This window comes from Chaetodon trifascialis, chromosome 9 (genome assembly GCF_039877785.1).
Source record: "Chaetodon trifascialis isolate fChaTrf1 chromosome 9, fChaTrf1.hap1, whole genome shotgun sequence".
NCBI classification, from domain to species: Eukaryota; Metazoa; Chordata; class Actinopteri; order Chaetodontiformes; family Chaetodontidae; genus Chaetodon; species Chaetodon trifascialis.
Window position 1 is genome coordinate 26750376 of NC_092064.1, and position 216194 is coordinate 26966569.

The 216194-nt window shown below is 46.7% G+C and overlaps 17 protein-coding genes across 29 annotated transcripts; 10 read left to right on the forward strand and 7 right to left on the reverse strand.

The window, feature by feature from the left end:
* The first annotated feature begins 755 nt into the window (after positions 1–755).
* Positions 756–6129, forward strand: napab (N-ethylmaleimide-sensitive factor attachment protein, alpha b). The gene is made up of 11 exons (XM_070971017.1): positions 756–975; positions 1945–2024; positions 2128–2244; positions 2652–2698; positions 2799–2876; positions 2982–3037; positions 3206–3290; positions 3377–3481; positions 3560–3628; positions 4119–4169; positions 4987–6129. The coding sequence occupies exons 1-11, from the start codon at positions 878–880 to the stop codon at positions 5086–5088; spliced, it is 888 nt and encodes a 295-aa protein (XP_070827118.1). The 5' UTR covers positions 756–877; the 3' UTR covers positions 5089–6129.
* A 914-nt stretch (positions 6130–7043) lies between these two features.
* Positions 7044–8605, forward strand: b3gnt2l (UDP-GlcNAc:betaGal beta-1,3-N-acetylglucosaminyltransferase 2, like). Its single transcript, XM_070970831.1, has one exon. It carries the CDS (start codon positions 7116–7118, stop codon positions 8592–8594), a length of 1479 nt encoding a protein of 492 aa, XP_070826932.1. The 5' UTR covers positions 7044–7115; the 3' UTR covers positions 8595–8605.
* Positions 8606–8805: 200 nt separating this feature from the next.
* Positions 8806–13095, reverse strand: bckdha (branched chain keto acid dehydrogenase E1 subunit alpha). The gene is made up of 8 exons (XM_070971295.1): positions 12813–13095; positions 11541–11717; positions 11350–11436; positions 11151–11259; positions 10650–10811; positions 10348–10554; positions 10116–10257; positions 8806–9720 (listed from the first exon to the last, which is right to left on the reverse strand). Exons 1-8 carry the CDS (start codon positions 12924–12926, stop codon positions 9378–9380), a joined length of 1341 nt encoding a protein of 446 aa, XP_070827396.1. The 5' UTR covers positions 12927–13095; the 3' UTR covers positions 8806–9377.
* A 710-nt stretch (positions 13096–13805) lies between these two features.
* On the reverse strand, positions 13806–19753 carry LOC139336573 (uncharacterized). The gene is made up of 13 exons (XM_070970709.1): positions 19606–19753; positions 18804–18982; positions 17170–18696; positions 16946–17085; positions 16676–16850; positions 16439–16543; positions 16131–16323; positions 15502–16049; positions 15266–15410; positions 14958–15189; positions 14577–14708; positions 14323–14412; positions 13806–14249 (listed from the first exon to the last, which is right to left on the reverse strand). The coding sequence occupies exons 1-13, from the start codon at positions 19674–19676 to the stop codon at positions 13881–13883; spliced, it is 3906 nt and encodes a 1301-aa protein (XP_070826810.1). The 5' UTR covers positions 19677–19753; the 3' UTR covers positions 13806–13880.
* Positions 19754–21970: 2217 nt separating this feature from the next.
* On the forward strand, positions 21971–24446 carry exosc5 (exosome component 5). Its single transcript, XM_070970928.1, has 6 exons — positions 21971–22097; positions 22779–22892; positions 23143–23264; positions 23346–23486; positions 23938–24027; positions 24252–24446. Exons 1-6 carry the CDS (start codon positions 21998–22000, stop codon positions 24345–24347), a joined length of 663 nt encoding a protein of 220 aa, XP_070827029.1. The 5' UTR covers positions 21971–21997; the 3' UTR covers positions 24348–24446.
* Positions 24430–39372, reverse strand: tmem91 (transmembrane protein 91). 2 transcript variants are annotated; one of them, XM_070970927.1, is made up of 5 exons: positions 39150–39372; positions 38886–39060; positions 30219–31796; positions 28151–28297; positions 24430–26801 (listed from the first exon to the last, which is right to left on the reverse strand). In XM_070970927.1, the coding sequence occupies exons 3-5, from the start codon at positions 30651–30653 to the stop codon at positions 26646–26648; spliced, it is 738 nt and encodes a 245-aa protein (XP_070827028.1). In that variant the 5' UTR covers positions 30654–31796; positions 38886–39060; positions 39150–39372; the 3' UTR covers positions 24430–26645. The 2 variants fall into 2 exon arrangements, with proteins under 2 accessions (XP_070827028.1, XP_070827027.1); XM_070970926.1 differs by having other exon boundaries at positions 38886–39372.
* Positions 39373–49851: 10479 nt separating this feature from the next.
* On the reverse strand, positions 49852–62571 carry ppp1r13l (protein phosphatase 1, regulatory subunit 13 like). 2 transcript variants are annotated; one of them, XM_070971228.1, is made up of 13 exons: positions 62428–62571; positions 56386–56448; positions 56174–56295; positions 55345–55918; positions 54781–54873; positions 54560–54648; positions 53417–53789; positions 52848–53314; positions 52543–52674; positions 51821–51954; positions 51537–51703; positions 50827–51020; positions 49852–50719 (listed from the first exon to the last, which is right to left on the reverse strand). In XM_070971228.1, exons 2-13 carry the CDS (start codon positions 56420–56422, stop codon positions 50684–50686), a joined length of 2418 nt encoding a protein of 805 aa, XP_070827329.1. In that variant the 5' UTR covers positions 56423–56448; positions 62428–62571; the 3' UTR covers positions 49852–50683. The 2 variants fall into 2 exon arrangements, with proteins under 2 accessions (XP_070827329.1, XP_070827330.1); XM_070971229.1 differs by having other exon boundaries at positions 62357–62438.
* A 963-nt stretch (positions 62572–63534) lies between these two features.
* On the forward strand, positions 63535–65241 carry opa3 (outer mitochondrial membrane lipid metabolism regulator OPA3). Its single transcript, XM_070971230.1, has 2 exons — positions 63535–63689; positions 64287–65241. Exons 1-2 carry the CDS (start codon positions 63548–63550, stop codon positions 64613–64615), a joined length of 471 nt encoding a protein of 156 aa, XP_070827331.1. The 5' UTR covers positions 63535–63547; the 3' UTR covers positions 64616–65241.
* Positions 65242–65522: 281 nt separating this feature from the next.
* hnrnpul1 (heterogeneous nuclear ribonucleoprotein U-like 1) lies at positions 65523–74922 on the forward strand. Its single transcript, XM_070969609.1, has 16 exons — positions 65523–65800; positions 66285–66550; positions 66988–67278; positions 67518–67734; positions 67864–67937; positions 68488–68627; positions 69053–69152; positions 69237–69349; positions 69598–69864; positions 70126–70248; positions 70339–70467; positions 72157–72325; positions 73082–73345; positions 73461–73609; positions 73717–73932; positions 74019–74922. The coding sequence occupies exons 2-16, from the start codon at positions 66319–66321 to the stop codon at positions 74133–74135; spliced, it is 2601 nt and encodes an 866-aa protein (XP_070825710.1). The 5' UTR covers positions 65523–65800; positions 66285–66318; the 3' UTR covers positions 74136–74922.
* A 56-nt stretch (positions 74923–74978) lies between these two features.
* Positions 74979–86945, reverse strand: rasgrp4 (RAS guanyl releasing protein 4). Its single transcript, XM_070969610.1, has 17 exons — positions 86458–86945; positions 81118–81260; positions 80005–80116; positions 79724–79786; positions 79480–79611; positions 79177–79318; positions 78669–78842; positions 78445–78561; positions 77799–78074; positions 77628–77708; positions 77236–77340; positions 77005–77114; positions 76727–76877; positions 76603–76639; positions 76390–76521; positions 76098–76300; positions 74979–75947 (listed from the first exon to the last, which is right to left on the reverse strand). Exons 1-17 carry the CDS (start codon positions 86472–86474, stop codon positions 75837–75839), a joined length of 2106 nt encoding a protein of 701 aa, XP_070825711.1. The 5' UTR covers positions 86475–86945; the 3' UTR covers positions 74979–75836.
* A 1709-nt stretch (positions 86946–88654) lies between these two features.
* Positions 88655–185106, forward strand: ryr1b (ryanodine receptor 1b (skeletal)). Of its 10 annotated transcripts, none has more exons than XM_070970279.1 (108): positions 88655–88780; positions 90580–90653; positions 99912–100031; positions 100105–100206; positions 102605–102679; positions 102761–102839; positions 102932–103044; positions 103129–103228; positions 103359–103455; positions 103542–103616; positions 103759–103915; positions 104016–104180; positions 104378–104499; positions 104656–104842; positions 105093–105228; positions 105326–105421; positions 105523–105641; positions 105873–106006; positions 106108–106349; positions 106442–106634; positions 107116–107332; positions 107413–107517; positions 107911–108014; positions 108111–108194; positions 108287–108446; positions 108575–108722; positions 108826–109031; positions 109161–109335; positions 109455–109663; positions 109750–110096; positions 110366–110501; positions 110698–110858; positions 111081–111243; positions 111361–111447; positions 111580–111806; positions 111995–112439; positions 112517–113065; positions 113178–113378; positions 113470–113581; positions 113668–113811; positions 113904–114177; positions 114331–114448; positions 114563–114695; positions 114841–114935; positions 115043–115178; positions 115264–115447; positions 115560–115671; positions 115794–115914; positions 116015–116184; positions 116292–116512; positions 116618–116708; positions 116812–116952; positions 117042–117205; positions 117533–117611; positions 117699–117788; positions 117927–118067; positions 118225–118302; positions 118402–118477; positions 118557–118680; positions 118769–118884; positions 118969–119036; positions 119349–119470; positions 119761–119810; positions 121031–121091; positions 121218–121344; positions 121469–121577; positions 121662–121743; positions 121911–122041; positions 122131–122451; positions 122649–122889; positions 122975–123062; positions 123157–123249; positions 125402–125572; positions 125690–125749; positions 125853–125987; positions 126093–126205; positions 126307–126403; positions 126511–126617; positions 126711–126762; positions 126924–127004; positions 129414–129513; positions 129869–129948; positions 130062–130138; positions 130315–130388; positions 130697–130714; positions 133831–133911; positions 134034–134122; positions 134215–134343; positions 134436–134540; positions 135862–135891; positions 137050–137079; positions 137234–137315; positions 137410–138722; positions 138812–138894; positions 139332–139506; positions 139614–139700; positions 139787–140044; positions 140130–140260; positions 140342–140384; positions 140464–140597; positions 140678–140738; positions 140821–140967; positions 141051–141185; positions 141278–141434; positions 142402–142466; positions 142577–142677; positions 142855–142906; positions 142981–144601. In XM_070970279.1, exons 2-108 carry the CDS (start codon positions 90606–90608, stop codon positions 143074–143076), a joined length of 15246 nt encoding a protein of 5081 aa, XP_070826380.1. In that variant the 5' UTR covers positions 88655–88780; positions 90580–90605; the 3' UTR covers positions 143077–144601. The 10 variants fall into 10 exon arrangements, 9 of the variants coding, with proteins under 9 accessions (XP_070826380.1, XP_070826381.1, XP_070826379.1 ...); XM_070970280.1 differs by having other exon boundaries at positions 88661–88780; positions 90583–90653; XR_011602467.1 differs by lacking the exon at positions 88655–88780 and adding an exon at positions 185093–185106 and having other exon boundaries at positions 90427–90653; positions 142981–144249.
* Positions 146498–149777, forward strand: LOC139336717 (galectin-4-like). Its single transcript, XM_070970910.1, has 14 exons — positions 146498–146542; positions 147258–147346; positions 147467–147671; positions 147846–147959; positions 148188–148214; positions 148293–148319; positions 148439–148474; positions 148555–148581; positions 148720–148755; positions 148855–148881; positions 148985–149014; positions 149187–149275; positions 149365–149530; positions 149631–149777. The coding sequence occupies exons 1-14, from the start codon at positions 146498–146500 to the stop codon at positions 149775–149777; spliced, it is 1065 nt and encodes a 354-aa protein (XP_070827011.1).
* On the reverse strand, positions 149952–172626 carry LOC139336924 (tyrosine-protein kinase receptor UFO). The gene is made up of 20 exons (XM_070971235.1): positions 172072–172626; positions 169006–169216; positions 168532–168632; positions 168244–168426; positions 165534–165614; positions 165311–165423; positions 163477–163672; positions 159603–159742; positions 159363–159507; positions 159147–159164; positions 158217–158346; positions 157850–157941; positions 155921–156016; positions 155561–155638; positions 155065–155157; positions 154672–154793; positions 154030–154139; positions 153705–153864; positions 152721–152857; positions 149952–152437 (listed from the first exon to the last, which is right to left on the reverse strand). The coding sequence occupies exons 1-20, from the start codon at positions 172232–172234 to the stop codon at positions 151978–151980; spliced, it is 2829 nt and encodes a 942-aa protein (XP_070827336.1). The 5' UTR covers positions 172235–172626; the 3' UTR covers positions 149952–151977.
* Positions 173885–180462, forward strand: LOC139336740 (uncharacterized). The gene is made up of 5 exons (XM_070970947.1): positions 173885–176684; positions 178435–178693; positions 178964–178997; positions 179091–179280; positions 179602–180462. The coding sequence occupies exons 1-5, from the start codon at positions 176630–176632 to the stop codon at positions 179955–179957; spliced, it is 894 nt and encodes a 297-aa protein (XP_070827048.1). The 5' UTR covers positions 173885–176629; the 3' UTR covers positions 179958–180462.
* Positions 183802–187619, forward strand: LOC139336257 (cytochrome P450 2F3-like). The gene is made up of 9 exons (XM_070970288.1): positions 183802–184077; positions 184335–184497; positions 184744–184893; positions 185137–185297; positions 185409–185585; positions 185803–185944; positions 186044–186231; positions 186324–186465; positions 186661–187619. Exons 1-9 carry the CDS (start codon positions 183907–183909, stop codon positions 186846–186848), a joined length of 1482 nt encoding a protein of 493 aa, XP_070826389.1. The 5' UTR covers positions 183802–183906; the 3' UTR covers positions 186849–187619.
* LOC139336258 (cyclin-dependent kinase-like 1) lies at positions 187523–192547 on the reverse strand. Of its 2 annotated transcripts, none has more exons than XM_070970289.1 (10): positions 192206–192547; positions 191804–191992; positions 191417–191538; positions 190518–190590; positions 189894–189984; positions 189338–189538; positions 188748–188830; positions 188595–188651; positions 188340–188492; positions 187523–188217 (listed from the first exon to the last, which is right to left on the reverse strand). In XM_070970289.1, exons 2-10 carry the CDS (start codon positions 191969–191971, stop codon positions 188122–188124), a joined length of 1044 nt encoding a protein of 347 aa, XP_070826390.1. In that variant the 5' UTR covers positions 191972–191992; positions 192206–192547; the 3' UTR covers positions 187523–188121. The 2 variants fall into 2 exon arrangements, with proteins under 2 accessions (XP_070826390.1, XP_070826391.1); XM_070970290.1 differs by having other exon boundaries at positions 189338–189535; positions 192206–192538.
* Positions 192548–194873: 2326 nt separating this feature from the next.
* On the forward strand, positions 194874–204287 carry tgfb1a (transforming growth factor, beta 1a). Its single transcript, XM_070971113.1, has 6 exons — positions 194874–196480; positions 200439–200714; positions 200841–201075; positions 201588–201738; positions 202778–202888; positions 202996–204287. Exons 1-6 carry the CDS (start codon positions 196150–196152, stop codon positions 203041–203043), a joined length of 1152 nt encoding a protein of 383 aa, XP_070827214.1. The 5' UTR covers positions 194874–196149; the 3' UTR covers positions 203044–204287.
* Positions 204288–216194: the final 11907 nt, after the last annotated feature.

Consider the following 216194-nt stretch of genomic DNA (forward strand, 5'->3'; position numbering starts at 1 on the left):
GAACTCTAACTCTACAACTGTCTTCACCTCATTTAGGCCTATTTATTAAATAATCGTTACATGATATATAAACATAAGAGCTTAAATAATACACAATTTTATACCCAGCAAGACGAATCTGGGTTCGATCCTGCTGTCAAAGTCCGAAGACATTCAGTGTTTGGTTGACTGTGATCTGTCAATTATGGGCTCCAGCATCCCTCAACCTTTCAGCGGATAAACGCGCATAGGTAATGGATGGAGTGCCTGTAGAGTTGATTAGTTTTTGTAGTTCAATCCCAAGTGGTATTTGCGCAATGCTTTAGAAATTAGATTACTGAGAAAAGGAGTTAGCTACATCTGACCAGCTTCATTATTTCACAGAATAAACATTAAACATTATTATTAATGTTTAAACCATTTAAACCATGCTTTAAATGTTTAAACCATTTAAACCATTCACCATTCAACAAAATTGAATGTAAACATTAATAAAATTATTAATGTTTAAACTGTCAGTGAATTAAACAGCTATCACTTTTCAACAACTATATACGGCTACGGTCTGTGAACCACTTCTAATTCCAAGGCGATCAACACCAAAAACGCATACTCATGTTCTGCTTTTGTTTATTTTTTGTTATTAATTGCCAATTGAGAACAATTGCGGTGTATATATTAACTTGGGGAAAATGGAAGTGGCGTTTACGAAGAGCACCTGAATGCAACAGTGGCGTTCCCGTTGCTCCTGTGTCACGTGACCGAGGTGACGGTTCCTTTGCGGCTGGTGACGTGACAAGGCAAAGCAAACCCGCTGCTGCTGCTATCGCTGGTTAGCAAGTTTGTTGACTTTCGCATTTCCTCGATCCTCCTCAAAAATCAGAGCGGTGACACGAAAATGGACAACAGCGGGAAAGAAAAGGAAGCCATGGCTTTGATAGCTGAGGCTGAAAAGAAAATGAAGTCTTCGCAGTCGTTTTTCGGAGCGTTGTTTGGGTGAGTGTGACACTTAGCTGCTGTTTAGCTAAATATGTCAAGCTAAAGGCCAACTAAGCGGAAGGTTGCTAACTGGCCAGTTACCACCAGATCTGAAGGCAGGACAAAAACAAACATATTATTAACATAACCGCAACACTGGGCTGCTTGTATTTAACTTGAAGTTGTTGTTGTCAACGCTGCAATTTAGCAATAACGTGATAAGCAGCGTTATCTTCCGTCAGATCACTGCTGGACTGAGAATAATTAACGTAAAGCCTGAAATAGAACCGCTGTAAATGAGGCTAGCTCACACAATGCGAAGTGTTTGTTTGAGGACGGTTTTATCGCGTCAGGTGGTCCTAATCAAAAATGAGTCGTGTAACATCTCAAGTTATTCTGTGAAGACGCTGAACAACAGCTGATGTGTTGCTGCTGCAGCGCCATCTACTGGTGAAAGTGTGTAAGGCCACTCAGGCCCTCACGTGTTTATCACATTTGTAGCAGACGGGAACAGATTTGAGCTACATCGAGATGTGCGAGATAGTAGTTGATCCAAAACCAGCTTAAATTATTAAAGTGGATTTGTGTTTGACTCAGACAGTTAGATTCATGCCCGGGAAGTACACGTTTAATGAGTCATATTTCAAAATATGACTGTAAATTGGCCAGTGTTAGCCAAAAGGCTCATTTTCAGCTGTCTTTTCTTTGCCAGATGTTAAATCAGCCACTAAAACACACAACATGTCAAATATGAGAAGGAGTTCATGTCTAATGTGGTAAAGCTTGGAGATAAGTGTCCATATAATTAGGTCTGCTCCATTGACCTGATATGTGTAACACTTTTCTGATAGCAGTATATTTAGGAGAGTATGACCAGTTAATGCAACTTCACAGACATCATTAAATGTATCATGGCACTTGATATTTGTCAGTTTCGCCCAGCAGTGGTCTACCTCTTGTTGATTTTAAACATATGCTGTCACACAGGGGTTCCTCCAAGATGGAAGAGGCCTGTGACATGTATGTGAGGGCAGCCAACATGTACAAAATGGCCAAAAATTGGTGTGGTAAGAACAATTATTACAGCTTGAATGAACAAGTGTATTGACTGGCTTTCACCCGTTTTAAGACCGACTTCAATCGTCCTAACCTGAGACGTTTTCTTTCCAGCTGCGGGAAATGCGTTCTCCCAAGCAGCCCGCCTTCACCTTCAGATGCAGAGCAAACACGATGCTGCGACTAACTTCATAGATGCTGGAAACGCCTTCAAAAAAGCAGATCCACAAGGTAATAATTACTCACCACCGCCTCGAGATGTGTGACTGCTGAAGCTCCCTTGTAATGCCCGTTTTACAAGCTGCCATTCGAGTGGACCATGTACACGAGCTGGTGTCACCTCACGTGATTAACATGTTCCAGGTGACCTTTAACAGCGTTATTCAGGGCTCTTTCCACTGTGCAATTAGCAAATGTAAACATGGACAAATGAATGCTTTGAGCTGGAGAAAAGTGTAAATAAATAATGACATCAAGCCCGGCGCTCGCTATCTTTTCTCACCTTGAAGCTTATGCTTCTTTCAACTGGTGCCTTCAAATTTTTGTAGATCTTGAAATCTGAGTTTATTCTTACTTTGTGCTTCTGTGCTGACATGGTCATTATTGTATATTAACATTATTGTTGTTCTTCTCAACAGAGGCCATAAACTGCCTAAACCGAGCGATTGAGATCTACACTGATATGGTGAGTGAATGAAGTGGATGTGTCTTACTTATGCAACGTGTATCTCCCCCTGTTCATCTCTTCTCTTGTGATTTTTCTGGGTTTTTTTTTTTGGTTTTAGGGCCGCTTCACCATCGCAGCCAAACATCACATCAGCATCGCTGAAATATATGAGACAGAGCTGGTGGACATCGACAAGGTCAGATTACTTCCACTCTTGCTTCTAATGCAATATTTTGTCTTAAAGCAATAAACACTATTAAAGAAATCTGTTAAATCCAGTTTTGTCCTGTTTCCATTCCAGGCCGTTGCTCATTATGAACAAGCAGCAGATTATTACAAAGGTGAAGAGTCCACCAGGTGACTGTTTTACATGCACATCATCTTCTTTCTTGTTTCTAACGAATGCAGTTTCTTTTTGTGTGACATCTTTGTTTCATGAGTGTGCAGTTAAGTGACTCGGTGCTCTTTGACCCGTGATTTCTGTGAATGTGTGTGGACTGATGAACTTCTTGAATTCCCCTTCAGTTCAGCAAACAAGTGCCTTCTGAAAGTAGCAACCTATGCAGCTCAGCTGGAGCAGTACCCAAAAGCGATCGACATCTACGAGCAGGTACGACGATGCTCGCCGGCAGCCTTCGTCTCCTTATCGGCAGCTGTAGTTACAAAGCGAACACGAGTTGTGCTTTGTGATTTTAGGTTGGAACGCACGCAATGGACAGCACGCTCCTGAAGTACAGCGCCAAGGATCACTTCTTCAAGGCGGCGCTCTGTCACTTCTGCGTAGACACGCTGAATGCAAAGGTAAACACAGAACTTGTGTCCGTGCACAGAAAGCGTAACGCGAGCCGCCGTCCTGATGTTCGTTCTCTTGTCACCCAGCTTGCTGTGCAGAAGTATGAAGAGATGTTCCCGGCCTTTTCGGACTCCCGAGAGTGCAAGCTGTTGAAGGTATGCTTTGGTGTTAGCGTGGCTTTAAAACCCTGAAGCAAATTCATTGAAAGTGCTGTAGATGTGGAGAGGTGAGGCGGATGGAGAGCAGTTCACCTGACTGTTACTTCCTGGTGTCTGTTGTTGTTTTCAGTCAAAGCGCTGCATGCCATCCCCTCCCCCTGCTCTCCCTCCTCTCCCTCCCCTGCCTTCCCTTTCTCGCTTCAGCTGTCACCGTCTGAAAAAGCGGAAAATGCAAAAAACAAATTTTGCATCATGCAAAATGTTCCTTAGAATTTCACCCACCAGCATCATTTAACAGAAGCACCAGTCAGCTCAGTACAGTTAAATCAGCAAAGCCAAGCAGGTGTCGTCATGTTGTTCACAGGTGTATCACAGCCTGTTGTTCTGGCCTCTCAGCTGTGTCGCAGAATGCCACAGGCTGTATTTTAGTCTGTGAGGAGCCTTTCTAACACACAGCATTGTGATGAAAATGTTTATATCTCAACAGAAACTTCTAGACGCCTGTGAAGAGCAGAACGTGGATGCCTATACTGACTCGGTGAGTGCACGGTTTAGAGCCTGGCCTGGCACGGCGCTCCTGGGTCTGCACGCTTTAGTGCCTCACGGTGCGACTGCATGTGAAGTGTTGGGATGAAGAGTCGTCTTCATGACTCATCTGAATCATTTCAGTTTGAACTTCTCGTACGTGAAAGACTCAAATTATTTCTTGGCACAAACTGTTAAAATCAACGTCAGGAGTGAGTGTATCTTAAAAAACACAGAATGTCCAAATATTGTTTTGTGCTCTTACAGATTTTGTTACATCAACTCAGTACTGTACATTACAGTACTATAATTTACAGTACAGTACATGCAGTAAAGAGAAAATGAAACAAAAACAATGGCGTTTCTACAGTGGCAAGTTCCTGTTCCTGTTGGGCGAACAGGCTTTGCGTCCACCCACAGAAGGCCTTCTAGCCATTCTGTAGGAACATGCAACCACAAATCGTTACTGGTTTGGTATTTTTTACAGTAATGTATAAACTGTACTTTACTGTATATACCATACACAGTACTGCATGTTTCACAAAACTTAATTGTATTTACAGTACTGTATACTGTACACAGCACTGTAAGATCTCACAAACCCACATGTGTGCAAAGATGGTTCAGTCACTGGACGAAACGGCCGGGGTTTGGGCTGTGCTTACACTGTATTTAAGGTAAAGTAAGAAAAACCTTTGTTACTTTGGTCTGAGCATGTGTCAGCAGTGTTCAAGCAATGGGCAAAAACCGTCATTTCACGCTGGGCGATGAAAAACCAGAGGCTTCTTTCAAACACTGAAGGTGTGTAATATTTACTGCTCGTTTCTCAGGTGAAGGAATACGACACCATTTCCCGGCTGGACCAGTGGCTCACCACCATGCTTCTGCGCATCAAGAAGACCATACAGGACGAAGAGAGCGACCTCCGCTGACTCCCCTCCCTCGTCATCCTCAAGCCCTCAACAGCTGGCTTGCGTTTCTCTTTTTGCCTTGAGCCTCACTTCCATTCTAGCAGCAGTCCTCATAGATACTGTGTTTGTTTCCTACCATCTTCAGTATTTCTTCTTGCCTCTTTGATTAATGCTCCAAAAATTCTGCTCTTTGTAGACATGAACACTATTTTCCTGAGTGCCCTCCGCACACAGTCTGTTGGTTGTATATTACTATGATAAAGGTATTGGCCCAGTATTAGACCAGATAATCCTAATAGGCTCCAATACCAAATCCTCATACCAGCACACTTATGAAAAGGTTTTATTTGATGTTTCTTGTTCTAAAACGGATGAGAGGATGCCGGTTTACTAACACCTCGATCTACAAAACCTATTTTCCAGAATGCGCCTCAAATAAACTTAACTGACCAAAATGGCAGCATAAACTAAAGCCCTCACGTTGGTTTTTGGTTCTTTTGAGTGCTCAAATATGCAGTAGTGTAGTTCGAGCCAGGGCGCCGCTAATTAAACAGCACTCCTCTCCGAGCAGAGGCCAAGAGTTATTACTCCAAACACCCCCTCTGCCTTATACTGCGAAGTTCTCAGGACGCGAACAGCTAGATTTGATGGAAAATAATAATAATTTTACAAGTGTTACCAAATTAATTTGCTAATTGTTTTTGTCATTTCCATTTAAAGTGCTTTTATTCCACGAAAGAAGGTGAGAGAAGCCTTCGTGAGCGTTTGCATGGTTCGATGAGGAGGCGAGAGCAGCGCTTTTCCTCTGCGTGGGAAACATTTCTCACGTGTTTTTGTCTCTTTTGTGTTCTTTTTCTGTCATAACCAACCAGGCTGAAAAAAAACATGTTTTTTTTTAAAGGCCTGCACGAGATGCAATACATTGATGAAAAGGAGCTTTACTGATCTGAACACTGTGCTCATGTACCCTCCTGATGAGGTTGTCCATCGACGACTGGTCTTAAATAATTTGTACATCAGTGATGTTTCCTGTCAAGCATTTGAATAAACCTGTCTCAAAGCATCCTGGGCGTGGCCTCCACCTGCTTGCTCTGCTGTGTCAAGTGATCACCTGATCTACTGTGAGCTGCACCTGCATGCACGCGCGTCGCTGCACGAGTCCGTGACAGAAAATATGATGTTGAGAATCAAATGATGCGGGTTTCTGCACCTGGCAGCCTCTCGGTCGGATCTACGAGCTCAGGGATTCACTTTCCGCCCCCGTGCCGCCTCAGACATGTGCTTCAGCCTTTGATCGAAACATCCTGGACTTAGTGAGTATTTTAAAAAACCTGAGTGTGACATTAACTTCTCGATGAGCGCTTCGCCTGTGTTAAGTCCAGGTGAAAGCGCTCACCTGCAGCGTTTCTGCAACTGCAAACTGCCAGTTTGTCAAGCCGATGTTGGCTTGTCTATTTTTAAATCTATTTAATTCTTCAATGAGTTCCACAAACTCGTCCTCCGCATTAAAAGGAGCCATAAAGAGGCAGAGGAGCGCTGTAAGGTGTCCAAATGCGTTCCGTGTGTTTTGCTCGCTCCGCGGGCCTCAGGTGTTTTCTCCGGTTGTCTAATCACTGAGGCCCCTCGGGACTCCTCTCCTTCGTTATTTGTACAAAGTCGGTCTCTTCTAATTAAACACCGGAGAGCGGAGAGTCTTCAGCGGCATCCCTGCAGATCAGCGCTGCAGCCGTTTCACCTGCGGCGCGTTCAGTGTTTTCTCTCTCCATGAATCAACAGATCCGTGTTTGAGCTGGAACTGCACAAATGTCACCTGAGGTCGTTGTTTGTTGGCCGTGTTACCTGATAAGACGTCAGCGTCTACTTACGCTGACATGTCAGATAAACTGTGCATTATTTCAAGCTCTAAATGACCTTTGACCGTCTTATTTTGGGGAGCAGGTGTTTGAGTAAAGTGCTGTCATTGTGGGGTTTGACAAACAGCGTCTGGCTGTTCACAGTCTGCTGTAATCGAAGCTTATTGTTCATTTCCACTCAGTTTGAAGGCTGTGATGTTTGCTGTGTGTTCATTTACACGAAGGTGTCCTGTCACCTTTGTTTTTTTTTCTGTTGACAGGTACGTCCAGCGTGTCACCTGCTGGCAGAGTCTGTGTAACCTGAAGACAAAGCACGTCCAAGGACCGTCTCCCCTGAAATATGATCCATTTCTAAAACGACCCGGCACAGCTTGGCTTACTTACCTCGAGCCAATGAGACGTATTCAAACGTTCATTGCTATGGTTCTCCTCGTTTCTTTAGTTCTGATCTTTTTCTACTCCACGCTTCACCTTGAGATGACCTTCAGTCACAGGGCCGGGCTGGGGGACCTCCTGAGGCGTCCCGGCCTCCAAGTCCACGACCGTGAAGTGAAGAGACAAACCTCCAAGCAGGAGAGCTTCACCACGCTTCGCCCTGATGTCCACAATGTGTCCGTCTCCAGCAGCCTCAGACAGACAGTCTCTCAGAATGGAGCGTACTGGAACCGCCTGCTGTACTCGGCCCTCAGGAACCTGGACAGGGGACAAGATCCTTCCAGACGTGGCTCTGATTGGTCTCGTTGCAGGGAGTCCAGTCAAGAGCGTCTACAAACCAATGTGCACGACTTCAGCTCGTATCCTGTCCTGTTCCAGGACTTTCTGCTGGGCATGAACTGCAGGTCCCCTCCAGTCCTGATCAATCAGCCCAACAAGTGCGTCTCTGGTGAGAGGACGGGAGACAACCAAACCTTCCTGCTTCTGGCCATCAAGTCAACTCCTGGAAACTTTGAGCGGAGGCAGGCAGTGCGGGAGACCTGGGGGCTGGACGGGACGTATCAGAGCGGACTGAGAGTGCACACGGTGTTTCTCCTGGGAAGCTCTCCGCTGGAGGACCCCGACCTCAGCCCGCTGCTGTCCTTTGAAGCGAGACACTTTGGAGACGTCGTGCAGTGGGACTTCCATGAATCCCTCTTGAACCTGACCCTCAAAATGCACATGTTCCTCCAGTGGACGCTGAAATACTGTCCTCGCGTCTCCTTCGTCTTCAGCGGGGACGACGACGTGTTCGTCAACTCGCCAGCATTACTCAGCTACCTGCAGTCCCTGGAGCCCTCGAAGGCCTCTCAGCTGTATGTTGGACATGTCATAAACACGGCAAGTCCCCTCAGGGACCCTAAAAGCAAATACTACATCCCTCTGAGCTTTTATGACAGCCCATACCCTGCTTATGCTGGCGGAGGCGGTTTTCTTATCTCTGGAGCGTTGCTGCGACCCCTATACTCAGTTACACGTGTCATACCTTTCTTTCCCATCGATGACGTCTACACTGGGATGTGCCTTAAGGCGGTAGGACTTTCTCCTGAGGCACACTCGGGCTTTCAGACCTTTGACATCAAGGAGCAGGATCGTGAGAATCTGTGCGTACACAAAGATCTTATTCTGATTCACCAGCGCTCCCCGCAGCAGATAAAGAAGCTGTGGAAGGGCATTCACAGCCCCCTGTTGACTTGTTGATCCGGACCGGCGAGCGATCAGTGAACTGCAGGCGTGGCTCGCCCGCTTCTGTCCTGTCGCTTCTCACTGTGCAACGATGCAGCAGGAGGAATTGTAATTGAGGGTTTTTTTGGTCTACTGTTGACATCTTTGCAAGAGAGCAGATGTGTCATTAACCCAGTCCATTTATTTTATTGTTGAATTTAAATAAAAAATGATTAAACTCATTAAATTCAAAGTTCCTTAGTTTATTTTCCACCAAAACACCAAACACGTAACATGAGCTCGACGGGCGTACAGATCTGGGATTTGAAAGTGTGTAACAGCATACAAACCCATCTAAAACAGGAAAGTAGGAAACTTCAACACAAGTTAAATCAAGTCACCTCGGTGGTGCACAACAAAGCCTGTTAGACACCATAATCAACAGTTACAAGACGGGGCATACGCAGCAGAGGATGACTTCCACTGCTTATTGCTTCATGTTATGTTTCTCTTTTTATGCTTAATGCATTCAGATGGCACACCCGTGGTGAGCCTGGAGCAACAGTGAAACAAAAGTGTGATTTAGCACTTGTCCAGGAGTTTTAATACAGGCAGTAAATGTATTAACTTAAGGCACCAAACCCAGAGGCATGAAGTATGTTTGAAAGCAGGATCTTTCTCATCGGTCCAATATGAAATGATACCTCATATCAAAACTATAGTTTATAGGAATACATTAAAAGGTGCGCAACAGTCTCAATCCTCACCCAATTCCACATTTGTTAACCAAATCACAGCTCATCCAGCCTGTCGGTGCAGTTATTTATCATACAGGTCGAGTGGGTAGTGCTCTTTATACTGCTGTACGTGCCTCCACATGGACTCTTTCTGCTTGTTCAGGCTGGGCGTCATCTCCTCGTACACGTCAGTAAACAGCAGTTCGGGATTGGGCTTCAGGCGTTTCTCGGCCCTCTCGAAAGCCTCCATCACCGTCTTACGGGACTGCTTCCGCCAGCTCCTCTCGTCGTCCTCGCTCCACCAGCTGCGGGCGTTCATGTAGTGTCTCAGCCTGGAGATGGGATGGTCCTGCTTGTCCCAGTAGTTCACCTCGTCCACCGAACGGTAAGCTGAGCTGTCGTCACTGGTGCTGTGGTGGCCAATCCTGAAGAAGGAGCAGAAGTATGTTTATTCAGTTGGCACATTTTCTGCAGCTCCTCATAAAAAACGCACACACAGTCGCACTATTACAGCCACTGGTTTTACTCTATATCCTTGGCTCTGCATGTTAATTAGCATTTTAATTATAACTGCAGATAATGATGAATCATGACCATGACGGTCTGCGACTCTTGTTTTTGTCTTATTTGTCCACAATACAAATTAAGTTCCTTATGGAAAATAAAGTCATTTGAATGAGTTTCTACTTTATTCAGGTATTTATTTTCTAGTTATTAGTTCCAGTTCTTCTTGTGTTGCTTCCTTTTGATTTGTGGGTAATGATCATAATGATAAATCAGTCAGGATGATGAGACACAGAACGGTCAAACATCAGCTCACCTGTAAGTCATCGCCTCAATGAGGAAAGGCTGGTTCTCAGCCACGGCCCTGCGACGCGCCTCCTTTGTCGCGTTGTACACAGCAAACACGTCGTTCCCATCGACGCGGATCGATAGCATGCCATAACCGGGACCACGAGCAGCTGTTCAATCAGAGAAAGAGTGAAATGTGTTCATCAGAGCAGCTGAGGATATCGGGTCGCACGCTGCTGACAGCCACACCGAGGCCTCACCGATGCCGTCCCCTCTGTACTGCTCGTGGGTGGGGGTCGAGATGGCGTAACCGTTGTTCCGACAGAAGAATATCAGCGGGCACTCGAGGGTGGCGGAGAAGTTGAAGCCAGCGTGTGTGTCTCCTTCGCTGGCTGCTCCCTCTCCGAAGTAACAGATCACAGCACGGTTCAGATTTTCTCTCTTCAACGCATACGCAGCTCCAGCCGCTGAAACAGACATCATGCATGAGTGCACGTTTACAGGTGGAGGTACGCACCGGGCTAACAGACTGGACAGGTTGACACACAGGTGTGCAGCTCACCCTGGGGAATCTGAGTGGCCAGGGGGGAGGAGATGGTGACAAAGTTCAGGTCTTTGCTGCCATAGTGGACAGGCATCTGCCGGCCCTTGCCGAGGTCGTCGGCGTTGGCGTAGCACTGAGCCATGAACAAATCCAGAGGAAAACCGCGGTACATCAGCACTCCTGCAGGGCCGCACAGCGATTATTACACCGTTACTCACAAGACAAGAAGAGAAGAGTGAGGCAGACAGGAGGGCACACAAGGTGAGACCTGCAGCAGGGTTAAGACTGCTAGCTTCATTTTACACTGACATCATGGGTGGCAAACAAACATCACTGGTCATGTGATTGTGCACCACAGCAAGCACTGGCACAAAAACAAATGAATGCTGATAACCTCAACAGAAATGAGATGCAAATACAAAAGTGATGGAAAATGCCTTGATCCTGTCATAACCCGGTATCAAAAAGGGAAATGTGTCAGGAAAAAACATCTAAAACCACAGACCATCTGATCCTTACCAGCTTCTCTGTATTGACCAAAGACCAAGTCGCTCGGGTCAAGAGCAGCAACACTGCCAATGTGCGTCCCCTCCTCACCATAGTTGGTCATGTAGAAGGAGATCCGACCCTGTGACGGAGACAAGTCAACACCCCGTCACTAACAATCTTCAGCTGTTCTGTGGTTACACCAGGAAGAGGAAAAAGAGGAAGAACGCACCTGTCTCTGAGACTCATAGAGAATGCGGTCCATTGTGTTCAGCAGAGTCATCTTCTGATAAAAGTTGAGAACTGTCTCTTTGGAGAGCTGAGCGGGGAAGAAACACACCAAACAACCAATAAATGAACCTGGGGTGTCAGGACTGGAGGTCATGGTACCACCAAGCGCAGGTGCACGCAGGCTGGCTGTACCTGAGGGTCTTCAGAGGGGTTGATGATGTTGCCCTGCCTGTCCATCACCCGGTACACTGGGATCCCAGAAATGACATTGGGCTGGATGAACTCGAGATGATCCACAAACTCGGCAGAGGCTCCAGGGAACTGCGGCTTTTCCAGCGACGAGTCAAAAGGCTGCTGCCGCTGCACGGCCTGACACATTGAATACAAGCATTATTTATTAATAACGTCACCGTGGCTGTGACTGAAGCAGACACCATGACGGGGGATTCATCTTTCTCTTAATAACGCCACACACAGAAAACTGTGCAGCTGCTCTGCTGAGACTTTGTGCATGACATATTACAAAAAGCGACTTCACTGGAGTAAAGACACGTTTCCTGTTTTAGAAAATCTCTGCAACAGTTGACATTTTAATTGTGTAAATCACAGATGGTATCATCTGTCATTTCACATGTTTAAGCATTTAACAGGATGATGAGATGTTGTCCTAATTCCATACTAAGACTGTATTTTCAAGAATATGTAGTACCATATCTTTGCATCATTTACTACTATTAATACCACTACTACTACTAGTATTATCTAGTGGGATTAGCATCAATGCTTCAGTAACTTAAATTGCAAAGCATTGTTTTTATACAGTACAGATGTTTGATTTTAATATTTAAATATATTTGAAATCATCAAAATGTATTTAATAATAAACCATATTTGCAGATTCAAAGTGCGGATGTGTCACTGCAGTAACCTTTGCAGGAATATACAAAATTAAGCACTGAGAGTAAAGTGAAGAATATTTTCCTTTTTTGCCACTTTTCATTTTACTTGACTTCCACATCACTGTAATTTTAATTAGAGATATTTCAACGTCTGGTTGGTCTTTTCTTATTACGCCCCTTGTTCGACCAATGGGAACGCAGCTAGCTAAAACGCTAGCCGGCTAGCTTCCTAGCTAGCTACCTGATCTTCGGAGACACAACAACAAACACAAGGTGCACCTGAGCCTGTAAAGTCACAGGTGACATTTTCAAACATATATGTTCACACATATGTGGCACCTTATGTCGAGTTTACGATGCTGCGTTGGAAAAGCAGTTTTTAAGGCGACGTTAGATTCTACAAGGTTGTCAGTTAAGCTAGCTGGCTCACAACCCATCGCGATAACTGAAGAAGTCAAGCAACGCGTTGTGAATCCTTGAATGAATCCCCAGCTCCAATCCGAGCCTAAACATAACAATTTAAACTTTACACGGACACCTCACCGTGGCTGACAGGTGAACTTACGGTGACACTGAGGGCTCTGTGCTGCAGCACCCTCGACGCCTTCAGTCCTGCCGTCTGACGAACAGCATGGAAACATATTCCATACATTTTGTTCATACTCCTCACAGCCGCCATCTAAACGGTCCACAGTCTCCTGATTTGACTGAAATACCCCGACAAGAATCTTAAACTTTACAGTAAATATGTTAGACTTATGCGACAGAACTCGTCTCCTGCAGCCCTAGCCGCAATCACGCTAGCCAGGTTGGGTATCTGACCTAGCCAGATGTAGCATCGTCAAGTCGACCGCAATAAAAATGACATCCGGTCAAACCTTCAAATTAAAGCTCAAAGTGACCCTCGGAACGGCGGTTAGAATGAAGTCAAGTCCGTTTTTAGCGATTAACCCGATTTATGTTACACATCATTAACCATTTATCCCTAATAATAGTGGTTCCTTTCATCCAATATGCTCTCGCGTTTTATGACGTTATTTTAAAATCATACTTGTCTTTAGAGTCGAAAGTGCTTTAGAAATATTACATATAAATTTATGATTATTTTTATCTTGCTTAATCATCTAACTTCTTCTATGTTTTATTCCCATTCTAAAAGCATAATAGAGGTATATATATATGTCTGAAGGGCTCATGTGCAGACAACTTCCGGTATAATCAAGCTTGACCAGTCGTTGAATCATTTGACACGTGCAGCCGTTTGCACCCGATGACATTTCTCGGCTTGCAGTGATGCTGAATGTCGAGTATTTCTTGAATAAAGCTGTTTCAGTATTCCTCAGCAGCTTGAGCTGCCAAGTCTGCTCTGACTCACCTTCCTCATAAGGCTGCTCTGATTATTAACAATACCCTCACCTGTCGTCTCTCTGTAGGTGTCGAGTGAAATATTCAGTCTGTGCAAAGACACACGGAACCAGTTTGGCTGGAACAGATTGGGAGCATGCCAATTTACAACTATGTCACAGCAGATGTCCAGAAAAGACAAAAATACCAAACGGATATTTAAAACCTCTATTGAAAACATTAAAATTAGCTTGCAGTTTCACCTCAGTGGGAAGATGTTGTGCTGGTTTTAACAGTTTTTCTGTAGGAAAATCTGCATATCCGCCTGATCTGGCAGAACGTGTGACCTCTCGTGGCTGACCGTGTCCCCCGCTGTGGAAAACACCCTCTCCCGCGGAGTAGACGACGCTTGGACGCACAGGTATGAGCCGGAGAGTTCGGACAGGAGAGGCAGCGTGTCTCGTCTCTCCCACCACCAGGACAGGGCGTCCTCTGACGTGGGTGCCGCAGGCAGGTTTCGGTACAGCTGAATTTCTCGCTGGACTCTTTCAGGTGTTGACGGGGTCTTCTCCGCTGCTGCGCTGCTCTTCAGAGCGCGGTCCTCCTCCTCAAACAGCTCCTCCAGGGCGGATAACCTCGGCCTTTTGGGAAACGGAGCCTGAAAAAACGAACAGAGCGTTCAACACGAGGATTAAACAGGACAAAAGTTTGTGTGAGGTGGATGGCGTTACCTCATCTGAACACTCTTCATCATTGTGGTCAGCCATATCATCAGCACCACAGTCCTCTTGCAGGAGTCTGCGTTCCTCCTTATTTGACACCTGAAGAGATTATAACACAATGACATGGATGAGTCCAAAAAGGGCAGCATGTCACCTCATCCCCGGGACATTTACAAGAAGAAGAAGAAGAAGAAGAAGAAGAAGAAGAAGAAGAAGAGACATCTCTGGGATAAAAACGCTGGCACAGAAAGAGAAAACTGTACCTCTGAGGTCGAGTTTGAAACCCAAACTGCAGCATTTTTCACCCTGTCCCAAATCTCATCTGAGTCAACTCTGTTCTTGAACCTTGGATCCATGGCGCTCGACTCCTGAAGGAACATCCAAGTGTCATCATCCTGAAATAAAACACACAAGCTTTGAGCAGAATCTGAGGACGGAGGATGGAGTCTGGACTGACACTGAACCCTTTAACCGATTAAACCATCAAATCACAAGTGAGGATGGAAGTAATAGAAACACCTGCGCAGTACCACAAGTTGCCCAGAAGATGTCCCCATTCTGACAAAGGCTGAGAAACACTGAACCCTTTTCAACAGCAGCGCTTCAGAACAACTTCACCAGCTGAACGTGATGTCTGATCGTACCCTGTAACACGTCGACAGGTCAGCCCAGACTTTCCCCTTCAGTGTGGCTGTGAACGGAGGGTCCTCATCCTGGCTCTCAAAGTGGGCCTCCAGCTTTTTCAGGATGGGAAATATCTGACTACACGTCGGACTCTTGTCGGCGCACACGCACAGAGCAGACGTGTACAGAGGCTTCATGAGCCGGACGAACTCCACCGCCTTCTGGTGATCGTCGTCCGTGAGCGTTTCCAGCCTTCGAAGCAAAACGATGACCAAGTTATTTCTACACAACAAATACTGCATTCTAGTTTTCCATTCATTTCCATTACCGTTTCTCCTCAGCACACGGTTTGAGCCGTGGATCTGCGACGGTGGCCTGTATGGCAGCGTACTGCTCCACAAACCTCTCCAGCATGAGGTACAGAGAGTCCCACTGAGCGCGGACGTCGAGCAGGACGGGCTGCTGACGGAGATCTGGAAGGCGGACACAGGTCTGACCTTTAACCTCTTCCATGCAGTGTAATAAACGGGCCAAAAGAAAGGTGAGAGGAAAGCATGTACTCACTCAGAAGCTGCTGTTTCTCCTGAAGGACTGTCTGAGCTGCAGAAAACTGTCGGATCAGCACGACCACAGCTCTGATGTTCGATGCCCACGTGGCCTCAGAGCTGCCGGTGCACACCTTCTGTGCGGCGACACTGAGTATATGAGCAAAGCATCTCAGTTTCCTGAACTGCGCTTTCTCAATGGAAGCGTCCACACTGAAGGCGTTATCCAGCGTGATGGCGACAACTTTGTCTCTGACGCCAAACTCCTGCAGTATGTCACCGATCTGCTCCGCCATCACCGCGTCGCTCCGCGCGCCGTCAACTGGCATCGTACGCAGCACTTTCTGCTTCATCTCTCCTCTCATGACAAAGTGCAAAGTGAGCGTCAGGTAACGGTGAGAGGCTAAGCTCGTCCAGCAGTCGCACGTCACCGCAGCCTTCGACGCGTGAAGCAGCTCTTTGATGACGTGCTTCTTCTCCACAGAGTACCATGAAGGCATCAGCGTGTTTACGAGCTGATCGCTGGAGGGCGGGTGGTACTTCGGGTTTAGCTTTTTTGCCATCTCTCTGAATGAAAGCAGAAATGTGAATATGAGTGGATGTAAAAAATCACATGCGTGGAGCCAGAAACAGGTTCATAAAACCTACTGAAACCACGGCGCCTCCACTGTGGACATGGGGTGCAGTCCTTTCACCAGGTATGCGGTCACGGCCCTGTGGCACTCCTCCGTCCTTTGCTTGCACAGCTTCTTCCTCTCAGCCAGCGTGAAGGAGGCCGTGACAGCAGACACTGCAGCTTCTTTCAGGTTACTGTCTGCGCTTGCGACATCGGTCGGACTTTCTGGATGAAACATAGACGGGACAAAGATGAGCCATGAGGCCGGTGACTTATCGATTCATAACGTTCTCCAGCAGGCCTCTCAACAGATTCCACATGTAAGCCAAATGACACTTACGAGTTCCCAGGCTGCTTCTTATTATCTCCACGCACACTGAATCCCAGACCTCCTCTGCACTGACTTCTCCAGCGAAGGACTCGGGCAGGCCCTTAATTTCAATCCCTATAAAAATGTATGAGAGTTACTAATAGGACTGTGTGAGATCAAACACAAATTCTAGAGACAAAACACTATCGACTGGAGTCTAAATGTCAGAAAGCACATGTACCCACACAGAGACCAAGCCATCCTCACCCGCCATGTTGAAAATCCCCTTCTCATAAAGATCCATCATGACTAAAGACAGACTCTCGTGACGAGTGAGAGCCTCAAAGTGGAGGTATGCCTGAAGCACCTCCATCCCACATGGAGCTTTGTCACCGATCGTCCGTTCCAGCACCTCCACCACTCCACCATCAGCAGCGTGACTCTGAAAAGCAAGGACGCAGACGGAAACGAACATTTTCAGGTTTGAATCCCACTGAGGACAAAAGCACATTGTGGTTTGGGTCCTCCGGGACGCACCTTGACTGAGTCTCGCAGGAGCATGCACAGGTGCAGACTCAGGATGACGTGGTTGTTGTAGTTGTGGAGACCCTCGCTCCACTCCTGGTAGTGGTAGACCATCTCACAGTCTGGACACTTTCTGAAAAACGTGGAATTATCTGGAAGACAGGGACAGATGTCTCAAAGGGACTGTCAAACCAACAGAAGAGAGCGGTGGGACTCGGGCGTGCTTGCTGACAAACCTTCCATCACCCCCGTCAGAGAGACGACTCGAGCTTTGTTGGTGATCAGCACCGGCTCCGTTAAGGACACCTGACCGGGACACTCCTGGCAGACCCTTTCAGCTGGAATCAAATGCTTTGAAAAGAGAATATCTGGCTCAAACTGGGCGATGTCCTCTGGAAACGTGGGGGGCAGCTTCTTTTGGTTGTAAATGTACTTGGCCATCTGTTTCAGTCCTTCTTCCTCCAGCGCAAACACACTTCCAGCTGACTTTTCTGCGGAGGCTTCTGCAGGTGAGTCTTCCATCAGCTTAGCGACACTCAGCGGCGCATCCTGTCTGGCATCTGAGGAAAACAGCTCTTTGTTGGTCTGGAAGAGATACCATTTGGATATGCATTTGTGCAAACAGGAAATTCTCCCTCGAGAACAATCGCAATGCCACAACCGTCCTCTGATATTATATGTCACGAATAATCTGCCTAACTTGCTGTACTGTGACGCTTTGGGCTCAAACACAGACAAATACAGGCAATGGCTTCCACCAAGATCCACAAGAGCAACAAGCGGCGCCGTGCTCTGGGTGGCTTGGTCGCAGTAGTTCAGGCACTTTGCCCCCATGTCCTTCCCGATCCATTTATTGGCAATCAGTTCCTCCAGCACGGCGGGCTTCAAGTCGTCCCTGCTTGCACGAGTGAAACAAAAATCCACAGAGCGCAGATGAGGGCACTGGCTGTCAGGCAGGCCACTCCTCCTCCGAAAATCTGAAATAACCTCGCATCGATCTTCTTCGCACACCATTTTGTGCACGCTGCCTGATCTCTTTTTAATGACGTGAACGGGGACGGCAGTGGCCTTGTAAGACTTTGCTACAGCGTACACCCCATTGTGAGGGTCGATGCACTGATTTCTGAGATGGTCTTTAGCTGTTATGTCCTTCTCAGAAATTAAGTGTTTCCTCAGTTTATGCTTCCTTAGATTCTTTTTATGTAAGTACAGGTTGCACATTGGACATTTGATTTTTTTCCGTACTGTTCTGAATATTTGTCCCGCTTGCTTGATGGGGTTGTCTGTTAAAGTGGATGGGTGGAGCGCTGGAGGTGTAAGCTGGCCGGGTGGGTCGGGTGGAGCAGCAGCTGTAGCTGTTGGTTCAATGGGGCGGTTAGGTGAAGCTGGACACTGGCCTGATGTGCGTTTTGTTTTAACAGAGGGGTCGGGGGAAGCAGGATGCCGGTCTGCGGTGGATCGAGGCTGAGCAGGGGGCTCGGGGGGAGTAGGACACTGTCCCATCGTGATCGTCTGCTGTGTAGCGGGAGTGAGGTTGAGCAGGAGGATGGCACACTGGCCGAATGTGGCGGCTGGCTGAGCAGGAGCGCCAGGCGGAGCAGCAGACTGGCTGCCTGTTGCTGCTGCTGTTGGCTTTTGTGCCTCCAGACATTTGTCCATATGGCTTTCAAACTGCTTCCGGGTTATAATCGTCTTTGCACAATACGGACAATGAAAATGCCTTTCTCCTCTGCATGGCAGGTGACACGAATGAATATCAAACTCTGTAAAGAAAAAACAAAATCCATGAAGGTGGATGTAACCTCACAGAGGAGCAGCTTCACATTACTGACTGGATAAGCGATCGGTAAATACTTCAGGTTTATCTGACCTCCATGCTGCAAAGCCCTCATTCTGTGGATTTCCACATGTGTCCAAACACTCGCATAGTCTCCTTTGGGCTTGTAGACGGACGGCTGGCAGAAGGGACAGTGGTACAGCCTGCACTCTTTGCACAGCTCCAGACGCATGCGGCCATCTGATCGCCTGCGCACCGTCACATGCGAGGTCCTGGAGATGGGAAGGTTTAACATTACAACAACAAAAACTTATACAAACTGACTTTTATTCATCTATTAATCTAGTTAAGTTCAAGCTAAATTTGTCATATTGTTTCATACTGTAACTGCCAGGTTTTAAAATGATGTATACAATTTCACTTTACCCTGTTAGCTGCGATGCAGACTTTGAAAATGCATAAAACGACCTTAATCAGTTCGCAGCTGTCCAGAATGAAGTTCAAGTATAGGACATTGAAAAGTCCCCAATATCCCACCTGCCCTGAACATAGCACGTGACGTAGTAGGTATGGGCGGGGCTGGACATCAAACCCAGCCTCACCGCAGGCCGCAGCCATTACTGAGAAGCTTCATCGTTAACTACTGAATTCATAGACGTTGAGACAAAGTGATCATGTCGTGAATTAGGAGACACAACCTGACACACAGCCTGTTATTCTGAGTTTAGCTAAATGCAGCTTAACGTGATGACTTGTACGTCTCTGACAGCGTTAGCTTCTGGTCCACAGTGCTGATAGTTCAGACATTTTTTTCTTTTGTAACTGGCTCCACTGTTGATGACGATACAGCGGTAAATGAGTATTTGCATGAAATCCCTACAAGAACTCCTCTCACCCTTCAACACGCCCAGAAAGCTGCTCTCGCGCCCACTTCGTCTCACCACACGCCCCGCACGCCTGCGCCATCTTGGCTGCACGTTTCTGAGTTGTGCTGTTGGTGCTGCAGGCTCGATTTCCAGCGCACACACTCCCACATCCCACGAAGACCCGCCCAACTCTGCATCTGATTGGCTAATATTCGCTTCATTCGTTGATGTGGTTGGTTGGGTAGGTTGGTTGCTGTGTAACCATGTACACGAGCTACAGACATTATTATAATCTGAAAGAATCTGTTTATTAAAACAGCGGCCATAACGTCAGCGTTTATGTAAATTTAGGCGTACTCAATGTCCTCTTGTGGTCACTTTGTGCTTTATTTAGGCATAATAGGCATAACAGCATCGTCCAACATTCAAGAAAAGCAGTATATAGGTAAACATACACAGCAAAAAAAACACAAACAGGGGAAACCAAGGGTTAGGAAATATTGGAATAAAAGGGGGAGAAGAAGGAGGAGAGAAAAAAAGAAACAACCAAAACAAACAAAACAAAACAAAAGACAAAACAAAACACACAACAGACAAGAAAAAGAAGAAAAAATTTCCATTTCTAGGTGTTAGAGCTCTAGACAGAGAATTCAAATGATCTCAACTGGCTGATAATACAGCAATATTTAAAAAAACAAATATGAGGTGAATACAGCCATTAGATGCATTGGAGAATTCTCAGCTGTATCAGGCCTGAGAATGAACTTACATAAATCTGTGCTATTTCCAATTAAAAAATGTGATCAGTACAACTTGACAACATTCCTGTGAAAAACTCAGTTACTTATCTCGGTGTTGTGATTGATGAAAATGCAAACATCCACTGCGATCTGAATTATAATCCAATAAAAAAGAGGTGGTATGGAGGTACTGAGTTTTGAAACGTTGAATAATACCTTTAAAGTGAAATGGTTATAACTGCTCTGGTCTGATGTTATGAAGGCCACGCATCATACAGATGTCTTTAAACATTTATTTTATCTTCAATCAGCCGACACTGTGAAAACGTGTGCGCCTCTCAGACCATGCAGAATAAATGTTTGTAGGTCACGTGTTGGCGTCTCCCTCTGCAGCCATATTGCATGACCCACAATCCAACCCTTAACTAAACTGTGGTCATGTGACTTGTTTCATTCATCAAATACACATTGCAAAAAACAAACAAACAAACAAAAAACCCAGCATATTTTAAACCACACATCAATTTTTAAAGTTATACATATTCAAAGTTACCTTTCTGAACATCTTATATACTGTGCTTTTAATGAGTTTAAATGACCACATGAATTCAAATATTTGTAAATGATGACAGAAATACCAACAAACTTGAAAACAGAAATCACCACAATAACTGTCCTCTGGACAGTTACACTCCCACCAAATTACTGTGATTTATAATACCTTATACAGACATTCAATAAATCCAGTGATTTCCACAATTAGACACCTTGTATCTTATACCTCTCAAGTCAAACTGATACCTGGACAGTTAAAATGGTTATTAAATGTGATCAAAGAGAATGAAAACATCTGGAACACATTCCCTAAGCATGTCTTTAATGGTGTTGGTGGAAGAAAATTTCTACTGAAATGTTATTAGAAAATTGAAAAATTACCTATCAGACTATCTAACTTCCACAAACAAACTCGCGTGGAAACTGATTTACAGGCTTAACCTTTCATCAATCTGGAACAAAGAGAGTATTCTGTATAAAAATAAGTCACTGTTTGTTTTATCAAAAATGGTTTGACCATGGTATCATTCTAGTGGGTCAACCTCTTAATACAGAAGGACAACTGCTGCGTTACGATGAATTTCTCTAAGTTTCAGTTACCAGTTTCACCAAGAAAACATGCTGTAGTTTTAGATGCTGTACCAAGCGGCATACTGCAGCTCCTCAGAGGCTCAGGACTCTCTAACGAGGACTCACTCAGCGGGGCCATTTTCATTAGAAATCACAAAGAAACGTTGCTCCAATATATATATTAGAAACTGCTTGTAAATTACAACTCTGCCACCAGGGCAATTCTTTTAGAACTCACGTTGAAGAACTGCAGCGAATACAAGACAGCCGCGACAGTCTGCTGCAACTTCCGGTAAATACTTTCAAAATACAGTGACCGAACATCAAACGATCATATTAAATGATCTCTAGTAGCCGCAGATGGAGACTCTGACTCCAAATTTTCAGTGGGAACAATACAGATATTTTCAACGATTAGTAAAACTCTTTAGAAGTAGCATTAATTATAAGTTTGGGTCTTACCGCTTCATTCTTACGTCATCAGTAAGGGCCCCACATAGCAAAACAGGTTACGTCACTTTCCCGCGACCAACTAATTTTATACCGGGGTATAAGCATGATGGAGGTGGACGGCTCTTTAAATGTTACTTTGAGAGAGTTTGGTTGTGAACAGAGTTTGCTGTCTCGACCTGACGGATCAGCGTCCTTCATTCAAGGTAAAACCCACAGAAATGTGACTCAAGGTCCGCCGTAAAAGGCAGATGAGAAGCGTTCATTGTGTCTTTATTGCACATTACAGGCTGTCACAAAAGTAATTGAACTAATCATACAGTGAAGTTTTGTCACACTCCATAGCCAAGCCTAGTACCGATGCACTTGTTAACTTGGCTTGTGTGGTTTTAACGTTCTTACTGTTTCCTGTGTCGTGCCGTCAATTTCCTCTCTGGGATTTTGCTCTTGGAAGTTTTATTCATTCAACACGTGCCTAGTGTCGATTAAACAGGCGATAAATACTGTTACTCCCCGATATGTGCGTGAATGTAGATGAATCCGCTGCTCTCGTGCGGTGAAGCTGAAGACCTGCAATGAATTGCATTCGTGAAGACAACGTCGATAAAAACACGACAGCATGCTAAGACTTCCGGTGAATACTTTCAAAATACAGTGACCAAACCGAAGTCATCAAAGATTTTTTAAATGATCATGTTAGTTGATCTCTAGCGGCCACAATTGGAGACTTTCACTTCTGCAGAGCTTGTCAGTTGACCTCTGTCTTGGATGATTTGATGGTTCTCCTCTTTTCAGCTTTTTTGACTTCCTGTTTATGTTGTCAATGTCCTCCTGAATCAGTAAAGTGTCTTCTGCTGAGTAATGTCCTCTTCTGTTCTCATGTGAAGGAGACACAAGCGTGTTGGCTGGAGTGTACGGACCGGCCGAGGTCAAAGTTAGCAAGGAAATCTACGACAGGGCGACGTTGGAGGTGTTGATCCAGCCCCGAGTGGGACTGCCAGGTAAGAGGTTACCTGCAGAGAAACCGTCGTTTCTCATTATGCTCATTTCAGATGATTACATTCGGTTTTTAGAGATATTTAATATACACGGAGAACGTTTCCAGCAGCTTGTTTCGATATAATGAGGAAATTTAAGGCAAACTTTGGGTATTTTACAGCCTTGTCCACTTCTGCTGTACAACAGCTGCCAAACCACAAGGCGTGCTCGCTGAGGAATGAAGTATTTACCCGACATTTATTTATTTCCCAGGTGTGAGGGAGCGATCGCAGGAGCAGTGTGTGCGAGAGACCTGTGAGGCGTCCCTGCTGCTGTCCCTTCACCCTCGCTCCTCCCTCACTCTGGTTCTTCAGGTGTTGCACGACGATGGTTCAGTATCCTTCAGTCAAACTACTGAGACGGTGTCATGAAGGTGTTTCTTGGCGAGCGGTGTTTCTTCCTTAGCTGCTGCTCAGCTCTTGTCCTGCTTCTTGAACGCTGCCTGTATGGCTCTCATGGATGCAGGCTTGCCCATGAGCCGCCTGTTCTGCGGAGTGACCTGTGCCATCGACGCTGATGGTCAGATCATCACCGACCCCACGGCGGCGCAGGAGAAGGTAAATCTGACGCTCAGGGGACAAAATAAATCACACATAGCGAAATGTTAATGGGTGAGCTGAGAGGAGCCAGTGATGAAGTGATGAAGACTTTAACAGTAAAGCCCATACATTCGAGCCCCTCTCAGGCTAATCCACTGTGAGTCTGTGCCTCACACCGTGCTCTGACTGCATTCGAAAGGTAATTCAGCCCCTAAAATCACTGTAGCTTTCAGCTGCAGTAGAAAACTTTGGCCTGTTTTCTCAGAGATGTCAGAACACTTTGAGGCGCAGAAGTCGAACTGAACTGCAGTCAGATGCGGCAGATTCCCACCTTTAAAGGTCCAGCGTGAAGGATTTAGGAGCCGCTCGCTCTGCAGACATGAAGAGGCAGCGGTGGTCTAAAGGTTAAGCTGCTCATAATCCCCCCTGACTTTGTTGATTTGCTCTCGTCTGCTTCCACTCGCTCCAGGAAAGTCGAGCTTTGATGACCTTTGCTATCGACAGTACGGAACAGAGAGTGATGATGTCATCGACCAAAGGATCGTTTTCAGTCCACGAGGTCAGTAAATACACGAGCAGATGTTTTCCAGAAACACTGTTGAGTTTAGGTTTGCGATCCTGCCTGATCTTCCTTGTGTGTGCGCCTCTTGTTTCTCCATCGTATCTGCTGCTCCTCTGCGAGCTCCGTCGGCGCTCTGCTTCCACTCTGACGATGTTTCCTGACTCTTTCTGGAGCGATTCTGCAGGATGATCTTTGATTTTTTTGCCTTTGTTTCCCGGCAGCTGCAGCGGTGCATCGCAGTCGGCCAGAAAGCGTCAGAGAAGATCTTCCAGTTCTACAGAGACTCCGTCAGCCGGCGGTACTCGAAAACCCTCTGACGCCGCCGCTCTGCTCGGGCTCGGGCGTCGTCAGCTGTGCGGCGGGTTTTGATTTTTGTGGTGCAGAATAAAAAAGCGAAGATGAATGTCAAACAAGTGCATTTATTAGGATTCACTGAGTCTTCTTTCAGTTTAATATTTACATGTAATACAAGGGTGTGACCTGGGAGGTAACTGAACATCTCCTGCACTAACAAGTCTCATTTGCCTCAACCTTTGACCTTCGCTGACTCACAGGAGTCGTCCACCTCGCGGCGTCCAGTTGTCGGGTACACAAGTGACACAGAGTGAGACGAATCTGCCCTGAGCCTCTCATGACAGCATGATCAGTCAAGGCAAAACACATGAAATGCTTCCATATAAATCACTAATAGAGGTGAGTCAGCTGGAACAACAAGGGGTCTGTTGACGGAGTGTCCAGTGGGGACGGGACGGCTCAGGACGGTGTCTTCACAGCACGATAACTGTCTCAGGACAGTTTTTTTTGTCTTTATTATAGTTTCACAAAATGTTTTAAGAACTCTAACCCGGTAAAATTCAGTACCACAGATAAGAAGTGCAGTACACTGTTGAACTGTGTACTACTGCGACCCGAGCCGGAGCTGCACAGCGCGGCGTGGACTCAGCAGCGGTGACACGAGCCGACAGGTAGGACGCTGAGGTTTCACAGGTGTGTCTACAAACAGCACGTACAGTGACCATAATCTACATCAGCTCAGTCTTCATACCACACTGGGTTCGGAGTTTTTTGCAGTTCAGCTGTGGACTCTATAAAAACTATACATCTACATAGAAAATGCCGACTTACTCTTTTTTATTTTCACTTGGAGTTCCCTTAGTCACAGTTTAGTTAATGGCACATTTAAGCTCAAACCAATATGGCCAGAGTTGTTTTTTCTCTTTCATCAAGGCTGTTTTTGCAATAATTCAGGGCCAAATGAAGGAAGTGATGGAAGCTCGGAGCAGGTTCGTACATGAGACGCTGCAAACTGGCCATGCAGGTTTCAGTCGTGACCAAAATGATTTATGTGACTCATGCATCACACGTCTGAGCGATGGATGGTTTGGCTTTTTTTTTATCCCTTTGCTCATCTGACCAAAGTGCATTTGCTTACCAAGTTTCAAAACTTCAAAAGTTTGCCACGCTGCAAGAAGCGAGGAAGGATCTCAGTCGTCGTTCTGGAGGAGAAAATAGCAGAATCTATATTTGGGGAGCGTGAAGTCGCAGCCTGGTTGCTTCTATTAATGGAACAGCTGATAAAAAGGATCATCTGCACAGTTTCTTCTGTATTTTTGGCGATTTTCCTCGCAGCTCGTCATCATTTCCTGCTCCTTTATGTCTGCACGCAGACGTCACATCACGACCTTCTGTTTCATTTAAAAACTTCTCGTTTATATTTAGTTTTTACTGTACAGAACGACACTACTGTACGTCTCACTTTGTTTTTTTTTTGTGTATTTCTACATAAACATACTTGGCATAAACACAGCAGAATCAGTCCTTCTGCAGGTAAACACTGTTTATGCTGTAATGTGTCATCAGGATGGGATGACTGATGCACATGTGCCGTGTTTCTCAGCGGCTCCCTCGCTGTGGTCAGGAGCAGTGAGGAATTCTGGGTTATTGCTTCTGGCCACTCATAGATTTATTTATATATATATATAATATAAAGCTCTGAGGCTCTGAAACCGTCACCAGCTTTCACCCCACAAGCGACAGCGCTGGCTCCGGCCTTCCCACAGCGAGCTCCATCAGGATTGCGCCGCCGTTGCGTCCTTGCCGTGACCTTCTCATGAATCTGCAGACTCCATCGCCGCACGCCGCCCTCCGCCCGGCTCCTCCCAGGCAGACGAGGCCACGCGTCCCCCCTCTCCTACTCCGGCTTCTCATTATTCGTGTGGCGTTACTGTGGCGATGATATCTGCAGTGCTGCGATAACATCTGCGTTTGTTCTGTTTTCACGACGATAATGCTTGAACATGTGACGACGGCGAACTTAAGACAAAGTAAATCACATTTACGGACTGAATCTTCTACATGGAGTGAAATCTTCTAACTTATCTCCTTATCATTTTTTCCTAAATCAGCTGCAGGTGACTGTGATCTCCACATCAGCTCTTCTGTTGTGTCGTCACCGTCCATCCTCTGCTCTTCCAGCTTGCCGTAGATAAAACATGACTGGAAATAAGGTCGACGGAACAAATACTGTGATATTTTACACTTACTGGTGATATGTTTGCATGTGTGGATATTAATGACATGAGAAGTCTGCTTGTCTGTGTGTCCTTGAGTTGCTTTTATGGTGGTTTTCCCGACAGGTAGGAAATCAACGCGGCGATGGCACAGATATACGTTATGATCCCGAACACAATGGAGAGCACTGAGAGCCACAGGGCCTGGCGTGACGCCGCGTTGGCCCCCTGGAAATCCCCCTGAGCCGATGCCTTGTTGGTCTGGGAAACAGAGGAGAGCGAGATCAGGATTAGAGGAGTGAGAAGGGCATCCGTCATCGTTTGTCAGTGTCTTCCCTGGCCTCCACTTCCCCCTCCGCTCATTACAAACACACGCTCAGCCCATACGATGCTCCATCTCTGCATCACACCTGCCGTTTGCGCCTCCTCCTTCCTCCCTCCCTCCCTCTAGTCCTTGTCTTTGACTCTGACCCCCAGTTTAGGTAGCACTCAACAATATTGGAAATCTATCACCTTGGGGCTTCTTGTTATGACTCTAATTAAACCTTAATGAAGGCCATTGATCTGATCAAAAGGCCTCTGCAGCTTGCTGCCAGTTAGCTTTGCAACAGCGTTAATGGGATTTTTTTCCCTGCACTGCTGGAAGGATGCCTGTGTAAACCAGGGGCCTCTGGCGACTAGAGACAGAGACGTTGGGGGGTTTTCAACCCTGCCAGCAGTAATAGTGACTGATGAGATAGTTTGTGCGGAGATGTTGCTCCCTTTCCCTTTAACCCGCTCCATATTTCTACCAATTTGGTCGTGGACGGATCATCTCGGCTATCAAATTAGCATTTTTATTTCCATAGGGACACATTTACACATGTGCTGTAGTGAGAATCACGCCAGCTTTCTTTTGGTGAATTTGCTGAACTTTTGTTGAGGACAGAGAGGGATGCTGACAGTGTCTGAAAGTAGCTGCGTGTTTGCTGGCGTATGGATTTTTGCCAGTGAGTTGACTCGGTCGGAAAATATATATATAACAAGACAGGGATGATATGTGTGATGTGATGGGAGCAGGGCTGACACGGTGGTATAATTGTTTGCCATTAACGTTCCCATGTTCCTGTTGTTTACATCAGCAGGCAGTTTATGGATCAGTGGCCCTTGAACGTCATCGTTTCCTTTGAAATACTGATTAAAGTTTACAGCCTGTCAGCCTGAATAACCCTCACGGTTTAACAGTCTTTGTTGGGGCTGGGGTGGTGAGGTTGTAAACATCCAAATGTTCTAAGGAGTTATGACACTGATAGAGGGAAGTTTATTCAATGAAACATCAGAAAGTTAAGATGACACATTAATGTGCAGCGTTTTCAGTAAACTTCTGAGGAAATTAAGGCACAAGAGACCCTAAAACGACCTAAATGTATGAAAACACACTGCTCGTCCTCGTGCAGTCCCCCTTCGGTTGTTGGGCTCTCAAATCTAGATGTAATCCCTCCCTGTCCAAACTCTGAGACACTGGACCTGTTGTTAGGGTAAGAAACCACCCTTGGCTGTGAACTACAATGCCAGCTTGTATCTCGTCAGCTCAGGACTGAGTGTGTGTGTGTGTGTGCGTGTGTGTGTACCTTCTGTGAGAGGTAGAAGGCAGCGATGCCCAGGGGCCAGAAGCAGCAGAGCATGGAGAAAAAGGCCAGGCCCAGGTAGTCCTGAGGGATCATCAGAGGGAAGTTGCTCTCGCTGTCTGTATCGCTGAAGTCATCAATGGATGAGTCCTGGGATTCAAACAGAGCGCGCTTAGGAAGTTCAGGCTCTGGCAGCCAAATTACAAAGAAAACCTCTGTATGTGTCTGTTCATGCAGGCAGCTTTGTCTTTGTTTGTTTGACTCAATGGAGATGAATCAAAGTGGATCACTCCAGAGAAAACGCTGGAAGCAGCTTGCATTGGGACTGGGAGCTGACCCTTTAGACTCCCAATGACAATACTGAGAATTACTCCTTTTAAAAGTTATACACAACATAACATAATTCACCGCTTTGTGCGATGTTGCGTTCACGTCCACCACCACGACTGTAAAACTTTGCTGGTGCCTGTAAGACAATGTGACTGAATGGGGTTAGTCTGGATGTGCACGAGCTGTGCTGACCGCAGGCGATTCATGACTCACGCATCGCGCTGAAACAGCTGCACGCTGAATCTGACCTCCTCTCTCGCTGCGACCCCGTCGTATTACTCTGCTTGTTTGACTTTGTGCGTGAAATAATTGTGCATGTTCCAAAGATGCTCCGCTAACATCTGAGCCAACGCTTCACGCACCAGCACATCTGCTCTCAAACACAGAGGAGATCAAACAGAGGTGCACACAGAGCTTTAAAGATGAGTTCATTTCTCTGATGTCATTCACTCCTCGTGGCTCTTCTGCTGGTCGCTGACGCTCGGATCGGTTTGTCCCGTCTGGACATATTTCAGTCGCGATCGTCCTGAAGCGCCTTCGGTGACGCGCTGCTCTTGTCTGAAGTCGCTCAGGACTCGACTCTCCTGAGGTCATCTCTCCTGCTCTGGTTTCATTCAGTATTGATTGTGGAAATTCAGCACGAAGCATAAAGGGGTTTGGGGGCCACTTCGAGTCATTTAAGCGTTTGAAGTGGAACAAAGGAGAAGGAGATGTTGTGCTGCGCCTCTCTGAGGTCACTGCAAGGTTTTATTCCCACAGGCCTGCGCCTTCGCATCGCCGCGCCACAGCCAGCATCCAGAATGAGCCTGAAAAAAACGCTTTTTCGTGTGCTCTCCTTTCGTCCTTGTGGGGCTAAACTTTGCGGCGGCCAGCTCCACTTGCTGGTGATCTTACTCAAAGTAATAAATGTAAAACAGCCGTCAGCCTCTTAGCTCACAGAGGGTAATTGGACCTTTTGATTTAACCACGCTGAGAGACTTTTCATAATCACCTAAACAACCGGCAGCTCTACCTATTTGTGTTTTTACAGCATATACATTCTCTTGTCGACTCTCAGAAGGTCACATGACTACAGTAAGAGTCTTAAAGCTACTTTATATTTCACTCCAGGGTGGGCTTTGCTCAGCGATCTATGAAATAGAACTGGCATCCTCCATCGCTGCTGTAGTGTCATTACCTGCACCGCGGCAGGAGAGTAGCTTTATGTAATCTGGCTTTTTGACAGTAAGCATTCAATCGCTGCCTACCCTGAAAACGCACTGCTCATATGTCTATTTTAAGTTCCCAGAATCTGCACTGACAATATGAGAGTCTCTCTCTGAGCAACGAGGAGGATGTGGCAGAAATGAGATGATCAGATATTGTGAGTGTGTATGAGTAAAGATGACTCCGTCAGTCAATTAATCGATTAGCTAATCGTCGTCCGTGTGAGGCTTTGCTGCTTTTCTCTGTTTCATATCATTTTAAGCTTAACGTCTTTGGGTTTTGACTATTGTTTGGACAAAACAAGATATTTGAAGGTGTCCCCTCGTAGTCGGGGACATTATACCCATAAGGCAAGACAAGTAATTATTTAATCAATCATTATCTTCAGGCCTATTTACTGGCCTTTCCCTTGAGGATCGGTGGAAAAGGAATGAGCCGCACTGCTTTCCTGCAACTTTCATTATTTAGCTTTAAATGAATCCTCGATTTCATAAGCAACAACCTGTCTGAGCATCGTGTCAGTGGGATGTCTTACATCAGAGTCAGGAAGCAGGTCGTCCTCGTCATCCATGCTGTAGGACACGCTGTTGAAGTCCTGCGTCTCGGCCAGCAGCTTCCTCTCCAGTGTGGAGCCGGGCCGAATGTCCACAAAGGTGGTCTCCAGGTAGTCTTTGCTCAGCAGGGAGTCTGCGTGGCCCCAGATGGGGGCCGGCGGGTAAAAGGACTCCAGCGTGCGAGGTAAGGAGCAAGGGTCCAGGAGCTGCTGCTGCTGAAGCTCACTGGGATGTCCGCAATAGTTCCTCCATGTTAACGGAGGGTAGGCCCGGTCCTCCTCACACTTTACCAAGATGCCCTTGAACAACCCACCGGGGGCCTGTCCCGTCCCGGGCCCCAGTCCCTGCCCTGATGCCCGGCTGTTATTGGGGCTTTCTCCCAGAAGAGGGTGCTCCAGCTCATCTATATTGGCCATCCCTCTCGTCTAGTAGCAACCACACAGGAGGACGCCGCATCAACAAAAGTAATCTACAAATCGGTGTGCAGAGCGTCACCCTGAAGAGCGTCCGATGGGTTTATGTACAGGCAGCTGCTTTGCTGGCGGTTTCAGTGATAATCCATCTTTAATCCTATTCTTTAATTTTCTCTTATTACAGGCCTTCGTCCAGAGGCCAACAGCACAGCCAGGTTTATGATGGAGTGAAATATCCTTAATGTGCCAGTGGTAGCCTTCTCCTGCGTGCTGAAGTTGCGTCGGGGGATTCGAGATCCTCTTCTCCTCACATGTCAAAAGCTATTTGTTTCAGGGCTTGAAGGCTCAGGGTTTGCCCCATGTCTTCCATTTTACATGATTGAGTGTGTCACTGTTCATGAATATGCTAATGTCAGCTACTTTCTCTCTCATACAGTATGGAAATGTCAATTCTGATGATGAAGGACCTTGATTAGCTCCAGACAGGCTAATGAAAATACTGGGCAATGGGATTTCAGTGCGATGTGCCCACAGGAACGCTCGCAATAAAATCTGAAGTCTTAATCTAAGCACGGTGCTGTGCCCTGGACGTCGATCTCTCCCTTCAACCGTTCCGGATGGAAATGGGAGAAGAAATGATCGTAAGGAGGATTGCAAAAATCACCTTCGAGCTGTCATGACATGCAGCTGCATGTTTGCTCCTCTGCAGGAGTCTGAACAAAGCGCACTGCTTTCAAAAAACAGGCCAAAGGCAGCAGGCCTTCGAGTGACTGGACTGACGCACAGCGGGTTGTTTTGAAGGTTGGATATGCACAACCTCCAGCAGCAGTCAAACTAATGGCGCAGTGAACGGATTGGGGCCATATTTGAGGGCAGTTAATCTGTAAAAGCAATGAGGCTCCAGAAATAGAATCCTATGGCGCACATCCGCAGGTCAGCAGGCCTGCCAACATGCCCGTTCTTCTGCTCTTGCCACAGGAAGTGATAATGAAGAAATCAAAGTCCTCCAGTGCTGATTTATGACCGCGGGTTTGCCGCTCGCCTCCTTTAGGACGTGTACTGTATGTTCAATGCACCCCGTCCACCTTAAGAGGGTTTCGCTCAGGACAGACGAGGAGTCGGGCTCTCCCATGAAGACGAGGAGGTCTGTGAAGAGAAGGACAAGAAAGCTGAAATATCTTAAATCAAGACCATGTATGCTTCAGACATCTTGTTTCCAGTCAGTCGTGGCTAAACGTGGCTAAAGCTAACTGTCCCCAAATCCACATCAGACACAAGACGTCAGTGCAGCATAAGCTCGACTGAAGCGTCGGTGCATTCAGTCAACACCGACTCTGACCTTCGTCCCAGCGTCGCTGTCCTCAGAACCAGCTGTCCTTTCAGCCGGCACAGCTCCTGAGGTGCTGAAAGGACAGTGGCCGCACAAATTGTGGCTAACAGGCCAACTAATATCAGAAACTCTGCGGACAAAGAAAGTTTTAAAGAGGTCTACATGAGGAGTGAATCCAGGAGTCTCATTTTGAATCTGCGGGCTTTGATCGATCTCTACAGACGTCGTTGACAGTCACAGATTAGTGCGATTTGAAAGCCTGCCTATGGAGATTACTTTTTACAGGACTGAACCCTTCAAACTATATTATATTCATGGCAGAACTGTCTTTTTTTACATGTGTAGTGTGTTAGTTACCTCGTTACAGTTGAGCTTTATTTATCGAGCAAGATTTTACATAAAATCAACATTACAACAAAACTACTCAGCCACACAAAACAGGAGTAAGAGTCTCTAAATTGTTTTGTATTTCACTCCACTAGTGAGGCTCACAGTACCAGAATACAGGATACAGAATAAAAAGGTAGGGTGCAGTAAAGCAGATATCAGGGATATGAGGTGTGGCAGCTGCCTGGCACGCAGCTCGGCGAGTTTCAGAGGAAGGCCTGTCCCTGGGCGTCTGGGAAAACTGCTAACTCAGTACTATGTATATCTCCAGGACGCTGGACGTGGGCACATCGATAGTTTCTGCAGCGCTGAAAAATGGCACGAGCATTAATCACACCCCTAAGGTGAGACTCTAGTGTACTGTGGCGGTAAGTAACAGCCGTTCTGTGCTTGTTTCTACATCCTGGTTTCTCAGGAAGCCCGTCAGAAAGAGCCAAATGTATATTTCTTCACATGTTTAAAGGGGACGCTTTGTGACGACCTCACAATCACAACATATTGATCTGATTGACATTTCGATGCAAATCAATTTGGCTGATTAATATGCAGTAAAAATGAGCCACAGTCAAAGTTCATTTTAAGTTTATTTTAACGGGAACAGGGTTTATTGATCAACAAAGACAAAGGCTATAAATGAGCCAGAGTTAGCTTAAAAAGATCCTTTTGATCAAATGTCCCTGGCCAGCTTTGAAAATGGCACCCTAAAAATAGGATTTAAAAAAAGATCTACGCGACTACAGAAAGCCAGAGCGGACAAAAAAAGGTGTGCCAGATTTAGCCATTTTCTTACTGTTCGGGCATTTTAGTGTTAATGGAGATCTTGATAAAAACGACCTGCGTGCGTCATTTTTACACTTTTAAATTCCAGCTGGTTTAGTGTAAACGTATATGTGTTACCAGTGTTGATCTAATGCATACTGAGATGGGCCCCGGTCCCCAAAGGCCCCGTGCAGGTAAAGCCGTTTAGAGAACTGATGGATGGTCGTACATGTGCATCTGGAAGTGCTAAACACACGATGCAGCGCGGCTCAGTGATGAAGTTTCACTCCAGTACAGCTGACTTCATGTAGTCCAAAGTGAGAATATCTAAAATTAGCACGTAACCGAGAGGTGGAGAAATGCCAGCGTGAGCCGACAAGTGAGCAGTGAGGAAAAGAGTCTTTGTGCTGCGCGTTAAAGGGTATTTTCATTTCCAGTAGGAAAGTGTCATTTCAACAAACCACATAATATCTCATCAGTCAGTATTCATCCTGCGTGGCAGCGTGCTGCACAGGCTCCAGATCAGTTCAGTAATAATTGGGTGTCTTTGGGCTGGCGTGGTGCTGAGGGCTGCATTCTGCTCTGCACGCCGATACTGCTTCGCCGTGCAAGCCCCCCCACCCCCCACCCACCTCCATCACCGCTGCCGCCCCCCCTCCTCTTCACACACCCCTTTATGGAGGGCTCATGCCTCTCATATTGAACAAGCAGAGTGATTGTTCAACTCGGACGTCAGCAACCGCTCAGAGCAAAGTGCCTTGTCACACACACACACACACACACACACACACACACACACACACACACACACACACACACTTTATCTGGACATATGGTGCACACACACACGCTCACTCGCTCGCTCACTGATATTTGTAGCACTTCACCAGCCTTCCCTCCCTCCCTCTCTCCTCTCCCTCCCAATGGCTGCAGCTTCATTCCAGGAGAGATGCACTCAGCTTTATTACACCCCCCCTCCCTCCTGCACCTCTGCTCATCCACCATAAAAAGACTTCTGTCAGCTGTATTATAAGCCTGCCTCCCTTTCTGATTCTGCAACGCTCATAAAACATCCAGTCAGGTAGAGGGAAGGTTGCAAGGACGCGGTTACAAATCACCACCAACACTGTTACAAGAGCTCCTCTTCTCCCCGTCGCCATCTCTCTCCTTTTCAGTCTGCCGCTGTACCATCCACACATCCGCTCAGCTCCCTCCATTACTTCTCTTTCTCTTGATCTGCCTTCTTCCCTTTTCCATAATCCATCCAAGACTTTCAGCAAAGCCACTGTACAAAACTTAAAACTTGTCTTTCTTGGGACATTTTCTACTTGCCGCATGACAAGAAAGCTTGTTCTTAAGAGGCGGAAATGTGCAACCGAAGTGAAATATTGTTGCTGCTGACTCTCATGTAGACTCTCAGCCGGCTCTGCTGTCTTTTTGACCTGCGCTGACTCTCTGCACACTCAGGGACAAGAGCTGGAAGTAATTGCTGTAATATTTCAGCTGGTACAGATTGAGGAGATGCACATACAGTGAGCACACTTGCAGAAACAAAACAGCATAGTGGCTGCAGGAAACTGGAGCTATAAATGCTGGAAGGCTCCAGTAAAAAGGCATCTTGAAGAACAGCGATGTCGGGCTGATAAGACCGGAGCGGGCTGCGAGACATGCCCAACAAAAATCTGAAAACCCAAGTGGCAGTAAAATGGCCCTATTGATTTCATTTCTAAACCTTTCTTCCACACACACACTCTCTCTTCCTTGTCTGTCTGGAGTGACTGACAAGAGCCGAGAGGAAACCGAGGAGAAAAGATAAGCAGCACGCAGGCGATGACGTGGAGCGCGTCGCACAGCTCGTCAAGCCCAAAGTAATATCATGTTCCTATGGAAACAAATTCACCACGGAGTGGAGCGCTCACTGCAGGATAAATGAAGCGGAGGCTAATTTGCCATTTCAGTACTGTTACTCTGCTCGGCTTGATAATAACTGGATGGGATAATTCCAGCGTTGCGGTGCCTTCCAGTAAGGATGCGTTACTGTGGCATTAAAGTGCAAAGGATGGATAATTTCCACAGAATTACTCTGTAATAACAAACGAGCGCGGTCACGTGGTTCGCTTTAAACCCCCTGTGCAGTATGTGTGTTTGACAGTGTGAGCTCATTAATCAGTACACGGTATGCCCCACTCTAACCCCAGATACATACACACACACACACGCGCGCACACACACACACACATTTCACTTCCTCCACAGAAACACACACACGCTCGCAGACAGTCTTTTGCAGCCTTTCATCATCTGGTCCTTTCAGACGCGTTCACGGTAAACAAACCTTCTGAAGCCCTCCGTGCCCGGCCCCCTACATGCCCACATACATAACTACACACATCAAACACATGCACGCACGCATGCACGCACGCACGCACACTCCGCTCGCACAGCTGGTGCTTGTGTGCAGTGAGGCCTGAGGAATGAGAATCTGCAATATGTTACAAATGGCTCCAGCATCTCTGCAGATCGTGTTGTACGTTGTACTCGGTGTTCTGTCTTACATCAGCGGACACACATGGGACACGCCGCACGGGGACTGGCTATATCTCAGACTGTGGTGTTGTTTGTGTAGCTGTGTCTCAGTGTATCTTATGCTGGATGCATGTCTTCTAAAGCTACTACACTCTCCAGGGTTTACATGCATGGATGTGTGCTGGTTGTGTGTGGATGTTACTGTGTACAAAAATGAAATGGACCACGCAGGATAAGGTTGCTGTATACACTTGTATGCAAGTGATTTGTACTTTTCAAATAGCAGCCAGTTTTAAACTGTGAGGAACACTTTGTTCTTTCTAAAGCTTGTGGAAGTGAACGCTGAGCAGCTGCAGTGGGCAGCGCAGCGGTGTGTGCGTTCGTGTGGTGTATCAGCTGTGCGCCACCTCTCGCCCCTCAGAGCGGCAGAAAGTTTTACATCATGTGTGATCAAGTTGCCGGCTGCAGCTTTAACAGGGACAGCACAAAGGCCGCAGATGTCATCTGCGTTTACATCAGCAGTGTAGTGATGCACGGTGCTTCAGTGTGGTGGAGGCTGATGGACGACGTTTCCCAGATTTTAATGTAAGACGCTGAGCATATTAACCTCAGAGACCAGTGCTTTTGTTAGCGCAGCTTTCATTTCCCCACATTACAAAACAGCTGGACAGCACTGTTACTGAAGCAGGTGATTTCAACCAAACAGACCTCAGAGCAGTTTCTTTCCTCTGCACCTGTTCAGAACAATCACACACATTTCCCTGCCTCTCCGGCCAATTTTCTCCCGGTTCATTAAAAGGATCCAATGACCAAACATGAAGAGAAGAAACCACTGCCGTGAAGAGCTGACGGCCTCATCCAGAGCCAAAAAAGCTGCCTTTTGGTCAGATGACAAGGAAAAATACAACAACGCCTGAAAGTTGGCGTCACGGCAGAACTGACAGCGCTGTCACCCTGCGGGCTGAACGAGCAGTCGATGGCTGGACCCAAAGCAGACGACTGAGCAGCAGGTGCCGTTCGAACTATATTTACTGACGAAAGGGTAACAACAAAGAGCTTATGGGATGGTGAAGCTGGCAAAGGGCGAGCCCAAGAAATAAAGCTAGACTGGCAAAAAGGAGCAGAAAACACTGGAAACCAGTAAAGGACTGGAACACTAGAAACATGAAGTACTTAGATGACTGAGGGACAGGTGAAACAAATGAGGGACAGGTGAAACAAATCAAGTTACAAAGGCGGGAAAACACAGGAAGTGAATCAAAAGACGACACATGAGCAAAACTTTTCAACATAAAACAGGAAATAACCACGACTGAGGGCGCACAGGGGGGTGCACAGGGTGGTGCACAGAGGACAACCTACTGCTCAACACCTACAAAACCAGGGAGTTGATTGTTGATTTTAGGAAAAAGTGAAAGACAAACATCCCTGTTTACATCAGTGGAGCTGACGAGCACAGAAAGCTAGTCCACACCAGGTTACCTTTCAAAGCTTCAGGAGCACTCGGGTTTGGTTAGGCTTAGAATCATACTTAGGTTCAGGATCAAGATTAATTTAGATATGTAGCAGTTATAGTATACGATGTCCTCACAAGTAAACAAAACAAGCGTGTGTTAGTGAACACGTGCAACAATGAGCCAAATGGGCAATTAGCCTCTCGCAGATCTTTACACGAGCGATGATGTATTACATGGTCTCCTCATCATCACAGAGGGACGGCATGTTTACTGGCCTCTAATTGATAATGACCTACACGCACACATGCACACACACACACATATTTCACACATAAACAGTGTATTTAATTTCCCACATCAGACTCTGGTTGAGGACTGAAACACGTGCAGATTGTTTTACCTGAACAGAAGATGAAAAGGTGTAAAGGATGCAGGTGTGTCAGGTTATCTGAGGTGTCGGGAACATGAGCGCGCTGCACTTTTACATTACTGCACACCGCGCTTGTCATACGGCGAGTGAACTGATGTACAAACATGAACAATGGAGCAGAGCTGTGTGTGTTTGTGGAAGGTTATTCTGCTGCTGCTGGGCTCTGCTCCACAGCACCACCTCCTCTGATGTACCACTGTGACGTGCACGGCCAGAAAATACCAATCTGTCTCATTTGCTGTATATATTATTGACGTCAAAAACACGACCATAATAAATAAATGCATCACCTCTCTCAAACAACAGTTTAATACTTGGATGTTGGTTTTCAGAGGACAATGCAGATGCTGAAAAATGGAATATGTTGGGACGCTGCGTAAAACACAAGTACAACAGAATGTTTTCATTTGCAGACAAACTGTTTGTAAATTATCAGACAAATACATTAAGAACAAAAAGCTCATTTGTACTAAATTTTTTGTTAACACCTCATAGTTCAGGTCATTACAAGGTTTACTATCAGCTAGTTTACTCTGTCCTAACTGTCCGCATGGTGGCGCTGTTGGCACCATGCTACAATAGGTTCAGTACCTCGCCAAAGGGCATCTGTGTACCAAGTACTAATACTTTAGTATGTGCAGTATTTGAATTACTGGTAATTTTGTCCTTTCAAAGATACTAATAATAACATCATTTTGATAATTTTCAACAGAAATAAAAATACAAGAAATGGAACACAAGCAATAATCTAAGCAGACTGACGTGGAGGCTAGTTTGCAGCTGAGGCTAAACATGTGGGAGTAGATGATTGTGAATTTTACACATTATTTATTTATTTATTTATTTAACATGTTGGCTACTGACAACAAAACTCACAATAATAGAAACGCTCTCTTAAATATGTTTAAAATGTCAGGACTGGAAGCATATCTGGCTGTAAGTGTTTAGCAAGCCATCAAAAATGTTCAAAGGAGCAAAAATCAATGTGTTTGCATTACATTTATTATTGATGGTCCAGTATAAACCTTTTACTCGTAATACAGGTTATTTGTTGCAATTAATCTGGATTTTACTGTGCAGGTAGACAAAGATTTATGTAGGAAACAGCAACACATTTAGTTTTTTTTTTTTTTTTAATTGATTTAATGTGTGTTTAAAGTACTATTTTTGATTTAAAATATGAATATTTAATGTTGGTGTTCTAATAAACTCCTGAAAGCACATTCAGAGAAGAGAAATAGTGCATTCACACCTTTAGGATAATTCAGGGCTTTGGTTTGTTTTTGTTCTCACCCAAAGTGACACCGCTCAGGGTTTCACATCACTTCCTTCAGGTATTTTCTCACCTTCACGGTGGAAACTCGGATCCGTCCTGCTCTGTCCCCAGGATCAGTCCACCGGGAAGCGACGGAGGGATCCAGCGCCTCACTTCAAACCATCCACGGGACTGAACGCTGTTACACACCGACCCCCTGATGTGCTTGCGCTGAGCGTGGGCATGTGCAGAAACGTGTGTGCGCCCTGTGTGGGAGACGGGATGAGCACAGAGTCAAACTTGTCGGCATCCCTCCGTCGAGCTGTGCTGATGCGGCTGCATGCACCTAACGCACCTGTGCAGCCTGGCAGCAGTGATGTGCACGCTCCGTCAACGGCTCCTCTTCCTCCTGCACAGCGTCTCCTCTCGCATCCTCCTCTCGGCTTCGTTAATCCTCGCTGCGGCTGCAGCGCATCTCGCACGGTGTCAACTTTCTTTTGCCACTCAGCTTTTCTCTGACTTTCCACATACGGCTCTCCTCCTCTCCGCTCGCTCTCTCTCCTCCTCCACCTCTGTCTGTCTCTCTCCCTCTCTCCTTTTCTCTCCTCAGCTCGGCTACTTCATTACGACGGAAACACTGGGTCCTAAAGCCTGCGCGCGATGCCTGAGCGCATGTGTGTGATTTCAATTACTCTGAGGTCCTCAGACGGATAGAAAGAAGAACACACAAATGCAAAGTGAGGACATTTGCCTTTTCTTACTTCTTTAAGAGGATTAGATGGGTCAGGGCTTGATTTTGGGTTGGGAGGATTGGGGTTAAGACCAGGGATGTAGCTGCTGCTGCTGCTGCTGCTGGTGGTGGTGGTGATGGGGGCGGAGTGTTAAGGTTCGCATCAACAACACAAATGTGTGTGTTTACTTGGATGCCAGTGGATCTTAGGATTCTGGACAAGCTGCAAATGTAATATCCGCAGTGTGCAGCAAGGTGCAAGTATGAGATGAAAATCACATTGATGCTGCAGCAGGAGGCAAACGCAAAATTGGACAGTGACAGCAATCAAAACAGAGAAGCCAGGGGAACAAAAACTGAGGGAGGCGGAGGAGGAAAGGGGGGTGGTGTTATGCAGTGGCTTTGTGTGTGTGTGTGTGTGTGCTACACCAGAGTGGAGGCAGTGAGATGCCCCCCAGCAAGGATGACTCCACTTTGTGTCAGCCCTTTCATGTCCGCTTCACCCTACGACCCACTTCAGCCACCCGGGCCAGCCCACATTAAGATCTCCAGTCAGAAATAGACTCAAGATGCAAAAACAATCATCCCTGCTTCAGGCTCATGCTCATTTCGCCTCTTTCAGAGGAGGCTGTGCAGGATAAAGCTCAGGCATTGCTGGACACCAGCAATCAATGAAATCCACAGGGCTTACGCTGAGTATTTAATGAGGTGCATTGCTCTTAGCTAGAATCCCCCTGCCCCAGAAACGCTTTAACCTTTGGGCTGTTTTTTGTTTTTGTTTTTGTTGTTCTCGCTGTTTGGCTCTTTCCAGTTGGTCAGCACAGCCGCAAAGCTGCCCGTCTGATGTTCCATTTGTCTTTGGCTGCCAGAGTGACAAGCAGCATCTCAGTCCATCATGAGGGAAGGATCAATACATTCTCCTTAGTCTGAGCACATCCTGCCCACAGCACCCTGCCGCCCGCTCCTCCTCCTCCTCCTCCTCCGTCCTCGTGCATGAGATCAGCGGATGGCTTCGTTCATGTCAGGCTGATTTTGATCACACAATGCAACAAGCAGTGTTCTTTACCTCTGATGCAGTTGTGACCTGCAGGACATGCAAGCAGTGGGATTTGAAAACACTGACTAACAGCACGAAATCACATGTGAGCGCTGAGAAAGCTGATGATGATGATGAAGCTGCTGGTATTTCATATTTTACAGGACAGACCAAATAATCCAAGTAAACACATACAAAACAGACGAAAGTACAATCACAGCACATTCACATCAATTACAGGTTCATCAATCCATTATGTGAATGTGTGAATTTCACTTTTCACAAATGTTAGGATTCCTGTCCCCTTCAGGTGGAGGACACCACCTTCACTTTTGACTCCCTGTTAATGCACGTGTGAGAGTGTCTGGGGGAAGTGTCACTAGGTGAGAATACAGTAAGACTCTTATCTCCTCACCTGTCAGTCATTTCTACAAGCCGATTTGAGAATAATGAGCTAACCGGGGATTGAGATGACTTGTAGGTGAAAAGGCAGCAGCCTCCTCACAGCGAGAAGACAGGTCGGAGACACACAGCAGCGTGTCTGCACGTACAGCAGGAGTTTCAGCAAAACCACTGTTGTCAGAGTTGAAATTAAGTTAGATTAAGACATTTTTGATGAGCCCAAAAGAGCTGCAGGCAAACAGAGGAAGGTTTTATATTTCAAGTAAGCTTGTGTTTTCCTTTCAGAGCGCTGTGGCTGCAACATCCCTACATGAACGGCCACCTCAGCAAACCCTGAAAGGGAGGATGAAGGAGGTGGGGAGGGGGTGTAGTATTATCAGAAAGCCTGAGGTGGTAAGTAGCTCAATAGGGAAAATACGGCTAATCTAAGGCTCGCTGAGGAGGGGAAACAAAATCACTTTGGTGCTCTAAAAAATAATTATTGCTAGAAAGTGTTGACTCGGTGAGGCTGGTTTAGATTGAATTAATTTAATTCATGTGCCAAAAACAGGTGAAGTGTCCTGGATGCTCTGCAGTTCTCTCTGTCGCAAACCCGCCCTGAGGAACATATCGATATTTCAGCAAGATGTAATCTATTATCCTTGTTACGCGCGAGGGCTAACAGGAGATCCTGCTTGTGGGCCAAGCACTTTGGGCAAAATGCGAATGCAGCAGCTCAGCCTCAGTCTGGGCTGCACGCGGCTGATGAGGGCTGATTTGTGTGTGTGTGTGTGTGTGTGTGTGTGTGTCGCAGTGAGGCAGTCAGGAAATGCAGCCGTTGTACTCTGTCCCTCCTTGAAAGAACAATACATGGAGGAAGTCAGGGCTCATGACGCCTTCATTTTTTCTGTGAATGTTCTCGCTCTGCTCTCCACCACTGGAGGCCTGAATTATTCATCTTACATAAGGGAAGAAATGCTAAGGGATACAAGGACAATCAAAATGGAGAGAGCTCAGCGTGAGATACACAAACACACCCACGCACATTCGCATGTCAGGCATCACCCCCAACCCACACGCATGCAGGACTGTTTGGAACACACGCGCGCACACACACACACGCACGCACACACACACACACACAGTTTGAATATGGATGCATGCAGTGATTATGGAGAAAGTGTCATCGTTAGCACGCTGGGTTTTGATATATAGAGGGCTGAAATGTCTGAATTAAGAGTGGAGAGAGCCCTAAGGGATGACAGAGGGGTGAGGTTTTCTCAGGGGGAGAGAGATTAATGTACCAGTAAATTGATTACACAGTGAGCTGTGAGGGGGACAGACGTGATGCACTGTCCAGGAGGAGAGTTTGGGGACCAACAAGTCAAAACAACAGCTTGTTGTGATGTAAACACTTCCAGCGGGATCACGGTTTCACCAGCGTGACACCTGTGAGACACCTGTAATTAAAGAGCAGCATTCAGGGCATCAATGGGAGCTGAAGATAAAAAGTGTCCATCAAACAACGGCGAGAAGAAGAGGCTTATTGACATTACAGTCACGGCTGAATGACTGACAGTCATGCATTTCCAGGAGGTTCCAAGACATCTTTAACAAACAGTACTCGAGTATCCGAAAGCTTTCATGTGTCAATACTAAATAATTTGCCACATTATACGACTCACGTGAGTCTCAGTCGCATTATAAACTAAAGCCTCTGAAGAACACACATGCTGAGTGAGACGAGGTTCTGATGCGTCTTCTTACGAGGTTCATTAGGTCAGTTATTTGTGACCCAGCAGCTTTTATGGATTAGTCCTTTTAAAGGAAAAGTGCAGCAGTTTGGGAAACATGCTAATGCATTTTTACACCTCTGCTGGTAAGCAAATCCTGTTCCCTTTGAACAGAGCCAGGCGAGCTGTTTCCTCCTGTTTGCACTGTTAATGCGAAGCTAAGCTTACCTTACCTCACCTTCTTGTTTCGTCTGTTTGCATGTGTTTTCTTAAGTTGAGACTGCACCTCAGGGCCACCATAGGTATCAATCTTGTCATCCAACTCTCAGCCAGAAAGCAAATAACTGTATTTGCTGTAGGTTGTCAAACTAGGGAAGGAGACATTAATGCACATGTGCAATGAATTACACCAAACAGGACCAAAGCAAGCCGAGACAAACTTTGTTGGGCAAAAAGGTGATGCCGTAATATTTTGGTGAAACAATGGCAGTCTGGAGCGTACAGTGTTTAGAATAAGGACGTTTCACTGACCAGCTGCAGGTCTTTGAAGGACAAAACTGCAAACTTTTTACTGCCACATCTCAAGCCTACAAGTGACGAGAGTTTGATACCCAAAAGATAGACAGAGGGAGAGATATGAAGGGTGTTCGGGAAAGTGACCACCCAAAGAGCAACAGCCCTGTCCACTTTATTGATGGGACGCCGCCCCCGGCTCGGCTAACTGTGATTGCTTCGGCGGCTCCGTCCTGTTGAAAAAGGACCGAGCTTCCTCGGGATTGTTCATTTGTGCTCCGTCTCTTTGGCATAGTCGCAGTCAGCCTCATTCCTCTCTGGCATCCATCCTCATGAGGGATGTGCGAGCAGACAACACACCAACCCGGAACAGACCTCGACCAGATGGCAGGTGGAAGATGGTAAGAATAAAAAAACTGGGCATGTCATACAAATTTAACAAATCTAACATAATTAACCATTAGGCTGAGAGCAAAACTTGATTCAGTACTTGAGAGTTCAAGAAGTGAGTTTGGATGGTGCCAACATCATTCACCAAGTACAGAGACTGAAGTGATCTGCATAATGAATAAAATATCGTATTTACTTTTCCCATTTTCTTCCTCACGACAAACAAACTGTAATGTCACGCGTGACTTCACTGTGAGGTGAGCTACTCAGCAAAGTGACTTTATGCACCGATTCTCAAGCTAATGAACCATTTTTATGTCAATACAGAGATTTGACTGAGCTTCATGTTCTTATGAACCGCTGAAACGCTTATTTAAAGGGACGTTTTTCATTTTAACAGCATATTAATACATTAACATATTATTATAATAAGCAAACAGGTCTACCAGTAAAACATTTAAAATTCGGTTGTTAAGCTCAGAAGGAGACAGAAAAGTGAAAGTGTCGTGTTTTGTGGGCAGCAGATATTTTAGTCATTAAGTTCCCTAAGACCATAAATTGTCACTGCTTTAGCCTGAGACACTGTGGCATTTAAGGATATTTATATTACATTTGAGTGTGGCTGTGCGCATGTTGAAGCAGCACTGGCACAGTGCACAGTGTTCGTCACGTTTCCTCCATTTCTTTCTGTAAATTTGATCTTCTGTCCTTCGAGGACCTGTTGAAATTGTTCTCTGCGGCAGGTGTGTTACAAATACATCTAAATAAATCATGAACGCGTGCTCCATCTGAGGTCTCATCCAAGTGCTAACGCAGGGGACAAACATGACGTGGACGGCTTCAGACTGCACTGTTTAAAGATGATGACCACACCAGATGATGCTGCTCTCCTCTACGCTCTGCAGTCCATTGCCCCCTCGCTCTTTCTCCCTCATTGTAATACGTTTTTCCCAAATGCAGCAAATTTGCCCGCATCTTCCTCTTTTATTCATTAACCTCACAGTGAACCGAAACACCACCTCGTTATGAGCATTTGAAAGGGACGGTGGAAGAGCCACTAATCAGATCGGACAGCAAGAAAATACCATGGCATACACACATACTGGGTTATATTCAGCACGCGCGCGCGCGCACACACACACACACACACACACACACACACACACACACATAAATGCACATGCACTACTTCTGAGAGTTCCTGCTGGATTTTGATGTACAGTGAAATAATAATGAAATAAATGCTTGAGTGGTCATTTAAAGGGTTGAGATGTGCAAAAGGAAGAGGGGAGCCCTGATGAGGACAAAGCTCCAGTTGAGTCATTTATGGAGAGAAAGATAAGATAAACATGGATCCCCAGTTCGGTTGTTACAGCAGCACAGGCAATAATTACAAATGAGCACAGAAAGAAACAAATAAATGTGAAGAAAAACGAAAATAAAACAAACTCCCCGAGGGAGGGAAAGAGACGCAGAGAGAAACACCCAAAGAGAGAGGATGAGAGATGCAGGATGGGATGGGGGTCTTATGCTTTTTGGCAATTAAAGTGATTAATACCCTGCCGCCGAGGAGGTGGTGGGGGTGGGGGTGGGGGGTGCTTGGTTAATGGAGCCAGATTGAGAATAATTGCTGCTCGGGCAGTCTTTCTGGAAAGGACCCGTAAAGAGGCCGAGAACGCCCAGCAGACAGAGGAGACGGAGGAAGACGCAGAGGTTATTCGCACAAAGCGCTGATGCCCAGAGAGGATCTGCGGGTATGTACTGAAGCCAGGCGGGAGGGGGGGCAGGGGGGCGGGGAGGGGATGGATGGAGGAGAGAAGAATGGAGAACGACATAAACTGACAGGCGAGCAAGTCTTCCTCAGTTAGTTGGTAAAATTGATCAATTTCACCTCTGGGTTTGCAACTGTTCCTTGTTTGCGAGTTCATTCTGGTCTCACCATTTTGCCCCGATGCCTTGCAGTCTTCAGGACAAAAAAACACCATCTTCTTCTCCATCGCCATTTTCTCCACGGCCTCAGCAGACCAGAATGCAATTTCGGTCACAAACACTTCGAGTTTGCTCTCATCACCTTCACGCTCAATGTGGGAAATGTAGAAAATGCAGTGACTTCACTAACTGAAGGCTAACAGGCTGCAACAAAGAGGGAACATATACTGCTGCACACAAAAAGCTTTACAGACGGACCACGCATGGGGATTAAGCTACTGCAACGTGAGGTGAAACGCAGTTACGACGAGATGTAAGAAGTTCTCTGTCTGCACATCCTGCAATGTTTTCTTTTTGTATCCATCCCTTTTATGACCCTCTTTGCAGCCGCATCCATTGGGGACACATCCATGTGACGTCAGCCCGGACGGGAGTTTTCTGCTCTGACAGAGGGCAGAGAGAGAGGGAGGCATAAAGGAGGAGAAGGGGGGGAAAGATATGAGGAATGAGAACATTACACATTGAGTCGAACCCTGGCAGAGCGAGAGCTTAAGTGAAATGGTTCCCCACAGGGACAGAGGGGGGAGTGGGACGCCTTGCCAGTTTGATTTGTCTCGTAAAGGGAGGAAGAGAGGGAGAGGAGGACATAAGAGACGAGGCCGCTGAGAAAGTGAAGGACGCGCAGAGGAAAGAGATGATAGCGAGACAGGGCTGGTTTTGGAGTGGAGGAGGTTGTGGTGGGAGAAGACAGCAGGGCTTTTACCAGCATGGCCCGAGCCTGCGCTGATGGACTTGTTGTCCTGAAGGCTTGAATGATTTATTAAAGTGAGGAGTGGCAGAGAAGAGGGCAGCCAGGCGAGCTCTGATTAACTAGGGGAGCGAGGGAGGACAAGCACTCCTCTATTATTCATTACTCCACAGGAGCAGAGTGGGAGCGTGTTTGAATAGCGGTGAAAGAAAGAGAGGAGCAGGAGTGGAGTGGACATTTTTGCAGGCTGCTTTTTCCCCCTTTTGTGTATTTTAGTTTGTTTGTTTCCCCGTTTTCAGTGTGTGCCCTTGATACAGGCCTGGCTGGGTTCAGCGCAGCTCCACGTTTCTGCAGGGCCACGATCTGTCTGCTCACCTCAGCGTCTGAGTGGAGAGCATGCATGCAAAAACGTGGGCACACATGCAAGCAAAACCATATCAAACACACGCAGGATCTCCCTTCAAGGCAGTTTGCTGGCTGTCACACATAATACTCTAAAATTCAAGGAGACATCAGTCCAGTTCTGGTCTGGACCGTTGGAAGAAAGACATACAGAATGACTGCGTCCAGCTGTTGTCGCAGCCATGCGGAGACACAAAAACACACACATATACACACTTGTTTGTTGTCCCTAAATAATGAAGCATTGCTCTTGCTGAGATCACATAATGAGATGCTCTCCTGCCACCGGTCTGACAGAACCAATCTCCTCAGAAGTATAACTGAGAGGGGCGTCTGCTCAATACTTAAAAGGCAAAAACATACAACATTGATGACCTGTGGGTCCACTGGTTGCCATCGTAAGGCAGGAGCATCGTATACCCGACTCGTGTCTGCAACGTCTGTGTGTGTGGATACGGGTGTTTGCAGCTTATTTCAACTCAATATTCAGAAATAAAAACAGGAAAATATGTATGTTTTTACGTTCATTCTGTGTGTTTCTTTGTTGTGACGCACACTGAGCTGCACTTCTTGTTGGACAGGTGCTGTACAAATAAAGCTCATTCATATTTTCTGTCTGTATTTATTTAATGTCGCCATCAGAGCAGATGTCAGACCGCAGTGGTTGATGCTACCTGCTTCCAGTCGGGGCAGGTATAATGGAGCACATTTGACACGGTTGAGCGGTTTGGAGATTATCCTTGCATTCCTCTGGCAGGTATCCCATCAAACAGAAAATTGCGTGTTGAACTCAGAAAGGAATTTCATTCCCTCGATCACACTCTATTTCTCCTCATTCAGGTTTCCATTCCTGCTTCATCATTGTCTCACCCCTCCTATTTCTCTGGAGAGCCTCCCCAGCTCTGCTCCTTACTTCACGTCTGCGAAGCCCATCTGGTCTTAGTGGTCTTATGTGTTTATTTGACGGCGGCAGTCGAGGGCCGGCCTGTCGTGTGAAGTGGGGTTGTCAGACCTTGATGGCCCAAAGAGGCTTGCTCTGATATTGGCCAGCGTTTCTGAAATAACAGTGTGTACGTAGGCGCGGTGGGGGCGCTGAGGCAGAAGTGAATGCAGTGAGGAGAATGAGAGAATGAGATAAAAATAAAAATGTGCAGCCACGCCGCAGACCGGGCCAGCAACTGTGCTCCTCCGCCACCGTGAACCAGCTGGCTGCAGACCACGTCAATAAGAGTTCATTTTGCTCCATGGTGGTTATAATGGGGTTTCAATGAGGCATCAAATGAGTTCTGCTTGAACAGAATCACTGTTCAGCACAAAACTCTTCACTGCTGCAGATACAATTCTTTCTCCAGTGCAGCGCTGTCAAAGGGCTACATGGAGAGGAAAGAGTGAGACGCTGAGGCACGACAGGACGGGAAGGAATGAAATGTACAACGCGCCTGAGACTCAGTTAATAAAAATAGACCAGAAAAACACAGACCCTGAAATGTAATGCAATCAAATCCAGCAGACCTGCAGCAGAGGGGGCAATGTTTAATTTTCAGTTCAACCAGAAGCACTCGCTGCTCTGGACTGCTTTTGATTGTGTTTCTGCAGGAACTTAAATTAGCTTGTGACCCTTTAAAGCGAAGCAGCATCCGCCCACCACCACCTGTCATAGGTTGCATGTCCATGACTTTACAGCAAAACATGAAAGTCAAGGAGAAAACCAGAGGGTTCAGATTTATCTTGCAACCCCACATTGTAAAGCACTGGTTTAAAATAGTGACTCATCTTTTCTGCCATTGCAGTGTTGACCCTCAGAAACATGTTGTGCAGCCCCTGAACGTCACATGAAAGACATACATCTGTGGTCCATTTCAATGCTTTCACTCTCTATAGCCTGCTTTTAATATGACTCTCAGCTAATTAAGCGATGGATTAAGTGATGTTCCTAATCTGCAAACAGGTGAATGTGGTGCTCAAGGAGTTTGTGTCACACTTGTGTATGCAGGGTAGAGGAACACAAGGGGCTGATACCGGTCAACAAATCAGGCTGAGGAAGCAGGCTGAGGCTAATCAAAGCACAAAAGAGAAATGCAAAAAGTAAAAGAACAAACCAATTTGACATGAGGAAGTCAGGCAGGAATAAAGGCAAGGAGCAGATGAGGGAGCTGTCAGCCCAAACGAGGGAAACACTAATTAAGTAATGAAGAGCAGATGAAAACACACAAAGACAGGAAGCCAAACAAAACATGACACATGAGGAGAATGAACTTTGAACATGAAACAGGAAAAAACTGAACTAAAACCCCAAAACTGCAACAATTTAATGCATGAAACCGGTGAATAAGCCTCATTGTCTTACCTCCTGGTTCAGCTGTTGACTCGGATCAAGAAACGCACTGTTTCATGAGGAGAGATGAGCTCGTGCTCCTCGTCCTCACCGCTGCCCTCCCGTCGAGGCCCAGAGGAGATCCGTTTCAGCAGAACATTGCGTATGCTGCCACAGGCCGGCGGACAGTTGACTCTACTTAAATCATCTGAATTATTCACCAGAAAATCGGAAACACTGCTACAAAGCGGCGCGCGAGCTTAAATTATGAATGTGTGTATGTGTCTCCCTGTATGTCATCATCATCACACGTTTTTTTTTCTAATCTTCACAGAATTAAAAAGAAAAACATTAAAAGAGAAAGAGCAGTCCGCTTCAAACAATGTTGACACTAATCTTCCTCAGGGACTGTGATGAAACATACGAGCGTCGGTGTTTTCTTAATACCAGTGGGGTAGAGATAGTCTGCGGATCAAAAGGCTTGAGTCAGACTTAATTAAAAAAATATTAATCATGTGTGTAATTTTTTTTAGTAATTACCCTTATGCATAGTGCAGCTAATTGATTCATTAAGAATCGCAGCAGCCGCCTGGGTGCTCTGTCACATAAAAGAAGAGGAGAGGGAGAAAGAGCACGAGACTACACAGAACTTCAAAGAAGAAGAGACGAAGAAGATTTAAGATAACACGACGAACAGGACAGATAATGTACAAAACGGCCTCATTAAATGCTGTTTTGCTTTATATTAGTTTATATTTGTGGGCAGTATTGATAAATGTAGATGTTCTGCTGCTGCTGAATTTAACTTGATTACACAGTGTCCTCTGCTGGTCAGGGAAGGACATGTCACAGATTTATTTCAAGCCACAAACACAACATTTCAATAGACTGGTGGATTTATTGAATATTTCAACATTTGAAGTCCCTAGGCACAAAAGTGTTATGCTGACAACTACCATTATAAAAAAACACGAAACAAACGCGTCACCAGACATCCGACCTATCGCTGTGAAGACGCACACATCCACAAAAAGAGCAGTTTCATTGTCATAGAAAACACACAAATGAGATTCATCCGAACAAAAGTCTACAGCCACGCTGGGAGGGAAACACCAAACAAGAGAAAAAACACTTTTTAAAGAATATTTGCTGGCAAATTCATGAATGTTATGAGGATCCATCAGCAGCAGTCGGAAAAGTTCCACGTTTCACTTCTTTGATGCAGCAGCAGACAAACCTTTCCAGGGACGAGCAGGTTGTTTCTGCTCTGACTGACTTCTGCTCTGACTCTAAATTGAGCGATCACGGGTCGTGTGTGGTGAGCATACAGCGACGCTGACCTCACAGAGTGACTGTTTGCACTCTGATTACAAACCAGCCAGTGACTCGAACACATCAACCTCTGTCTGCAGAGGAAAACAGCTGGACCTGATGTAACCTCTGGACTGACAGGCACAGCAGAGGTGCAGCTTTACCAGAAAAAATGTCAGCACAGCCCGTACAAACGACGTCTTCTAAAAAGATAAATCCTCGTCAGTGAGGCCAAAATGAACATTAAGACTTCTCCTTCAACTCTCATGAGTGACGGATCAAAAACATTTCTCGTGCCCTGCAGTACTACAGCCTTGCCATACTCATGCTATCCTTTCAGCACATTTTCTGAGATGGTCCTCTCTACACCGCTTTGACCGGGGTTGATCATCGAGAGACTGCTCAGCAGAGAGATTTTGGTCGCACCTTCGGGAAAAGCTGGAAAAAACAAAAACATTAACACGTTTTATTTCTGCATGGTGGCAGTAAAATCAGCAGGTGAAGGCTAAATTTGTCAGCCCTTCATTTACAAACTGAGATCTTACCCCGAAGTAGTTGTTAGGAACGAAGCCCTCCCTGCCACAGAGCGAGGCCCACCACCAGTCCGAGCCTTCAGGCTTCTGCAGGATGGTGACCATGTCTCCCTCTCTGAAGCTCAGCTCATCGGCCGCCTGAGCCGGGTAGCTCCACAGAGCGTACAGCACCCCGCTGTTATCCACCCCCATGGCCTCCTCCACGCCTGGCATTGCAAAGAAAACAACAAAGTTTGTACAACGAGTCATCCTGGAGATCAGTGGTGTTTATGACTAAAAAGGTCACAGATTAAAATATCAGTTTAAATATCAAATATGGTAGAATTCATATTCAACTGCAGCTTTATTTTGAAATCTTTTAATCTGTGTTTTTCATTTAACTGCTGCTCCTGTTTTTTCTTCTTCCTGTCAGTATATAGCAGTGAAGACATGGAGAGCTTTAAGCAGTGCTTGAAAGGCTTCCAGCCTTCTAAAAATGCAGGTTTGTTGTGAAATAGTCTTATCTAAGAAAGCAAATATTAGCAAAAAATGCAATATTGTTTAAAGCTTGCCATCACGATGTGTCCTGCAGCAAAAGTCAGCTGCATTATGTGTGAATGACTGATGAAATGCAAACTGTCACTCTATGACTCATTCAATTATAATTGGCTTTTAGCATTCAATAGCACAGTGTCATAGCGTGTGTGCGTGTGCTGCTGCATGTGTAGGTGTAATGGCCTCACCCCTCAGGAAGCTCTCACACTCCTCAAACCCGACAGCGTAGGGATCGCACTTCTGGGAGGCTATGGCGCCGTCGCTCTGCGTCATGGCCATGACGGCAGCTCCGTTCCTCACCAGGAACTCGCACAGAGGACGGTCGTTGCAAGAGGCTGAACAATGCAGCGGAGTCCTGCGGGCAAAGGACAGGCAGTCACTAAATGCATCTAGGAATATAACTGCACCATGCTGTCAGCACAACCCTCACCTGACATGTCACATTTCATACACACAAAACCCAAAGACTTACCAGCCGTGGCTGTCTGGCGCGCTGACGTTGGCTCCAATGCGAACCAGGAAGTCCACAACGTTGTAATGGCCCCCGCAGATGGCGTTGTGAAGGGCAGTGATGCCTTCATCGTTGGGCTGGCTGGGATCGTTCATCTGTGGGAAACATTTTCCACAGTGGATTCATCAGCTGAAGCTTTCTGTTACAAGAGCTCCTGCAGTTTTTCTGTCTACTGTAAGCAGCTTCCACTTCAAACTCCTTTCAAAGGATCACATTGAGCTGAATCTCCCGCTACTAAAACAGGAGGAGAAGCTGCTTTACTGCATGAGCAACTTCAGGCAGATGTATTTCTGCGTGGAGAAGGTGCAGGGACGTGTTGAATGAGGGAATGCAGGCTCAGCAAAGCTTAGAGAAGGAAAGTTAAATATAACAGATTTCAGGGCTTCTTAAAGTCTGCAGAGCTGGAGTGCACTCTCCTGTCCTAGTTTGAACGAGTTTAAGAGCTTTTACCCTGTAAAATATTTTAATGTAGGCTTCTGATCTAAGCTAAAAAGAATTTTAATTGTTAAAATGGAAGCTGAAGAACTGATACCAATGCTAAATATGGGAAACAATGCAACCAAATTGACAAACGCAAAGTTTATTATGTCTTTATTTTAATTTTAGCAGTAGCAGCAGCAGAGCAGCAGGACTAAAGGCAGTGACAGTATATGTACTAATAATAATGAAGACGATTAGCACACCTCCTGCACGGCCCTCTGCACTGTCTCCAGCTCTCCGACCAAAGCTCCGTCCAGCAGCAGGACGAGCGGGCTGAGCCGAGCTCGCTTCCCCGAACTTTTGCGATTGGACCGCCGCAGAATGGAATGGTAGCTCTGAAGGGACAAACAGGACGCAAGCTTGGATGAAGTAAAACACAAGAATTTTGTCCATCTAAAATAAAGTTTGGCATATGACAACGACAATATGACGTAGTGAATGCATTCTAAAATACTTCTGCTGGTCCAGAGCGTAATATATCATCATCTGCGTGGAGCTCATGTCTTACTCTGAAGTCATGGGGGATCCCTGTAGATGTATGAGGCACAGGAGCGGGAGGCATTGCGCAGTCCTCTCCGTCTGAAGAGCTGCTGGTCTCGCTGCCTTGCTCCCCCTTCTGGCGGGGTTCCTTCCTGCGGAAAAGCTTGTCGATGAGATTCTTGTACTGGTTCGGTTGGTAATGGGAGGCCTTCTTCAGGGGTCTTGACTGGTCCACGGAGCCCCGTCTCTTCAGGGCCCGGGGGATTTCTGCCCGGATACGGAGCAGCTCCTCCAGGTCAGGAATCTCCTGGCTCTGGGCCTCAGGAGCCACCACTGGCTGCAGCCTGGTGGGGCTGAGGGGCCGGGGGGGCCGGGATGGGCCTTGCTCAGCCTCTCTGCCGCCCTCTGGCATGCTGGGATTCTCAGAAATCATAGGCATGTGATGGACAAAGTCCGGCCGCTCTAGCTCTGCATCGATATCTCCTGGGTTCAGCACTGCAATGATGGACACCAAAAGCACATTTGTAATGCAGTGAGCTGAACAAAGACCCTGTGAAATGCGTCAGAGGGTGTGAACAGATGTGACATGTGTTTTACCGTCGGTGTATATGGCTGGCTGTCTCAGCTCAGGTGGGTGCTGCTGAGGCTGGTGCACAGGCTGGTTAGGGAATTCCCTCGGGACGCGGACAGCTGGTTGGTAAGGCCCTACATCCCCTTCTCCTCCCAGGACTCTGGGGTGGCGGGTCGCCATTGCTCCCCAGTGAGGGTTCTGGAGACGCATGATGACGGAGAGAGGGATGGGCTTACGCTGACGGGACTGAGTAGAAGTCGGGGGAATCGAGATACGGGAGATGATGGGCTGGAGGTGATAAGGGGAGTGGACTGGGGATGAAACATCTGGAGGTACTGCTATACGTGTGTTACGGGGGAGAGAGCCATGGGAAAACTGAAGAGATTTAGAGCGAGGATCCTGGAGAGGAAAGAAAAGAGGGATAAATTCTTACTAATCCACTCAATGACATGATTGTGTAACATGAATGGTCTCTGACAGTGACAAATCACAGAGAATTATCAGCTAACTCTGCAGCTCTACGGAGCTTTCACGCCTCTTTTAGCTCATTGTTTTGACTTTAGTGCAAATTTATTGAATGGTTAGTCAACTACTGGCAGCAAAATGTTCTGATAAACCCATTGCAAACTACCTGCTCAGCATTAAATGGTAAATTACATAAGAATTATTAATATTATTATTACATAATTGAGCCAAAAGGGAATAAACACTTTGCTCATATTCATAAGGTGGAGACACAAACAGGACTCCAACGGGACAATAATGTTGACGGTGCCTGTGGGATGTGGAGGTAGACAACTATTGCTGCGTATTTTAGCAGCTTTGATGGTTTTCTGACCCACAGAGGCCAAAAATGATCTTTAAAAATAAATGCCATGATTGCACTTTTGAGCTTAGGAAGCTAATGACAGGTGTGTCCGCTCTACAAATCCTGACTCCTACCTCCACCCAGAGTCTGTTAGCCACTGCACCCTGTTCTTATCTGTGGAGAAGAATCAGGTAACTCCCATCTGATGAATATCTGACGCTTCTCAAGAGCTCAAGGGGATTTTTAATACTTGTTAAGGTGGATTTCTTGTAAGTAAGAAAAGGTTTTGGGCCAGAGCATAAGCCGTACAAACAAATCTCTCTCAAAACCTTTTAAATGCCTCTCTGTTAACACCACCCACCCTTTTAGGGCTTGGGGCCGGAGGAGGGCCATCGAGGTTGGACTCCCTCCAGCTGCTGTTTGGCACAGATGGCCGTAGCCACTCCGTCTCTGTGACAGGAAAGTGTTCATTTAGAAAACACAGACTGCATACAGTTCAGGCAGAGCACCGGGGCTCCTGAGCTCTCGCCTTTTTTAAATAAAAAGCTGAAGAGGAACATAAAGTCGTAAAAATCAACCAACTGTCATAGGTGTGGTGAGGTTTCCTCTCGTAGGACACGTCCAGATCTGTCTCATTCCACTTGCTGGGACTCTTTTGCCGCTGCACACATTCATCTGAAAGAAAGAACGTGAGTTTTTCAGTGGAGGAAAAGGGAAGACAGAAATTTTCAAGGACTTTAGAAAGTGTTCCTCCTCTAAGGCTTTTAATTTGAAGAGCTGAAGAATCACTGAAAGAGCGCTGTGACGTTAAGCCCAGGCTAATTAAAGTCGTTTGGGTGGGGTGACGTGACACAAAGCAGTTTTTAAGTGATAGCCTGCAGTGCATGTACATAGCTTCTTTTGTTCAAAAGTACATTTTACTGTAAGGTATATCTGCACTGATGGTGCACATTCATTACAAATAAATAATACAAATACTACAACACAAAGCCTTTGATTATATGTTGAGGCAATGTTTCAGTAAGCAAATCCTTCAGGTAGTTTCCTGCCTTGCATGTGATGTTGTGTAGGGTAATTACATATTTCTGTTGGGTTGAGTTCGCCTCCGTCTAACTGTCTTACAGCTGGATAACTGCAGCCACTTACCAGGTTGCCTGAAACCGCCGAAGTTTCGTGGGAGCGTGTTGGACGTTGGACGATTGAAAGACAAAGGAGAGGGGCTTCTGTCAGGCCGTGGCGACCTGCGGCCCATCTGGCTGCTGTCATAAGGGCTCAGCAGGTTGAAGGGGGAGTGAAGCGAGGCAGACCGAGGTGACTGGTCAAAAGACACAGCCGTGGGGCTCGGGGAGGGGCTCCTATCCATGTAACCGATTGAGCCTCGCGGGCTCCTGTCGTAACAAGAGGGAGAATTGCGTCTCGGGGTGTGAGGCGAGTGTTTGGGGCTCTGCTGGCTGTACGAGAAGCTGTCAGATCCACCTTGAGGAAGAGGAGAGTGTGTCCTCCTGTGCATGCTGGGGGACGAGAGCGGGCTGGTGGCGAAGACTGGAGAGGATGGTATGTTTTTATTGCTGGAGATGATGGAGTCCATGGAGTAGGACATGACTGAGGGTGGAGAGAGGGGCTGAGAGCTGGAGCTGCCATTACTGCTGCTGCTTGACTCCCTCTTAGTGACCGAAGTGTTGGACAGTCTGGTGGACTGAGGCTTCTCTCTGGAGACGACCTGAAGAGAAAATGTGTCTGTTATAAACACATGGCATTCAACAGCTGCTGCGACTGAGGGACAGATTCACACAATGTGCTGTTTTAAATCTAACATTAACATAATCGCTGTTTTATTCTGAGTAACATGACAAGATGTTTACATTTCACAGCACCGCACTAGATCCCCATTTATCTAAGGAAATGGACAGAATAAGTACAAACTGCTGCGAGCTAATCGCTAACAGGAGAACCAGTGCTGAGGGTAAGTGTGTACCTGAGGCCCAGATGTTGTGTTGTTGTCGTTGGAGGAGGCCTCCTCCAGCAGGGAGCTGAACTCTTTGGATAACTCATCTGCCGTAGCCAGCGATGCATTCAGGTCATCATTTATGCTCTGGACTGAACACAAACCACATAAGCACCCCAGACAATTAGCATAGGAAGACACGCTGAGCCAAAAAACAAAGGAAACAAATCGAGGAAACTCACACAGCATGCTGCTGCCAAAGCTCGTCTGAGAACTCATGGCGGTGAGGAAGCAGCTTTCCGCTCCTGGAAGAGAAAACACACCACAGCTGTTAGGAGGACAGCGTCACACCATTTTAAACTGGCTGTATTTTCATAATGTCATGACATGAGATTTCAGACATCTGATGGGACTCCACACTGGCGATGAAACGAACAGCACAAAGACTCGCATGAACAGGCTTCGCTCTCTGCCCTCCACGATCCCGTCATTCCGCCTGACTGAGTCGGACATTTTTTCATGCAGTAAAATCAGAAGTGCTGTGATTCAAAGCTGAAAACTTGATCAGTGTTTAACTCTACCCTTTCTCTCCTGCGGCAGGTTCTCAGCTCTGCCACCCCTGCAGGCGATCAGACAGAGCCAAACTTCTGTGAGCACATATCCTGAACGTCCTTCATGTCTGAACAAGCCACGATTTCCTCATACTTTTGCAAATGCAAATAAACACTTGTAGCACGCTGGAAACGATGCATCTGATGGATCACACCACTCACTGACATCACGGCCCTTTGAGGCCCCTTTAGAGAAAGCTCACTGCAGTGTCTGTCCTAGTTGCTGACTCAGCCAAATCACCTTTGGTGCCAGGTGTTCGTGCTTAAAACCACATATGACTGGTTTGTTTGAAGGGCAGTTTGAGACAGACAGACAGACAGACAGACAGACAGACAGACAGACAGACAGACAGACAGACAGACAGACAGACAGACAGACAGACAGACAGACAGACAGACAGGTGCAGCACAGGGCCAGTGAAGTGGAGGACAGATTATACTAATACTCCAGACAGCTGTGTGCTGACAGGTGAATTAGTCCAGACTGGCAAAAAGCTATTCAACTTTTATTTATTTATTTAGCTGTATGCTACACATACACACACAAAAACAACATTACTCATGGTGTAATGCAGAGGATTAATAGAGGAGTCTCGCAGCCTGAGGAAAGACGGCTCTGTGGTCTGGTAGTACGACAGCTGATGCTTCTGTATTGCTTGCACGATGGCAGCGAGGTGAGCGTGCTGTGGCTGGGGTGGGCATCGTCTTTTAGTGTCCTCTGCGCTCTTTTAATCACCAGCTGCAGAGCCCTCCTGTGCACATCCCGGCCAATATGTAATGTTTCCAGTCGGGATGGCAGGACAACTTTGCACAGGCATTTTGCCTCCTCAGAGTTTTCTTTTTACCGGGGTGGAGACATGTGATGCCAAAGAATCAGTGCATGCCCACTAATCACTTAAAATATCTGCTTGAAAGATAATTCCTCATAATTAAACATTTCTGGTTTGAGTTTGTGTTCATTAATAATGTGCTCTGTGTGTGACAACAACAGCTGTTGAACATTGAGGCTCTTAGTTTTTAAATTCATAGCATTTTTAAAGGGAACAGTCAGTCCTGCTATGGCCTTCACGTATAAGACAAACGCCATAGATATGTGCATTACCCATCCTGTGCCTCATTCACCGTCCTAAGATGAACTAATAAAGGCCGTCTAAGCGCACTCACGCAGGCAGAAACGATCTCTCAGCTTGTGGAAAACAAGGAACCCACTGTCACTAAGGATTCGACCGCTGGGCCGAGTGCTGTTTGACCACTCAACATTTCTGTGAGCTATTTTGGTGTTTTTCCTACTTCAAAAACTAACCGCGGCTACTCTTAAACTATAGCATATCGTCAGATTGTTCTGTTTATTATATGACAGACATTACTCTGTAAGAAATGACTGTAATTCATTGTTTTCCTGTCCCTTAACAGGCCTTTTCTACGTGTTTATCTTTGTTGCCACCCCAGTTTATTATTAGGTGTGACACAATAGGTGTGTTTTACATAAAAATCATACACCTTTAAAACTAGAACAACAGGTGATTATACTCCTTTTCAGTTACTGGATAAGCCCACAGCACCAGTTGAACATTAGCCAGGACTGGAGGAAAACATGTGTAATATAAGGTCATCAGATTGAAGTGTGGAGCAGACTCAGATAATAAGCGCTCTTCACGCTGAGGGCCGTGCTGTGCTGAAACTGGGAACTGTGGCGTTCCAGTCAGGGCTGGTCACAAGCTCGCATTCCTCAGCACTCCCAGCGACGCGAGCTCCTCGCACACAGCCCGAGACGCTTATCTTTGTCAAGAGCAGCTCACACAAGAGGAGATTACACTCTCGCTGACTCACAAAGGTCAGGTTGATCGCTCACACGCTGAACTCTTCCCTTCCTGCCCGGCCATTCGTTCACCCCGCCCGTCCCCTCCCTGTTACACTCTGCTGCTCGCCGTTCACTGCGCTTCCACTGCGCTGCTCATTCTGTGTTCATTTGCTGTTACTGGCACACTTTCTTCATATCATCGAAACTGGATTTAGCATTTTCTGAAGCCTTATTCCACTGAGTTTGTGGGCTACTTAATAACAGGAAGCTGTAAACATTTGTCATCAGTGGACAGTGTTTGTCATCGTTAGATCAGACGCTGACAGCCCGAAACGATTACCTCACCTCCTTTATGGCTTTATCTCTTGTCCTATCATGTTATTTTGAGGTGACAGAGTGCTTTTGTTGGTTTTGTGCGTCTCAGCTTCCTTTGCTTTTCTCATCGGCACATTTTATTATTGTGCAAATAAACTACAGCCAACTGAACAGCACGCAGAGCTGTGACACAGAGAATCAGCTTTACAGTCCAGAAGGGTGTTTGCCTCCAACAGAGACATTAATCATCCGAAAACGTAAAGTGGACTGACAGCTTGCGGCCGCTGCGCTCCTCTATTCCAGGCCTGCTGACCTGCAGCTGCACTTTGGTAACTTTCTCCAGAGAGGTTTCTTGGAAAGCCTCATGTTCACTTTCTTTCCAGTTCCTTTCCAGTGCTTTGATTACAACGTCAACTGGTTCTACCGTTTTAACAAACAACAATTAGCTCTCTCCGGCGGCAAAGCCAAGATGAAAGCCGCAAGACGAAACCATGATGGAGTACTTCACCAAACTACTGGCTACCTCTGCCTACCAGACTGTAAGAAGAAGGAACTTTGTTAAAGGGCTCTCAGAGAAGCAGAGATCTTGTGGGAAGCAGAAAGAAGATTTAAAGATTAAAGACAATAATCATTAGCTTTGCAGCATTCCAGGGTGTGTCTGACCAAGACTACAGGCAGTCCTTCCCTCCCCCCCTTTCCTTTTATGTCCTTCACCAACAATTCCAGTTTAGGCCTCGAAACAATCCTCTAGTTCTTCTTCTGAACTCCCCTCCCCATTATTCATATCCTTCCTCCACATTTTTCTACCTTTGTCTCTGCTCAGTCTTGGCCGGGAACTTGACTGAATGATGAAAGAAATTCCTCTGACATAACAAAACACATCCCTTTGTGGCTTGCTTTTCATTTTGCTTCGACACCGAGTCCAAAAGCCAAAGTCTGGCTGCGTGTCATCGAGCAGACAGCACAAACCAAATGATGTCCCACAGGTGAGTAAACCTGCTGTCCATCCCCACCGCAGGGCAGCGGTGAAACACCCTCTCAGGTCCCAGTGAAAAACAAGCAGCTTTCTAAGCCCGAAATGTCTTCACATACAGTCCCAACAGAAGTGGACACATAGAGCTAAAACAAAGCTGAGCAAACATCCATCCATCCATCCATCCATCCATCATCCATTGTCTATACCCGACTATCCCTTTTGGGGTTGCGGGGGGGCTGGAGCCTATCCCAGCTGTCATTGGGCGAAAGGCAGTACACCCTGAACCGGTCGCCAGTCGATTGCAGGGCAACCTGAGCAAACATAGTTAAAAATAAACTTGGAGCTGTTATATTGATATAACTGAGAGAACAGGTCTATATATAAGAAGTAAGAATAAAACCCAGGTATTCAAATGCTATTTACACAGGCTTTCTTAACTGCTCTTGCACAGCTTGACTTAAAATATCTGAAACATTGCTGGTCTTTTGTACTTCATGCCAGGAGTAAAACGTCAAAGACAACACTGAGTGCGATGTTTACGTTGGCTCAATCATTTGAAAGGAGCTGTTGGTATTTCTGGATTCTGACAGGAGATTAAGGCCAACGCTAATTGTGCAAATACGGGAGGGAAGTGTTGTGTAATAATTGTGTAAAACGTTGAGAATCTGTGCCACAGTGCACAAGGAAGGAGATCATCTGGTGAATTCATGGTTTTCATACTCAGTATCTGGTGCCACCACAGAAACACTGTTTCCCAAAACAGTTGCTGTGAACTAAAACGATGTACTGACGTGTTTTTTTGTGAGCTACACCACATTTTGACTTGAATTCAGCTGGTTTTGAGAGATGAATCCCTGTTGACATATGAACTACCATAAACGGCTCATAGATGAATCATGTATTCTACTTTACGACTTCAACTGTAGATAACTCCACCCAGAGCACTTCTTTGTATTACGCTTACACCCGCATCTCCAACCTGGTTAGTCATTGACATGCTTTTGCCTACATAAATACACAAACAAGCATAAACGCCTGCACATATTGCATGATCCATTCATGACATCCACCATTAAAGACTGCAGCTTTAAGCATTGCAGCTCTATTGATCCAAATCTGCGGATAACAATCAGTCTCTGCAGACACCAAGAGAAGGAATGTACCAAACGGTATCTGGAGATGACAGCGACTGATCCCCGCAGAGCACAGCTTGCCTTCATTCTTCATGTGGCTCATGATGCTGCAGGCTCTGCTTTGGCACACTGGCCTTCAGCACTCTGCCAGCTATCCTATTCACTCTCAGAGCAGCACTGTCCTCCACAGCATGAGCCGAAGGAATCTCTCAGTGCTACAACACATAACAGACATTTCTGGCAAGTCACATGCTTCATCTAAAACCCGCAGCGTATCATGCTCACACGGAGGCGCAAAGAGCTCCAAGCAGTGCCATTACAGCAGAGGTGGCAGATGTGTGTGTGATCTGCTTACCTGTGCACAACACCTAGACAAATTGCAGGTGTTCAGGTGACAGCGTGAGCAGTTTGTTAAGCAACAGGTTGCAGCAAGTGCATCACACAATGCAGCCCAGCTGGTTTGTGACAAAGACATGAGTTGGATATATTCCATGTAAATCTTGCTCTGACAGGAAGGTTTGGTTTTCCTGCAGGTAGCAGTGGTTAAATGATCAGCCCTGCTAATAAGTTCAGCAAATAGCTGACACACTGACACTTCTCGCTTGCAGTCACATGAAACAGTGCGTAAGAAACCAAAATAATATTTATCATTAATTAATTAATTAATTAATTAAGTATGTAAAGTATGTCACTCACTCTCTAAATGTAACGATGGATTTTATGTTTATCACAGCAAAACATCATCATCACTATTACAGGTCACAATACAGTCATTAAGATGATATTTTAATCACATAACAATATCCTTAAAATACAATCAGTTAGATAAGATTGCTGTTAAATCACCACTAAAGAGGTCAGAAAGCCAACAGATGGCAGTAACTCTGCTGTACTGTGAAGGTGAACTTGTATATATTTCTTTTATATTTTTGTTATTTTAGATTTTATATTATATTTTAGTTTTCAGCTGTTTATTGCGCTTTGCACCATGGATTTGAGGGAAATTTATTACGTATTTGAACTCTGTTAATGTCCTGTACATACAGCAGCACTGGCACTAAAGTTGACCTGACTAGATGAATGAGTGTGTCGGGGTCCAGCAGCGGGCTGCTGCGCCTCAGCTCTCCTCTGTGGCTGCAGACTGCGAGGCATGCCAGGCAGGGATGGTAACATCTGATTCCCATTAGTTTGAGAACAAGCTCCTCCTCGCGCTCAAGACCCCTCACAATGAGCGAGAAAACCATGGAAAGAACTGTTCCGAGGAAAAATGGCGTTTTCGTGACGGGAATTAATGAACCGAGGCTGCGAACAGTGTCGAAGAAGAGCTGAACCGAACAGCACAAAACTCAGACACGATCCAAGAAGGAGACGCCTCACCTCACGCGGTTCCTCGCGCACAGAGGTGCGCGTGTCGGCTGCGCTACGGGACGATTAAAAAACTTCCTTACCTCAACAGATGAGAGCTTATAAGTGCTTCCGTCCCAAAGTCGAGAGGAAAGTCGAGCCCTGCTCCAAGTTCCTTGGCGTTAGGTTGCTTCGTCCGTGTGTGTGTGTAGTCGGTTTCTCTCTGGTGGCTTTCGCTCCAGACATTTAGTCATCGCTGCGTACCGAGTTGAGTTATTTTGGCTCACAGTCCAGCCCCTCTGGCTTTCTCCGCTACTGTAACCCGAGCCAGGTGTTTCTGCCACAGCTGGCCCAGGTGAAGCATACCACCGCGTTGAGCTGACACGTTTTATTGACTTTTCTGTAAAGAACAGGTATCCTGCGCGTTGCATAAGAGGAACATAAAGAAAAAGTACATAACTCGAGCATGTATAACCTTATTTTCTATACAGAAATCTATTCATATCAAGTATAACCAATACATTTAATATATTAATATATACAATATACCTTTATATTTATACATTCATAGGATGTTAAATATATTCAACCTATACATGAACTCAAAGATTAACAAATATTTATTTTGTTGTGCATAATGATAATGATCACGTTGATGCACATTTATAACATTTTACAAGCATGATGACAATGTATGAGTGATGAAAATACAGGTGGTGGTGGATGTTCGCAGGTATAAAGTTAGACCGTGTGGTTCAAAATAAGCCTGTATTGTAGGCATACAGTCAGTGGCTCTTGCCTGCGAGCGTTGACGTAATTGACGTTATTAAATTGATGGCTCCAACGGGTCCAAACGTTCGGTGTGTGGGATTTAGTGGCACCTAGCGGTGAGGTTGTAGATTGCAACCAAAAACTACCCCTCCCCTCATCGTCCCCCTACGGTGGCCGCTAAAAACGCGAAAGACAATACGTTTTTGGTTGTAGATCAAGAAATAACGGGGCGATTCTAAGGTACGAAAACACAACGTTTTTTATTTTCAGGTGATTACACTCCGATGAAAATATAATTCTGAATATTGCATTCCATTTTCTAAAACCTGACCAATGGACTTTGGCATTGGCCTCATCAACTAGCACGCATTGGTGACTGGTTCCGTCAATCATTAACGTCATCACATAACGTCATCGTGCTCCGCCCCATGGTGGTCAAGTGTTTCCGCCAAGATGGTTGTCGGTGCCTTCCCCATCGCCAAGCTCCTCTACCTCGGTGTGAGGCAGTTGAGCAAGCCTGTCGCAAACCGAATAAAAGCAGGGGCCCGGAGAAGCGACTTCTTTAGGAATTACATCTGTTTGCCGCCAGCACAGTGTGAGTAACGGAGCTAATGGCTGCCAATGACCGCTACATTCAGTGTCAGACACACGGACGGTGGAGGGAGCGAGAGGACAGCGACAGCCAATGAGATTGTATTAGCCAAAAGCGCTTACCCAATCATTTTCAAGGTTTCATCCTGTCGACCAATAGCAGCAAGCAAGCTCGAGGAGGGCGGATCTTGTCTGTCATTGAACTGGTTGTATGAAACCTTTTCTCGTCAGCTATCAGTATTTGTGATCAGTCTGAATGTCTTTGGCCCTACATCCTAATCAGAAAATGACACTAAATTTGAATTTGTGAACACCCACTGTCCTCTGTTGTTTAGAGACACTGGACAATTCCATTTACTTATTAATTGTAATTTAAACACTGTCAAAATGGATGGTAAAATGAATTATATACAACTTTTATACAGTTTAGATGGTATATGCTCATCAGAAAACTTATTTCAACATCTCATCACCTCAGGGCATTCTCACCTGTATTTCAAACTGTTAGCTTATGATCAGATCATCTCGTCAACTCATAAGTGCACATATACTGAAAGTCTTACCTGAACTGTCAAGAATGTATGTTTTTTTGTCCTCGCAGTTTACCACTGGATTGAGATGAAAACAAAAATGCGGATCATGGGCTTTCGGGGTGCCAGCATTAAGCCGCTGAATGAGGAGGCGGCCGCAGATTTGGGGGCAGAGTTGCTGGGAGAGGCAGTCATCTTCCTCGTTGGTGGTGGATGTATGGTGCTGGAGTACAGCAGGCAGGCTGCTAACTCTCGCCGCAAGGAAGAGGAGCTGAATGAGACCATCTTAAGCCTACAGACTCAATTAGCAGAGCTAGAACTGACCACAGAGACTCTAGATGCCCAGCTGAGGGAGGTCAACAGGCAACTGCTGTCCATTCCTGTTCCCAGCAAGAAGTGATTAAATTAGATCTGCAGTCCAGTTTGTTGGTCGATGTGTGAAAGAACAAGAGTGTGCAAATATACTACTGCCATATATGCAGTCTGATGATGACCCTGCTTCACACACTGTCCCCTGTCCCCCAAGTTGGGGGAAGAGGGGGACATAAGCATATCAGTGCGCTGTGGATTTGAGTGCTGTCATAAGCTCGTGTTTTGAGCAACTAGTTTAAGGGGAATTGCTATGATATTCATAGTGTATTTCTGTGATTGATCTTGCATGTTCATGAAGTGGACTACATATGAAGATTTACCGTAGAAGACAATAGAGAGTTTAAGTTTAATATATTTTATAACAGCTCCAGCGTCTTTCATTTTTTCATTTCAGTGATTGTCATGGATCTTAATCACTTAGGAAACAGTGATTTTCATACATCATCTGCTTCAACTGTGAGTGACTCTGGATTATATAACAGCACTTATCAATGGGAAACATTTTGTACCCTTCATTGAATTCCACACGTGTCTGCGCCTGTGGTTTCATGGACATGTTGCATTTACACTGCAAATCCCTTTTCTCGTTCAGGTGTATTGGATGCGATGACAACTGTAAAAGGATGATACAAAATAAAATGGTATGCTGTCTGAGTTTGTGCCACATTTCACTCAATGACAAAAATACAAATTTTACTGAAGATTAAGAATTGAGCCCAAATCATCCCCACTGTACTCTGAGTCGCTCCAGACTAAAGAGATTAATCTTATGAATTGTGCATCGCTTCATGTAAGTATATCTGTGTAGATATCCCTCCTTTTATGATTGGTGTAGGCCTAAATAATTAGGCGGGCCCTTATAATACTACACTACCCAGCATTCTTTCAATAGATAAACCGCATCACTTCCTGCTTTGGAGCGTTCCAAGGGCGTAATGGGTAACATACAAACTCGATAAGCTAATATGTCGCTGTTCCCTCGCATTCAGCTGCCAAAATACAACGAACAAATATTAATAGAAACTAGTAGACAGTACACGAGGACTTCGGTGTTTATGGAAAGCGTTAGTGAAACCCGCTAATAAACTGCGTATGTGTACAGGTCTTGTCAACTTCCGGTTTTATGTTTCGCTCTGGTGTCCGACCCTAGAGGGCAGTAGCGATTGTCTCCATCTTCTGCCACGGTTGACCAACGCAACTCGCGTGATAGGAGGTAGGCCTCAGTCTTATTTTGGTCTTATTTTGCATCCGAACTCAAGAACTGAGCAAACAATGCATTGACTACAGGACTTACATGCAAAACAGGCTGTCGGTTGCAGCTTGCACATCCACAGAATTAAAGTTGTCCGGCATTGGTTGTCGCTACGTTGGATAACGCTAGGCTAAGAAGGTTAGCATTGCTAGCCGCGTAGCGACAGTTTAGATTATCAAACATCCAGGAGATAGGTTCGTCTTGCAAACGATTCTGTACGCAAGGGCAGTTAAAGTCGGGATAACTTGGTTTATGGAGGTTTAGTGGAACCAAGCACAAGGGTGCAGTATCTATCTACTTTGCTAGACTAGCTAGTCGGCTAATGTAAATTGTTTGGCTAAGGCGGACTGCCGCCATCAGATATCGATTTTAAAGTTACAAGCAGTTTTGCACGCAAGAGCGATACTTAACCATTTTCTGTTGCTTATTTTTTTCCCTCTGTTAGAAAACATATAAAGATAACAACTATCCGAAACACAATGAGTGTAGACGTGAAGAAACTGAAAGTTAACGAATTGAAAGAGGAGCTCCAGCGCCGCGGCCTGGACACCAGAGGCCTGAAGGCGGACCTGGTGGAGAGGCTGAAAGCCGCCCTGGATGCTGAAGCTCAGGCTGATGCCTCAGAACAAGGGCTGCAGGAGGATGAGTACAGCGAGGACGCCCAGGACAACGGGGATGGGGAAGATGTAGATGATGTCGAAGAGCAACAAGGTGAGCCCTGTTGATGCCGTTTTTGTTAGTAAATATTTTGCTCTTTTACAGGTGTTGATGTTTTACATGAAAGGTATTTAAACTTCAGTCAGTCGTCATTATCGGCCATGTGTAATCTATAAAGCAAGCTTCATGAAATGTGTAACCCTGCATATTATGCTTGATTAAAGGTGCTTTCTCTATGCAAGCATTAACTTAAATTGGAGCCATCTTTTAAGTCTAAAACTGTTGACTTGTTTGTAAAGTTGTAGTCTATCCCATACAGTATTTAGGTTCTGACACCCCATCTTTGGGGGGAAAACAGAGAGTTACAGAGTTGTAAAACAAATGAGAATGTGCAGATCAGAAATGAACTAGAACAAAATACATCATGCAAGTTCAAATTGTTCTGTTGTTGTGAGGTAGAGAACTAAAAGTTTTGGATCTCCCCCTTTCAGATGCAGAAGAGGAGGAGGAGGAGGAGGATGATGGTGATGATGGGGAAGGTGACATCCCTCAAGAGGAAGATGAGGGTGGAGATTCGGGTGGTTACTACGAGGATGAGGAGGCAGAACAGGAGCCTTATGAAAGTCACCCAACTTCAGACTCGGGTCATAGCATGCCCGACTTCACTGCAGATGTCGACATACACAAACCTGATACGATATCTGAGGAAGAGACCAAGCCTGTGCCCGAACCAGAACCCGAACCCGAGCCAGAGCCAGAGCAGACCGTTGAGAGCAAACAAGGTGATTTCAACAGTTTTTCAGCTTAACAGGAAGTGTGAAACTTTTGTTTGACAGTTAGTAGTGAAGAGGAAGACACAAAACAAGGAGAAAACAAGTGCATAATGTCCACAAAGTTTGGATTCAAATTGTGTTTATCTGGTATGCGCTGTATTTTTTTTACTTATTTTTTGATTAAGTTTGCTTGTACAGTTGTAAAGCTGAACATGTAGCTCACCGTCATTGTTCATTTGTCATTGTAGACGTCAAAGTAGAGGTCAAAGTGGAAGATGACCCTGAGGCTGCTGGAGGCGGAGAGCAGGATGTTCGTGGTGCAGAACGTGAGCAAGAGCAAGATGATGCACCCCAGGCCGAACAAGTCAAAGCAGAGGCCGATAAAGGTGATAAACACCACGGCCGCAAGAGACCATACGAGGAGAGCAGGAGCTACGGCTACTATGAGCACCGTGAGGAAAAGAGGTAAGAGGCTTCCAGCTGGTGTTCAAAATGAGCACGATGGAGCAGTAAAATATGCTTTGACTGGCCTATTTAAATGGATTCTGTCAGTGAAAGTGGGTGTAAACGTCAAACTCTGCTGATGTTGTACAGATCCCGAACCCCACAGCCCCCTGCTGAAGACGAGGAGGAGAACATAGACGACACTCTTGTTACAATTGACACATGTAAGTGTGAGGATGAAACGCATCTTTGCTTGAGGTCATAGTAACCAGTGAAAAATGTGACTGTGAGCTGGCTGCCAAACATTCTCCAGTTCAGTGTTAATGTATGATACAGTAGTAGTGTTTGTACAAAGGTCAGGTCCATGACTTTTCAGGTACGACCTACGACCAGCGCCCGCAGTGCTGCCTGTTTGTCGTGGTGTTTGGTGAAGACAGATTAGGAGGAGCTGGATGGCATAGCACACGCTGAGAGTAAACACCGACCCTGAGCTCTGTTTGGTTGGTGAATCAGCTGACTGCAGTGTTTCAAATTTAGACCTGAGCTCGTTTTAGTAATCTGAAACGTATCTTTTCAATTAAGCCTCCGACTTTCCTGATACAGGCCTGGAACTTTTGCACTTTGCCCCACTTATGCTTTGCTTATTATCTTATTTGTACTGTTATTGTCATTTAATAGATTACACTTTCGTCCTGCGTTTGCAGAGATTAGACTGCAGCGATGCTTGATGGATCTGCAGTTCCAGGCTTTAAAGTCTTTTTGGCTTCTTTTCAGATAATTGTGATCTGCACTTCAAAGTGTCCAGGGATCGTTACAGTGGCTATCCTCTGACCATCGAAGGCTTTGCTTACCTGTGGGCCGGAGCGCGAGCTTCGCACGGCGTCACCCGGGGCCGCGTGTGTTACGAGATGAAGGTAATGAGCGTGGTTTGGTCTGGTGAAGCATTGAGCTACTGTAAATAAACTTTCTGTGTGTTGTGTCCACATGACACCCAGTGGTCCTTGATACATGAGACGGCCTTTCTGCATTTCTTATTTTTGAAGCGGTGGATTAGCAGCTCATTTTGTTTCTCTCGTTAACATGTTTAGTCAAGTATTACATTACATGTTTAGCTCATAACTGTCAGTGTCTTATACTGGGAGTATATCAAGTTGCTGAATGAAGATAAATCCCACACGGCCTGACCTTGAACGCAGCATTGACTCACTGTTAATCTACACAGTTTAGGGGATTTTACTTAAATCTGATGTGGTGACATGTTGCTGTTACATGGCACTAAATATTCCCTGATTGTCTTCTCTTGGCTCATTTTTAACCCGATTTGTCTCCCACTCTTCAGCTCAACGAGGAAATACCCGTAAAGCACCTGCCCAGCAGCGAGCCAGATCCCCACGTGGTCAGAATCGGATGGTCGCTCAACCACTGCAGCACCCAGCTTGGTGAGTGCATTTGACGTGAATGAAGGCACAAAGTGAGAGCTGCGGCCGTCAATGGAAACGCTGCATTGAATTGTCTCGTTGTAGGTGAGGAGCCCTTTTCTTTTGGCTACGGAGGAACAGGAAAGAAATCCTCTGACTGTAAGTTTGCAGACTTTGGTGAGAGGTTTGGTGAGAACGACGTCATCGGCTGTTACATTGTAAGTGATGGAAACCCTAATTCAGTTTATTCCAGTGTTTCCCACAGAATGACTTTTTGTGTGACGATCATTTGGAATTAGTGCTTTATAAGTTAAATAGACCTCAATTTGATTCTAATTCTCAACCGTTTTGTGGTTTTAACTCATATTTCTGGTGATAATTTCTCATGATTCTCGTGTAGTCGACAGCACAGTCTTAAAAAGTAAAACTCACGATGCCTTTTTCTGCCACGCGACTGTGATTTTAGGACTTTGACAGCGGTGACGAGGTGGAGATGGGCTTTTCTAAGAATGGAGTGTGGCTCGGCGTGGCTTTCCGGACCACCAAGGAGGCGCTGGCAGGCCGTGCCCTGTTTCCTCATGTGCTGGTGAAGAACTGTGCTGTCGAGTTCAACTTTGGACAGAAGCTGGAGCCGTACTTCCCCCCACCAGAGGGCTACACCTACATCCACCAGCTTAGCATGGAGGACAAAGTCAGAGGCACCAAGGGACCTGCCACCAAATCTGAGTGCGAGGTAGGGCAGCACTGAGAAAGAATACGTTGATTGACTTGGATCAGTGAGCATTGATAGTGCACACAGGGGATGTACTCAGACCAGAATTAGACAAATAATGCTTAAGGTTCGTTTGAAAAATGTAAATTGATCTTAAGATCAAGTTACAGAGAAGAAATACATTTTAGATAAAACACAGTTTGATAGATTTTAATGGGAATTGGACCTGTGACGTAAACAAATCGTGCAGGATTAACCTGTTGTGTTGTGCGCTGGTCTCAGATCTTGATGATGGTTGGCCTGCCAGCCTGCGGAAAGACCACCTGGGCCATAAAGCATGCGGAGTCTAACCCTGAGAAGAAGTTCAACATCTTGGGCACAAATGCCATCATGGACAAGATGAAGGTGGGTTCGGGCCGCCGCCGCCTCCAGAATAAACGCACCTGACACGGTCGCACGGTCTGTCATCCTCCTGCCTGACTGTTTGCTCTGCAGGTGATGGGTCTGCGTCGCCAGAGGAACTACGCTGGCCGCTGGGATATCCTCATACAGCAGGCCACCCAGTGTCTGAACAGGCTGATTGAAATTGCCGCCCGCAAGAGACGCAACTACATCCTAGATCAGGTACTGCTCTCCCACCCACACTCTGCTCTGATACTCGTCACAGTCAGTCAATGTGCCCTGATGATCACTCTCTCTAATGTACTATTTATTTATCTTTCAGGGGACTCTGTGTATTATAGAGTAGAAGAAGCATTGATCACCCTCTTGTCACTTGCTTGTCATGTATTGTAAAAGAAAATGATTAATGGCTCTCATAAGTGACAGAATATTTCATGTTTTCATCCCTCAGTACATTGCACTTGCTATTTCTTGTCATAATACAGTATTGTTTGTCTTGTGAATTTCAACAATGTACAAGTAAACCATGACTATGTAAAGATGTTGAGAAACAAGTAAGCTCTGACTGGTGAGTAAGAAAAACGCCTTCTGTTGCTAATTTAATAAGACAGAGTCGATAGCTTTTTTCAAAGCTATTTTAAGTGAGATACATGGAGCTTTTGAGTGTGTTTTTTAATAAATTGACCCTGAAGGTAAGTAATGACTAACAGTTTTGAGGTTTTCAGATTCTTGTGCTCACTCAGTGAAATAAGGTAGGTGGGTCTGATGGCGGGCTGGCTTCTCTGTGGACACTGTGAGTATGTGCAGGTAGGTTCTGCCCGTCTGTTGTTGTCTTGACTGGGACTAGAGTCCATATGAAGATGAGGTAGGTCGAGGTAAGTGTGGGGGGACCCGTCAGGATAGAAAAGGCTTGGGAATGAATGGAAGATGTTGGACAAAGTAAGCAAGCAAGCGTGAAGCCTTGTTGTTAAATTGTTCTCATATGAATATTAGTCTGATGTTGTTGCTACAGATCTTCTTTTACTGACACACTGAGAGAAAAAGTGTAGTTTTGTTGAGTATCTGTTAGGATGGTTTGATGGCAGCTGGTGCTTTGAGTTGAGGAGCTTTGCTGTTGGCTGGTAAATTGTGTGTATTCGTCTGTGAATCCTCTGTTTGAAAAGTGACGCTCGCTTCATTTTTACCATCTGCTGAGCTGCTGCAGTAGACCCGCGGCAGATTGAACACTGAGTCGAACCTGTAATTGAGCCTAATTTTGGGTTTATTGTGAAGATCCAGGATGCAAATTTAAAGCACCCGAGGATTTGTTAAGAAATGATTGGTTCCTTTTCTATTATGAATAGATCGTACAGTATGGTGGAGGCAGTGATTTAAAGTGTGGCTCAGCTCGACAGCAGTGATGCAACAAACTGTAATCATGCATTTTCGTCGTCGTCCTAACGCCCTGGAGATGACTGATACTGGGGTTACAGAGTCAAGCATTATAATACAGCAGTGCTGACAGTAGACTGCAGATACCATATATTTAAAAACATGTAAGAGCACATTGTTGCTGCATGAGGACATGACAGAGTAAGCACAATAACTGCTAATATGGCTCTGAATGTGTGTCGTTGGTTGGTAACTGAGCGAACATGCTGTGCAGTGTAGTCAGTGTAAATGTGTGTGGGGTCCCTCTGTGTCCGTAATTAACCCTCCTCAGCAGTCACAGGGCACCTGGATGCACAGGCGGGCAGGTGAGTCTGTGGAGTGATGAGAGGCCGTTAGAACCTGAGTAAAAGCGTAGACTGACATCCAAGCCAAACCTCTCTCACTTCATTATTGCAGGGTTCCAGCTTCCTTCCAGTGGAAAGCCATTACAAGTAAACAATAACAAACAAGCTTCTACTTCTTTCTTGTCACCATTGCTAGACAAATGTATATGGATCAGCAAGGAGACGAAAAATGCGTCCTTTTGAAGGTTTTCAACGCAAGGCTATTGTAATTTGTCCCACGGACGAGGATTTAAAAGAACGAACATTAAAGCAAACCAATGAGCAGGGGAAGGATGTGCCCGATCATGCTGTTTTAGAAATGAAAGGTAGGAACGCTGTGGAAACAACAAATAAAACACCAGATCTACTTTTTACTTTTCTATGTGTTGTCTCTAAAATCAAACTTGGAAGATGCCCCCTCCCCCCTTCCCCATCATAGGCTTTGACCAGATATCAGACCTGGACATTTTTTTTAAACAGTCCACATGAATTTGATTCTTTGTTTTGCCCTCTATCTGCCACTCGCCATACAGCTTACTTCTGATGCACTGCAAACTGAGACCTGGGCCTCGCTGAGGTCGTAGAGTAGCACAGCTAATGTTGCCCAATTCGCTTCCCTGAAAAGGACGTTTCCAAACTGCACACTTACAAGCAGTCACGTGCTGACGTTGTTGGAAGTTAATTTGTAAGAGCGTTACATCAGCCGTCCTGGTTTGCAGTGCTGTTTCCTCCTCTCACCAACCTTCTAGTTGTCCTTTTTGTCCCCCTCCCCACCTCTACTGAACTCCTCCCTCTCCTGTGTCTGCTTAAACAAATTTTTCCTCCATGTTGCCCTGGAGGTGATGTTTGTTCCCTTTACCCTGCCATCTGCTTTCATCTATCTGCTCTTAGTTTCTCTATGATTTCCACTGTCTCTGTGTGGTAGTAATTATTTTTCATTTTGTCTCCCGGTGGTGTGGCTGCTCTGGTCTTCACTACAACCCCCTCCCCCCTCTCTTTCTGTCTCTTTCTCTCCATCCGTCTCTTGCTGGATGGACTGTCTCTCTCTCCTCCTCCTGTGGTCACCTCTGTCACTCTCCAAGCCAACTTTACTCTCCCTGAGGCTTGCGACTTCCTGGAGGCGGTGACGTTCATTGAACTGCAGCGCGATGAGGCTGAAACTCTGCTGAAGCAGTACAATGAGGAGGGCCGCAAGGCCGGCCCGCCCCCCGAGAAACGCTTTGACAACAGGCAGGGTGGGTTCCGCGGCCGTGGCAGCGGTAGCTTCCAGCGGTACGACAACCGCGACGGGTCCCGCAGTGGCTACCAGAACCGCAGTGGGGATGGAGGCGGTGGATACAGGGGAGGTGAGTGCAGCTCAAAGCTCACTACATGATGCATAAGAGGTCAAACTCGGGCTACGATGTCAGTACACAGTGATGTGTTTTGCAGCTCTAACATCTTCTTTGTTTCTTCTGACAGGCTACAATCGTGGCAGCTACAACCAGAACCGTTGGGGCAACAGCTACCGCGACGGAGGCTCTGATTCACGCAGTGGATACAACCGCAGCCAGCAGTCAGGAGGAAGCTACAACCGCCCGGCCCCTTACAACAAGGGAGGATACAACCAGGTACCCGACGTGACCTTTATGTATGAGATCATTAAGTTATTAGACGAGCAAACAGACTGTATTTAACAGGAAATGAATGTGTCCTCCTGAACTCGCTTCATCTCCAGGGCTACAGCCAGAGCTACAACCAAGGATACAACCAGGGCAGCTACAACCAGAATTACTACAGCAACTACAGTCAGTACCCCGGATACAGTCAGAGCTACAGCCAGACGCCTGCCACCAGTCAGACGTACAACCACCACCAGCAACAGCCGCAGCAGCAGCAGCAGCAACAGCAGCAGCAGCAGCAACAGCAGAGCTACAACCAGCAGTATCAGCAGGTAGGTGAACTCCGCCTGGCAGCTCGGGGAGGTCGGAAAATGTTACCTGCTCTCACGTCTGCGCTTCCCTTCTGTTTCTCCCTCAGTATGCCCAGCAGTGGCAGCAGTACTACCAGAACCAGAATCAGTGGAACCAGTATTACAGCCAGTACGGCAGCTACCCTGGACAGGGCAGCCAAGGATCGTCCTCTGGTTCCCAGTAGCTTCGTCTCGCATCTGTACCTGCAACCACCCGTGTCCTAAACACTCTGACCTCTGCAGCAAGTCGATTTTTGTACAGCCGCACATCGAGTCCCCGATCTTAACTGTCGCTGTCTGGTTTAACACAGTAGCCTTCATTCCTCACCAATCAGTGTACACAAACAACTGTATACAGTTTGATGTCGTCTCATTTTTTGTACTGAATGAAGTCTTACCGAAGCAGTGACCATGAGGTGGTAGACGGTAGATATGAAAACATTTACTGAATGTTATCTATTATGCATCGAATGTGGACGTCTGTCGAAGTGCAAACTCCACATCAGCTCCAGGTTGAAGAGGTAATTGTACATTTGTAGGATGCATAGTGTGAAGTGCGGCAGGGCAGGAAACGGAGAGCAAAGCCTGGATGATTTTGCTTGTTTTGAGAAGCTTAACAAAGAACAAAGTGCATGCTTTTTACCTTCACGACCCTTTCCTCTGTCTTTACTTTTCAGTTCCTGAGTGAGCGCTTTTTGTTTACTCCAATAGAAATCAAACATGGAACGTTTTTATAGGTGTTGATGCTGTAGTATTTAAGCGTTAATCCAGTCTTTGATTGAGAAAAAGATTTTGCCACTCTCAGTAGTTACGTGTAAGGTTTTTTTTCTATCCCTTTGTGGTTGGTGTTCATTGAGTCCAGTAGTTAAACCCTGTTGTCAGCCTATTTTTTTTCTACCTGAAAATGAAAATCTGGTCGACCAGTTACCCAATCTTCTTGTCTTTATACAATAAATTGCAATTGTATACGCCTGTAGATGTTCGTGATCCCTTTCTTGCCGGCGAGTTCAGTCAGACACGACGCAGTGCATGATTTATCACTGCTGGTGTATTTTTTTCTCATTTTCAACAAGATTGAAATTGTGGACGAAGGACAAAACAAGAAAAAGCATTTAGCTAAAAACAATAAACCAATTCTAGTGCAGTCCCGCTGAACCTGGAATGAGCTTTTTGGAGTAACTGAAGAGGCAAAAATATTGTCAGGGCAGGAAATAAACGATTTCCGCTGCTACAGTTGTGAAAACCGAACGTTTTCTGGAAATGTCAAGGTAGTTAATCGCATGTGAAAAACCAGTAAATCCAGTATTGCTGTAAAAAAGGCTTCAGTGAAATGCGAAATTGTGTCCCAGACAGTGGCCTGATGTAACCACAGATAACACCTCATAGATGGTAGAGCAATACCTGCTGGTTAACACAGTCATGGCATGCATGCATCAGCCAATTCCAATATTTCTGAGGGCTAACTTTAGAAATCCATGAGCAGTGTTGTCACATAGCTGCCAAAGTTCGGGGTTTTGTTTAGGTTAGTGTTGATTTCCTACCCTGCGTTGACTGCGCGTACACTAGACCCGGAAACCTTAACGTCTGACTGAGGTTGTACAGAATCATAGCACCAGAGAACCAAGGCACCTGTTCTAAAAAAACAAGACGAGGTCGTCATAAATTACAGTAGGAAAGTTGATGTTTGAAGCCTAAACAATAAGCCAAACTAATGAGGCCGACAAAATAATAAAAACAAGTCACAACTACACTCAAAACACGAGGAGTCCATGTACAAAGGCTGGCGCTGTGACGCAAAAGGCCAGTGAATCCCATCAGTTCAACACCAGGCGGGCAGATCTGTCAGCTGTGCCTGGATGTTTTGTCCATGAGGGAAGGTGAAGAGCTCAGTCCGGCTCTCTGCTCTTGTCTTTGTAGAGATGCAGCTCCTCCATCTTCTCCTGCAGGAAGGACACGGGCATGGAGCAGCCCCGGCTCCTGTGAGGCAGCGTGTTGCTCTGGAAAACAGACAAACCTGTCATGGAGGAAACTGCTCTCAAACTCAGCACGAGTGGAAAAACTTTCAGTTTCTAGCAGGAAAGCTTAAATTAAGAGATTCCCACTGGCGGACGGACATTTCTTCACTTGCATAAGAAGCCGGGTCTCACCCTCCTCTCTGGGGACGCATGCATGCGAGAGTTGTGGTGGTTTCCCCTCTTGTCCCGTCTCTCAGGTGTCCACACTCCGGGATCCGTCTGGGTGGAGCGGTCCGACAGCGCTGAGTCCCCGCTGTTATTCTTCCACGCAGAGGTGCCCTTGTTCTGCTCTGTCTCGTTACTTTGGGGAAAGACGAAAGCCTCCTCCTCTGAACCTGACAGGATATGAGAAATCACAGCACTTGGTTCAGGGTCATTTCACAGGCGTGGGACTTCAGGTGTGTGTGATGGAGGGTGGACGTACTCCAGCTGTTGCCCTTGGTCCTGGAGTCGGGGGCCGGGGTGCACGGGCAGGACCCAGTTGTGTTTTTGTGCTTCTTCAAACACTCCATTCCCACCAGATCTCTGCAGTGTCTGTGACAGTTTATCCCGCAGTCTGAGGGGCAGAGAAAGAGCCGAGGTTTTAAAAGAAGCTCGACTAAAAAGGATCAGTTGAAGTTCAGGACTGTGATCTTACCTTTGCAGTGGTAGCCCTGCTTGATGACTCCCCACAGCTACAAGAGGGCAGACAGGACACATGTGATACTGCAGTTTGATTGGCTCTTTGCATAAAACCAAAAATGGACGCAGCAGATACTCACAAAGCCTCCGCAAGTGTAACAGAACGTCGGCCGCTTATACGTGGTTTCATGGAAGTTGTGCACGTCATTGAAGTTGTAGCCCAGTTTGGCACATACAGACATTCCCCTCATGAAGTAAGAGGTGATTTCCTCACGGCTGATTTGTCCCTCCCTGGGCGGAAAATTTTCCAAAGTGCAACACAAACGTGAGTAAGTGAGTTGAGGTTTTTGGAAACCGTCAGCGGCTCGTGTTTCACGCTGCCTCTGCAGCACCGTGAGAGGCCTTCGTGCTTCCTCACCTGTCAGTTTCATGCGTGCAGAAGGAGAAGGGGAAGTTGGCTGCTATTTTCTCAAAGTCCTCCAGTGAAATGTAGCCATCCTGGTTCTGGTCGTAGTTTTTCATTATGGACTGCAGGGGGCGACAGAGCAATCAGACATTCAGTTGCACTTGCAGTTGGTTAGTTCTGCTTTAGCCTGCCGAGTAATAAGGAAGTGAAAGGCTGGGGTTTGCTGCAGAGTCACATACTCACATCCACCATCTGCTTAACGTGTTTAGATATGGTGTCAGGGTCGAGCCTGGGGGTGACCCCTGAACCCCACTCTGCCACTACGGGTGGTTTGACCGGGGCGACGGGCTGTGGACAAACAGACGCACAGATGAGACACGAAGGACTGCACATACGAGAAACAGGGAAAAAAAGAGCACACCCACCACATAACACGCTTCCCTAACGTACAGCGCTTTGATGTGGGTGATTCTGATGTATTCCAGCACTGTCTGTGCTTTTGTTTTGAAGTAGATGTTACACCCACAGAGTGTATACAAATGTCCGCCCTCTTGTGAAAAGAGGTTATAACAAGTGTGAGCCTGATGGTGTTAGATAGAGCTCAACTTCAAAGAGGAGCATATCGCTCTACTGACCTGGATCTTGGGGTTCTTGGGTTCCTTCGTGTATGAAAGTTCATATATCTCATCCTCAGTGTAATATAAATCTAGAGAGAGCTGAAGCATTAAAAGAACATAATTTAAGATGTTCTCGGTGGAATATTTTTATCTGAATTCTTCAAAATCATCCCAGTTTCTGTCTCGTACCGTGAGCAGATGCAGAAGGTCTTTGTTGGCCTCGAAAGGCGGCGTGCAGCTGTGGGTGGCCAGGAGGTCGTTGATGTTGCTGTACAGGTGCTGCAGCTTGCTCAGGTTGATCTTGTCCTCGCTGATGTAGTCCGGCAGGGCCTCGTTCAGAGAGATCAGGTCCTTCAGGTGGACGCCCAGGATGGGCACCTTGAAGCCGCTGCACTCGTTGTAAACCCGCCGGTAGTTGATGTAGTTGCTGCGTGAGGAGAGCAGCTCTGTCATCTCACTCAGGGCCTCGAAGAGGATAAAGATGAAGAAATGACAAATGAGCCAGATTTCATTGTTTATGCAGCTGATGGCCTTGCATCAAACCATATCTTCAAGTTACGCCGGTCCAAACACAAACAGGCGACTAAAAAGACAAAGTTATGTTGATTTCTGGAACTTGCATACATATTTACACAGTTAAGGCCAGAAATGAATTCAAAAATATCAAACGCGACCAAAAACTTGGATATATCTTGAGAGACAGTGAACACAGAAGTAACAAAAAACAGAAAATTGAAGTAAAAAAAATGTCAGAGTAAAAGAAGGAGAGTGATTCAGAGCAGAAAAGCTGAATCATTCCAGCTTCGCGGTGAGCTCGTCTGACTATTTAAGATACCTTAGTGATGTCAGGAGGCAGCAGGTTAGAGGTGTCTTTGAGGCGGGAGATTGAGCTGTGACAGAGGCCTCCGGTCACTGCCATTAGAGTGTTAAAGTTTTGCAGAGCTCGAAGTTTCTGTAGAGGAGAGCAGAGCGAATGAGTGCCGGGTGTCAAACGAGAAGCAGCCAAACAAAAATCCCTCTGAGCCTCCTGAGCACTTTTTGTCGCGTCTGACAGTTTACCTGAGCCACGTGGATGAACTTAGTGAAGACCTGGGCTCTCTGCTGGGCTGTGTGCCTGCTGAGGATCATCAGCTGGACCCACTGGGAGACTCCGTTACACATCATGACCGAGCGCTCCAGAGCAGGGTTGTCCCTCACCGAGCCTCGCACCACGTAGCTGCGGTAGTCCAGGAACTGGCCAATCAGATAGCAGCGGTCAGGCCCGGAAACAACTTGGGTTTAGCAGTGTTTTCACTTTCAGATCTGTCACTAAATTCAGACCAGCCAGTTTCACCTTCTCACCAACAGATAACCGGATTAGCCACTGCTGATCGTGAGACCGGTCATGTTGCGTTTTATGTGGCGCTTAAACTAAAGCGACGACATCCGGCCTTTGAATCAGCGTTGGTTCAGTTAACCATGTTATCAAACCTGTTGTGAGTGTTTCTTTTGGGAGCAGCAACATCTCTGCAAGCCACGGCCACAGCACGACGGCAGCGCAGAGAGAGACGCCGCTTGCTCAACTTACTGAAACGTTACAGAAGTTCTTGAACTCGAGGTAGCTGAGGTGCTCAGCCATCTCGTCTGGCTCCATGTGGTCGAAGATCAGAGACACCTTCCTCTTCTTCACAGAGGGCGAGGGTGCCTGGAATATGTTCACATGAGGGCTTCTAGGAAAAGAGAGCCAAGCAACAGGACAAAAATAGACAGTTTTTCTATTTATAGAAAAATCTATTTTCTATTTATAGAAAAACGCGTTGAGTTGTGGCCAAAGAGGCGAACTACAATCCCTCCGAGGCATGATGGTGAAGCAAGTCAAAACATGGCTCACAAGCAGGAGGTGTCAATGAGCTGCGAGTGCGTCTCCTCTCCGTCTGACCGGACCAGTGCCCACAGATCCCCCATGGTCTGCTCGAGGAGGGGGTCTGCCTCGAACACTGCTGGGAACTGGCTGATCCACTGCCTTGCACACAGCAGCACAGAAAATATGTTTACTACCCACAAACAGAGAAGGATAACCAGTTCTGTCGCAGTCTGTCACACAACACGCTCATGTGCCTGCTGTCCCCACTCACCTGATGAGGTGGCAGATCTGCGTCCGCCTCAGCCCTCTTTTGTCCAATGGACAGTCCTTATAAGTGAGAGACAGAGTCAAGGATCTAAACACACTGTGCAGCTATGGTACAACATTACACTCAACATCAGCCAGGACGTATACGTCAAATCTGCTTTGCCGACAAGGCGCGCAAAACAAAGCCATGCCTGTTTCCTGATCTGATTAATGAACGTGGACATGTGACCGGGGGCAGGGCGCCGGTGGGACCGGAGCACCGCACCGAGGGACAGCGGAGGATATAGTGCGAGAAGTTTCTGGGCGAACATCTGAGATGGTACGACCCAGCTGTGCATCATCAGGGTCATGTGGACCAGCTGGGACCCTCTGGGGCTGGAAAGTTTCCCCTCTGAATCTGCAACCAAAACACAGCAGCACATTTCAAACACGGAGGATTAACGTGGCTGAAAACAACAAACTGCGGGCGGCACGGTGGCTCAGCGGTCGAGGAGTTCAGCTCAGGTCTACTCGGAGCGTTTTCCATTGTCACGGTGGTTTATCCACGTGTTAACCTCACCATGAAATGACAACCTGCCCACAGTGTTCTCCTGCTACATCGAACTGCAACCCAGAGCAAAATAAGCAAGAAAAGAAAAAAAACTGTATATTTAATGACGCATGTGCATGCAAGGAGTCACAAAAGCTGACTGTAACACGTCTAAACACATCAAACCGCTTGTTTTTATGAGGTTTCGATGCACACGCCTTATTGGTATCACTTCAAGGATACATGACTGAAAGGATCAGTGCAGCCAACCTCCTAAAAACAAGCAAACAAGCTCCACTTCCTCCTGGTCATTTCTGCACGCTCTGATATTTTTGGGATTCTTTGTTTATTTCCTTTTGTTTCATGTTGTGTTGTTCACGGCATAGTGAGCAGCAGTGTCTCAGGCTCACTCTGGACATTTCTTCTCAACAGTCCCAGAGGAAAACTGTCTGATTCTCCAGATTAACCAGGACATTATGTTTGGACATGTTGACTCTTCAATCTTTGAGCGCCACAAAAGAAACGTAATTCACCTCCGTGACTGCGGAGCTGTGTGTGTCAGATAGCGTTAGGGGTATCAGACATGTTTTTGTGATTTGGATGAACTGACCAATGAAGAGAGGCGGAGGAGAGACAGATTTGTGTAGTTTAACACTGCATGGGAATAGCTAGCTGGCCTGTGCAACCCAACCGAACAAAGCTTGATTGTATGAGACTGCCCTTTGTCTCCCCCGCTCCCTCCCTGTCAGCTTCTCTCACCCTGGATTCCCTCCTCTCTCTCCCTCGTCCCTCATTTATGTAACCAGGTTGTGATAAAGAGTAAAGACGCACGGCGAGCTTCGGGAACACATGCAGGGACAGAGACTGACCGAAGCAGTTCAGGCAGCGCTGTATAAGCTCATCCAGGCTGGCAGCACTGGCGCTGGGAGCGGAGCTCGGGCTCTGCAGGGCCCGACTGATATCCTGAGGACTGGGACATGTATTCCTCCTCCGCTGGACCAGCTTGGGCTTCCTGAGAGAGAAAGAGAGAGTGAGAGGGAGTATAAGTAGCTTAGAAATAAGTAGAGCAGAGTGTGGTGAGGCAGGGCAGGTCAGCATCTGAGGAAACGCAGCTCCCCACATCTGATAAGCTGTGCTGCAGCTCTGCAGCTGTCTCAACCATCACACAGCAGCAGGACAAGTGGAAACAACTGCACAGCGTTCTGTGCTGCTCCACCTGAAGACAGACAGCGTAGAACAGGCCAGATAATGTCCACTATTTGTCAAACAGGTCGCAGACTTTCATTGGTTCTGACACTGTGCGTGCAGTCTCACAGGTTCAGGTGGTGACGACCCTCTCAGGACGTCCAAAAGCTGTTTTTCTTAAGAGTTTTTATGAATATGTTGTCACAAACGTGCTTTGAAACATGCAACCCCTTCCTTTGTTGTTCCAAACTTTTTAATGCAACGTCAAGTGAAGAGAAGACCAATACGCTCTTAGATTTTAGGGTATATCATATAATATATAACTCTTGCATGAGCTTTAAAAGCACCACAGCAGCTTTAAATGGAAATGACCATTTTGAAAGCTACAACATTTCTTTACTATTGCTGCATGCCTTGGAACAGTAGTTACAGTTCACACTGAAAATAAGCTCAATCATAAGTCCCACATCTACAACAAAACTCATTTGCAATTGTAATTCTTCAGCATTTCCTCAGAAAACCAGTTCCTCTCTCCACCTGTAAAGTACAATACAGCTTGTGGCGTGCACGGTAGCTGAAGGGATTATTTACTGCGATGTTACGGACAGTATGGAGGACAATGGGAGATAAAAGCCTGCTGCACAAAGCAAACGTGTGGCAGCTTGTTTTTTTTATCTTGCTGCTCAACATTCAGAGAAAAAAATGTAAAAATGTGCGAATGCTGCAGACACACAGTGTTAGCATAGCATCAGGCCACGCGGTGAAGCTGGAGCGATGCTAAAGTCTGGCCAGAAGTGCAAAAGTACTTTCAACCAATGAAAAGAAGGAACACTTTCTTTTCTGGAGTGTTAACAGAGAGTTAAGGGCTTTTCAAATGCCCTCAAAGAGCCAATGAGACTGCACTCCCATGATGCTATCAACGCTTCCTCTTCACATCAGGGGCTCAGTTTAGCAACGTCTGACTGTATTTCCCAATATCCAGCAAGTTTCATAAACTGGTATCTAAACGTTTTGATCCACAATCCTCCAGCCACTTTTGAAACGACACCAAAGTTTCCTCAGACGTGCGTAGAAGCAGCGTGTGCCGGGGTGACGCTGTGCTGTTGCTGATTCGATGACATTACCAGGAAACACTCTGACTTCAGAGAACTGGCGACAAGTTCCCTGAATGGCCAGATCTGCATCCCCTTCTCTCAACCCGTGCTCGTGTGCGCGGCTCGTTTCCCCAGCCCACTCACATGCTCAACACACACGCATTAGTGCTTCTATCCTTGTGAGGACCCTCATTGACATAATGCATTCCTGAGCACCTCACCCTGACCTTAAACCTGACATGAAACTGGCTCTCACAAAGATAGCTGTACAAGTATACGCCCACACACACGCAGTGACTAACTGACACACGCGTCCACGCACGGCGGTCACAGGCGAGCGCTGGGTTTGCTTTATGTACAACACATGAGCAGACGCTCATGGACGCAGCGCTTCAGGGTGACATTCACTCATCTATTTATACACAAGCTGCTCTCCGGCCTCTACGTGCTGCTTCATCCGACCGTCACAGTGTCCGCAGCCATGCCTGGATTCAGAAGCCCTGATGGGACCACGTCAGCGGCATCTCTGCATCCTGGTAGTCCAGCTCCAGGCGGCTGGTTTGGAAACTTGCTGGGCAACAAAAGCCCACCTCTCCTCCTCCTCTTCGCCTCATTACACCGGCTGGCTGCTGAATTCAAAACAGTAACACCAAACAGCACAGCATGTACCACCCGAAGCTACGCTGCGGTGAGAGGAGGTGAAAACCTCACATCACACCGAGGCCTGAGAGGGAGAAGCAAAACAAGCTCATCATCAAGCTGCCTCGCTTCACCTGCTCTTCATCTCAGCCACCTTCTACAGCTGAAGACCTCGTGTCTCACCGTGTTTTGTTCTCGCTTGTTGAAGGATAACATGCATCTCTCCATCTTTACAATCTCAGTTCGTGGTTTGCTGTACAGTTTGTGAAGCCTTTTGATGCAGCTTTGTCATTTGACATTTTGGGCTACATAAATAACACCGACTCGACCTCTGTGTCCTCTTCTGCCCTGAAAACCATTTCACAAATGCGAGAAATGGCATCTTATACTTAACCTTTGCTCATCTGACAGTGCTGAGACATTTAGCTTTTTCTTTGCAAATTCAAATTAACATTTTCTTGCTCTTCAGAAGAAAAATTAAGTGTATTATTTGACATATTTTAGCATACTGCACTCAGCGTGTTTCAGAGGCTGCTCCCAGTTGACTTTTATTCAATTTAACATATTAATAAGAAATCCTTTAATTCCTTTTTGTTTGTTTTTGTGGGTCATGCATATATTTACATTTTTGTATTATACAATGCACAAACGAAGTAAATACATGAAATGAAAGATTTAAATGCTACATTCATCAGTGCCATTTGGACACCTGATCTTCTGACGTCTGATTCAAGGCTTTCTTATCTCCGTACCCTTTACGGCCCGTCATCTCTCTCCTTCTGACTCAGACTGAATCCTCTCGTCTGTCGAAGCAGCCGCACACATGAGAGGACGCGCTCGCTACTACAAACAGAAGTGCTGATGGGGAAATGTTATTGATGTCATGACGTTTGTCAGGGAATTTCCCCTGATTGCTGAGCAGGTAACACACCGCAGCGCAGCGCAGCGCCGGCTCGTCTCTTTTCTGTGGCTGAAGAACAGCAGAGGACTGTGGTAAATACAGCCTGCCTGCGGAGGACTCCCATGCAAATCTACGCACAGTTGCAGTTACTACTGTTTGGGCATTTGCATTCACCTTTTCCCAAGAGCCAGATATCCAGCTTGGGGAAACACAGTGATTACCCCTCCATGCTGAACAGTGCCTTCATGGAAACACGACCGCTGAAACCTGATGGCAAGGAGGAAAATCCCAGTGTGCATGACAATGAGGAAGAAGCCTGAAAAAGCAGTAGCTTCTTTCTTTAAATATTAATGAGCTTCGGTCTGCGTCCATCATATCGCACAGCCCTCCCACACCTCCTCTTCCTCAGTGACCACTCCTTCACCCACTTTTCCTTCGTCTTCGCTCTATTCAAGCCATTCAGGAGACCGTTTCTCTTTTTCTCGCTGGAAATCCCCCCTCTCTCTCCCTTTTCCCATCCGTGTCAGGACTCCTGGCTGCAGATCCACCCCCCCCCCCCCTCCCGCTCTCACACTGGCAGGGGGATATGCAAATTCCTCTCTTTCTTTCCTTAATTGATTAATTGAAGCCCGGGCCCTTTGAAGGCCTTGTTTGTGAGCTGCTCTTTTCCTCTCGCTCTTCCCTCTCACAACCTGCGTTCTTGTTCCCTCTGCATCAAGAGGATGCATCTACTGCAATGAGCCATTCATCTGTTTGGTCCAACAGTGAAGTCACTGTACCAGTGGCTACTGTAACCTCAGAAGAACTGCAGCAGATACTCACAAACCTCTCGGGCTGTTTTGTGAGGAAGAAGAAGCGTAAACTGGGCTGTGAGCCACGAATCTGTTGAACAATGAAGGCATACCTGTACACCCACACACACCTTGCGCCTGCGCGTACTCTCTTTCTTTTGTTCAGTAACTCTACTTCCAGTTTTCAATCATTTGTGCATCTCAGCAAAGCCTAATCTTGACAGTTTTTTCACTGGTAACGCACGTTTCTCTTGTTCAAACCTGTTGAGACGTGCAGCTCAGCACCAGTTCATCCAACATCAATAATGTGCTCATGCAATAAAACACTTAACACTAAACGCCACCAACAGCAGGCAGCATTACAGCGTGTGTCGCCATTTAAGCATCTGTGCTGAGCTTAAACCAGGAATTTAATAGAACAAGAAGAAGGACGCTGCATCGACTGTGCTGCCTTTCAGGATATCTACACATATCCACGACGCATACATGCACAGGAGAGCTGCAGATATAGAAACACAGGTGTGACGTGTCGCTCTGCACACCTGATCCATCACTTTGACTGGAAGAGAAATGCCACAATCGGCTCGTACAGTTACAAAATGTTCTGGCTGACTCTTTCTTCACCTGTCTTTCAAAAGGTCATTGAGGGATGGAGACAGGTGCTCAGCGTTGTGTGTCGCAATCAGGAGTTTACGCATCTTTTTTCTGTTCAGATCAGAATGTAGAAAAAGCTTTAGAAGCAGTGAAAGGGGAGCCGCAGTTCAGTCCACATTGACTTCTGTTGAAGTTTTGAAAAAGCAAATCAGTATTGAGAAACGCCTGCTACCTATTGCAGGGCCGCTCCGTCAGTCCACCTTAAACTCAGGTAGTTAAATCACTTAGAACACACGTCTGACCACCTTAACACTCAACATACTTTCATTCCAGGCAATCTGATAAGAGCTGCGGTCACAACTACAGCAGTAAAAAAGCACCTCTGAAAAAACAGGCGGTTAAATGTGGAGTTTCTCAGCAGGATCTAAGATCAAAAAGCAAAGAGAAAAGAACAGCCAGCGTCGATGGACTGACGTGTAAGTTGAGATTAGCCGGACAGAACAGAAAAGCAGAAGACATTTCCATGGAAAGACGAACAGGCGGCGCTCAGCAGGCACGCACAACTGTTGAATGTCAGAGCTCGCTTGTGTGCAGTACACACACATCATTTGAGATGTTGATACTGTCGGCTGATATGCAGGTCAAACACATCAGACTGCGCCTGAGCGTGCATGTGTGATGTGTGTGTCTGCAGTGCTGCCCGTAACACAAAGCTCTGTCCCCGCCGCACGCACTCTCGGTCCACACAAAGGGCAGAAAACACACACACCGAGCAGAAAATCAGACCAAATGGCCTCATTTCTCCTCGGCTTGTCGACAGGCTCTGCACAAACCACACTGCATCTCACAACCTCAAGGTTCACACGTCGCTGCTGCACACAAACACTTGCTGCTGACACATACTTAGACTTACACTTGCATCAGAAACTGAGCTGCAAGTGAGTCTGAGTGCAGCAGACTCGCTTTTTGATGCACCTTCTTCTTTTCCTTTCTCTTTCAAATTACCTCTTGGTCTTGTTCATCGCAGAGCTCTTCTCCTCAGCTGCACTCCTCCTCCGCTGGCGATCCGCACGGGCATCTGAGCGCGTCCCTACAGCTCCATGGTTGACCCTGCTCCTCCTCCTCCTCCTCCTCCTCCTCCTCCTTCTCCTCCTCTGTGTCCTCTATGTGTTTGTGCGCCCAGGACGGCAAGAGCGGCCACAGGATGGAGAGCTGCTGGGGGTGAGGGCTGCCCACCTACCAGTCATCGACCAGACTGAACTCCACGCCTAAACCCTGCTTATCAAACCCCTCTCTGTGAGTCCCTCTCTGCTCTCTGAAGATACCTATAAACCACAAATCATCAGCTAAGCTTTGTGCTCCCTCCACCTGCAACAAAGCAGAAATGTTAAGAGAAAAAGCCTCAAACAAGCTTCAGCGCAGAGCCAGCAAAAGTCATTCACTTGCCCCTTCAACATAAACAAGTCAGCATCTTAAATGGAGGAACTGGCTCTGACAGATAGGGGAACTCACATCAGTTTCTGTATGTGTGTGTGTGTGTGTGTGTGTGTGTGTGTGTGTGTGTGTGTGTGTGTGTGTGTGTGTGTGTGTGTGTGCGCACACAAGGGGGAGGGGAGAGGAGAGAGAGAGAGAGAGAGAGAGAGAGAGAGAGAGAGAGAGAGAGAGAGAGAGAGAACACAAATGCAGTACCCATAGAGGAAGGAGGAGGAGAGTTAGAGTGAGATAGTGATGAGCAATCATCTGAGCACCATCAGTGTACTCCAGGAAGCTACATCTGCGGTTGTTTTTTCAGAGCATCAACACAGAAAAAAATAGGCCACACCTAAGAGTCGCTTTTTGATGCAGTTTTCTGGAGCATCGCCTGAACCTGGCGAAGGACTCAGTTCCTGAAAATAAATCGTCAGGTGTCGATAATATTGTTGATTCTTGCCTCCCGCCTAGATTTTCTCATCCAGGCTCTCAAGTGTCCCCAAAATCAAGTCCATCGCCCCGATTTCTACCTTTTTAACTCCCTCTGTCATTTCTCAGGGTAGCAAATGATTACACAGGGAGGTAGTGTTTGTGCTTGTGAATGTGGCTGTGCAGCTGGACAGGGAGACTCAAAGGCATCCTTGTTTTAACACACCAAGAGGAAGAGGCGACCAAACAGGGGACATTAATGTCCCTAAGTCTGCAGAGGTGGCCTCTTTGCTGCAGGAAGCTGACTGGCTGGCAGAGAGAGTGGGCGATATGGCATTCAAAAGCAGGGAAAGATGCACAGGGCAGGAATCAGAAAGGAGATCATTGAAGGACTTAAAAGGGTAAATGGAAATGTCACAGAAGAAAAAAAAAAATAATGGTCTTTCCTGGTAATTTGGTAATGTTACTGTAATCTTAAGCAACAGTTCTTTAAAAGAGGAAGAGTTGCAATCAACTCATCTGGTCAATCTTGACACAACACACGCTGACAAAACAAACAAAAAAACTCATTTTTATTTTAATTCAACACCGTTCTGCCACAGTGAATCCCATAATCGTTTTGTTTTGTGACATGTTACATTTGTGAATTAAGTGCATTTTATTTTCAGGCTTTTATTTTGTTGTTGCCTGTAAAAACGGAAGTCTGTTAAGGGGACGATATGGACGTACGTTGACGGTAACGAAAAGTAAAAGGAACGGTAACTTAAGGGACTCGTAGGCTTTCTGTTAAATTAAGACAACGTGGGAGAGGTGAAAGTTTAATCAGCACACATCATGTATTTGTAAAAAGTTTGATTTATGTTGTGATTAGTTCGTTAACTTTTTGTCGTTGTTAGCAAAGTAACGGTAACTAGCGTAACGTTAGCGTTACGTTACGGTCTTTCGTAGATATAATTCAGGGCTATTTCCCTCCTTTTGTTTCAATTAAGTTTGAAGGAAGCAGCACAATAACAGCCAAGACTTACCCGTGTTGGGCCGAGATGCTACCGTGACTGTTGATAAAGCTTCATTTCAGAGTCCATTGGAGTCTTAGGACACAGGTTGGAGTCCATTTCTCTGTACACTGTCGCCACCTTCAGGCGCGGCGTCGCAACTGCACCCAAACTGAGGCAGATTCATGAGTTGGCAGAAAAACCGGCAACAGCAGGTCTGCTCTGAGCCAGGACTCATACTCCCAGAATTCATTTTAATTCTGCTTCAGTGGCGTAGCACCACCTCCTCCGCCTCCTCGTCGTTTTCCCTCGCTGGACGCAGTTGTATCCCGGCGAGCGGCGTCCCAAAACACCTTAATAGGCTGCCAGCTGCTGATGCAGTGGGAGATGGACGAGACGGCGAGCATGCTGAAGGATGCCCGATGGAGCCTGAGGAGGTAAGGACGCGTCTGAAGGCTGGCCACCGCTCCTGATTGAGTGTGTGATGCGCTGTTTTCCGCTCAGACTTCCAGCTTTTCTGTGTGGTGCATCCCTGCCGCCTGGTGTGACCAAGAGGGGTGTGCCACTGACACCCATTCACATCCACTGGTCCCTACAGGGATGCATCAGGCTGTCCTCACAGAGATGATGATCCTGTGACGAGACCGCAGTTTTGGCCTTTGACTTTGTAGTGTGCAAAAATGTTTTGCTCCTACATTGTTTGATCACACTCTTCTGGCGTTATATTTCCAGTCTGTTGGCCATTTTGTGTCAAGGTGCATCTGTTCAGAGGTAAAAGAGGACTAAGGGGATTTTATCAGGCTGTAAGGAGACTAACAGGGAAGCTGCATGGACACCACTTAATGCAATGAGCTAAATTTAATTGCATGTTCTCAACTAAGGCTGAAAGATTATTCCACAAATCTTAAATACTAAAAATGAAAAAATATTTCCCGATGCCTAAGGTGCTTCAAATGACTTGATATGTCCACAATCAAAGATATAAAATAGCACATGCTGACGTTCGAGAAGCTGAAACCTGAAAATGTTTTTGCCACGTTTGCTCCATAAATGATTTGCAATAGTCAAATTACCTGCTGATTAGTCCCCACCCCTCACCCTCCTAAAAAAAGGAAGAAACAGTCACACAGATCAGTTAGGGAAGAATATGAGTAATATCATTAAAAGGAAATAGATCAGCAGCAGATTTCATTTTCAGTTTACTGTGTGAAGCAAAAAAAACGTCCAGTGGTTCCTGCTTGAAATGTAAAGTTTTGCAGCTTCACTGTTGTTGTCTCAGTGGTTTTAAGTGACTTTAAAGTGGCCTGTGTTTGAGACAAGGCAAAGTTAAGTGTTCCCATGCACTGACCAAACAGAATTTTAATATTTAAGAATCAAATCTGCAGAATCAAATCAATTCAAGCAGATTATTGTTGTTTTTCAACCAAGAATGTTGTTTTTTTTGGTTTAGTTTCAAGGAATTTCTATACTTAAATTGTCCAAATCAAGTTTATTCTAATCAATAATCAGATCCCCCATCATGCATCTCTGCTAAATCTGTCCTGCGTTGCTCCCGCAGAGACCTCGATCACCTGTTCAGGTGTCTGAATCTTCCTCAGAGCTCTGTTTAGGTGCAGCTGATGCAGGTTGATGCACTCGTTCACCTGCTTCAGCTGACTTTGAAGACTTGAGGTGTGCAACTGTACTTACCGCACACTCCCCAAAGGCTAGTCCTCACCCCCCTTTCCTTTTATAGCCTTAGAAATGTGGAAGGAGGGGAGGGGTGTGTGTGTGAGTGTGCTGGAGGGAGGGAGCCTGTGTGAAGGAGTGGCCCACTTCTACAAACATGGCGGCATGGTGGGATGGGAGCTGTGTAAATGTGTTAGAAGGTGCCTACCCCTCCCTCCCTCCCCCGCCATCCCTCCCTCCCTCCCTCCCTCATCTGCGGTTTGGGGGGGGGGTGTGCAAGGCGAGAGGGGAGAGGAGTCAGGGAGAGCCTCGCCTCCCGTCACTCTCTCTCACAGCACCGTGAGAGCCACAGGACTCATGCTGTCCTCCAGCACACCCACACACACCAGCACTGAGAGCGAGAGACACTGAGAGAGAGAGAGAGAGAGAGAGAGGGAGGGAGAGGGGTACAGCGACGAGGAAGGACAGAGGTGCAACCTGGAGAGGGAGAGGGAGGGACGCAGCGAAGGAGATAAAGAATCCGATCCCTGAGCAGAGAAAACAGACGGATTTTCTCTTTTCTCCCGAGGAGCTGCGAATAACCCTCGGCGAAGGATGGCAGAAGGGGGAGAGGGAGAGGAGGAGATCCAGTTCCTGCGAACGGTGAGTCCTGCTTACTTTCCTTTCCGGGAAGGCTGACCTGCACGGGCTGCCGGAGGGGACTCTGGGAGGCGTGGGGCTGGAGGAGGAGATGAGGAGTTCTGAGAAGTGAGGAAGGACATGTGACTGTTTTTTGCTGAGCAGAGGGAATTCGTTTGCACACTCGACGGCTCCTTCAGGGGCCACCGGCTGCACGCTTTCATCACTTCTGCTTCCCTGGCATTGAATATTTAAGTCGTATCTGTAGTTGCAGTTCTCGGAGCCAAGGCCCGCTTCTGTATATAGTTGACTATTTTTGCGGTGCCCTGAATGTGCCATGACCTGCTTATTAGTTGCTCTCTTTAAACTTGGTAATTGATTTCTTTAATCTCTTGCGAGCGCAGGAAACTCGGGGTGGTTAACCTACATTACCTGATCGTATTTTGATCTTATCAGAAGCTGGTTGTCTTTCTTCATCTCTTGTGTGTTACTTCCAGAACGTTCCGGGCTTAAGAATAGATGGGTAACAGTGTAAGCGCGCATATGTGAATGTGAGCGCAGATAGATAGACAAGAGCCGGTGCATCTGTTAGCATCGTTATCTATTTATATCTGAGGAAAGTAGAGCCTGTCAGTGTGGGGCGAGGAGGCAGAGCGACAAGCTACCCAGAGCCTGCAGGGGACAGCTGGACGACGGCTGCGTGTCTTCCTTGCAGAAGCGCGGCCACAGTGTGGAGATGCCCGCCTCACGGGCTGACAGTCAGCGGGGGATGACCCTGAAAACGACCCAAAACAGCTGAATGTCCAGAGCTGAAGAGGGACAAACAGATAGTCCTGCAGCATCTGAGGCGAAAACAGTCGATATGTTTTTCAGTGTTGACACCAGCAATCACCTGGAAGATCATGACTTGCCATCTGGCCATCAAAAGAGTATTTTCAGATATGAAATCAATACCATCTTATTGATAGGATTGTTTTTCCTATCAGCTGTGTTCCTCTGTTGCTCCATATAAAACACAAGCTTTGATAGCTAATTGCGTTGCCTTTTAATGACAGTTTGCTTGAAAAAACCTTTATTGATGTTCACAGTGATTCAGTTGAAACGGTCGTGCAGTCATGCTGAATTACTGGCAGGCTCGCGCCGTGTGAGACCCTGAAAACCCTCAAACTGGAGACTCGTCCCGGCTCGTTCGGTCGGTCTTTGAGGAGCTCATCATGAAACATCCAGTGAAACGTGTTTCTGTTGAAGTGCCGCTGGACAGTGCTCACCTGCCTGCCACTGTTAGGGCTGAAATGATAGTTTAATGCACGCAGGAAGACCACCAGCAGGGTCTGTCGATGGATTCCTGTCAGGCTTAGTGGCGTCAGCCCGCCACAGTGTTTTTCTTCTTCTCCTCTGGAGCTGCCAAACGAAGCGTGAGCCGAACACTTTGAATTCCTTCAGTGGGCTTGCCCTCGGTTCGAGAGGCTCGGCCAGGATGAAGCTATTAGACAGCAACACTTCAAAAGGAAAAACAATGCAGCTCCGCGTGAATTATTAATGGCTCATATGCTTCAGTGGGTTCAGCTCTGACACTGTCGGGGTCAGGGGTGCGACGCCCGCGGGGGATACAGGGCTAAAAATGTAAGTGCTGCCGGTGCTGCGAGGACCTTTGGATGAAAGCATCACCAAACGGTCTGTGTTATCAGTCTTTTAATTAGAGGCCAGTGATGGGAGGCAGCGTGTGAGTCAGCTGTTTCTCTCTGCTGGGGATTTTCCCTGGGTTATGTGGGAGGTGTGATGAAAGTGGGGGCACGGAGGAGCTCACCTGGTCCAGCAGGGGCAGCAGACTGCAGGCGTGTTGTATCTGCCTGATATGAACTGTGCGTGATGTATGATCGAGGAGGGAGGGGGGGTGATTTGCTTTAGAGAAATTCACAGCAGGTTATTCAGGCCGCCCGCCCGTCAGCACCTGTGAGCATGTAGGTGTTTGAGAGATGTACTGTTGTCTATTTGAGGAAGGAGCTGAAAAAGATCTTCATTTTCATCCTTTTCTCTGCTGTTTCTCTTCTTTTCACCCCTGCTGGGAGCACGAGGAAAAGCCGGTGGGGTCTGTAAGTTTGGGATCAATGCAATGCAGTGTTACTGCGTTTAGTGTTTTTTTTTTCCCATGGGGCTTTTGTTTAATAGCACGAGAGGAGAGGAAGAGGAGATTAGATCCTCCTCGGTGTGTGAAGCTTGGATCGCAGGAAAACGTGTCGCTCTTCCTCGCCACGTCTCCAGCGATCATTTTCACATCACAAAAGGCCACACACAGATTACTCAGCAGTGCTGCTCTCTTCTATTCTGGGTTTATTTTGTTGTTCTGATAGGCCCAGGCCTGTGACTCATGCGACGCTGACTGATCACAATGTGGCTCAGATAATTGTACAGTCTACGCTCGCCGGCGGGGCCTCGTCGGACCACCTGTTGTACAGTAATGCTCTCCCCACTCAAACGAAGTGGACGCCCTTGGTTGAACTACAGGTATCCAGCATTCAACCTCCTCCTCAAAAAACAGCCTGCAGGCGCTTCAGCCCCCACATCTGCTGCCAAGAGAGCGGCTTAGCTCGCCATAGCCGGCGCTCTCTCCTTTTCTCTTCGGAGGCCGTTACGAGCACGCGAGGGTCTGCATCAGGTAACCCCGAGTTCACGCGGTGGCGACGGTGAAAGCTGTGTCACCCTTTCATGATATGAATCACACAGGCTGGAGGGCCGCTCGAGCTCCGGTCTATAAGAGCAGCTTCTTTTTATAGCGTGCCACTATAAGCGCGCGCGCGCTCTGCAGGGAGAGACCAGAGGGCTCGTGTCCTACTTGCCGGAATCCTTCTGGAGACGCGAGTGTGTGGATGTGGGAGTGCGCGCGCGCGTCAAGCGAGCAGAGATCTCCTTCATGGTTGTGACAGTCAGTCGTGGCGTGACCAACGCACGCGCCATCGCGCCGTGTAAGCGGTCGTGTTTGCAGGAAGTTAAAAGTCTCATTTTTAGCCCGAGACGTTGGCGCGAGGCTTCATCGATTGGCTGCAGATGCTCTCTTCTCTGGTAGTCACATTCAGGTCCTTGTCTCCTCGTCCCTTTGTTTAAGTAGCAAAAAGCAATGTTCAAAACTTTTTGGTAGACTTTTTTTTCTCAATAGCAAAATAATCGTTTATGCAAAAGTTGCACCGCTGTTTATTTGCACAGCGACACAATCTGCCCATTTTCATCCCCACTGCCAGTGTTCCCTCTCTCTCTGTCTTTTACACAGGCACGCACGCACACACACACACACACACACACACACACACACACACACACACACACACACACACACACACAGCGTTCAACAGTAGCAGCACATTTTGGTGTGGCAGCAGATGACAGACGGAGGTGAGGAGGTGGGGAGGGTGAGTGCGAAGCAGGGCTTTAGAAGTGCTGAGCCCAGGAGATGAACACGTCCACGACACACACACACACACACACACACACACACACACACACACGCACACACACGCAGCACCTGTTAGTCTGCCTGCTTTGGTCTCTGCAGTTTACACAATAAACAGGTGGTCTGATCTGTTCCTCAGGCAGATACAGAGAGAGAGAGGAGTGTGACAAAGAGACACAACTGTTATGCTGAGTGTGTGTGTGGGTGTGTGTGTGTGTGTGTGTGTGTGTGTGTGTGTGTGTGTGTGTGTGGGTGCGTGGGCCGAGTCTCAATGATCAGCTCTGTCACCTTACCACTAGACGGGATCTTTTCTGTGTGCGCACGTCCACGTTAGCGCTCATCGCTCATCGAAGTGAAATAATGTAAATAATTTAATAATAATTTGATGAAAATAAGTCAAACTCGCATCAAAGTTGGTGCTCCGACCAAACTCATACATTTAATCTGTTTACCTTCTCTTGAACTAGTAATAACTACCTGTACACTAAGCATCTATTCATCTCACCGTTTCAGCCTTGGTTCCTGTTAATGGAGAGTTTACGTTTCCTCGCTCACAGCGCTTGTTCCGGGATGCTAAATCTTCCAGGATGTGTGTGCAGCTGAGGTTTTGTCGGAGATGATGAGGTGAATATCTGAGACCCACAGTGCGGCCGTTCAGCTCGGGGCGTTTGGATTCAGCTGGAGAAATCGGACAATATTTTTCTCTGCGCCGTAGGAAACTCGGTCTTATTAGAAAATCAGTTTGAGCAAAGACTGAGATGAAGCTGTGAAGATTAACTCTGTGCACTTCGAGGGAGGTTCAAGGATATTTGTAGTTTAATGTTCAGGTTGAACTCTTCGTTTTATCTTCCCTCAGCTTCGAGTACGAGTTGGTGAGTGGTTGTTTTGATAGAGTGGAGGTGTTCTCTGTATTTTCTCCATTATTTCATCCTCATCGGGCTACACTTCCATGTTGACTCTGGGATGTTGCTTGTCTTGCACCTTAACTCATATTCATTCTTTGCATTGTACAGAGCTGCTGCTCAGGAAAGTGCTTTGTTTACTCTAAAGGCAAACAGACTTTTTTTTAGAGGAATGGATTTTGGATTCAGGCCAGCTGAAATAAATTATTTATAACGGTGTTGTCCTCAGAATGGCTGCTGTCTGCCAGACTCATCATCTTTCAAAGGACAGAGGCTGCTTAATGTTTGATGTCTGGTAGTTTGTAACAGTTTAACTGAACCGGAGGGAAATGAAGCCGTCGAGATTTGAACCCTGATTCTGTCATGAGTGTCTGAAATGTGTAAATGTGTCAGCCATAAGACGCTGGATTTGACGTTTTCCTCTTCAGAGACAGAAGCTGGTTTTCCCTGTGAGTCGTCTACAGTAAGTATCTCCAAGCGAGATCTCCAAGTATCTGCTGGTCAGCAAAAGGAGGGAATGTGATAGTGACAGGTGCAGCCACCTAAAATAGGACTGGAGTGGAAGGGGGGGGGGGGGGGGGGGGGGGCAGAGCCGAGTGGTAGAGGTAATGGAAAACAGGAGAGAAAAGAGGACAGCAATGAGAAAATAAGCAAATTGGGTGAGAAGAGCACATGGAGAGAAAGTGTGAAACGACAGAGAGACAGTAGAAAAGCAGAACGTGAGAAAGACAAAGCTCGAAATGTTCTCGACCCCGTCTGAGTGCAGCGAAAGACTCATCAGCAGTGATTCAGAGCAGCGTCGTCTGGAGCCTCTTCTAACGTTTGTGCTTTGCTGTAAAATCAGTCGACACTGATGGTTCGGCTATTTCTGATGCTGTGTGAGAGATGGTGTGTAGGCCTGGGGTTTACTCTGCGTAATCCAATCTCTCAGCCAGATCTTTTTATTCACACTTGATGAGTCCTTACATATCCTGAGACAGACTCCCACCCGTCAGTGTCAGGCAGGCGTTTCATCAATGAAAACTAATAAATTAAGACACAAGACGTTTGGGAGACAGACGCAGAGTAAGGGTTGTGGAGAAAAGGGGAAGATATTTTAGCAAGAAAAGGAGGAAACATGAGGGAGAGCGCGTCCTCCACAGGGCCCTGCAGGCTGTGGTGGAGGTCCTCTCCTCGCGTTCAAAGGGAAACCCCATATCCCCTCTCTCCTCCTCTTTATTGAACCATTTCTGTCCTCCACCCACATGCTGTGCAATGTGCTGCCCCTCACTCTTTTTCTGCAGACATAAAGCGAGTGAGGGACAGCGCATTGCATCAGCACACTTCTGCCAGAGATCAGGACCGTGACGCGTTGTTCACTTGACGCCTCGGCGGGTTTTCAGTCGCGCAGATATGTCAGTGTGGCATCAAATAAATAACAAAGTGAAGTGGTAAACCAGTATTGAACTGAAATAAAGGTTCGGTCAGTTAAAGCAGCATTGAACATCATTGAATTGAAGTAAAGAAAACATCATTTGGTTTGAACATCTGTCGATTCTGCTGTGAAAAACCACTCAGCTCAATGGGATTAATAGAAGAAGAAGAAAAAGACACATCGCTGTTGATATATCCTAAAAATCGTGTTCATTGCACCAACATGTGATTGAAAGTCAAGCAGGGAAATATTTTTTGGACACTGCAACAGTGACTAATTGATGAAAGCCGCCAGTGCCGGCTCCCCAGCTCTGAATGTCATATTAGATATTGAAGCAGCTGCTTAGCTGCTAGCGGAGAAGACAAACCTCCCATCAGCACTTCATTCCCCATCATCGTCATCATCATCATCATCATCATCATCAGTTGAGACCATGAGAAAGTGTGAACTCATCTCATCTCCTCACTTGGATCACTGTGTCCGAGGCTCTGCTGCCCCACATGACTCTCTGAATATGAGGACATCCTCCACAAAGACAAGCATCACTGCACCAAATTAAACAATCTAACGCACACACTAGCAAGAGAAGATCAGAGGGGGAGGATGTCTCGCCATTTTGCATCTGTGTGCTTCCTGTTTAGGGCAGATGGCGTGCCTGCTCGTCTGGGGAACCCCGGCTACCCTCCGCCTGCATGTGCACCATCAGGCGGCCCTGGTGGATATACAAAGGTGTCTGCTTTCAGGCACTGTCTGTGCCCCCGGCTGTAAATCCCTGCTGCATTACACACCTCTATTTGTGCGTGCTAGTGTGTTTGTTTGTGTAACTGTCTGCCGGTTTACATCCAATTGTCTCTGCCTCTCCCTCTGACCCCTAACATCCACATAGCCCAGATACTTCAGCTGCTAAGTCCAAACTTGGCTTGGTTGTAACCAAACACCCACTGTGTTGACGGGGCAGCGAATGCTCGTCATGTGCACGTCTTCACCCACTTCTCAGGCAGGAAATCAGAGGGTCAGGTGGGTGACAACCAGCACATCCTGGCTCTCATTCAGTACCGCCTACCTGTCTGGACTCCAGCAGATCCGTAATGTGAGATTAACAAATAATCAAGAGCGTGGCTGTCTTATAATAAAGCGTCAGATGTACATCCTTTAAATCCCAAAAGCCGCCTCTATTAATACGAGGGTGATTTAATCCCAAGGGTTTGTGTGGTCTCCGAGTCAGCTTTTCACGTGGTCAGATTGGAAGTAATTCACACAGTGTGACTTGGAAGGGCACAGCTCTGTAGTCACTGATGCGTTTTACCGAGCCCTGTTTGTCTGAGCGCTCTAACGTTCAGGCCGTCCCCTCAACAAGCTGCTGAATGTGGGCTGAGACGCGTGTGTTTGTCTGATAAAGCAGCAGGTTTATTTTCTCAAGACACGCTTGACTCGTTAAGTCTGTAAAATAGTCTCCCAAAGGAAGCTATAAAACAACAACAATGATAATGCTGATTATTTTTAGCATTACTCACAGCTTCTTTTATATGTAAATGTATATGTATATGTAAATCTGATTTCCAGACATGAAAACTGGACACAGATTCAGACAGCGGCATCACTCTCTGCAGGCTCTGTGCCCGTCTGGAGCTCTCAGTCCTCCTTTGGGCCATCCGCCTTTTTGCTCTGGCCTGCAGAGCTCGAGCGATTGCAGCAGAGTGAGTCTGCCGTGCCAGACTGTGGCTGTGGAAATAGATGGAGGGACCGCCGTGTAGCGTTGGGGCATATTTCGCCTACGGTTGTCATCCGATCGCACGTCTTGTCTTGGAGCAGTGAGTCACTCGGTTACTTGGGTCTGCTTTTAGACACGAGCTCAGCCCTGTCTCCTTAATGGGGACTGCAGTCTGAGTCTGCATGCACTGTCCTCAAAACACGGCCAGTTTAGCCCAATTTGCCCTCCCCGCTCAGCCCACTTCAGCAGAGCTTTTTCTCCGACCTTACAGCTTCTCCGCAGTGATGCCTCAGAACAGCCAGGATTTATATTGAGTCCTGATAGACAAAGTGTGGTGTATGTGTCTGAAAACTGCTTATGTGAGGGAGGGATGTCCCACCACTATGTTTTAACATTGCTGAGAACCTGTTCTCTACCTCTGAGATTCATAAATTTAGCTAAAGCGTCATGTTTGTGTGGTCCATGTGGTGTTTCAGTAGCATATCAGGTGGAGCTGCTCGTGTCTGCAGTGAAGAAGAGGAGGCACATTGCTCCACTTTCCAGAGTGCAAAGCAGGGAACCGAAGGACAGGACAGAGGAGACATTTCAGGGCTGAGGAGAGATAGATGATAGCCCGGCCGAGGGAAGAGGGGCCAGCGAAACACTAGAGGCCTCTGGGTACGAGAGAGGAGTAGATGTTATGAGGTCACTGATCTGCATCACTTTCCATTTTCCTGCTGTGCCACAGACAGAGACATGCAAACATGCCGCCCTCGACCTCGCTGTGAAGTGCCCGCCTGCTCTCCTAAACACTAAGTCAGGACGCATCGGTGGCACTGAATCACCGGGGCAAGGCGGCGAGCGGGTCAAGAGCGAGATGACGGCGTGATTCATCCGCTGTTCGACGAGAGGGGAGGAAAGTCAGGAATCCTTCCAGAAGTGTAGAAAGGAATATTTGTCAGGTTAAGTGACAGAGCCATTTACATAATGACTGAGGAGAAGGAGCAGCTGAGAATGTGTCAGCGTCAGGTGTGCGTTTCATAGAGGAGGGGGTGTTTATGGCTGTATTTACACCAGGCTCTGGAGGGCCGGCCTTTGACGAGGAGCAACAAATTACTGTCTGTTAGCATTCTGCTGGAGGAAGTGAGTTGTTTGCTTTCTTCTCAGCTGGACATTTAAAAGACTTCACTGTTTTCACCAGTTTTTGCTTCTCAAACACAAAATATGAAAATATTCCTGCTGACAGCCGTGGGTTTTTGTTTTTGTTTGCATGAGATCAACATCAATTTTCTTTAGCTGTGCAGTCCGTCTGAGTGAACTGTCATTTCTCGAGTTTAAGTGCAAATTGATTGGAGAAACGGTCACTGCATTAGTTTACAATGACGTCATTTATTACATAACGAAAACACGTGTCAAGAGTTTGCTAATTGACGTCTGTACAGAGTGGAAATAACAGGAAGAAGGTACATTTAAAGATGTGATAATCCTGTCTGGGTGAGAAACGAATATCCAGTCAAGCAGAGATGATGATTCAGAGCCGCGCTGGAGGGTTCAGTAATAAGTTTAAACTATCATTTAAATATACGGAAAACATGGCATATAAGTTTGATCGTCTCCTTGTTGCACATAAACACAACATTTTTATTGAGCGAACAGGCAAATTTTCCTCCTCAGCTCTCCTCATGAGGCATCACTTTAGTAGAAAAAGGTCAGTATTGTGCACAACAATAGTCACAGCAGCAACAACCAGCAGCAAGTGCATAAATAAAGTGCATTAAAGTGAAGTTCCAGTGAGCGTGTCCCTGAAGGTTTGATTGTGCTCTGGGTGCAGGATGACCAGGTCGTTCTGCAGTGCACCGCCTCCGTCCTGAAGGAGCAGATCAAGCTATGTCTGTCCTGCGAGGGCTTCGGGAACCGCCTCTGCTTCTTAGAAACCACGTCCAACGCTCAGGTAAGACCCTGACAGCGCCCCTCCCTTCGTGCTCGATGGACCCTGTTCACCAGCTGTGTTGCTGCGTTTGCAGAACGTGCCCCCGGACCTGGCCATATGCACCTTCATTCTGGAGCAGTCCCTGTCGGTCCGCGCTCTGCAGGAGATGTTGGCCAACACGGTGGAGATGACCGAGGTAGGACTTCAGCTCTGTGCTGTCTCCATCACGTGGTGTAAATATGTTACGTTTGCTGTCTTACTCAGAGTTACATAAGAAAATTAAGTGTTTAGCTTAGCACAGAAGCTTATATATAACTTCCAAATTGAGAGTCATTTGAAAACATGTTGCACCAGATCTCTCTCTGTTTGAGACTCAGAGTCGCTGTTTTCCTCTCATGTGACTGTGGGTAAGAGGCCAATGAAGCATATTAAAGATGATTTTTTATATTTGATCAGCTTTAATCTGTCTATCCCAGCTTCCATTATTATTACTATATGTGTCTTTATATATATGCACAAGCTGATAAAAGGTTTTTATGTGTTATATATATGTGTGTGTGATTATACTGAAGATATATGTCCTTTTCTTGTTTGTTTGTTTACTTATGGATGGCAGATTGGGCCTTTAAACAGAAATTGTTCATCACCACACACAGATGAGATATTCTTTTATTATGATTTTTCTCCCACTTGTTATCTGACACCCCCTCCCCTCCCCTTCCCTTCTTGCTCTCTGCCAAGCAGGCAGTCGATTTGGACAAATGGGTATGTCTGTTAACATGTCTTATTTCCTGTAACGTGTGTCCCGACCAACCTGGCAGCTGTCCTCGTTCCTGTCCTGTTGCCCACTGGATGTCCTATTGAATGAAATAGTGCTGTATCATTCACACGTCTCATCCGTTTAACCCTCACCTCGAGGCGGTGATCACTCTGTGCGCCTGTCATTAATTTTCAGCTACAGAAACTGATGGGGTCCATTGTCTTCAGATGAATCTTTTAGTCGCTCTTTATCTGCTAAAAACTGCATAATTACTGGTGAAATAATAGCAAGGTGTCACAATGCGTCATTCATTTGCATTTCATGCCGAGATATCACCAGCTCACACGTCCTTATGCTCTTATTGTAAACACGACCTCGACTCGCTGATGTTCTGCTTTTTGTTTCAGCACATTGTGTGAGTGTGTTTTCACACTTCGGCAGTCAAGTTAGCTTAAATACATGGGCATCCACGCAATATACAGTATAAAAACGTTGTTGTCTGGTGGTGTTTTCCAGCGGATAAGCCAAACGTAGGTGAAATCACACTAAGCTAACTCCACTAGCTTTCAGTTCTCAAGCATTTTCCAGTGACGCCAATACAATGTAAGCTCCGTGTTGTCGTAGTGGAGACTCAGGCTGAGGCTAATGAAATTTAAAATGGCTTGAAGAGAATCGCTCCATTTGCAGCTTTTAATTAATTGTGGCGAGTTCGGGCGTCTCCTGGAGGAGTCCACAGGAGCCGGAAGACGTGGATGAGCCGGGCTTTTCTAATGGTGAGCAGGAGGATGAGAATAGCATGGCATGCAGCCCAGGAGAGGGTCCCACCCACTTCTGTCAGGGGTGGAGGGGGAAACCAGACACCCCCAGAGCTCTGGACAGGCCACACACACGCACATATGTTACTCTGTCTGTACTTGTGAGGAACCTCACTGACATGATGCATTCACCATTAACCTTAAACATTAATAACTAAACTGGTAACACCAGCTCTTACCATAAACCTCATGCTAACTTTGGGAACCGCATGCCTCCACCTGCCCTCACCGAGCCTGGTGCTAATGCGGACCAGGGCCACCACTTGACATACCCGCCCCTGACTCATCCCAGTGGATTATGGGTGCTTAACCCCACGAACCACTTAGCATTATCTCCCTCTTGGTTGAACGCGATGGTTGTTTTGACTAATCTATCTATAACCGTCGCAGTAATTGTGTTTTCTCGTTGCGTCCTTGCTGGATGCTGAGAAAAGGTCGGGTGGATTAATGCTAAGTTTGCTGTCGTGTGAGATGTAATCTGTTGCGACTGGATTCAAGGTTTTAAATTTGTTTTGCATCGTGTTAAACTTCACCAGTCACGTCATTGTGATACCTTGCCTGAGAACAGCATCGACCCATTTTCAGCCGTATCTCGACGCTGCTTCGTAATCAGCGTGGTTCCTTTATTTGTATGAAAATGGACCCCAAAATGTTCTGTACAGTGTTTGTTTGGGGAAAAAAGTCATTGCTCAGTGTCGTGGAGCTGTTAATTAGTATTGTTTGATATTTTTTGATGCTTACAAATCATATGCAACACATACTGGAGAGTTCAGCGTACGGTGCTACATACAGTATACAACTATAAAATACAGTTTCAACTAAAAACATGTCAGCTGTTGTCATGTTGTGATCCAGTCATTCCCAGTTATTGACAGTTTCCTAATAATCACGTGTTCTCCAGAACTCTGGACCTTCTGAAATATCCCCTCGTCCTCCCTCCTGTCTGATCGAGGTGTATTTGAAGTAAAAGTCTTGTCAGGCTCCTCTGTTAAATACTTCTCCTTCTCCTTGTCCTCCAGTCGTCCCAAGGCGGAGGTCATCGTACCTTACTGTACGGTCACGCCATCCTTCTGAGACACTACCACTCAGGCATGGTAAGACTGGACAAAGACTTGTTTTTTCTCTGTTCACATCCAAAGCTCTGGTCATGCCCTGAATATAAACTCTGTCCTCAGTACCTGAGCTGCTTGACGACATCTCGGTCACTCACGGACAAGCTGGCCTTTGACGTGGGCTTACAGGAAGACTCCACTGGTAAAACATCGTTTTTCACGACACAACCGAACGCTCCGCACCTGCTTTGTCCTTCAGCTGTTATCATCTTTTTCTCCTTCTTCTTCTTGCAGGTGAGGCATGTTGGTGGACCATTCATCCTGCTTCCAAGCAAAGGTCGGAAGGTGAAAAGGTCAGGGTGGGTGACGACCTCATCCTTGTCAGTGTGTCCTCTGAGCGATACCTGGTAAGAATCTTCACGCTCCATCCGCTCTGCTGAGGATTTGGACATGCATACGCTGCACTAAACTCCACCTTTTTCTGTCCTCAGCACCTGTCCTACGCCAGCGGAGATCTGATGGTGGATGCCTCCTTCATGCAGACGCTGTGGAACATGAATCCAATCAGTTCAGGATGTGAACTGGCTGAGGGTAAAAGCCTGATGCAGATGATTAATTTCCACGTATCACTTAGCATATTGGGTGCTATCAGAAATCATGCAGTGTGTTATTTATCATTGTATTACACATGCACGCTCATCATGTGAATTCCTCTGCTCAGGGTTCCTGACGGGAGGTCACGTTCTCAGGCTGTTCCACGGCCACATGGACGAATGTCTGGCCATCGCCACACCAGAGGAAGGAGAGGAAAAGCGCAGGTAAGCGGGAGCAGAGCGAGCCTGAGCATCAAACTGTCCCGTTCATCTGATCCCACCTGACCGTACGTGTCTCTGCCCTCACTCAGGATGGCTCACTACGAAGGCGGTGCTGTGTGCAGCCAGGCTCGATCCCTGTGGAGGTTGGAGCCTCTCAGAATCAGGTGATTGTCCTTTCAAGGCCTTTGCGATGACAACTAAAAACTAGTGAAACCAAACATTTAACAAGAGCAGAATAATAGTTAGAATATAGTATAATTAAAAGACTTTTGATAATATGTTGGGGTTTTATTTTTCCGCCTACAGCTGGAGCGGCAGCCACATGAAGTGGGGTCAGTCTTTCCGTATCCGCCACATCACCACAGGCCGGTACCTGTGTCTGGATGAGGAGAAGGGTCTGTTGGTGGTCGACCCAGAGAAGGCCAACACCAAACTATCCGCTTTCTGCTTCCGTGTGTCAAAGGTCAGAGCTCTTGCTCTTGGTGTCTGTCTGTTTTTATGCTATGATTTCTAATCTCACTGACCTCTCTATGATTGTCTCCCTCCCTTTCTTTCCTGAGCAGGAGAAGGTGGACGTGGCTCAGAAGCGTGATGTTGAGGGAATGGGCATTCCAGAGATAAAGTACGGAGAGTCCATGTGCTTCGTCCAGCATGTGTCCACAGGCCTATGGCTCACATACGCCGCCCTGGATGCCAAAGCTGCTCGTTTGGGAATGATGAAGAGAAAGGTTAGATTCTCTGCTGAAAATAAGATAAAAACTGTCTTCATATAGCAGCAAAATCAATTAGTGCAAATTATGTGCAGACAGATATTTAAATGATCCAACAAGATGCAGAGCTTACATGACACAGCCAGCAGACACCTTGCAGGACAGAGAGACCTGAAGGATGTCATCTGCAATGATTATGTTGTCTGTGTCCTCAGGTCATTCTGCACCAGGAGGGTCACATGGACGATGCCCTAACTGTGTCCCGCTCCCAGACTGAAGAGTCCCAGGCTGCTCGAATGATTTATAGCACTATGGGCCTCTTCAGGCAGTTCATCAAGTAAGTATAAACATTTTTAAAAATCAGGGGCCAACATTGTTATTGTTGAATCGTTGAAATACTCTGTCCTTGACACGTTGTGATGTGACCATATATCCATCTGAAACATGAAAACTGTGAGGTTAAAACGATGCTGATGTGTTTGCGCTCCTCCAGGGGTTTGGACTCTCTGAGCGGGAAGAACAAAGCACCGGGGGCTGTGTCGCTTCCTCTGGAGGGGGTCATCCTTTCCCTTCAGGATCTCATCTTCTACTTCCGGCCTCCCGAGGAGGAACTGGAGCACGAGGAGAAGCAGACCAAACTGCGCTCCCTTCGCAACCGGCAGAACCTCTTCCAAGAGGAGGTAATCTGCGTGCTGCCTCCACAGCCTCAGACTTTCCATATCTACTGATTTTTACTGTCTGTTCCTGTAACTAAAATACATTTTCTATGCACATATACAAAACATATACTTACATTTATTCCTGGAGGCTGACCATGACCTCCGCTAAAGGGTACCCTGACCTACAAACCTAACCCCTGACCTTTAAATAAGCCTTTAAATGCGTACGTAACCTTGCGAGTGCCCCCTTGTGTCTCTGTTTCTTCCTCAGGGAATGATCACCATCGTGCTGGAGTGCATCGACCGCCTCAACGTATACAACACCGCTGCCCACTTCTCTGAATTTGCTGGGGAGGAGGCCGCTGAGTCCTGGAAGGAGATTGTAAATCTCCTTTACGAGCTGCTGGGTAGAATAATTGCTCTAAACTCTGAAAACATAAAGTGCATATGAAATGAGGCCTGCATGGAATAAAGCATTTCGCTCTCTGTGTCTCCGCTGAACAGCTTCTCTAATCAGAGGCAATCGATCTAATTGCGCGTTGTTCTGTGACAACCTGGACTGGCTGGTCAGCAAGCTGGACCGTCTGGAGGCCTCTTCAGGTATCAGATGTGCCTCACTTATTCTACTTATTATGTGCTGATACAAGTCTGTTGTGAGATTATGGCACAAGGCTTCATATTCCTCCTCTGTGTACGTTTAGGTATTCTTGAGGTGCTGTACTGTGTGCTAATTGAAAGCCCTGAGGTTCTGAACATCATCCAGGAGAACCACATTAAATCCATCATCTCCCTCCTGGACAAGCATGGGAGGAACCACAAGGTTTGTCACTGCCAGGAACATGGCGGGAGAGCAACATTAGCCGGCTGCAAATGAATTGGCTCCAGCTGGCACAGCTGCCTGCTTTACAAGATGCTTTTGCAGGCGGTGACTTGAAATGTCGTAGCGTCCTGAAATCAAATTTAATTCCCGTCGCAGCCGGTGGATCAAAGTTCGAACTGTCTCTGCTCTGCCTCAGTGAAGCATAGAGTTGACAGTGATGTCTGCCTTTAGGTCCTGGATGTCTTGCGCTCTCTTTGTGTGTGTAATGGTGTAGCTGTGAGGTCCAACCAGAACCTCATCACAGAGAATCTGCTTCCGGGTCGCGACCTGTTGCTGCAGACCAACATTGTAAACTACGTCACCAGGTACTTCAGTTGCTCTTCCACACTACGAAAGGTGCACGCTGTTATTTGACTCGTCTTTTCTGTTACGTAACTCACGTTTTTCTTTTGTTTTCTGTGCTCAGCGTAAGACCAAACATCTTCCTGGGTACATGTGAGGGATCCACGCAGTATAAGAAATGGTACTACGAGATGATGGTAGACTACGTGGAACCCTTCGTGACAGCCCAGGCTACCCACCTGCGTGTGGGATGGGCCATGACCGAGGGCTACAGCCCCTACCCTGGAGGAGGAGAAGGCTGGGGAGGCAACGGTGTTGGAGATGACCTCTACTCCTATGGCTTTGATGGACTGCATCTGTGGTCTGGTAAGATGACTCCTCTGACTTATTCACTGTTATCTTCCATGATGCTGCACATCTTGTTCGATGACTTACTCGCTGTCTGCTCTGCTGCTCAGGTACCGTACCCCGCCAGGTGGCTTCGCCCAGTGCACACACCCTGGCTGCAGATGATGTCGTCAGCTGCTGTCTGGATCTGAGCGTGCCCAGTATCTCCTTCCGTATCAATGGTCACCCAGTCCAGGGCATGTTTGAAAACTTCAATGTGGACGGCCTCTTCTTCCCCGTCATCAGCTTCTCTGCCGGAGTCAAGTAAGAACAAAACGAAGTCAGATCAGATCAGTCAGACGTTCGTTTTTACATGACTTTTAATTCTGTAAGTGCACTTAAATCCTTACAGTTATTTCTCAAATAACCCAGAGTAATTATCTCTAATAATCCCTCTAAAACCTACAGTATCTTGTCCCCTAGAAGAGATTTTACAGCTGCTGTGTGTAATGATCCCTCGCAGAGTGCTGAGATGGGGCTAATGGTGAATTGACTGATGAGAGCGGGGGGGAAACACAGGCTCAGGGCTTGGCACAGAAATTAAATCAATGTTGTCTTTATTATGAGTCTTACAACGATCAAGGCGTTGTTGCCACAAAGGAATTATGTAGTATATAAAAATCTGCTGCCACAGATCTTTATATACTTTGTATTCCCTTTATATACTACGTCAGTCCACAAAGGACTCATGTAGTATACAAAGATCTCTCTATCAAACAGATAAGGACCCTGCTTCTGTCCTCAGGGCTCGGTTCCTCCTCGGTGGTCGACATGGAGATTTTAAATTCATGCCCCCGCCTGGATATGCCCCGTGCTACGAGGCTCTGCTGCCCAGAGAGAGGATGCGTATTGAACCCATCAAGGAGTACAAGCACGACTTCGCTGGCGTGCGCAACCTGCTGGGTCCGACCCTGTCCCTCACACACACCTCGTTCACCCCCTGTCCTGTGGACACTGTCCAGGTAAAGGTCCAAACACTCATGCCATCAGAGCATCTGCTGTACTACTTTTGTTTGGTTGCTGACTTTCCTCCGCCGAACAGATCGTGTTGCCGCCACACTTGGAGCGCATCCGAGAGAAGCTTGCAGAGAATATTCACGAGCTCTGGGCTGTCACCCGTATTGAGCAGGGCTGGACCTATGGGAGTGTGAGTATGGAGTCAGCACTGCAATACTGAAGCAACAGTGCGGCAATATTGATTTGACAAGCTCAGATTTATACGATTTGGAGCTCTTGAGTAATGTGATGGTGGATGTCTCAAAACACAATTGTATGTATTTGTTTTGCATCAGTTTGCAGGTCATTGTTTAACACAGGGGCCCAGTATGTGTTTTATCATTGTCACATGGTTATTTTCAAAAAATCTTTATCAGTATCTTCAGGTTTAACAAAGAGTGTGAGAGCAATGCTGCCCATTTCAAATATCTGGTAAAATGCAGAGATGTAGTGGAGGCTGAACACACCTGAACTCACACCTGAACGCAAACAAAGCACAGATTAAGTGGTGAGTAACCTACTGTACCGTCATCTTCCTCCACAGTTCAGGGATGATAACAAGAAACTCCATCCTTGTCTGGTAGACTTCCAGAGTCTCCCTGAACCAGAGAGGAACTACAACCTGCAGATGTCTGGCGAGACTCTCAAGTGAGTTTCTAAGTGAGGTTCTGCGGAGGCCTGAGAAATGTGAATGTTATGTCCTTGAACACAATTTTTAATGCCTGTGTCCTTGTTATCCCACAGGACTCTTCTGGCGCTGGGTTGCCATGTTGGTATGGGTGATGAGAAAGCAGAGGAGAACCTGAAGAAGATCAAGCTGCCCAAGACGTATGAAAACAAAGATACTTCTGCCTGTATGAGATAACTTTCTACACTATCTTTTATATATATATCTGAATATGAAATTGTCTGTCCTCTAGCTATGTGATGACCAATGGATACAAGCCTGCCCCCCTTGACCTCAGCCATGTCAAACTGACACCAAACCAGAACCAGCTTGTGGAAAAACTGGCAGAAAATGGGCACAATGTTTGGGCAAGGGACCGGGTACGGCAAGGATGGACCTACAGTATTGTGCAGGTAACCATTTTTTAGCTATTTTTTGGAAAACCTTCATTCATTCATTCATTCATTCATTCATTAATATGACATGTAGTCACACCTTTTGTGAAATTTTATATCAAGTCGTTTACTGTTATGCTTCCAAGGACATCTTAAATAAGCGAAACCCTCGTCTGGTACCATACAACCTGCTGGACGAGAGAACTAAGAAAACCAACCGGGACAGTGTTAACAACGCTGTCCGCACCCTCATTGGCTACGGCTACAACATTGAGCCTCCAGATCAGGAGAGCAGTAAGTCAGCTTACCTCATGACAGCGTGTGGACTGAATGCAGGTTGTCATTCATCTCCGGTGTCTCCATCCTTGATGTTGTCTGTCATCCTTTCCCTCTGCAGCTGGTCATGGCCTGGAGAACACCCGCGGGGACAAGGTGCGAATCTTCAGGGCAGAGAAGTCGTACGCTGTCACCCAAGGGAAGTGGTACTTTGAGTTTGAGGCAGTGACCACGGGGGAGATGAGAGTGGGCTGGGCGCGTCCGAATGTCCGCTCAGACACTGAACTGGGAGCAGATGAGCTGGCCTACGTATTTAATGGCAATAAGGTGAGTCTGCATCTTTAGGTTCACCTGAGTTAAATCGCTGTCAGTCCAGTTTAATCAAGTTCAGGCCAGCACTGAGATCACTGTTTTTATGTTTTGAATGGAAATCATTATTGATGTAACCCTTTCCAGGCTCAAAGATGGCACATTGGCAATGAACCCTTCGGTCGCCAGTGGCTGTCTGGTGATGTAGTCGGTTGTATGATTGATCTGGTTGAGATGAACATCATGTTCACACTCAACGGAGAAATGTTGATCAGTGACTCCGGCTCAGAGATGGCTTTCAAAGACATTGAAATTGGGGAAGGTAAGCATTAATTATCATTTTGTCTTATTTGTCTCTTGAAAGGCATAAATCATGACTTCTTACATCAGAAAATCAGAAAACACCTTCACCAGTTGCTTTCCTGTGGTTTTCCCCCTCAGGTTTTATCCCAGTGTGCGCCCTGGGCCTGTCTCAGGTTGGAAGGATTAATCTTGGTCGGAACGTCAGCAGCCTGCGTTACTTTGCCATCTGTGGCCTGCAGGAAGGATTTGAACCTTTTGCCATCAATATGAAGCGAGACACTACCATGTGGTTCAGTAAAAGTTTGCCCCAGTTTGGGCCTGTACCCGCCGATCACAATCACATCGAGGTAATTTCTTAGTGGTATTTATCGTTCCCTCATCTCAAACTTTAAAACTACATCATTCATTTATCTTTAAACATGTTGTCTCTCAGGTCTCCCGTGTGGATGGGACTGTGGACAGCGCCCCCTGTCTGAAGCTAACCCATAAAACCTTTGGTTCGCAAAATGCAAATACTGACATGCTGTTCCTCAGACTGAGCATGCCCGTCCAGTTCCACGAGACCTTCAAGATCCCGGCAGGCACCACCCCCCTCACCCGTGCCCTCACCATACCTGAGGAGGAGGTGGTGGTGGTGGAGCCGGACTCAGAGTTCGAAGTTCTGAAAAAGTCTGCCAGCCGCAAGGAGCAGGAGGAGGAAAAGAAGGAGCCATCTGTGCCGAAGGAGATCGCAGTGGAAAATGAGAAGGACACAGTGTCAGAGAAGGGGAAGAAAAAGGGGTAAGTGTGGCAGGCTGTGTCTGTAGAGAAGAGGAACAAGCCTGGAGAGAATTAAAGGTACACGTTGTTATGTAGAATTCATCCATCCGCTCAGTGTGACAGAAAACATTCCTCAGAGAAGAGCGTCCCGTCTCCACTAATTGAGACTTTGTGGAGTTGCTCAATTTGCTGTCAGCTGTGATTATTTTTCTCTCTTTCTCACAGCCTCAAGGTTAAAGTATCCACTTAGAAATAAACTCCAAATGTGTGTTATCCTCTCTGCACATTAGATTCTTCTCCAAGGCCAAGAAGGCTGCCATGACACCTCTCGCCCCCCCTCCTGCCCCTCCAACCGTGCCACGTTTGGTGGAAGATGTGGTCCCAGATGACAGAGATGACCCTGAAATCATCCAGAATACCACCACTGTGAGCTAAACATCCTCTGCTAATGCAAGACTTAAATGTCAGATTTGTTGAGCCTGCTCAGTGGGAATTTACTGTGTATTAGGTTGCATCATACTACGCAGTTTTATAGTACTGTAACTCTAAATATATATTACATAGTACCGCTCTCAGACATCTTCTTCTAAGAGTCTTCCTTATTTTCTTGGTCTATTTTCAGTATTTCTACTCCGTGAGGATCTTTGCTGGCCAGGAGCCTTCTGGTGTGTGGGTCGGCTGGGTCACTCCTGACTACCACCAGTACGATCCAACCTTTGACCTCTCCAAAGTGCGCTGTGCCACTGTTACTGTGGGAGATGACAAAGGCAACATACATGACAGGTTAGTTTTTTGCACATTTTAATGGTATTTTATCTATCTCTACCTAATTCTGACTGCCAGACTAAGTAACAGTAGTAGTGAAGCAATAAAGACCTTAATACTGTGTTTTATATCCTGCGGTGTCCCTCAAGGTTCAATACTTGGACCCTTCGTTTCCCGTTTAGATGTTTCCTTTAGACTACATTATCTGTTTCTATTGGTGTCTTTGTGGTGTCTCTGCAGTATGAAGCATAGTAACTGTTACATGGTGTGGGGAGGGGACCTGGTCAGCAATCAGCAGACCCGCTTCAGCCAGGAAGACATGGTGGTTGGCTGCTTAGTTGACTTGGCAACAGGTCTCATGACCTTTACAGCCAATGGAAAGGAGATTAACACCTTCTACCAGGTAAGGACAAGCTACACAGTGTAGGTGGTGTGTGTGTATTTGTGTCTGTTTTTTTCAGATTTCAGATGAGCTGTGTTACACTGTCGAGCTGTAACGACCGGAGGTGTTTTATTTTAGGTGGAGCCCAACGCCAAACTGTTTCCTGCCGTCTTCGTTCAGCCCTCCAATCAGAACATGGTGCAGCTGGAGCTGGGCAAACTCAAGGTTGGAAACTTCTTTCGCTCACACTACATTTACACTCCTGTCAGCTGTTTGACAGGAGTATCAGCCTCATTCTGTTCTTTGCTATGCTTGCTTGTCTATATCTCCTCCCGTCTTGCTCTTTCTCCCTCTCAGAACATCATGCCCATCTCGGCCGCCATGTTCCGCAGCGAGCGAATGAACCCAGTCCCCCAGTGCCCTCCCAGGCTGGATGTCCAGATGCTGACCCCAGTTATTTGGAGTCGTATGCCGAATCACTTCCTCAACCCGGAGGTGGGCAGAGTGAGTGAGAGATTGGGCTGGATGGTGGAGTGCACTGAACCTCTCATCATGATGGCTCTACACATCCCAGAGGAGAACAGGTCAGAGATAGTAGCCCCGGCCGGCAGTCTGCAAGTTACCAGCATCTGCAGTGCATTGCATGTGATTTAGTTTAATTCAATGTATGAAGATCCATTACTAATACATAATTCTTTTTGTTTTCAGGATTCTGATAATTGCTTACTTGTGTTACCTAATCAGTTTGGATCTGTATGTGTTTGTTTATCAGGTGTATCGACATCTTGGAGCTGTCGGAGCGCCAGGACCTGATGAAGTTCCACTACCACACACTTATGCTCTACTGCGCTGTGTGCGCACTTGGCAATAATCGAGTGGCTCATGCCTTGTGCAGCCACGTCGATGAATCACAGCTTTTCTACGCCATCGAGAACACCTACCTGCCCGGACCTCTTCGCAGCGGCTACTACGACCTGCTCATCAGCATTCACCTGGAGTCTGCCAAACGGGCACGTCTAGGCACCAACAGGGAGTTTATCGTCCCTATGACCGAGGAGACCCTCAGCATCAACCTCTACCCTGATGCAAACAAGGCCCATTCTCTCCCCGGTGTTGGCCTCACCACCTGCTTACGGCCCAAACTGCATTTCTCATCCATCAACTTTGTCGGCACGGACCCTGACCTGTACACCCTAAGTCCTATTTTCCCCCTACAGGTAAGATAGGAGACACAGGTTGAATTGGAAAGAAATTTGAGTTGCCTTTTGCTTATTTTTATCATTATTCCCCTCAGGAACTGAAGACCAGAGCCATTAGTATGTTAACAGAGGCTGTGCTGGATGGGAGTCAGGCCATGCGGGATCCAGTAGGAGGCAGTGTGGAGTTCCACTTTGTCCCAATCCTGAAACTGATCAGTACGCTGCTCATTATGGGCATCTTCAATGACGAGGACACCAAGCACATCCTCAAGATGATCGACCCGAATGTTTTCAGTGGAAAGGAGGAGGAGGAGGAGAAGGCTGAGGAGGGCGGAGAAAGCGAGGAAGCAAAGGAGGAAACGGAGGAGGCAGATGAGGCCGACCTTGAAGACGAAGGGGTCGGTGAGGAGGAAGAGGAGGAGCAGAAAACTTTAGAAAAAGAAGAGCCCAAGGAGGAAGAAGCTGAGCCTAAGGAGGAAGGAGAAGAGGAGGAGGAGGGAGAGGCCAAAAGAGGAAAAGTGGATGGAGAGAAGGCGGAGGAGGAGAAGGAGGCAGAGGCAGTGGAGGCAGAAGCAAAAGATGAGGAGGAGGGTCTGGAGGAGGGGTTACTCCAGATGAAGCTACCGGAGTCTGTCAAACTGCAGGTCAGCCTGATATTTAAATACTGTCTGCTATTCCTATCTATTAAAAAATCTGTCACATTTTTACAAATGACACATCTGAAACTCTTCTTCCCGTCTCATCTACCTCTCTCAGATGTGCACACTCCTTCAGTACTTCTGCGACTGTGAGCTGCGACACAGAGTGGAAGGCATTGTGGCCTATTCAGACCAGTTCGTCCACGATATTCAGAACAACCAGCGCGTTCGTTACAACCTGTTGATGAGAGCCTTCACCATGTCGGCCGCTGAGACGGCACGCAAGACCCGAGAGTTTCGTTCACCGCCGCAGGACCAGGCACTAATCAAACCTGCTTTTGCAAGTTATTAGAAAATTGTGACATCTGACATTGGACTGATGGAGTTGTTTTACTGTCTTCCTCTACAAGGTTCTGTTGCTGACCAACTTTAAGCACAGTCCAGACGATGAGGACTCTCCAGTGCCTGAGGAGGTGCGGGACAGTCTGGGAGAGTTCCACAATGACCTTCTGCTTCACTGTGGTGAGGAGTTGTATATTTTAAGTGTGAAAAACTTGCTATGTTAAATGTTTTTGGGTCTTAATGCTGAATTTCCATTTTACACATAGGCATACAAATCGAGGAGGAGGCTGAGGAAGAAGAGGTGGACACCTCACTGGGGGGCAGACTCCTCAGTCTGGTCGACAAGATCAAGAACTTGCGCAAGAAGAAGGAGGAGGAGAAGCCAGAGGTCGAGGAGGAACCAAAACCCAGTAAGAGAAACAGCCAAATCACTTGCTCACCCAATCACTACAGGATATCACACAGCAGACAAACTCTACCTCTCTCTATCCGCTTCACCCAGGCACCCTTCAGGAACTGATCTCCCACACCATGATCCACTGGGCCCAGGAGTCCTTCATTCAGAACCCTGAGCTGGTGCGTCTGATGTTCAGCCTGCTCCACAGACAGTACGACGGCCTCGGCGAGCTGATCCGAGCTCTGCCCAAAGCCTACGCCATCAACGCCGTGTCTGTTCAGGACACCATGGACTTGCTCGAGTGTTTGGGACAGATACGTTCGCTGCTTATTGTCCAGATGGGCCCAGAAGAGGAGCGACTCATGATCCAGAGCATCGGGTCAGTGTGGGGCCGAAGATATGGACTTAATGTGCATCTGTAGTGATAACAATGGGACATGTGTGGTTGATTTACTGTAGATATTTTAATTTTAGATTTCCTAATCTGTGATTGTTTTCCAGTGTGTCAATATAACGTCAATTTGACTTTCAGGAACATCATGAATAACAAGGTGTTCTACCAACACCCCAATCTGATGAGGGCTCTTGGTATGCATGAGACTGTCATGGAGGTGATGGTCAATGTGTTGGGTGGAGGAGGAGACTCGAAGGTAACTGTGGTGATTTTCAGTTTATCATTCAGTCTAACCAGGACAGGAGTGTGAACCATCACCATGTGCAGCACAACCCAGCGTACACCGACTCTTTTGGCTTTTTCTCTCCAGGAGATTCGATTCCCCCAAATGGTGACCAACTGCTGTCGTTTCCTGTGTTACTTCTGTCGTATCAGCCGGCAGAACCAGCGCTCCATGTTTGACCATCTGAGCTACCTGCTGCAGAACAGTGGCATCGGCTTGGGTCAGCGTCGACCACCTCTCACACTGTTTGCTGTGCTGTGTTTTTATTAGAGCTGGATCCAATCCAGTATCGGTAACAGCTGCAGCTACTGACGTCATTCACATCAAACAAATATAGACTCACTGTGTTTGTTTCACATTTGCAGGCATGCGTGGGTCCACACCTCTGGATGTGGCTGCCGCTTCCTGCATTGATAACAACGAGCTGGCGTTGGCTCTACAGGAGCAGGACCTGGAAATGGTTTGACACCATAAAAATAATACAAGAAGGAAAAACACATGAAAAGATGCAGCGCGCTTGTCGTCTCATAATCTCTCTTGTCGTCTCTCACATGCATGCTGATGTAGGTGGTAACATACTTGGCGGGCTGCGGGCTGCAGATGTGTCCGATGCTCCTCTCTAAGGGCTACCCCGACATCGGCTGGAACCCCTGTGGAGGAGAGAGATACCTGGATTTCCTCCGCTTTGCTGTCTTTGTTAATGGTCGGTGCTCTTGTGCATTGATTCCACTTGTAGTCGTGCGTTGTGGATAAGCATCACTAACATTTGGCGCACCTGCTCCTCACAGGAGAGAGCGTGGAGGAGAATGCCAACGTTGTGGTGCGTCTGCTCATCCGGCGGCCAGAGTGCTTCGGCCCAGCCCTGAGAGGAGAGGGAGGAAACGGTCTGCTGGCTGCCATGGAGGAGGCCATCAAGATCTCAGAGGATCCAGCACGGGATGGACCCACTGTGAAGAAAGACAGACGCTTCATGTAAGTGACGGCGCAGCAGGTGTGCCACTTATTTACAGGCTCATTCGCCTTCAGTATTATTTTAAAGCTAAGCACATTCAGTCGTAGAAATAGATGTTTTCCTGATGGGCAGGTTTGGAGGTGAAGAACAGCACGAGGAGAACCGTGTACATCTGGGAAATGCCATCATGTCGTTCTACTCAGCCCTCATTGACTTGCTGGGTCGCTGCGCCCCCGAGATGCATGTGAGTAGAGCGGCTTTTCACACCATTGATTTCCCATAAGCCTCCAGGCACGTCGGCTCAGTATGTGGTGGCAGAGAAGGGGTTAGTCTCATGCAGTGTTTCTTATGTGTTCGTATCTACAGCTGATCCAAGCAGGCAAAGGTGAGGCTCTAAGAATCAGAGCCATCCTGAGGTCTCTGGTGCCCATAGAGGACCTGGTGGGCGTCATCAGCTTGCCTGTGCAGATTCCTGCCTATGGCAAAGGTTAGATACTCGTTTGGAAATTATGCATGAACGCACTGTAAGTCTAAAATATTTGGGCATATGTTGGAACCTTCCTTGACTTCTTCTGTCTGAACCACAGACGGTCAGATTATTGAACCGAAGATGTCAGCCAGTTTTGTGCCAGACCACAAAGCCTCCATGGTGCTGTTCCTTGATAGAGTGTATGGTATTGAAAACCAGGACTTCTTGCTTCATGTGCTGGAGGTTGGCTTCCTGCCTGACATGAGAGCTGCAGCCTCTCTGGACACGGTGAGTAAGAGAAGACACAGATGAGGAATAAAACAGCAAGAGAAATATTAGGTCAACCCCAGGAATCCACCATTTGTCCGTCCTTCTGTCCTCCTCTCTGATTACAGGTGGCGTTCAGCACGACTGAAATGGCCTTGGCACTGAACCGCTACCTCTGCTCGGCTGTCCTGCCTCTGCTCACCAAGTGCGCCCCGTTGTTTGCTGGGACGGACCATCGGGCCATCATGATCGACTCCATGCTCCACACCATCTATCGTTTGTCCCGCGGCCGAGCCCTTACCAAGGCTCAGAGGGACGTCATCGAGGAGTGCCTCATGTCGCTCTGCAAGTCAGTGCTCCCCATTTAGAAAAATGCAAATTATAATAACCGCTCTTGAGGTACGACTAGAATGTCAAACACAGTCCTCATGAAGCACTTTGATGACATTCACAGGTACCTTCGGCCCTCTATGCTGCAGCATCTGCTCAGACGGCTGGTGTTTGATGTGCCCATCCTCAACGAATATGCAAAGATGCCTCTCAAGGTTTGACACTCAATCTAATCAATCAGTCTTTGAAGTGCAAACAGTTCAATTGGATGTTATGTTATTCTTATTTCTACATCTCTCTCTGATTTCATTGCTTCAGCTGTTGACTAATCACTACGAGCGCTGCTGGAAGTACTACTGCTTGCCTAACGGATGGGCTAATTTCGGGGTGACCTCAGAGGAGGAGCTGCATCTGTCTCGTAAACTCTTTTGGGGAATCTTTGAGTCTTTGGCACACAAGGTGAGAGACGAATCTTGTGGCCGCAGTTGCACAGGGCTAAAGCTCACGTCATCATCAGCCTGACTTCTCTGATGTCATCCGAACTCTAGAAATTCGACGCGGAGCTCTTCAAGATCGCCATGCCCTGCCTCTGTGCTATAGCTGGAGCCATCCCGCCGGACTACGTGGACGCCAGCTACTCCTCTCACACTGAGAAAAAGGCCTCTGTGGATGCTGAAGGCAACTTTGATCCCAAGCCAGTGGAGACCACCAAGTGAGCAAGAAAACACGCGACAGTACAAAAATGATTCACAGTGCATAATGATAGAGGAGGATATAGTTCAAATAATGTTCCTCAATGCACAGTGACGCTGTGAACATAACAACAGTTAAATCATTAATAGACACATTTCATCTGAAGCTCTTCATTTCACATCGTGTTGTGCTTTTGGAAGTTGCCTGTTAACAGCACGTGTGAAGACGATACGTGAGGCGACATATGACATTTACAGTGTCATTTAGGCAGGTTTACTTAAGTTTAGTTAATGAAAGTGAGTGGTATTCATAAGCAGTACTGAATGTGAGTTTAATGTGTACACAGCACCATCATCCCAGAGAGGCTGGATGCCTTCATCAACAAGTATGCGGAGCACACTCATGACAAATGGGCCTTTGAAAAGGTCAGTTACGAAAAATATGAATCATTTCAGATCCAGGTTGTTTGAAATCGTCGTAATTATGATCTCAATGGTTAAATCAATATGCAGATTCAGAACAACTGGACCTACGGAGAGGTGCTAGATGAGAATGCTAAGACTCACCCAATGCTGCGGCCATACAAGACCTTCTCTGAAAAGGTAATGATTCAGAACGTCTGTCTCGTCTCAGTCACAAACACTAAAGCTAATTTATCAGCCGCGACATTCCAAATACATTATTTTCATTGTTCGCAGGCTGCCTGTTCATTTTTAACTCCTCTTCTCTCTGTTTCTCAGGACAAGGAGATATATCGCTGGCCCATCAAAGAGTCCATCAAAGCCATGCTGGCCTGGGAGTGGACTTTGGAGAAGGCCAGGGATGGGGAGGCAGAGGTCGAGAAGAAAGCCGCCACACGCAAGATCTCCCAAACTGCTCAGGTACAACAGAGAGGAGTGAAAAAAATACAAAATTTGTTAGTATGCTGTGTACAGTTTTAATATATCATGTGCTGCTTTGTGTTTCTGTATTAATTTTCCTCTGGGGATCAATAAAAGCCTTTCTTATCTTTTCTTTTCTTCTCTTTTCTCCCTTCAGGCCACTTACGATCCCAGTCACGGCTACAACCCTCAGCCTGTAGATATCTCAGGAATGGCCCTGTCCAGAGAGCTGCAGGTATGTCAGTCTTTCACAGCACTGATAGTTCTCATATTTTGGTCTGACATTTAATTTTCTTTCGCTTTTTGATTTAATTCTCTTCGCCTCTCCATGCAGTCCATGGCTGAGCAGCTGGCTGAGAACTATCACAACACCTGGGGCAGGAAGAAGAAGTTGGAGCTGCAGGCCAAAGGTAAGAGCACATCCACAGCTGAGTTCTTTCTACTGGTGGCTTGTTTGCACTGTTAAGACCAAACATGTGCTCCTGTCAGGCGGCGGCACCCATCCTCTGCTCGTGCCTTATGACACCCTGACGGCTAAGGAGAAGGCCAGGGACAGGGAGAAGGCCCAGGACCTGCTCAAGTTCCTCCAGCTCAATGGATACGCTGTGACGAGGTGAGCGGCTGTTGCTGCTTCCCTCTGCGGTCAGTTCTGTCTGTGCTTCTCTCTCTCTTCCCATTATCTCGACTCTGTCCTTCCTCAGGGGACTGAAGGACATGGAGCAGGACATTTCCTCCATCGAGAAGCGTTTTGCCTACGGCTTCCTCCAGAAGCTTCTTAAATGGATGGACATCGCCCAGGAGTTCATCGCTCATCTTGGTACTGTGCTTTGAGGCGAAGGTTCATCGCGGTCTCGTGTACCGTTAGCTGGACTGACTTATTTTTAATTGCTGTCTTCCACAGAGGCTGTGGTTAGCAGCGGTAGAGTGGAGAAGTCACCACATGAACAAGAGATCAAATTCTTTGCCAAGGTGAGCAGGAAAGTCAGAGGTCGTGAGGTCAAGACTCACCTTACACTTCCAGCGTTTCTAAAATAGGTAGCAAAATGACAGTTCAGGTTACCGGTGCATGAGTTTCTCCTGAGGAGGAGGAGGAGGAGGAGGAGGGGATGGTGGTCACGTGACACCCAGGTCGGCTGTGTTTGTGGTGGCAGAATGAAGTATTTCAAACCTAAATGTGATATTGTCCTAACCCTAACAAAATGAAATGTAAAGACGTGTTGAATTTGAGTCTAGTTTTGACATGTGGACGGATAATCTCATCCTGCCTTGTGTCTTTTACAGATCCTCTTGCCACTGGTAAATCAGTACTTCAAGAACCACTGCCTCTACTTCCTCTCCACTCCTGCTAAAGTCTTGGGCAGTGGAGGACATTCCTCCAATAAGGAGAAGGAGATGATTGCAAGGTATGTGCAGTAAAAGCTTAGGAAAGGTTACTGGAAAGACTGGTTTGTACTCCCAGTTATGTGACCTGAACTCTTTACCATGTACCTTTCCTTTAGTGCAGTACTTCTGTGTGACACTGTCTGCTTTCCCTCTTCCATGTCTCTCCATCTCTCCCCTGTTGTGCGATATCCTTTATTTCCTTGACCTCCCTTTCGCTTTCTGTGTCACTCCAAACATCGTCCCTGCCCTGTTTCCCCTTCCTGTCCTCCCTCCCTTTCCCTCCCTCTCCTCGTTTCTCCTCCTACCTCAGTATCTTCTGTAAGTTGGCTGCTTTGGTGAGGCACAGAGTTTCTCTTTTTGGTAAGGAATCTGCATGGTGGCGTCACCATCCCCGTACCTTTGTGTCTGTTTTCCTGTCTAATTCCTCTTTATTTCTCCAGATATTTTTTCAATCTTCTCCCTTCCAGCCTTCCCATTGATTATTAATCAGCACACTATCAAAGACTGACGTTTGCTCTGTCTTCCCATGCTCTCATTCCCTCCTCCCCCCCTAACTGGATCTCCTCATCTAACGCTTCTCTCTCTTCAGCTCACCTTCTGCTTGGCTTTGATGTTTTCTGTGACCTGGGATCAGATGCATAAAAATCACAACTAAAACTCTCAAATACAGGCGCTTTGCTTTTAACGAATTCATTAAGTTGCACGTACACCTGGTTCTGTTTTATAAATGCACAAGCCTTGTTTCCACTCCCACAGTTAGCCATAAATGGATTTAGTGGCAAACAACCTAGACAATATTTTTCTCTGCGTCATCTTTGGACAAGCTGGACTCATTCTCGCTGCACCTTCTTCGATCACAGACAGCAGTTTATCTGTGGGACGTGCAGGATGCATGGTCTTTCTCTGCACATATTGTTTATACATCTGGCCCCAGGTGTCTTAGAAGTCGTGCTTTTAAGGCCTGGACCTTGATCTGTGCTCATAACTGAGAGTGATTTGAGCATGAGTGTCTGTAGCGGTGTCAGCTCTCCACAGGCGGCGCTGTGCTGCAGCTCTGCGATGTGCTGTCGGCTTTATCCTCATCCTCCTCCCTCTTCACCACCGAGTGTCTTTAATAGTCCATCAGGCTTATGTAACCAGTGCTCATAGACGCTGGCAAACACTTCACACTGAGCCCCTGCCCTTTAACTTGACCCCCCAGGACCACATGGTACGTGATAGTCGAAGTGCACCACTGTAACCGATCCACCACTTGAAATGTGCCCAAGTCCAACTGCAAAATGGTGGTATTGCACTCAAGAAATCAGTTTGTAACGCAGAATATAGCACAGTATCGCAGTATGTGAGCAGTCTGGTGTATGCTGACTCACTGATACAGTGTCTGTGATGAGTAAAATGGTCTAAATGTAATTTTGAGCTGGTCATGTTTTGTAACACGCTGTGCCATGACTGTATGTCCTGTTTCCTGCTTTTGATAAAGAGCTTTTAAGGTGAAATCTGGCCTTTACAGTACAGTAATAGAAAGTGGACTTGTAGAGTAGGACAGCTCTGACAGAACGTCTTTGTTGTGATGTTTTCAGGGACAGATGCAAGTGCAGTGGTTAACTGTCTGCACATCCTCTCACGGTCACTGGACGCCAGGTAGCTTACAATCTCTTCACATCCACCCTCAGCACATCCACAGGCAGAGCGAAAATACAAACAAGCTATATGTTTTAGATCATTTGCGCCTCTTTTTGACTGTTCGTTTGTGTCCTTCCTTTCTAGGACTGTCATGAAGTCAGGCCCTGAGATCGTGAAGGCAGGCCTGCGTCAGTTCTTTGAGAGTGCTGCGGATGACATTGAAAAGATGGTCGAGAATCTGAAACTGGGCAAAGTGTCCAGTCGCAACCAGGTCAGAGACGGCACCAGAGGCGGCACCAGAGGCGGCACCAGAGGCGGGGCCCTGCTGTGTTGTTTTTACACTGCAGTTCATTTTTCTCATGAGCTGATGTCCTGATGTGTGTGTGTTCCTGCAGGTGAAGGGTGTGTCCCAGAATATCAACTACACCACCACTGCCTTGCTGCCGGTCCTCACCTCACTGTTCGACCACATTGCCCAGCACCAGTTTGGAGACGACGTCATGAGTGAGTGAAGCTCTTCTCTCATCATTTGTCCTTCGTGGCACTGACTGATAGCTAATGCCATGCGTCTCTTCTCTGCGTCCTCAGTGGACGACTTGCAGATATCCTGCTACCGTTTAATGTGCAGCATCTACTCTTTGGGGACTGTGAAGACTCCACATGCGGAGAAGTGAGTGGAGACTCTGAATAAGTCTAAAAACAAGTTTCCTTCAGCGGTTTGCATTTATCGTGAACACAGCATATAACGTATTCTGTCAAAGGCTGATTGTCCAATGATTTTTCTTATTTGTGTGGAGACATTTCATGAGGACTTTGTGCTGTTTGTCTCCCCTGCAGACAGCGACCTGCTCTTGGCGAGTGTCTGGCCCACTTAGCAGCTGCTATGCCAGTGGCCTTCCTTGAGCCAGCACTGAATGAGTTCAACACGTTTTCAGTTTACACCACGAAGACCCCCAGAGAGAGATCCAGTGGGTTTTAGCATTTTTCCTCCCGACCACAACATCCCCTGATTGCGTCTTTACCTTCTGCTTCATCCCTCTTCTCCCTCCCTCCTCAGTTCTGGGTCTTCCCAACCAAGTGGAGGAGCTGTGCCCTGACATCCCAGAGATGGAGATCCTGATGAAGGACATCCACGACCTTGCTGAGTCTGGGGCTCGCTACACAGAAATGCCCCATGTGATTGAGATCACGTTGCCCATGCTGTGTAACTACCTCCCACGCTGGTGGGAGAGGGGCCCAGAGAATTTCCCCGAGCTGGAGGGCCAGATCTGCACCTCCGTCACCTCCGAGCATCTGAACCAGCTGCTGGGTAGCATCATGAAGATTGTGGTTAACAACCTGGGTATAGACGAGGCCTCCTGGATGAAGAGGTTGGCAGGTCAGTGAGCAGACAGCTTTCGTTTCTCCATCGGACCTCTCTGATTCTGCACCACGGCTGCTTTTGAGGCCACTTCAGTCGGATTGATTTGTGAATCATATTCACTCTAATATGCTTTCCTAGTTATTTTTCACATTTTGTGCATTCTCTGTATTTAGAGAAAACTGTGCTGTGTGCTATGTGTACCCCTAATCCAGTGTTTGCCCAGCCCATTGTGAGCAGAGCCAAACCGGAGATGCTTAAATCCCACTTCATCCCCACCATGGAGAAGCTGAAGAAGCGCGCTGGGAAGGTGGTGGCTGAGGAGGATCAGCTGCGCATGGAGGGCAAGACGGAGGTGGACAGTGAAAATGGGACCATCCGAGATGAGTTTGCTGTGCTGTGTCGCGACCTGTACGCTCTCTACCCCTTGCTCATCCGCTACGTGGACAATAACAGGTAGCTGGACTTCGTTGCTGTTGCATCATTGCTGACTTCAGATTCTTGAGTTCGTCCTTCATGTCTCTGCTCTCTGTGTCTGTAGGGCACGGTGGTTGACCTGTCCAGACCCAGATGCAGAGGAGCTCTTCAGGATGGTGGGAGAGGTCTTCATTTTCTGGTCCAAATCCCACGTGAGTCCCACGCGTGCTCTCTGTCGTCTCTCCTGATTTTTGCCTCCTCCTATTCCTTTGCCGTCTCACACTTTCCTTGTTTTGTTCATCCCAGAACTTTAAGAGGGAGGAGCAGAACTTTGTGGTGATGAATGAGATCAACAACATGTCCTTCCTGACTGCTGACAGTAAGAGCAAGATGAGCAAGGTGAGGATGGACAAGCCGACGTGTGCTCAAGTAAAACATAGCCTGTTACTTAATCAGATCCTTTAGTCGCTTACTCCATATCTTGAGCTGTAACTCATTAAGAAACTAAACTCTAATGATTAATATTTCACTAACGCCACCCATTCAAAGCAGGGAAAGATATCTGTTCTCAGCTGTTAATGACTGTTCTGTAAATAGTAATCATTTCCTAGAAATGTTAGAGTGACATAACTAACAACATCCCTTTACCAGGTCAATGTAAGTGGCAGTATGTAGTGTTCAGGCAGTAGTAGGAGTGTCGCTAACTGTGTTTTCTCCTTATATCCTGTGTCGGGGTTGGACGCTGGGCCACTAGGCCGGAGATGGAGAGGTTAGACTGTGTTTGTGCACGAGCGCTGTGCTGACCGCATGGCACCCTGAGTTTGGGGAGGCATTTCATCAAGCTCTCCCATGGATTACCACACGTCTTACTCACAGACCCCAATATTCACACGCACACACACATACACACAAACAGGGTTGTAAACACAGTCACTATCAGGAAAGAGCTCATTACGATAAGATCCTTTATTGATCCGCCAGAGGGGAGATTTGGGTGTTACAGCAGCATAAGGATGAAAATAAATAGAGATAAAAGTAGGAAAAGGATAAAATAGAAGCTATTCAAAGCCTAAGTTTCAGGCGGTAGAAGTACACATACAGTACTCACAGGGTCGGACTAATGTACACTGTAGAAGCAGCAGTATTACAGTGACGTATACCTGGAGGTGAACTGATGCTCTGTAATGTAGGTTCTGTTGAAAATGTTTATATGAAGAATGTCTTCTGAGTGTTTGTGATTGTATTTGAGTAATGTTGAGAGTGAGTGTGTGTGTTAGCGGTGTGTGTGTGTGTGTGTGTGTGTGTGTGTGTGTGTGAGTAGGGGGTCTGGAGTGGCTTGATGAAAGCTCTCTGCTGTAGATCGTAGTGGCCTGAGAGGTTTCATGGTGCCCGGCTGAGCAGCTGTGTATCTGCTTTGGAGTGTGCACGCCTGCAGCCGAGCACCATCGCCCCATTTTCTGTGAATAATGAACAGTTTGCCTCTAGATGTTGGAGACAGTTGTGGAGCCCACGCCACTGTGTAAAGTTGAATTTGGGTTATTGACGCTTGGATTTCTTTCAGCTTTTGTGGTAAAGATTCCTGCGCTGGGGGACTCTTCTCTTTTCCATACTACCATTGGCTTTGTGTTCACTTCCTGTTTACACCAAAAAGCCATCCCATCCCTTGCTGCTACCATTAGATTCACTCGTTCCAGCTGTAGAAGAACTAGCTGGGTCTGTCGGGGGAACCGAAGCTAGCTTGACATCACCAGATAGCTGTCGTCATATTTACTAACTGGACTCGTCCCTCCATGCCTAATTCATTGACACCATTAAATTGTTAAATCCTTGAATATCTAATCGCTGTTTGATGTTTCTTCATGGTTGCTGTAAGATAAATAAGAGAACCTCCTCTCCGTGGCTATCAGATGGGCATTACTGTAGTGAGCTTCTGTTACCTGATCGTCAACGCCTCTCCCTGCCTGAAGAGCAGGTTTACTCACAAACCACGCTCGCTGAGGGCAGAGAGGGAGCTGTGAGGCCAGACAACAGTCAGTAATGAGCGCTGGCAGCCTCAGGACGGGAGCGTGTGAGAAGAGCTCCAGGGCGACGGAGCTGACCCCATACACTTGTGCTGATCTGTGTGCCGTCCAGCGGACAGGATGTGTCCTGTCCGGCCGCTGCTCTACTAACAGTGAGGCTGCATTGTGTGTAACAACTGTAGCTGACGCAGCGACGAAGCACCTGAAACTCCACCAAAAGTCGATGCTTACGAGAAAATGTAGCTGTTGTTCTGTCTGATCTCAGCTGATGAGAAATGACTTTCAGGTAGCGGTCGAGTCTCTTTCTCAGCATGTTGTGATATTGTGTAAAATGTGACTCTGCGGTTGGTTCTTGCCATCCCATCGTGTCGGCTTCCTTTTATGTGAGTCACTTTTTGGGAAAATATTCTCAAAAAAACCTCCGATGTCACAAAAATGTTTTCTGAAAGGGAAATGTTTGATGTGTGACGCGTGGCGGCTCGTAAACCAGGCGGCGATGGATCGATCTGAACTTCTCTTTGTCTCTTCAGTCCGGAGGCTCGGAGCAGGAGCGTACCAAGAAGAAGCGGCGGGGGGATCGCTACTCTGTGCAGACCTCCCTCATCGTGGCAGCGTTGAAGAAGCTGCTTCCCATCGGCCTCAACATGTGCTCTCCTGCAGACCAGGAGCTCATCAACCTCGCCAAGATCAGATATTCACTGGTACTTTGATGCGTTTGAAGGCAGCTCGCTGACTGTGCTTTGTCCCAACATGGGACAGTTTTTCCATTTGATGTATAAATAAGCATTTAGAAAAATGATGTAAATCTCATGTTGTAGAAAGACACAGATGAAGAGGTGAGAGAGTTCTTGCACAACAATCTGCATCTGCAAGGCAAGGTGAGTCGACTTTTTAGCTTTCTGACATTTAAGGAGGTCAAAGAAGAAAAAGCCTTTAAAAAGCTGAATATCTCTACATGCATTATGTGACCTTTGGTTTCAGGTGGAGGACCCCGCCATGCGCTGGCAGATGTCTCTTTATAAGGAGATGGCTGGAAAGGCTGAAGATGCTGAAGACCCTGAGAAGGTGGTGAAAAGGGTACAAGAGGTGTCTGCTGTCCTTTACCACATCGAGGTGGTGAGTGCAGACTAAAGCACAGAAGGTGTAGTCGTTATGTAGATATCAAATATACTAAATATTGTGAGGGAGGATCTGCTCAGTAGATGTCTTTCCTTGCTTTAGACAGAGCATCCCTTCAAGTCAAAGAAAATGGTGTGGCACAAGCTGCTGTCCAAACAGCGTCGCAGGGCTGTGGTGGCCTGTTTCAGGATGACGCCCCTGTACAACATCCCCAGGTACGAGTCCCTTCATGCTCATAAGAATTCAACAGTCAGAAGGCGTTTCATTAGCCCTTAAAACCTGCTGAATGAACACTTCATTACCTCTCCTCTCGCAGGCACAGAGCAACCAACATGTTCTTGGACGCCTACAAGCGCAACTGGCTGGAGACCGAGGGCTACTCATTTGAGGACAAGATGATTGACGACTTATCCGTGAGCCATCTTGCTATTAATTCTGAGATGCACAATTGGCATTCGTGGCATATTGTCCACAGTCTATACTGAGGATATTGTCATGTTATCTCCCACAATTCAATTAGAAAGCCATGGAGGAAGAGGAGGAAGAGGAAGAGGAGACCGAGACGAAGCCTGACCCCCTTCATCAGCTGATTCTTCATTTCAGTCGCACGGCTCTCACAGAAAAGACGTAAGAGCGTCCCGCGTCCTGTCAGACTCACCTGTCGCCTGTTCCTCAGTGAGTGACGCTCATCGCTTCCTGTCTCGTGTTGTCTCGTTACAGCAAACTCGACGTTGATCATCTCTACATGTCTTATGCTGACATTATGGCAAAGGTGAGGCAGACACAAAATATTTTTCTCATTTGACCAAAACCTTCAAAAATTCAAGCTGTTGTCGCGCAAAGTGAAAATCTTACATCACAAGATGAGTTAGTTTTTGCATGTTTCATAAAACTGCCAGAGTAAGCGTGCTAAATCTCTCTCTCCCCCTGCAGAGCTGTCACATTGGTGAGGAGGACGAAGGGGGAGAACAGGAGGGGGAGGAGCCGTCCTTTGAGGTGCGACAGACAGAGATGGTATGGGGGGACCAGGGGAAGGGACACAGGGGAGTCAGCGGAGAAGCAGCTCCCCACGCAGTGACCACACCAGGACATCACACTCGGCACACCCCCCCACCCCCACACCCCACCCTTGCTACACCATTTCTCTTTTTTCTCCTCCTGTCTTTTCTCACCTCTGCACTCACACCACTTGTCTACTTCCTGCTATGGTGGACTGACCTGTGCATGCCTTTGCTGGGCTCGGCCCACCAGTCGGATCAGTGTCGCGGACTCAATTTGTTCATTTGCATGATTTGAGTGCAGAGAGATGGCGCCGCTAAAGACAACAAAATGAAACCCAGGGCGAAACAAACCATTGAGTCTTTGCTGGTTGGGTCGTTTCAGAAGCACGACTTCCAAATCTGGTGCGCTCTGACCTTTTAGGGGTTGATTGACTAAGTCTTCTGCAGACGGCTGCATCCATAAATACAAACAGGCCACCAAAGAAATGCAAAAGAAGGTGGCATCTCTCTCTAGGAAGATTCAGACACAAATCCAGATCCATGGTGCACCTGCACAGACCAAAGCCTCAGTCAGTCCCCCCCTCAGTATGACGACTGGTCATTTGAAGGAGCATCTCGATGGTTTGTTTTGCCTCAGGAGCCAGGTTTAGACACTGTGATGCTGTAGCTATAGACAACCTTGACTTTTCCTGGAGGGCAGCATTACACTCCTAAGGACGCCGTTAATGAGCTCGGTGTTGATTCTTTTGGAGTATTGCCGTTCCTGCTCAGACATGTGATGTTGCCATCCACGACTGAATCGAGCCGCTGCTTTTGGAAACAGATAACAGTTATCAAGCCAAGCCCTGCGGCCGGCTTCTTGGCTCCGTTGCGCTGATCGTGTTTGTCTGTGGTGAGTCTCTCCCAGACTTGCGCCACCCTTTCCTGACTCACACCCTCCTGTACTCACCTGCTAACTGGGCTGTGTTCACCCTGATCGACTCACCTGATAACTGTAGTTCAGAATATAACAACGACTGATTTTGTTTGTCTTTACTTTGAATTGGACAACGTTAACAAGTCCCCCTCTCTGTGCTCACCAAGGACTACAGTAAAAGCCTGCACAGTCAGCCGTATATACACTGTCCCATCCCAAACACACACTCATGCAAGCACACACCACAACACCCACAGACACACACTCACTCACGCCCATGACCTCATACAGTCTCTTTTCACTCATCGCAAAGATTCGTCATTTGCTCGAAGGATGAGCAGAACCTCTAAACAGAGAAATGTCAGGCTTACGAGGGAGGGGGGCGGAGGGAGGGGTAGCATCAGTTCTGGGTGCTTTGGGTGGGGCTTTATGCATGGTGTGCAGTGGGTGGGTCAATCTAACCTCTTTTGTCAACAGGATTGTTGTTCATTGCAGCAGTAAAGTGCTGCAGTTTAATAAAGGACAGTGAGCGTAGCAGTGAATCAGAGTGTTATCTAGCAGCATTACAGAGGTATGATATACCTACCTAGCTGTTTAATTTAATAAAAACTAATAATTGGATAAAACTGTGAAAAGAAACAATATGTGCACACATGTGAACACAAACAGGACAAACGATTTGATTATTTCACATTACAGGCAGCACTTGTTAGAGTCCAGTGCTGAATAACTAAACGACACTCAGAGTGTATTCAATAAGTGTCGTGACTTCAGCTCAGGTTTCCAGACAGACAGGATCCACATGATGCTGCTGGAAGCGGGAGATGCATGCTGTGTTTACTCAGACAACTACTGTTGCTTCCTCGTCAGAATGTGTGAAACGTGTGTTTTGCTCTGGGAAGAAGTGTTTGCTGCCATCGAACGTTTGCTGCCTCTGGAAGATGTCAAGAGCTGGAATAACTGTTTCCATCACTAATACACATTGTGTTTCCAATGAAAGAGTGTGTGTGTCTGTGTGTGTCTGTTCCTGTATTTCTGTCTTTGTGAGAATTTAGTTTTTCCAAAAAGATTGAAAATCAAGACGTTTTAAACTGGACTTTTAGACCAGATGCATCAATCCTGACTCAAAACGTCAAAGCTCTTTTATTTATGAACTCTATTCTTTGCACATTGTTTTCAGTAGTTGCAGCTATCAGCACCAGCAGCAGGGTGGTGCTCGGAGATATATCAAATCCTGATAGCTGTGTCTTTTTCTTCCCGGTCTGCTTCCTAAATGAAGCGAAAACACCCCAGACAGAAATCACACTGATGTCACTTTTAAGCAAAACCTGCTAGTTTTAGCAAACTGGATCGTCTCGTGTGTCGTCATCAGAAACGTCTGTGTGTGCAGTGGATGGATGCTCATAATGAGGATGTGTGTGAGTGTGTCTGAGTGAGTGCGGGGGGCAGTGCAGTCTGTGTTGGCGGGGTTACAGCCGTGTCCCTCCTGCTCTGCTCCCTCCACAGGAAAAGGAGATGGAGAAACAGAGGCTTCTGTACCAGCAGTCCCGTCTGCACAACCGTGGGGCTGCAGAGATGGTGCTGCAGATGATCAGCGCCTGCAAAGGTAGCAGGAAGGCCACACACACACACACACACACACACACACGCTTCTTTCACTATTAGCTCCCTAATCTTAGCCACAACATTACATGCCTAATTTTCCATCAATGATACACTACCTGTCTTTAGCTGTGCAGCTGTTATCGCCCCCCCAGCCCACTCAGAGATGCTCTGCTGTCCAAGCTTTAGTCCACATCAGATCAGCCATGTTTGAGATATCAAGCAACAAATGATGCTGGTGTTGCATCTCTGTACCTCGAGGAGTGAATGATGACAATGCTAAAAAGCAGCAGAGACACAGAGAGATGCTGTAAGCACAGAGCAAGACGACATCTTTCTGATGTTTCTGCTTACTTCAGGCGAGCCTGGAGCCATGGTTTCCTCCACACTCAAACTGGGAATCTCCATCCTCAATGGAGGCAACAGTGATGTGCAGCAGGTAAATATGAGCATACATTTCTAGCAAAGTGAAGGAATTCACTCACCGTGTTGATCTTTTCAGTAGATTTCTGTTGACAGTAAGCTGTTTTCTGTCCTCCTGTGTGTGTGCAGAGAATGCTGGACTACCTGAAGGATAAAAAGGATGTGGGCTTCTTCCTTAGCGTTCAGGCTCTGATGCAGACCTGCAGGTCTGTCAACGGCCCGAGACAATAAGAGAATAGATGCAGAGGACCACCACACACGAGTCTATCGTTGTTTTTTAGGATATTATTCCTGCAGAGCGTACCTTTAAGCCGTCGTTTTTCAGTGCTGAGGTTTGTTCGACTGCATGTTGTTGAACTGACTGGTTGTTTGGTGTCAACAGCGTTTTGGACCTGAATGCTTTTGAGAGGCAGAACAAGGCAGAAGGACTTGGGATGGTTTCAGAGGAGGGCACGAGTGAGTACGGTCCACAGCGTCTTACGTCACACACACTGCTGCATCTACACACACTGCCGTGTCTGTGTTTGTGTGTCTGTTTGTACGTTAGGTATGTTTTCATGTCCGTGTGTTACAGCCGTGACAGCATTTGGACTGTTGATGTATGCTGATGATCTGTTTATCATCCACTGACAGCCATGAGATTTCTGGACTCACTGCGTCTCTCTTTGTCTTCTCTCTCCTACGTCTTGTTCACTTTGCCCGTTTCAACCCTTTCCCCCTCATGTCCTTCCCACTCATCAATTTGGTGCTCTCACGGTTCTCAGATAAGAAGCTAGAACGTGGTAAATGAAACTTTGCTCTCATATTTTTCTTTCTCTCTTTCCCTCCTCTCTGTCCTCTGTCTCTTTGAGCTCTGAATCACATGACTAGTCTTTTCCTTGCTGTGAACTTAATATGCATTTCATTTCGCACTCAAGGACTCAGTTAAACTCTGCACAAAGAGCCGCTTCCTCTTCGAGCGACTGTAAAGTTTAATTTTGGTCCTTGAGTGTTTTATCACAGATCTACTGTAACTCTGACACTCGATCCTGTAACTGATCAATGGGAAGGAAAGGCAGTAACCTCATTCCTCCTCTCCCACTCAGCTCTCTCAAGTAGATCACAGAGAACGACACTGACCCCGTGTCCTAGAAACTCTGAAATGAATTGCAGCAGTCGTAAGGACTCTTTAAGCTCTTTATCTCTCTTATTCACATCATTCAGACGTGCCGTTTCACCCTTTGTGTGGTAATATGTCCAAGATTGACGCGCACAGCTGGACCAGCTGTGTAAAACCACTGCTTATACATTCAAAATTCAGCAGTGGCCTTGTTGTTGTTGTTGTTGTTGGAAAAACTTGGATCAACAAAGCAAACCTACAAATTAGGGATGCACCGATCCGATATTGGTATGGGTCCCGATACTGAAGAAAATTCTAGATCGGGTATCGGTGACATTGGGTCTGATACAAAGGGGCCGATCTGTCCAGTCTAACGCTGTGCTGTAGGCGCTGTGAGGGGCGTCATGCACAAGCTGAAGCGCACATGATGTGGACCGCGTTGTTTTCAAAATGAAGTGGGCCAAAGGATCGGCTATCTGGAACTTTCTCAAACCGCCTCAGCCCACAAACTCGACGGCTACCTGCGATACCTGCGCAGTAAGTGTTCTGAGGGGCATTATAACACGACCACAAAGCTCTGAAGCCTCACGCATTTCAACCCGCTCACACGCCACACCTCGTATTTCTCACGCAGAGAAATTAGCAGGGCGACGCCCGTCAAGCTGCCCCGCCATTTTTTCTAACAGTGGAGCAGGTGGAGGAGTTGGTGATGCGTCGGACCAAACGGCTCTTAGAGCTCTTTGAAGGGAACGATCGGAGCGAGAGCCGCTTTGTTTTTATTTATCAACTTTTTTTCTGTTCAAGCTGCACGTGATTGGTCAACTACATGATGTTTGGCGGCTTCTGTGTGTACGCACTGAGCAGGAGGGGGAGGGGCGGGGTTACACGCACACACCTGCACTAAGAAATGCTGAATTAAATAAATATTTTTATTTGTATGAATTTATGCATCATTCATGAGATCAGACCCCCGTCCTCGTCTAAAAATTAGGAAAGAAATGTTCAAGTCAAGTCTGATGCACAAAAGAATGATCCCAGTCTTTTCCACACAGTGAGAAAGACTGTTTGTGAGCTGATTCAGATGGTTTTCTGTATCGGTGTCAGCCGATTACTAAACCTCACATATCGGTATCGGAGGTAAAAAAGCAGCTCCAGGCTTGTTGCTGATCCTGCGTTTGGTCGCACTGGATAAAATGTGAACTGGAAATCAGTCAAGATCAGAGAGAAAGGCGCATGCTTCGTGCTCCACGTCGTGCATTAGTCCATTTAAGTACCGTAATGCTCAATGTACGTAACACACGACACGGTGGTGCAAACTGTTGAGTGACAGAATCACACCTGCACCCTGTAATGATGTATTTACACCCCTAACCTGTCGACTCTGTTGTATGTGATCCTGCACCTCTGCTACGGATTCCCCCCGTCACTGTGTCCATGTTGTTGTTATGAAGAAGCCTGAAGCCCAGCATCTTCTGTTTTGTTTATGCACCATCTCGGTAAACTGAGCATGCATGAATACAGACTTTATAATCTGTATTTTGCAGGGAATGGGTTTAAAATGTCTTTACTTCCACCCTGAAAACGACGCAGATGAATTGGACATTTCTGCATTTTCCAGCATCAGACGTGCATTAATGTGTACTTACATCTTATTGGAGTTTGCAGAGTTCGGTAGATCTGTCCTGCATGACGCGTGCCTGGAAGTTATCACTGTGTTTCTGCCAACGCTTGTGAGTGTCCTCCGTTGTATTTCTACGTGTCCGTCTGGCGTCCTGTCTTCATTTACGTGTGTGTGTGTCTTGCGTCCATTTCAACGCGATGTGCCAAATGTTTGATCCGGTGTCTGTTGAAGCTTTGTTGAATAGATGTTTTCTGGTGGAGTTTGGGGGAGGGAACAGGAGGAAAAGCCTAAAGTGAAGTCTCAGCGTCCCTGTCCAACGGGACGGGGACTCAGAGGTCTTTGTGGTGTTCACTAACAGACTCTAATGACAGCAGGGGAGTGTTTGAGATGACGCTACTCACAACTTTACTGTTTTAGCAATGCACGTGTGCACACATACACACACACACACACACACTCTGTGCTCTACTGTTAGATACGATTTGTGCTTATTGATCATTTTTGACTACTTTTTGCAGTGTTTAGTGTTAATCAGTAGATGTGAAACTTTAATCTGAATGCTGTTTAATCTGTCACCTGCTTTCAGATTTAGCCTCATTTCACTGCCGGAGCAGTTCTCCCTCTTAAAATATTCTTTCCAGTATTTTTATTTTTGGAGATGGGCTCCATATCTTGAAAGAGGGTAACACAGACCGCCGCAGGAGTTGAAATAAATACTAAAAAAGCTGATTTGTCTGGTGGTCAAAAAGGAAAAATAGCTAAAATGGCTTGTTAAGGTGGAGATACTTAGCAGTGTCCTGTTTTATTCAGAGAAGCTGCTCTTTCCTTTTAGTGAGAAGAATTAAAAAGTCCTGTAAAATCCCATTTTCAGGGACGGTAAACTGCAGCTTGCTCTGGATTTTGTTGGCAAATAGTTTGTTTGCTCTTTACTTTCAAGTCATCTTGCATGAGAGTGAGAGAGCGACGGTCAGATTTCTGAGCGCAGTGACGCAGAGAAAACGAACAGCTCAGTTCAAAAACACTAAAATCCTCTCTTTTAATAACCTAATCCTTTGGTTTTATTTTGTGAAGCGCTGTGTATTCTAACAGAATAACACAGCTGAGTGACACATGTGCTGCCTGCTGGGACTGCTGAGGCTGCACAGGTTAACTCACATGTCCTGTGTCCCTCTGTCCAGATGAGAAAGTGATGGCGGACGATGAATTTACATGCGACCTCTTCCGCTTCCTCCAGCTTCTTTGTGAGGGCCACAATAACGGTGAGTCTCTCCCAAACGGCAGACGCTCTGAAGTGACCTTCGCGTCCTGGCAAAGTGTTTATGTCTGAGTCCTGTTTCTGAAACTGTCCCGCTCCAGTTGTTCCATTTCTTTCCTTCTTCAGATTTTCAGAACTACCTGAGAACTCAGACAGGCAGCACCACCACCATCAACGTCATCATCTGCACCGTGGACTACCTGCTCCGACTGCAGGTCGTCATCGTGGTCGTCTCACCTCAGTTCTGTTGACCGCATGGCTTCTTAGGTGATCATCATGTCCTCTTCCTCCCCTGTCCTGTCTGCAGGAGTCCATCAGCGACTTTTACTGGTACTACTCAGGGAAGGACATTATCGATGAGCCCGGCAAGAGGAATTTCTCCAAAGCAATGACTGTGGCGAAGCAGGTCTTCAACAGCTTGACCGAGTACATCCAGGTACTCCCATTCTCCTACTGAAAATACCTCAGAAGAAGTTGTATCACATCTCCTGGACTGCGTTTTCCACGCTGTGTCTCTGTGCCTGTCAGGGTCCCTGTACTGGAAACCAGCAGTCTCTGGCCCACAGCAGGTTGTGGGATGCTGTCGTGGGCTTCTTGCACGTCTTTGCTCATATGATGATGAAACTTGCTCAGGTAAGAATTCACAAATAGATGAGTTTTAATTTTGTATTTCATAGAGGATCCTAAAAACATGTTGAGTGATTTGAGTGTTCGTTGTATCACAGTTGATGAAGAGATGAATCAAAGCAATCTGGAAATAGAGATGTGTAAAGTAATTTGAGTACACTAACTTTGTGAACTGTCTCTCTCATGGTTCCTGCAGAGTAAAGTATGTATTTATTTGATTATTCTTTCCTTTAATTAATTGGTTTTTATACCTCTTAACGAGCTCTTCCCTCTTTTTTCTTTGTCACATTGTTTCTGCCTCTTGATTGAGCCGTTCCATGTTAGAGAGAGGGAGGGATTACTGTAGCTGACAGTGCACTTTGTCAAAATTAGACTTGGGGTCGAAGGTTTCTGTCGAACATGTCGAGGACGTGCGATCGCTAGGTTTGAATCCAGGTGTGAGCGTGAAGCTGAAATTAAGAATACAGGCCTCCACTTTCATATAACTGCTTAACGTTTCATTTCATTTCCAGCTAGCCGTGTTATTTCTACACCGGTGACCACATTCATCAGCTGTGCTAGCTGATATAATCGATTTGAAATGGTCCGTTTTGACTCGTGATTTTAGATTTGTCCATCGCTTTCCATTTCCATGGTGCTACACTCCTTTTGTTAGCCAGCTGACCATTCACAGAGATACTGATGAATGTGTCCTCATGAATGAATGAAGTGAAATATCTGCTCAGCAGCCTGAATCCGAATTCAGATGAAGACGGCAGAAACAATTCGAGGACAAACAGATGCTCTTTCTTTCTCTCTCTCTCATTCTTTTCTTTCCTCTCAGTATAATACGGTTGCACTCACCTAACTGAAGCTGTGTGCATTTCATAGTACTGACCAGTGCTTCGGTTTGTTTGTGCTTTGGACCGACGTGTGTTTGCCTTGAATGACGTGTGTCTGCAGTCTGTACCTGCTCTGACCTAACAAGGAGCTGCAGTGCTTCCTGCTAATTTTGTGTGACGGTGTTGATTGATACTGACGCTGCTCTTCAAAATGCATTTATTTATGTAGATCTTGAGTGTCTCTCAAATGTTCGGCTATAAGGGTTTGTTTTACCAAAAAAAAAGATCGAGCACTTTTGATTGGCACTTTAATTTTACTTTCACACATGCATTGAAAATGTCATACTTCATGTTTTTCCACTGAATAAGCAGATCTGTGCTAATTTATCAACACGCAGTTTGGAATTAAATGATTAAAACAGCGTTTATAAAAAGTATGTCAAATACAAAAATGAAGTAAAAATGTTCACGGATAACATTTTTATTGTCGTGTGGAACCCTGTTAGATGCACCCCGATCCTGGACAACGAAATGGCGTAAGAATCTGTGTCTCTCTGCCCGACCAATCACGCCACAGCGCGTAAAAGACCTGCCGGTCCTCATGTCTGTGCCACGCTTTGCTTAGTTAGCAATAATAGATATCAACATCCTGTGAGGCTTTCAAAATAAAGCTCAGAACTGTGTCAGGTTTTCACACAGGATTCAAGCCCTGGTCTCCTGTATGAAAGTGTGTTGTCCTTTATACTACCTTTGCTCATTATCGCCCTCTGCTGGTACGACACCCAAATACACTCAAAAGTGAGACAAAACGTGACACTGACATGTGTCCTCTGGTGAACTGGCGGGTCTGTTACTGGCTTTGCTATGAGACTGGGCTGATCTGCCATCTCATATGGAGGTCCTTCATACTTCTTTAAAGATCTCACGCTTCATTTTACGCAGCATTAATTTATATTTCCCTCGTGTCTGCATCGATTCATGTTCATATTCCTTTTACTGATATTATTGCTTATTTTTGTGGCAAGCTTGAGTCAACAAGCGTCAATAAGTCAACTGGACATTGTCCCTGAATGCAGGGATGATGTGTAGCAGGGACAGGTCCATCCAGAGACTGCTTTGAATAAGTGTTGACGAGGAAAACATGAAACGGTTACTAAACTGCATAAAAGATTTGTCACTTCAGCCAACTTCTGAAAAATATTCAGTCGCTAAAGGTGGTGGAAACAAGATTACTGATTGATTATTCCTCCTTTATTAGACATATTTCATGTTTTCCCTAAAGCATCTAAATGTCTTGCTTCTTTTCGTTAGCTGCGTGCTGATGTTTTTGGTATATTTTGCATTGTAGAGGTATTAAAAGGTCCTGCAGTGATTTCACATGTGGCTGCTGCTTGCTCATCCCTTCCTCCAGATCTCCACCAGCCTGACATCCACTGCCTGAAATATTTGTGGCTCTTGTCATCTGCTGGTGCAGGTCTTCAGGAGTGCTAAGATCAGCGTCTGCAACATGTTTATGTCCTCCCTGCTGCAGCCACTCAGATGGAGGCGGAGGGCGCGGCTGTCTAGCAGAGGCGTTTTCCTCCCTCCCCTCATGCCTGCCTGCGTTTCCAGCGTTTGTCCTGCTTTATATCACACTGAGTGCACTATTTGTGACCTTAAAAATGCATATTCTCTATTTAAAAATGCAAACCCAGGATCATTTCTGGAGTAGAACACACTCTGAGGTAGCGTCTCTCGCTGTTTTATGTCTCAGAAAGAAGCACATATCTTCTTGAATTAAACTGTGATACATCATCATGAACGTTTTGGGTTAGTCAGCTTGTTAAGAAGGTTGTTTCCTCTGTTCGTGCTTCGCTGCGTGGTCTGGCTTTGTTGCAGGACTCCAGCCAGATCGGACTGTTGAAGGAGCTCTTGGATCTGCAGAAGGACATGGTAGTGATGCTTCTGTCTCTGCTTGAAGGTATGTTGTCCACACCAGTCTCGTGGTGTCCTCTCTTGTCTGTCACACACTTTGCGCATGTGTCTCATCTCTTCTCACTTTGTCCTCCTCTTAGGCAATGTGGTGAATGGCACCATCGCCAAGCAGATGGTCGACATGCTGGTGGAGTCCTCCAGCAACGTGGAGATGATCCTGAAGTTCTTCGACATGTTCCTCAAGCTGAAGGACATCGTGGCATCTGACGCCTTCCGGGACTATGTGACCGACCCCCGCGGGCTGATCTCCAAGAAGGACTTCTCCAAGGCCATGGACAGCCAGAAGCAATACTCTCCCTCGGAGATCCAGTTCCTCCTCTCGTGCTCAGAAGCCGATGAGAACGAGATGATCAACTTCGAGGAATTTGCCGATCGTTTCCAGGAGCCGGCCAAAGACATTGGTTTCAATATCGCCGTTCTGCTCACAAACCTGTCGGAGCACGTACCCCATGACACTCGTCTGCAGAACTTCCTGGAGCAGGCAGAAAGCGTCCTCAACTACTTCCGCCCTTTCCTCGGCCGCATTGAGATCATGGGAGCCAGCAGGAAGATCGAGCGCATTTACTTTGAAATCAGTGAGGCGAATCGCAACCAGTGGGAAATGCCGCAAGTCAGAGAGTCCAAGCGGCAGTTCATCTTCGACGTGGTCAACGAGGGCGGCGAGAGCGAGAAGATGGAGATGTTCGTCAACTTCTGCGAGGACACCATCTTTGAGATGAACATCGCTGCATCGATCTCTGAGCCGGAGGGAGACGGTGCAGAAGAAGAAGACGATGAGGAAGAGGAGGAGGGTGGGGGAGAAGAAGGAGGAGAGTCCGGAGAAGGAGAGGAAGGCAACGGAGAAGGGGAAGCGCCAGAGTCAACCTCGGCCTTTGCAGACTTCCTGAAGAGCGTGGTTAACTTCTTCAACATGTTCACCTTCCGTAACCTGCGGCGGCGGTACCGCAAGTTACGAAAAATGACGGTGAAGGAGATGGTGGTCGGCCTGTTCACGTTTGTCTACACCATCGTGATGGGCATCCTGATGTTTGTTTACGGCATATGTAAGGGCTTCTTCACGCTCATATGGAAAGTGCTGTTTGGTGGAGGGTTAGTGGAGAGCGCCAAGAAGATGACGGTGACGGAGATCCTGGCCAGCATGCCGGATCCCACGCAGGACGAAGTTCACGGGGACCTGCCGCCTGAGCCGGGGGCCAGAGAGATCCAGGACACGGAGGGAGCGGCAGACCTTTTAGATGCTGTGGGAGGAGAGGAGGAAGAGGAGGACAGCGAGGAGAGGGAAGGCGGACGTCTGCCTGGTTTCAACACGCCTGGGGGACTGGGAGACTTCGGTGAGACGACGCCTGAAGAGCCTCCGACTCCGGAGGGCACGCCGCTGCTGAAGAGGAAGCTGGTGAGGAGTTCTGTCTGATGTTAACTGTTGTTTAATGTCCACACGCTCCGTTGATCGGTTAATTAACTGCAAAACAATTTTTGAGACAGTTGGCCGCCACGGCGGGAGGACCAGGAGAGGAAGACAAGGTTGAACCTGAAGAGGAGGCTCCTCAGGAGACTGAGAAAGCAGAGTAAGTCTCAGCTCAGAGTTAGCTGTTAGCTAACCACAAGTTCACCAGTAAACATGAATTTAAAGGTTTATTACATTCCTTTAAGCAACTCACAAATGTCTAAGTCATTATGAATCATAATTTGATGACTTAATCACATGTAAAACGGATGTAATTCACTTTTTATGGAGGAATTTTATACGTTTCATTGTTGAGTATTTGCTGTTTGCATGACTTCCAGTGTGGTTATCCAGGTTTTATTGACAAATGTTGTGAAACATCTTAAGACATGAGTGGAAAGTCCTGTTCTTTCAACTGCATTTAGAACATTTTTTGACTCAAACACAGCTTCAGAGTTTCATCTGATGTGCTGCTTCAGTATACTTTAAGAACAGATATCAGCAACAGTTAGCCCACTGACCACACACACTGACCTTCGACCTCTTCTTGTTTTCCAGCACCGAAAACGGAGAGAAGGCAGAGAAGGCAGAGCCAGAAGCTGAGGTGAAGGAGGAAGAGCCTGAGGAGACAGAGGAAAAGACAGTGAAGACCAAGGCCAAGAAAGACAAGAAGCCTGCTGAGGAGGGCTTTGAGCTGTGGAATGAGCTGGAGGTGCAGAGGATCAAATTCATGGTGAGCAGCAGCAGGTTCGCAGCCTGACGTGTGCTGTAACATACGAGTGTTTAGTGCTTTGCTTGAGATACGAGTCTTCCTCACTTCTTTACCCCCCCTCCTCTCAGAACTACCTTTCCCGCAACTTCTACAACCTTCGGTTCTTGGCTCTGTTCATCGCCTTCGCTCTGAATTTCATCCTGCTCTTCTACAGGGTTTGTGCATTTCCACCTTACACACACTCACAGTGTCAGCTCTGAGTGAAGACCAGCAGGACTGATTCTGAGTCTGACCTTTCCAGGTGTCCGACAGTCCTCCGGGCGAGGAGGACTTCGAAGGTTCAGGTCTGTTTGAAGGATCTGGCTTATTTGAGGGCTCTGGTGCTGAAGAGGACGGCTCCGGAATGGATGACGGAGGAGGAGAGGATGACGATGAAGAAGGTCCAATGTACTACTTCTTGGAGGAGAGCACAGGCTATATGGAGCCAGCCATGGCTTTCTTCGGTATCTTCCACACCATCATCTCCTTCCTCTGCATCATCGGCTACAACTGTCTCAAGGTCGGTCACGTTCGCTCCGCAAAAACCCTCCGACGTGGTTGCGTCTGTTTCTAGGTTTCACGCAGGCTGTTTCCTGTCCCTTCAGGTCCCTCTGGTCATCTTCAAGAGAGAGAAGGAGCTGGCCAGAAAGCTGGAGTTTGACGGTGTTTACGTGACTGAGCAGCCTGAGGACGATGACATCAAGGGCCAGTGGGACAGACTGGTGCTCAACACCCCGTAAGACGAATGGATACTGAGCCTCTAATATGCAGCATTAGAAATCGAGATTATTATTAATGAGGCTTTTTTTGGTTTCAGAACTTTCCCCAACAACTACTGGGACAAGTTTGTGAAAAGAAAGGTGAGTTTTTCAGCCAGCTCTGATTCAGAAAGTCGGGGATATTTCCTGCGCTGACATGACATCCGTGCGTGACTTCCAGGTGCTGGACAAATACGGAGACATCTACGGCAGGGAGAGGATTGCAGAGTTGCTCGGCATGGACTTGGCTTCTCTAGACGTCAGCGCCATGACGCATGAAAAGAAGCCCGAGCCGGACACCTCCATGTTCAGCTGGTATGAACCGTGCTGTCCACTCCCTACGGAAAGCTTTAGAGTACAAATATCACAGAGCAAACTTCTCCTTCTCCCTGTAGGATAACATCTATAGACATCAAGTACCAGATCTGGAAGTTTGGTGTTGTTTTCACCGACAACGTGAGTTAAGGAAGCAGTTCATGGTGTATGTGAGACCGTCAGAGAGTCTGTGTTGACTGCAGTGTCCTCTCTCATCTTTTAGACTTTCCTCTACCTGGTTTGGTACATGTTGATGTCTCTGCTCGGACACTACAACAACTTCTTCTTCGCCGCTCACCTTCTGGACATCGCTATGGGTGTCAAAACCCTGCGCACCATTCTGTCGTCCGTAACTCACAACGGCAAACAGGTGTGCACCGTGAGGCTTTCTGCACACCTGTGCTCCTTCACACACTGACCCTGCACCACTGACGCTTTGTCTGTTCCTCACAGCTGATGATGACCGTGGGCTTGCTCGCCGTGGTGGTGTACCTGTACACCGTGGTGGCCTTCAACTTCTTCCGCAAGTTCTACAACATGAGCGAGGATGAGGATGAACCGGACATGAAGTGTGATGACATGATGACCGTAAGTGCAGGGCGGGGATGGGGTCATGGGACAGATGGAGCGTGATTCAGGGGTTTTGGTTTGTGTGATGACGACCTCTGTCCTGTCTGCAGTGTTACCTGTTCCACATGTATGTCGGCGTGCGTGCTGGCGGTGGCATAGGAGATGAAATTGAGGACCCGGCAGGGGATGAATACGAGCTCTACCGAGTTGTCTTTGACATCACCTTCTTCTTCTTCGTCATCGTCATCCTGCTGGCCATCATCCAGGGTGCGCTTCATTGGTGGTTTTGTTCTTGAACAGAAGTGCTCTGTGTTGTTAAAATATACATTAAGCTGCATTCGCATGTGCCAACTTAACCTTCACATACTGCTCATGTTTTTTCTGCCCCTATCGTCAATGGCAACCAGCTCAAGTTGCCGTGGCAACCTCTGAGCCTCAGTACTTCTCTGAGCACTCCTCTCCCACACACACAAACACACATATGTAGCTTGAGCTGCAGCTATGCAGCTGATTCAAACGATCAAGCTCTGCAGTGGCTTGATAAGGAGCCACTTATCTTACTATTACTGGTGAGTTTGAAATGTTAGCAATGTAGTGACAGATGTTAGCCTGTTAGCATTAGCCCCAATGCTAACAGCAGCTAATGCTAATATGAGGTCCTATGAACTTGTTGGTGCATACAAGTTTGACTTTTGATATCAGGTTGTTGTGTTAATATGCTAACGATTAGCATGCTAATGCTAAGATGCTAACCTAAGGTAAAATGATTCTTAAATGCATTTTAATGGTGTTTGAGATCCTTTTAATGTGTTATTTGACATGCTAATGTTAGCTTAGCATTAGCCGCTATTAGCATTATGGCTAATGCTAAAATGAGGTCCTATGAACTTGTTGGTGCATACAGGCTTGACTTTTGATATCAGGTTGTTGTGCTAATATGCTAATGGTTAGCATGCTAATGCTAACATGCTAACCTAAGGTAAAATGATTCTTAAATGCATTCTAATGGTGTTTCAGATCTTTCTAATGTGTTATTTGACATGCTAATGTTAGCTTAGCATTATCCACTGTTAGCATTGTCATAATGTACACACTCATTACACATTACATCACTCACACTCAACATTTCACAAAACAATGGCGGGAAAAAAGAGAAAATGGGAAATATTGGGGATACAGAAAAGCATTCTAGAGGTCAAGAAAAAAAAAGAAATGCTGTGTGTCTGTGTGTCAGGTTTGATCATCGACGCCTTTGGGGAGCTGAGAGACCAGCAGGAGCAGGTCAGGGAGGACATGGAGGTAAGATAATGAGCTTCAGGGGGAATCGACTGATCTCTCAATCCACCTTCAATTCTCCTCACTTGCAAATTAAGAACGCATTTAATGGAAGTCGTCCTCTGTCCCTCCAGACGAAGTGTTTCATCTGTGGAATAGGAAGCGACTACTTCGACACAACGCCGCACGGCTTCGAGACGCACACCTTAGAGGAACACAACTTAGCCAACTACATGTGAGTTCGCTGCAGATGTGACTCCTTTAAATGTGTTCAGAGTAATTGCCTCCTTCTTTTTTTTCATGATTAAAGCTCAGAATATGCCTCACATCTCTCACCTCGGAACCAAAGCTTGACATAGTTGCAGAGTCAGTGAATTTGGTCCTCTCCCTCTCTTTCCCGTCTCTCGTTCAGGTTCTTCCTGATGTATCTCATAAACAAAGATGAGACAGAACACACAGGACAGGTCAGTAAACACACCTGTGCATTGTGTGCGCCTCTTGCTTGTTTCTGTCTTCACAAAAAATGTCTGTCTTTCAGGAGTCCTACGTGTGGAAGATGTACCAGGAGCGCTGCTGGGACTTCTTCCCGGCTGGAGACTGCTTCAGGAAGCAGTATGAGGATCAGCTGGGATAACGTCCCGCATCGCAGCGAGGAGGGGAGGGAGATTGAGAGAGAGGAGAGATGAGAAATCTAGAGATGGAACACATCTGTGTCTTAGTTTTGTCCTTTGTCTGCACATTTCTCTCCTCTGTTGAAGCTATGCACACTTTGACTGCGCCGTCGTACCACCTGCAGCAGAATGTCGACCGATTCGAGACGAGCAGACGAATAATATCAGAAGCCGGGGCCTTTTTATTCCACTATGAGTACACTACATGGCCTTTTTTGTGTAAGATATACATAGATTGCCTTGCATATCGATGCGTTTATACACAACGGGCTCTTTCAGTCGCTACTGCTGTAAACGTTATAGTGCCTATAGCAACGTCACTGCTTCAGCCGTCGGATAGTTTAGATTTTTAGCTGTAACACTTTCATTTGGGATTAGAGCGGACTCGTTTATTTCTATTGTTTGCGAGGTCTGGTTTGTTCTGTACGCGGCTCGATATTTCATCTCTGATTTGTGGCGTTTCAGCGAGGGAGGAAGGAAACGACGCCGAGATCCTTCAGGGAGCAGCGGCCATTTTTGCCCCCCTCTCACTGCTTTTCTCCCTCTCTCGAGACTAGAAACACGTCTTCAAACAAGCTGAATGGAGGCTCTCGTTGGACTGACTAACACCATCTGTGACACGCCCGTGTGAGTCGGCTGTAGAGACGAACCCAGTTTGCACTCTGAAGTCTTACGATGCGTCCCTGGATGTGTGTGCTCCCTCATCCCCACCGGTGTCGCCGTGCCATATAAGATAGTGATGACGTACACACATACAGTAGAAGAGGACGCCAAGGTTATTTATTTGTTGTTTATATGCAGATCAAATCTTCTGAAGACGACCGTTTTAGCCCGTCTGTATTTCTGGCCAACAGTCTGTTTTATGACACTTTATGCACAAGTAGGTTTCTGTCAGTGCATTAAAATAAGTAATGAATGTATTTACTGTATACATTTTGGCCAAAGCGTCATCTGTATAACTGAATCATGTCTAGGCTGCTTAGAGGCCTTTTGATGAAAAGACGTATTTTACATGAATCATAGATACATATATTTATTTTTCTTTAGGGCTTTGAGGGATTTGAACGATCGTGCTTCTTTGTCGGACGTGAATGTGCCATTTGTCCTGTTCGTGAAACCCGCGGTGATGAGATTTGGTGCCCAGTTTGCAGTCAGGTGATCGGCTTTTGTTTCGGCTCGTTAGGTTTTTACGGTAGATCTTTTTAGGAATCGGTGATTTTTCTCAGCGTTGATCTCAGACGCTTCTGTCTCACTACGCCTCTTTCAGATCGCATACAGACTCACGAAGCGTCTCCTGTTTCATGTTTTGACGCACGCCGTCGGAGGCGGAGCAGTGTTTTGTTCGCTGACGACTCTGAAGTGTGTATTTGCTGCTGTGGTCCGCTCAGAGGCAGCTGATGGTACGGAGCTGAATGAGATGGCTTCTTTCCACCTGACTGAACCCTGTGTTTCAATACAGAATAAACAGATTATTTTAAGGACAACTGGAACATGCGTCCTCATTTCTGTCCAAGCTGCATGTGTGTGTCTGTCTGTGGGGAGGTGTGGCCGTGGCTCTCCAGGTGCTTTGGGAGCTGGATCCATCACAGCTGGGACTCGTCACAATCGAGACTGAGGACTGCAGAGTTGGCTGCTCCGCTGCTGCTACCTGCGAGCAGAAGTTCATATTTAGCTTTTATTCCTCTCTTGCTGTCTTTTCTTCGTTCTCTATCCACGAGCCGCCACCCCCACGCTTCCTGGACTTCAATCCATATCTCCCTTCTCCCCTTTTCCCTCATTATGCACTCAATAAATTCCTATTTCACCCTTTGCTTCCTGTCTGCATGTCTGCTTACTGAATGTGTGTGAGCGTGCATCCCTCAGGTACCGTTCATGGACATATTAGTTTGCATATATAACACAATTGTACATTTAAATACTTATCAGCTTTATGGTTTGTGAGCCTCGGTTAAAGTTCAGGCTCCCTCAATATGTCCTTAAATGTTCTGGAGGACATCTTGTACAATACTTTACATGATTATTTACCTCCCCATAATACCCTGTTCAGATGAGGAATAATATTTTCTTTCCTGTTTGACTAATAAAACGGACATTATAATATCTTCCGATGGTTATTGGGCCTTTACGGCCTTAAAAGTTTGCAGGCGGTGTGCAGGGACTTTGTAGTTTATGGAATGAAACGTTCCCTCTCAGGTGTGTGGTGCAGTTTTATGGCTGCACTTTATCTTAACCAAATGTCAAAATGAAATCATTACTCTTTAAACTTTTCAGGAAACGCCCATCTATCACTAAGGCGACCTTTGTCCCCTGAAAGCTTGTGTCCGTGTGCTTGTATGTGGATGCATATGAACAGCCTGCGTGTTTGCTCTGGAAAGCCTTTGCTGGATTAACCTACTGCCTCCGTTAAGTACGAGCTGTATATAAAATGAGTGCATGCATGCTTACCTGAGCTGGAGATAAGGATTGCTTGTGTTTCTGTTTGCCTTAGATAAGCAGGTGGGTTGGATGTTTTATGAATCATACACACTCCTTCGCACAATAAAAAAAATAATACCTAGTTAGTGCCTTAATGTGCTGAACGGTCTCCTTCACTTAGAGAAATCGAAGTTTGGTGTGTTTCACACCACCAAAAAGGACGGGAATACTGTGAGAGTAGTAACTTTTAGGTTGTATAAAGCCAAGAAAGAGCTCTGAAGCCTCAAAAACACTGCAGAAATAATCTCAAAGCAGGAGTTAAATGTAAAGATTTACCCTTATGCTGTATTTAAGCACAAATTTGAAGCACCGTTTCAAGCTTATTTATACCTCTAGTCCAGGGAAACACTGCACTTTTTACTCAACTACACTCATTTTTGACAGCTTTAGGTATGAGTTACTTCACAGATTAAGATTATACAGTGATCTTGTAGTACGACATTTAACTACACAGCTAGGATTTTTAACATCAGCTGCAGGTAAAATGCTGCTTCCTGAACACACCTGCAATAATACTCCAATAATATCAAAGTGTACTCAAAGGGGTATTTTCTGCAAGCTGATAATGCTTCTATGCAAGTGACATTTTCAACCTGTAATAGTATTTTTACTGCAGTGGCAAAGCGGTGGAATACTTGCACTGTGCAGAAGGGACACTCGTTGCTTCGACAGCTGCTCATGTTTTTTTGTTCTGCATGCCGCTCACACTCATAAACACTCCCTGTCTTTTGTTGCACCTTGTCATTCTTGTGCCTCTAAAGTAAACATGGCGACCGCGGCCTCGGCCCGGCACCCAGCCCCTCCTCTTCCTCATCACCTGTATAAAACGATGCCTCCTGCAGAGGTCTTGACAGCTCTTGGGAAAACTCTCCGGTGTCCGTCCGGCCGTCCATCTCAGAGACTCCTGCCATGTCGTTCCTCGCTCCTCCAGGCTACCAGCCGATCTACGGGCCTGTAAGTATGGATTTGTGGGTAATGCATGCAGGTTGAGTTCTGATGTGTTTGTCCACATTAATGACAGAATGAAGCTTTAAAGCTTCTGTGCTGGACTGTGGGCCTATTGGTTGAGTGAAGCTCTGCCAATTGCCATTATGGCATTCAGCGAAACACTGAGAAGGTTTAGATTCAACATGTCAGGACAGTACATATTACAGGGAAGGTTAAACCAGGACGAGAGTCTGTAGTTATTTATTCATTTTTATGGGATCTCCTAATAATCCCTCTATAACCACACTCTGAAAAACGGTGTAATCTTGTGTGATCTTCCTCTGGGTGCAGCAGGCTGCTTTGCATCGAGCATATCAAAGCGGTCTTCAACACACAGCCCCACTTGTCATTTGTCCCTCCCATTTGAAAAATAGTCATATCTGAGTTGGCAAAGTGACTCTTACAGGCCGTTTATGGACAAAGTAAATACTGCACACACCTGGCTGTATCGTCATCCTTAGCTCCTCTGTGGGGGCCCCACCTTTACTTATCTTTACCTTCACAAGCCCCCATGACATTTCTGTAATGTGTACAAAAGAGGCGGCCTGAGGTCTAGTTGGGAACCACTTTTACTACCAATTGAGTGTTTTACGTTGTTGTATTAGTACTGCTAAGTGAGGGATCTGAATACTTCATTTACTGCGTGCCTGCTGCATCGTTCAGCGTGGTATTTTTTGTGCAGACAATTCCTTATCTGGGGCCCATTTTCGGAGGCCTGAGGGAGGGGTCCTCCATCTACATTCAGGGGTCTATTCCTGAAAACATCACCAGGTGAGCAGCTTCAGCTCCTCCGCCTTTCAGTCTGCATTTCTTCTGTTTTCTAACCCCAACCTGACACGAGTCACTTCAGGGCTCGGTGATGTAAAGTCGCTGGTTTGATGCTTTGCGCAGGTTCCACGTCAACCTGCTCTGTGGAGAGTCTGAGTCCAGCGACATCGCCCTCCACTTCAACCCTCGATTTGACGGATGGGACAAGGTGGTCTTCAACACTTTCCAGAATGACTGCTGGGAGTCAGAGGAGAGGATTCATAATATGCCCTTCTGCAAAGGCGAGGCCTTTGAAATAGTCATCATGGCCACTTTGCAAGGCTACCAGGTCAGACAGTCAGGTTCACACATGCAAAACATTTCTATAGGTTTCTACTTTAACCCCCCACTCAGCATTTATCTGATAAAATGGTCATAACGCACTCATTCATCAGCGATTCTCCTCTGAAAACTTTATTTGTTTGATATAATTCCTCATTATTCAACCATCATCCTGCTGCAGATCAGAGTCAATGGGAATGACTTCTACAACTTCCAGCACCGTATGCCTCTGGAGAGAGTCTGTGCGATGCATATCGGAGGAGACGTTTTCATCCAGACGATTAACGTCATCGGGGTGAGACTTCCAGCCGCTGAAGGTTTCACCTGAACGCTCTGGGTTCACCTGGGCGGACGTCACACAAGGGACTGAATGTTAAACTGTGTCATAATGTTGTTAAAAGCCTGATCATTGTGAGCAGATTACACCTTTAGTGCCACGGCTTTCATTTATCTTAGTCCCTGTTATTACCACCATCATTATTCTCCCTTTATTACAAGAGTTTTTCTCCTGTTTGCTCTTTAGGGAGCGTGTATGGGAGGAGGAATGGGAGTAAGTATAATTTAAGTGTAAAAATTAAATTGAAAACATCATTGTGCAGAATTCAACATGTCCATCACTTTGTAACAGGGAGGATTTCCAGGAGTTGGCATGGGGGTATGTTCGTTTCCTTCTTTGGGGGGTTTGAATGCAGTTTCCTTCAAATAATACTGAAAATACAGTAAAATGCACTGAACGTAATTTCACAAGCCCTTCGTCTTCTCACTGATATCCAGGGAGGATTCCCAGGTGACATGGGAGGAGGAATGGGAGTAAGTATATTTTGGCCGGTTTCAAAAGTCAAAATGTAATTAAATCCATCATTAAACAACATTCAATGTCTTCACAACAGGTAGGATTTCCAGGAGGCGGCATGGGGGTGAATAAACACGTCTTTTTCTGCTCTTCATCAGTGCTCCAGTTCAAATTCATTGGTTGACATGCTGTTGATTACATGCAGTAAAAAATACAGAAAAAACACACCAACATAAAACACAGAACATGTGCTTCTTCACAGGGTGGGTATCCAGGAGGCATGGGAGGTGGGATGGGGGTATGACACATTGTTCTAACAGCAGATTTTACTTTGCCAAACTAAACTAAACCAATCAGGAGACTGTATTAAGTGCTGTCCAATCTGTTCCTCTGCCAGGTAGGATTCCCGGGATCAGCCCTGCCGGTGAGAAAAGCGCACCATAAAACCGACACGCTCCACGCAGACATGACTTTCACTGACTTCCGCTAATCCAATTTGCATTTTATATCTCTTAATCTGATCACAGGGCATGGGCGGACTGCCAGACTTCAACCCTGTGAGTACACTGTGTCGCACACTCGGTGTCACTTGCTGTCGTGACACTGATAATTTTAACGTCATCACCTGAAGTGCTTTACGCCATCATGTTTGTCACTATGTGATGATGCCTTAAGAGTGTTCAGGTGTGTGTGTACTCCTGTCTGATGTCGTTGTTGCTGTGTTTTCAGATGGTGCCCTACTCCAACGTGATCCCGGGGGGATTCTTCCCAAAGAGGACCGTCATCATTAGAGGAATGTTGCCCTTTGGAGCAGACAGGTGTGTGCTTGTGCATGTGGTGCACAGGCTGTAGTCACTACAGTGTTGTGTGTGAGCACGTATTACACATCTGGGTCTCTGTGTTGCAGAGTAAGCATCAACTTCATGATGAGCGGATCTCGGGACATCGCCTTCCACATCAGTGTCAGGCTGGGCGAGGGGATTGTGGTGAGAAACAGCATGTTTGGAGGAAGCTGGGGCTCCGAGGAGAGAGAGCTCGGCTTCAACCCCTTCATGGAGGGCCAGTTCTTTGATGTAAGCAGTAACCGCCGTCACTGTTTAGCCCTTATAATGAGCTGCTGTATTTTACTGCTTTATTTCGACTCGCCTTGATGTCTCTGTCTTTGTTTCTCAGATGTCCGTTCGCTGTGGGAACCACAGATTTAAAGTGTACGTGAACGGACAGCACTTGTTCAACTTCTGCCACCGCTGGCGCAGCTTCAATGAGATTGACACGCTGGAGATAAACGGCGATGTGCAGATCTCCTACATCCACTTCTGAGACCACACACGCCTTTCAGAGCCGAGCCTTTACATTATTCAGATGTTTCATGTGTTTGCAGGGATGTTTCAGAGGACGTCTCGGCCGCTGGGCTGCTGACATTGTCCCTGTGCTGTCGTTGATCTGAGTGAATAAACATGCCACTAGCACATTAACGCTGACTACATCGAAGCTCATTCATGATGAACACATTTATTTCTTACACAAAATACTGTAGGTACTGTATAAAAATTTGTTTACAAATCATAACAGTGACAATATAAAGGCAATTATGGTACAGTCTCCAATTCAGCAAGAGAATCACAGTCCACACACACGTACTGAGTGTAGATCTACACAAACACTGGCTATCTGAAGGCACTGAAGGCAGCCTGAAACCCTGCGAGTCGACTGGCTGCGCTCATGAAGGAGTTTCAGCTTCTGCAGATTTGTCCCGAGACACTTTTAGAGACCAAAAGGCCCCAAACACCCGGTTAAACCCTGGTGTTTGGAGCATTATGGGGCATCTGCACTCAAATTGAACAGATCAAATCAGAGCAGCGCCTCAGCCTCAGCACCACACACACGACCTAAGACTATCACTGAGTATACAGTACCAAAGGCAGTGCGAGAAATGTACACTTTATCTTAGCAAGGAATTTCAGAAACATATATATAAGCATACATATAGAAGTACATGTATATGTATACATATATAAGTACCTTTGATATATAGAAACACAGCGCCTCATTTAAACAAATGTTCTCCCAAAATGTGTGTTGGAATATGAGAAAATAACTCTGTATGAACTCTCATTAAGTGCATGCATGACGCCGAGCTGCAGCCGGTGGATGTCCTCGTAGCGTCCTGCTGCTTTCTGCCTCTTTCTCCTCGACGTTTACGGAAAACACTCACAGGCTGCTTTTCTGAACATGCACGTGAGCTGATCTTAGGAGTGATATCTACAGGATGGCCGAGGAAGCAAGACAGAAAAGCATAAAAGATACACACATTATAAACAAACATACATTGATATAAAAACATTAGTGCAACGTTGTAGAAAAACAAAAAATCAGCATAAAAAATGACAAAATGTGTAATTAACACTGTGCTTAAGCCAAAAGCAACGGTGAGGAGCTTATCCCGCCATTTGCCTTGGGTGACTCCATCATGTCCGTACCTCCCCTCAGTCCTCTGATTACTCGTACCCTCTTGATTTGACCGGTACCTCTGTCCCTGTTGAGCGAAGTCTCAGGTTCCTGAGTTACGACAAAGATGTACAGACAGTATAGTTGAATCAGGACTTGCACAGGCGCCTCAGTCGGCGAGGAAAGAGTTGCCTTGTGTGAACGATAAATGGCTCGCGGTGCTTCGTGCACAAGTAGCAGTGCAGCCCCTGGAGGGGCTGCGAGAGGCTACATGAGGCTGTCACATAAACTAATACAGGTTTTTAACACGGAGGAGGTTCCTCATTCAAAACAGCTCCACATGAAAGTCTCTAAAGCCCGCGGTGGATTTTCTGTCTGAGTTTGGTTATCTTTGAATTCTTCACTTATTATTACTCTTTTGTTGTTAAAGACCTCAGCTCAAAGCTGAAAAACGGTTGCTCAGGCTGAGAAACGCTGGTTTTAGCACTTCATAAACTATCAGTGTAGCCTTAAAGCAGCCTTCAGTGGCACAGACGCTGCTGCTTCCTCCCGTCTTCGCCTCCAGTCCTCGAGTGGACGAGGTTTCTGCGTCCTCGGCTGGTCTGAGTCCTCCATGTCCGCGCTCGCTCGCTGTAAAGTTCAAGCTCCTGAGTTTGTTTGGCTGTGGACTCAGTCTGGCAGTGTCTGAGCTGTCTTTCACAGAGACGTTTGATTTCGTAGCTTAATCACATGCAGGAGGTCGCTCTGCTCCGTACAGGTAGTTGGTATGTTATTGCTTTAGTGACCGGGAATGCATTTCTCTGATTGTGCTGTTCACCTGCTGTCTGCATCACACTCTGACTTTACAGTCAGCTGGAAATGTGCTCATTTTAGAAAAGGGGGGGGGTTGACAGAGGAAATAATCCTTCAGGTCCCTGGAATGCCTTCCGCTGTGTGTGTGTGCTTGTGCAAAATATGTGTGTAGGGGCGCATGAGGTTTGTACAGTCAGCAGCAGGAGGCTGGATCTTGGTCTTGGACTGGGGCGAAAGGATGGCACACTTTGGCAGTGTCATTTCTTTAAGAGTGAAGCCATCACTGCCAGGGCATTTTCCTGGACCCCTCCCTCTCCTCCAGAAGTTCACCAGGTGGGGTGGGAGCTGGGGTGGGGTTGGGGGTGGAGCGGCAGGATGGCTGTAGAGGGAGCGTGGCCGTGGAGGACGACACCGGCATGTCCAGGCTCTCCAGGGAGTCCGAGAGGGCTCGGTTGGTCTCGTGCTGGGGACAGAGGACGTAGCGGTTTGGGTGGTGGACCTCCACTGTGGTCACTGAGTCCAGACCCTTCAGGCAGAGAGGGGACGGCCCCCCAATGGGGTCACGGCCGCCGACTGCCCCGAGCTCCATGGAGGACTCGTCCATGTTGACGTACAAGATCTCGTCTGGGTCCTGAGGGTCTGGCAGATCCTCCAGGGCTTTTTCCAGCTCGCAGCGCAGGGACTCAAAGGACGGGCGATCCTTTGGGCTCAGCAGCCAGCAGGAGAACATCAGGGAGTAGCTGGAGAGGACGAGGAAACACATTTCAGAAACAATCAGTTTAAAACGTAATTAGAAATAGTAAAGATATCAGGATTTCATGTCTCTAAGAAACGTAGAGAAAATTCAAAGCATCATCTGAGCTCCTTGAAAAGCAGGCAGCCTGGGACTGCTTTTAGCCTCCAGGCTTGATTACTTTACGGAAAAAAGGTGCTTCTAATCAGGAGGCCAAAGATTTGCGGGTGACTTCATCATCAGCTGAGTCTGCCCTGTGAGTAATGTGCAGTGAAGGAGCCGACACTCACATGCAGTCCAGACAGTCCGGCGGCTGTTTGAGACGGTTCCCCTGCCTCAAATAATCATAAATCTCGCTGTTTTCGACCCCGGGGTACGGAGTCTGGCCCCGCGTGGCGATCTCCCACATGGTGACTCCAAACGACCACTGAGAGGGACGGACAGATGGGAGGAGGAGGGGGAGAGACGGAGAGAGAGGGAGGAAGAGGTTTGAGTTCCTTCAGATTTTACAGGCTCTGCCACACACTGCTCAAACATCGGCTGTGGAAGTAACACAGGCGTGTTTGTCGAGGCTTTCTGGACATCCTTTATGCACAGCGTACTGAGGAATGTATATCCTTTCCAAGGCTCACACTGACACGAGCATGGAAACAAAAACTCTGCATATCTCATTTCTCACTTTGAAAGAGTGCAGACTTTGCACTGACGCATTCGTTTCCTGGAAGCTCACCTATATTTGGCCATAACAGCTACACGCCCACTTCTGCACTGCCTCTTTAAAGCAACAGTGGCCCAAAACCAGCTTTTTACGACATGAAAGGTGGCTGTAAAAGGTCGTACGGGGCTTCCTTCCACCAAAGAGAGCTATTTTAATAAATGTCTGTTTTGACAGTGGAAGAAAATCTCCAAACATCCACAGAAACTTTTCATCATTTACTCAGCAGGATCTAAACAGCTGTGATTGATCAGAGAGCACTGAGCATACAGAGGCTGGAGGGGTGCTTTCAGACGTTTACATGAAGGTTTTGATAATTGTTTCTGCTGTGAATTCGATCACCACGGCAACAATCATGTGACTCTTAGAGACACATTTCAAGTTTTCTAACACTTTAAAGGCAGACGAAGGTATGACTTTGACTTAATTAGCCATAATTAACCCTGGAATTAACCTCGTGGTGACCTGGGATTAACACTAGCACACACACACACACACACACACACACACACACACACACACACACACACACACACACACACAGAGTAAGTGAACTGACCACGTCGCTCTTGGTGGTGTAGACGCGATCCGCCAAGCTTTCGATGGCGATCCATTTGACAGGCATCTTTGAGATGCGGCCCTGCCTGTAGTAGTCCCCGTTGTAGATCTTCTTGGAGAGGCCAAAGTCGGCCACGCACACGTTCATGTTCTCGTTCAGCCTGAGGCAGAGGGACCAAAGCGGCGGACAGTAAAAAAAGTGCACTCAGCTTTTTCACCCTTCTTGACATGTTACTTGAAAGCTGGAGTTACTTTGCAGAAAGCGAAAGAGCAAGTGTTCAGAGGGAAGTGAGAGAGCGAAAAGTGGAAGAAGAGATTGTGCTTACATGCAGTTGCGGGCAGCGAGGTCTCTGTGGATGAAGTTCTTCCCGCTGAGGTACTCCATCCCTCGGGCAATATCGGTCATAAACTTCACCAGCATTTGAGACGGGAGGTACTGCAGGACAAAAGAGCTTCGGTCAGGCATCCATCACAGCTGACATTTCTTTTCCGCACAGCAGAGGGCCCCAGAGCCCATCTGTTCGGGGACCAGCGGCCCCTCTGAGCCCCCTCCTGAGGGACGATCAGGATTCAACACGCTGTGCGTTTGGATGTTTGTCAGACTCATGGAGGTTTCAACATTCAGGAGGAATCTCGTTTTGATTAGGCTCGTGTTTCTCAACGCGCCTCTTCGGGGACTTACTGCGTACGGCAGTTCTCCATCCCAAAAAATCACTTCATCCATTAATAAGCAAAAGTGCAGATAGCAAAGATGATCTCAGATCCCAGCGCTGCCAAAGAGGTGCGGATAGAGACTGTAACCAATACTTCTTGTCTATGTTAACTTTTGGATATCATTTCGCTGACGTCCGTGTGAACTTCTAAACCCTGAACTCATTAAACCGTCAAATGGTGTGTGTGTTTACGCCTGTGTGCGCACATGTGTGTGCTGCTGACTCAGAGCTTTGACTGCTCGTAATCACACTTACCACAGGACAGTCTCCCAGCCTGGAGTACAGCAGATAGCTGTGCAGGTCTCCATGTTTCATGTAGGGCAGGATGACCACAGGCGAGGGGTAACCTTCACTCTCCACAGTCTGCAGACACACACCTGTGGAAACACAGCAGCTTAGTGTTACCCACACACACTGCATGCATGCTCTGCACATACAGACGTTTACATGATTTTACTTATAACCTCAGAATACATACTCTAATGAACTGAGGCAGTTTCTTAAAGGGTCAGTTCACCTAAATCCTAAAAAATAAAGCTACTTTCTCACTTAACTTTGATGGCATTTAGTTTGATTTACTCAGGTTTGAGATATTCCTCTCAAAGCCATCCATTCTTTCCAGAGGCACAGTTATGAATCCTGACTCACCCAGAAGCCTCATGACGTTGGGGTGGTCGAACTCCTTCATGCAGGCAGCCTCACGGAGAAAATCTTCCATCTCTGAGCGGGTGCAGATAGCAACTGGAGAGGGGACAGTACAGCGGTGAGACCACAGGGTTTGGTACAGCACAGGGTGCCAGCGTAAGAGGTGAACTTTTACTTCTGAGGGTGATTTGGTTCCTGAAATTCATTAAACTATTGCTATGTCTGTTTTAACTTTGAGCTCGATCGCGTTTCAGAAAACTGCCCATAAAAATTCATCTTTTGCTCCTCAAATCTGACGTTTCTGTACAAATGCTTTTACTTTGGCACTGCAGTTTATGTGGGGTCAACTTTTGTTTCTGCCAGCGCGTTTATAACTGAGATTCAAGCCCCCAGCACTTGTTAATTTCTGACCCGGGGGGCTGCCTATCAAACGGCCTGTGTTCCCAAAGATGAAGAGATCCATTGTGGCGGCTGCTGAGTACTTTGGCTGTCTACTCACTCTTCATCGTCTTGACAGCGACTTTGAGAACCGACTCCTCCTGAGTCAGCAGCCCCTCCATCACGGAGCCGAACTCTCCTGAAGAAAGCAATGGAAACACAATCAAACACTCAGTTTGGATGCATGAAGAGAGCACGGGTCTGTGAGATGATCGCATTGTGAACTGTTGCACGATGCCCAGGCTCAAAACATGCAAGTGTCAGACAGAAATGACCGGAGATAAGCGGAGAGCAGATAAGCCCTGAATGTACTTTACCGCCCTGATATGAAAGTGTTTACAAAAGCCTTTTCTACCGACACTGCACACATGAACTTCACTCTTTCCCAGAAGTGAGACTGACTTAAGAAGCAAAGTGCTACCTTCTCCCAGAGTCTTTCCCAGGGTTAGCTTATGTCTGTCCACCATCACGTCTTGGAGCTTCTGCTTCAGCTCGTCGCTGATGCCCAGGCTGTTCACTGAGGAGGGAAAAAATAAGGAACTTTAATGGTGTTTGAGGCACTTTAATGAAGAACACAGAAAACAGAGAAAAGCAGCCAGAGTGCAAAACCACAATGGACAACACGACGCCAAGAACAAAGTGTTAATAAACACTGCCAGCGTGAAAAACAATGAAAATAAGACTAGAACTGCACTAATCCTGCCTTCTTCTAAAACTCCAGTAAATCTTGCTGGTTGTCATCTTTTTGTGATTGCAAACTAACGCTGCTTTTCTCGAATTTACATCAGCGTCAGAAATGATGATCTATTGTGTGCTCTAAATGTCGAGCGTCGTATTTTACAGAAAAGTCTGTTCACTTTCAAAAATGTGAAAAGTCTTAGTTAAAACTCCCAAAGCCTTAAAACTAAACTGCAGCTGAAAATAGAGTTAAAACTGAACAACAGTGACGGCAAATTCAACATCCAAACCTGGAAAATATTCCAGCTGTGGGACACATGAGCAAGGTTTGGGAGCAGGTTTGAGTGGGGGGGGGGGGGGGGCTGAGGTGTGAAGGTCTCAGCTGGTTTAAAGCTTCCTGACTGGTTCAGCCGGCTGCCTGTCACTGAGCCATATGATGTTTTCACATCTGGGCCGGGACACGACAAGGCAACGACACGCTCGGAGATCCCCCTCCAGCTGCTGCTCCACTATCAATCTGCCACACGTCGGACAACAATGCGCTCAGTCCACAGGCATGTTCCAACACATGCTGCCGTGACCGACTATTAGCCAATGCATCCGATAACCGGAGCTCGAGGGTTTGACTTCGTCCTGAGAACTGGCCAACAATACTGGTCAACATCAGGAGCGTAAATACCGCCCAAATCCCTCCAATCTGACCCTCTCCTTTATTCCCAGCGTGCCTCCCCCCATTCAGCCAGAGTACACGTTATCTCTGCATCTTTTCCTCTTGGCTGGTCTCGTTTTACTCACTGGATACGTTTTTTTTCTCTACAGTTTTGTCCTTTTTTGCGGCCGAGGCAAGCTGAGACTCGTGTATGAGGTCTTTACAAATAATGCACGTTCACCGGGGACAATGTCGGGGCTTGACTGTGACCTGGTTGTGTGAAATTTGAGCCCTATGCTGTGTTTACAGGTACGTATCCCTGCGAGGACTCACAGCGAAGAAATAACCTCTTCCCTCCAATCAGAGCAGTCAGGCGACTCCTCGTCTGTTGTTACAAGCTTCTCGAGTTTGAAATGTCATTTGTGAGATGTTACATCAAGTCACTTTCTTCCTGATGTAACTGTATCCCCTGTTATCTGGATGTCACCCTCCCCGTCCCGCCTCCCCCTGCTCATTTGGTAAAATGCCTGAAGTCAAGTCAGAAGTAATTCTGCTTTTCACACCTGATTGGACAAAACTTCATTCAGTGGATTAACTGAACACCGAACCAAAGTAAAAGATGAAACACGGTGTTATACAGGACAAGGGGCACAGTGTTGCTGCAGAGTGTGTCAGCTGACTGACGGCTCCGGGGCTGTTTTTACAGCTGTGGGGAATGAATTAACCCTTAATTGCTCGTGTTTCAGCCTCTAATCAACCAAATGAACCTTTCCTGTCTTGAAATGTGGAGAATAGAAGTGTCACTGTGTAATTACAGCCAAAGATTTCCTTCCACTGAACTGTTGGATCCAGGCCCGGCGCGTGAAAGGAGACGCTATAGTGCTGTTTTTTTGCATCGTTATCTAGAAGAGGCAGGTTTGGGCATGCTGGGAGACGCATGTCTTCCTGCTGTAAGGACAGTCAGGTGCAAACAGTAAGTGTCGTCTTTCTGAGGAACATGCAGGGGCGGACAGAGGAGCTCACATGTTGCTTCTGTAGTCCTGCGGCTGTAGGTGCGGCGGGCGCGGTACCTGACCACCAGCTCTCCGCTCTCCATCATGGGTTCGAAAGCCTCTCTGTGAACGCATAAACACATCGTTCAAGACAGAGCGAAACACAATGAGAGGTCACTGCGGCAGATGCGTAAACACTGCAGGGAACATGGCACCGCTCCACCGTTCTTAAGGACTGCTGCTCTTTCAAAACAGATGTCTCCTGTTCTGTCCAAATGCTTGAGAATGCATGCAGAGTGAGGCAACTAGGTCAAGGAACTGAAAAAAGCTCCAGTTTTCTGGTTTGGCACGGCTGTCCTGTCCCTCCCTTCCACCCACGAGGAGCGCTAACAGCTCACCCAAAACGCGTCTCCTTGCGCCGCAGCTTGGCCACGTAAACAGCCATGAGCACAGCTATGGACACGGCGCCGGCGACGGCCATCACCACGTACCACCAGTGCCAGGAAAAGGCCGGGGGCAGCGACGGACCTGAGGGAGAGGCGTCAACACACACAGATGAGGGTTCAGTCAGACATTTAGCCATTACGGCTAACAAGAATCATTAATTACTTTTAATTTTCTCAACTGAAACAGGTGAAACTGGATTATTTATTGGTGAACTTAGTCGTACTAAAACCAAAGTGCACAGTTTCACAGTTGTTATCCTGTTGTCTTCATACACTGATGTCCACTGTGGTCGCAGCGACTCCGTCCATACGCAGCATTAAAACACGCTTGACCTCAGTCATTCCCTCCATATTTGTTGAGCTGAATGTAAACATATCTACTAAAAATACGCTCCTTTTTTCCCTCATTCTCAAAACATCTACTTTCTCTGAGTTCCTGAAATTTACTCACAGCTACACCCACAAGTCGCTGCTGTTCACCCACAGCCTCCACCCACTGTTTTTGACTTTTCATCCCATTCACACTCCTCCTCCCCCGCTTTCCTTGCCTCTTTTATCTGCCGCTCTTGTTGTTCGAGTCGTCTGTCTGGCTCTACTAGACTAAGCAAACAGAGATGCTCCACTGTTCCTGCCCGTTATAAATATTTATGATGCGTCTCCTCATTCACCCCTCAACCCTCTTCCCCTTCTCTCTTTTTTCTCTTCCTTCCCTTTTTTTCTGAGATACACAGGAAGGAACTGACAGAGAATAAGAAAGAGAAGTGTTGTGGTGGAAAAAACACCATGAGCTCACTTCCACTGTCACTGTGTCATTAAGCGCCGCTCAGAGAGGTCACAGACGAGATTTGTGAGTTTGCATGTGCAAAGCCGGTCGTTACTCACCTCTGAACTCCTCCATTTCTGCGGGAGCAAAAAAAAAAGCAGAGCTCATGTCAATAATCTGACTTTCAGGAGAAAAAAAACATATTTTGTGCTGTGAAAATAACATGTTTATCCCTGCAGAACAGCATGTGACTGATGGTGATTATGAATGAAGATATGAGCTAAAATCAGACTCTTTTATCATTATTAGTCCTTCTGACGCTTTTTGTCACTCACCAGGAGCGATAAGTGTCAGAGTCTGTGTGGGGGTCCAGGGTCCTTGCCCCGCCCCCGTGTAGGCACACACTCGATAAGACACATTGGACAGGGGGGTGGACAGATTGATTGACAGCTCAGCGTCCAATCCAGTATCCACAACAAACTGTCAACAAAAAGAGGGAGTCAGTCAGCATCGCTGGACATGTCCTCTGTCTGTCCTCTCATCATCAGACCGTCACAGCTTCGTCCCGGACTCACCTGCTGTGCGGCAGGTGTGCTGTACTCCACCACGTAGCCCTGCAGCTCTCCATTCAGCTTTCCCGGAGGCCCCTCCCACGTCACCAGCACCTCTGTCCCATTGAGGACCGCGGTCACGTTCACAGGTGGGTTTTCTGGCACTGAAACACAAAGCGCAGCAGCACTTGAAGGCATTTCACTCCTCACACAGTTACACGCAGAGCGGCGTAAGGTTAGGCAAGCAGGCGGCTCAGGGTGTGGCGGCGTACGTGTCAAAAATTCTGGGTATGAACGAGGAGTCGGCAGCGCTGTGACTGTGAGCCCGGTGGCCGGGGGCCAGTGGGCTGGGGGTTAGCCAGGCGTGTGTTGTTTTGACAGCCCAGAGCCTCTAGGGCGTGGATAAGTGCAACAGCTGGAAGGAGAAGATGTCAGAGAATGTGGAGAATTCTGCTTTATTAGGGCAGAAAAGGCCGGCTAAGGGCACCGCAGACAGCGCCGTTAGCTTAGTTCAGGAGCCAGCGCGCCCTCTCTGTCTCAGCATGGTTGGACGGGCTCTCCGTCACGCTTTCCCTCCTCTTCTGTCTATCCCTGTTTCTGCTTTATTCTTTGGCCTGCCATTTTCTCTTCTGGCTCTCTGGAGCGGAGAGTAAAAAAAGGCCGCTGGCAGCAGAAATACCCAGCGGAGAGAAAACCTAGCTGAATAACATGCTAGAAATAGTGCGAGGAATTTGTGTATGTGTGTTTGTGTGTGCGTGTGTGATTGATGCCCTGTACAGCAAAGACATTCAGGAGCCTTTTCACGGCGAGACGACATCGCTTAGTGCCTTTGTTGAGTTGAGGCTGTCTTTGTTTTCGCTCCTCGCTCGCTCTCTCTGCGGGCTTATAAAGTCACACGAACTAGCTGGACAGCCACACAAACCCACACCAACGCACACACACACACATGCGCTAAGTCAGTGTGAGCTTGGGAAACATGGCCCAGCCTATGGATGATGTTATCAGGAAGCGTTTGGCGGGTGATTGTTTCCACATGCGGTCCCTGTTCTGCCTGCCAGCGGCAACAAAAACAGCCTCCAAGTGGAGTTTGTTCCAGCAGCTCGTCTCCACCTATGATCCGTCATCTCTCTCCCTGCCTCCTCCTCAACCTCCTTGCCGCCTACCCCGCTCCCTTCTCCCCTTCCCCTCCCCTCCTCACGTCTTTCTCCCTCCCTGTCCTCCATCCAACATGATTCCATCCCCTCCTTTCCAACTTTTCTTCTCCCTCGCTGCCCTCTCTGTGGTCATGCCTCTCTCTTTTTTTGCCATGGAGCTACGAGTTCAAGGGAACAGAAAAGTTAATTGTTTGACGTAAAACTTCAGGGAGGAGAGAAAAAAAACAACTGCTTCACTTGAATAAACTCCAGTTGGAAAATTTGGGAAAGTGAGGTGTGTTTTCTGAAGCTACAGAGGAAAAAAATGCCTCATGTTGTTCCTTTGTCTTCCACATGAAAGCAGCGCAGGCTTGGCAAGAGGCTTCGAAACAAACAGTTTGAGCCACAATTAGTTCACAGCAGCAGAGGTTAACATCTGCATCCATGGCAGACTACTGTTTCACATCCTGTTGCGTGTCGCATTGAAGACGCCGTGTCGGGCAGCCATGTTTAAACAGCGTTCGGAGGCGCGGCTGTACGCTTCAGCTCGTCCTCCCTGTCTGGTTAGTCTCTGCGTGGGTCAACACGTGGACGGAAAGGGGTTAGCCTGAAGCCAAAAAAGGACTCATAACCCTGGGATCTGGAGTCTGGTCTCCATAAACGAAAATAAACTCAGCACTACACAGGAAACGTGTTTCCCAGATCAGCTGGGGAACAAATGTGAGTGTCATCAAAACTCCTCAGAACATCCTCGCTTCAGTTTTTATGGTGGAAACAGACTGCTGTTGTTGAAGTCCGTTAACACTCGTACTTTTATTTTTCTGGCATATCAAACGGGATTAAACGTGACACGTCGTTGTGACTCATTCCCATCAGGATGGTGAGTTTCATCAGGGTTACAGACGAATGTGATGTCATAAAAGTATCGAGGAATAAGGCGTCCCTCAGCTGACGTTAGTTATGTAAACAATAATCCAGCTGCTGGAACACCTGCTCATACGTTTGTTTTTTTGGAAAGATGTAATTCTGGGCTCATTTAAGGAAGTGAGTGGAACGTGTTTACATAATACATACGTAAAACATAATCTCATTGCAGCTTTAGGATTAGGACCGTGACATGGGTCATCTCACTTCCTGTCCCACCCATGAGTCCCCCTCCCCCTTTCAGTTCTCCCATCCTCCGGGGAAAATGGTGGGCTTTGGGAAAATAGCAAAACGAGTGTTTTCTCAACGCGCCCCCTTCCCTCGTTTCCCCCGTTCTTCTGTCCATTCCTCGCCGCGGCCCACCATTAACCTCTTTTTTGTTTTTCCCACAGTGCCTGGCTGTTCGCTCGGGGAAGAGAAATCAAAGGTCGTCCGAGGTCAGCAAAAAGGAGGGAAACGAGAGAGAAAGAAGTGAAGCTGAAAGACTGGATTGAGAAAAGAAACTTGTTGAGCTTGTTTGATGCGTGGCGTTACTGCGAGGGAAGCAGAAGATGGATGTGAGAAGCAGAAAGAGCTGGCAGGAGAAGAGTCTGCAGCGAGGAGACAGACAGTGTCTGTGCCAGCATGACACATGTAGGAGATAGTAGAGCACATAATGGCACAATTTATTAATGCGAAACAAATGGAGGAGGAAGGCAGACCTCGGCCTCGACAACAGAGACTTCTGGGAGTTTTGTCTTCAGCAGCGAAAGCAGAGAGAAAGCTGTGGAAAACGTGGCCGGGCTGCCAGCAGTCCACCTCCCCCCTTCATTTTCTCACTCTCTTTGACCTCCAGTGCTTCCTGAACTCTCTCTGACCAGCAGCTGAATCTTATCTTGTGTTTCTTTTCATCCTCTGACTCATTAGGACAAGTGCACAGAGAGCTGCTGGAGCTGGAAAAGCAGCAATATCGTCCAAAGGGAACTATAAGAGAGCTTTTCCACTGAAGCAAAACAAGGATTGCTGTGACTTTATGAAAACAAAGAAGTGAAACTCGAAAATCCTGACGGCAGCCAGCGTATCTCAAAACCACTTTTCGTCCTTCTCCATTACAGTGGCGTTTCCACTTCTCCTTTTTTTCTATTTATGAGAAATGCTGTGTTTAAGTGTTTTCAGATCATAAACAGCTTCCATTACGGAAATCCCCCATCATCCCTCCAGTGGCGTAGTATCTTCTCTTCTTAATATACGCTGTTTCCATTCCCGTTCATCCGGGGATAGAGACAGCATGAGCTGGCATGGAAAATCCCACCTCGGTTCAAGCTGACACACAGCAGCCTAGCATTACAGTTTGGACAGAGTGCTGCGATCCTAACTGAAGCCTTTCAGGAGAATTTAACGTCCACCCTCCCTCCCTGTCTCCGTCTCCACCTACTCCGTCCCTTCAATACCGGTCGGCCCTCTAGAGTTTACATTTGAAACTGGCTCTGCAGAGGTACACTCACTGGTGTCTGGCATTCTTCATAAACACGGACTAAGCCGAAGGGGCACAGGAAGGAATATTATGACTAACAGCGCAGTAACTCGATTCTCTGACTCCTTACTATCACACCGTATGTTCCCAATAAGTCTTGACTCACTCAGTCCGCAGAATTAAAGCAGCAGTGAAATGAAAAAGAAGGAAAAAACAGAGCTCGGTACAGACCAGAACACCCAAAAAAAAATCAATTGTGTCTGCTAGCATCTGTCCAGTAAACAGCAGGAGTGAGAGGAAAGTTGGACTTCAACCAGTAAGCAGATAACACAGCCTTGACCTTCACACACACACACATAATCCAGGGTGAAAACAAACATCTCCTCACCTCCTTCTTTGGTGCGTAGCTCCATCCAGGGCGACCAGTCAGACGGCCCCTGGCTGCTGTGACAGGCCACCCTCACAGCATACAGGCTGTGGGGCTCCAGGTCCCCGATGAGGTGTGTGGCCGGTGGGATGTTCACATTCTGGTTGAGGATCATCTGATCGGGACCTTCTCCGGAGAACCCTCCTGAACGTTTGGCCTGGAGCATTCAGAAAACGTACTTCTGTTAGAGCTTCTGCCTGCTTTTGGACACGATGGCAGGTGCAGATTTGGTGGTAATATGTTGTATTTCCCGATGGCACATGAGGTAATTATTAATAATCAATAGCTTAATCATTGATAAAAGGATTGAAAGTGACTTCAGTTTGATGATTCATGTGCATTAAGTTGTTTTTCTGGTATTATTTTCCACTACATGCACAGTGCTGACAGACTTGTGGAAGAAAAGGTGGGGGTTGGAGTCTGTGTGCAAAATGGTGGTGGTGGGGGGTCGGTGTTAAAAATCTGCTTCATTGCTGTCTTGAACTGAACTCAGGGTCAGTAAGGTGCAGCGAAAGCAGAACCCATCAAGTAAAAATCACAGGCAGAAACCTGCTGCCTCTGCAAACCCTCTGCGGTAAACACATTTAAAGAGGAACACAAGGCAGCAGAAATCTTTCATTGCAGCACTCTTAAAACCACATTAAAGTTACTGGTCTGCACCATTGTTCCCTGCTCATTATCAGGCAGCTTTCGCAGGCTACAGGCTGCACTTCACAGGGCGGGCTTAACGGTAAGAGCCGAAAACTCATACATGAAAGACCGAACGAAGAGCCGCACGAACAGACTCGGCGTGTGCGTACAGCAGATGCCGTTATGTGCGGCTTTGACAATGACTTGGCGTGAGTTGGTGGTGTGATCCTGAGGAATACTGAGTTGTATGAATGAGGAGTGTATGAATGCGTGTGTGTGAGAGTAATTCCTCACTCGATGAATCACCGTCCAGCCTGTAAACAACTGTTTAATCTAATTGTACAGCTCAGCCCTGAGTCACACTTCAGCATGCATTCCCCTTGTATGCCTCAGACCCACAATACCTGCTGTCACTGCCTTTTCCTGTTTTCTTTAACCGCCTTTCTTTCTTTCTTTCTTTCTTTCTTTCTTTCTTTCTTTCTTTCTTTCTTTCTTTCTTTCTTTCTTTCTTTCTTTGTGTAGCACTGTAATGTCCTTCTGCTCTCTACACATCGCCTTCTTCATGTTTCTTTTCACCACACAATGAACCATTAAATTCAGATTTTTGCCCCATTCTGCTGAAGCCGGCCCCTCGCCTTGTTCCCCTGTGAGGGCGAGGGGGTGAGGGAGCGTGGAGGGGAGGGGAGGGGAGGGGAGGGGGCATGAACAGAGAGAGGTATGAGGGGCAGCGTTATTAGAACCAGACGTTTCTGGGTGGTGCTGCGCTGCTCGCTCCTCCAGGAGAAAACGTTCCTCCTCTCAGCTACGAGCTGTAATGGCCACGGAGCAGGGTAGTGGCAGAGAGACACTGACACAGAGAGAGCGAGCGAGGGAGTGGTGCTGCATGAGATTAGTCCAGGAGGCCACTTTCCCAGAGTGAAACCTGATCCACTGGTACGTGAATGAAGCAGGGAGGGGTAGAGGATGAGTTAAGAGAAGAAAAGCAAGCTCTCTGTTCTTTAAAATGAGGCCTGAGGTAAAGCTCTGATTGTCAGAGTCCTGCAAATAGAGGGGGAGTGATGTGTTTGTTTAACATGCAGGTCAAACAGTTGCAGTGATTTTTCCGTGCTGGTTTTCTCAGCTAGTTGTGGTATTCTCCTCTCACATTGGTCTCATGCTGTCTCACCTGAACAGAGCAACGGATTATTGGGTAATCGCCTCCAAAACCAGGCTGCCATGACAGCTGGATGCTGGTCTGAGTGATCTCCACAGGCCTCAGATGAGGCTGGGATGGGAGAACTAAGGACCCAAAAAGACACAATGAATAAAGATATAACAACAAGGAGTTATGCATTAATAAAGAAGTGTGTTCAAACTGAATGGAAAGGGGCTGAAAGGTTTGTGCTTACCTGTGATGGTACCAGATCCAGAAGTGGCCACGCCTTTGTGGTTATGGGCCTCACAAGAAAAGGTGCTGGTCCTGTTCAGACCTGGGCGGAAAAATGGTCATCACGGTAAGTCTCCTGCAGCACAGACTCTTATTTCTTATCATATAAATAAAAGGCAGGAATGATGAAAATCCACCTTGGACCAAATCTGTGTCAAGCATCATCAAGCAGTCATGGCCTTTTCAGGGTAAAAATTTGGGAGGATGTGCAGTGTTTTGGCAAACCCCTCCATCTCACACCTTCCTGTCTTTCAGTTTTGATTACAGCACCCCCGTCGCCCTTTTAAGTTTCACTGTTAACAAAATGAAACTAATGATATTTTTAATCACACTGACGCAAAACCCGAAGACACAAAGCTGTCGTCTCGATGCTGATACGGAAGATAAATCTTGATCCTGATCTGTCGCTGTGCAGGTCAAAAGAAGTCTATGTTTAAAAGTGGGCTAAATTTTCTTGTAGGCGTCTGGGTTACATATTCACTATTGATTCAAATTGAGCCTGCAGCTGGCTGATGGTGAAAAACTGTTGGCACTGAACACTTTTTGCAGTGGTTTTGAGCGCAGTGGAGTTGAGGTCCAGGTGTAAAAGGCTGAGCCGCTGCCTTCCAGAGGCTGGGGCTCCTCTGAGGGGGCACAACACTGCGACACAGCGAGTGAGTCGCCTCACAGAGTGACTCACGGCGTGCTGACACACTCGAATCCTTCCACAACACAGCGCAGGCTTACACACACGCCGAAACATGTGACATTCAAGTTTTCTCACTGTTATCTAACACCCCAACACTGTCAGTCAGCCACAGACTGAGGCTCACAGCCTGCGTCTCTGCGCCGACGGCACCATGCCTCCATTGTGTCGCGGCCGGAAAAAGAACAGGGGGTACGATCCTCACTCGGTGAAGTGAGGGATTGTGAGCGGCAAAGGGAGGGCGGGCGGGGGGGATGACCACTGGCTGGCCGTGCGGGTGAATGAACTGCTCATCGGGCCATCTGGAAATTGCGCCACTCGCCGTTCTGTCTGTTTCGTTCCCCATCAGCAAACCGCAGCACAACATCCCCCGATCAGCTGAAAATGTCATAATCAGTCACTAGGAAGACCTCCTGAGCTCATGAGCCTCGAGCATTGGCCAATAAAGTTCCCGTCAGCTGGGGATGAGAGCATCGTGCTTCCTCTCCTTGGCTGCATGTACAGTGCAGTCAGACAGCGTTCGGACTGTGACGTACTGTGCTTTTAATAGCTTTCTTTAGCTACTGCTTCATATTGAACTTAAAGGTGCAACTAGAGCTGATTTCCATTACAGATTAAACAAATACTTTTTGGATTGATTTCACTATTTGACTGTAAAATGTTCCAACGTTCATCACAAATTCCAAGAAGTCATGTCCTCAAACAATTTGTTTTGTCAGACAAACAGTCTAAAATGACAGAATAAGACAGAAAAACATCCAAACCTCAGACACGAACAGCTGAAATGTGAACGTTTGGCATTTTTCTGGACTTGAAATGAAACAATGACAATGAGGTTAAAGGATCGACTTCCATCATTAAGAGAATCAATATTTGGTGATGGCGGTGAAGCCTTGCAGCTCTGTTTATACACTGTTCCCCAGTTTTAAGTCAACACGGGAGGACAGTGATCCCAGACAACCAAAATAATTCTTTTAAGCCCAAACAACTGAATATTCATGACTGGCCATGGCAGTAACCTGAGCAAGCGAATGTGTGCTTCAATCGTTGGAGATCACTGAAGTCGAGATGGCTGCGGTGCAGGCTTTGCAGAACCCCACCAGGGATCCAGCTCCTTAAACGTGAGCTTACAGGGACATGCGCTGTCCCTGATGCCTTAACGGCTGGAATGCACTTCATACCATTTCTCTTTATGGGCCCATTGAGAGATTATTTGTGCTTGCCGTGGTTTGGGCTCGTGGTCTGCCGGAGCAGCTGCCCATTCCAGAGAAATGAGTGTAGGTTACCGTCAAACTGGTCCTGGTCAGCACTCACCAGCCTGCTCCGATGAGTCAAAGCAGATCCTGAAACGGACCGCTGCCGCCTGCTCCTCCCTCCTTCTGTCTGACTCAGCTTGCTTTGACTGTCCTCCTACTGCTGGACTTAACACAAACCAGCTATCCGGTAGGCAGCTGTGGTTTGCATTCAAGCAGCAACAGATCCCTTTCTCTCTCGTCTTTCTTTTATCTCTCTATGTCCTCTGCCCATCTATTTTCCTTCCCCCAATAGCCCCTCTTGTGCCTGCTGCTCTGCCTTCACCCATCGGCCACACAACCACAAGGCACGTCCTCAATGGATCTGCTGGCACTGCGCCAGCCGGCCTGCTCTCTCTGGGGAGGGTGGTTATTTGGTGGTTTTGTTAAGGCCGTGGAGGGGGGATTTGGAAGCCTTTGAAACTGTAGAAGATTGTTGCTGAGTAGCTTTTGAAGCAGTGTATTATCACCAGATTAATTCAAAACCAATGATTTAGACATTGTCTTGTTTCTTTGCTACTTGAGGCCACAGCGACTTCAAACTTGACTAATTTAATGCTGAAATGAGGAGTCAGTTGATCGTGTTTTTATGGACTGGGCGTAACAATTAACCCGAACGAAGGGATTTTATGGTTCTTATTAGCTGCGTACAAGTGGATTTGACTGCTGAGGTAATACAGACAGAAAGATGATACCTGTGAGGTTGAGCGTGGAGGGCGACAGGGCCACCGGGTCGGTCAGGGAGTTCAGGGGAGCGCCGTCCTGCAGCCAGATGACCCTGACTGGCTCTGGAGGTCCATGGGCCACACAGCTCAGGCTCAGGGACACATTAGCCACGACAGACATGTGCTGGGGCTCCACCGAGAAATGAGGAAGGCCTGCGGAGGAATCAGCTGAATCAGGATCTTGACTCTTTTAACAATCCAAATAAAACCGCAGCACAGACGACGCTGTGTGTGTGAGGGAGCTGAGGACGAACTCACCCTCCAGCTGAATGCTCCCCTCCTCAGAAAACGTCTGGTGGCTTTCTGATAGAACAGCACATCGATAGGAGCCCATGTCAGGAAGCTGCACCTTCTCGATACTGAGTATATGAGTATAAAAGTGATAAAGACAGAGGCAGACAGGTTCACAGGCTTTGGTTACTTTTGCCATCCAGTCATAGCAGGATTAAACACGTTAAGCTACAACAGGAGTTTCACTTGGCTCATATCATTTCCGCCCGACTTCATTTCAAAGTGCTGAAAGTCTACATGCTGATGTAATCCAGTAACTGCTGGTTAAGCTAGGTGAAAGGATGAGGTGGAGGAACAGGAAATAAGCACAATCACAGCACATGACAGGCATTTTTAAGGCAGGTGCGGCTGCCACACAACAGATGAACGTTTATCATTACACCTCATGCACCGACATGAGAAGAGCAGCGAGCGTGTGCAGCACAGGAAGCAGCTGCATACCTGAGCGTGCTGATGACGGTCCAACTGTTGCTGCCCGTGTGGACCTGGAACTGGTTGGTGTCTGCGTACTGAAGAGGCGCGCCGTCTCTCAGCCAGAGCACATCGGGGGGGTCCTCTTCCTCGCCCCCTTTTCCCGTCAGGGTACAGTGCATTTTAACAGGTTTGCCCAGTGAAGAGATGACAGTGGTGGGACTTCGCTCAAACTCCAAATCTTTGATTAAGAGAGGGAGGATAAGGGGTTAGTTCAGTCTTAAAACAAACCTTGCTTACAGTTCACATCCACAAAGCAAGCTTTCTTACTGGTACCCTCTCTAAAGATCATATGCTGCTGGATTTTTAATACTGATTAGTCACAACTTTATCAAATGTCAGACAGCAAAAATACATCACAGGTTCCCATCGTGACTCAGAAAAGCTGCAAATCTTGGAAACTGGAAGCAGCATTGTTCTGGTTTAGTGAATGGCTTTAACAATCAACTGATTAGCAAAATTGTTGTTGACTGGCACTAAAATCTGGTGAGGCAGGTGAAGCCACAGGTTATCTGCCGCCACGCTGGTGTTTGAGTTATCCAGTTATCTTGTGCCCCTCACTGACAGCGAGGCCGACCTGAGAAGGACAGAGCTGATTCTGGGACAAAGGCTCCTTGTTAGAGGACGGCTGCTCCTGCTGCTCTGACAGCGTCACGGCACAGAGAGCTCAACACAAACTCTACAAACGTTCAAGGTTTCTCTCAAACGCCAGCGATAAGGCTGCAGGTCGTCCGCCAAGACGCCGGAGAATCTGTTAAACATCCAAAAAATGGGGTGCAGGGTCGACATAAATATGAAGACCTGGTTCTGCTTTTTCTTACTTTTGAGACATACAACAGGAATGAGAGGTCTTATAACGGTGAGGGGAGGCGTGCATGCCAACGCAGCGTTTGTTCTTGAATTTGCAGGACGGCAGTAAATCACACTTTATCTCTGAGCGATGCCTTAAAGGTTTTCTCAAGCTTGTCAAGCCGCCCTCCTCGTCTGTTTCACGGCCCACCTTCGACCTCTGATCCCTTCGCTGTGACCTCACAGCGTAGTGCGACGAATCTCACCCACTCACACAGAGCTCAGCTGCTGAAAACAGACCTGCGCACTCACTTCAACATGCCCTTGATTCTCCAAATGTGCATGTGCTGCACGCACATGCACAGCCCTGCATTGGAAAGGCTTGTTCTGGGAGTGCGATAAATGAAGGGGCCTGCTGAGTCTCTGCTTCACCGCCTCTCTGTCTCTGTGTGCTCTTTGGCATCAAAAGTCATTCCTCCCTTTACTTTTAAGCTCGGCTGAGCACTTTCAAGACTCTGCGTAGCCATGACTTTGTTTTTTTTCTGTGCCATGGTGAACAAAAGCAGCCCTACTTTCTTCCTCTGTCTTGGTGCTGCATTCATGTAATAATAAGCTTGTAAAGCTTTCATGAGAGAGCAGAGGTGGAGGAGAGAGCAGGCCGTGGTTAAACTGTTTTTCTGTTTGTGTCTGTGTGTGTGTTTATGTGTGTGTGTGTGGCCTGTCTTCAGTGATTCATTTATGCTTAACTACTCCATCTCCTCCCTTTTGTCCCCTGAATTCCCTCGAGGTCTCACTATTTCTTTCAGAGTCAGTCTCTTTCCACCCTTCTCGGCTCCTGCTCTCTCCCTCTCTCTCTTGCAGAAAAAGCTCAGATGTTAAATGTCAGTGGACACGCACATACCAAAAATACCCAACACAGTCCGAGCATTTATCCTCCTCTCACTCCCTCCTTTATCTTTCTGGCTTTTTAACGCTACGTAATCCAGCCCCTCCATTCACTGCTGCGCCTTTGCCCTTTTCTCATTTAGCCTCCTTTTCATGCCATTCTTTGGATTCATCGCTACACATTTTGCCACCTCCCCTCCCAGCTCTTTCTCCTCCACTCTTGCCCCCTTACCCCATCCATCATTTCACTGCTTGAGTCTGAGTCAGACCAGCTCTGACTCACAAACCAAAGCATTCGCTCCCCTGAACCCCTCCTCAGGAGGCGCCAGCCGTCCCTACGTCCAAATAGGAACTGAGGCATCAGGAAAAATTCTCTTTGAAACCAACAGTCTGAGCTTATAAATCACAGCGGTTTCTAGTAATCTCTGTCCCTCCTGGTCATACATCTGCTGAGGGCCGAGGTACAGCTCCCAGAGAGCCAGCGTGACCATAATGGTCAAAACACATGAGCTGACAGGTGGAGGCCCCTGAAGGGACTCCATGTTTTCACGCACTGGTTGCAGTAGCTGATGGATTCCAAACTTTTACAGGAAAAACTGATTGTTAGAACATATAAAGGCTTCGAGATGGTGGCTGTCAGGGTCTCCACGCTGATTGTTAGAACATATAAAGGCTTCGAGATGGTGGCTGTCAGGGTCTCCACGCTTGTGGTCCCCATGTAAAATGACCTGACAGTCTGGTTTCCACCTTTCTGAGAGCAGAACAGCAGATTTGTCTCTATGTTGCTCTGCTGTGTGCTTTAAAAGTGACTTTCTCTCACTTCCAAGCAGGATTAATTTTAAGCCTTCGCCCTTTCCCGTGCCATGACTGGTGGAAATCCCAGTCTGGATACCTGGTTTGGGTGAGTCGCATGGAAGAGCACACATTTTGCTGGTTTCATATGACGCCTGATCTCAAAAACAGGATCCTCCAGCTTTTGATGGCAGTCGAGGAAAGCAGCTCTCCATAACAAACTCATTTCACTAACTGTCACTGAATGAATCATCAGAAGATAAGTCATACTGAGTCCAAGTATTTTAATTCCCAGCCTGATTCAACCACTACAGCTCTTTTGATTTCTTTGATCACCTTGTGGTAAAAGGCTTTTTATGTGGAGTGACTTCTTTCATGTCGGCCAGATGTTGAACGCACTTGCAGCTGTGGTTGCGCTCGCGACCCCAAAGCAAATTGATTTAATGAGTTAAGAGCAGAAGGCTGACTGGGCTAATTGCTCCTTACGATGTTTTCCCTCGCACTTAAGTTGACAAATAACATTCAGGTCGGACGGAAAGCTGCTGCTGTTCGGTGGAAGTCAGACCTTACCTGTGAGCGTGCCGGCGGTAAGAGGCCTGCAGGCAGAAAAAAGGACGGCGAGGGTCAACAACGACCACGCAGACGCGCTCATGCCTCTCACTGAACGCAGGTCACCTCTGAAAATGTGCTTCATTAGAGGAGCAGTCATCTTGGAAACATCCGCGGACTCCATCACCGCATCTCAGCTGCTCAAAGATCCGAAGCTGTGCGCTGAAAAAGTTTCGCTGTGACTCCGGCAGATGCTGATTATCCGCAGACAGGACCAACGCAAACCGGATCCCGTCGTTTCAGTTCCCTTTTTAAGGAGACAGATTAAAAAAAAAACCCTCTCTCTGCGCTGCTTGCTGCTTGTTTTGCTCGATCCCAGCGCAGACTGCTGTCCACCAAACTTTTAGATACCCCAGCGCACGAGCCAAAGGTGCGCCAGACGGTCCTCCTGCTGGTTTTCTTATCCAGATCCGAGTCTATTTCCAGCCACAGGGAGTATTTTTAAAGCAGCCTGTCGTCCAAAGCCTCTCTCCTGCCCACCGGTTCCCTCAGACTCCCTCAGACATTCCCCTGGCTTTCTTTTCCCTCTCTCCCCCTTCAAACACGATTCAAATTCCTCAACTCAAGTTCTTTCCACCCTCCTCCTCCTCCTCCCCCTCCTCCTCCTCCTGAGACTCCCTCCTTTTCTCAGAGGATGTGAGAAACCCTGCGGCATGCTGATTGTCTCTACACAATCCCCCATTCGCTTTTTAATTACACACGGATCCCCAGAACTTGCAAATAGCCCAGTAAATCACCAGTTTCCCGGCTGAAAGAAGGTCAGTCTGCCGCAGACTCAGACCTGCGCGCTGCCCTGTGCGGATCTGCGGCATGATCGATGGCTTCTTTTGTCCACGCAGAGTATAAATGAGTGTGTTTGCTCACATTATTTAGCGGGATGCATTAGGCTGCCTTAGACTTTACCTGCATGCTGTAAACTGTCTGCTGCTCTCCATACTTACATGTTTTTGCATGCTTTTCTTCTGTTTCTGTGCTGCTGTTTCACAGATTTAACATCATGTTTCGCTCTCACATTAAGACTTTACTTGGCTAGTTTGCGTGGTGTAAAAAGATTAAAAGTTAAGAAGATTAAATCGGGAAAATCAAACGGCTCCTCAACTTACTGGCGTAATAACTTGGCCTGTAAACTCAATATGTCAAGTCACTTTGCAGTTTTAATTTATTGACTTGCTGCTAACAATTAAAAAACGGTCGAGCTTTATTTATCAGGCGTATTCAGGTTTTATTTGCAGGATGAAAGTGTTGCTGATGGAGGCTGGGAAAAGAGAAGAGACAAAAAAAAAAAAGAGTCTTATAGCAAAGTAAGAGTATTCTGTTTTATTTATTAACAACTCCCCAAAACCAGGATTATGTCATCAGGATGTCTGAGAATTTGTCTGAATGCGCCGTTTCAGCCAAAACAGGTCGAAGCACTATCAGCTGTAGTCTAAATAAACGCTGCTGTCCCTGATTCCCATCAGGCAGGTTCTTGTTGTGCTGCTGCACACGGGGTGATGTCTGAGGTGATTGTGTGTGATGCTGCAGAGTTCACACAGCATTCATGAATAATTGATTTGCTGCGTATAGATTCCTGTTTTTCATTTTCCCATGAAGATGATGGGAGGTGCTGGGACTCAGGTTGTGAGGACCTGGGTCCCACTGGCCCTTTAAGAGTGGCTCTCTGGACAGTGTTGTGTTCCCAGGGTCTTTAATGGAGACAGAGAGGGACTGAGAAAGACCCCATTGTATATGCTGTCTTTTCAATAGGAGCTTGAGCAATGGTGCTCTCACTGCTCCCAGATAGAGGCACAGAGAGAGAGACGGGGAGGGAGGGAAGAGGGTCACTGAGGGGGTCCTGTACAAGAAAGAGGGGTGTTCTACTCAAAAAGACAAAGTTTTGGGGCTGGATGGGCCTGGAAGGAGTGAATGTTTGGGTTTTGAGGGGGATGGGCTTCAGCTCCACGGGACTCAGTGTTTAGGTTTGAGCCACACCAGAAAGACTTAAAGACTTAGGGGTTTCTAGATGAGGCTAAAGTGGATTAACAGAGTTGAAATCACATGCTTCCAGTTATAAATCCACTCATACCAACAAATAAAAAATATATGGACACCGGTTATTATGTCCTCTCCCACAGGCAGGCTGCAGGGCCGGCGTTAGTCTCCACCGCCTGCTGAACAAAGCAACCTGTTCGTCCTGAAGGAGAGCCCCTATTGGCTGCGTGACATGGGAAACACCTTCCTACTGCTCTCCCAGCTGCAGGACCACCCGGGCATGCTAACAACGAGCTAACCTCTTCCTCTTCATGTCCTTGCTGCAGTGGATGCAGCCAGAGGAGTTCATACATCACAAAGATGACACATGAAGTTCACAGAGGCTCTCCTGCCTCCTGCTGGCCACAAATGCAACGTCCTCATACTGCATGTGCCAGTAATGACTGTGATTAACAGATATACAGCAAATTTAGGGCGTGATGTCAAGTTCTGTTTATTAATTGGTCACTGCAGTTGTTCCTCCTGTCTGTACTGGGCCTTAAAGACACCTTTCTTCAAGCAATTTCAATGTGGGACAAAGTCTACAGTCCCTCCTCTGAGAGAAAATGACTTCTGAAGTTCAGACGAAGCCGGTATGAGGGTCAGAATTTGTTTAATGTTTTTAGCATAAAACACAAGGCTGGAATTTGTTCCTAATATGACTTGGCTTGTCTAACACACACACTGCTAAAGCCTCATATTAGCTTTGGCTGAACCATGTTGGAATGCGTTTTTGCACAGAAAGACGATGAATTTTGTCCCCCGTTTTTTTCCATTAAACCACTCCAGGATTTTACACTGCTGGAACGTACGGCAGGTCCAGTTTTGATGCATGCACATTCAGCCAGAAACATCACAGCGTTAGTCAAATCGTCCGCCGTATGCTCTCCTTTGAGAAAGAAATCGCCTACCAAAAAGGAGATGTTTGTATTTATCTACTTATCGATATAGGATTATCAGTCCAGTCTGCCAAATGGATGTCAGCGTCAACTAGTGTCTGTTGAAGACAAGCCAAGCAGTGAGAGACAGACATTCTCCAGAGGTGGTGGACAAAATCAGTGCTAAACTATTAACATGTACTTGGCTAAAGCTGCTAAATGACCGGAGACTATTACTGCATATTTGAGTTACTCTGGGATGGATCCAACACGGGCCAGTTGACAGTGAACGCACCACCAGCAGCACAGCAGAGAAGATGCCTAACCTTCACTGGAGTCTGACACTCCTTGATTTTAAACATATGCTTTCACTTACAGATGCATGGAGAGCAGATAGCACAGATCTGTCAGATGGAAAAATAAGAACGTGCTTTTCCATCAGCGATTTGCTTTTAATAACTCTCTGTTTGTGATTAGCTCGTTGTCAGAGGGAGTGAACTCTCAGAGTCGCTCAAAACACTCGGAGGCTTCAAACAAAAGTCTTGGCATGTTGCTGCTGTCGTTCAGATCATTTCTCTTTAGCTGTTTTTGGAAAAGATGTGGTGCGTATCAGGCTGTTGTGTATTGAGTTTCTTTTATTTGAGGATCTCTCGACTCTGCAGGGCTCGATCCCAAACCTTCCCATCGTTATGTGAGTCTGAACAGTGTATTGAGAAAGGCCGCTGTGGCTGGACTTGAGCTTTACACCGCAGAGGTGGTCATCATGTGGACACTGTTAAGCCTTTTTGCCTTTGCTGACTTAATTCTATTTGTAATCTCCTGCTGAATCCTTACTGTGCTCCATTTCCGCACAGGATAAATAAAGTGTCATCTTTCTCTTCAGGCTGCCACCACTTACTACCCAGTTATGTGTGGATATGGGACCTGTTTGATTGTGCCCTGATGGCGTCTCTCCTCGATCCCTGTTGTTACATAATGTTATTCTGACTGTGACAAGCGAGCACAGGGTGCTACAGTGACTAGGTTTAATCCCACTTGAGTAATGTGACGTTGAAAAACAGTTAATATCTTGGAGGTTGCTGCTCGGAGAGGGGCACATATCCCACGTCTGGGCAGATTAAAATCTTGGTTGGGCCTATCCGCAGCACTGCAACAACGGGCTTCCAGCTGTGCAAGAATAATAATCCCTCTGTTTTAATCTGCTGGAGCAGGACGGTCAAACCCTTGTTCGGAAGCCATCCAAGGGCACCGAGATGTGCTGAGAAACAGGTTTGATGGCAGCGTAATGATAAGCTATTGTGAGTCGGCCATATGTTGTGAGGTCTGCAAATAGAGGCTTAAGTCTGTGCGTGTGTGGGGAAAATGCAGCGTGACGTGATGGACGCAGTGTAAATCACAGGATGTTACCGGCGGGATTTATGCATTACTATTGTGATTATTTGGGTCTCATATGATGTTAGTGTGTGCATAAGTGGGGATGGCTCCAATTGCACTCACAACAGCATGGCTTTAAGGAAAGAAGGCCTAAATAGTGGGGATTATTCTCTCTCTCTCTCTCGCTCTCTCACTCTCTCTTACCCTATTTTCCAGCATCAGACGCTCTGCCTCTCATTTCAGTCCCTGTAGCTGTGATGACCACAGGCATGAGCACAGCGGGCGTCCATCGAGGCTTCCTCAGGAAATATGGTAGGCCTGCTTCGGTTCCTTCACCTCCCCGAGATGGCCGATTGATCGACTATTTCTGTCCGATTGTTGTCGGTTTCACGTTTGTGCTCACTCTGTGTGTCACAGCTCAAGGTCATATTTTACCTCAGTGAATTCTCTTATCTCTGTTTGCTGTGGTTTACCGCAGTTTCTGCCTCTGCATCTGAGTTTGCAGCGCTGTTTTTAATCAGAGTTGATGTCTTTATTTGGAGAGTTTTGATCTAAAACTGCTATTCAAACTATGGTGTAAAGCCAAATTCAGTAAGATAATAATCCTTTTTGAACTTATTACATTGGCCACAAGGACTCATCAGTTCTTGTTTTCATTCATATAAGAGCAGAAGAGCTCGAGGACTTGATGAATGAATAAGTGTGGTGTCTCAGATCAGCACTCCAATTCAACAATCAATGATATCAATCTGAGAGCCACTTTGTGTGATGTAACTGTTCCCAGATGTGTTTTTACAGAATGACGAGATGTTCGCTCTCAAAGCCAAGTCTGGATTCAGGACTCAGCCAGTGTCTCATGTCTTTGTGCTGATCTTACATCTGTTTTATATCTCCCTCAATTTCATTTGATAATGGCGTCATAATGGCTCGAGGGACTGAGGCAGAAGACCAGGAAACACCAGCAGTTCGCATTCAATTTGCTGTTTTCTTTCTCTCTTAGCTGTGAATTAAGGTAGTAAATACCTTGACATTAATGTCTATCTATCTATCTATCTATCTATCTATCTATCTATCTATCTATCTATCTATCTATCTATCTATCTATCTATCTATCTATCTATCTATCTATCTATCTATCTATCTATCTATCTATCTATCTATCTATCTAAAATCCACCTGTTCGTCTTTAATCCTCTGCGTGGAGAAATAGAGCAGGTCTTCCCCGTCCATCAACACGTACCCTCTGTCTATTATCATTATTACCCGATGGACGGCTGTCTGGGACGCTTGAAATCTAACGGCATCGTGTGCGTCCTGTCCCAGAAACTCACATCAGGCTCCAAAATGAGACGGTTCAACAGGTTAAAAGTTCACTTTAAGAGATACACGCTGACGCTGACGCGACACTTAAACCCTGTTTATGAGAGAAAGGTTGGAAACAGTGTGTGACTGCTTACAGAGTCCCTGGACGGCTGATTGCAGGAACAACAACGAGCTTTACACTGTGATTTTTTACATTTAACTTTCACATTTTGATGCTGTTTTGAACATCTTTGTCTTAGTGTCAATGTCTACTTTGCATTTCTTCTGTTCTTTTTGAAAAGCCCTTACTTGAAATGTGAACGATGTCCTGGTAAAGATGCTCCTCATGAGGGATTAAATAGAACAGAAGGCAGCTGAAGACAGTCTCTTTTACATGACAGCTGTTTTTCATGCTAAACGAGAATGAATGGCAGCAAAGGCTGAAGGTGATTGATAGATTTTAGCGATGCTAGCAGCTCTGTGTTGGTCTGTCTGTCAGTTGCTTCAGCACTTTGGTGAACTGTCTCATCAGCTGTTGGATGGTGTTTGGTTCAGACGTCCACTGTGATCGCTTGACTTTTCTTCATCGAGTTACATTTTTTATTTATCTTATACAAAAATTAGATATTAGACCTCTATATATCAGCATGTGAGCATTGTCCCTGTGATCACATTGCCGTCTTTGTCCCGGTTGAGACCTGGTTCACCTCTGTTTTCATATAGTTAAACCTGCTGCATGCTGTTTCTTTTCCTTCTGCAGGGGGGTTCATGTTCAAGCAGTGGAAGGAGAGGTACCTCGTGCTGACCTTGGAAGGAAACCTGTTGGTGTGCCGCGATGCAGAGTCCCCCCCTGACCAGGTGGTGGCGCTGCAAACAAGCTGCGAGTCGATCGCGGAGGGGCGAGAGATCCTCGACCTGCCCAAGTTGCCTCCAGGGGGCAGGAGGGACTGCTGCTTCGCCCTCATCCTGCCGCAGAACAAGTTCCTGCTGCTCCTCACTGACAACCCTGATGACTGCAAGTACGTCCCCGCCACACACACACACACACACACACACACACACACACACACACACACACACACAGTGGAGTCCTTTGCCCCGCTCATTATCAGCTGTTATGTCCACATGGTGACACATTGACACAGGATGCTGGAATGTAGGTCTTGTTTGTCCCGCTGATACTGCGCTCTCTCTCTCTCTCTCTCTCTCTCTCTCTCTCTCTCCTGTTATAAATATCTTCAAACGGGGGTCTGGTTCAAATATAATGATTATTTTTTTATTTTTCACAGTCTGTGGCTGAATTTGATCAGGAAAGTCAGAGAGGTGAGTCAGCAGTTTGTGCGTTCATACCTTTCTAATAACGTCTGAAAATGCATGTCTGTCATTTAAAAACCCAGCGGTTGTCTTATTTTCTAGGGTGTCATGTCACCCGTGACCCTTCACAGACAGCGCAGCATCACTCCCTGCATCACCGACAGAGACCCCCTGCCTGATTCCTCCAGCGATAAAGACCCCGGGTCACCGAGGGTTGGGGAGGGCACTCCTCCTCCTTTGTCTCGAGTCACTGAGCGGGGAGGATCCTTCAGGGAAAGAGGCCAGAACCAAGGTCCACCGTCACCTCATCTGTAGTTACCTGACAGAATGTTGTTACTAAGGCTGCATTAGGGCGTGTAGTACGGTGGCTGAGAGGGCTCAGTGACAGCAGGCCAAGCCTCATCAGTTTTTTATGAACTGCTGAATACACATGGCTGACATGGTGTTTAGACAGAGTCCAGGTCCTCATGAAGAGATCCCCCCCCCCCACACACACACAGGAATCCTGGAAAACTCCACATTCAGCTCATTATTTGGCAGCTTCTCCCTCATATGTTCATGAATCCACCTTCTTGTACATTATTGACATCATTTTTTTGGGTTTCTTCTGCAGCCAACGGACCACGACGACCTCTGCGCAGTGTTTCTGTGGCCCCCCCTCATCGTGTGTCAGACTGTCTTCGCCATGGCAACAGCAGCGATGCCCGGGCAGTGAGGGCGGTGTGCCTGCTGATGGGAGGCGCAGCAGCCTCCTCTGCCCTGGGCTACCTCAACTCCTGCTCCCCTTCGTCTCCCCTCGCCAGCAGAGCCCCGGAGATGGCCCACGGAGCGGGGGGCTTCTCCGAGCTGCCCGCGGGAGGCTCCTTCCACGCCTGCAGCCAGGACGTGGACTCCCCACACTTCAACAGCTTCGACTTTGAGGGAGACTCTGACTTTGATGCGTTTGACTGTGGAGGATTTGCGTTTTAGGTTTGACTAGAAAGGGATAGAAACTTTTTAAAATAAAATCCCTCTTTTGGCTTTCCTTTTTGAGATAAGGGCATTGTTATTACTGAATCACTCGTTGGGTTATCTATACGTCTAACTTATAAATTAATGAAGGTGTTCTTCCTGGCTTTATGCCTGTGCTCCTCAGGTAAATCATTCATGATCTTGACTCCTCTGAACAGCGTCTGTCTGTGCTGTCAGTCTTTCCATGCCACTGAAGGTGAGCAGCATAACGATTCCAGACAGACACATAAAGGTTGTTTATGAGGACATTTTAGACTCAGACGTTAAACAGTTGTGTTTCTCCACCACTATGTTCACTTTATACTTTTTTAAGAAATGTGACCTCTGTAAATATTGTCTCCTCATCCACGGTTTCTCCACTTCATTGGCACTTTGCTGAATTTCTTTCTGCCATTTCCCACCCACCATCCACCAAGAACGCGGTCCAAAGGTGAACTCTGAATAAATCCCGCTGTCACCACGACTGTGTGTCTTTCTCTCTGGATCCATCTGCTGCTTGCTGGCTGGTGCGGAGCATCAGTGCAGACAGCAGGCCAAGGTTTGGAGAGGAGGGATGATGGAGCAGATTTGCACAAGAGGGGGATATCCAGAGCCTGAATGGCCCTGGGTGCTTATCTGAGATTTTGTTGCACAGCAAAAATAATCTCTTGGATTTACAGCTCATGTGCTGGATGTGGACTTGTGTATGTATGTGTGTGTGCTCTCAGTTTTTACGCCAGAATGGGCTGTATGTGCTGAGATCAACATCCAGCACCAGCTTGCAAACTCTTGCTGTCTTTCTTTGTCACATTCACTGACACAGTCATCATGGAGATCCTGGATGTCTTGCATCAGCTAAAATGACAGATGTGTCTTTATAGTTTAAGAGCTCAAATCCAGTTTAAGAGCTGGAATAACAACAGTTATTATTCACGCCTGAATTAACCTTTTGCAAGAGGCCATGCTCCCTGCAGCTTCCTGTTATATACAAACAAAAAATACTTCAAAAACAAAACTAGAGATGGACAAAAAGTAATTCAGTATGACAGAGGCTAACGAAAGAGACAACAAGAAAGTGAAGAGAGTCTTATGAGATTTTCTGCTACTAACAGTGATGTTGTCAGGGCTGACCGTTGCTTTGCTGTGGCTGTTCAGTGGGAAAAACCAGAGAGAGGACCCACTGGACGTCCGCTGATACATGACATCTGCCACAGCTGGACAAACATGCACCTAAAAGCATTTGCAAGGTGAATGTTTGGCTATTAAGTAATTGTATTCTTTACAGGGGAGTCGAGGAGTTGACCTCAGTGGAGAGCTGCAAATGCAGACTTTAATGAAGGACTACTGTAACACACACTCATCTTTATGAGGAATAAATGGTATGTATGGCCTTACAAGTGAGACACACGCAACAAGACGAGCAGCCAAACAAACAGCAGGTCCAGATACTGAGCAAAACATTTACTGAATAAACAAGTTGGGTGACGGCTGGATGAAGCAATGCGTTCGCGGTGAAAATCTGAAAGGGGAGTGCGAAAGCTTTGCCGGATTGCTCGGCACATTCATCCCTCTCTCCTCAGCCACGCTCTCTAATCCTGATCTCCCGCTGATGGAAGTGCGTGCAAAATAAACATAGAAGATATTACATAACTGTTTGACATGCTGAAGCTCCACTCACAGAGTTGATTTGCTAAGATCCGACGTACAGCAGGCCTACGTGACGTTAAATCATGTGTTTATTTAAGTGCAGCGTGCGTGGTAAAATGACTCAATGATGCTCACGTTTATCAATTTATAGGCTTAAAATATTACATAATAACAATACTGCAGTAATGATTGCTACTCTGTCTGATGAGACAGACGGAGCAACAGGGACCCAAAGTAATAACCAGGTGAAGGTGTACTAAGAGTCACGTGGCTCATCTGTTGCTTGGTGCAGTGCTTCTGCCAACGGCCGCTGCTGATTCTGCTCAAAGCCACCTCACTCATGTCATCTCTGTCAGGTGGTTTCATGCCTGCAGTTGGTGATCAACACTTCCCTCTGTTAGGTTTGGGGAGCGTTAGTGCCAGACGCGACGTTTCACACTGACGACCCTTTGGGACGGAGGAGTGGGTCCAAGAGGAGAGCAAACACTTGAGAGACATTCAGAGTTGTGTTTTCAGCTGTTGTTGTGAGAGCACATATTTCGCACGAGATTGATGTCCATCCATCCATTATCTATACCGCCTATCCCTTTCGGGGTTGCGGGGGGCTGGAGCCTATCCCAGCTACAATGGGCGAGAGGCGGGGTACACCCTGAACCGGTCGCCAGCCGATTGCAGGGCCGAGATTGATGTGAAAGAGGATTATTGCATAATCTGTCAAGTGAAGTTTACTTTGTCCAGCCGTTAATCACAGCTTCAGCCCTGAATGGGTTCTGGTGTCTACATGTCGGTACAGTAACAACGTGACAAGTGAGAGACGCAGAGAACAAAGAGGACACCTTATCGATCAGAAACACCTCTGGTAAAACTGAAAAAATAAAATAAAATAAAACCTCGTGGGAGTATTTTTGTCTCTTGTATCAGCTGCACTTTTTCATCCTTATCTCTTTCTGGAGGCAGTTTGTGCAAAGTCAACATAGAGTTACACAAGCTGCTGAAACACTGAAGCTTAACTCACACTCGCCTCGATTTACCAAACAGACACCAAAGATGCCAAAGTATGCATTTTAAACCACATTTTAATCTGAACAAACAGCATGCACGATGGATGGCCACACTGGAGGTGATCAGCTCATCGATGGAAATTCAAATACTTTTACTGAAAGAAGGAGCCTGAAAGTCACCAAATATGAATCCATGCTTTTCCTGACACCATCACCACGACTTGTGGTTCATGGAGCATCTGTCCGACCACCAGCACATTGTTTTTGCTCAGACTGAAGAGGTGAGAGAAGACTAGACCTCAGCAGCCCAAGAGACTTTACTGACTGTCTTCTCAACATTTCACCAGATCATGGCCGCATTTACTTACAAAAGACTGTATTTAATATGACATATTTGATTTTGCACAGTGAAGGTATCATTGTTAGAATTTTCAAAATAAAGCCGTGAGATGGAAACACTCCTTGAAAGAGAAGAAGCTATTGTCAGACTCAGTCCTTGACCATTATCCTTCGACTCTAGATCTATAATCATTAACATTTACATGTTGCTGGGGGGCAGTGAGGGTCTCCTACAGGGTCCAGGGGCTTAAACTCAGCTTTTCTCAGCATTTACTGCACAGATGTGACGAGGAGAGAAATGGATAAATTATTGAAGCATTCTGATTTTTGGAAAAGGACAATCCATCAACTGTATTTCACTGTGACAGCTTAGAGACTGTGGGTGTCCAGAAACCAGCAGCTGGTGCTCCACATGCAGGCTACATGTCCCTCAACAGAAACACGTTTATTGTGCTCATAAAAAAGATGCTGCACAGGGCTGCATGACATGTTAGTGCTTAACTGTTAAGAGGCTCTCACAAAACTAACAGTCCAGCCAGTGGCGTTGCTGGGGTCTCTTGGGGCTCCAAGCAAGAAATCCCTGGGGCCCCCACCTGTGCACGCCACAAAAATGTGTTTTTTGCACACAGAAATGCACAATTTCCTTCAAGCAACTGCCTGGTTTGCCTGTCCGCATGCCCCGCAGAAAGAAAATACATATAATACATATAACCGAAATATTTCCATCCTGTTAGAGCCATCTGTTGGCTGCCTTTTGTATGTGTACTGTCACTGCTGTCCGCACTGATTTGTGCGCACTTGCGCAAATCCTCGCAGTAAACAGGAAAACCAGGGAAAAGGTTGCGGGGCGGACCAGCGGCAGTAAACCAACAGCCAGGCTCTCTCTGCAGACCTTCAGTCAGCTGCAGAGGACGCAGTTGGACCTCTCTTCCTGGAGCGGTATGGAGCTCTCCGTCACGCTTATTTCCGCGGGGCTGCTCGCTCTTCTGCTGTGTCTGTTCGGCCTGACGCGCCGCAGACGCGTCCGTTTACCTCCAGGACCGACGGGCCTGCCTGTGATAGGAAACCTGCTGCAGCTGGACAAGAGAGCTCCATTTAAAACTCTGCTGAAGGTGACAGTTTGAGGACTTTGCTGATTTTCATTACAGTTACTGAAAAAAGAGAGAAATGTAGACACGCTGTGCTTTAAGTCTGCCTCTGCGCACTTACTTTATTCCTACTTTTAGATGTAGTTTTGTGTTTGTGACCTGTATGAGTATGTTTTTGTTAGTCCCAGGGTGTTGGTTCAGTACACAGGATATGTTTACTTTGTTCCTTGCATGTCTGTACAAGATTCAAAGGCATGTCCGCTGCTCTGTTTACCCTCCAGCTCAGTGAAACGTACGGCCCGGTGCTGACTGTGTACCTGGGCCGTCAGCGCACTGTGGTGCTGGTGGGCTACGATGCAGTGAAGGAGGCACTGGTGGACCAAGCCGAGGACTTCACTGGCAGAGGTCCTCTTCCTTTCTTCATCAGAGCTACCAGGGGCTATGGTAAGATGGGGATTTGTGATTGTGTAACACATCAACATGATATTCTGTAAGCACACCCAACAGTGACGAAATGTTCCCAAATGTTTCCTGCACTTTTTGGAAAACTTCATCCATTTATTCTTATTTTACTTTTTTATGGTCTCACTTTGACAAGTTTTAGTCCCACAGTTTGTTTTAAGCACAGACTTTTCAGCTTGCTGTTTTACTTTCTTTTCACTATTTTTAACCATTTCTGCACCTTCAAAGGTTTGGTCATCAGCAATGGAGAACGCTGGAAGCAGCTGAGACGCTTCACCCTGACAACGCTAAGAGACTTTGGGATGGGACGAAAGGGGATGGAAGAGTGGATCCTGGAAGAGAGCAAGCATCTGGTGGACCGCATCAGCCACACCAAAGGTCTGTGTGTGGGACAGTGACTGTGCATTTCACCATCGGGTTTATGCAGCGTCTTAATTTAGAGGTCACTGCTGTTCCAGCAAACCGAGACTTATGGACTTCATGCTAAAATAAACTTTAAATAAGGCGTCCCACGGACTGGGATTGGCTGCAGCCCCCGTGACCCTTCAAAGTGTGCATTGGTATATTGCTTTTTCAGCGGTCACACTGAAGGTTTACTGACGTTTACTCCTTTTTTTGTAGCCACACCGTTTGATCCCACCTACTTCATGAGCTGCACCGTGTCCAATGTGATCTGCTGCTTGGTGTTTGGTCAACGCTTCAGCTACGACGATGACCGCTTCCTCCACCTTCTGCAGATAATCTCAGAGATCCTCAAATTTGGCAGCAGTCCCTGGGGTCAGGTAAGAGGAGGGGTGGGGGTTAGTGGTGAGGAGGACCACCGGACCACCCCCAGTTAACAACTCGATATGGGACACATTACTCACATGAATCCTTTCCTCTGCACATCACAGCTGTACAACGTCTTCCCTCGGCTGATGGAATGGCTGCCGGGTCGACAGCACAAAATGTTTGCCAGAGTTGAAGTGCTCAGAGAGTTTACAATGAAAAAGATTCGGGAGCACCAGGACACGCTGGACCCCAGCTCGCCCAGAGATTACATCGACTGCTTCCTCATGAGACTCAGTCAGGTATGGCCGAGCTCAGTTCATTCAGCAGAATCAGGGCATGTCTGCGTCTGTGATTAAGTCATGTTAAGCATGCTTACTCATTACACATATAGACTCCCTGTAATAACTCACAGCTCTGCAAACACTGAGCAGTTCACATCAACGGTGCGCTGATTCGACTTCTGATCCTGCAAGTTGTGCTGTCATATCAGGACAATTGCTCGTTTTACTTCTCTAGGAGAAGCATTTACCCACAACCGAGTTCCACTACGACAACTTGGTTTCAACAGTGTTGAATCTGTACCTGGCAGGAACCGAAACCACCAGCTCAACTATCAGATTCGCACTAAATGTCCTCATCAGATACCCCAAAATACAGGGTAGGTCACAGACGCCAGTGTGGAAGACAATCCTTGCACTTGCTTCGTATAGAAACTGGGGACAGCATGAGTGAAATAGCTGTTTTCCTCTTTGTGCAGAGAGAATGCAGCAGGAGATTGACACTGTGATTGGACAGGAGCGCAGTCCTTGCATGGAGGACAGGAAGTCCCTCTCCTTTACAGATGCAGTCCTCCATGAAGTGCAGCGTGTGATGGATATTGTCCCCATGAGCATCCCTCACTACGCTCTGCAGGACTTCTCTTTCAGGGGTTACACCATCCCCAAGGTATCCTGGTTCATCATATAAAGTGTTACTGACGCAGTATCGGTCCAGATCATAGAAAATGTCCCGTCTGATGCAATGTCTCGTCTCAACAGGACACAGTGATTATTCCATTGTTGCACTCTGTGCTGAAAGAGGAAAAGCTGTGGGCGACGCCCTGGTCCTTCAACCCCGAGCACTTCTTGGACGAGAACGGCAACTTTAAGAAAAACCCTGCTTTCCTGCCGTTCTCTGCAGGTAAAATATGAGTAATTTTCCCTCAGCGGCAGAATCAGTGATCGGCTGAATCATTGGACCTGCTCGTTAAACAGATGTTAGTGTGTGAAGTTTAGCTCTTTTCGTAACTCTGATGTGTTTCAGAGAGCAGGTATAAAGCCTCTCACCGCCTCATATATTCTCATTCTCACTGCCGTGTTTGCTGTTGTCTCTCAGGAAAGAGGTCCTGCGTCGGAGAGTCCCTCGCTCGCATGGAGATTTTCCTCTTTGTGGTTTCACTTGTTCAGCATTTCACCTTTTCGTGCCCTGGAGGACCTGACAGCATAGATCTCAGCCCTGAGTACAGCAGCTTCGCCAATGTGCCTCGCAGGTACGAGATCATCGCAACTCCGCGGCGGCAGTGATATTTCGTCATACAGTCGTGTGTTTTCAGCCTTTCTTCTGGCCTTAAACCTCCAAAAAGTGGATCATTTGATACTAAGGGACCTAATTTTGCGTTAGGATCGAGCACTCTGATGTAAATTTCTTTCTCGTGTGCCTGTTACTCTGAGTTTTGTCTTCTCAGAAACAGTGATGGTGCTGCAATGCTGTTTAAAACTTTCCAGTTACATGTAGTGTTCACGTTTCCCCAACTGGCTTTCTGAAGGTCACACTCAGTCCATTCGTCCTCAGGCTCAGCTCCCGCAGTCACTCAGATATTTGCACGTTAACGAACCAAAGAAGAAACAAACCGTAATTTTTTAAATGTTTTTGTAATTTGTGAATTTCCTGCTGAGACGATAACTGAAGGGTGTTATTAAATAAACTACCTTTTACGACTAACATTCCTGTCTGATCTGTACAGTATGTGCCTCATTTTGACTGTGGACTCTGGAAGGAGTGACATCTGTAATGTGATGAGCTCAAGGTCAGCCGATCGGTCAAGCTGTGTGTCAGCCTGTCACTGTGCTGATGCATGCCTCAGTGTATCACTGTCCTGTGTCTGAGCAGCAGACTGAACGTCCATGTCAGGATCATGGGGATCACTGTCGAAGACTGAGGCTGCAATGTGTGAAGAACCCATCAAATTACTCCGAGTACCAAGTGTCATGGCAGGTTTTATTAAATCTTAATAAGACTGCGTCAGGACATCAAGTATTATATATGGTGCTCTATTACATTCAGGACTTATTTTTTAGTTTATAATACAAAGTTTACAACATTAACCTTAAGCTGACAAATGCATTCTAGATTCTTAGAGTAAAGCAAAAGAAAATTAAAGTTAATAAAATGTAATAATCGTGTTTAGAGATGATCCTAACTTGTAGGGCTTATTTTGTCGCCAGTATGAACCTGCATGAGGATGAGGAAAAAGTGATGATGGCACACTGGTGACGTGCAGAAGTTAATATCGTGACAGAGATGTGCGTCTTCAGCACCGACACCTCCTGCATTCTTTGGTAATAGTCCTGTAAGTGTGTCGCCTCACCTGTAACGCTAAATCCTCTAACTACTGTGTGAAGAATGTTTGCGATAACGTCCACAAACAGGACAAGTGAAAGAGACCGCAGAATTAAAAGACACTGTCTCACTGTCACACCAAGAATATACGACTGTATTGAAATGACTGCACAAAGCGAAGCGCGAGTCCATCGTTCCCAGTTCAGCCACGAGCTCGGAGATCCATCTGTTGCTTTGTTAGATGTTGGGCAGGTGATATTTGTGCTTCACCTGTTTCTTGACGTCCGGTGCTGGTGAGATGTTGCTGTTTGGTAGCTGAGGCAGGTACTGAGCCTAGAGAGGGAAGAAGGGAGGAGAGAAAGCGTGAACCACCCAAACTATCGCCTGTGCATTTCTCTAAGGTTTCCTTCTTCAATTGAGATGATGCAGAAATCAACGCATTTCCATTTTCTTACCCCTGCCTGTCTCCGTCGGGAGCCTTTGTCATGCCGTCGCCCCGGGCGCTCGCCGTCGCGGCCCCAGTTGGCTCCTGCTTCCTCCTGGAAGTACGGCAGCTCCAGCAGCTCCTCACAGGACAGCCGGAGAGAGGGGTCCATCACCAGGCATGACTGCTCACACAAAGACGCACAGACCGAGCGTGGAGCGTCTCAAAACGTGGCATTTCAGACAAATCTTTAATAAGATACAATCGAGCAGTCAGCATGACATACCTTCATAACCTGGAGGGCATGAAGAGACACTCCAAAGAAGCGCTTTTCCAAGGGCTCCTAAGAGCAAATGGAAGTGAAACAGTAACATCAAGCACACTTCACCGCCTCTCCATCGAGGAACAAATGCATTCCCAAAGGTAGCAGGAGTCATACCATCGTGTCAGGTTCAGGAATACTGACTCCACTGAAGAAAACGTTGGAGCGGAAGACCTGCTGGTGGCGAGGGATCAGGTCACCTGAGGTCAGAAATGAGGTCAGGAAAAATCAGTAAAAAATGAAGGCTTGCAAGTCTCACGATCCTTAGGAAGGTTCATCTCCTTAAAAAAGAAAGAGCGCGGCCTGTTTTCTGTTTGCAACAGTCTGCGATAAGAGAAGCCAAGATTCCTATTCAGAGAAGTTTCTTTATGCTTCTTCAGGGTGTTTTCACTCCGAACTGATCGCTTCAGTTCACACAAACTCTGGTGCATTTGTTTGGTTTTCAGACTAGGATGGTGTGAAAGTTGAAAATGTGGCTCTTGGTCTGCTTTCAGGCTGTCTGGTGCAGTTCGTTTATGATGTTTAAGTAAAGCAAACCAACAACCACTGGACTGAGTGATAAAGATATGTTATTTTTCAACATGGATTTAAAAACTAAACTATTGAATCTGACTTGCTGATCATGGGAAATGAGAAAGCAGCGTCTTTCATCACATCTGTGCAAGTGATCGTCACAGTTATAGAAAAGCGATACCTCGTCAGCGTACCGAGAGTTTTTCGGATCAGGTAGAGCTGATCGACGTCAGACTTCCCGGGCCAGAGTGGATTCCCGTGTAACAGCTCCGCAAAGACGCAGCCCAGAGCCCACACGTCCACAGCAGGCCCGTACTGAGTGTCCCCGACCAGCAGCTCGGGGGCCCGGTACCACCGGGTCGCCACGTAGTCTGTGTAGTCATCCTCTGGTCCTGCTGAGTGCACCACACACACACACACACAGATGAAGATGCGACTTGTACTGACACGCGTGCACTTAGATACTGAATAATGAACGCTGAATAACACGTACATTGTAGGGGAGAGGATTACAACGCGTGCTGAGTGACTACATGTTAATGTATGGTAACACGACACCATCACCTACAGCAGGAGGGGTAAACAGACACACAGCGCACGGAGACGCACTAACGGGCTGAATGCTTCTGCTACGCGGCGGCTTCACTGAAACGTGGAAAGTGAGGAGGCCATCGGCAGGAGCTGAATAAGTCATTAGAGGTACATTCACGCTAAGCGCACATAACTGCACCGCTTCTCTGGATGACCTACTCAGAATGCGGGCGAAGCCGAAGTCGCAGAGTTTGATGACGCCCGTCTTGGTGAGGAGGATGTTCTCCGGCTTGACGTCACGGTGGATGCACTGCAAGACAAACGCTCAGGATCAAGGATTTGGCAACATGATACGCAGTCTCTTAGTGACAGAAAGAGGCGCATATCGAGGCTGACGAATTAGGAAAGAACGAGGAGGGACAATAGCAAGAGATCGGAAACCTATACACGTTTCAGCTCTGAAACTGAACACTACGACGCAGGCACTAAGACTTCAGTGATACCTGTGGGGGAGTTGAAGCCTAAATGAAGCCATTAACATAGAACAGTGAATAATCTGGTGCCGTGTCGGGAAAGCTACTTGTTGCTGTCATTTCCTCTTCCCAACCACACTGTAAAATGTGGTGCGTAATAAATGCATTCTACAGTTGGTCACAGTTGAGTTTGTCCCCCATCTTTTACAGTGGAGTCACACTGGGAGCGGATCACTGGATGGCCAGTGAGGAGAGGAGGAAGCTATAAACACAGCATGACAGAGCTGTAAGACAAACTCAACCTTTAAGACAGAAAATCACACAATCAGTACGTGAGAATCAGAAAAGAAGCAGATAAAAACACACTGACATTGTGCTTGTGGCAGAAGTTGACAGCCTGCAGCGTCTGCCACACGATGCTCTTCAGCTGAGCCTCGGGGACCCTGCAGAGGACGAGACAAAGCGACACTGACCGCTGCCAGAAGAACGAAGCGAAACCAAGTCACCCGTCACGTCTTCCTCGTCTGTTATTCCAGCGATTTCAAGAAAGAATCGGTGCTTTAATCGGCTCTCTTGTCACCCAGGTAACCTTAGGCCTGTCTCTAGCAGCAACGGCGCCTTTGTTTTCAGGGCCGGCTAGAGTTTCTGCTGCACGGCCTTGTGGGAAAAGGGAAAATGGTCGGACGGCATTGTGACCCGGGCTTGAGGTGTGACTTCACATGAGCAAAAACTCAACTAAAATCTTATCTTGTGAGCATTTATCGCATGAGAAGTCCTAAAAGCATGGAGCAGAAAGAAATACTGGAGTAGCTTCAGACTCGGCCATTCCTTCCTCACTCTGTCTTGGCAACAGTCTTAACTTCCTCTTTGTAATTCACCCTCTTCTTTCTGCTGCCCGTCTCTGTTAAGCAGTACTCCTAACAAATAAATGTGCACACAATGAGCTACGGGGTCAAACGTATGCTAATCCTTTCCTGAAGTGTAACAATACTCCATTACAACTAAAAGCCCTGCATTCAAGTTGTGTAAAAGTGAGTATTATTAAAAACGTAATTAACGTATTAAAGGTAACAGTACTCAACGTGCAGTAGAAAGGCAGCTGTAAGATGATGATCAGGGATGCTTTAACGTGCCAGCAGTCTTTAAACGCTGGCTGAGAGGGAGCCGACTTTAACTGATTTGACATTTGGGTAGTTAAATATTCAGCAATGCATCATAAGTTGGAAACTTCTGAAGATGGAAAATGATGATTTGCTGTCCCTGACTTACCCTCGAGGGTGTTTGTCCAGCTCATTGAGGACCGTCTGCTCACAGAACTCAAACACCAAGTGGAGCCGTCTTTTCCTCCTGAAGACCTCCAGCAGGTTGACCAGATTGACATGTTTGAGCTGCTGAAAGGCCAACAGAGAACATGGACAGCGTGTCAGCGCTCAAAGCCTGAAATGTTGGACAGTGTTGAGTTAAACCTGCAGGGTTTGAGGTCCAAACGCCTGAGAGGCTCTTTCAAACTGCCATGTGTATAATAACATCAGTACATGACACAATCCTAACAAACTGACAACATACCATGAACTGTGACCCAATGAGTGCATGTGTAGGCTACCTGTGCGCGCACCTGAGAGCAAACTTGATCCTATTGGGTAATACTAATCTCACCTTCAGCATACGTATTTCTCGCAATGCAATCTTCTTAATGACCGGGTCGTCTTCGGACTCCACAAACTTCTTGATGGCAACTATCTGGCCAGTATCTCTGTGTCTGCATTTGAACACCACCCCATAGGAGCCCTCACCAATCTTGGCCAGCTTTTCATATTTGTCCATTGGGCAACTGATAGCCGTCACCTGTCAAAGGGCAAAAGTGTATTAACGTTATATTAAATATATTATTCACATGTTTATGGTATTTCCTTTGGGGCTTATGTGATTAAATTATCATTTTTTAACCTGTGACACCTGAGATAATCAGAAGAAGAGTTTGTTCTGTAGACAAACCAGCTCATGCAGACCAAGAGTAGTTTTCAGTGTCACAATTTAAAGGCTGAAGGACGCACTCACCAGGTTTTCATCGACGGGCCAGCAACGAGTCTGCGGATGATTTCAGTCCATCTAAAGTGCGCAAAGCTGCACGGACGTGCGCGCAACCAGCCCCTCTGGGCCAAACTTCATAACGTCCGGACGCAATATTGTTCCAGTAAGGACTTCAGAGGTCTGTCTCTCCGCTGTCTCTGCGTCCTGCGCGTCGTCACCGCCTCGTTAACCCTCTCCGGTTAGTATTCATCCACTAACTCCACGCAAGTCTTCATTTTGAGTCAGTTTTCACGCTGAAAAGACGTCTCGTACTCTCATAAACACAGAAGTAACGCTGAGCGCAGCCCTTGGAGACTGCGCGAGAAAAGAGCCACAATAACAGACAGGAAAGCAATTCACAAAGCAGCCTACGCAATTTAAAACACGCATGTGAGTAAACGTGCGTTGTGACCATGGAGACAGCTGGCCGGCTGGGGACGTGACGCACGCTCTTCTCCAATTCAGTTAGCCTAAATTAATGTGAAATCTGTGATCATTTAGCCTCGTTGTTTGATGTAAATTTTGAATGAGATGATGGTTACAGATTAAAAACCGTACAAACACCTCAATTCTTTGCTTTACTGACAGATACAGATGTAGAAAGTAGGTACTTTAAAGGTGTAGGCCTGTTGCATTTCCATTTGACAGTTATCCTGCTTACTTTGAAGATTAGGATTTTACATCCCAAACATGTGATCACATTATAGGCTCCAACATGAGCTAATTTAACGTACCCAACAACGTAAAAGTAGTTAAAAGGACCATAAGTAGTGCTTGGACTCATTCCACCGTCCAGCAGCTCAGCAGTCACAGAGACTGTGTGAAGAGGCTCCAGCATCATGTCACTCTGCCACAGGTATGAAGTGTATGCAGGATCATCTCTGATGTGGTCACATGATTTTTAGACTGTCCCCCCCGGGCTCGCCTGGCTCAGAGACTCACTCAGGACCACAGTGAATGATGGGAAAGCAAAACATGTTGCACTCAAACACCTTGAGGTGCTGGCATCGCAGCCTTGTGGTGAAGGGTTGAAATTCCCCATAGCAGACTCATGGGGTGTGTTCGTTGTACAGGGTCAGTAAGGCACAGAGGCCCGTGCAGTCTGTGAGAAGGATCAGGAAAAACCTTTGAGCTCACAGGATAATTATTTCTTCTAATTTTTCCACTGTTAGAATGTCTCTCAGACAGAATGATACAGGAAGAAGATCTGTAATCATGCCATTATAGATTAGATGTGTGAAACATAAAAAAACTACAAAATGTTGCACCATCTTTGGCCACCAGGCGGCAGTGCCCACCCATCAAAGCTCCCAGAGACCAGGGCTTGTTGTAGTAGATTGTTGACATATGGTGGTCACACTCATTTTATCTTCACCCTCATGATTAATGGCAATCAGAGGTGCAGCTGGCACTGCGGGACATCTTATCTATGGCATCTTTGTCTGAGCGATCATTGTTTTCTGTTATTATTGCTAGCATTTTAGGGGATTTTTACCTCGAGTTTCCACTTGTTGAATGTCCATAGTGTTTGATGAATAGCTCATTCTTCATAAATGTCCTGGTAAATATACACTCGTGGGAAACACATTTGGGCAGAGCCTAAAAAAATAACAAAAAAATTCCAAGACCAAAGCCTGTACAATGACAATTTACTATCTTTACTTCCCCGTTGAATCATCCCTCAGACACAGACAGAATGATTGAAGCCGTCACGGGTTTGTTTTAGTCTCGCCTTCCTTTTGAAAATACACAATCCAACCTCTAAAAAGCACCCAGGACAGCGCACCACACAGGCCTGCCCTGTTGGCTCTCCATCCCATGAAATTCACCCTTCTACTTTTAGACATGCCAGCTCCAACTGTTTCATTTCTCTGGCCTGGCAGTCGTTCACCTTCACAGCCACCAGGTAATCGTGCGTGTCAGTTTGGCAAAGCACCGCTGCCATGCAAGGCCTGCTGGCATGTCAGTCATCACCGCCTCAGAAGCAAACAGGCCGGAGAGAGCGAGAGCCGCTGCCTCTAATGTCAGTTTTTCAGCGTGTTCAGCTCCTGGCTTCCTGATGTGGACACAGGGCAGGCAGCAGAGCTCTGTTAAACAGCAGATGTTTTACACTGCGGCCGTTACCCTCATTTCCTGGGCGGAGAGCTGCTCGCTCTATTAGACGAGGAACAGGAACCAGACAAAAAAAAGAAGAGTTAGAGGGGGAGAGAGAGAGAGAAAGAGACAGAGCGAGAGAAAAGTTAGCTGAGCTCAGAGCTCCGACAAATCACTTTGTCACCAGCAAGCTCTGACAAGCACCGGGAGGGAGAGCGCTCAGGGTGAAAGGGAGAGAGGCAGGGAGTTAAATAGAGGCGTGAATACGGAGCTGTGTCAGAGGAGACTCAAGAGGGAAGGTGTGAAGGAGCTGCAGAGGGCATAAACGAGGTGATACCGATGGATGGATAGAGGGAAGAGAGGACAGAGACGAGACTGCAAGCCCCCAAACAGCGTGAGCTAAGAGGGACTGTTAGTCCTGCCTGCTACTGCTGCTGAGTCTGGATGGTACACTGACTTTAAAGAGGTGTGTCAAACTTCACTTTTTGTTAGAGGAGGACAGTGCTTGACTGACAGTGTTTTCATATTCTGATTGCATCCATACCGGGGCTGTTTTCTGATTGTCATGCTATTGTGTTTGAGAATGAAGACACAGTTACACAGTCAGCCGCTCTGTGTGTGAAGTAGGCATGAGTCGGAGGTGTTGAAAGCAATCTCTGGTGAATTGCAGCTGTACACAGATCACATGCTGTTATTGCTAAAAAGAGGTAGTCAGAGCAGGGAGCAATACAAGTCTATCAGATGTTTCTCTGTAGGGCATTTCTTCATGGCTGGTCCACATTGGTTTGTGACTGGAGTGGAATAAGTCAGTGAAAGTGAGATTTTCAGATACTACGCTATTCTTTCCCCTTCCACGCCGTGGATATTTGATTCGCTCTGGGCTTACTCAGAGCCCCTGAGAGTTTTATCTGGGCTGTAAAGGAAGCAGGAGGTCATCTGATCAAACTTCAAAAACAGAGAAATAGGAGGGCCATTTTTCCATTTCAATGCTACTTTCTCTTCCTTACAGACCTTTAGAGAGGGCCCGTTTGACAGAAAATACATGTACACCAGTCCTGAATGATCTGTGAAGAGACCTTATCGTACAAAGAGGACAGGAAGCGGTGTCAGCTGAACAGCTAAGTGAGTCGGGCTCTCTTCATTCTGCTGAGTGTTACACGGCTCCCTTCACATTTGCTCGGCTGGTCTCTGGGGACATGTAACAGGAGACTGCCTGGTGAGCAATGCAGCACTGAGCTGACACGTGGAGGTGTATACAGTGTCCCTGTAAGACACGATTCAATTCAATACTGCAGTTGGACGCTTGAAATCATATCAGTAACAAGTCGACCGGTGAGTACAGAACCGTCTCTGTTGAGTATTGGTGGATCATTTTGGCCTGATGGGTGCTGTGGAGGTCTTCTGAGCCTTGGGGGCGCTGTCTGTGTGCACGTTTGGCTGGGCTCTGTTAGCATTTGACAGCTCCTCTGTGGACTCACTTCAGCGTCTGAGACGTCATTGTGTTACCTGTGTGGCTGAGTCAGAGGCTGGCTCATCACTTGATGTCTGTCTGCCCACTTGGATTCCCTCCACCTGCTTCTATGCAAAGAAGACACAAGTGTTAGGTGGTTTTCAGCAGCAGCAGCGGTGGCACCAGTAGCGCTGAACTTTCAGGACTCTCCACACTGCTTTAATTGTTCAGCCGTGTGTAAACACCTTGCGTCACTCACACCTCTCCACGGAGTGATTCACTGTTCCCTAAGCATCCCCGGTCAGAGGCAGGCAGCGAAAGAAAAGGTGAGCGAGGATTTTCTAAGAACCAAAGGGCACGAGTGGCCGTAAACAGTCAGGTTGGCACCATGAAGCTGGCGTTCCTGATGTTCATGGTTGTGTACACGGTGGGGAAAGTAAGCGGCATGTCCACATGCAAGACGCTGGACCTGGAGTTGGTGAAGAAGAAGCGCATTGAAGCCATTCGGAGCCAGATCCTCAGTAAGCTGCGTTTACCAAAAGAGCCTGTCCCAGATCAGGCTGGAGACGACGAGGAGATCCCTGCCACCCTGCTGTCCCTCTACAACAGCACCAAGGAGATGCTGAAGGAGCAGCAGGCTGAGGTCCAGACAGACATCTCCACCGAGCAGGAGGAGGAGGAGTACTTCGCTAAGGTGCTTCACAAGTTCAACATGACCAGTGAGTACCAGACATCTGCGATTTCTGCTCGTATATTCACGCAAAGATCCACCGTTTGTTCCCAGTTTAAAATGTTCAGATCTTACATTAACAGTTAATTTGAGGGAAATCAACAGGTGGTACGAGGCCTGCTGCATGTAAATGTACCAAAGGTTTAAGGAATTTTGCTGTTCCAATATTTCGCAATGTCATTCTGTTGTCTCGCCACAGTTCAGCACAAATAAGCCTTAAAGCCCTCGCTGGCATAGGCAAATTTAGTGGCTACAGCCCAGATTACCCAGAATTTGCCCGATGGCTGTGTCAATTCCAATCTCGTCCATAAATTCTCCCAACATGTGTACCTCTTCTGATCTCCATCCAACATCTCCAGGCAGCTCGAGGAGTTCAGAGATCACAGGCGTTACACGTTAGCAGAGCTGTGTTTTGCATCTGCTCTGATGCTCTGTGTTGCTTTCGTGGTATCCATGGCATTTTTACTACTTTATTAACGCTGTTTGTTTGGCCAGCCCACATATGCTGTTTGTTCAGCCAAATGGTTTTTGGCTGTAATTGTGCAACGTCTCCCGCTATTATGATAAACGTTTCTTTTTTTTTTAGTTTTGTTTCTTCGCTCCATTGTTCTCTACATGCCTATACTCCTCACCCTATCAGGCAGGCATCCACACTATCCCTCTTTTATCCACCACTTCAAAAGAAAGACTTGAGTGGATGGACCGTGCTCAGGAGTGCGCAGACCAAAGAGAGAACAAAGGAACTCTCAGAATGAAGGGCATGATTTTGTTCTGGTTAGATGAAAACCAAAACTGGGAGAAAATGGAAAAATTAGATGACAGGCGACATGAAATGCACTCCTTCACCCTCACCCTGTCTCATTCTCTCTCTCATTTTCTCCCTCTCTCGCTGTCCCTCAGGGACTGGGGGTTTCCTGTAACTTGAGCAATGGGTTCTCCCTTGTTTATCCTGTCACTTGTTCTCTATCATATCTCTTTCTCTTTCGCCCTGACTGTTTTCCGTTGCAGGTCCACGTCTCTCTGCCATGGTAACCCGTCTCTCTCGCCGTCGGCCTCGCTCTCTTTCGCTCCGGCTCCTCTCTCTGCTGAGTTTCCTGAGCTTATTATCATTGTGTTTGCAGCATATTTGTGACAGGGCAGCTTGGCAGGAAGGAAGGCAGGCTGATGGCCACTGAGATCTTGAGTGACTCAGGTCCGGTACAAGCGGTGCCCATGGGGAGCATGTGTTTCCTACCTCTGTGGAATGCCAGAGAACACCCATCCACCGTCTTAACCCTCAGCACAGCTCCTCAACACACTAAACCTCCACACACTGGAGGAGGGTGGAAGCCAACTGCATGAGTGTGTGCGTGTGTAGGCCTAGCAAGAAATGTTTTGCAATTATTAGAAAAAAGCACACACACACACACATACACAAGGGGTGTGGAGGACAATCCAGCGTCTGCTGTTGTGTGAGAAGTGAAAGACTGTGTTTGAACAAAGCAATTAAAGTAGAATCCAACTCGAGAACAAGCCTTTTTTTATATTCATTAACAATCCCATTCGTCACTTCAATTTGTGGTTCTTTTACTGGACGACTCACACTTTCCTGATGCCCCACAACGGCCTGCGGGGATGCATATTTGTGCGCAGAGCATTTTAGACCTTAATAGTTTTAGTCTTCATTATGGTAATTGTGTGGCGGATTAGGCGAAATTCCTTCATCCCGTTAGCAGTCACATCCGTCCTTAAAGCCCACACAAACAAACAAAAACGGTATTGGTCCAAATTCAGCTCGTTTACAGAGGGAACTCTTCTCTCCTTTGGAAAGCAGCCATTTTCAATGAAATGAGTTCACTGCTCGGGAGTAATTATTATATTTAAGAGTAAATGAAGCTGTTGCCACCCTACGACGGAGAAGAGTAGCAACAGGGGTCGGACAGTATGTGTGAAACAGGGTGAGGTGGGGAAACGAGACATTGACGAGTGGGCTGTGGGAGGGTGGAGCTGATCTCTGAAGGAGGCAGGTATTTAGGCTGTTGCTGGAATCTGGTTCCTCCCACTGGTAATTACAGAGCTGTCTCCCTACCTGTCACAACAGCTGTCCCCGGCTTACCTGCGGATAGGCCCTGATTCAACACACAAATCCCCCCCCACACCCATGTTAGTGCGCAGGCTAGGGCGCTATCTTTACCCCTATCTGGAAGAGCGAGGCCTTTCCTCGGCTGAGAAGGAGAGATTTTACACTTTGTGCCCTCAGAGTGCTGTTTTTTGACCACATGAGCGGCTCAGTGATGGGCCTCCAGAGACGATCCACGCTGTGTTGATGGGAAAGTAGAAGTGAGGATTAAGCTTCACCATAATTACGGTGCTGCAGCCAATATGCTTCTTAGCGGAAGTGACATAATTTCCTGTTTCGTAAACACTCCTCTAACCCTTAACACATTTACATGTATCTCAGTTTACTCAAACTAGCTGGAGACGACGACTTTCCGTGCTTGGTGTTGCTTGGGTACATCGCTGCCAGTTCACCGCCGTCCACATACTGAACGCTGTTGTGAAGCTCTGTGTTTCCATTCATGCACTTACAACCAAACATTTGACTGTGCTCTGGGTGGGACCAGTAAAATGTCATCTCATTTCCCTTTACACTCCGCACCAGTTCTTTTTCAGTTTCAGTTTGGCTTCAGCGCAACGGGTGAAACACTACCTACACACCAGCACAGATGGTGACACTCGTAAATGATCCTCCAGCAGCCGTGACATGGAGGTCCTGGTACAGCCTGGATTGAGCAAGCAGCTCAAGTATGCGAGGCTGGGTTGTAGCTGCTGTCAAAGAGTAATTCCTGGATTTGAGAGCAGAGAATCCTGGCTTTGGCAGGCTGAGGCAGAGAAGAAGGTTTGGGCCTGGGCCAGACCGGGGCTCCATTGATACACATCTCCAATTTCTCTGCACCCCTACTCACACCGTTCCACCCCTCACAACTGTGGCTTACATCCATGAGTGCATTCTTCACTTCGCTGTTTTCTTTGCATGTACCCTGTTGCTCCTCTCACTCTCTGTTTCGACTTCGCTCTCAATCATCCGCTTCCCCGCTCTTATCTTTGCACAGTTCTGTCCGACTTAATCCTCCGTAATGTAACGCTGCTAGATTTATGGCGTTAAAGCCTTCAGTAGCTCGGTTCTGCTTTCTCTCAGGCTCTGCAGGGGGAATGTTCCTGCTGTCGTGATATGGGCAGGGATACTGTCAAAAACAAAACGCTCTCTATGGTCAGCTTTACAGCAGCTGGAATAGATGAAAGTTTGGCTGCAATTAAGATTATTGAGTAACACTGAATTTGGCTATTCCTTTATATTGTGTGCGTGCAGTAAAACATGGAAATACATCAACAACGAACACATTATGAAGTGTGCAAATATAATAAGTAAATACTGAACAATGATGAAAGTCCCTACCTAAATTAAACTTGTAAATTAAAGGAGCTGATTGGCTGAACCTCATGCACACTAACCGTTCCTTCCCTCCGCTCATTTGTATGTGTGCATACGAGGAATTTGACTCTGGTTCAAAGGTTGTACTCATTGTGCTTGCATATAAAAAAGAGAGACAGCTCAACAAAAGCAAAAAAAGACAAGAAACAAGAGACTGAACAGTAAGTGAAGTAGTGCGAAAATATAAAATGAACAATATATACAAAGAAAAATGAGCCAATTTGTGTTGACAGTGGAGAAGGAAATTTAAATAATGACAATAATCCCCTATTAGTAGTCCTTTCTTTATGGACGAGGCTGGTTTGAGACACTAAATTATATGACATGCCAGCAGGACATCCATTTTCCATTTGTCTCTCCAACACCCCTTCACATGGCGCATTGCGCCATCCAAAAATCGAAATGTTTCTTGCCTGGATCCAAAAAAGTTTTATGGGATCTCCTAATAAGTAATTGCCTGTTTTTAATGACGCAGGGAAAAATAACACAGATGACTCCAAAAGCATCTCGATGTTCTTCAACATCTCGGAGATACGGGAGAGCGTGGGGGATTACCGCCTGCTGACGAGCGCCGAGCTGCGGATGCTCATCAAGCAAACCACGATACTCTCTGAGCAGCGGGTGGAGCTGTACCAGATTCTGGGGACCTCGGCCCGCTACCTTGCGTCCCGCTTCATCACTAACCAGTGGAAAGACAAATGGCTGTCCTTCGATGTCACTGAGGCCCTTCAGAACTGGCTCAAAGGGGCCGGTGAGGCAGAACAAGCTTTATTTTTATATGTGGTGCTACGATAACCTCTGTTCATTTCCACATGATGTTTATCACAGATAGAGTAACCAACCAGTTTAAACCTGTTGTAAATTTCTGTTCTGGCAGATGATGAGCAGAGTTTCCAGCTTCGGCTGTTCTGTGAATGCAGCAAGACTAATGGCGATGCCAGCTTCAGCTTTTCCATCTCTGGGATCACGAGTGGAAGGGGAGACACAGGAATTTTACAAATGATGACGCAGCAACCGCCGTACATCCTGACCATGTCCATCCCTCAAAACGTCAGCAGCCACCTCACCTCACGCAAGAAACGCTCCACGGACACAAAGGACACCTGCACAGCGTAAGCAATCCCACCCGTATCACACAGTTCTCTTATTTCTTATTTCTTTGCCCCTTTTTGAAGCTGCATCTGAACCCACTGGCAGTTTCACTGACAGGAAAAAAACAACATTATTACTCCTGTTTCCCCTTAAGTCTGTGTAAACGGACTGGAGGAGCAGGGGTTCAAACCACCAACCCGCTCCAGCCTCTGAGCCACAGCCGTGCTGGAGCACTGGCTGAAGAGACAGTTTGCATTTTGCGCTTGATTTGTCACTTTCATGTGTCTTTGGGTAGAGAAGTGACTGCAGTATATCAGACACCAGACTTTCATTTAGGTAAATATAATAAATCTCAGGGGTCTTGTTTAGGATGGGAAAGATTTCTCACATGCAGCTGCAATCTACACACCGATGGGACGTGTGCGGTCTTACATTAAAACTACCGATGAGATGTACCTTCTACAGCAACTGCACGCCGTCTCATTGTGCACCTCCCTTCACAAAAGGCGTTTCCCTGTTTTCTCTCATGCAGCCAGACAGAGACCTGCTGCGTGAGGAGCTTGTACATCGATTTCAGGAAAGATCTGGGTTGGAAGTGGATACATAAGCCAACCGGCTACCACGCAAACTACTGCATGGGGTCCTGCACCTACATCTGGAATGCTGAAAACAAATATTCTCAGGTATAGTGCTACGCCTTGCTGTGCTGTGCAGTCCACATAAGGCTGAATGAGGTACAGCCAACTTGATTTTCTCGCCTTCTGCTTACTGAAGAGCTGTTTTGATTCACAGTGTGTGTTGTATGAGAGTCAGAGCTTGTTAAGAGGGTTTGAATTAGCACTGGACGTGATAATCCATTAACTGGTCAGCAGAAAATCAACAACTCTGATAGCTGATTAATAATTCAAGCCATTCATTAAAGGACCGGGGTGTAGGATTAATTGTATTTAGTGGTGAGGTTGCAGATTGCCACCAAATGAATACCCGTCGCCTCAGCGTAGGAGAACCTAGAGTGGCTGCAAATGCGAGAAGAGCCCGTGTTTGGTTTGTCCACCAAATACCTGCAAGACTAATGACTTTACCATGAGCCTCAGCTGTGTGTTCAGTGAACATCAGCAAATATTAGTATGTCACACAATGATGGTGAGCGTGGTAAACATTAAACCAGGTAAAGGTCAGCATGTTAGCATTGACGTAGCATTTAGCCCGGTGCCTAAGAAAAGATCATGAAAGAAAGAAAGAAATCCCTTTATTGGTCACAATTTAACACAACATGCGAAGTTGGGGAAACTGCACACGCCATGCATATGTAAAATTTTTTCTCCGCCTTTGACCCATCCTGGTCAGTCCTTCCTCCGCGGCAGACCAGGAGCGGTGGGCTGCCAGCTGACTGGCACCCGGGGACCAGTTCCTTTTGTCGTCACCATTGGTCAGGTGGTGATCTTCTTGCATGTTTTTAGTGGGGTATTTTATGGAGGATCCCCCAGGTGAACACGGGGAGAACATGCAAACTCCACACAGAAAGAAAGCTGTTCAGTTATTAGCAAAATTTGCAGAAATATGTATTTGTTGAGGGTCTTTATTCTTCTGATACAACATTTTGCAGCTAATACCTGGATTTTAACAGAAGAACTCCTGTAAATCCATCGTCTTCATGTCTGTCATGTAGTTCTGAGCTGAGTTCTCTGTCTTCATGTCTTTCCCTCGTGTCATGATGAACAGATTTTGGCCTTGTATAAGCATCACAACCCAGGCGCCTCTGCTCAGCCCTGCTGTGTTCCCCAGGCGCTGGAGCCTCTGCCAATCCTCTACTACGTGGGCAGGCAACACAAGGTATCTACACCGCAGCCGAGCAAACCTTAGTCCGAGGTGAGATGTTTACAGAGCTTTTTACGTGAAAGCGGATGATTTATCACATTACTGCCGATTTTCACTTTCAGGTGGAGCAGCTCTCCAATATGATCGTGAAGTCCTGCAAGTGCAGCTAAAAGCACAGCGCGGCACGCTGCTCTGCCTCGCCTCAGACGTCTCCAGAGGAGGAAGAAGCCGTGTTTGAGACCGCAGGAAGGAGCATGTGACAGAGATGAAGAGGATGAAAACAATGCGGACAAAATATTCAAAGCCATCCTTTGCGTTCCACCTTTACTCGTGCGAGCTCTGTCATCAAACCACGGACTTCTTTTTACTGATATTACGGATCTTATTTTCTATGTGTATATACTTTTTCCTTGTGGTAGTACAAACGTCTGTCTTGAAATGAATTAATTTATTTGTTGGAGGGACAGATCTGTAAAGAAGTGATATACATGTATAAAAGTGTGGAAACGGATGAAAAGGATTTATGAGAATCAAAAAAGGTGGATAAAGGATGCCAAAGGACATTAAGACCAAAATGACCTCCATGGAAGAACACTTTGCCATATCATCTTCCTGAAGAGGTCATAGTTAAAGGTGCTAAATCCCAGGTATGAAAAACAGTGGTTGTTGGGGTTTTCCTGGATGATAATGCCACAGGTGTTTTTGGAGAGAGTTACACCATAAAGGACAGCAGACAACCACAGGGACAGTCCAACCTGGGGAAACTCCCTGTGACGGAGAGACTTGTCAGCCAGCTGAGCAGCGTTTCACAGGAACCGTCCGTCGCTCGCTTTGTTTGCTCTTCAGCCAACGTGATTTATACGACGCTTTTCTTGTCACTGTGTTTGTGTTCATAATTGAACGTCAGCTCGTCCTCGCGAAGCCTGCCGTGCCGTCAGAGCCGTGAGTAATATCAGTGGTTGTGATGAGAGTGATGACACCGTGTTTTCCTCCCTCTCAGGGTTTGTTGTCTTTAGATGGTGAGGGTCAGGGGATGTGGTTGTGGTGTTGGTTTTAGGAAAAGCGTTCAGACTCAATACACACATTTGCTGTTTTTTTTTTAACCACCATAGTAAATTAGGGGCAATTTATTGCCTTTTATTTCAGGGCAAGTTTTTACTTTCATCTGAAGTGTGATGCTTTTTGCACATCTCAAGAATTAATTCAGCTTCTAGATTTGTTTTAGGAATAAAACCAACATTTTTTTTTTTTTTTTTACCATACAGTTTTCCGTATTTTTAAAGTGCACTTATAAATTGAAATTTGCATTTGTAAATATAAAAAAAAACTGAATAAAAAAAATTATGTTAAATTATCACATCAGAGTGGAATATTTCCGTGAGCAAATAAAACCACAATGCAATGTTTCCACTTGTTGGCTGTGTTGTGTAGGTGTGTGTGTGTCTTTCACTTGTCAGTGCATGCATGTGTGTGTGTGTGTGTGTGTGTGTGTGTGTTTTACTCATAGCAGTGGGGAGAGAGCATGACGTTGATGTTCACATGAAAATATGAATGAAAGGGTTTTTCTTGTTGGTGTTGCACATGTTTTGCTCTGTGACATGTAGGGTTTGGCTGGCTTCGGTACAAAACCTTTGCAGTGAGCTGGGTTGGAAACTGAGAGCGCCCCCACCCGTACACCACTCCTTCACCTCCTACACTTTTTCAGCATGCAGCTATTCTTCTGCTTAAACCTCTCCCGTGATCCTCGGCTGATGGGGGTATACCCCCCTCGGCATGCACAGAGCACACACCGCGCTTCTTTCAGCACATTTTTAGAAACCAGGTTGACTGTCCAACGTCAGGAGAGAGATCTAGCACTGGAAAAGCATGGTGGCTGCCAGGTGCGTGTGGTCTACTTCTGGGCAGGCGGTGGATGCCTGTTTACTCAGGACGCCTGTGGACTGAGTGAAGAAGAGCAACACGCTCTGCTGGGCTTCACCGATGGCTAAGCCAACGCTAGAATTCCCGGACGCGCAGCCCGTTGTTGGCACTGCCTTTACCTGCAGGGATGCACGCCATACCAACATTTTTTACTATCTCCCAGCACCTCGTCCATCCCCACCCCCACCCTGCCAGCCCCACCCCTCTCCCTCAGTACTCAAGGGATTACTGGCAGCCCACGAGGCTGAATTGGAAGTGAGGAGAGCAGGTCCAGACCCGTTGGTAAGTCCCAGACTTAAGGGCAGTGACTACATGGAAAATTAAACACACATACTGTACACATGCACATGAAAACACTGAACCCACTGACACACAGCCGTGGCTCAAGCACATCAACGTCAAACGCCTTACATAAGATGTGTGCGAGCGAGCGGCATCGGGGATGCTTGCGCTGCGAACAAGGTGACAGTGATCTGTGCTGTCTTGTTCCAAAGCTGGTCACGTTACCCAGGGTTCCTCTGGAAAGCGCAGGAATTTTCCTCCCGTGAGCCAACACAGAGAGCGCTTGTTTGGAAAGCGCTCTCCGAAGGCAGATAAACAAAGTGAAATGAAACATGATCAGCATAATTGAATCCATTTTTATCTCACCTCGCAAAATGCTTCAGACAGATCCGCTGCCAGGTCTTGATTTTTAATGGTGCCGAGGCACAATGTGTACTGTTTCATCTTGGCAGGGTGAGTGTAACTGGAATGCTAAAAGGTTTTTTTTTTTTTTTCCAAGAAAACAGGATCATTACTAAACCCGAACATGCAAGACACAGGTTTTGTTGGAGGAGACAAGATCATTAAACTCAGTTTCAAAAAATGCCTGCACTTCCACCTGTTTTACTTTCCCTGCAATGACCAAACAAAGGGCACGAATGTCGAGAGGCCCATAAATCTATCACAGTGTTAATGGAACAGTCCCAGAGGGAAGTCAAACTCCAGTGGGCTTGTCCCTCTAACCGATGTTCATTTCTCAGCAGCTGCTTCCTCTCGAGCCCTCGGGCTTTTTATGGGACTGAGACAAACTGCTGACACCTCCTGCAACAGACTGAAGCACATCCCAGGGAACGCTCCGTGGAGAGAGAGGAAAGGCGGCACTTGAACGCACCGCGCCGCGTAGCCTATGTTACACAAGAGAAAAGACCGAAGACAAACGCCTGCAGCGTTTCAGGGTCGAGCAGGTGTTCTTTCACCGCTAACGCAATCCACGTGCCGGGTTTATACGACTGCATGAGTAACCAGAAGATTGTTCTTTTGTTGCACTTCATCTGAGTGAATAAGTCACTCAATTTTGACATAATTGGCCCTTTAATTGACTCCATGTGCGGTGTTTGCCTTCTTTTATCCGCGAGCAAAAATGAAAGGCTGCGTTTCATGTAATGCTGCCTTTGTGGCACTTTTACAAGCTCACAATGAAAACTGATCATGCTAAACGTAAGCTGATTCGCCACACCGCTGGTTTGAAATGCTATTTTGGGTTCTGTCTTATTACAACATCTATGACATTTGCAATTATATGTCCACTGATCTTTTGCCACAACTGGTCATTAAAAGTGGAGCAGCAGAGCGGCCTGGTGTAATTCCTGTGGACTCAGACGGAGCTGACTGTGACCTTAATAACACACTGTGGTGTCCTGCTGCTGCTCAGCTCTGCTTCACAATCATACAGCTGCTCAAAGCCATTGTTGCTTCAGGTGCTGAATCTGTGCGCATGCACACACAAGGACACACACACATCAACAAACATGCCTTCCTACTCCCAGCTCGAACTGTCCTGTGTTTTATCTTTTTAAATTCTAATTTCAATTGTGTTATTCTTCATCCTGTTTTACATTGATTTTCGATGCCTGTTTTTCTGTTCATTCTGTCTTCGTGTGGTTTCCTTGTTGTGAAGCACTTTGAGCTGCATTTGTTGTATGAAAGATAATAAAGTTCATTATTATCATGATTGTCATTATTTTGTTTTGCTTTAAGACTTTACCTTGGATTGTTTGAATTTATAATTAATTAATTTTCTATGTTACATTGCTCTCATATATAAAAATAATCTATTGATAGAAGGGTTCTGGCTGCATATAAAATATAAACATGAATATAAATTGAACTAAATACCAATTCTATTTCATATGTTTTCTCTATCCTGGATTTAAATGTGATACATGTTAATTTTGTTAATGTTATTTTATTTATTTATCTATTTAGGTGTACCTTATCTTATTTATCTTTATTTAAGTCGGCCAGGAAGCCAAATTACAACCATATTAAAGAGCAAAAATCATTCTGGTCTGGTTTCACTTTTCAGAAAGGATTTGTGTAATTCGCATTTACAAAAGTTGCTTGAGTTTAATTTAGTTAGATTACTATGTTGAATAAATATCCTCCCATGCTTAACATAACATATTAAATTAACCCACACACACATTTTCCACCAAATTAAAATCATACACACACACACACCCTATCACATTTGTGACACACATGAATTAAACTTGCATATTTGCGAGTCCAAAGCAAAGTGTCTACAGATGGTTTTCTGTTTTGACGTGTTTTCAGAGGAGCGTGTGAAGGCAGCACTGCTGATGAGGCGAAAGGTTAGCGGTGAGTTGACGGGTCTTCCCTCTCCACCTGTCTCGTCTTCACCGCCGTCCCTCTCACTTCACACCTGCAGTTTAAGCTAAGATGTTTATCACAGTCTGAGTCAGCCGGCCATATCTGTCGCTCCATCTCCTCTTTTCTGCCGTTTCCTCTCTCATCTTTTTGTTAACCCCTGCCAGCTCTTTGAAGACTCTGAGTTATCACCTGAACTAAACAAGGCAAGCGATAGGGGAAGAAAACAGATGTAGGCGACTGAGTGGGGAAAGACGGAACAGAAGACCTCACACATCTGCTCGCCAGACATTTAGTTTTAGTATTAATGTCTGCAAAATACAGATTAACAGGGGAAAACCGACAAATCCGCAAGTGAGAACGTTTCACTTCGTTTTCACCAGATGGCGGCTGACGGTGGCTTTTGTCATGCACATAACCAGTAGCTAACATCATAGTTTAATACATGGAGGATCAAAGACTGAGGAGAAACTCAAACCCGCTTCAAAGCGAAAACTACAAAGGGAAAGTATGATAAACCGTGTGAGAGTGTCTGAGTGCGGTTATAAAGCACGCTGTGCCCTGACTCATTTGCTGGACCTCAGTAAGTAAGAAATGTTTTCTAAAAAAGGAAAGGTACCAATTACATCTCTGGACTGGCTCCTTCTCACAGCACCGCCCCTCCGTTTCCTTCCCTCCCAAAGTCTCTCCCTCTCTTTCTCCCTCCCTTTGTCCTTAGATACAGAGGGACAAATCTGCCCCTATAAACAGCTACCACGTCCCCGGGTAATAAACAGAGGAGTGGATCTGTCTCTGGGGTCTGAAAAGACAACATTGGTCATGTAGACACTACACCCAGAGGAGGGACAGCCTCTAAATAGACCGAGGAACGTACCCCAGTGGGTGATGATGACGGTGGGAGGGGAGGCGAACTGATGAGAGCGGCCCCGAGCTAGTATCTATTGCACTAACATCTGCAACTCAATGAGTTTTTAATAGAGGGTTTCTTTCAACGGCCTTTTCTAAAACTCAACATCTTTTTTGTTCCAGCTTATGAAATCTGAACACAGCGACGACAGTTTAAAATGTGCATCAAGCGCTTTGGTCACTTGGGGAGGTGAAAGACAGACGGCCTTGCTGTTCTGTCACCTTATAAAGTCTAACATTCACTCTCCTGCTGGCTGTCTGTACGCAGCGTCCATCAGATATACTTTACTGAAAACAGGGTTGGTAAAACCAGAACAATGAGCTAAAAGAGGCTTCGTGGAGCTTGGGTTTGTCACCTTTTTCACATGAGGTTACAGCTGAAACTGATTAATTGATTAGTTGATCAACAGAAAATGTAACTATTCTGATAATTAGTCAGTTTTCAAGCAAAAATCTGGAGCGTAACCAAATTCCAGCTCATCATTCGTGAGGATTTGCTGCCTTTCTTTGTTTTGTATTACAGTAAACACAATACATCTGGGTTTGTGACATTTGGTCGGACAAAACTATCAATTTATTAATCGTTCATCAATCCATTATTTTATGATTAATTGAGAAAGTGAGTGGCTGATGATTGAGAATGAAAATTCACTGTAAACTAAAGTGATCAGTGCAGATCGGTCCTTCGACGGTGCATTGTGGGATCATGTGAGCTCTGCATAATAATTCTAAACACACAGTCAGTGAATGAACTTCGACACAGACGCCAGTGGAGCAGGGGCATGCTGGGAGAGGGGGCGGGGCTTCAGCTGTCAATAAACCCCTTAGTGAGCTTGGCTGAACTGAGGCTGTGACCCTCAACAGTGGGAGTAAACTTAGGTTCAATCACACTCTATTACTCATCCCACTGACACACACACACACACACACACACACACACACACACACACACACACACACACACACACACACACTCAGAGTAAAGCAGGGGCAAAACTGCTGACTCCAATTAAGAGAGGTGTGACTAAAGTCACAAATCACACACTGGCAGTAAGCTGACACAGTGGACAGGAAGAAATATCATCTTCCCGTTCTGTGAAGGCTCGCACACACACTCGCACACACACATTGGCTGTGTCACATGGTAACCTGACTCTTCTTATTGGATAAACGGGAGGTTATAGGGAGGTGTTAGGTTTTCCAGGATAACTCGGTGGAGGGTCTGTTTTAGATTAGTCGGCCGTGATCTGCCGCCTCCCGTGTCGCTGGGGCTCTCGACTGTATTGATGGGCGTACAAGAGGTTATGACAGCAGAGAGAAAGGCTCGGCAGCCTGTTACTCCATTGCTTCCACTCAGAGGGACATTAGGTCAGCGTGCCCCCACCCCTCCTTCCTCTCCCCACTGGCTCTGAATTCCCCAATGAACAACACATTCCTCCTTCCCAGTCCCTCTGTTTATGACACGCCATCCTTTCAAGCAGCATATGAGTGTTTGTGTACATGTATGTGCATGCGTGCGCGAATGTGTGTGTGCGTGTGTGTGTGTGTTTGTTGGCCTCAGCAACTGAGTCTCGGTGAACATAAACGTTTCAGCATGACACTCTCAAAGCCGGAGTGTGTGTTTGAGTTGCGAGTATTCTGCAGACAGGACACACCTGAGCAGGTACGATGAGGGCACACATCTGCGTCACAGCTGTTTTTTTACATTTCTGCACAGCGGGCGTGATCTGGGCCAATCGAATTACACACAGAGAGGAAGAGTGCATGAGAGCGATGGGTGGAGGAGAGAGCTATGAGTCATCAGCGAACTTCGGATGCGCTCGTTTTAAAAGGAAGAGATCGAGAAGGGCAGACTGGGTGTTGAGACGAAGAAAAATAAATGAGTTGCTTTTCTAATTAAAGCAGCCCTGAAGGAGAGGGTGGGGGTGTTAGGGAGTTGGGGGGGTGGCGGAGGTCAAAGCAAGCTGAGTCATTCCTTTACACCCATTTCCTGTGATCGGGGCACTTTGGGAGCGGGCAGCAGGGTGAAATTATGTGTTTGGTTTATGCAATCCTTCCTCATCTCTCCTCCCAGTCGATGCACCCTCACACGCAATCACATTATACATGTGCACGCAGGGGAACACATTCAAACACACTGGTTCATTCACACACACGCATACAGCTGTTATATATGCATACATGCTCATACATATACATGAGCTCATACCTGTGTGCACAGTGGCATGAACAATGGGTCTTTTACATGTGTGCTACGAGAGGGAAAACATGCTTCAAGTAAAAATCAAGGTCGTTTTTTAAGCTTTTCTATCGTTCCATACTTTTTTAACTCTATCTGATATGTTCTTTCATGTTCTGTAACTATTGTTTTGCACTTTAAACCAATTGTGAGGAACCTGTGCTTGAGGATTTAAATCATACACTTCATCAAACTTTTTAGATAATACAGAATATAGTCAGTTTTAGACTATAGTAGGTAAAACTATCTCCATCGCAACCAGTCAGAATAATAAAACACCATATATTATAGATGTAGCACGTCAAATCTGTGTATGACTGCTTCATTTGTGCTAGAAAAGCGTAGATAGATGCATTTCTGCTGTTAGTACTTGCACTTCTAAAGGAATATTTTGAAAGCTTTCATTTACAGCACAGCAAAGGGGGGGTGGGGGGTGGGCGGGAATCAGACCTCAGACTTCAAAAGTGGGCACTAATTCAAGTCGGTTTATCTCAGCATGGGCACCTCAGCTGACCTTCTGGCGCTGCTGATTCACAAAGGCTGACGCTCAGAGCGCTGGAACCCGAGAGCTCCGCACGCAGCACGCCATTCCTCGTGGCATCTGAGCAATTAATTTACGCTGCTGATTTTTTTTGACCACGGCGATGATAAAGAGAGAGATCACAAAGTCGGCTGCATTCCACTCAAGTCCAGTGAGAGTTCGGAAAGTGGCATCTGTGGTTGATTTTTGGTTCAGGCCACTTGATGAGCACATCTGACCGCGCCGCTCGTGTGGTACTCGTTTTCCTTGAGATATACCCGGTGGTCTCGGCACTGCAAATAGGTGCAAATAGTCCATCTGCTCCAGGGAGTACCTACAGTTGATATGGCCTCCCCCTGCCTGGCCACCCAAGTGTTCAGGATGTGAACTAATACTTCACAGTAAGGAATCATACTCCCTGGAGATTAAAAAAAGGGCTTAGGGATGAGTCTGGAAGGCACCCAAAGGTCTGTCAGTAGTTATGCTAACTGACAGGAAAGTCCAACAGTAAAAGCAACAGGAAGAGGAAACTCTCCCCCACAACATCCTGGATGGCCTGCCTATGTGTGAATGGATATTTTCAGACCCTGTGCAAAGTTTCTGAGTCTGTATTTGTGCTTCACAGCTGGTATTGACATGGCAAAGTTTTAGTGTGTCATTAGTGACTTAAAAAGCATCTGTGTTCCCGTTTGTGTGTGTCCAATACTGTTCAGCGGTTGGGAAAGTAATGTTGTTCCACTGACAGATATTTACAGTTTGTCTTGAACGCTTGTGACACAGTAGTCTGTCTAGTGCTTTGGTTGTCTGTTATTGCCGTCTCACCACATCAGATCCCAGCTATTCACGCCACTTGAGACAATTCAGCCCCGTTAGGAGGCGCTGGGGTGGGTTTCTCAACAATCTGGCTCTCTTTCCACCTTGTTTGCGGAGCCCAATGGAAGCCTTCCTTCCCTTTTAAGTCCCGTAGTCATCTAATGGTCCGAGTATGTGCACCCAGACATCCTGAGTCACTTATGATGCGGGTTCCTTTCTGTGGGAAAGCTTGACCGTGTGTGCCGTGCTTGATCGTTCATTGCTCATAAACAGTAGGAGCACAGCCTGCAATGTAAAATAAACTAGCCGCCGCAACATGTCGTCGCTACCGTTAACTAGCGTGAAAACAACAACCGCACTGCCAAATGAAAGCGCTGCAGCAGGTTACAAAGCTGCTCTGCTTTCTCCACCGTCGCTTTGACAGATCATCCTCCGGCTCTTTCATGTTTTATGAGCCCAACTGCCAGAGGGTTGCCGTCTGGCACATTAGTACAACTGTAGGATGTGGGTGTGATGCAGAGGCTGTCACAAAGCTGGTGTTACCTCCAGGTGACATGAGCAAATAACCTCTGCACCGTCTGACTCCGAGCGAGCCGCGGCGTCTTCCACAGCCTGGATGAAAACCAGCACTGAAAGGTGTCGATCAGATTGAGAAGGTGAACCGTGGCTGCGTGAGATCACATGTAAAGTTAGATTTAAGCTTTTGTCACCCTCGACGGGTTCGGGAGGATGATTGATGTCATAGGGCGATGTGGAGCGGTGTCTGCGGTGGTCACCGTCTATAAATATCATACTTGGGTTGTTCCTCCTCTCTCTTTCCTCATGCTCACAAACAGCATGCACCAACCTTTTCACCTCCAACATTTACAGCCTCTTGATTCAGTGTCTCTTTCACATCCTCCACGTCTGCCCTGCGCTATCTCTCCGCATTCCTCTCTGCAAGTTTCTGCCTTTCTCTCCGAGGCTCACAGACATGGGTCTATTTGCTTGAATTTCTCATTTCCTGTTTGGGGTGTGTATCCGATCCCTTGTTCTCGTGCCCAGCGCACATCAAACACTCGTGCTGCTCAAAATGAGAAAAAGAGACAGAAAGGAGGACGTACAGAAAGCATATAAATGAGGGAATGATGGCAAAAGTAGATATGAAAGGGAGAGGGTGTGTGGAGGGAAGCAGGATGAACATATGAGGACAGTGGAAGGGAAACAGTGACTGATGACACAGACACAGTGAAAACCAAAGGAAAATGAAAAATGAGTGGAAAATACAAAAGCGGTTAATTATCATAATATCCACAGATATGGCCAAATAAGGCCAGACTCGTGCCAAACGCTGAGTTCATACCGCAAAATCGTTTTTCATCCTAATCTAATTTTTAAGGAATCTGGGCTGCTTTCATTTCCCGTAGCAATTTGTTTTTATTTATTCTAATTATCTGTTTAGCCGGTCATTTTCTAAATTTCCTTTAACGGGGCTGTGGTGCCAGCGGTCGATCAGGGGGTTTGTGTGTGCGTGCGTGCGTGCGTGCGTGCGTGCGTGTGGAGGGGGGCTGCCTGCTGGGTACGAGCCATTAAAAGAAAGACAGAAAGAAGAAAAGCCACCGTCACAAAGTGATTCCACTCAGGCTGTGTGTGGCCTTACATTCAGGTATGGAGCCGTGGTTTCTGTGGTTAATGCAACTCCCCTTATTGCATTAGTTAAAACAGCTGACATGACTGCTATTAGTTCGCAAAGTCTAAATTGCCTGTTTGATTGGAAAATGATTCCAGCAACGAGCCGCATGCCAGCACACGCTGCGCAAATATGACACAAAATCTGGCCCCGCTTTTTGTTGTCAAAGTGCTGAAATGAAGAAGGATGTTTACGACGGAGACCGGGACACAATCAATCAAAAAGTTCCTTTTCGATTGCCAAAACATTTTTATGAATAGAACAAACGGCGTTTTCTCTGGAAAGAAGAAGAATCAGTTTTCCCTGTTTTTTCCACAGTCACTAGAAATAACTCTTGCAGCAGCCGTCGTTTATCAAACTACGCATACCAGCAAAACTTGTATTAGACATTATAATCAAACATAGAGTGACTGAACTGTTATTTAGGGTCGTGAAGCACCTTTAAACACCTTTAAAATAAAGCCATAGCAGCTTCATAGGTGCCTAAAATGTGTGTTTAAATGCAAAAGAAACCAAAAATGCAATATTTTGTCAACGTGTTCAGTTGTCAGATGCTTTTAAAATCCTGTGCGCTCACCAGGACTCGCACTGCAGCTGATTGCATTGCAGGCAGCGAAGGTAACAACCTTATACTTAAAACAGCCCTACAAGAAATGTAAACAGACGCTCAACAAAATATAAACACAATTGCTTTCTATACAGACCCCACCCCTCACCAACCTGGTGAGAAGTCCAAGAAACACAGGAGAAAACAGACGAGGTTTTAATGTGGAAAGGTGGCCAGCAGCAGACTTTTTAGGTAGGTATGCCCCGCTTTTCTTTTTCCAGTGACATGAAGTTTCCAGCTCCTCACTCCCCTGTAGCGCAAATAACTGTAGTGAACGTGCGATGTGTCATTTCAGGAAGCTGATTTCCACATTGAGTGATGGCTACTCAGATCAACAGGAGCCTCCACTGGGACGTGGAGGAGAGACCGAACAATGTGAGCGATGGCTGCGATTCGTAGAAGACTCAAAGAGGCTAAAGAGACCCCCCCCCCCCCCCCCCCAAAAAAAAGGCTTACGGCGGAACCAAGTGTCTAAACCAAGCACAGGCAAGATAGAGGGAAATAAGAAATAGGAGGAAGGGTGGAGCTCGAGAGGATGAGTTTTTTTTCCCCAATTTATCTTTAATTTCGCTTGAAGTCCTTTGCCCTGCCCGCTAGAAAAACATATGGTTCAAATAAGTGCGACCCCCCCACAGACCCCCTGAAGTCATGCTCTCATTAGTGAGTTATTTGGAGCAGAGGAGGGGAAACTAGAACTTTTTCAGCTTCTACAAAATACTGGCAAAGTCTGACATGACGGTTAAAGGGGTGGAGTGAAAGAGTAAAAAGGGGGGGGGGGGTGTTCGAAACGCTCACCAGGCGGTGTGAGACCACTGCGTACACAGCGTTTGCTACAGGATAATAAATAATAAGAAGGTCTGGATCAGGCCTATGTAACATATACTCCACTCACTCCAGGCCTCATCATTCATTGGCTCGTGACCCTGGAATGTCACTCACATTCCCCCTGACCTTCATCTCTCTCTTGCTCTGGTTGCTCGTATATCTCTGTGCTCCTCCATTTGTGTTTGTTTTAACTTTCTCAGGACCCCTCCAAAGCCTGCGCTCATGCATCGCACACCCAAGAGGACAGCAATTTCCCTCCTCCGTCCTCCCAGCGAACCAGATTTGCTCTACCTCTCTCCCTCCCACACCGTCTCTCCCACTCACTGTCTGCGTTTACTCTCATGTGGGGCTGGGGCTGTAACGTCAGCTTGTTCTCAGTCGGTCTTGTTGTGGTTTTTTCCGTTCGTCAAGCGCTACTTGGAAAACCATCACAAAACTAGACGTGTTATGGCTCAGATTAAAAGACGACTCATAGATAATCTTGCTAAGAGAAAGTGAACTCACTCTAGGGTTAGTAAGTGTTCACCAGGGGTCATGGTGAGTCAGCCGACTGTTTGGCCTCTTACTCTTCGCTGTGGGATGTCGCCTATGAGTCAGGGCGGCAGACTGGACTGGGCTGTATCCTCTGTGCCACATGCTTCTCTCCAGCGTCTCTTATTCTGCTGAACTTCTAACCCTAACCTTCTAAAACCCAAACACACCAAACCACTGACCTACATCTCAAAAGGTTGACTTTCCCTTTATGATGCACAAAACCAGTGTTGGGAGCAACGTGTTACTGTTCTTCCACTACTTTTGGTGGTGACTGGAACTGTAGCTGATGACTTTTTCAAATGAAATAATGCATTTACAATTACTGACATTAAAGTGGGCTCCTTATTTGTTGCTTTTTCTTTCGTGAAAATAGAGGACAGCAGACAAATGCAGCCCATTCCCTGGATTTAGCGGTTTATGACCTAACGTCACCTGACTTTACAGTGGCACGACAGTGCAGCCATGTGAGCTTCATTTCCATTGTAGTCATTGTAGTGTGTCCAGTAGGAAGTGAAGGAACTTGGGCTCATCAAATACAGATATTTCTTACCTCCACCACCTCCACATCGAGCATCTTGTAGGTTTCTTTTACCAAATCCTACAGTCTAACCACGACAATACAAGATAGCTTAGAGG

Coding starts and splice junctions, on each gene's coding strand:
- napab (XM_070971017.1), top strand. CDS start 878: ATGGACAACAGCGGGAAAGAAAAGGAAGCCATGGCTTTGATAGCTGAG. Junction 2,699..2,798: donor TTGAGATCTACACTGATATG/GTGAGTGAATGA, acceptor TTTTGGTTTTAG/GGCCGCTTCACCATCGCAGC. Junction 2,877..2,981: donor AGCTGGTGGACATCGACAAG/GTCAGATTACTT, acceptor TTTCCATTCCAG/GCCGTTGCTCATTATGAACA.
- b3gnt2l (XM_070970831.1), top strand. CDS start 7,116: ATGTTTGCTGTGTGTTCATTTACACGAAGGTGTCCTGTCACCTTTGTT.
- bckdha (XM_070971295.1), bottom strand. CDS start 12,926: ATGGCGGCTGTGAGGAGTATGAACAAAATGTATGGAATATGTTTCCAT. Junction 11,437..11,540: donor ACCCCTCTGAAGACCCTCAG/GTACAGCCAGCC, acceptor TTCCCCGCTCAG/CTCTCCAAAGAGACAGTTCT. Junction 10,555..10,649: donor GGCCACTCAGATTCCCCAGG/GTGAGCTGCACA, acceptor TGTCTGTTTCAG/CGGCTGGAGCTGCGTATGCG.
- LOC139336573 (XM_070970709.1), bottom strand. CDS start 19,676: ATGGCGCAGGCGTGCGGGGCGTGTGGTGAGACGAAGTGGGCGCGAGAG. Junction 18,697..18,803: donor GAGGGCTTTGCAGCATGGAG/GTCAGATAAACC, acceptor TTTTCTTTACAG/AGTTTGATATTCATTCGTGT. Junction 14,250..14,322: donor ATGAAGAGTGTTCAGATGAG/GTAACGCCATCC, acceptor TCGTTTTTTCAG/GCTCCGTTTCCCAAAAGGCC.
- exosc5 (XM_070970928.1), top strand. CDS start 21,998: ATGATGGAGGTGGACGGCTCTTTAAATGTTACTTTGAGAGAGTTTGGT. Junction 22,098..22,778: donor ATCAGCGTCCTTCATTCAAG/GTAAAACCCACA, acceptor TCTCATGTGAAG/GAGACACAAGCGTGTTGGCT. Junction 23,265..23,345: donor TGTTGCACGACGATGGTTCA/GTATCCTTCAGT, acceptor GCTGCTGCTCAG/CTCTTGTCCTGCTTCTTGAA.
- tmem91 (XM_070970927.1), bottom strand. CDS start 30,653: ATGGCCAATATAGATGAGCTGGAGCACCCTCTTCTGGGAGAAAGCCCC. Junction 28,298..30,218: donor ACCTGCTTCCTGACTCTGAT/GTAAGACATCCC, acceptor TTTGAATCCCAG/GACTCATCCATTGATGACTT. Junction 26,802..28,150: donor CCTTCTACCTCTCACAGAAG/GTACACACACAC, acceptor TCTGTTTCCCAG/ACCAACAAGGCATCGGCTCA.
- ppp1r13l (XM_070971228.1), bottom strand. CDS start 56,422: ATGAGTTCTCAGACGAGCTTTGGCAGCAGCATGCTGT. Junction 55,919..56,173: donor ACACAACATCTGGGCCTCAG/GTACACACTTAC, acceptor TTTTCTCTTCAG/GTCGTCTCCAGAGAGAAGCC. Junction 51,021..51,536: donor GTGTGAGAGCTTCCTGAGGG/GTGAGGCCATTA, acceptor TTGCAATGCCAG/GCGTGGAGGAGGCCATGGGG.
- opa3 (XM_070971230.1), top strand. CDS start 63,548: ATGGTTGTCGGTGCCTTCCCCATCGCCAAGCTCCTCTACCTCGGTGTG. Junction 63,690..64,286: donor CTGTTTGCCGCCAGCACAGT/GTGAGTAACGGA, acceptor TTGTCCTCGCAG/TTTACCACTGGATTGAGATG.
- hnrnpul1 (XM_070969609.1), top strand. CDS start 66,319: ATGAGTGTAGACGTGAAGAAACTGAAAGTTAACGAATTGAAAGAGGAG. Junction 69,865..70,125: donor CCACCAAATCTGAGTGCGAG/GTAGGGCAGCAC, acceptor CGCTGGTCTCAG/ATCTTGATGATGGTTGGCCT. Junction 73,610..73,716: donor ACAAGGGAGGATACAACCAG/GTACCCGACGTG, acceptor CTTCATCTCCAG/GGCTACAGCCAGAGCTACAA.
- rasgrp4 (XM_070969610.1), bottom strand. Junction 77,341..77,627: donor CCAAGAACCCCAAGATCCAG/GTCAGTAGAGCG, acceptor GTTTGTCCACAG/CCCGTCGCCCCGGTCAAACC. Junction 76,301..76,389: donor GACCAAGGGCAACAGCTGGA/GTACGTCCACCC, acceptor ATATCCTGTCAG/GTTCAGAGGAGGAGGCTTTC.
- ryr1b (XM_070970279.1), top strand. CDS start 90,606: ATGGCAGAAGGGGGAGAGGGAGAGGAGGAGATCCAGTTCCTGCGAACG. Junction 118,303..118,401: donor CCCTGTCCAGAGAGCTGCAG/GTATGTCAGTCT, acceptor CTCTCCATGCAG/TCCATGGCTGAGCAGCTGGC. Junction 121,345..121,468: donor AAGTGTCCAGTCGCAACCAG/GTCAGAGACGGC, acceptor GTGTTCCTGCAG/GTGAAGGGTGTGTCCCAGAA.
- LOC139336717 (XM_070970910.1), top strand. CDS start 146,498: ATGTCGTTCCTCGCTCCTCCAGGCTACCAGCCGATCTACGGGCCT. Junction 148,215..148,292: donor GTATGGGAGGAGGAATGGGA/GTAAGTATAATT, acceptor ACTTTGTAACAG/GGAGGATTTCCAGGAGTTGG. Junction 148,582..148,719: donor TTCCAGGAGGCGGCATGGGG/GTGAATAAACAC, acceptor GCTTCTTCACAG/GGTGGGTATCCAGGAGGCAT.
- LOC139336924 (XM_070971235.1), bottom strand. CDS start 172,234: ATGGAGTCCGCGGATGTTTCCAAGATGACTGCTCCTCTAATGAAGCAC. Junction 156,017..157,849: donor CAGGACTACAGAAGCAACAT/GTGAGCTCCTCT, acceptor TTCCCTCCTCAG/TGAACAGCCTGGGCATCAGC. Junction 153,865..154,029: donor CTCGCTGCCCGCAACTGCAT/GTAAGCACAATC, acceptor CCTCTGCCTCAG/GCTGAACGAGAACATGAACG.
- LOC139336740 (XM_070970947.1), top strand. CDS start 176,630: ATGACCACAGGCATGAGCACAGCGGGCGTCCATCGAGGCTTCCTCAGG. Junction 176,685..178,434: donor AGGCTTCCTCAGGAAATATG/GTAGGCCTGCTT, acceptor TTCCTTCTGCAG/GGGGGTTCATGTTCAAGCAG. Junction 179,281..179,601: donor GGAAAGAGGCCAGAACCAAG/GTCCACCGTCAC, acceptor TTTCTTCTGCAG/CCAACGGACCACGACGACCT.
- LOC139336257 (XM_070970288.1), top strand. CDS start 183,907: ATGGAGCTCTCCGTCACGCTTATTTCCGCGGGGCTGCTCGCTCTTCTG. Junction 185,945..186,043: donor CAGATACCCCAAAATACAGG/GTAGGTCACAGA, acceptor CTCTTTGTGCAG/AGAGAATGCAGCAGGAGATT. Junction 186,232..186,323: donor GGGGTTACACCATCCCCAAG/GTATCCTGGTTC, acceptor TCGTCTCAACAG/GACACAGTGATTATTCCATT.
- LOC139336258 (XM_070970289.1), bottom strand. CDS start 191,971: ATGGACAAATATGAAAAGCTGGCCAAGATTGGTGAGGGCTCCTATGGG. Junction 189,539..189,893: donor CGGCTTCGCCCGCATTCTGA/GTAGGTCATCCA, acceptor TGGTGCACTCAG/CAGGACCAGAGGATGACTAC. Junction 188,218..188,339: donor CCCGACGGAGACAGGCAGGG/GTAAGAAAATGG, acceptor TTCCCTCTCTAG/GCTCAGTACCTGCCTCAGCT.
- tgfb1a (XM_070971113.1), top strand. CDS start 196,150: ATGAAGCTGGCGTTCCTGATGTTCATGGTTGTGTACACGGTGGGGAAA. Junction 196,481..200,438: donor TCACAAGTTCAACATGACCA/GTGAGTACCAGA, acceptor TTAATGACGCAG/GGAAAAATAACACAGATGAC. Junction 201,076..201,587: donor ACAAAGGACACCTGCACAGC/GTAAGCAATCCC, acceptor TCTCTCATGCAG/CCAGACAGAGACCTGCTGCG.